At 39.3% G+C, this 253,602-nt stretch overlaps 3 protein-coding genes across 8 annotated transcripts; all 3 read left to right on the top strand.

Annotated features, from left to right (window-relative positions):
- The first annotated feature begins 9,415 nt into the window (after positions 1–9,415).
- Positions 9,416–11,133, top strand: nhlrc1.L (NHL repeat containing E3 ubiquitin protein ligase 1 L homeolog). Its single transcript, XM_018267146.2, has one exon. It carries the CDS (start codon positions 9,461–9,463, stop codon positions 10,655–10,657), a length of 1,197 nt encoding a protein of 398 aa, XP_018122635.1. The 5' UTR covers positions 9,416–9,460; the 3' UTR covers positions 10,658–11,133.
- A 17,272-nt stretch (positions 11,134–28,405) lies between these two features.
- On the top strand, positions 28,406–161,914 carry LOC108718532 (kinesin-like protein KIF13A). Of its 4 annotated transcripts, XM_041566308.1 has the most exons (40): positions 28,406–29,040; positions 30,122–30,215; positions 71,801–71,813; positions 82,413–82,473; positions 87,992–88,084; positions 88,623–88,803; positions 98,548–98,635; positions 99,979–100,113; positions 101,600–101,712; positions 102,685–102,796; positions 105,182–105,394; positions 113,032–113,142; positions 115,218–115,352; positions 116,323–116,453; positions 121,278–121,364; positions 121,632–121,798; positions 123,948–124,158; positions 124,421–124,583; positions 125,508–125,648; positions 126,083–126,232; positions 126,953–127,114; positions 129,566–129,739; positions 131,437–131,588; positions 133,048–133,180; positions 133,432–133,578; positions 134,500–134,538; positions 135,581–135,680; positions 136,936–137,062; positions 137,618–137,673; positions 140,782–140,906; positions 141,433–141,609; positions 143,821–143,913; positions 144,399–144,551; positions 145,458–145,535; positions 145,759–145,806; positions 147,805–147,916; positions 151,035–151,180; positions 152,126–152,230; positions 153,963–154,986; positions 161,282–161,914. In XM_041566308.1, exons 1-40 carry the CDS (start codon positions 28,986–28,988, stop codon positions 161,566–161,568), a joined length of 5,892 nt encoding a protein of 1,963 aa, XP_041422242.1. In that variant the 5' UTR covers positions 28,406–28,985; the 3' UTR covers positions 161,569–161,914. The 4 variants fall into 4 exon arrangements, with proteins under 4 accessions (XP_041422242.1, XP_041422244.1, XP_041422243.1 ...); XM_041566310.1 differs by lacking the exon at positions 152,126–152,230; XM_041566309.1 differs by lacking the exon at positions 134,500–134,538.
- Positions 161,915–177,841: 15,927 nt separating this feature from the next.
- Positions 177,842–241,112, top strand: nup153.L (nucleoporin 153kDa L homeolog). 3 transcript variants are annotated; one of them, XM_041565315.1, is made up of 23 exons: positions 177,855–178,362; positions 187,530–187,794; positions 190,154–190,402; positions 190,750–190,889; positions 192,415–192,537; positions 199,455–199,574; positions 200,986–201,024; positions 201,479–201,532; positions 206,143–206,292; positions 207,199–207,242; positions 209,410–209,524; positions 211,640–211,771; positions 213,277–213,369; positions 225,115–225,199; positions 227,431–227,547; positions 228,320–228,940; positions 229,823–229,999; positions 230,935–231,126; positions 231,812–232,573; positions 234,821–235,549; positions 238,155–238,424; positions 238,736–238,892; positions 240,063–241,112. In XM_041565315.1, exons 1-23 carry the CDS (start codon positions 178,243–178,245, stop codon positions 240,133–240,135), a joined length of 4,827 nt encoding a protein of 1,608 aa, XP_041421249.1. In that variant the 5' UTR covers positions 177,855–178,242; the 3' UTR covers positions 240,136–241,112.
- Positions 241,113–253,602: the final 12,490 nt, after the last annotated feature.

Here is a 253,602-nt window from a genome sequence, read left to right on the forward strand (position 1 = left end):
GTAGTGTGGTATTTACAGACGTATACTCATAAGCGATTTTCACCATCCATGCAGATTATGATAGTTCAACAACTACATAAAGTGCAAAGTATGTGTAAGCTAACAGTTTCACCTTTCACAATAAAAAAATAAATGTGCAAGTACATATAAATAAAGTGCAGATTTAAATAATAGAAATAAGGGAAGAGATCTTAATGGTTAGTGAAACATTTTTTTAAAATAAATAATTTAATTAACTGCACTTTGGAAAATGTAGTCTATATTTTAGAATGCCCTTTGCAGGCTACAATATGGAAAAGCAATTGTCAGCTGAAAAAGAGGATTAGAGTACATATTTTAAGCACTAAAAAGGTTTAGAGACACTAGGGGGTATATTTATCAAAGAGTGAAGTTAATAGTGAAGTTCCGCCACTAGAGTGAAATTCCGCCACTTTCCATTCATTTCTATGGGATTTTTAAAGGCGTGAACTTTCATTTTCACCCATTGATAAATATGCCTTTCAAAATCCCATAGAAATGAATTGTGAGCTACGGAATTTCACTCTAGTGGCGGAACTTCACTCTTTGATAAATTTACCCCTATGCATTGATGTCCTTACTCATTCCAATTAATCCCCAAATTAGCCAGTCCTTCTGTCTATGTAGAGAAGACAGACATTTCTGGGTGTTCAGTGAAAGATGTTCCTGCTTAGGTCACTGGTGTATGGCACCTCCGAAATAACTAGGTGGTGGGCTACTCCTGCCCAATTTCACCCATCTATGTTCAGATCATGCAAAGATCCTTGTTTGGTGACCTCAGCTAAAAAGTGTATCTTTCTGTGTATGCACAGCTAAAGAGAATTATTCTGGGCTAAATAACCTTCACCATAAATTGCCCAAGATTCACAAGGAAAGTGCAAATTACCATCCACTTTGGTTAAGTATACTTAAGTTATGGCATAAGTTCTTATATCACTTGTGTGAGAATGGTGTCACCTCCAGCATACCGATGCACATGGCTACAGTCAAGGTGTTAATGTGCAATTCTCTAGGTGCAAATCAGTAGCATATGCAGGTGCCACACACTAAGGAAACTTTTGAGGTAACATCATCGTAAGGCAGGGTTCCCTTTTGAGATGAGCCCTGTACTTAAAACTTTGTGAGCCGTTAGTTAGGGCTATGGGTAACTGTACTTGTGCAACTTAGTACCTATGTTTTTAGGTTTACAATTCATCAAAGCAGGCTGAACCAGAGAAATGTGGCCACCTTCAGCTTACACTTCATGGAGTCATAAAATGTGGTTCCCAAAAATATAGTTACATTGAAAGAATTTTTCATCTTCATGCCACATCTATATGTTTTTGCCATTTGCGTTAAGTGAATTCTCTTTGTTAGCTGTCACCATTTTCCACATTCCCGTTTGGTGCACTGGACCTTCAAGTATTCAGAAAAATATATTTAATTCTAATTGACTCAATGAAACAAAAGCAAACATTTCAAAATTTGTGAGGCTCTTATTCAATATGGAGGTTGCTATGTAAGAAGCAAGGCATCTGGATGGGTTTCTAATACCATCACCACACTTAAGGGTCAGGGCACATGCTCAGATTCAGGGAGATTAGTCGCCCGGCGACAAATGTCCTCATCTTCTGGGCAACTAATTTCTCCGAACTGCCTCCCACCGGCAACTTGGGAAAACAAAGCGATCCGAGTCCCACCCCGCCACCGATTTACATTCTAGCCGGCTGGAGGCAGTTTGGGAGATTAGTCACCCCTAAGAAGAGGAGATTTGTCGCTGGATGACTAATCTTCCCGAATCTGAGCGTGGAACGCCGGAACTAGGGGTAGGCAGAGTAGGCATGTGCCTACGGCGAAAAGCTGGGGGGGCGCCAGGCACGTACCTGCTCTGTCGCCTACTCCATGTCTGGTTCCCTCACTCAAGCTAGGAACAAGGCAGGATCTCGCACACCCAATAGATAACAACAATATGCCTGGTGCACAATGGAAGAGGTTCGGCAAGCCACACAGCAGAGTACAGCAAAGGAATTCCAACGGCACACAGGACTGTAAGAAATCTTTAAAATTTATTTCAAAGCGGAGTGCGATGCAACGTTTCGGGGAGTAAAACCCCTTTGTCACAACACACACATGCGCATGCTCAGCCGGCACCACGGCGGGACAGGTTGCCTAGGGCTCCTGCACGGTGTGGCCCGGCTCTGGGTATTATTACTTCTTACTGCAGAATATGGTATAAGTAAGTCATAAGAAGAAGCAGTTATACCTACACTGGATGAGATATAATAAGCAATTTGTAGTGTGTGTTAAATAGACTTGGAACAGATGTTTTTTTCCTAAAGCCCTTTTATGTTTCAATAAAATGTTTCATGTTTTTTTCCTAAAGCCAATTTCTGTTCCCTACCCTCCAAACCCTCTGCACCAAGCAGCTGCTTGCTCATCTAAAGGCTTAAAGGAGAAGGAAAAGTCTTTTAACTTGGGGGCAGGCCCGGACTGGCAATCTGTGGGTTCTGGCAAATGCCAGAGGGGCTGCTATAAGGTGCCATAGAAAATCAGTGGGCTGGTGGGGGCTGTTTGGGCCCCTGTGTGGGCTGATTGGGCCTCTGTGTACCTGAAATGCCAGGGCCTATTTTAATTCTCAGTCCGGACCTGCTTGGGGTTGCCAAAAGTTAGGCACCCCAAGTGATCGCATGTACTCACCTGAAACCCCAGGCCAGTGCACCTATTAGGAGAAAACTGCGCCGCCCCGGATTCGTCCAGCGAGCACCACGGAGCAACCGTCTTCCGGCTTATTCTATTTCCCGGGGCAGGGCTATGATGGAAATTAAGGCAGGCTATGACATTGGTGGCAAAAGCAGAAGTACATTGCCAGTAAATTTGTAGGCCGGTGAAATACTGGTCATTTGGCAACCCTACTGCTGTAATATGCAATCTTTATATATGACATTTAACTATTTTCATGTTTTATGTTTTTTATGTATTATGCATATCTTGTAATAGATAATGTTCACTGACTCATTTGATCCCTGTGCAAATGACCTCATTGCTGAGCTCCTACATTTCCATTCTGTGCAAACAAGTACATGTACAGCATATTGCATATTGCAGTCTTGTCTTATCTTCTTAACCAGCTCAACATTATGCTTTCTTCTTAGGGCAACCGTGTCATGTGAAGCTTTTGAAGACTATGGATTCTTTTACTGGCAAGAAAAGAGATTGGGGGCTTGACCGTTTTGAGTTCAATATATATTTAGTAACGTTAAAATCCAGTCCTGATTGGACAACCAAAAAAAAAGCATTTTAAATCTTGCTTGGGTTTTAAAAGTATTCCTTATAGGCCAGAAAAAACACATTTTATGTGTCCTTTTGAAGTGAAAGATAAACTTTAAATACAGTACGTGATAATAAAATATTAGCATAACTGTATTGCAAATTGTTTGGCAAAAAGGGGAGATTTCCCTAAATTGTTTTTTAATAAATCTGGTTTTCTTTGCCACTCCTATTGCAGTTTGTGTCTGCACAATTACAGACTGCTTAGTTACCATTAGAAAATCAAGGCATCCTGTGGGGGGAGGCAAAGGGGTCCAGGACAGTTCAGGTCAACCATCAAGCAAGTAATTGGTAGGAGTGGGAAAACATCAAAGGGCACCAATTCAATGATTGTGTTGTTTGCAGCCAGTTACCCAATAAGTGGGACAGTGTAGTGAAATCTGAGCAGTAAGAGAAGGGGCAGCAGAAAAGCAGAGGGCAGTGGGCAATGCTTAAGTTGTTGCAGTCATATAGTCAGACAGTATAGTCTGTGAATCGTGTGGACAAGAGAAGGGGTTTATGGAAAGCAGAGGGGCAAAGCATAATATGGTAACATTTTGCTGGTGTATTTACAATTGTGAAAAAACTCATTGACTAATTAATGGCATATAGCAATTGTGTAGATAATGAGATTTCACCAGCCTAGACCTATTGAAAATGTTTGTTAATACACCAAAATTAATCTTCGAGTTTTAGTTAATTGCCAATTTTTGTGGAGTGCTTGTGGTGAACGAGAGTTCACAAATTTGATGCTCACACTTTAGAAACTATGCTTCTAGGTATATAAAGAATTACTTGCTGTCAATATACTTGACTGATCTGAAATGGTATTAGAGGCACTAAAACAATAATAGCATAATTTTGCCACTGTGAAGAAGGCAATAAAACAAATGGTTAACATTTACACAATAGCCATCAGACTCAGGAGACAGAGGGCTGCACAAGGGAGTGGGAAAAAGATTTGTTATAATATGGCAAATCATTCTGTCTGGGTTTTATCTGTGTGCAGGTCACAGGTTCCGCAATCCCAAAACTGAATGCAGTATCCAAACTGAATACTTTAATGCTAATAAAAAGTTGATCTTTATTTTTAATACAAATAAGCAATTAGTAATGATGTGTGGACCTGCCCGAAACCCACAAGTTCAAGCGAAACCAGGAAATCAGGTCCACCCCAATGTTACCGTGTACCAAACTGCTGCTGGCTTACTTATATACTTGTTATTCCCTGCCCCACCCCATCTGGTGTAGTCAGAGATGTATGGGTCAGGTGTAAGTATATAAATAATGACTGCACTGCAAGTTGGGACTGGTACCATCAGGTTAGGGTCAGATACGAGTTGGCTTTTTTCCAACCTGCACTTTAATCACATGCCCTGTCAGTGACTTCCTCCCAATCCTCCAAGCTGACCCTGGGGAAGTCTCTCTGTCAGGTTTTGAAGGCAGAATTAAATGGTAAATTAGATGTATAGTTTATGTAGTTTAGTGTCTACTTTAGTAACTAGCTTTTTTCAAATATTGATTCAAATTAGGGGTATTCAAAGGGCACGCTGTTCCTTGATGGGTTTATAATCTGATTACAGAATGAGCAGGGCCGGAACTAGGGGTAGGCAGAGTAGGCGCCCGCCTAGGGCGCAGTCATAGGGGGGCGCAATTTTGAAAAGAAAGAATTATTTTTTAGTTTTTTTATTTCTTTAATTTTTAAATTGAACTGCTTGTACTGTTCCTTCGTTCTCCAATGCGGCTGCCCCAGGCCCCCAGCAGAGTTCCGCTCTGCTTCCCACCTTTCCGACCCTCTGGCTGGCTGGATCTGGCTTCTTCAGAGCGCTCGTAAACAAATGTGCAATTGCGCATCCATGCGCCTGTAGTAAGCGGCGCGCCGGCGGGCGTGGTGACGTCACTCAGCCAGGAGGGAGCTGTGCGCCTGTATGGTGACCTGGCCTGGCGCGTCAGAGAGAGCCCAGGCAGTGTGCAGGTGTGGCATAACCAGTCTGTTTGGCACAACACAACAGGTACAGACATGGGGAGGGGCAATGCATTGTTTGGCAATTGGCACAACAGGTACAGATTGGGGCAATATTTTGTGTGCTGCTGGATGGCACAGGTACAGATTGGGGGCAATATTTTGGATGCTGGCACAGGTACAGTAAAGTACAGTGTACTTTATTTTTGTTTGTTAACATTACATATTTATATAAAAGAAAAGTTTAATTAATTAATGTGTTTCTTTATTAAAAAAAACTAAGTGATAAGGTGGGAAATGGTCCTACAGAACAGAGGGGGGGGGCTGATTGAAGTCCTTGCCTAGGGTGCCAAACTACCTTGGCCCGGCTCAGAGAATGAGTCATCATTTGGGGTGCATGGAACACTGCATTAATCTTATTATAATACTCACAAATACATGGCAGCAGCCAGCAAAAGCAATATCCAACATACCCTAAATCTAATGTCTGTGCTGTCGCAGGGAGTAATAACAGTTATGTTCATAGCATATCACTTGTAGATAGTGCACTCCTGACTGTAAATGTGGCTCTAGGGTGTATTGGTATTTTACATGACACACACCACAAGTATGTGGACACCAACCTGTTCAAAATCTCATTTTAAAACCAAGCTTATAAATGTAATAGGTAACTGTGTGGTTTGAACAATCTCCCTCCTTTTCCCCAGCTGCTGGCTGCGAAAGACTTGTTACAATACATTGTGACTCCCTTTTAAGTTGGGCCTTCGCAAGAGGTGTTGGAGGAAGGACATTACAAGCTAAACTAAAACAACCAATACTCGCTTCTCCATAAAATGAAACTGGCAAAAGTACTTCTTAACTATATATGGTATTTTGAACTCCCCTGATTACACCAAATTAGAGGCAAATAAATCTCTAGTGGTATTGCAGTCAGTGGCGTAACTAGATGTTACTGAGCCCCACAGCAAATTAATTGTAGGGCCCCAAAGGAAGTATCCAGAGGTTGTCCTGTTCTACCCATAGATATTGAAATTACTCATTATTTGGGCCTCATGGGGCCCCCATAACCTCCTGGGCCCACCTGTAACCGCAGGGTCTGTAGTTATGCCCCTGAATGCAGTTAAGTAGTTTTACAAAGGGTTATGTCCCATTACCCGTTGGAGATAGGGTTGCAACCTGGCCGGTATTTTACCGACCTGGTTGGTAACAATGATGGCTGATAACAATGTTATTAATAGGGAAAAAAGATAAATATATAGGAAGGCCGTTATTTTTTTCCAGAAAAGGTGGCAACCCTTGTTGGAGACATAAATGAACACTTCAGCAAAATGAATCCCCTCCAGTAGAAGTCTCTCAAGGTTATGTTTCAATTGTGTTCCCTATACTTAGAGACATATTTATCAAGTTCTGTAAAAAATAAGTGGAGTAAGACTACACCACATATTACCACTTTTAACTTCATGATACACTGTGTAAAATCACATGTATTTGTTATAAATAGTATGTACTGTATTATTATCCGGTTTTTGAGTGTGATGCTAAGGGACCCATTTACAAATTATCGTATTTTTTTGTTTTTACTAATTGTATCTTTTAGCTCTAAAAAATAGTGGATTTTACTGATTATGGGGTATAGGGTGTCTGATTTAAGGCCCATTTAATGCAGTCGTGCAGGTGTGAGATAAATTCTATGTATTTTTACGATATTGTACGATAATATTGTTGCTACCAATTACAGAAGGTAAATAAGAATGGTTGAGGTCATCCCACGTATCAGAGTCAAGTTGGGGTATATATATCAAAAAGTGAAATTAGAGATCACCACAGTCCTCTAGAGTGAAATTCCGCCACTCTCCATTCATTTCTATGGGATTTTCATAAGACTATTTATCAATGGGTAAAAGTGAAAATTCATCCTCTGATAAATTCTTTATACTTTCAAAATCCCATAGAAATGAATGGAGAGTGGCGGAATTTCACTCTAGAGGACTGTGACTGTGTAACTTCACTTTTTCATAAATATACCCCAAGCTGTGGTATATATGCAACCTATTTAGTATAGCAGTGGACAAAAGGGTTGCGCCTTTGTTTTTTGAGGACAAGAATAGATACAAGACTTCAGTTGTTTTTTGTCTGATGTCCTAAGTGCTTGCTTCAGTACAGATAGGGAATTTGTGGTTTTAGTGGTTCCTGGGGATCCATTCATTTGTGAGTCATAAGAACAATTGTTGTCCACAAAAATTGGAGGATTTCTGATTTTCATATCATCAGTTTGGCTGCTTTTTTGTTCATGCTTTTTATATTTGGATCTTTTAATAAATTACTTGTTATTCATGGTTTTATTGAAAATTAGTTTTCTCTTGGTTTGCAACCACTAAAATTGGACCTTTAATAAATGGGCCTAAAATTACACTTTAATCAGCTTGCCTGTTGACTTTAATGGAGTAAAAGTATGATACAAATCAGGGCTGTCCAACTGGCGGCCCGCGGGCCGCATGCGGTTGGTTTTTGGGAAAAAGGTTTATCACGTGAAAAGTTATGAACAAGGTTCAATTTGAGATGCAACTCAATTCAGAAAAACGTATCTCACTTTATCATGTCAAAACTCTATTGAAGTCTATGGGGAAAAGATTAACTGAATTTGAAGAAAAGTTTCTTCTCCATTAATTGAATCATGTCCATGAGTTTTCACGAGATAAACCATGAGATAACCTTTACTCAATTAATTAAATCTGGTTCTTTATCTGCTACCTGCTGTGTAACTGGAGCCTTTTCTCCTTTGAATGGCTGCCCCCATGGCTGCACAGCAGCTTATTTATATGAACTATAGTCATTTTTCTGAAGCAAACACACCAGTTTTGCTGTGCAGAGCAACACTATATTATGGGGCAGATTTATCAAGGAACGAAGTGTAAATTCAAATTTCTAATTCAAAATTTGAAATTCAAATATTCGCGTTTTTTGGGGGGAAATTCGACTAGGGAATAGTTAAAATTCGATTTGGGTTTTTAAAAAAATTCAAATTCGATTTTAGAAATGTATCATTCACTGGCCCTTTTAGAATTCGACTATTCGCCACCTTAAACCTGCTGAATTGCTGTTTTAGCCTATGGGGGACATCCCGGGATGAATTTGGAGTTTTTTGGTGCCTTCCGGACATTCATGTTTTTTCTGGAGAAAAAACTCGAATCGAATCCGATTCGATTTTGATTGGAGTTCAATTACAATTCAATTTGAGTTTGTGGGTCGATTCCATACACCCGAGTTTTAAAAATTCAAATTAATTAATAAATTTTGATTGGTCTAATTTTCGTCACATTTCGAGTTCATGGGAGTTTATGAGAGTGGGCCATGTGCCCCACCCCTCCTCTTACATTGTATACAACTATGGAGAGAAATTACACTACCATTTTGTGTTCTCTACCTAAATAGGGGTCCTCTTTTGCTACCAAAGCAGAATTTCCACTAAATGTTGGGACATGGTCAGTGGACTAATTATTTATTATTATTATAATTATTAAGAAGGAATGATGTAAAAAGCGCCAAAGTGCCATATTCTGTAGCAATGTACAATAAATAAGTGTATACACTGAACACACAGATACATACATATACAAAAAACAATACAAGAGGTTAAGAAGTTTTGTTTCCATTCATACGTAAATGGTCGGGCACTGATGTTGGGCAATCAGGCATGGCTCATGCTTATATTGTAACTTATCCTGTCTAATAATTAAGCAATTACCTGACTGGAAAACTAGAATTCTTGGAATGACCTAATAGAATGGAGGACCTGACCACACTTCCATATTCTATAAGCAGCTTTAATTTAAGATGAACAAGATGTATAGGGAAATACTTTTCTGTTCCCATTGCTAAATGAAACTGAAATTTTCTCAAGTTAAAAATGGGATTTTGAGAGATTAAAACACTCCCCAGTGTTTATTTCCAAGTGGAATTTGCTTATAAAGAAACAATAAAATGTACATTACTATCAAGCTCTAAAAGTAATTCATTTTACAGGCCTTTCATTTATATTACCTCCTGTTTTTCCCTTGAAAACCAATAGATGGCATACTGTAACAACACAATATCATCCTGCATGCTAATTCTGCTTCGTATTGCATTGTCATGTGACATTTCCCGGCGTAATCAGCTTTTTGTCATTACTGTTGAGGATCGCAGTTACAAGCAATGTCATCCTCGGCTTCTAGGGAAATCAAGGGCATGAACGATTTTTTGGAAGAGACTGAATTGAATTTACTTGAATGCAAGGTTTGCTTTGAAAAGTACAGCCAGCAGCAGAAACACAGGCCTAAAAACCTTCCATGTGGCCATGTGATTTGCCAGGAATGTGTTTTAGCTCTCTGTCCTCAAGGAAGCTCAAGATTAGAATGCCCATTCTGTCGTAAGGCCTGCAGAACTTTGGAGACAAGTATCTGCCTTCCTGTCCTGCACTTAATGGAAATGGTAACTCGTGTGGTTCCTGATCAACTGGACTCTCCATCAGCAACAAAGACAAGTCATGTCACCAAGTTGAGGCCTGCTAGTTTCAATCTGAGGCTATCATTTGGTGGCTGGGGCATCTTGTTCAATCCAACTGGTATAGCTCTGTGCAGGAAGACTGGTCGTCTGGTTGTAGCACATGATGGCAAAAAACGAATTGGAGTATTCTCTATGAGTGGAAAATGCATTCAACATATTGGTGTTAAATCTGACACCCCTAACTCTATTATTTATCCATTGGATGTTACTGTCACTCAAGACAGCTGTATAGTGGTGACAGATGCTGGTGATCATTCCCTCAAGGTGTTTGATTGGTCAGGAAAGACTACGCTAGCCATCAAACAAACATTTTTGCTGCCCTGGGGCTTGTGCACCAACCCTCAAAATGAAGTTATAGTTTCTGACTCTAATGCTGGCAATCTTGTTCTGGTGGTCGCAGACTTTAAACAAGGGGTAGTTAAAAAATTGCTAAAACTTTGTTCCAACTTAACCCATCCAAGAGAAATTGCGGTGTGCCCGACCAGCGGAGCTGTGGTCGTGGTTGAACATCTGGTAAAGGATAGTAAAAATTCCAGCAGCACTCGAGTAAAGATTTTCAGTAGCGCTATGAAACTTACACGGCAAATCGATAGTTTTGGCTTGAGTTTATTCCTTCCTTTAGCAGTGCACACAACTGGAGTGGCATTTGATCACGAGGGGAATGTCTTGGTCACTGATGTGAATAACAGATGTGTTATTTGTTTAGATAAAACAGAAGAATGCAGTTTTCTAAAACATGTTGTTGCCAGTGGACTTTCTTATCCAGTGGCGCTGACAACGTTAGAGGATGGCTCCGTTGCTGTGTTAGATAGTGGGAACCACTCTGTGTTAGTGTACAGCCCTTAACTGGATGTGTTCCATTTTAAGACTCGTGTCTTAAAGTGATACTGCTAGATTCAGGAAACAGACTTCAGCATATTGACCTTTAATAACAATTTAGAAGCACATAGGTAAGAAAACATATGAACTGAGTTTTTGTGCATGACAGCCTTTTCAGCATGATTAGGTCCCCAATTCTCCTGTGCAAACTGCTGATTATTAGAGTTATCACTGAGATTAATATAGTGATCCTTCTTCAATTTTAAAATCGTGGTCTTCTAAAATCACATGACCATTACCTAGGGATTGTAATAAGTTTATTTAGCGACCAGACAGCACCTACTAGCGAGGCACAGAACCAAAATCTTGCCCTGCGCACAGTTACAGTCAATTAACTAAAATTAAATATCTTCTATAAAAACAGACTGCTTACTTAAAGGGGTTGTTCAAATTTGAGTTCATTTTTAATATGATATTCTGAGACAACTTGCAATTGGTTGTTATTTTTTATTATTTGTGTTTTTTGAGTTATTTAGTCCAAATTACCCTAGCGACCATGTATTGATTTGAATAAGAGACTGGAATATGAATAGGAGAGGGTCTGAATAGAAAGTTGAATAATACAAAGTAGCATTAACAGTACATTTGTTTTTTAGATTGGGTCAGTGACCCCCATTTAAAATCTAGAAGGAGTAAAAAGTAGAAGGTAAATAATTAAAAAAACTATAAAAAAATAAATAATGAAGACAAATTGAAAAGTTGCTTTAATTGGTCATTTTATAACTTTAATTGGGCCAGATTGAGCCAGATTCAATTCAGTGAGAAATGGTTGTATCATGTGAAAACTAATGGACAAGATTCTTGTCAAGTCTATGGGAAAAAAACTGGAACTGAATTGGAAAAAAAGTTTTTTCTCCATGAATTGAATCTCATCTGTAAGTTTTCACATGATAAACCTTGAGATAAGGTTTTCTCACTGAATTGAATCTGGCCCATGGGGGGTGGGCTGATTTACTCCATAATCATCTCTCAGTTTCTAATACCCCTATGTCTCCTAACTGCTCTATATGTTTGTATAGCTATAAATATCTATAATATTAGATTTATAATATTGATGTATCTATATATTTGAACCTCAGCCCCTCTCCTGCTCCTGTCCTTCTTCTACCTCTTTGCTTCTGCTCCACCTTTGCCTATTCCTCCCCACAATGTAAGTAATATTATAATGCCTTCTACTTGAATGACTCTTATCTTTGAACCCTTTGCCTTCTAAACCACCACACCACTCTAGTAATAATGCAGCTTTCCCCTAGCTAACAGAATGCAAAAACATAAATGCTACACTCTTGTCATTATGTTAACTCCTTTGCAAACCACCTAGAAAGTAGGTTGTTGGCAGCCAAAGTCAAGGACATTTGTTGTACACGTCTTCCTGCTGTTGTTAATTTAAAAAGGTGATTAATAATCAGTTTGTCCATTTTTATTTCTCATGAATGTAAGGCACTGCTTTGGTTATGCACAGACTAGCAAAATGGCTATTTAATCTGATGGACTGACTCGCCTTGCTAAAGGTACATGCCAAAGGTACTGATTTGACTAATAAAGATGGCTGAATTAGCGCAGAATAATGTGTGTGTAGGTATAATGCTGGCTAGCTTTGTGAAAGAACAAAAATGTAAATCCAGAGAGCAGACACCCTTGGCCCTTACTAGGCGGGTTTTTTTTTTTAAAAAAAAAAAATACTCTTTAAATTACAGACAGGAAAGAATTCAAAATAATCTTGTAAACTGGGTTTTGTTTTGGTCTCTTATACAAATCCTGTGAATGCACTGAATACAGTTAACCTGGCCATACACTGCAATATCCGCTTGCTTGGAGAGGTCACTAAATGAGCATATCTGAGCCGGACTAGGCCACCCACATGCTGGGCCAAATAGGAATGATCCAATTGATGTTAAAGTGTCAGTAACAGAATGATAATGCTATATGTATGCAATTTGTACTACTTTATATATTATAGAAAAGCTTTGTAGATTCTGGAACCAAAATATTGGTAAAGTAATTTGTGCGATTCCTATGCTTCCTAAATGCTCTGTAAGCCTACACATTTGTTTTTGTTGCTACTTTTTTTATGCATCCCTTTATTCAGGCCCTTTCCTTTTCATATACCAGTCTCTTATTCAGTTCAATGCATGGTTGCTAGGGTAATTTGGACCCTATCAACCAGATAAATTGGAAATTAGAGAGCTGCTGAATAAAAAAGCTAAATAACTCAAAAACCACAAATAATAAAAAATGCTAACCAATTGCAAATGGTCTCAAAATAGAAAGTAACTGAAACTTGAATAACCCCTTTAATAATTCTTGTAACATTGAAAACTATTTTATAAAATACTATTTATAAAGTTTTTTCCACAGTCCGGAGGAAGCATTGTATCATTGCACTAAGCACTGCATGGCTATTCCGATCCAAAATACTATGGCAAGGAACGCAACAAAAATGTTTTACAGAGTCTACTAAAGTAATTGTAGTATGGAAACAATGACTGTATCTTATATTAGTCACTGTAAAGTTTAAGGTTTTTAAATCAAATAACTTACTCATTCTAATAATATGTAGAGGTGATGAGGTATAATAGTAACAAATGCAAAGTTTGGTCCAGGCCAACCCATAGTAACCATTCAGCAGGTAGCATATACTGACCTACTGACTGAAAGCAGATAAGTATTCATTTCTGTGGTTTGCTATAACTTGCCATCTTTCTTTTATTACCATTTTTAAGTTCTGAAACAATTACCCCTCAACATACCTGTTCATCTGTCTTCATTTTACATCAGGAAATGTAAATGCCCTAGATGTATTTGCATGTGAAATTCACTGCACTTTTGAAAAAAAAAAAAACAATCATTTCCAGAAAATGTGATATTTTTATTTAAATCTATAGATCATTTGCCTGAGCAGGGCTTAAGGAGGCAGGTAATGAATGTGTATTATCCAGAGTTCCACTGAACACAAAGGAATGTGTGGGGTTTCTTTTATTAAAAATAGATACAAAATAAGTCAGCACACACAGCAATAAAAACGAGAACTGAAAATAAATCTTTTACACATGCATGATAGAATTAACCATTATGTCAATGTCATAAGAGAGATACCTGTTGTTTCAATTCGAATGAATGTGTTTCCAGTTTAGTGTCACTGTTCCTTTAGGGCAGAGACACACGTGGAGATTCTGGGAGATTTAGTCTTCTTCGAGCGACTAATCACCCCGAACTGTCTTCCCGCCAGCTAGAATCTAAATCGCCACGTGTGTCTCTCTGACCTTAATCATAAGTTTCTTCTCATTAACTTGCCAGTTCTAGAGCTGTATGAGTGATCCTACACTACGAACACTGTAGTGTGAATTGTCATTTTCTACTCTTTGTGAGTTTAACAGTTCAATTTTGCTATAGAGAGGTGGAGATAGATTTACTACATATACAACTACTGAACTGAAGCAGTTTTTCCCAACATTAGTAAATGACCCATATTTAATGGCACAGTGACCCCAGTAACCAGTGTAATTAGTGTCTTTATTAAGTTCTGTTGTCTACCGTGCCCTCGCCCCAGGGACATTCTCCACCGTTTGAGGAATAATGATTAAAAATCAAAGGAAAGACACAAGAAAGGAAAAGGTAATGGAATGTGATGGTATAGTCAGAGTGGAAGACAAAGAAGCAGTGCATAAAGACAGTGAGGGGTTAACCCTAAAAACAGAATTCGATAGATAAATAATCAGTATACAATCACATAGTTTTCTATATGTCTTGTACACCTTTTTTAAAATTAAGTTTATTTTAAAGTTTAGTTCTGGTAATCCTAACTATAAGCTAATAATGAATAAAGAAGTATTAGGCTGGTGTCAAAATTCTCTCTGTTTGGGAAGCAAGGGCATTTGTGACCATGAAGAATAAAAGCTTCTCTTTTCTATCACATGAGAGCAAGATACGGGAAAGCACCAAAATAATCTTCTAAATTCTAAATACAGCAGAGGAACTCTTAACTGCATTGACCCCGTCCTAACTGTACTTTAAACGCTTAGCAATTATGTATTTATTCTCAGTGTTTAATTTATAACTATTTGTGTTTATGGCTTGTAAAGCACTGCATACATTTGTAGCGCTATATAAATAAATACAATATACAAATACACTGCCTAAGTAGAGTTGTCACTTTTTTTAATCAAAAAATAACAGCCTTTGGGTTTGAGTCTGGTGGTGATGTCACTTTGGGTTGGGAAAAGGGTCAGGGTGGATCATATGTGGGCCTCTCCATATACGTAGATATCAGGCAGTGATTAGCATATTGGGAGTCCAGCCCAGGCTCTACCTTTTTTGTTCTAGGAAGGTTATTAGAGGTTCTACATTTAGTTTAGTAGATATGTACCGGTATCCACATGTATTGTCACCCCGAGGAATTTAAATTGGTCTGCCCATCGCAACCCTCCAGGTATTGGTGGTGCTGGCTCAGGACGTTACGAATCTTAATCACCAATGGTTCCATTGCTATAGCAAAGAGGAGTGGTGAGAGGGGCATCCCTACCTTCTACATCTGAACAGCCAGAAGGGGATGATATGTTCAAATTAGTCCTTATTGTGGCTTTAGGTGCATTGTACAGTGCCTGTATCGATTTTATAAAGTTTGTTTTAAAGAAAATAGTCACAAGGTTGTCCATAAGTATAACCATTCCACTGAATCAAATGCCTTTTTTATTGTGTAGGGCTCCCACCACTCCGTTGCCTGTGTTATCATGAGTTATATATATTATTATTAGTAGACAATCGTCGTACGTTAATATCAGTGGTTCTGCCTGATACAAAGCCTGATTGGTCAGGTGCTATAATGGTGTGAACGGCACAGTTTAGACAACGGCTAAGACTCTGTCTACCCTATGCTCCCTATGTGTGCCGTACTCTGCCTGCCCTATGCTCCCTGTGTGTGCCATTCTTTGTCTGCTCTATACTCCCTATGTGTGCCATACTCTGCCTGCCCCATGCTCCCTATGTGTGCCATACTCTGCCTGCCCTATGCTCCATGTGTGTGTCATACTCTGCCTGCCCTATACTCCCTGTGTGTACCATACTTTGTCTGCTCTATGCTCCCTATATGTGCCATACTCTGCCTGCTCTATGCTCCCTATTTGTGTGTCATACTCTGCCTGCCCTATGTTCCCTGTGTGTGCCATACTCTGTCTGCCTTATGATCCCTATGTGTACCATACACTGCCTGCCCTATGCTCCCTGTGTGTGTGTCATACTCTGCCTGCCCTATGTTCCCTGTGTGTGCCATACTCTGCCTGCCCTATGCTCCCTGTGTGTGCCATACTCTGTCTGCCATATGTATGACTTACATTTTTCACATATGAGTGATGAGTGATATCCCTGCAGTAAGGTTTTTTTGGTGTGCTACCACCATTAATGTGAACATGGCCTTAAAAGTTCTTGTGACCAACACTGGCTTCCATTTTCGGCCCTACACCACATAGGCCAGAAAGGCTCTGGCCCTCTGTACCACAGAGCACTGTTTATAATAACGAAAGGTAGTGCGAGCTGCTACACACCTAGCCTCTTGTTGGAGAGCTCTGATATAAAAATACAGAAGCCATAATTATTTTGCTTAGGAAACTTATTTTATAAAACCTAGTACGTCCAAGTATTATATATGGGGATCCTTACATGATACTTCCAAAAGGAAGCATTAAATGAGTAACTAAAACCCTATATAAGCAACCAGTATGAAAGGGTACGTTTATTACAGACTATGCAATTTTTTGATGTACATTATGCCTTTTGAAGCACAACATTAAAAGAGCCTTGATTTAGATTGTGGATTATCCACTAATAAGTCTGCTGGAACATGGGGACAATTTGTTTAGGATAAGTTGTTACCTGATTCCATATACTGTAAATAATATGTTCAACATCATTGGGTTGCCATTATCTGGTCTCCAGACCATCATCACCTGGGGGTTTCACTGGATTGACAGAACAAGGCCAAGTTCAAGGCCAATATAACCGACCCCATATGAACTGTAACATTAATTTGTTTTGGTATAAACCTCTTAATTACTTGAATATTGCCAAGCCAGAAGAGTTCATGCTTATCAGTCCCTGCACCAATGTGGCTTTTCACTATCATATACATTGTGGTCACAGGAAATATTCTGTATGCTTTTTGAGTGTGGCAGTAAACCATAAAACCTGGAAGAAACCCACACAAGCACAGTTAGAACATACAGTACAAGCATACACACTTCTTGCAGTTATTGACCTGGCAGAAATCGCTAACCATTGCACTACTGTGCTGCTCGTAGTGGTATATTGTCAGCAACTATACATTGTGTAAGCTTGCAGGATCCACAACAGGCACTTTCTTTAAAGGAGAAGTAAAGTAATTTTCCACTTGGGATGCCAAATGTTAGGTACCCCAAATGATTGTATTTACTTACCTTAAACCCCGGGTTGGTGTATCCAGGGCCGCCATTAGAAATCACGGGGCCCCGTACAACAAAATTTTTGGGGCCCCCTGGGCCCCGCCCACACTGACGACCAAGCTCCGCCCCATATCCCGCCCACATCGCAGTTAAAAGACCACACAGACATCAGCGCTAAAAAAGTAACCCCCCCCCACACAAGTTGTAAAAAGCTATTGATGGTCAGGGCCCCCTTATAAAAAAAATTGGGGCCCCAAAAAAAAAAAATTTAAATTTTTTTTTTTTTTAAAAAACATTGGTGGCAGGGGCCCCCTTATAAATTAAAAAAAACTTGGGGCCCCAACAAAAAAAATGTAAAAAAAACTAAAAAATAAACAAACATTGGTGGCAGGGGCCCCCTTATAAGTTAAAAACAAATTGGGGCCCCAAAAAAAAATTTGAAAAAAAATTAATTTTTTTTTGAAAAAAAAAACAAACATTGGCGGCAGGGGCCCCCTTATAAGTTAAAAACAAATTGGGGCCCCAAAAAAAAAATTTGGAAAAAAAAAATTTTTTGGAAAAAAAAAAAACTGGTGGCAGGGGCCCCCTTACAAGTTAAAAACAAATTGGGGCCCCAAAAAAAAATTTAAAAAAAAAAAAATTTTTTTTTGAAAAAAAAAAAAACTGGTGGCAGGGGCCCCCTTACAAGTTAAAAAAATTTGGGGCCACCAAAAAGAAAATTAATTTTTTTTTAAAAAAAAAAAACCAAAAAAAAACAATGGTGGCAAGGGGCCCCTTACGAGTTAAAAAAAAATTGGGGCCCCAAAAAAAAAGTTTTAAAAAAAAGATTGGTGGCAGGGGCCTATAGAATATTAAAATAATACATTGGTGGCCAGGGGATTAAAAAAAAAAAAAACCACAAACTGGTGTTCAGTAGAATTGAACTCATGGCTTCAGTACTTCAACTTCGCCTCCTTTCGTGACTTCGGGTCTTTTCACCGCTTCAGGACTTCAATTTCGGCTGTTTTCGTGACTTCGGGTCTTTGCGCTGCTTCAGGACTTCGGCTTCGGCTGTTTTCGTGACTTCGGGTCTTTTCGGCGCTTCGTGACTTCGGGACTTCGGCTTTTTCCGTGACTTCGGGTCTTTTCGGCGCATCGGCTTCGGCTTTTCGGCACTTCCGCATTCGGCACTCAAGAGGAATGACGTACGGCTCGGGCGCTCGTAAGGGGGGCCCGGATCTTCAAAAAAATGCAGCGCTGCCGGGCCCCCCTTCATGCCCGGGCCCGGTACGCTTGTCCCCCCTGTCCCCCCCTGATGGCGGCCCTGGGTGTATCACGAGCACCACGGAGCGATCCTCTTTCTGCTTCTTCAAATTTCGGCTTTTCGCTCTACTGCGTATGCGCAGGGGCAAGAAGAAAAAAGAAGAAGCGTATCGCTCTGTGGTGCTCGCTGCCAGAACCCCAGGCTGATACAGTTTTCTGCTGATAGGTGCAGGGGCAAGGGGTATTTGGGGTGCCTAACATTTTTGCAGCCCCCCAAGTGGAAAATGACTTTCCTTCTCCTTTAAGGCAGTTTATTTACACACTGGGGTGACCATTTCAGGATACAAAACACAAATTAAAAAAACATTCTGCTCACCTTCACACATTTGATGAGTTCCCTCACTAAACTGGGCCCCTTGTAGACTACCAGCAAAAACACATAAGTTGTGGTCACCCCTGTACTCACAATACTTCCTTTTTGGGGGATTGCTCTGCTCAGCCTCCTGCCTGGTCCTTCCAGAATACTCCAGCTTCCAAGATCTGGCTACCAAAGTCTTTAAACAAAGAAACCCTTCTATGTTTATTAACAAATAAAAGGAAAAACAAATTTTTTACTAATTTCTTTGTTCACTCTACCACAATTTCTTATGGTAACATCTACATGAAAAATGGTGAAATAGTAAAAAGAATTGGGTGCCACAAACTCTCCATTTATTATCTTGGTGTCATTTGACCAGAAAACATTTCTCCACATTGCAGCTGGGCTGTTTTCATTCATTTTGTCAAACTCCAGATGTGCTCTCACGTTTCTTTTTGAGAAACGGGTCGTGCCACCCTATTTTACAGGCTTTTGCTATGTTTGATCCATGCCTATCGTGAAATATTGTGGTGGCAGCACCATTATGTGAGGCTGTTTTTCATCAGAAGGCCCTATATATCTTGTCAAAATCAAAGAAAGAATATATGGTTCAAAATACATGTACAGTTCTGCAAAAGAACCTATATAAGTTCACTAACAAATCTTTCAGCATTTTTCAGCAGGTCAGTTATACCAAACACAAAACCTGTCCTCAGGGGCAGAACTACTGGGGGTGCCGGAGGTGCAATTGCATTTGGTCCTGCACCTCCTTGGGGCCCTCTGGACACTTGCACCAATGCCAAATGCACACTAAAAACTGCGTCTGCTGGAGGGGTTGCTGCTCTGCCTGCATCCGAGCCCCGCTGGTGATAGTTGTTACTGAATGTCCTGCAAAGGCACAAAGTCACAGCCTTGATCCATCTGATAATTCATGTAAAATGTCTAAAAGCGGCATCCTACAAACTTGATCAATATGGAAGAAAATCTGCCTGGTAGAATGGGTCAAATTCACCTCCAATCAGTGCGCAGAGCTGGTATTTATTTACCCAAAGTAGTGAAGTATATTTTACACATTCAGTACTGTAAAAAATGAACAGAAAAATCCCAGCTAAATTCATTTTAATCCAAAATTTTAACACAACAAAATGTGGAAAATTCCATGGGGATGAAGAATTATGCGAGATACTGTACCAATTGTTACCATCCATAATACAGGTATGCAGGGCCGGACTCTCCGGCCCCCCTTGTGCATACACAAACGGCGCCCCATTGGCACGCATGCACACACGGTGCTCCGCGGTGTCCCACCGGGCCAATCCGACACTACATGTTTGGGACCCATTTCCTGGAAACCTGTTATCCAGAAAGCTTCATATTACAGAAAGGCCATCTCCCATAGACTCCATTTTAGCCAAATAATCCAAATTTTTTAAAATGATTTCCTTTTTCTCTATGAATAAAACAGTATCTTGCACTTTATCCAAACAAAGAAATAATTCATCCTTATTAAAGAAAAAACAGACTATTGGGTTTATTTAATGCTTACAAGATTTTCTAATAGACTTTAGGTATAAAGATCCTAATTACGGAAAGATCTGTTATCTGGAAAACCCAAGGTCCTGAGCATTCTGGATATCAGGTGCCATACCTGTAATTATAAAAGTAATTTTCCTCATTTTATTATATTGTTTTCTTTTTTTATAGAAAAGCTTACCATTTTATCTAACACTCAGGGGCGCGCCGCCAATGAGGCGAGCTGAGACGCTCGCCTCAGGCGGCAACGCCGAAGCGGTTTCCAGGGGCGGCAAAAAGCCGCTCCTGCACCTTTAAGAGCCGAATTTCCGGTTTTTAAACCGGAAATTCGGCTTTACTAATGCGAGAGAGCGCAATTGCGCTCTCCGCATTAGTGTTCCTGCCTCCCCTCCCGACAAGTAAGTCAGCGAGGGGGGGCGGCATTGCAGGAGCCGCCTCAGGCGGCGCTTAGGTCTGAATCGGCGCTGCTAACACTTGTATGCTAGCACTTTATATCCTCATGTTGTATTCATTGGGCTCTTGTAGGTGAAAGCATTATGCAGCTATGTTTACAACTATCCAGTATCTCTCACTATTCCTACTCCTACTGTATTAACTATTCATGTGCACTTAAATGTTCCAAGGAGTTTACTATTATTTATTAGTATTTCCTCTATATTTGTCCCCCTTTCCAATCCCAGGATTATCTAGAAACAGTCTTAATCAGGGTCTAGAGACTAGACTGCATACACATTGTTTTTTGTGGATTATCCATGAGACCATAAAACATTTACATTTTCATTATGATGTACACACAAGAGAAATTAGGCAATCCAAAACTCCTCCTACTCCAAGGAATCATTCTATTCTGGTAATATATTTCACCCCTGTCTTCCTTTCTCTGGAGGGGAGTAGACACATGGATAGCCAGTTAAACTGGTCTCGTATTTATGATATCCCTACAAGTGCATCTATATAAAATTAATTATTATTATCATATTCTTATAATATTGTTAACTTATGTCTTGTTATCTTCAATCACATTTGTTTACATCTGTAATGACATACATTGAATTGTTATTTTTTGCAGTTACTGTTACAACAAAAGATGACTAATTGGAAGTAAATGAAAATAATAACATGCTTTTTATTTAAAAGCGCTGCAGCATAGGCTGTGGGTGGTTTTTGTTTGTATACAGTGTTTTTTGTGTTAGCATGAATTAGGTTAACTAATTACTAAATATAACCTAAAACCTATTCCATACATGGTAATTGAAGATTGTGCGCCCACTTTTATATGCGCACATTTGTAACAGAGAACAGGTGGAATAATACCAGGTGTAGTAATTATAGCTTTCCCTCCATCTGATAAAAGACAGGGTTATAATAACAGTTCTCCACGAAAATGTATTAGGGCTCTTACAGACAAGCCTTTTTACCTGCGCTCCCCTGCATTCCGGTTTAATGCGTTCAGCAGCAGGAGAGTGCAGGAGTAGACGCACTAGGGATGCACCGATTCAGTTTGGGATTCGGCCAGGATTCAGCCGAATCCTTCTGCCCAGTTGAATCGAATCTGAATCCTAATTTGCATATGCAAATTAGTATCCCCACCCCATCTTTGCATATGCAAATTAGGCTTCGGATTCGATTCGGTATTCAGCCAAATCCAAAATAGTGGATTTGGTGCATCCCTAAGACACACTGAATTCTTTTCAATGTGGCTGTACTCACACGGACGCATGTAAGCGCCGAACGCAGGTTGGGACGCAGCATGTTGCATTGTTCCTGCTTTTGGCGCTTTGTGAGTACAGCTACATTGAAAAGAATTCAGTGCATCTACTCCTGCGCTCCCCTGTGGCCCAACCCGTGAAACCGGAACGCAAGGGGAACGCAGGTAAAGACGCTCTTCTGTAAGAGCCCTAAAAGTGAATGCAATGTTCTTTCGATATGGACAAAATATATACAGATATGGGACCTATTATCCAGAATGCCTGGGACTTGGGGTTTTCCAGATAAGGGATCAACATATCTTAAGTTAGGAGTTCCCATACTGTGCTAATGCGAGGCTACGTTTAGGGATGTTGTCCCATTATGATCTACATCCATAATACCACTGTTAGCATTCTGTTCCATGGAAAATAGTCCTTAAATATTAATTGATTTATAAGATAATTTATATTACTATATTTGAAGACAACTATTTCTTATGTAACCTTTACAGAATAAATATCTGAATGAAAAGAATAAAACAGAAGCATAATTTAGTCAAGCTGTTTGTTGACAGTGTCTTGATATCTACCGATCACCAAATAAAGGTCTACTGGTAGATCACGATCTGCCTTTTGGACAACACTGCCTTAAATCTACTAGAAAATCATTAAACCCATTAGGATTGTTTAGCTTCCAGTAAGGATTAATTCTATCTTAGGTACAAGGTGCAAGTACAAGGTACTTTTTATTATTAACAGATCCCATACCTGTGTATGAAAGAAATATCCCTTATCTGGAAAACCCGAGGTTCCCACTCCAGATAATAAATCCAGTGGTGTAACTAGATATTACTGGGCCCCTCAGCAAATTTATTTTAGGGCCCCAAACATATCCAGAGGTTGTCCTGTTTTACCAATATATGTTGAGATTGCGCATTAATTAAGGCAAAAAGTTAACCCCCTATACCTCCTGGGGCCCCCTATACCCCCCTGGGCCCCCATGCAGTCGCAGGGTCTGCTTCCTCTGTAGTTACGCCCCTGAATAAATCCTATACTGTACTGTACAATACAAATTTTTTTTTTCAAACCAAAAAGTTTTTATTGATTTTCATTCACAAGACAAGGGGGAAGGGGGGGGGGGGTATGCACCCGCCTGGGAGACACGGACCAGTAACATTTCCGTATAACAGTAACAAGAATGCATATTAATTTTCCCTTGGTCAAGAGATACATGGTTATTCACCTACATCAGTAATACCCTCAGCATCAGTCCATGGACGCCAAATCTTATCAAACTTGTCAGGACAGCCCCGAGACAAGTAGGTAAGTTTGATCAGAGGGAGGACAGTATTCACTTGCTTACGCCACATTGTCAGTGTAGGGGGCCGGGGCCCCATCCATCTCAGTATAATAGACTTTTTTGCATAGTATAACAGACCTCTAGTGAGCAGTTGTAAGAATTTCCCATGAATAACTCCCTCCAAAATACCCAACAGACAGGAGTGTGGAGTAAGCACCAGGGGGAGAGCCAGATGTGTCGAGAGATGCGTTATGACAGCTCTCCAAAATGCTTGTATGTGGGGGCATTGCCACGACATGTGGAGAAAATCAGCCTGTTCCTCCTGACACCTATGGCAGTTGCCAGTAGCCCTACTTCCAAACCTATGTAACTTAGTCGGGGTTAGATAGACCTGATGGAGAAACTTGTATTGGTACAATACAAATTTACTCCTTCACTTTACACCATCTTCAAAATTTTGGAAGTTGTTTTGACAAATTTATGAAAGTAGAGCAGGGAACAAAATATTAACTCCATGCTGGAGTGCTACTTTTAAGAATATGATGACCTTTGTGCATAGCCCTCTGGATTTAGATTATGATTCTCTTTATGTTTAGTGTGTATTGTAAAATAGCTTTCTCTGTTGTCAGTTTACAAAAACAAAGTTTTGGCTAGTTGTGGTATTTTACACTTCCCTTAATTCTTAAAAGTTGAATATCGGCAATAAATAATATTCACAGCTCTCTAGAGAAAAACAATCCCTGTGGATTACAAGTAATTTTAGTAATTTGAGGTAAATGCTAATATTTTCAATATCTGCTAGTTTCATTCTTTAATTTTTTCATAAACAAAAAAAAAAATCAGTATTTTCTCAAGCAGTGATGGGATGGTTGACAATAAGCCTAGCTGTCTGTAACAAAGTAAGAAGATTGGTAGAACTTAGATAGGTATACACACTGGGGGCTATTAATGCCAGTAATGCCTCGCGCCATTTTTTACACTCCCCCCCCGTCTATTTGTGCTTGCGCCTTTGGCGATCCATGTGTGCACGCGAACGGCAATGCACATGTGCGCACAAGCAGCAGTTCACTCATGCGCACACACAGACGGCGCTGTGACTGGCCAGGTTGCCTTGGGTGCCTGTCTGGCCTGGCTCAGCTCTGCTTACAATAATTTTCTTTTTCTATCTATCTATGACATGAGTGGCAATTCACCCATGTCAGAAAGGCAAAGATAACTTATGAGTAAATAGAGCCAGAGCAAAATCAGATTTGGGACACAGGTTGAGCAAATATTGCTCTATTTGCCAACCTCACAAGCAAATTTTCCCTATAAGGCATGCTTTATACAATTATTGACTACAAAGAAAGGCAGACAATTTCTTCTTGTATACAGGGCAACACAAAAAAACTTCTGTATTCCTGTTACACCAGTGTTCCAGTCCTCAATCCCTGGCTGCTCCAAGCCCAGTACAGTCCATGTAATGAGGGAATAAGGCACACACAGGTTGCTCTATATCATTTCTAGTGAAGCAGAAATCGTATATGAGTACATTTCAATAAAGGGGTTGTTCACCTTTCAATTAATTTTTAGTATGACATAGAAATTCATAGTACGAAAAATAGATGAAAGCCATTCTGTCACCGGAAAACATGTTTGTTTTGAAAATGCCTCAGTTAATAGTGCTGCTCCAGCAAAATTCTGCACTGCACTTTCAAAAGACCAAACATATTTTATTTATATTTAACTCTGAAATCTGACATTGGGCTAGACATATTGTCAGTTTCACAGGTGCCCCAGCCATGTGACTTGTGTTTTGATAAACTTCAGTCACTCTTAAAGGCCCCCATAGACGCAAAGACTGACCAATCCTTTGAAATTATTGTGCGGTTAGTGGGATTCGAATGATCGTACATCTTACAATTTTTCGGCCGACATATGTCAGAAAATTGATCGGCCAGGTTAAAAAATCTTTATCAGTCCCAGTGCAATCTATCTATGTTTGCAGTGACAAGCAGGCAGCTCCCCTTTGTTTTCCTGGCAAATGGTGTTTTTAGTTGATGGACAATTCGCACTATCATACGATCGTTTTCGAGATAATCGTGGTCTCGTGATGACGATAGGATCTTTTAAAAATCTTTACATCTATGGCTAGCTTTACTGCTTTGCTGAAAGTTGGAGTATCACCCCCTCCCTTTTTCCTCCAGCAGCCCATCAGCAGAACAATGGGAATGTAACAAGTTAACAGCTCCCTGGCACAAGATAACAGCTTCCTGAGAGATATGAGAATAGCACTCTGTAGAAAAAAATCCAAGTCCTTCTGTGACTGCTTCAGTTGCACTGAAGAAACAACAGCTTAATTGAAAACAGTTCTATTATGAAGTGATGGCTCTTTCTGAAGGCACACAGCCAGGCAAAATTACCTGAGATGGCTGCCTAAACTCCAATAATACAGCTAAAAAAATAAATATACTTGTTGGTCCAGGAATAAAATTGAATATGACAGTAAATTATTTGCTGTGTAAACAATATAATTAGCAAATAAAAATCACGAAAACAGGGTTTTGAGGTTTTTTTTAAATTTTTTTGTGGGTTTTCAGATATTTATGTTTATGTTCAGTTTGGAATTCCAGCAGCTACCTAATTGTTAGTGTCTTGTTTACCTTAGCATCCAGGAGTGGTTAAGATGAGAGACTGGAATATAAATAGGGACTGAATAAAAAACTAGGTAATGAAAAATAACCATAATAGTTAAAATATAGCCTCACAGAGCAACAGTTGTTGGGGCATGTGTCACTGACCCCCATTTGAAAGCTGGAAAGACGCTGAAAAAAGGGCAAATGATTCAAAAACTATAAATAATGAGCCCAACTGCAAAGTTGCTCGGAATATGATATTCTATAACATGCTAAAAGTTAACTTAAAGGGGTTGTTCACCTTCCAACACTTTTTCAGGTTTTGTTGATAGATCACCAGAAATAAAGACTTCTCCAACTACTTTCTATAATGTTGCACTGATGCTGCTGAGAAATGTATCAATTCAGGCTGAATTACTGGCTGTCAGGCTGAAACACCAGACAGGAACATTAAAGGGGAACTATCGCGAAAATGAAAATGTAATATAAGCTTCATCATACTGAAATAAGAAACTTTCTAATTACAATCAATTAAAATGCCCCTACTGTTTCTGAAATAATCAAGTTTATCTTCACTATCCCTCTCTCAGCATCTGTTTCTCCTCATTCTGTCTTCATGCAGTTGGGTGCCCGATAGTCATTGACAGTTAGATCCAATATATCTTATAGGGGGGCTCGCTTTCCTAGAAGATGAATCAAAGCTCATTCAAATAACTGATTCCAGTACAAACAAAATAACTTATTAAAAGTTAAACGAGTGTGTTCTCCAGTTCAGTAGCAACGAAGGTTCTCTCCGACCACCAATATAATTCAAAAGTTCCAAAGAATGCTACCGATCATACAGCAGAATGCATGCTCACAGGGGAAAAGTGCCGCGGAGATCTCAATGCTGCAAGAAATACTGGCCCTTAGTAGAGGAATGCCACATGTTGGTTTTAAAAGTGATTTTAAAAGGGAAAATTTTGTAAGTGCAATATATTTATCTTAAAACACTTTCCTCACATGCCACACTTTTGTTGTCCAAAAGGAAGGACCCGGGGAGCAACTGATGATTTTGATATGTGAATCATACTCTGGCTGTCTGTGAGTATAATCAACCACCAGAAAGAGGGTTCCAAACTGTGTGGGTGCCCACCTATTTTCTAAAAAAACCTTTTCTTCACCAATTAGCCAAAGCGCACTTTAAACTGATGTTGCTTTAAGTATACATAAGTAATTTCACCTGCACCAATTTTTGAGGTTGGGTAAATACACTGATAGTGTGTGAATGTAATAACTTTGAGGTGCAGTCGTATCTAAGAACGCTGTACTATATGTTTTTCTTGGGGTTTTTTTTCTCCATTTTTTCCTTTTTTCTGAGTTATGATCGGTAGCATTCTTTGGAACTTTCTAACAAAACAACTGCCTTTTGCACAAATCCTGCATGTAGAGAGAGAATTTCTGGTGATTTTAATAGAATGAGCTCTACTACATCTTCTAGGAAAAAGGAAGTCCCCATATAAAGGTGGCCATACACAGGCAGATCAAAGCTGCCAATATCGGTCCTTTAGACCGATCCGGCAGTTTATCTGCCAATATGTGGGGGCTCCCGACGGGTTCTCCCGTTCGATATCAGGCCAAAAATCGGCCAGATAACGATCAGTCAAGTTTGATTTTTTTGTATGATCCAGGACCGCATCGGCTAGTTGATGCGGTCCTGTGACCCGTCAGAGCCCATTCATAGTATTGTAATCCGATCGTTTGGCCCCAGGTTCGGATTCATCCGATATTGGCGACCTTGCCAAACGAGCGGATCTTATAGTGTATGGCCACCCCAGGGGCGGATTAATGCCTAGGCTATCCTAGGCTATAGCCTAGGGGCCCATATCCTGGCCTACAAACCTCCCTACCCCCCCCCACTATAACTGAGCCCTGAGCCTGGGGTAGGGAAGGGGGTACAGAGAGAGAGAGAGAGAGAGAGAGAGAGGGGCTTCACTGACACCATAGGACAGGGGGACACAAACAAAAGAGAGAGAGACAGCTAAAGAGGGGGAGAGAGACACACAGGAATAGAGAATAGAGAGAGAGACTTAGGCGTAGAGTTGGTCATTCTGTGCCTTTTTGAATATGGCGGTCGTGGGTATGTGGGGGGTATACAGGGGTTGGGCCGGGGGCAGGCCCCTGTGGAAAGTGTAGCCTAGGAGCCTCAGGTAGTGTTAATCCGCCACTGGCCACCTTAAAATATATTGGATCTGTCAATGAATATCTGACACCCAACTGCTGCATGAAGACAGAATGAAGAGAAACAGATGCCGAGAGAGGGATAGTGAATATAAACTTTGATTATTTCAGAAACAATGCAGAATGTTTTAATTGATTGTATTTAGAAAGTTTCTTATTTCAGTATGAGGAAGCTTATATTAAATTTTCATTTTCGCAATAGTTCCCCTTTAAACTTTAATTCAATCTAAAAACAACTGAACTGAAAAAAAGTTATTGGAAGGTGAACAACCCCTTTAAGGTAATTAAAGGTAATTCGCCCCTTCAAGTGAGTCTGGGGGACATTTCTGCAAAAGAAACTTCGCGTGTTTAAATCCCATGAAACATGAACTGCGATTTGGCGGATTTTGTGATTGACAGCTGATGCACCATGCGTTGTGTCAGGGGGCGGTGACAGTTGTGCGGCGAGCAGTGCGTGCGATAGAGAGTCTGGAATATCCTCGGTGAACTCACATTGAACATTCCCCAGCAGTGTCAGAAACAAAGACTATGGAGTTTTAGTGAGGGAGGAAGGAAAGTTTGTGGAGTTTCTCCTGTAGGTGGCATGCCTACTCCTGGGTGAGGGTTGAAGCAGGCGTCGGGAGGGGCCGGACTGGCAGCTGCAGCCGCAGCGATAGGATTTTCTGAAGTGAGCGGGTAATGGCGACAGCGGCAGGGCCGGGGATTGTCCTCTGCCAATAAGGAGAGATCAAAACTCAGGAAGCCGAACCTCCTCCTCACTCCGGGCTCTGCTGGCCTCCATGGACCGCGATGGGATTCGTCTCTTCCGGAGTGATGCGTCCCTTCCTACAATCCAGGCGACATGTGCAGCATCTCTTTGGGATTTAAAGAAACCTTCCATCTGACTCGGATACTCTGGGAAACCAGTAGGATTGTGCCAGGCAAGAATGTCGGCCAGCAAGGTGTTAGTAGCTGTGAGAGTCCGGCCCATGAACCGGAGAGGTAATCTGCCTTGTACATTGCTTGTCTCGGCTATAGGGAGGGCGAGTCATGGAAAGTTCCCTTTCTTGGACATGGATCATCTCCAACCTGTGGCTTCCCACTGGGATTTGCTCTCCACTTCCCACATAGTGACATGATGGAAGAAGCTGTGCAGTTTGGCAGTACTTAAAGCCACAGCTGGAAACATCCCTGTCCTGGGAAAAAGTCCTCAACCAATCTGTTGCCTATGGCACTGCAGCATGCACTCTTACAAACCAGCCTGCACCTTGTTGGACTACAGCTCTCAGCATTGCCTTGCTCTGAGTTGTAGTGCAACAGGGAATACCGAGCTGCAAGTTCCAAATCTCTGATCTTAAAATCGATTCATGGTTTCTGGTGTACGTCAAGAGAAGAATGCAACAATTTGCCCAAATAGCCCAGGCAATTTGTGTTTTTTTTTTCCAGATATTGCTGAACTACTATTCCATCATGTGACTATTTGTGGGATGCTGGGAGTTGTAGTTTAGTGCACAAAAACTGTAATGAGTAGAGCTCATGCCTTGTGTGAGTATTGTTATGGCTTTCACAGCCATGGGAAATATGTAGGCACATTATAAAGAGCTGATAGTAAAACACTAAACAAATGGCAGCCTCAGCCTGACAGTATTTGCCTAAGGCACAAATCCATTCATCTTTTTTCTGCCCAACATTACTTTTCCGCTTTGTAATTTCCTTTTGACAGGTGGATGCAGAACGGTGTGTGTACATACACATTCTCAGGATCTAGCAGTTAAACAGACACCGCTCTGGCTCAATATGTATTTTCTTTTTTATGAAAGCACCTGCATATTCTATAGTACTGTACCAATGAATTGTACAGTGTCACATACAGATACAAGGCATGAAGAGACTTGTGCTTCTTATAGTTCTGCAAATATTATACAATGTTCATTATTTTATAGAGGCATTGAGCTACTTCAGGGGTGGGTGGTGGGTTAAAGGCTTTAGCTTGCAGCTAGGGGATTAAAGAGAATGTTGGCATGTTTTTACTCTGTTGGCGGATTAGAAAAGTAATCATGTGCACAATAATTGTTTAATTTAGAGTTGGATCTGAACACAAAGTGCGTGGTGGAGATGGAAGGGAATCAGACAATTCTGCAGACTCCCCCTGCCAATGCCAAGCAAGGAGAAAACAGGTAAAAACATTGTGTACAGCAGGAGTGCCCATACTTTGCTAATTCATGGTCTACTTTTAGTGATGTTGCCCCATCAGGAGCTACATCCATAAAAGTATTGTTAGCATTCTGTTCCATGGAACATACTTAAATATGATTTATGAGAAAATGTATATTGCTACATTTAACAAATAACTCTTTCTTATGTAACCTTAATGTTATAAATATCTGAATGAAAAGCATGAAACAGGAGGTTGATTTGGACATGGTGTTTGATGACAGAGTTTTGAGATCTACTGATCAGCAGCTAAAGGTCTACTCGTAGATCCCGATCCACCTTTTGGACACCCCTGATGTACAGAGATCTAATTGGTATAGAGAGCTGGGGCAGTGCTCAAATGGCTGTACTTTTTGATACTCTCGTACTTAAAGGAGTAGTTCGCCTTTAAATTAATGATGTAGGTGGTGATATTCTGAGACATTTTGCAGTTGGTCTTTGTTTTCTGATTTGAATGATTTAGCTTTTTGTTCAGCAGCTCTATATAGTTTGGTTGCTGTTGTCCCATTTACCTTATCATCCAGGCAATGGTTTGAACGAGGGACTGGAATATGAATAGAAGGGGGCTTAAGTAGGGAGATAAGTAATAAAAAAGTAACAAAACCAATAAAATTATAGCTTCACAGATTTTTTTTTTTTTATATTTTTTTGCTTTCTGGGTCAATGGCACCCATGTGAATACTGGTGAGAGGCACAAAAGGAATGCAGGTAATTAAAAAAAAAAAAAAACTATAAAAATGTAGACTAATTAAAAAAGAAAGGACATACATACTAAAACTTAATGAGATGACCTACCCCTTTAAAATACTGTGGAGGTACATATAAAGGCAGCTGTTAATATACAAAGGTACATTAATGATGATAAAAGTATAGATGTCATCAGGGACCATGCTCCATGTATGTACACTATGTATTCTGTACTACAGATAGTAACCGACAGCAACCAATCAGAATTTTGCCTCTGTTTGCCTCTACTGCAGTTGAGTGATCAAAGCTAATGCCAGCTTGGTTGCTATGGGTTTAAACTCCAGTATAAAATGACTAGATATCTGAATTCATCCCACCATATGGAATTGTCAGGCAGACACATTTTCCTATCCTGGTTCCTTTCAGCTGTGGATTACATTAAGCTTTGCAAAGTATAAATACTATTTAACAAGGCCATCAAACTAACAGCCTACAGCTGGTGAACTACAGCCCCCAGAATACCCCTCATTTCCGAGGCTGTTGACAGCAAAGGTGCTAAGAGTTCTAGTTATACAAATTCTAATTAGCTCTACTTGCCCAATCAATAGCAAGCTTTTTGAAATGCATCGACAAGCCAAAACCTAACAAGGAAATGTAACTTTTGTTTGAACCTTTTGCAAATTCCAACTTTCTCTTTTTTAGTATGGCGAGAAAATAAATATATTAAGGTATAATTCATTGACTTAATTGTGAAGAACTTTCATTCCATGACCTGGGAAGTTGCTTATTACATGACCTTTTACATAAAACAACTTATAAACATTTCTCTTCCTTTAAGCCCCCCTCTTAACTACAGTATTTTCTAACATGTTCCCACTGGTTTCATATTATTTCCTGGCTGCATGTTTACAGTAGCAGTGCCAAGAGTGCCCTGCCAATATGTGGACCCCTGTGTTTTGCCAGTTAGTTCCATTATTGTAATTGCTGCTAAAGTTGGCAAACAAGTATTTTCCCCGTTTTGCTTGCTATTTGCTATGTGTCTGCATGCATTTGGCAATGACGCTTCCCAAAGCATTACTTACTAAGTAAATAATGTCTGCATTTACCCATGTTCCTATTGGGTCCTTTTCTGAGACTGTCGGTATATTTACACACATTGACGTAAAGTACTTTTCAAGGACAATATTAATGTTTTGTTATGTTTCTGAATCATTATGTCAGCAAATTAGGGTTAGTATGAAAATGTGTTTTTCAGAGTTAACAAAGTATGAAAGGTCAAATGTGTAACACCAAGGAGCCTATTTACTAACATTCGAAATTGCTATTTTTTTCACAAATGGAATTTCGTTTATTTTTTATTTCTCTACTAAAAATTTGAGGTTTATAAAGTTTTCAAACAAAAAGCAGTTGAGGTTCCGTTGAAGTCAATGGAACTGGGCTGATCCTTTTGGACCTTTTTTTAGCCATTTGGACTGTTAGAGGTTTTCTGATTTTATTTTCGCTGGTAATTGTCTGAAAAACTTAAATTTTTAGAGGTTTTTGTATTTTCTAGTGCATTGGTCAGTGATTTTTTTCATTCATACTTTATTCCGATCTTTTAATAAATGGCAAGGCATTTGTGATTTTCCAGAAATTGAGTTTAATCTTCGTTTTGAAAAACTCTAAAAACTTTAAAATTCAAATGTTGATAAATGAGCCTCCCTGCATTTTTAATACAAATAAATAAATCATCTTGATGTTTTACTGTATGTATGTTCCAGCTTTCAAATTGCTCTGTGAGGCTATAATTTTATTGTTACTGCTTTTTTCTATTGCTTTACTTTCTATTCAGCCACTCTCCTTTCTGTTCAGTCATTTATATCAATGTCTGATTGCTAGGGAAAATTGGACCCATGCAACTACATAAAAGCTACTGAAATTCTAAACTGGAGAGCTGCTGAACGAACAAACCGCAAAATAATTACAAAAAAACAGAAAATGAAGACCAATTGCAAACAATCTCAGAATATCACTGTTAAAGATGAACTACTTCTTTAAAGGGCCATTATAGTCATGGTTTTATAAAGCCATTATAAGTCATGGATTTATAAAACTATATTTTTTAATGAGCAAAACTTTGTTACATTAGTTTAAAAGTTATTGTTTCGTAAAGTTAACTTGGTAAAGTAATAATGGCTGCTTATATAAATAGACACAGATTACAATAGCAATAAGGGTAAGATTTGTTGGCCGTGGTTAAATATGCACTACTGCGGATGGCAAAATCACTCCTTTGCTAACATTTCTTAAAATCTCACCATATGCCAGTGCCCTTAGGTTCCTGCAATAGAGATCAGGGTGATTTAATCCGAAAGATAACCCTGTTTAAAAGTAGTATATTTAGCTCTCTTGGAGTGACTTTTTTGACTAGAAAATGTATTTTCTTGATGTGACTCTTCCTTTTTACAGTCTGGCCATGCTTTATGGCTAGGATTGTAGATGTATCATGCACAGGGTTTCTGTGGTTTACAGCACTAAGAGGCCTTGCGCTAATATCGTCTGGGCGTCTTTCCAGCACTAATATAAACCTTGTGGAAAGTGGCCCAGAATGGCACACTGGGTCTCATAGTGAAAAGAACAGGCATTGGTGGAGACAATTATTTGTGAATGCTTTGGGGCAGACTCTGGGCTTTTATGTTACTTTGAAAATTACCCAGTATAAGGTCACAGAAAAGCCTCTGGGCCTGGCCCTCTATCTTCATACATTATGTAATAGTCTGACAAACAACCAGTCACACTGAAGTGATTATTTGCGATCTCTTAAGGCTTCTATCTCTATGCTTTACTGGATCTTTCAAATCCTTACTTTTTTCCACCTGCAAAGAACATACTTGACCTTTATTTAGGTGAGCTTGGGATTTGCTACAGTCATAGGGACAATAACACAAAACAGCACGGCAAAGAATACGATTTCGGCCGGTCAAAAACATTGCAATGTTATGGAAAGTGTGTGTGTTAAGTTGGCCATAGACAAAAAGATTTCATCGTACGAATCGAGGATTTGTACGATTTTTGGAACGTGTGTGGAGAGTCCTGAAATTTTTTCATCCGGCGGAGATCGTCGTTTGGTCGATCGGACAGGTTAGAAAATTTCTGTCAGCTGCCGGTAATATCTCTGCGTGTATTGCCGATCGTACAATTTTCAGTGGGAGACTGTCACTAGCTTTGTCTATCGTACGATTGCCGTCAGGGGCAGAACATTGGCTGATCTGTTCTTTAACTACTTTATTTGTTCGGAATGGTAAGACTTTGATCTGAATGGTTAGTGGCAGGTCGGGAGATGGGAAAGTCCGATCGTACATTGATTCGTACTATCGGATCTTTGCTTCTGTGGCCAGCTTAAAGGAGAGAATATACATACATGAGAATGCATGCTGGAGGTCAGTGAGTGAGCTGAACGGACTATTTTCCTATGGAAGGAGAATGTCATCATACAATCACATGCCATGTATGTTTCTTGGGTGTCAGCAGTTGAATATTCTTATTAGTTTTCTTACCCAGCTGCTAATTAAAAAGAAAGTGAGTTACAGGCACCCGGGAACTCTAACGGATAGCTGTAAAGTCTCATAAATTAAGGCCCCCTGGAGGGCAGCCAAAATACAAGTTCACCAGACTGTAAAAATAGATCTGTAACAGGCCATGGAGCCATTCTGTATTAAAGGATGATATGCCATTACACGCATCTTTCCATTTTGTAAATATTGACCTTTTTGTTTTGTCAAGGGTTTGTTTTTCAACAGTGGAATTGAGAGAATGTTTTAAGGGCAGATGATTTACTGTCTGAAGGAAAATGCATTGTAGCTAGAGATAAGTGAATAGCTGCCCTTTGCCAAATAACAGTCAGGGATAGCAGCTGTTTCTCTGGAAGGAAGCTTAAAGTTAATGTGATCTAATTTCCAGTCCCACCTTTACTTCACAATAGGCTGCTGCCCATCGAGAAGGAAAAGGATTGATGCCGGTATTTGTTTTCCAGAAAAGGAGTGCCCACCCTAGTTAAAATGTATCTTTGTGCCCTAGTGTTTATAAAACAGTTTCCTAGAGATGGAACTTGCAACAATGTACATTTGGTGAGATCTAAAACTTGCAGAATTGTTGTGTCCATCTTTAAACATGGCTGACTGGTGTGTTTTTATTCGCTAGGTTATGTTTTGTTTCAAGGAGATGTAAACTAATTTGACATATTTTGCTTGGAAAAATATGTACTTTTAATATACATTATTGGACACCTGTCACCTGAAAAATGTTTCCGCTAATAGAGCTGCACTCCGGTTGGGGGAAACAAGTTTTTTTTAAAGACTGCCCCCTGCCTACACTAGGTGCTCTCACCAGGAGGGAGTCCAGGAGTTGGCAGCCATACTGTGGCACTGAAAGTAGTGCCACAGCTTTTGATAGTTGCGCGCATGTCTGTTGCATCTAGGGCCACCTCACCCCTTTAAAACCAAACACAGGCCGGGACTGGCAATCTGTGGGTTCTGGCAAATACCAGAGGGGCTGCTATAAGGTCCCATAGAAAGTCCGTATTTAGTGGGCTAGCGGGGGCTGGCTGATTGGGCCTCTGTGTAAATGACAGAAATGACAGGGCCTATTTTAATTTTCAGTTCGGACCTGACCAAACACATATGGAATCCACAGTCTGCATGGCTAATTACTAATGCATTTAGATGCATGCTGCAGACTAATCTGATTCATGTGCAGCCGTGCATCATGCATCTAAATTAATTGCTAATTAGCCATGCAGGCTGTGGATTCCATATGTGTTCGGTTTTAAAGGAGTGAGGTGGCAACCCTAGTTGCATCCACAACACATGAGCTGTGCAAACCACTCATTATGCGTTCCCTTTAACATGGCCATCCGCATTATGAGCTCCCTCCCAGTGCAGGCAGCCTAGTGCAGGCAAGGGGGCATTCTTTAAAAAAAACAAAATACTATTGTTTCCCCAGACTTTCTTTCTTTTTTTGGGGGGGGGCATTATCAGTTGACAGATACCCTTAAAGGATAAATGTCAAGTTGTTGATATATATAGAAAAAGTTATTAAAGGACCAGTAACATCAAAAAATTTTTTTAAAAAATTCATTAGTATACATAGAAAAATAAAGACCAAGACAAATTAAACGTTAAAATACCAAAGCCTTTATTAAGAAATAACTTACCGAAACTCTACTTCCGGTCCTCTTCAAAAAAGGCGACAGGGCGACCGTCCATCCTGCAGTGCTCGATTTCTCCTCCCCGGCTGCTGACATTAACAATAACAATAAATTTGTAGCTTTACAGAGTATTCGCTTTTTAGATGGGGTCAGCGATGCCCATTTGAGAGCTGGAAAGAGTCAGAAGAAAAAGAAAAAAATTATAAAACTATAAAAAATAAATAATGGAAACCATGGGAAAGTTGCTTAGAAATACCCTGCTTTCCATCAGTATGAAACAGAACCAGCTATTTGCATGGTTAAAAACCTTAAAGGGATACTGTCATGGGAAAAAAAAATTTTTTCAAAATGAATCAGTTAATAGTGCTGCTCCAGCAGAATTCTGCACTGAAATCCATTTCTCAAAAGAGCAAACAGATTTTTTTATATTCAATTTTGAAATCTGACATGCGGCTAGACATTTTGTCAATTTCCCAGCTGCCCCAAGTCATGTGACTTGTGCTCTGACAAACTTCAATCACTCTTTACTGCTGTACTGCAAGTTGGAGTGATATCACCCCCTCCCTTTTTCCCCCCAGCAGCCAAACAAAAGAACAATGGGAAGGTAACCAGATAACAGCTCCCTAACACAAGATAACAGCTGCCTGGTAGATCTAAGAACAACACTCAATAGTAAAAACCCATGTCCCACTGAGACACATTCAGTTACATTGAGAAGGAAAAACAGCAGACTGCCAGAAAGCATTCCTCTCCTAAAGTGCAGGCACTAGTCACATGACCAGGGGCAGCTGGGAAATTGACAAAATGTCTAGCCCCATGTCAGATTTTAAAATTGAATATAAAAAAATCTGTTTGCTCTTTTGAGAAATGGATTTCAGTGCAGAATTCTGCTGGAGCAGCACTATTAACTGATTCATTTTGAAAAAAAATTTTTTTCCCATGACAGTATCCCTTTAAATGAGCCCTAATCAGTTGCTATCCATTACATAGGGTCCCTTCATTTGGTTAGAGTTATTAGTAATAAAACTAATAACAGATGTAAGTTTTCCAGACAAATATTACTGGATGTAAGTACTATCCATTTATCCTGTCTGTCTATGGTATATATTATTTTTTTTCTTTTTGGAATAAAAACTATTTAATTGCCACATTAAAATAAAAAGAATAAGAGAACAAGTCTACATGTAACAATAATAGATCCAAACTCGCACTCCCTGGCCTTCCGTATATCAAGTGCCCGATGCTCAATAATGGAGGGATTGGCACCCTCCCAATCTCGAAAGAGAAGAGAATTCACTGGCACATGTGGCAAGTGCAAGCAGGGACAAGCCCTTGCAAGTTTATTTGTGAGCATGTGTTTTGGGGTAGCAAACCATTTGTCAAATGTGTTTATACCCCTAAACTTTGCATTTTCACAAATAAACTCACAAGGGCTTGTCCCTGCTTGCACCCTTGCCAGTAAATTCTCTTCTCTTACAAGTCTACTTGTGTAATTATGATCCAGCAGTTTTCTTCTCTTTTGTTTTAAGACTTTGTCCATGTTTTATTTACAAGTGGAGAACCTGAGACCTTCTGAAGTGTGATACCCAATAATGGCAATTGTTGTGGTTCAATATGGAGGGAGCACCATCTGCTATGTCTTGTCAATGCTCACGTTGACATGATGGGATTCAGCTGGCTCTGCTCATATCTCATTACACTTTTTTATTAAGAGAAACCCTTTTTTTTATATTGCTCAGTTGTACTGTGCACAGGAAAATGCAGCAGTGTAACTTTTGTTTTCAGTCTGGTATTAAGTCAAGCTCCGCAGTATAGACGCACGTGTGTTGGCGTCATTCAAGGGGAGACTGTCACAGTGGGAATGAATTTGTTAGTCTGTATAAATTGGAGTGTGTTCAACAAATTCCCAGGGTCATTAGGATGTAATGACTGGGTTGCCCTTATCACCTGCGAGTTTTAAGCACAATTCCAATAAAAGTCCATAGAACAGTAAAGCTTCATTTTCCTGCCTATAACTCTTGCAGGGCAAGGGTCATGGTTGGCATGACCCCTTTTCCTGCTCTTTTTTTATGTTTGTTTATAACATAATACATTCTACGGGAATGCTTTCCTGTTACTAATTATATCCATGGTTGCACCTTTTGTACCCTGTTTGTACCAGTGTGTTTCCTTATGAATTTACATGGTAGCAGAGATGAACATAGTTTAACTGAATAGAAAACTCTTTGATAGCATATTTGAACCAAAGAGACATCTCTTCAATAAATAGCTTGCTTAATTTACACATTGTGCTTCCTAGAGTGAAATAAGAGAATATGCAATCTATTATAACTTGCTTCTAACACCACCTCTGCTTAGAAACAATGTTGCTCCTTTGGACAAGTGGAAGTATTTCTGCACAAATAAAATGGTTCATACTAAGGCTTTTCTTGAGCTTTGCTGAGTGAGTCCTTCTAGTAGAATGGAAGTTTGTGAGCAATAAAATAATTGGTACAAGCAGCCTCGAAATCATGTGGCTATTATATATGATTTGTACTCATGGGGCTGTGTTGAACTGTCCAATGCAGTTGAAACCTAGCATATTGCTCCTTACTTGTGTTCGGTGGGTCAGCACAGCCCCATCAGTACAACCTACATAGATCATAACTCCTGCGTTCCTGTGAGGTGAGACACATCAAAAAACCACTGTATTGAAACCATCCTGAAAAGCCATTATTTAAGGTCCCATACATGACTGTCTTCTTCCCTTAAAGGAAAACTAAACCTAAAAAATATTGCTAGAAATGCCATATTTACCAGCTACTAGGGCATCCTCAGAGACTCAAGGGATGTGGCTGGCTTGGGCGGTTACAGAACCCCAAAACATAATGTACAACATTTCTGCCCTACTTCTTTAGTTAAGCTTTAGTTCGCCTTTAAAAAAAAAAAAAAGCCTTTTGTAAGTTGCTTATAAAGCAATGTTTTGCTGCCAGTAAGAGAAACAATTACATTGTATAGTGAAACCTCAATTTTACATCCCCTGATTTTAAGTTTCCCCTCATTTTACATTGTTGTTGTGTGGTCCCACCTATATATTATACTATACATAATGCATTTCCCTGATTTAAAATTTTCCTGGATTTTACACCATTTTTTTCTGGTCCCCTAAAAAATGTATAACGTTTGATGTATTCAGAATATCAGCAATGCTTCTTTATAAACCGTCTCTCCACAGTTAGGTTTAACTTGAGATATACATTCCCCATATATTTTGCTGTGTTTTATCAGTAGTACAGATGTGAGACCTGTTATCCAGAATACTTGGGACCAGGGGTTTTCCGGATCTTTCTGTAATCCGTATGTTCATACCTATATTCTTCTACTATAATGTAAACATAAAACCCAAATAAACCCAAATAAAAATAAACCCAGTAGGCTGGTTTTGTTTCCAATAAAGATTCATTGTATCTTATTTTCATGGAAGAGCAGGATACCATTTCTTCCCTTGTTGGAATTTCAAGTATCTTAGTTTTTTTATTACAGAGAAAAAGGAAATCATTTTAAAAAATTTGGATTATTTGGATAAAATAGGGTCTATGGGAAACTGCCTTTCCGTTATTCTGAGCTTTCTGGATAATAGCTTCTGGATAAATGATCCCATACCTGTATCATAGTAACATATTCTGATCCATCCCCTTGGGACTGTTGCATTGAACTTTCAACTTGCCCCAATATTTAGGCCACACTGTCACCCGAGGGCTTCACAGGTGTATCCCTCTAAGGTTCCCTGTCGACCTTCATTGCCCTTTTTAGATGTTTTAAGAGTGAATGAAAATAAGCACAGTTATTGCATGTTACTCAATGCACACAGATGGCTTGCCTCTGCCTTGCACTTTGATGCATAACGTTGCCTGCAGGAAATATTTTTAGTTAACACAAGTCTTTTCCATGCCTTTTTTATATCTGGGATTAAATATAAATAAAAGCACACAGAGATGCCAGGGGAATCATACCTGCATTAGGTAATACCTGATTCACATTTTACACAGAAATAATCTTTAAGAAGTTGGTTTTGCAGTGAAAGTTTTTGAACAAGCCAGCTGTAGCTAATTGTGCCCTTTTAAAGAAAATTTATCATCGACAGTGTGCAGTCCTAGTGGTTAGCCTGAGGCTGCTTTATTCAGCCTCTATGGAGCTTCAAAATAATTGACGTGGGTGTTTGAAAATGACCCCTGCAGCTGCTATTCTGGATGTATGCTGTCAAAGGACATTCCTCAGTGGTTGAGGACTTGCTGTCTTTGTCTGCATAAACAGGGTTCACATACAGCTCTGCACAATAGATTTTAACCGAATTAAGTCAGATTTCACACTCACAAATCTGATGGCTGATATATTAATGTTCAAACTGCAATTTGTTTTATTTCTTGATCTAAAACTCACAAATTCAAGTTCCAAAAGTCAATATTAATTAAAAGCAAAGAAAGTGAATGTAAAACTTCGGCATATAAAAGCTTGCAACTTTGTGTAGAAGTCAATTGGAGATGTCCTCTGCAAAATATAGGCGATTTTTTTCAGTTTGAATTTTTAAAATTTTTTACAATTTCTTTGATTTTATAGATCCATTAAAAATCATGAGTAGCATACGAATTTGTACATTTTTTTCTTGGTTTTATGCAATGGCGTTTTTAAGATTCTAATTTAGTAAAATTTTGAGTTTATTCTAGTAAAAAAAGAAATAATCACAAATTCAAATTTTGATTAGTAACCCTCCCTGTGTATTTAACATACATACTTACGCTGTGATGATCCCAAAGCACTTAAACTATTTGAGTACCTCTATAAAGTACTAACAATGTAAAGGTGAAGATGTTCTATTGGAACACAATTTCTAACAAAAAAATCACAGCATTCGAGTATAGTTTATATTTCCATGAAAACCTCTGTAATGGTGTGATAAATACACTGCTCGCCTGCTTCAGACATGCAGCCATTGCCTGGGGCTCCCATGTAACTCAGGCCAGCGCTGCCTGCAGTGTAGTGTGCTGAGTACTGCTGGGTCCCCTGCACAGCCTGGGAATGGAGGTAACAGGAAGTGGAACAGATGGGCGGGACTAGTAGGGTTAGTATAATGCACTGGCACCTGCTTGTTTTTAACACAATTTCTCCTTTAAACAACATAATACAAAACTGATTGAATTAATATTAATTATGCTTTGTTTTTTCTTATTCACTGGGTCTTTAAGGCTGATGTCTTAAGCGCCATTACTAAAATTGATGAGAAACACTTTTACAATTTACATACATGATTTATTTATTTAATTAATTACAATATTGTGTTCGTTCAAATTGTCATTTACTTGTTTGCCTTAAACTGGCCTACACAGGCTAAAAAACAAAAGGCTCAACAGCTTATTGCTCTGTGTATGGACGCGGAGAACATCAGCATGTTGATGAAGTCGTTGTCCGATGGGTCTCCGTAGGCCCAAATGTATATTGTGGTCATTAGTGCCTTATTATTTTCACAAATAATCAGAAAGCATTTGTACTGTAAACAGTATAGGACACCATGTGCCTGATGATACTTGCTGGTGGCTGGGTGATCATTACAGTCCCTCTCTTCAAAGCAGAAGGGAGGGGAAGGTCAGGCTGCTGGGAGCTCTCCACATTTGCAACAGGCATAAGCAGCTCATGAACAGACTGTGTGAAGAGGTGAAGCAGCTGTAATGTGTCCAAGTGTCACTGGGTATTATCTGCTAGATAAAGGATTTAACAACTTTCCCTGGAAGGGCTGGCTCATGATATGTAAACATTAGGGAGGCATGCAATTGGTCCTGGCCTTCTCAAAGACTTGCCTGGTTTGGTTTCAGCATGGGGGAACAGACACCTGTGAATTTAACTCTCACATATTATGCAAGCCAGCAAAGCCAACTTGAGTCCTGTTGATATATATATTTCCCTGACGAAAGTTCCTGTGTGGAACTAAAACATTGGAACCAATAAACCTACATTTTATTTGCTGAAGCCTCAAATTGGCACGGCACACAGCTTTACGTTTGGCTGATGGTGTGTGTGTGTATGTATATATATATATATATATATATATATATATATATATATATATATATATATATATATATATATATATATTAAAGACATACTATTATAAATACCAGATAAGTGCAGAGTACTTTTTTATGGAAATGCACTGCAGATATTGCCCTTGAATTGTTACAGAGTAGCATGTATGTAATGTATGTATGTAATGTGTTTTTCACATTGCATTTAGAATACTTTTGCTTCTGTTGTATTCAGCATGTGTGCCACTGTATGCTTGCTTTTGAGGACGTGTCTGACTCCACAAAATGTGCCAAGAATACATATCCCTTCCAAACTTTCTATATGTATATTTCAGTTTATTTGCAATTTATGTGAAAAGTGATGGGCATATCACAAATAAAACAGTAGCATTTTTTCTAGGCTCATGTCACACCCAAAAATGTCCTTGGCACTTAACATTCAAATTAATGCCAATCACCTGTTCCTCCTGTGCCTACCCAAATTAATATTTTAACTTCATATTACGAAATTGCCCATTTAGGTGGTCAGAACAACATATTTTATAAGATATGTACAACTTTATTTGTAAAGCGCTGTTAAGGAGCCGCAGCACCATACAATGCATAAAAGTACAATATAAATAAAAGTACACACAGGGAGGACAAGTTAGACAATAAATATTCACAGTACACAGAGCTCATATAAGGACACAGAGCTTAAGTGCTATGTGGTAAGTGACAAAAGGAAGGAGGTCCCTGCCCTGTAGAGCTTACAGTAATAGGGGCAAATTCACTAAAGGGTGAATTTGCTACCACTATGCTAATTCACTAAAATGCGAAGTTGCATCTCTGCAGTCAAAAGCTGGCGAAGCTTTCCTAGCGGTTATCCATCAGCGCAAGCATTTCATAGCCAACTTGCCATAACATTTGTTTCTGCCTAGCGAAAGGCAGAACTTACTTACGCTTAGGTCGGAGGGTTCATATAGGTTGTATATATGACTTTATTGGTGCAAATGCTTGAAGTAAAAATAAAAAAATTAAAACTTAAAAAGACAATCCCACTTTAGATTGAGGAGGGTGTCGTTTCATCTTATCAATACATCAGGTCTAAGCTGGCGACGGAAACTCTGGCGAAAGAGGGTAACGTTCTGTAAAATACGCACCTCAGTGAATTTGCGGAGTAACGATCGCCTGAACGAAAATATGGCTAGCGAATTGTCCTCTACACCTGCGGATAGGATATCTGCCAAATTTTCACTAGCAATGGCCACTTCCTTTAGTAAATCTGTTCCTAAGTGTTTATATAGTTTATCTTTCATGTAATTTGCAATCTGTTGTTTTTTAAAGGGGTTGTTCACCTTCCAAACACTTTTTTCAGTTCAGTTGCTTTCAGATTGTCCCAGAAATAGACTTTTTTCAATTACTTTCCATTATTCATTTTTACTGGTTTTTCCAAAATCTAAGTTTAAAGTTTAATGTCCCTGTCCCTGGTGTTGGAGTCTGGCAGTTTAGTAATTCAGATGCAGACTCTGAAATGTTAGTATTTTGCAACATTTAGTTGATACATTTCTCAGCAGCATCTCTGGAATGTTACCAACTATTGTATACATTCTAACAGCTGCCTGTAATAAAAAGCAAAGATTCTGCTCAGCAGGGACAAGGATAAGAAATGTATCAACTAAATGTATCCATTTAGAACAGTTTAAAGAGTCGGTGAACCCCCCTCCTACAGCTACTTTAGAAGGTGAAAAATCACACTTTACACTTCAATATTAGAAAAACGGTGACACAGAAAGTAGTTTGAAAACGTCGTTATTTCTGGTGCTCTCTCTGAAAATGACTAGTTTGAAGGTGAACAACGCCTTTAAATGAGGTACTCTAGAGAATAGCAAAAGTGCCATACTGTACCAAAATCAGTGTAGCTGAAATTTAAATGGGTGGTTTACCTCTCAGTTAAATTTTATTATGTTATAGAAAAACTTATTCTAAGCAACTTTTCAATTGGGCTTAATTTTTCTTCATATTTCAGTCTCTTATTCAAATCAATGCATGCTTGCTAGGGTAATTTGCCCCCTAGCCACCTTGATTGTTGAAATTGCAAACTGGAGAGTTGCTGAATAAAAAGCTAAATTACAGTTAATAAAAAATAAAAACCAAGTGCAAATCACTCTCTACACTCTCTACATCTTTAAAATCTTCTGTGCTATAGAATTCCTATTCCAGCATTAACTATAGTTTTTCTCCCCTCCCCATCATGTAGGAAACCATTATTTCATTTGTTTTGACCTTTTGATTCCGCTTGTTTTTCTGTTTTGAAGGTAATTACACCTTTTCATTTTCTTAAATCATATTTGCTCAGTACATGTCAGTTGGGCAATTGTGCATTTGAGTAAAGGTTAAGCTTTTGTGGACATTTTTATCCTTAATGATATTTTAAAATTGAATTCCATTTCTTTTAAATAACTAGTTCTATAACTTTTATGTTTGCTATTTACATTTGTGATTCTCAGAGGTTACTTTCTGCTTAACTTTTGATTATGCAGGAACTTTCTACAACACAAACTGAGGCTGTAAAATATTGTAGCTGTATCTTCTTTTATTGCCTTCAGTAACAATTGGGGACACAGTGCTCAGCTAATCCTCTGTGAGTTACAGGGCTTGCTTCCAAACACATATGAGCTAGTAAATTCTTTTAGGGTAAAGCCACACGAGGAGATTCGGGGAGATTTTGTCGCCTGGCGAATAATCGCCTTGTCTTTTGAGCGACTATCTCCCCGAACTGCCTCAGCGTGTTTTCCCATAGGCTACAATGAAAAGTCGCCTCCGCTAATGCACACGCAGCGATGCGTTTTCTATAGTTGCCAGAAGTTGCCTCCCTGAGGCAACTTTGGGCGACTATTGAAAACGCATTCCTTATTGAAGTTACTTGCATTGTGTTCTCTTTTGACATACTTTCCAAGCAAGTAGAAAAATATAGAAATTTATAAACTGAAGGACACAGTCAAAGTCACATGCCCACACTAGTGTTCCTGCTCAGTTAACTGTAGATGAATTATTCCTGCAGGACTTAATTCCCATAAGCATCTCTTGTGCAGCGATATGGTACAGTCATGCTTATGGCTCAGCTGTAGCTCAGCAGTGTGCTAATCCATGACAAATATTTGGCTAGGAATGTAAATTACATACAAATTCAGCCATGCTTAAAATAAGGATATGCCACAAGTAACCCTCCCGTAGATTAATGTTAGGGCTTCGGAGTGTTCTCCTGTGTGGTTCATGTTAATTTCTGGTGGTACTTAAACAACTCTGACGACCAAAGAAGAAGACAAAAATTTAATTGAAGCACAGTTTTTTGTACAAGAAACAAAATCTGTCACACTCTGTATATAGTATTAACCTTTACTAAATAAAGAAGATTCAGGCATTATACCAAATTATTTTACAGCAAGAAAAGGCATTTCTTTTTTTCATGTTAAGACTTAAGTTTCTTTTTGTACAGCTGTGATAACAGATGTAAAATCATCTTCTTCGTATTCAGAAAACCTATATGTATTTAAATCATTTTCAATCCGGTTAATGTAGTGCAATAATGTCAAAGTTTAGCAGTGGTCTGTCTAATTTAAAATAAGTGGTAAAAGTAAATGCTGAAGAGGGGAGATTACTTATACTAAAATAAACCTGAAAATGTGCTGTGTCACTTCATCATATCCATAATATCTTTGTTGTATGTGGAATGTCATCCCCTGTCCTGCTAGTTAAATCCCATGACATTAGAATGCTGTAAATGGCTCATATTGATTAGATCTAAGGCCAGCTTAGCATCCGGTCAAAGACACTGGCAACACGCTAATTGGTGCCATTGATTCAGGAAAGCTTAACGTTTGAACTGCTCTAGATCTGAAATCGATAAAAGTTGTAGATGCTATAACAGAACAGAAGTGAATGGTTTTCTTTGTTATCTTCACTCTCTGCCTGTTTTAAAATGTAGATGAGAAATGAAAGGAGAAGCAGGGGTAGACATGGGCAGCAGAGGAAATAGTATAGGTGCCCCCCATAGATTGGTGCCTTTCTATCAGTACCCTTCTACCTGCACTTACATCACATAGTTACCGACAAGTGAAAATGCATTTTTTTAAATCAAATTTGAAAATATGTTTTGGCAGGCATCTGAAGATAACCCAACTTCTCAGCTACTTAATATGGGGTACCTACCGCTCTGTAAATTGCCGTTATATTTTTATTGCTTTTTGTCAGCAGTGACAATGCTTTGGCACAGAGTGGTAGCGAGTCACTGCTCTCCAAGGGGTATATTTATTAAAGAGTGAAGATAAAGAATGCCACAGTCCGCTAGAGTGAAATTCCATCACTCTCCATTCATTTCTAAGTGATTTTGAAAGGCAAATTTATCAAAGGATGAACTTTCACTTTCACCCATTGATAAATACTCTTTTAAAAATCCCATAGAAATGAATGGAGAGTGTCGGAATTTCACTCTAGAGGACTGTGGTGATCTCTAACTTCACTCTTTGATAAATATACCCCTTAGTATCTTGCCGACACATAGCTTTAGAAAAACAATAGAGAGAGAAATTTCCAATTAACACCCCTCTCTGCTTAAGGGTTGGGGCAGACGGGCAGATTCGGGGAGATTTAGTCGCCTAGCGACTAATCGCCTCTTCTGCGGGCAGATGGAAGGCAGTTCGGAGAGATTGTCGCCCCGAAGAAGAGGCGATTAGTCGCCAGGTGACTAAATCTCCCCAAATCTGCCTGTCTGCCCCAACCCTAAAGCCTCAAGACATGTTGGCATGTTGTGGTGTTTAAGTGGCTGGGCAGAAACTAAATTAAAAAATGTCAGGGCCCCTTTGTCCTGGATGGGCCTTAAGCAGCCAGTATTTAGTCTTTAATACAAGCAGAATTTGTTATTTTAGTTCTGAGACGGAAAGCTGGCCACTAAGCAGTACTAAAAATCAGTTACCTATCTCCATTGTGAAACAAATGCTTGAGAAGTCTGTGTGCATTCCAGTTGCTCCTTATGTCAGAAGAGTGCAATGTTATTCCCCTGACTAACTGTTATTTAACTGTTATTCTCACTGTTACACTAACTGCATTACACAATAATGGACCTTGCGTGGTCATAAACCTGCACATTTTACATATCCATACTTTCCGTTAACCTGATAATTATAGCATGGATCTGCAAACTGCAATGCTGTTTCTGAGTCACTTGCATGCCCGTGGGCAATTGAAAAGGTGGTTTTAGTTGCTGGGCACCACTTGAGATTGTGGCAGGGGAACAGGCTCAGGAATAGCCGGTACTGGGGATGGTGGCCATGATGCCAAAAGTTATGGAAAACGTTTAAGGGAGGAATCTAGATTTTGCTCTGACACCCATTATTTATGCACAGACCTACATGTATATAAAATGCTGTTGGTTTTCTGAAGTTAAAAGAGTGAAAGTATTCAGATCCCTATTATTCTTAATTTAGTGCCACTTACATAAAAATACACATGCTTATTGAATATGAATATGGAATTTCAGCAGCTAACTAGTTGCTAGGGTCCAGTTTACTAGACAGTTGTTTGAATTAGAGACAGGAATATGAATAGGAAAAGTAATAAAAAGTTAAATACAGAAATTGTAGCCTCACAAAGCAATAGTTTTTGGGTGCTGCAGTCAGTGACCCCTATTTAAGGGAAAGAGGCAGAAGAGGTAGACAATTTAAAAAGTAAAATATTAAATTGAGGTAAATTGATATTATATAACATACAACACAGGTAAAATACCCCTTTGAAGTCAACGTTAAAACCATTTTGTAAAGTACTCCCTGCTACAGCAGTTGCTAAACTCTTCTCCCTGGACAGTGAGCCATTTAAAAAAAAAAAAACCAAAAAAAACATTGACCCATTCCCATTTACTTTGAGCCATGTCTGCCTATTATTTATGCAGAATCAGGGCTGCCATCAGAAATCACAGGGCCCTATACAACAAAATGTTCAGGGCCCCCCTTGGAGCCTAGTGGTTAAAAAGCAAAATACACATTAGTGGCCCTGGGCCCATAATGGTCCCAGGTTCTCTGTTAAAAAAGAAACCTATTTCCAATATACTTTTATTTAAATTAAATCCATACCATTTTTAAATAAAATGAAATCCCTTGCTTGTGATTTCCCCCTTGGCTCCAAACTCTGATTACTGATCTTGCAGACAGTGCTGACTGCATTACTTTGAAATCATCATCGTTCTATGGGAGTGGGCCTTTCTGTAATTTGGAACTTTCTGGATAACGGGTTTCTGGATAACTGATCCCATACCTTTAGTAATAGCATTTGTGCAATGGATGTTGCTTAAACCAGGTTTCACATTTATATCAAGACATCTTAGGCTGTTAGCACACCAGGCATTTTGGCAGTCCTAGTCCTCACAAGAAGAATTGTGTTGGTCAAAGCATCCTGTTCTGCCTGCACCCAGAACAATTAAGTCAACCTGTGTGCAGGCAAGTGAGGCTGATTTCAAAGCAAGTATGCAAGCTATCATTTGTTCTGGTTGCATGCCTGTAGCTAAATCCATTTGCTAAGCTTTACAGGACAGAAGTTCCTACTAGGCATCAATGTTAATCAAGGATTTAAATCTGAAAATGTTTATTTAATATACTTTCCCATCTAGAGTATAATATAATTTATGGTGCAGACATGGAAGTACCAGTGTGCCCTAGCAGCTCAATCTGCTGGAGGACCTCGAGTTACCTGGCAACTTGCTGTCTGGGTCACACGGAACCCAGAAACATGAAAAGGGTAAAATGCAGTATGTACATTTTAACCTGTTTCTTACACCAAGAGACAAAAGTGTGCCAAAAGAGGGCTTTTATGTTTTAAGCCCTTGGAACCACATATTACATAGGATGCTCTAGATTTAGATCAAGGGCACAACTTTTGTAGCCCACATTGGATAACACTTAAGCTCAAATAAAACAAACTGCACCATGTGTTGCCCTCTCAACATTTGGCCACTCTCACCCAAGTGAAAAGAAAACAAAAATGATTGAAACAGGAAGGATTTTGCAGCTTTTGATATAGGATTGTAGGAAAGCTAGTCCCACAACCAACAACGTCCTGGAAACCAAATACATTGAATAACTAACTATGCTACAGTAATGAGAAATCCTATTCACGGTGCAGATTTTTAAACTTGACTTAAGGGCCTGTCCCTAAATCTTGATTTTTGATGTAATACATGTGCGGTGGTTATCCCTGTCTTCAGTTACTGTGCTGTGCTATTTTTTTCAGCAATTCACATTGCTGTATATCCTGATTATTATAGCTTTGGACGAAATCAAGCCATAATTATTGGTTGGGCTGAATAAAAAAAAAAGATATACTGGTATCGGATCTGTTAGAGAATTGAGATTCTAACTTAAAGGGCAATTTACCTTCATTAGCAAAACTGTTATAACACATAAAAAACACAGAAATGTGTTCAAATTTTCTAGTAGACTTAAGTTATGAAGATTCAAATTACAAAAAGTCCATTATCTGGAAAAACTCAGGTTCCAAACTTTCAGGATAACAGGTCCCGTATCTGTATATGTAAAATATATATTTTTTATCTCCCTCTCTCTATAAATAGATATAGATATCATCTTCTGTGTGATTATGATATCCGTGGTATTTTATGGGAACAAGATTTTTACTTTCCACTTTACATGTTTTGTTCCAGTCTTTCAAAAGCATTCACTATGCCAATGCTCATTCCTGCCATTAAGGAAACAATTGCTTTGGACTGATAATGACTGTTTCAGATAAGCCATCTGATGTGTTTGTTTAGGAGAAGGATCTCTATGGCAGTCACAAAGACATGCTTTCTGCCAGGCTAAAAGGACAAATAAACCTTGGAACAGTTTCTGGTTTATATACATAGAGAGAATTATTGCTTGTAAATGCTCTGTTCTTATGTCACAGATGGAGATGGACAGTTTGAGCCAGTATTATTTGTATCTTCAGATGTAACCAACTGTGCAACATTTCTGCTTATGGTTAAATGTGATTGTTACAAAATATAATAGAAATGAGTTCATCAAGCTATAGCGTTTGCTTGTACTGTACTTGTTTCTTGCAAGGATATTTATAGTTGCTTGTAGCTAGCTGCCAAGATTTTTATATTCCCTCATCCTTTGCTTGAAAGTCTTCTGGCAATGCCACACAGGGAATCTTCATCATAACTCTTTGCAGCTGCAGTCACAACCCGCAAAACTTGCTCACATTGGATCTCACAAAACTAATTGGGAAGTTCTGCAGGTCAACTGCACTCAAGGAGATAATCACCCATGCATGGTTACGCAGTACTTCCTACTGAAGTGAATGAAAAGTGACTTATGGCAAATGGTGGGCGTTTTCCCCGCTACAAGCAGAAATAATCTAAGTTCACTCTATGTCATTGATCTTAAGCATGGCCATGCCTTAAATTTTATTAAAAAAATAAATTTCTTCTGATTATTTATTCATATGCAGACTGTGTGTAGCTTTCCACGTTAATCTGGATTAAATGGGCAGTTGGATCAAGTGACTTTAGGTGCAGTTCTTTGAATTGAATCATAGCAATTTACAATTATTTTCTTCAAATACACATATTCGTAGGTGCTGTCATTGGCATTAAGATAAGATAACATAAGATTGCTTTATTTGTCAATACAGACCATATAAACAGTTATACAGCGTATCGAAATTACGTTTATGCTTTTGTACACCCATCGAATCTATCTCTGGTAACTAGGGGTCATTTTCTAGTAAAATGCAGAAGTTCCTCAGCTGTTAAATATGGCACCTTCCACTGCTATATTAATGCCAATGTGACGAGAAATAACGTTTCATATGTACAAAAAAATAAGCAACCCATAGAGATATACTTGCTGCTAATTATAAAAGTGATGAGAACAACTGGTGCACCTACTGTTATACTTTTCTACACTTCATAATTTCTCTATGGCCCATAGGTGCCCTCTAAATACATGTCACTGTCTAACACCAGGAATTTAGGGTTTATCAGATACTTGGCACATAGGAAATATTGCACAGCATTGCCACTTTAGGTTGTTCTTGGGTCTGATAAGTATAATTGCTGCCTGTGCTGTTTTTTCCATTCTGGAAATGTGTGTGGCCTCCCCCACCCATTTTTGTTTTAATATTCTGCAGTTTCAGCTGTTATTTCTTATTTAACATGAATCATGTAATATTTCTTGGGATCATGGAAAGATGGCACTTGTGTTTACACTGAAGTCAACGCCAGGCTGCATGGAAAAAACGCAATATTTGTATTTTCCCCACAAACAGAATGCAGTTATCTTTCCAGTATTTCTTTACATTTGCTCATATGTTTGTAGCATTACATTATTTGTTAAAAAAAAAAGAACCATTGTTTTACAATATAATAGAAATTAGTTTATTTAGCTATCTAAATAACTGGAAATAATCCAAGATCCTAAAGTTTTTTTTTTTTTGTTTTTTTTATAGCTGTGCAAGTGTTTCTTTACGGCTTGTGCAGAACCAACCTTTTGCCTTACAACATTCAACAAAAAGTCACTTAATATTGGCATCAGGCAGCTGAATAAGATTTGTTTTTGAAAGGGAAAGACCCTGCCTAGTCTAAAACGTTATTTTACTAATACAGTGGAAGATATATTATTGTAATAATTCAGTTTGAATCCATGCAGATGAATAAAATCATTTGTGGTACAGCTAGTTAAAGATACAGATGATGTGACTTGCAGTTGCTTTTGGTGCACATGAAGGGAATGGGCTACCATAGTAGTATGTTAATGCGCCATGATAAAAGCCAGACCATCTAATTGCATCTTAATTCTGCAGAAACTATTGTTCAGGTGGCCTATAATGACATTTTACTACTCTAGTCTATTCTAGCTTTATGCTGGATACAAGAAAGTATCCACTAGTTTTATTTATTAACCAAAAGTGTGTCTTTCATGCATATTTTGGACATTTATGTGGTCCTCTCCTAATAGCTCTATGTAGGCTATAGTTATAAGTCATTTGCTGGTCCGAGGAAAGGATCAGATCAGCATTATCTGTCCCTCTATTTAGGCCAAATCAAGCAAAAAAACCTACTTGTTTGGCAATTGCAACAAATTATCAGATCTTTGAGTGTATGGCCAGCTTTACCTATAAAAATACTGTTGTGAGATGGAGGAAAACAGCACATTGTTTCACATACCTTATTTAATGTAATTATTTTTGTTTAGAAATTTTTAGCTTGGCTGCAAGTAAAAAAAAAAATGCTCCTATGTTCATTGTGTGTCCATTGTGCTGTGTCAGCATTAATGCCAATTTAAATTATTGTAGCTTTCTGCCTTAATGCCAGTTTCCTTAAAGTTCTTTGTTTGCCTTTGAATGCTGTATAGTTGTCTTTTTCTTGTGTTTATTTAACTCAATTGATGTAAAAAATAGAAAGTCAGAGGTTATGAGGATTCTGGGTCACCGGGTGAATGTAATTCGATGAGAAAGTGACTGAGCAGCCCTGTGTTATAGAATCTGTGACACTGAAGGAAAGATAATAGGAAGGCTGTATTCAAAGTTAAAAGCACATGATAACAAGTGTCCCTTTTGAAAGAGGTATATAGTGCAGAATTGTTTTGTAGACTTTTTTTTAAAGGTTTTTATTTTCTAATTTGCAGTTAACAAACCTATAAAACACAATATACAGTACATTCACATTCCAAAAAATATTGGCAATACTGTTGAACCAGGGGTACATAAACAGATTATTATTGTTACCCTTTATATTATTCCCACTTGTTACACCACCCTTTTAATTTCAGCAGACTTTTCAGTCTTCTTGCCAAAAAAGGTGCACATACTTCCTCAATATCCATAGAGCTCAAAGAAATAGTATTCTCACGAACAATGTTGAGCTCTGGGTGTGTTACATTATGCCAGTGAAACACAAGGCCTTGTTTCCCCTCAAACAGTAAACCTCAGTTTTACACTTTTTGAACCATGACCCACTCCCTCAAAAGTACAGAATCCCAGTCATGTGTGTGGTATCATTGGTTGACCATAATTTCTATTTTCAGAGAGCAGTTTCTGTGTGATGCAAATAGAATTTGAAAGCTAATGAAACAAAGGTCTTGGAGACAGAAGTGGACTACAGTGCTGTTCCATGTGTGTCCAGCTTTAGTCCTACTCCCTTGGTTATCAATGCCTGTGACTCCATTCAGAATTCCATATGCCTTTGGACTGTACAGACTGTGACAGCACAGTGACAACTACAATTTACGCTTCACCTTCCAACTGTGACATTTGTTTTGGCTTAAGCTTCAGTAATACCTAATGGTGCGATCAGCTGATTTAAAACCTCCCGTGGATCCAATTCCTTAATGCAGAATTCCAGAGCTTCTTTTTATACTTGGTATGCATTAACATTGCCGTCATTTGGAGGGCAAAGTGTTTTCATGCTTCTGCTGCCAAAGACATTTGAAGTGTTTAGCAGGTTGGCACTTGGCCTTTTCCGTTTCCTCCCTTTTGCTTGAATATAGTACAAACGGATGGTATTTGTTTGACTCTGCCGTTTAACAATGGAAATTACATTCAGGGGATGAGATAAAATTATTGACAGGTTGTAAATATAATGATAGATGTTAGTCATGGTAGACCCCCAGCCTCAGTGTCTAAGGGATTTGTGAATTTTCATTACTTCTAAACATTGTTGCTTTGCTACAAATTTGCATCTTAGTCAGTACATCTCCTTTGGGTTTGGATGTTTTTAAAGCTGTCTGTTCAGAGTTGTCTCTTCAAAAGAAAAATTCTATTTTGCAGGAAGGCAGTGATGACTGTGTGATTGCATGGAACCCTTGTTAGAAGTGTGCTATTGTTTTGGAAGGAATTTACACTTTCCTTCTGGATATTCACAGAGTGATCGTCATTACCTTTTATGGTTTGCTTATGTTTGAAATTGATGGTTTGTGGATGTGCTACCTGCTGCTGACTATATTTTGCAATAGTACAACTTGGTATAGATAATTATAGATGAGAAAATTAGTTAAAGGGATACTGTCATGGGAAAAATTATTTTTCAAAATGAATCAGTTAATAGTGCTGCCCCAGCAGAATTCTGCACTGAAATCTATTTCTCAAAAGAGCAAACAGATTTTTTTATATTCAATTTTGAAATCAGACATGGGGCTAGACATTTTGTCAATTTCCTAGCTGCCCCTGGTCATGTGACTTGTGCCTGCACTTTAGGAGAGAAATGCTTTGTGGCAGGCTGCTGTTTTTCCTTCTCAATGTAACTGAATGTGTCTCAGTGGGACATGGGTTTTTACTATTGAGTGCTGTTCTTAGCTCTTAGGCAGCTGTTATCTTGTGTTAAGGAGCTGTTATCTGGTTACCTTCCCATTGTTCTTTTGTTTGGCTAATGGGGGGGAAAGGGAGGAGGTGATATCACTCCAACTTGCAGTACAGCAGTAAAGAGTGATTGAAGTTTATCAGAGCACAAGTCATATGACTTGGGGCAGCTGGGAAATTGACAAAATGTCTAGCCCCATGTCAAATTTCAAAATTGAATATAAAAAAATCTGTTTGCTCTTTTGAGAAATGGATTTCAGTGACTGATTCATTTTGAAATTTTTTTTTTCCCATGACAGTATCCCTTTAACTAGAAAACTAGTCATTTGGCCCTGAGCACTAATCTGCTGCTTTATATACGTTTGTTTATGGATATGTCAAAGTGGAGAATTTTAAGCCCTAAATAATAGCAATTTTTATAATTTGCTTAATGTATGTGCTCGGCTGCTACTATGCTCCTAAAATATAGTATGGGACCTCCCAGTCCTCCTCGTGCCAGGATTGTGGCTCATCCATGTCCACTCCCATGTCCCAGTTATATTCCCTGTGCATTTGAGGATTTGGAAATATAGGTACAGGTATGAGATCTATTATCGGGAATACTTGGGACTTTTTTTTTCCAGGTAACCATAGAATTACCATGTAATTTGGATAACCATACCTTAAATCTACTAAATAGCATTTAAACATTAAATAAACCCAGTAGTATTGTTTTGCCAATAATAAGGATTCTTGCAGCTTAGTTACCATCAAGTACAGGGTACTGTTTTATTAATACACTGAAAAAGGTGAATACAGTTAAAAGTGAGAATTATTTACTTAAAAGAGAGTTGGCCCAATGATGAGTCTGCAATGTGATACTAGGCAATGCTTTGTTAAAACTTCAAATAAATAAAGAGTTATAAAAAAAAAAAGAGAGTTGGCCTTCCTGTAATTTGGAGCTTTCTGTATAATGGATTTCTGGGTAAGGTATCTCATGCCTGTACCCTGTGCATATGTTTGTATGTACTCGGGCTGAAGAATCTGTCGTCCAGTTCTATTGGACTCAATTTGCTCCTGTGTGGGGCTGATACGGCAACCTCCCTGGCTGATATCTCGTCAGGGGACAAACCTGCTGGCTAAAAAATTGAATTGAAAGGGGAACACATTAGTCCATGAATGTGGTTTAGTCCAGATGGGTCTTCACTGGTCCCTAAGTTGAACTGATCATTGGCTCCAATGGTCAAATGATTAGATCAGCCTGATTTGGCCTATAAGCGGCCTGGTCAAGTGAGTAGATCTGCTTGCTGTTAACTGTGTATGGGCCGCATGAATTGGAGTGTCTGAAGAGGTTGCAGAATAAAGCTGGCCATAGACGCAAAGATAAAGTCACACACAATTTTTTTGTATGATTTTGGGACTGTGTGTGGATTGACATTTTTTGTACCATGGCGATCGTTCATTTAGTATTTCTCCCAACATTTTGGAAATAAAAAGGGGGACAAAATGAGCTCAGCGAAATGTTTTTGGCCACACCCCCTAATTACCACGTTCATTTTACAAAATTTGGCAGGTTATGAAAGTTTGATCACATTATCACATAAGATAAGGACTGTGTGTTATCTGTGTATTTGCCGCAGATCTGAACAGCTCTATCGCATGATAACTCTTTTCTTTTACTTTTTCGACTAATCCCTTGTTAAGTATTTGTTCCACTTGAGTTTGATAGCATAAGCTACCACGTACTCATAACGGGGGTTATCGCTAAATAGAGTCCAACAAAAGCATGTGCATGCCATTGAATCTCATGCACAAGAAAGGTGGGGAAAACACAATAAACACAAATGTACATTTTTGCCTAGTACTTGGCCTAAATAACCTGGGATAACATTGCTTGATAATACGTGTACATATGCACTGTAACATATGTGTTACTGCTTACCGAAATGTGCAACTTCAATTTTTCACTGCATGGTTCTCCAGGGGAAAAGTGAACTGAGTGTTGCCCTAGCTGATTATGAAGACTGTCATGCTGGCTATGTTGTAGCCCTTTCCCTATGGTTATGCATGGGTCCCTGTTAGGATCTGATAATTGGTGAACTCACCACATGACCAGATTTATCAATGTAAGTCACTGTTTGTTTTGGTAAGACTCTGAAAAAGGCATTTTAAATACATTTGATTTGTTTAACCCTTTAAGTGCCAGCAGAATTTCACATTTTGGTTACGCGAAATGCCAGCCGTTTTTGAAACATTTTCTGCTCTCTCACTTTAGGGGCATTTTCTGAGGGGAAACCTATAGTTTACCTAGGAAAACTATACATTGTTTTTTTCGGTAGAAACTGAGCTTTCTAAATCTGAGTTTTCATGTATTTCCACCTGTGCAAAAAAATGTATAGTGCTAAATACCAAAAAAAATGAAAAATTACCATTTTTCATCGTATATCAATTTATAGCAGAAAAATATTTCATTTTACGGATGAAAATCCAACTGATTTGGAAAGCCTTATGTCTCTGGAATGTGCCTATACCAGATATGTATAGTTTTAGGGAGATTTAGGACTTCTGTACCTCAAAAACTCCCGGCAGTATATTACCGAATTTTGAAAGCACTAAGGCAGAAAACGGCATGCTTTAGATTCCAAGGCAAAAAATCCTGAAACCGTAGGTTTACCCCAGAAAACCATACATTTTTGAAAAGTACACATTCTGCCGATTACAAAATGGGTAACTATGTCTCTCTACTCCCAACTACCAAACATAAAAGCTTGTCTGAACATAGTGGTTTTTCAAAAAAAAATTCAAAATTCTGAAAAATCATTTCAAAGGTTTTATTTTGCTGCTCCGCATATCCCAAACTATATTAGGTACCAAGAAAAAGCACCTGAAATATGATTGCCAGGGGTCCACTAAACAGTTTGATACCCATTATGCATAGGTTTACCAAAGTATCTGGCATTTAGAGACACCAATATGAAGTTAGCACATCCAAATTGATCAGGACTTTACTTCAGCTACTGAGAAATCAACACATTGACTGCATCTTTTGTGGGGTAAAAACACAGAAATATATGTTTACCCCCCAAACCCATATATTTTTGGAAAGTACACATTCTACAGAATCTAAAATGGGTACCCATGCCTTTCTGCTCCAAACTACTGAGTCGCAAGGCTTTCCCAAAATTGTCGGTTTTGGTGAAATATGTGAAAATTGCCTCAAACCTTCAACTTCCCAGCACCATATCACCCATGTATCATTATGTACTAAGAAAAAGCACCCTAAATATGATTGCCAGGGTTCCTCTGAACATTTTGGTGGCCATTGTTCATAAGTTTACCAAAGTATCTGGCATTTAGAGGCCCCAAAATGAAGTTAGCGCATACAAACAGACCCGTGGGTAACTTCAGCTAATGAAAAATCAACACATTGACTGCATTTTTTGTAAAAACACAGAAATATATGTTTACCCCCAAAACCCATATATTTTTGGAAAGTACACATTCTACCGAATCTAAAATGGGTACCCATGCCTTTCTGCTCCAAACTACTGAGTCGCAAGGCTTTCCCACAATTGTCGGTTTTGGTGAAATATGTGAAAATTGCCTCAAACCTTCAACTTCTCAGCACCATATCACCCATGTATCGTTACGCACCAAGAAAAAGCACCCTAAATATGATTGCCAGGGTTCCTCCAAACAGTTTGGTGGCCATTGTTAATAGGTTTACCAAAGTATCTGGCATTTAGAGGCCCCAAAATGAAGTTAGCGCATACAAACAGTCCCGTGGGTAACTTCAGCTAATGAAAAATCAACACATTGACTGCATTTTTGTGGGGTAAAAACACAGAAATATATGTTTACCCCCAAAACCCATATATTTTTGGAAAGTACACATTCTACCGAATCTAAAATGGGTACCCAGGCCTTTCTGCTCCAAACTACTGAGTCGCAAGGCTTTCCCACAATTGTCGGTTTTGGTGAAATATCTGAAAATTGCCTCAAAGCTTCAAATTCTCAGCACCATATCACCCATGTATCATTATGCACCAAGAAAAAGCACCCTAAATATGATTGCCAGGGTTCCTCTGAACAGTTTGGTGGCCATTGTTCATAGGTTTACCAAAGTATCTGGCATTTAGAGGCCTCAAAATGAAGTTAGTGCATACAAATAGTCCTGTGGGTAACTTCAGCTAATGAAAGATCAACACATTAACTGCATTTTTGTGGGGTAAAAACACAGAAATATATGTTTACCCCCCAAACCCATACATTTTTGGAAAGTACACATTCTACAGAATCTAAAATGTACGGTACCCATGCCTTATTGCTCCAAACTACTGAGTCGCAAGGCTTTCCCAAAGTTGTCGGTTTTGGTGAAATATCTGAAAATTGCCTCAATGCTTCAACTTTCCAGCATCATATCGCCCATGTATCATTACGTATCACAAAAAAGCACCCAAATTGTGATTGCCAGGGGTCCTCCAAACAGTTTGGTGCCCACTGTGCATAGGTTTACCAAAGTATATGGCATTTAGAGGCCCCAAAATGAAGTTAGCACATACAAATTGTCCTGTGGGTAACTTCAGCTAATGAAAAATCAGCACATTGACTGCATTTTTGTGGGGTAAAAACACAGAAATATATGTTTACCCCCCAAACCCATACATTTTTGGAAAGTACACATTCTACAGAATCTAAAATGGGTACCCATGCCTTTCTGCTCCAAACTACTGAGTCGCAAGGCTTTGCCAAATTTGGCGGTTTTGGTGAAATATCTGAAAATTGCCTCAAAGCTTCAACTTTCCAGCATGTATCATTACCAGCATAAAGCATCCTAAATATAAACATAGGGGTCTACTAAATAGTTTGATGCCCAATGTGCATAGATATACCAAACTATGTGGCGCACAGAGACCCCCAAATGACAATAGTGTATATACATTTTCACGGCTGACGCGCTGGCTGCTGCAATATAAGCACCTGGTGTGTGTATTATGCGACATTAGACCCCCCTAACAGTACAGAGACCCCAGAAAACCATATATTTTCAGAAAGTACACATTCTGACGAATCCAATATGGGTAAATAAGTGTTTCTACTACAAACTGCAAAGCAATGCTGAACATAACGGTTTTTATCAAATTTCTGAAAATCGTCACAAAGCTTGAATTTTACCCCATTATATGCTCCACGTTTCGTAACGTATCCGCATAAAACATCCTAAATATGAACGCCAGGGGTCTACTGAACACTTTGATGCCCAGTATGCATAGATATACCAAACTATGTGGCGCACAGAGACCCCCAAATGGATATATAGTAGATAAAATTTACAAGGCAAAACAAAATAAGGCAGTAAAGAGTGAAATGAAAAAAAATCCAATAAAACCACAAAAATCAATGTTTTTTTTCCAGACTAGTGTTATCGGCCATAAGAATCACAGTTTGAATATTTTAGCTGGGCCAAACAGGTTATACGGCTAGAAACAAGTGAACACAACATACGCAGAGCTGAAAATGCAATAAAATGGCTAAAAATTCAATAAAATGGCTAAAAATGCACCAAAATACCCAAAATTGCAATATAATCACCGAAATAACATACAAAAGATATTGAACAGTACGGTTAGCGAATACGCTATTCGTAATGGCAATAAAACTTTTTTTCAGCCAAAAAAAGAGACGATGCGATAAAAAAAGCCACAATGCCATGTATGTGCATGTGCGTGTGTACAAATGGTAAATTACATGTTATGTGCGCGTGTGTAAGTGACCCCCCAATCCCCAAAAATGTATGTGTAAGTGTGTGTAAGTGTGAATCTAAGTGTGTATTACTGTAATAAGTGTGTGTTGGTGTGTGTAATTGTTGCACTAACCTGAAAAAGTCGCTGAAGAGTGTTGCACACGATGTGGAGGGGTCCCAGGAAGACATCTGCGACGATCTGCGTGTTCCTGTGCTGTGGGGACGGAGATCTACGGCGCAGTGCAGGCTGCAGCAGCAGGACACGTAAGTAACACGTGCCTGCTGCTGCTTTTGGGCCCCTGGGCGATCGCGCCCCAGGGGCCACTCGATCCCCTGCTCTGCTCGTTGCCTAGGGGCAGGGGATCGAAGCGGAACGGAGCGAGCGGCTCTAACAGCCGCTCCTCCGCTCCACAACCTGGAAGTGCTGCAGAACGTAGAATCTACGTTCTGTGGCATTTCAGGTTACTTTTCCACAGAACGTAGAGTCTACGTTCTGTGGCACTTAAAGGGTTAATAGCCAATAATTGTTGTGATGCCATCCTAGGATCTCCTTAGTTACCTACCGTGCTGGAATTGAGTAAGTCTCAGGAAAATGTATTCAGTGTACACACTTTTATTTACAGGAGATCTAAAGCTTAACTAAAAGTAGACTAGAAATGTTGTACATTATATTTTGGGCTTCTGTACCAGCACAAGGCAAACAAAGCCGTTTAGCAGGGATGGTCTCTGCCTCCAAAGATGCTCCAGTAGTTCCCCATCTTCTTTTCTACTGATTCACTGCACATGCTCTGTGCTGCTGTCACTTTTGACCAACTCAAAATATATAGTTTACATAGAAATCGCCGACAGGGGTCCCGGGGGGGGGCGGCATCGCTAGCGCAGAGAGCTCAAATTGCGCTCTCCGTGCTATAAAAGTTGATGTATCCGGTTTAAAAAACGAAAATTCGGCTCTTAAAAGTTACCAGGAGCTGTATTTTTGCCGCCCCTGGCAACCAGGGTGGTGCTGCCGCCTGAGGCGGGTGCCTGAACTCGCCCTCATTGGTGGAGTGCCCTTGTTTATGTTATAGGTCAACCTCATTTTCTGTTTGATAATTTGTGACAACCCTTAACCTTAGCTTCTCAAAAGCTGCTCAGAGCCCACTGAGCATGTGAGTGTCGCAGACACTTTCCAAGATTGTGACCCCCTGTGACAAGTTTGAAGTCCTGGATCATTGCTGCTATTGAGAAGCTGAAACTTTAAGCTGGTGTGGTCATTATATAAAAATATGTCATTTTTAGCCATATTAATTTTTAGGGTTTAGTTCTCCTTTAACTTGACTTTTTTACTAACACTATTTGAAGCACTATGCTGCTTATCTTGAACTGAACCGAGTGCCAACTAAGCGGTATAATAGTTCAGATACTGTGCATCTATTTTCAGTAAAAACCTACAATCATTTTAAGTTAACAGAAATTGGTATTTAGCTTAACACACAATTAAAGGAACATTAACAGCAAACATTGAAAGTGTTTTAAAGTAATAAAAATATAATGCAGTGTTGCCCTGCACTGGTAAAACTGTTGTTTACTTCTGAAACACTACTATTGTTTATATAAATAAGCTGCTGTGTAGCCATGGGGGCAGCCATTCAAAGGAGAAAAGGCTCAGGTTACACAACAGATAGCAGATAAGCTCAGTAGAACATAATGGTGTTATCTGTTATCCACTATTTAACCTGTGCCATATAGCCTTTTTTCAATTTCCGCCATTGCTACACAGCAGCTTGCAGTGTCGGACTGGGACACCAGGGACCCACCAAAAAAAACTTAAATCAGGGGCCCACTCTCAGTACTATTTTCTTCCTCTCCTCACTATTCCCTTCTTTTATTTACATACTTTAATCTATTATTACATCTATTTAGCCTCTTTGTTAAGGAAATAAGGAATTGCCATGAAATAAAACAAATGTTTAGAAGCAGGAGGGCCCACTGACTCCTGGGCCCAACGGGAGTTTTCTTGGTATCCCGGTGGGCCAGTCCGGCACTAGCAGCTTGTTTATATGAACTATAGTAGTGTTTCTGAAGCAAACAGATCAGTTTACCAGTGCAGGGCAACAGTATGTGATATTTTGATTACTTTAAAACACTTTTATTTTTTGGTGGTACTGTTCCTTCAATATGTATCCACTAAAATGACCAAGTCACGGTAATACCGAACAAGCTGGACCTTAATAGGCCATATAAATGTTTTGACATTTTTTAGTTGAAAATTGCTACTGTACCTCATTTAGTTTTGATTAAATAGAACACAATGTAGTGGATAGTTTGAAAAATATCTTCTATGGATATTACCCTTTTTACTTATGTAATAGAGCTGCCATAGTGCTTAACCCCTACTATGGTATTTTCCAAATGCGAAAGCCCTTTTTTTTATGATCAGAAAATATTAATGGAGAACAGTGTTTTCTTTTAAAGAGTATCTCATTTCCCGTTTAAAATGCCAGCTGTACAGTGCCTTTCCCCACGGTTTGTTCATGCAGATTAATCCAAGTGATTAGGTGTTTACCCGTGTGCTACCGGATCTGTATTATGATCCTGCATTAAACAAATGCTTTAGCAGCTTGAAAGTAATTCTATACATATATGCCATTTATTTCCAAGATGCTACCTGCCGCCATTAGTATTTTCAGGAGTATTTCTAACATTTTACTTGGATTCCTTGTGCAAAATGGGGTGGGTCATGGGGATAAAACAAACTCAGCAAGCTTGCTGTAATTTACTCTTCATAATAGATGAACTTTACATTGTTACTAGCTGTAATCTAAAGATGCCGTTTTATGCGAACGGATGTTACGCCATATTCAATTAACATCTTGCCCAGAATCTCGTTAGGAACATGAATTGGACGCTTTTGAATAGTGGTTTTTCACCTTCTTTGAGTTGACCAAGACATTCCAAGTGTAGTGCAGTCTAGCAAAAACTCCTTACTGGGGGCAGCTGTACCCAGGAGTTAGTTACAGCTTCTATATAACTTGTGTAGTTTTCTTTCATCCTTCTTATATTATATGTATTTGTCTTGCAGTTAGTAAAGTGCTAAGGGGTACCTTGGGACTTTTGTAAATATTTGATAATTATAACAGTTGTTAGAAGCTTTAACGCTGCCTGTGTGCCACTAATATAATAAAATGTAATTGCTGCTTGAAAATAAACTTCTCTTAATTATATGTATAGAAATACAAATCACCTCTGTGATGCCAGATGGATCTTGCCAATATGTAATGGTGATGGATCTGGAACACAACTTGTATAGCTGTAATCCTGTTGTCTAAAAGGGCTCAATAACGGTTTGTGTGGTTCTTTGTTCTGCTGCCCTGGGAAATGGCTGGATGCTGCAATTTATTATATGTCTTGACCTGTTAGACTGCTAATACATCTCTGTGGTATTGATTGCAAGAAAATGTTTTCTGCACTTTAAAAAAAAAAACAAAAAAGGCAAAACTTTAGTTGTAGGTTTTTTAATGCTTACACGGGAAAGTGTAATGAAATGGTTAAAGGGATACTATCATAAAAATATCTACACCTGAATATATTGTTTTGACATTAGGAGGCCTATTTATCAAAGTCTGAATTGATCTCCATATTTCTAGAAAAAAAAAACGATGACCAAATCTTCACAGGTTTTTTTCTCCTTACTTATCAATAGACTTTTCTTTAAATGTTGTTTTTATATATATATATATATAAATATATATAAATATATATATATATATATATATATATATATATATATATATATATATATATATACACATTTTAGTTTCTATGGAGTATCACATGGCAATCTACAATATCAAAATTCAAAGTTAAAAGTAAAAAATCAAGCTATATATATATATTTATACACTAACATGTACAGGCATCCGTAACACATTGTTTTTACAAAAAGAGATGTAAATCAAAATCTTTGTTTAGTCCTTTTGGGGCTAATGAGTCCAATCTATGTATCCACTGGACTTCACCCCCTCTTTTTAAAGGTGGAATATATTGTATGACCCGGAACCTTAGATCGTCTGCCGAGTGTCCAACTTACAATGTCTAGATACCGGTAAGGTTTTATTTTTAGTATTGATGGTCGATCTATGCTGGGAGAACCTATCACGTACCTTCTGTGTGGTTTCACCCACATAGATCTAACCACATTGTGGTCCCAGGACAGAGCCTTGAGGAACCCCAACAGAAAGAGGTAGGGGAGAAGATGCTACTCCGTTGTAGGAGACACTGAAGGAACAATTGGTGATGTAAGAAGAGAACCAGGATAGGGCTGTGTCACGAAGGCCAAGCGAATGGAGGGACTGGAGGAGGAGAGGGTGATCTACAGTGTCAAATGCAGCTGAGAGATCAAGCAGTATTAGTAGTGAGAAATGATTGTTGGCTTTAGTGGTTAAAAGGTCATTAGTTAGTCGAGTCAGGGCAGTTTCAGTGGAGTGTTGTGGCTTAAAACCAGATTGTAGGGGGTCCAGCAGGTTATTGTCAGAGAAGAATGAGGTTAGTCGGTTGTAGACTAGGCGCTCAAGTAGTTTAGAGATGAAAGGTAGCAGAGAGATAGGTCGGAGGTTGTCAAGATTGGAGGGATCAAGAGAGGGTTTTTTTCAGAATGGGGGTGACGAGCATGTTTTAGTTGAGAAGGAAACCGTCCAGTTGAGAGCAAAAGATTAAATAGGTGAATTAAGGCTTAGATTAGTCAAGAATTGGTATTGCGGAGAAGTTTTGAGGGAATTGGATCAAGCGGGCAGGTGGTAAGGTGAGAAGAGGCCAGAAGCTTTGAGACTTCCTCATCAGTGACAAGGGTGAAGGAGCACAGGAGAGACTGGGGAGTGTAGAGGGAGGGTGGCGGAAGTCTAGGGGTCTTGAGTAGTGTAATGTCCCTTCTGATAGTGTCAATTTTGTTTTTGAAATGCTCAGCAATATCTTGAGCAGAGACAGATGTGCATGGAGGGGGTGGAGAAGGGGATAGCAGAGTGTTTAAGGTGGGAAAAGTTGTGCTGGTTCTTTAGAAAGTGAGTTAATTAGTGAAGTAAAGTATGTTTGTTTGGCTTGGAAGAGGCTGGTGTTATAGGAGCAAAGGGCAGATTTGTAGTTCAAAAAGTCTGATTCTGAGCGGGATATAAAGTGTTTTAAATGTAGTTAGTCAAATATAATTAAACTGAAAGGCATTTTTCAGAGATTTGTCATCCACTAGTACCACAGATTTCATGTGGACGACAAATCTCCCTGTGGACCATTGCCCTTACTGCTTGGCATTTTCTTCAATGGGAACTCCCTGTGCCTGTGCAAATGAGGCCGATTTTCGGCTGAAATCAGCCTTATTATTGATGAGACAGACACTTACCATTAAAGTAAGTGGTAAGGACAAAATCAAGAGGTTATGGGTGTTTCTTTGCATCTGTAAAAATGCTGATGGATCAGAGGAAATAGCAGGCTGTTTTAGCCACCATTTTTAGTATGCTAAACAAGCAAACCTTTTTCCAATAGTCTGTAAAGGGGAGAAATAGCTGAAAGTGTGTTTTACCGCCATCCAAGAGGTGGGCAAAATCAGGCTCATCAGACGAGCCAGTGCTCTGGATGCAATAAATGAAATTTTTGCGTGCGCACACATAACGGGAAGGGGGCGGAGCTGAAAAGCACTGGTGGCCATAGGGGCACCCACTATGTAAATACGGCCCTGATCACATTGATCCTATTGACTGCCTATAGGAGTAATATAATGTGAATATATGATGTATAGACCTGGCATGCACAGTAGCCCTAAAGCCTTACTGTCCTTACTGAAACTTTCTGCATACCCACTGCATTTTACATGGGGAAGGAGAAAGCTTTAGAGGCCCTAAAGGGTAAGCGCTGACTTACTAAAAAAGTAAAGTACTTCTTTTGTAAAGTTCTGCAAGGCCCAACAATAGCGGCACATTTAAAATGAACAGAACTATTTAAAAGGTTAAAATTGTGCATTACAGTACCCACTGAGGTTATGTAGCAAAAAATAACAACAGCTTTATCTCTTGTTTTTATTTTTTTCCACAAAGAATTTGGCTTCCTTTGGCAGCAGAGGAAACTTTTTAGCAAAAAGAGAATTAACCTCGAAAAGTTATTCCTAAACACCTGCCAACTGTGAATTTTATATAATACACAAAAACCATGAATATCTTGTAAATTATATCCTTATAAACTGTGAGTAGTACTGTAATCAGTTATAAACTGTGAGTAGTGATGACATTTTTGTCACATGACTCACTAAAACTTGTGTAGTATAATAAATAAAGTACCCCTTGTTGGGAAATATGAGGATATTAGGAGTTCCATGACCTTCGGCCTTCAGCCTCGTGCTTTTATATGGACACGGAACTCCTCAGTGACTTATAATATCTTTATATTTTACAATAGGGGGTACTTTATTCACTGTATTATGAATTGTTTGATAAGTGGCATGGTCCCAAAGCATGGGCATCTTCTTTGCTTGGGTGTAAGCATTGTCCATCCGCACCAGCAAACGATATCTGTCGTCTTTGCACTGCAGCTGGGTTCCCTGTGCCTTTTTTAATGGCCAAGGCATCTATAGCCTTTTGGTTTTATTAAACTGTGTTGCAGAGGAGAAAGGAGAGCTCAACAAATGAATTTCCCTTTCCTTCCAAAAGTGATTTAACAAAAGGACAAGGGAGTGATGTCAATATGAAAACAGTTCATGATTTAACAATATATAGATGAAACTGAAACTCCCTGTCTAATCTCTTGTGCACTGAGTTGATATTTAAATATCATAAAAGAATCATTTGAGTCAGAACAAGGCATATTAAGTGGAGTTCAGGGAATCTCCCAGCTTGACAATGCTCGTAATGAAGCATATTTTGGATCAGTCCCAGATACTTGGGCGGGGAAGATTCCTCTAATTGTACTGAAGCTGTATTTGCAAAATAAAGGCTTGCATTTAAAGCAACACTAACGCTGAAATACCAACTTGTAAATCCTGAACAATGACATACTTTAAAACCAACCGGTAAAAGAAATTAGCTGTTAGCCAATTTTCTCACACAATTTAGTTTTTCTGTTGTTGGGGCACCACCATTCCTATCAAAAAAAAGTTGCAACTGCATATTTCTTCTTGTATTTTTTTTAATCCCAAAGTCTGCCTTCAATCTACAAAAGACATTACGAGTAGCTTTTTTATTTACCATTTAAAAAAAAAAGTCATTTGTACAAGACCTAAAAAAATAAATATTTTATCATTCTTATTTTTAATCCTCCCACAAGCCACTTGGCACAAAGTCCATTCACTTTAGCTAATGGGGCTGCAAGAGGATTTTAACCGATAAAATTAAATGAGATTTGGTCCTTTAGTCTTATTCAGTTTTGTTATCCCTTACATCACACTCTCACTGTGCTAAGTCTGCGTGACTTTTACTGAAGTAAATGTTTCTGGGCATCACAAAAGGAAACTATTCCCATATGTTTGTATATAGACCATCTCCTCCCACGTAACTGCAGATTTAGGTGCCGAAGTCTCATATTTCCCTTTGCACCTGCTTGGCTTCTTAACTGTAAAGCAGAGCCCTTACCCGTGACATATAAACGAGCAAGCAGTATAAACAGAAAAATTACTTAGGGAAGGAATGGGTTATATGAAAGACCAAGTAGAAGCATTTTGTTATCTCCCTATATTTTATTTCTCCACTACCACTCCCTGCATATTTTAACTTTATGTTGACACAGTTGATAAGCTTAGGAAAATGCAGATGGAATCACTCGGCATCCAAAGCCTACCAGTAACAAGCATTAATAGTGTTGGCAGCTGAGATTAAAATAATCATTAGACTAAAACTAAGCACAGATATCAGACAATCTTCAAGACTTCCAACTTATATCATCATTGGTTGCACAGTACTGTTCCATAACAGCGAGTGGGACTTTTCATTTATTTATCTGAAATGCTCTGTATTGATGTTGCACCATATTATTTTCCATCTATCTCCATTTGCAGTTTATTAGCCAATGGAGGAAAGAGATGTTTTGGAAGTAAGTGTTTGAGTTGCTTAAAGATTCAAAGCCCTTAGAAATATCCTTTTTACACTCCCCTTTTGGTTGGCAAGGAATATTTAAAACTGCATTAGGGTGGGGTTTGGTTCTGTGTTGTGTAGAGTCAACGTTTCTGGATGTGAGTTAGGGTCTACGGGGTTGGGAATTACATTGCTGCGTCTTATATTAGATTTTATTTCTGTTAATATATAGCAAAAATCATGCATTACTGTGATAAGTGATAAACAGTGACCCACAGCCAGTAAAGGCAAGAACATTTTGAAAAACATGCTTATTGTTGACCTGCCAAAGCAGGTGGATCTTTGCTTGATTTGGCGTCCAAAGTTGAAATAATAAATTTGCGTTTAGGCCTTTTTATTTGTGCAATATAGGGGTTAGTGCTGTCCAACTTCTGTGGTACAGAGGGCCGGAATTTTTCTGACCTACCTGGTGGAGGGCTGATAATGAAAACCAGGGTTGACCACTCCCTGCTTTTAAACCACACACAAATACTAACAAACCCTTAGAACAAACCTACCAGTCTCACATTCCACAGGTAGTGTAGGGCAGGCAGAGTATGCCACACACAGGGAGCATAGGACAAGCAAAGTATGGCACACACAGGGAACGTAGGGCAGGCAGAGTATGGTACACACAGGGAGCAAAGGGCAGGCAGAGTATGGCACACACAGGAAGCATGGGCAGGCAGAGTATGGCGCACACACAGGGAGCAAAGGGAAGGCAGAATATGGCACGAACAAGGAGCATAGGGAAGGCAGAGTATGTTACACACAGGAAGCATAGGGCAGGCAAAACAGAGCAGGAGACAGGGAAATCACTCTGAACCACTCAGAACATTTCACATACAGTGACATAGTGCTGGTGCCCCTCCAACAGTTTGTCTGAGGTATAAACATGTGAACAATGTGGGCACTTTCCGTCTGGAAAGATTCAGGGCGATTAGTCGCCCGCGACAAATCTCCTCTTCTTCGGGGCGACTTATCTGCCTGAACTACTTCCCGTCGGCTAGAATGTAAATCACCGGCGGGCTGGCACTCGGATTGCTTCGTTTTCTGAAGTCGCCCGAAGTTGTCTCACGAGGAAACTTTTTACTCTGCAGTCACTGGTTCTGCAGAGTTGGAGAAAGTTTGTATTAAACAATACAAAAACTATAAAATCCACATTGGATTACATGACAACACAGGACCCAGTGCAGTCTGCCTATTCTGATTATTAATCTGTCTTGCTGTATCGGTTTCTGACAGATAATATTTGACTTGTGCTGTTTTGATAATTTATGACGATCCCTAAGCAGCCCAGACCACACTGAACATGTGCACAGTCTTGGTCTTGCAAAGATGTTTAACAAATTTACAAGATGGTGACCCCCCGTGGCCAACTTTGAAAGCATAAATCATTTGTTTGATTGGGCTTGTGGTACAGTAAGTTCATGTTTATGTTTAGTATAAAAAATACAGCATTTCTAGCCTCTATTTTAGACTTTACTTCCCCCTTTAAAAAATGAGATTGCAGAAATAGTTTACACTATGTATTGCCGGATTAAGCCTCTCACACCTTTGATCTGGTAATGTGTACTGCTTGCCATGAAGTGTTAAGCAGAGTTAGATGTGCCTTGGCTCAACATAAAAAAGTAAAGAAGAAACTAAGCTTGGGAATTTAAGTCATTGGGGAAGGGGGGATCTAGTACACAGCATTACCACAAACGGGAATCAAACCATTTGCATATGTTTTGGCTCTGTATTTACTTCTATATGTTGCCCATATATAGTAACATATTTACAAAAAATGCATTGTCTACCAATTTTATTTGTATCATTGTTTATTACATTCCCTGTTATGACTCTGTATTTCTAGATCTAAGCACAATGATACACGAGGAAATTAGTCGGTCTGCGATTAATCTCCTCTAACACAGGAGATTAAACTCCTCCGAATTCTTTCCCTCTGGCAATTAAGTGAATTGTGCATTGGGAATCACACCTTACTTTGCTGGAGTGATTTGTATGTTTTCTCACAAGCAATTCACTTTATTTCTGGTGGGAAATTATTCAGAGGAGATTAGTCATACACGATGAATTGTGGGGCAACTAACTCCCACGTCTGTCATGGCCCTTAGGGCCAGGGTTAGGGTTGCCACCTGGCCGGTATTTTACTGGCCGGTAAAAATGATGTTTGATCCTAATGTTATTAATAGGAAAAAAAAGATAAATATATAGGAAAGCCGGTATTTTTTTACAGAAAAGGTGGCAACCCTAGCCAGGGCACATAAAGCATTAGCTCCATTGCCCTCACCCTGCATTTTTTTTGCAGACTGAAAGAAGCTGATCCACTCCCTTCCCTAGCATTCATCTGCACTGAAAAGTACAGAGCGGCTCCTGTTCATATCATGCATATCATTGCCACTCTCACACCCTGATATATAATATGTTAAAACATTGTTTTAAAATGAAGTTATATGTCTCCTCCTGTAATACTGATCCGTTTATTGGTTAGGGTGGAAAAAGGGAGCGTGGAATGAGTGAAAAAACAAGGAAGGGGTAATAAAATAGAGATATGATATGTAAAAAGTAAATTCTAATAATAAAGGGAATGATTATGATGAAAATACGTTGTGTGATGAATTGGTGGGATTTCTACAGGTAAAAAGGATTCGGAGGGAGAAAGGCATTTTGGAACTGGATGGTACACATAACTCATGCTTTTGCAAATAGCAACCCGCAGTGTAAGCTCACTAGCAAACTGAGTTGGGAATAGTTGTGCCACATGTGCCTGCCACCTGGGCTTTCTCATAAATCAAGGTCTAGGGTTGCATGGTGTATGAGTGCGGTTGGGTGTGGGAGGTGTTACTGGAGTAATGGTCTGGTTGTGAACAGATACTAACGTTTTCATAATCAATTGTGAAAACATTGCATAGCTCTTTATCTGAAGGTTGTTTATTTAAAAAAACAAAACAGAAGGTTATATATTAAAAAAAGGTTTATAAATATACAAATCAAATAAAGATTTCTTGCAGAAAGAACAACACTAAGGTCAGATATTTACTTGAGGATTTCTCTGTTACTGATGGTAACTTTTAAATGGATACTTAGGAAAAATGTTTTGTGTGGAATTTGGCAGTTCTCATTGTTATTACCATTTGTATAGTACTGACATATTCCACAGTATTTTATAGAAGTTCATAATTCACATTAGTCCCTACCCCAGTGGAGCTTACAATCTAAGCATGCACACTATGGTCCATTTCATAAGGAACCAGTAAACCCTCATGACTACATTACAATGTGCAGATATTTCATTGAATCTGTAAATGCAATCCTTTACAGCAATAATTTATCTTTATAACTTGTGTTTTTGCCTTGTCTGGGAACCAGCCATTCACAGTTGCTTTATTTTTCTTTCTCCTTCTCTGTTACCTTCGTGAAAACTAATGGAATCTTCACAAATGATTGCTGCTTATCCTATATCTTCTATCAACCTGTATCACATATCAACATCATATATCATCAGAAAGCCACCTAAGGTAAGCCTTGTTTTTTTTTAAACCAAAAAAAGGGCCATAGATGTGTGCATGTAGGAAACATGGAATTTGCTCTTTTGATCATTTTCCCAAAGCGTGTATGTATGTATGCTGGGGTGTGTCTTATTTAACATGTGTAAGATTTATCCTTGCCTACTAGATAAAGAATGGCCACAACCACGTTGTACACTTATGTACACAAGGTCAGCTAACTAGTTGATCTGATTAGTAGTGCAACCTGGAATTGTGTCTTTGATATTGTATTTATGTGCATATGCTATATACACCAATATATACTAAACAGTGATTGAGTACTATCCCCACGGCTGTCATAAGCGCCCATATATGAATAGATCTGGCCATTTGGCTAGATCACCAAATAAGCAGATCTGCCCCCAATATGCCAGTCGTTGATCCGAACTGGGATACAGACCAGAATACAGGGCAAGGAGTGCATCAATATATATTGTCCGTCGGAGGGCCCCATAAACAGGCACATAAGTTGCAGCCTTGGTCTGAATGGTATAAATCGTCATCTTAGTTTTGTTTAATTATTGTCACCTCAATTCTCTGAGCAACCTGTTGCGAAACACATTTGCAAGCCACATTTATGTTTCAGTGAATGGAGACGTCTGTGTGACCGTGTTTGAGATGTTAGGAAAGCAGATGTTTGGTCTGTATTACAGGACTGCAAATGCAGCTCAATTCATAATACTGTGCCACAGAGCATCAATTTATTTTGACAAGAGTCATTAGTGAATTCCACCTGATAAAGTAACAAAAGAAAATGGCACTTCTGGCCAGGTGGAGCGTACAATCTAAGGTCCCAACCTGCTCACAAATAACTAGGTATGCATTAGGATAGTGTCGCATGTAATGCTTTGTTGGGTTTTACAAGCGACAGTCCCCATTTTTCTGGTTAAAAGGTTATTCTTGGTAATTTTGTCCTCTGTGAGAGAGTCAATTTCCCGTGGGTGACAAAGCAATACATGTGCCATTGTGTGTCAGTAGACTGATGTATGAAACTGGAGAACCCAGGGGAAACCCACTGCAGACAGTATTCTGGTCAAAGTTAACAAAAGAAATCAGCTGCATTCTAGCACTCCTAGTGCCCCTAGACTTAAAGGGCACGTCAACCGCAAAATAAAAAAAATTTGGAAAACATAATTCTAAGCAATTTTGTAATATACATTCATTACAATTTTTTTATGGTTTGAGGGTAGAACTACATGAGCGATTTTACCTGTGATAGCATCCGTTCCAAGGTGCTGAGATGAATCGCAGGCGACATGTTGAATGCACCGAATCGCCAACGTCCGAAGTTCCTATTACTTACCTTAGATTTGGCGCATCCGAAGTGACACATCTCAGCACTCTGGGAACGGTTTCTATCGCAGGTAAAATCGCTTGTGTAGTCGGGAACGGTTTCTATCGCAGGTAAAATCGCTTGTGTAGTTATTTATATATGTATTGCTATTGAAAGAATTGTTTCCTTGTCCTGATAGCCAAGACTGATGCAATGTAAGACAAGGCAGCTGATTACCAGACCTGTCTTTGCTGGGGAACCAAGACTTTTGCAACATTGTTTAAAAAGTAACAACCAGACAATAAGGGGCAGATTTATCAAGGGTCGAATTGAAAATTCAAATTTTCTAAAATTCTTATGGTCAAAACTGTCAAATTGAGTTATTCTAATTCGATTTGAGGTTTTTTAAAAAATTCAAATTTGATTTTCAAGATTTATCGTACTCTGGCCCTTTATGAATTCTAATTCAACTATTCACCACCTAAACCATGCCAAATTGCTGTTTGAGTCTTTTGGAGTTGTTTGCAGCCTTCCTGACATTCAAGTTTCTTTTCGGAGATTGTAGTGATTATATTGACTTACCTGAAACCCCGGCCTGTGCTCCTATCAGAAGAAAACTGCACTGGCCCGGGTTATACCAGTGAGCACCACGGAGCAATCGTCTTCCTCCTTCTTTGTGCAGCTGCACATTCGCAGTAGAATCAAAAGCCGAACTTTAATCAAAAAGTCAGCCCTCGGAAATTTGTAGAAAGAAGAAGACGGAAGTGGATTGCTCCGTGGTGCTCACTGGTATAACCCCAGGCCGGTGCAGTTTTCTGCTGATAGGAGCACCAGCCTGGGGTTTCAGGTAAGTCAATACAATCATTTGGGGGTGCCTAACATTTGGCACCCTCAAGTGCGGCTAGCAAAAATTTGGAAAAGTGTGGGCCTCGTGGATAACTGAATATCTTCCCTTGTTACTTCAAAACAAGTTAGACTACTTACAGGCTTCCCTCACTTCCACATTCTCCCCAGGTTTGATAGTACTCAATATTGGTTGGGTAAATAGTTTGTTATACAGATATGGGTTCCCTTATCCAAAAACCCTTTATCCGGAAAGCTCTGAATTATGGAAAGGCTCCCATAGACTCTATTTTATCCAAGTAATCCAATTTTTAAAAAAATATTTCCTTATTCTCTGTGATAATAAAACAGTACCTTGTACTTGATACCAGGGGTTTCTCAACTAGCTTCATTGATGCAGCACCCCTGTTGATACAAGCTAAGATATAATTGATCCTTATTCAAAGCAAGACCAGCTTTTTGGTTTTATTTAATGTTAACATGATTTTCTAGTAGACTTAAGGTATAAAGATCCAAATTATAGCAGAAATATAACAAATAAAACGTGGTACCCTGGTGCTGCAAAAGCATTGTGCCATTCAGTTTATTTTCCTGTGGACCCATGTTTTTCAGTTGTGCTGAACTACAACTTGCAGAAATCCAATGACAGCCAGTGGCTGTAGGATAGTGGTAGTTTAGTAACAGCTGGAATGTAGTTTAGTAACGAGCATCTCTGCATTAATACATGTAACAGTTTGAATGAGGATATTCCTTAGGGCGAGCTCATACATATAACTTTTACTGTGCGTTTTTGAAAACTTGCGGTCGAGCATAAAATACGCCAATGTAAACGACAAACGCATGATAATATGTGTTTTTCTGCTGTTCCCCACAATTCCACTCGGAAGAATTTTAGTAAACTTTTGTGAAAAAAAAAAGCCAAGCGGAAAAGAAATTTACATGCAAAATGTAGCCATACTGATCTTCAATATGCAAGGTAATTACGTTGCCAGCATACAACGCCGCAAATATGTATACTGAAAATACTCTGCGTATTTCAGTGAAGTGTATTTCCAAACCTGCGGATCCCATAGAGTTAAATAAAATGGCTTTTCCTTGGCGTATCCTTTGCTTTCCTGCTGAAAAACGCAAATACTGATGTTGCCAGGCCCGGATTTGTGGCAAGGCCACAAAGGCCCGGGCCTAGGGCAGCAGAATTTGAGGGACAACATCAGAATCAACTACTTGCACTGGAGACGCACGTCAGTCTCCAGTTCTGTTCCCAACTTTTAAGACTACGAGTGCACACACAGGAAGGGGACGGCGCCTGGCAGGGGGAAGGGGAGGAGACAGCAATGGGCAGCAGTAGGGGGGAAGTGCAAGGGGAAGTAAGTATGTGTGAACTTGAGGTATACATAATATGGCTGTTCCCACTCACATATTGATGAAAGTAGAGAAAATGATTTCATTTATATGGAGACTTTTCACCTCTCTATACAAACGAGATAAGTGTTTACATTTGTAGTACAGTTAAACCAAATTGTGTGCATTGTTTACCACCCTGATAAAGTGAATAGCTTAAATAGGGTAGGTTTTCGTAAATAGATATACTGAAGATATTGGGATTTTGGTATCAAGTCCATTGGCGCCATATAATAAGTGACTTGCTTGGATGAATTCATAAACAGCTTCCTGTGGAGTTCTTCCTTCCACTCTCACAAAGAAAGAATTCTGTCAGCCAAACCGGGTCTTTGTGACTCCTTAATTGGAATAGCAGACGGCAGTAGTGTGCAGGGCATAAACACAGACAGAGCAGCTGTACTGGAGCTTTGTGCTGGAAACTGTATTTAATATAGAGTAAATATCCTGGTTTTAAGTGGAGGAGATGCCCCAGCTATTCAGCTGCCTGAACTCTAATGACTGTAACTGATCTACATTTGCTCACCCCTCTGATTTCCTTGTCTGGGCTGCTCCCCAAGTATTTGCATTGCTTTGATAGGCTCTGCGAGACGCTGTTACTTTGAGATATACAGCACCATTACAACATATACAACTGTTTCAGACCAGCACTGCACCTGTTACACATCTAGAACCTGTATGCATGAGATTTGCACAGTCCCAAGATGGATACATTTATTTGGTACAGAGTAGTTCTGTCTACTAAGGGGGGGTTATTTATCAAAGATTGAATTTATACCTCAAATGTTTCGGTTCGGGGTTAACAACCCGAAAATACGAATTGATCGAGTTTTCACGCAAAACCCTCTGAAAAAACATCATGAAGGCTACTAACATCTTCAAAAGCTCCTACATGACCTTGACAGGTTTTAGCTGGAGTATTTGAGGTTATTTTTTGTTTTTTTTAAACCGAAAAAAAAACTTTGACCAAAAAAAAACTCCATTTATCGTGGAAAACATAACTCGATCCTTAATAAATCTTCCCATTAGACTATTATTTCTTCTATGTTGTGGATACCTGCTGGTATCCAGTTGGGCAGCCCTGATGATGGGACATTTACTGTACATGATTACATGATTACTGATTATTACTGATTATGTTGGAAAAATAATTATAATAAGTAGGTGTATACCTGCCATACTATAAGTGTGTCCGCATACACAAACTGAAACCTTCTCAAAATGAACATTTCATAAAATGTAATAATTAGGGTGAAATAATATTATTCAGTCTCATGTAGTGAGCATTTTTTGAATGTGGGATGGTTTTATGGAAATAATAATGTTTTTACGTTGGACTTTAGTGGGTTGCAGTGTGTTTGGAGCTGTACATCTGGTGTTTCTTGTTTTGTTAAAGTTAAGGTTTGTGTCCGGGAGTTACTAGTCCTCATGTAGTTTATGTGGGGAAGGGTGCAATATGCACAATGTTTTAGCACTTTGCACCCTGCTATGTGGGCTGTGCCAAAGGGTGCCCTCTTGAATAGATTTTCTTTAAGACTGATCCCTAAATAGGAGAGGAAACAACAAAAAACCTGCTTGCCACTGTATCTTCTGTCATTGTAAGACAGTAATGCAGAAATCTTCTATCATGCCTGTATGCTTTCTTGTTAAAGTTTGAGTCCCTTTGCAGCTAGGGATCCAATTGACTGGAGGTGAACTTTGTTTGGTGGGGTAATGCATGGTATTGTTAATTGATTAAACCTGGATAAATCCTGACTCTATTGTTTCTGCATCTCATTTAATATAATGTGTCTGTCCTATCAGTACCTTCTGTGCTAGAGGGTCAGTACCCACTGCTTGCTGTGTATGTATCCACTGGATTATTGGGATCAACTGGAGTTAGGCAGGTTTCATTTTGAGAAAAAGATTGAATCTGATGGACATGCATTTTCCAAATCTAAATTACTATTTTACTATGTCCCTGGATATTATGCTTATTATGTCAGTGCCCACTGCAGTCATACTGCACTAATATGATTGTGATGCTATTTCCCATTTCTGTTGGTTTTCATCTGGTATAATGTCCTGGGGATGACTGATAGAATACACTAGCTGTCTGCCTGTCAAGTACTACCATAGCAGTGATACAGTGATTCTAGTGCTTGTAATTCAGAAGGTATTTTGGCAATGAAAGCACTTCTACCTGCACCTCTGCATGGTTCTCACTGAATTTAGTGGCAATCAACAAAGGTAGTTGGGAGGATATTTTGACCCATTGGCAAATGTGCTATGTCCAACAGCAGCTTTCATCCAGCCCATGTATGGGAAACTTTAGCCTTTCCAAAGAAAAAAATCACCCTCCGCCTATGGGTGCTTTCCTGTTAGTGTAGTACTGCCTGAATTTGACAGCACTTTATTTATGGTGGGTGAAATAATGCCCCCTAGCGCATATGTCATTTACACATACAAATTATGGAACACATTAGACACAAGTCCCGTACCGGTATGGGATCTGTTATCCATAAGCTTCGAATTATGGAAACTCCATCTCCATTTTATCCAAATAATCCAAATTTTTAAAAAACATTTCCTTTTTATCTATAATAATAAAACAGTACCTTCTACTTGATCCAAACTAAGATATAATTAATCCTTATTGGAAGCAAAACCAGCTTATAGGGTATATTGAATGTTTACATGATTTTCAGTAGAGTTAAGGTATTACAAGCCAAATTAAGGTAAGATCAGTTCTCAAGCATTCTGGATAACAGGTCCACTACCTGTACCTAATACTTACCCATGACGGCTTGGATCAGAAATCCCAAAGGTGGAAGTGCTCTGTGGATGGGTTTAGGAGTTAGGAAATGTACAGTATAATGCATTGCCATTCTTCTACTAGAGTATTACGCTGGGGTAGATGGAGATATTGTGTTGTAACCTGTGAGATACCACTTTTACCTACTGGAATAAATACCCTGTTAAGAAAATGCTAACAGTTTACACAGCTGAATCTAGCTCCATATTCTTAAAACTCCTTGGCACCAGCCTCATGTGTATGTGTGTTCCAGCCTGCCATAGACCATCTGTGTGCTGAGGATCCAGCCAGGATTCCAATAAAACATGTTATCCACACGTTCAAGCAAGATAAACCTTTCCGTATTATTGAAGTTGTGTCTGTAAAACTGTTTTATCATTTTTTTTTCTATAAGGGTATCTTTCCATTTAGCGTGTGTGTATAACAATCTCTAAAGTGCTCTCTAGACTGCCTTATCTCTCTGGTCATAAATCTCAGGTTTAACTGCCCTGCAAAAACAGATCTAAGGCAAAATGTTTACTGTTTTACCCTTAATTACCTTTGATGTAATTGTCTACATCATTTTCACTTATTATAATTGTCATTTACAGTATTGTCTGAAACGGAGTGCAGGCACAGCATGGAAGAATATAGCGCAATGATAAATCTTGTTTTTTCAGTGTCTACACAGAATTATAATTTGCCAGTTGAGATTTCATGGAACAAAATTTATTTTTTCATTCAAATTCATTTTTATTAGTTTAACGAAATCAAAGAATTTACAGTGTTAACTTATATAGCAATTATATATTATTATTACAATATTAGGAAAGTAGGAATGAACCTAAATACATAAATAACAACAATGTTTTCTCTGCTTAACTTTGTATCATAAGAGTCAAATTGTGGAAGACAACTTAACCAAATAATAAAAATGGATTGATATCAGGGCAGATATCAGACCAAAACTTATTTTTCAATATTTGAATTAATGCACAAACAATTATATTTTCCTTTTGAGATAAGATTAAAGCATTCTGTGATGGAAACCCATTTAAAAAATGATTGACCAAGTAATTAAGTAAAATCAAATTGGATAATAGAATATTCTTTTGGAAAGGAGGCTTCCCCTGGTCAGAGAGGGTGTCTTGTTTAAATCCCCCTGGAATGTTGTGGGATGAATCAAATTCTTGTAGCAGCTGCCTTATTATCAGACATAAGTAGAGAGAAGGGAACGGAGACTACAGAAGCTATTTTGTGCTTTCACAGAGCAAATATTCTGACCCTTCATTTATCAGTGTGTTTGATTTCGGTGGGGGATCTCTCTGTGGGGGTTGTCCTTGCATGGCTTTCACTGCTGCTCTTGGCTTGAGAGGAAGTTACAGAGAGACAAAGATCTGATTTTAAACTGTTTTGTATTTTTGTAACTAGTTTTTGATAACCTTTGACACTCTCTAGCTGTACTGGAACTACAATTCCCTGCATTGATTCACGTGTTGTTCTGTGCCTCCCAACCCACCTATCAGCAGCAGCTGGTTGCCTGCCAATGTTTTTGAGCGATCAATCTTTGCCTTATTATGGTTCTGAAGTTTCTGCCAGTATGTCACATAGTAAAAACGCTGCTACTGTTTATAAATATGGCACTGGCCGAGTATGAAATGAACACTATAACATATTTATCATCTGGCATCTCGGTGATCTGTTCATGTAAAATATCAGGTTTTTAGCTATTTTTTTTTTTAAGTGTTTTAACAGACAAAACTGGAAGTGGTTTGAAGTAATGAAACTATAATTCAACTGGTGTATTTCTATTCCTATGAGAGCAAAGAGGCTAAATAGATGGAATAATAGATTATAGTATGTAAAGAAAACAGAATAGGCAAATAGAGGTTGCGTGAGGAGAGGAAGAATAATAGCGCTGAGAGTGGGCCCCTGGCCTAAGTTTTTTTTGGTGTGCCCCTGGTCTAAAGTTTTTGAGTGGGCCCCTAGTGTCCCAGTGCGACACTGACTGCAATGACCACGTGTGTCAATGCCCTTGCAGACAGTATTTTTTTCCCTATGTGGGGGTCACTAATCCAGTTTATTGTGAGCATATGCAAGCTTGAAAGTACTGAAATATGAAAGCTAATTTGTTATGTAATTAAAGAACCCACGTTTTCCAAGATGCAATATACCATAGCAACCAATGAGCACATAACTGGTTGCCTGTTTAAAAGCAAACACCTTATTTGTTTCTTTAGGTAACTGCACCTGCGCAAACTTAGTACATATGGGAAAAATAATTCAAAAAAGTTGTTTTGCATGGCTCAACATATAACATGCAAAAATCTAATGTAAAGGCTAACTTCCCTTTTAAGTCTAGCGATCCATATATTTGTACTTAAAGGAACAGTAACACCAAAAAATTAAAGTGTTTTGAAGTAAATAAAATATAATGCGGTGTTGCCCTGCACTGTGAAAACAGATCTGTTTGTTCAGAAACACTACTATAGTTCATATAAACAATAGTAGTGTTTCTGATTCTAACACAGCAGTTTTACTGGTGCATTGCAACACTGCATTATATTTTAACTACGGTACTTTAAAACAATTTCATCTTTTGTTGTTACTGTTCCTTTAAGAAGCACTACAGCAACTCATTTGCAGTGTTTTAAATAACTAATGCCAGTTTTGTTAAGGTGTTGCACAGGCCAAAGGTATATCTTACAGATCCCAATCATATTACACTTGGGGGCACATTTACAAAGCTCGAGTGAAGGATTCGAATTAAAAAAACTTCGAATTTCGAAGTGTTTTTTGGGCTACTTCGACCATCGAATGGGCTACTTCGACCTTCGACTACTACTTCGACTTCGAATCGAACGATTCGAACTAAAAATCGTTCGACCATTCGATAGTCGAAGTACTGTCTCTTTAAGAAAAACTTCGACCCCCTACTAAAAGCTACCGAAGTCAATGTTAGCCTATGGGGAAGGTCCCCATAGGCTTGCCTGTGATTTTTTGATCGAAGGATATTCCTTCGATCGTTGTATTAAAATCCTTCGAATCGTTCGATTTGAAGGATTTAATCGTTCGATCGAACGAATAATCCTTCGATCGTTCGATCGCAGGATTTGCGCTAAATCGTTCGACTTCGATATTCGAAGTCGAACGATTTTAGTTCCTAGTCGAATATCGAGGGTTAATTAACCCTCGATATTCGACCCTTAGTAAATCTGACCCTTGCAGTCATACAAGGAGAAAATATTTCTTCTAGCAACAGTGGGCAAGCTTGTGTCCCAAATGATAAAACAGCCATCTAGCAGAAAGCAGTCCCACATGGTCCTCTTTTTGTGTTACCTATACAAATAATACATGCAAAGCTCTATTTAAATATGTGGTAGTCTGACTTCAGTATTATTGATAACTTTATTAGTCTAGAGGTATATGTATAATGAAATACCATAATATGTTAAAATAGGGGTATGTCTTCAGACTTCATTAGTAGTACTAATCCACAAAATGTCCTGGTTGTGATGTATAGAACAATCAGCCAGACATAGATCAATTAAAGTGAATTGAATTACACTGATCTCAGCTTTTCTTTATTCTAGGATTACTGATAAAGATGATTTCTTCCTTTCTTCTGATTGTCATTGCTACCTATTTGTAGGCAGCTTCTATTGTGGCAAATAATTCATTGGTTCTCCTTAAAGTTGTGCTTGCTAGGAATGTATTGACAAGACTTGTTTGTTTCTAGAAAAACAAGACATATAACAAAACCAGTTATAAAAAGTCATATATATGGCTATTGTATGGCCTTGAGCTGATGTAGGCTGTATTTTACATATGCTGTGACTGCACTTCGAAGTGTTTTTCAGTCTTCAAGTAGTGAAACATCTCCTAGGCACCTCTAGTTATAAGGTGGCCTTATACTGGCTGATCCTTACAGTATCCAATTAGTATCCAACAATATACAGTATCTGAACTATGGGCTTGCAGGTATGGTTACCTTTCTATTTTTAATAGAAGTGAAGCTTATAATTTAAGGTTGCACCATGAACATACAGTTTAATCAAAAGTCAAATATCCTGCCTGTATGATTTTGTAGTGTGGGGAAAGAACTGGAATACTTGGAAGCCGCTATTAGTAACCAGGCGATTAAATCTCCCCAAATCGTCAGGTGTGCCTTTACCCTTAGCTTAGCTTCTCAACAGCAGCTCAGAGTCCACAGAATGTTTTATTGTCTGTACAAACCAGAAGGGAGGTTGGTGTTTGATATTGTTGTGTTTTTGTTTTGCAGGTGTTTGCCTTTGACTACTGCTTCTGGTCCATGGATGAATCAAACACATCTAAATATGCAGGTAAAGCACGGAAAATGTATACATTTGGCTCATTGTTGTGCCAACAACAACAACCTCCTTTTTTTTGTACAGCACACAAAGTAGTGAGTTCCACTTGGTGTAATACATAAGTTTCAAGGCTCTTTAAGCAATGGACTAACTGAATAGAGAGCCATTTGCTAGAGATCTAATTTTTGCGTTGTCTGAATCTTGGACTGGTTTGAATGTTGCTGTTCTAAACAAAAGTGTTGCAGAATTATGGAAACCTAGCTGCAGAGAAACTACTATCTATGTCTGTTCCATAAATATTTTTTTATGTTATAATATATTTTCCAATATGTTATGCTTATTCTTTTAGTATCTCTGCCTTCCTATCTGTTTATGGTAACAATTCTGGGGGTTAATAGCTGTTTTTAGTACAGGTGTGGAACCTGTTATCCAGAATGCTCGGGATCTGGTTTTTCCGGATAACAGATCTTTCTGTAATATGGATCTTCATACCTTAAGTCTACTAGAAAATCATGTAATCATTAATTAAACCCAATAGGCTGGTTTTGCTTTCAATAAGGATTAATTATACTGTATCTTAGTTTGGATCAAGTAGAAGGTACATTTTTATTATTACAGAGAAAAGGGAAACCATTTTTAAAAACTTGGATTAATTCAGTAAAATTGAGTCTACAGAAGAAAACCTTTCAGAAATTCAGAGCTTTCTGGATAACAGATTTACGAATAACAGATCCCATACCTGTATTAATAATAGTTATCAGCTCTTTTTCTTTCTGCTCTATTTTGTAATTTAAAGCACTGATATTAAGTATGACCGAGCAAAAAGGGGGAAAAAGACCTCTAAACTCTACATCTAAACTCCGCACACTGTCAGAAGGTTCTTATCTTGCCTCATGACGCTTTCTCTCTAATCCACTAAAGGACATTTTATTAAGAGGTAAAATTGGACTATAATTGGATGTGGGTTATAATTATGGCTGGGGGCAATGTTTCCATCTAGCAATTTAGTACATGAAAACGGACCTTTCAGATAAAGTGGAATTAAAGCTTGCCATAGACATGCAGATTATAGCCTTATGTCGGAAGAACGATCATCCATTCCAATCTTCCGACCTGCAACCATTTAGATAGCTAAAGTAGTAAAGAGAACACATCACATGATGTTGTGGCTATGAATTGACAGGCAGCAATCGTACAAAAGTTATGTATGACAAATAGTAGTGACAGTCACCTATTGATATTGTCATGCAATACATGCAGCGATATTATCGGTAGCCGACAGAAATCTACTTATCTGTCCGATCGACTAAATGACCGATCGCCATGGTACGGAAAATGTCGGGACAATTCGCACAGTCTGAAAAGCATATGAAACGTTATCTTTGCATCTATGTGCAGCTTAATCCTGCTTTGCGCTATGGGAAACAAGTTCTTCTGGATGTAAATCTCAAAATCTCTATAACAAGCCCATATTTAAGTTTTTACCTAGAATGGAGTTTAAAACAGTCACCAGTGCCAGGAAAAGTATTCTCCCATGCAAAAAAAAAAAATCTATTTGTCATAAGTAACAAAATGTTTCCAAAACAGTTTTGAATTATATTAAACATTATTACTGAATTAAAATATGTATTGCCAATGGTGTGGCTGTATGAAAACTGGTTGGCCTGCTTCAGATAAAGGAACCACTTGGAAGTCTTTCTCCCACTGAACCTTAGCCAGAGTTGCTGGAAGGGAGAGGAGGAGAAATTTTGCCAGTGGTACATTGAAATAATCCTTAACATACCAAAGGCAGAGAGCTAATTTATTCTTGGGTATAATAGCAAAACACAGATGTCTAGTTGCTTTACTATTTCTTTAAATATAATATACAGTGTATGTCTATTTATAGCCCTCGCTGTTTGCTTTGTCATGGTTTCTATATAATTATCCCTGCAGTATTTCACCTAAAAAAAAAATCACCGGTGTGGAGAAATCAATTTTATGATAATTCTCAGTATGTGGGCATTTCCAGTTTACAGACCCCTGGGCAGAATGTGAATAAATCATTATAGTCTGTGCATTGCACACATTTATTATGCAGTAGAAGTCTGGTTCTGTGATCCTTTATAGCTGTTAAAGTTTTTATATGTGGATCCTACACCACCTAGCATTATAAACTCTCCAAAAAAACCCTCTGCCAAAAAATGGGTACATCGAGATTGACTATTTCATTTGTTGCAGTGCAAGTATTGCTTGATCACTTGTCCGTGTACAAGAATCTGGTTGCAGGGGGTCACTAAAAGTAGCAATCAGGGCAATGGCAAGAACAATGGACTAGGAAATAGGTAATGGAACTTCTGAATAGAAGACTAAGTACAGGCTTGGGACCTGGGAATTTCCAGGTAATTCATACCTTAAGGTAATTCATACCTTAAGTCTAATTAAAAAAAATTAAATATTAAATAAACCCAGTAGGATTGTTTTGCCACAAATAAGGATTAATTATATCTTAGCTGGGATCAGGCAAGTTTTATTATTTCAGAGAAAATTATTATTATTCTTATTTTTAAAAATTTGACTTATTTGACTAAAATGGGGTCTATGTGAGATTTCCTTCCCACAATTTGCAGATTTCTGGATAACAGGCTTTTGCATAACCGATCCCATACCTGGAACTAATATCTGAAATCTGAAAATAGTACATATATCTTATTTTCAGAAAAAAATAAGAAAGTGTAATTAGAATGTCTGACCGAACACAACCACATTTGACTGTGTACAGCTATGAAGTGTTGCTTGATGCCTGGCATGACTTTAAACAAGCATGCACATGCAACTCATGCAGATTTATAGGGGTGTATGTCTATGTTGTTTGTATTTAGTACAGTGTCTCTTAGCTCTGAACAACTGGTATTTAAATGAAAAAGCATGGCTACTTTTTTTAAAAATAGAATTTGTAATTTGTAAACAAGGTTTGAGATCAAAAGCAAAATTCTGATCATCAGCATATTACATAACATTTTTCATAACCATATACAAATTAATCCCATTAATTAGATTTCGTTCGGACAAAACTGTACTCCGTTTTGTCTCAAGGATTAGAAAATCTAATAAATGGGATCAATTTAGTGACATGGACAATTTATTGTGCACTTGAACCATGTGCATCTAGTATATATACAAATGTAAAAGCATTCAAGGATATAGCCTTGTCCTAACTTAAATGGTTGCAGTATAATGGGGATAAACCAAGCTTTTCTCTTCTTTAAAAGGATTCTCTCATGATTTTTATATGTAGTTTTTATTTCTAAATTACACTGTTTACACTGCTAACAATTAACTCTGCCATGTAAAATTTAATTCCTGAATCAGCAAGTGTATTTTTTTTAAATTTATAATATTGGTGTGTAGGCAGCCATCTCAGGTCATTTTGTCGGGTCATGCGCTTTCAGAAAGAGCCAGGGCTTTAGAATGGAACTGCTTTCTGGTAGGCTGTTGTTTCTCCACCTCAATGTAACTGAATGTGTCTCAGTGGGACTTGGCTTTTTACTATTGAGTGCTGTTTTTAGATCTACCAGACCGCTGTTATCTTGTGTTAGGGAGCTGTTATCTAGTTACCTTCCCATTGTTCTGTTGTTAGGCTGCTGGGGCTGAAAGGGAGGGGATGATATCTCTCTAACTTGCAGTACAGCAGTAAAGAGTGACTGAAGTTTATCAGAGCACAAGTCACATGACTCGTGCAGCTGGGAAACTGACCATATGTCTAGCCCCGTGTCAGATTTCAAAATGAAATAAAAAATCTGTTTGCTCTTTTGAGAAACGGATTTCAGTGCAGAATTCTGCTGGAGCAGCACTAGTTACATGACAGTATCCCTTTAAATCCGGCTATCCATGAAGCAATTTTTGTCATATCTAAACTTTTGGCCTTGGGTCATTTCTTAAATAAGAGGCACTTTGGTCACACATGTAAAGGCCAGATTGCTCTGATCCAGACAAATTACACATGTTCCAGATGGTGGGTACATGGCCAGTGAAACTGTAACCATGCCATTGGGCATAGGCCCATTGTAACCTGCAACTCCTGACTCGGCGTCTAAAAACAGATTTATCAAGGGTCGATTAGGAAAATCAAATTCGTATTTTTGAATAGTTTTTTTGGTCCAAACTCGCTACTTTGAATTGGGAATAATCCAACCTCGATTTGGAGATTTGTCAAACCTTTACCCTGGAAATAATTCAAATTCAACTATTCACCTCCTAAAACCTGCCGAGATCATGTATAAGTCAATGGGAGAGGTCCAGTGACCCATTTGAATGTCAGGAATAGCTTTCCTGACATTCAAGGTTTTTTCGGAGAAAGAACTCGATACGAGTTTAGTCAAATTAAATTCGAGTTTTCGGGTTGGTAATATTCGCTCAAGTTTAAGATATTCAATTTTTTTCTTAAATAACATCCCAATCGAATTTCTAGTATATTCGAATTTATTAGAGCTTTGATAAATGGGCCTCTCGGTGTTGGCCTCTCCAGCCAGTTGAATATTTAATATCTGACAGTCCCAATATTGGTGTTGTCAGGTGCTTCCCATTTAAGTCAGTAGAAATGGATGGAGATTTGGGACCTTTTGGTGCTTCATGTGCCATCTGACTGAATTAATTTATTTAGCTTTTTTTAATTGTGCCAACTGCAAGAACCCACTATCTAGATGATGTTAGTAGTTGAGGGGATTTTACTTAATGGCTCAAGCTGTAAAAAAATATGTATTTAGTGTTTCAGTATCTCCTTTTCGAAGATACTGTTTTATAGACATTTTAATGACTATAGTTGGATCATTTCAAATTCTCATCTTCTTAGGGTCAGGGCAAACAGGCAGATTCAGGGAGATTAGTTGCACTGCGACAAATCTCCTCTTCTTTGGGGCAAACTGCCTCCCCTGTCTTCCCACCGCTAAAATGTTTGCCTCACGAGGAAACTTTGGGCGACTTTGGAAAACGAATTGCTCCGATTTGTGATTTACATTTTAGCAGGCGGGAAGGCAGGGGAGGCAGTTTGGGGAAATTAGTTCCTAAGAAGAGGAGATTTGTCGTCGGGCGACTAATCCCCCCGAATCTGCCTGTGTGCCCTGACCCTAAGAAGCCAAAAGACAAAGAGCACATGGACACAGCTGAAAACTTAAAAGCAAAAGATATACTTGGCATTATATTTTTTTTAATTTGTTCATTATTTTAGACCAGCCTCTTGGATTCCATACTATAATAGTTGTGATTGAATAGTACATTTTAAATCCCTCCTATTCCATGAGACTTTAGGCATTGTGCAGAAATGGTGCAGAAGTTTTCATCTAGACATTTACCCACTGCAATAATCATCTGGTTAACTACTACTGATCTAGTTCAGGTAGAATAATGAAAGCTAGCGTGTGGTGGATGCTATTTGTTACAGGATGGGCCATGTATGTGGGTAACACTTGATATGATTTTTTTCCTTTGTTGCAGTGAAATCATTTAATTCACTTCTGTGTACATTTTAATGAATAATACTTCTGTGTTACAGGTCAAGAAGCAGTGTTTCAGTGCCTTGGAGAAGGAATTCTTGACAATGCTTTTCAGGGATACAACGCTTGCATTTTTGCATATGGACAAACAGGTATTAGCAGAGAGATATATATATATATATATATATATATATATATATATATATATATATATATGTGGAAGTTCAGGTTTTAGGGATCTTTTTCACTGCTCTGTCAACAAGGTAACACAGACAGCAAACCGTTTCCATGGCAGGAATGTCTCCTGCAAAAAAAACAAAACAGCAGCTTATTGGCCTATGTATGGTCTACTCAGATGGGTCAGAATCCACCACATATTACAGTATGGTTTTGCTTCAGCAAAACCTGAAATCCTTAGACACACCCTTCTGTCCTATATCAGTGTACGCTATCAGGCATGGCATCAGCCTATATGTGCCGACTGGATATTTATGACTAGTGTATTTATAAAATATGTATTACTTCCTGTATTGGTCAGTGTATTCTTGATGTATACACCCCTCTAATGTAAATCACTTCAATATAAGTTAGTGCTTTATAAATAACGTGATGATAATGTATTGTGCTGTACAGATGATTCCACATTCATCATGCTTCATTTTAATCTGTATCTGGTGTATCTTTCTTTAGGTTCAGGAAAATCGTTCTCCATGATGGGAACTGCAGATAAGCCTGGCCTCATCCCCCGGCTCTGCTGTGAATTATTTCATAGGGCCTCTGAAGAAGAAAGTGATTCTCAGTCTTTCAAAGTTGAAGTCTCCTACATGGAAATTTACAACGAAAAAGTTCGAGATCTCTTGGATCCTAAAGGGTAAGTATCTCTTACCTATTAAAATTACTCTACTCTGGTCTACTTATTGGTGGTAGATTGGAACATATCCTCACCTGTGTCCTTCACATAACTATTGGAATGTAGTGCTGTATCCGAGACTGCTAGCAACCATAAAGCTGCTGAGATGCCAGACTCGATAGCTGCTGAACAAAAAGCGAAATCATTTAAAAAGAACCTAAAAAAATCAAGACCAATTTCAAGTTTGAGTTGCATGTTGAACTGCACCTTTAAAGGAACAGTATAATGTAAAAATAAAAACTGAATAAATAGGCTGTGCAAAATAAAAAAAATTCTAGTATAGTTAGTTAGGTAAAAATGTAATACATAAAGGCTGGAGTGACTGGATGTCTAACATAATAGCCAGAACACTACTTCCTGCTTTTCAGCTCTCTAACTCTGAGTTAGTCAGCGACTTGAAGGGGGCCACATGGGACATAAATGTTCAGTGAGTTTGCCATTGATCCTCAGCATTCATCTCAGATTCAAAAGCAACAGTTATGGCCCATGTGGCCCCCCTCAAGTCATTGATTGGTTACTGCTTGGTAACCAATCAATGGAAACCAAGAGAGCTGAAAAGCAGGAAGTAGTGTTCTGGCTATTATGTTACACATGCAGTCACTCCAGGCGTTATACATTACATTTTTACCTAACTAACTGTATTAGAAACATTTTTACATTTTGCACAGCCCATCTATTCACCCTGTTTTAACTCCATTTTCCCCATAAAGGGGACCAGCTACCTGAAGAAATAATTTCAAATCCTATATTATGATGTTATTCCTGCAAAATTGATTTCACTTAAACGATAAAATAAGTCTTGGAATTCACAGTGACTGCAAGCAAGCAAGCAGATGCCATTTTGTAAACACTACTTACTAATCATGCAAAAGTATGTTTATGTGCCAGAATGTGGGACCTGATACCTCTGCACATGCACTGGCTACACAATTAGATGGTGAGGAGGAAGGGGGAATGCAGAGAGTGCAGTGTGAAAGTAATCCCCCCCCCCTCTATGCCTTTAGTTAATTACAGGTATGGATGTTTTTATAAAGAAAGAGTTTGGCTCTCATGTTCAATTTAAAAAGGACTTTTATTATACAGCTTTTTATTTTTGTGTGACATGTCACCTTTAAAATAAAAAGCACAATATATAGGAAGAAATGTTGATGGACTAAGGAGTTACCCGTAGGGAGATCTGTCAGTATTACATTTTATTAAGAATTTTTACAGGTGTATTACAGGTATGGATGTTTTTATTAAAAAAAAAAAGAATCAGGATCCAATGTTCAATTTAAAAAGGGCTTTTACAGCTTTTTATGTTTGGGTAACAGGCCCCTTAAAAAGAAAAATAAATAAATAAAAAAAAAAATAAAGCACAAAATATTGCAAGAAATTTGAAGGTGGAAGGGGTTAATATTACATTTTAGCACATTTTTACTGTTGCCAGCTTAGCACTTTATCTGCAGGACATCTGGAGACATCTCCAGCTATATGTGTATCTCCTTCTTGGAATTCCAGTTTATAAATCCATACTGAGTGAACTGTATCTGCAGTGTTAATGCTGCCAATTCAGCTAAGGTTAATGGCTCACCTCTTCATTATATATATATATGGTTATACATACAATAATAATCTGATCACGGAAAATAGTGTTGCTGGTCTTTTTTTGTCTATGGATTCCTTTACCGTGCACCTGGGTTATCACAGGAGATGGAGTGCTGTTCTCTACTATATATATATGTATATATATGTCCTCTGCACTCAACCCATTATCAATATATTTAAGACAGAGACATTTTGTGTATACTGCTACTGAAAAATGCCTTACCCTTTAAACAAAACAGGGATTGTTTGTCCATATATTGCAATATATTTAAGCTGGCCAACTACGTCAAAGTCATCCCATATCTGGCCAGTCCTATGCTCAATTTTCATCTGATTCATTAAGAATTCTATTGCTTCATTATACATTTTACAAAGGGACTAAGTTTTACCTGCACCTTACTTGCTGCTTTCATATATATATATATATATATGCCAGAGGAGAACACAACCTGTACAGTATGTGTAAACATTTGATTTTATTAAAACAAATAAAACATTTGATTTTATTAAAACAAATAAATTAAATTTTTAATGGGTGTATGTTTTACAAAGACATGTATGGGATATATTATATGGAATGATTGAGACCTGGGCTTTTCTGGAGAATAATCTTTCCAAATTCACCATACCTTAAGGGCTCTTACACACAGGCGTTTTTCCTGCGATCCCCTGCGTTCCGCTTTCTTCTGTTCAGCCGCAGGGGAGCACAGGAGTAAACACACTCAATTATTGTCAAGGGGGGTAAGCACCGAATGCAGGTTGAATGCAACATGCTGCGTCCCACCTGCGTTTGGTGCTTACATACTGTACATCTGTGTGAGTACAGCCCCCTTGACAATAATTGAGTCCGTTTACTCCTGTGCTCCTCTGCGGCTGAACGGATGGGAGAGCAGCAAAAAACGCTCATGTGTAAGAGCCCTAAGTCTACTAAAAATAATTTGTATATTAAATAAACCCAATAGGGTTTTTTTGCCACCAATATGAATTAATGCAGCTTAGATATTCTAACGTACAAGATATGGCTTTATTATTACATATAAAAAGGAAACCATGTTTAAAATTAGAAACATTTGCTTAAAATCGACTCTATGGCAGATGGCCATTTTGTAACCTAGAACTTTCTGGATAATGGATTTTCCAGATAAGGAATAAAGGTATGGGATCCTTTATTCGGAAACCCATTATACAGAAAACTCCTAATTACAGAAAGGCTGTCTCCATAGGCTTCATTATAATCAAATCAAAAATTTTTTAAATGATTTCCTTTTCTCTTTAATAATAAATCAGTAACTTGTACTTGAACCAAACTAAGATATAATTAATCCCTATTGAAAGCAGAACCAGCCCATTGGGTTTATTTAATGTTTACATAATTTTCTAGTAGACTTAAGGTATGAAGATTCAAATTAGGGAAAGATCCCTTATCCAGAAAACCCCAGGTCCTGAACATTCTGGATAACAGGTCCTATACTTGTATACATATGTGCCACTACCCTAAATGCCACTGGAGGATTAGTTCAAGATGCCCATTATACAAATGATGAAAATATTTTCTAAAAGGATTTTTTTTACATCACAATAACAAACATTATATTTCATATAAACCATAATTAACAGAATGAGAAATAATTATTGTAATAGTTGTTTGTCTTTGGATGACTTCTACTGGTGTGTTTATACCACTGATGTTATTCGAAAGATGTAATCCCTTAATAAAGAGGCACATGCAAGACAGAAAGTTTATTTTGGGAAGGGAATGGGAAGCTTGCAAGGCATTGTTAGATTGGGAAATGCACAGGCACAAATAATATGTTGGGAATGCAATGGGTGGAGACAGCACGTAGCATGCACATGGGATTAATCAGCATGCGCAAGAACAAAGTTTTACAAGTCAAGCTATTATTTCTGCTAATAAGTCACCACAGATGTATAAATAAATATAGTATCTTGCCTTAAATGTAACTCCCGGTACAAAAAAATGTGATTCGTGTATAAAAAGTGGCCATTAATGGATACAAGGGCACATATTTAAGGAACATGGCTTATTTAATTGTTTAATTGAATTTAAATTCTTTAAAGGAGCCGCAAGTGATATGACTTGTGGGGGAGGGGTGCACATTTTAAGGTTTTGCTTTGTCAATGTGTAAAAGTTATAGTACAGAAATAAAACAATCAAACAACCAAAACAGGACTAAGGGCTCTTACACACGGATGTTTTTTTCTGGGCTCCCCCGTGTGGCGCTTTCTTCTGTTCAGCTGCAGAGGAGCGCAAGAGTAGACACACTCAATTATTGTGAAGGGGGCTGTACTCACACAGACAAGTGTATGCGCCTAACGCAGGTGAAACACAACAAACAACAAATTGCAACACTGCGGTTAATTGACAATCTTGAACTGAGTTTCTTGCTCACTGAGCAGGACCTAGCTGGATCAGATAGTTTGGGGGGGGGGGGGGGGGAAGAACAGCAGCAGGATATTGAGGCAGCTAGCTGGGTGACAGTTAGAAAATCTAAGGTGGGCAAAAGGAAAATGGATGCTGATCCAGAGCTTATACATTGCAACAAATTTGCCAGATTGTTTGATGATGATGGGAGTATGAACTCCGGATTGGCAATTCTAGATGGGCTGATCTCTCGAACAGCCGGGAGACCAGTTTCTCTAGTAGTGGTGGGGAGGAGAGCAGAGTCAAGCCTAAGCAGATTGTGGTTTTAGGGGACTCAAATATTAGGAAAGTGGATAGAGTAATTTGTTGTCCGGATCGCTACAACCGAACAGTTTGCTGTCTACCTGGTGCCAGGGTTCGGCATGTGGTTGATCGGATAGACAAATTATTGGGTGGGGCTGGACACGATCCAACTGTCTTAATGCATATCGGTACTAATGACAAAATAAATGGTAGATGGAAGATTTCAGTGATCTAGGCTCTAAGATCAGGGAAAGGTCTTCCAATGTCATCAATGTCAAATTTTGCCCATGCCACGTGCAAGTTTAGGAACACAGTGGGAGCTTAGGGAGCTAAATGTGTGGCTCAAGTCTTGGTGTAGGAAGGAAGGGTTTGGGTTCCTAGAGCACTGGGCTGAATTTTCCTTGGGGGGCAACCTATATAGTCGTGATGGTTTGCACCTCAATGGAAGGGGTCCACTGTGCTAGGGGAAAAAATGGCTAAGAGGTTGGTGGAGTGTTTAAATTAGGCGGTGAAATAAAGAATTATGGGGAAGCTAGGGTAGATGGGGCAGTGGGGTTAGTAAGGGGTCATGAGGGAGGAGTGAGGGGGGCATACAATTTACCAGCTAAGGAGGATCCTCTGTTAAAAGGAAAACAGAATAATGCTAACTTAACATATAATTCTCCACTAAGTAATGCAAATTTCAAAAGCAAATGTAGTAACCTCCGCTGTATGCTCACAGCTGGGTCAAGTTGTTGCTATGGGTGACTTCAATTATCCAGACACTGACTGGGGTAATGGGGTTGCCAAGACACAAAAAGCTAGCAGGTTTGTAAATATGCTGAATGACAACTTTTTATTCCAGCTCGTCCAAGAACCTACTAGGAATAACTCACTTTTGGACCTTGTAATAACTAATAATACTGAACTCATCACTAGCATTTGTGTGGATGAGCATTTAGGGAATAGTGATCATAACATGGTCTCCTTTGAGATTCTGTTGCAGAAGCAATTCTATAAGGGAGTAACTAAAACACTAAATTTCAGACGGGCAAACTTTGACAGTATAAGGGCATCTCTGCAACATATTAAGTGGGAAATGCTTTTCACAGGGTTAAACCCAGAACAAAAATGGGAAGTCTTTAAAATGCTGCTTTATAAATATACGTCAGTATATTCCCCTTGTAAGCAAGGAACATTGTTGCAAAGCAAAAGCTTTTTGGTTCAATAGTAATGTTGTTGAGATGGGTAAGAAAATACGTACTTTTAAGGATTTCAAGCTAGCTGGGACAGCTGAATCATTTATAAGGTACAAGGAGGCCAATAAATCATTCAAAGAAGCTATAAGGCAAGCTAAAATTTATATGGAAAAGAATATTGCAGCAAGCAGTAAAAAGAATCCAAATTTTTTTTTTTAAATATGTTAATAGTAAAAAAAATGAAGCAGGAAGGGGAGGGACCTTTAGTATCAGAGGGGGGTCAGCTGGTTGATGAAAACAAAATAAAAGCGCAGATTCTGAATTCATATTTTTCTTCTGTTTACACAAATGAGGAACCAGTTAATGAAGGCTTCCTTCTCAACAGTCCCAATTCTAGTAATACAACTAATGATGCATGGTTCACACATGAGGAAATTCAAAAGAGACTAGAACATGTTAAGATAAACAAAGGTCCGGGACCTGATGGTATTCATCCCAGGGTACTTAGCGAGCTTAGCTCTGTGATTGCCAAACCTCTTAACTTAATTTTTCAGGATTCATTGAGGTCTGGCATAGTGCCTAGAGACTGGTGAATTGCTAATGTGGTGCCTCTATTCAAAAAAGGATCCCCTTCTCAGCCTCAAAACTATAGGCCAGTAAGTCTGACGTCCGTGGTAGGAAAGCTTTTTGAAGGGTTGATAAAGGATAAGATACTGGCTTTATAGCAAATCATAATTGTATGAGTGTGTGCCAGCATGGTTTTATGCGTAATAGATCTTGCCAGACTAACTTAATTTCTTTTTTTGAGAAGGTAAGCAGGGACCTCGATTCTGGGATGGCAGTGGATGTGATTTACTTTGCCAAAGCATTTGATACAGTGCCACACAAAAGGTTACTGGTTAAATTAAGGAATGTTGGCCTGGAACATAGTATTTGTACCTGGATAGAGAACTGGCTAAAAGATAGACTACAAAGTGTGGTGGTAAATTGAACATTTTCTAATTGGACCAGTGTTGTTAGTGGAGTAGCACAGGGCTCTGTACTAGGTCCCTTGTTTTTCAACTTGTTTGTTAATGACCTGGAGGTGGGCATTGAAAGTACTGTTTCTATTTTTGCAGATGATACTAAATTGTGTAGAACTATAGGTTCCATGCAGGATGATGCCACTTTGCAGAGTGATTTGTCTTAGTTGGGAAACTGGGCAGCAAACTGGAAAATGAGGTTCAATGTTGATAAATGCAAGGTTATGATAAAAAAAATAATATAAATGCAAGTTATACACTTAATGGCAGTGTGTTGGGAGTTTCCTTAAATGAGAAGGATCTTGGGGTTTTTGTAGATAAAAAGTTGTCGAATTCTGGGCAGTGTTATTATGTGGCTACTAAAGCAAATAAAGTTCTGTCTTGCATAAAAAAGGGCATTAACTCAAGGGATGAAAACATAATTATGCCTCTTTATAGGTCCCTGGTGAGGCCTCACCTGGAATATGCAGTGCAGTTTTGGACTCCAGTCCTTAAGAGGGATATAAATGAGCTGGAGAGAGTGCAGAGATGTGCAACTAAACTGGTTAGAGGTGTGGAAGACTTAAATTATGAGGGTAGACTGTCAAGGTTGGGATTGTTTTCTCTGGAAAAAAGGCACTTGCGAGGGGACATGATTACACTCTACATTAGAGGACATTATAGACAAATAGCAGGGGATCTTTTTACTCATAAAGAGGATAACCATACCAGAGGCCACCCCTTCAGATTAGAAGAAAAGAACTTTTAATTTGAAGCAACGTACGGGGTTCTTCCTGAAGCCAAACATTCTGTGTTGTTTATGCATACATACAGTCCACAGTAGTGATGTAAAACCCGACACGCCTTCGGCCCTAACACACCCTCCCTCCACACGTGCCCGTCCGAGCCCGGCTTCCTTTTATAGACCCGCGCCAACCAGCCCCACCAATGACCTCACAAAAGGGGGGGGACCAGGCGCGCATCTATAAAAAAGGAAGTCTGAAGCCGGCAGTTCAAGGTAGCGGGTGCGAAGAGCAAAAGGGGGTAAACCTGCAGGTATCGGGCCACTAGTACACAGGTTTGTCAGCTAAAAGGACCTTCACAATGCCCCTATAGGTCAGCCATGGAGACCAGATTTTATTAAAAATTTTTACTTATACTTAAGTGTTAACGTTTAAAATGTAATAATGTTTCTTGTCGTTATGATTTGAGTCTATTGTACCCATTTTCTGGTGTATTTGCATTCTAATTTAGAAGTCTTATAGAAAACACAACTTGATGCGTTCCACCTGCGTTTGATGTTTGCTTGCACCACAGTAAGCACAACCTGAATAAAACAGGGCTTGTTTAACTCCTGCATTGCTTTATGGTGGAACGCACGAAAGATCTATGGCAGGGTATAAGAGCACTTAAAGGAACAGTAAAGCCAAAACATTATAGTGTATTTAAGTAATGAAAATGTAATATACTGTTGCCTTGCACTGGTAAAACTGATCTGTTTGCTTCAGAAACTATTCTATAGTTTATATAAACAAGCTGCTGTGTAGCCATGGGGGCAGCCATTTAAAGCTGAAAAAGGAGAAAAGACACAGGATAAACAACAGCTAACAGATAAGCTCTGAAGTATACAATGGAATTTTTCAAAATGATCTGTTATTTACGGTGTATCCTGTGCTTGAATGGCTGCACAACAGTTTGTTTATATAAGCAATAGTCGTGTTTCTGAAACAAACACACCGGTTTTACTACTGCAGGGCAACAGTACATAAATTGTCATTCTTTTTAAACACTTATCTTTTGTTGGTGTTATTGTTCCTTTAGGGGCTAATACAGCATTGCAACCCAGACCAATATAACCGCAATGTTGGGGTGGGATCCTTTCCTCATGCTTCAATAACCATCAAAGTCAGTAAAAACCTGAATTAAAAACACAAGGGTCTCTCAAACTGGTACACAAACAACATTTTCACAGCACAATAACAAAATTTTTTTCACAGTTTATATGCCACTTTTTATAATTTGGTTAAATTTTCGCCAAATACAAAATAAAATTTAGGATATTTTTTCTGAATATACAGTATTGAACTTGGGAAACTTTTATAATGTAGTGATGAACGTGTGTACATGAAATGTGTACATACCATATTTGTTCATTCCTCCAACTGACAATAAACTTCAGCAATTGCTTTGGACATAAATACTGTGTATGGTATAGTTACCATGCGGTTGCATATATATAGTCCTGCGTTGCATATATATAGTATATGTGCAATATAAATGCATAGACTTAAAGAAAAATGAACAAATCTTTATTAATAAAATAAGTAAATCCTATTTAGGGAATGAACCTTTATCATTTTTTCCATAGTGATTCAAAATGCTGAGGTGTTCCAAGCCATCTGCATCCATGTAATTAACGCTGGTGCATGTTTCTTGGCAGTAACACACAAATATTATAAGCTATGGTTTCTATTTTCGAATGTTGAAGTGAAAATCTACAGTATACAAATATATAAAGGTATAATTAACATTTATTATTCCATAGACATTAAAAACAGGGGTGTAGGGTGCACAGAGGTTTTAATTATTTTTTATATAACACTGCAGTTTAAGAATGATCTTTAATTGGGTCATAGTATGGCAGTCTGAGTGGCTGTAGCACGTAAATCTTCTGTGTGCATTAATTTTGCACAGCAGTACAGTTATATATTAATCATTTTAGACTACTTTAAGGAGATAGTTTGCAAACTCCATGTGATACAGCTGCAGGTTAGGGAGCAAAGGCCTCAGGGACCTCATGTTTTTTTCCTGTTAGTGTCATTGTTTCTCAAATAAATAATGTAACTTACATATAACTTACCTATACAAATAACTTACAGTTTTACCTCATTATTGTTTCTTGTAGCTTTGAGTGTTTTCTCAAACCTTGTTAAACGGACACTAGAATTATAAAATCTTGGCAGCTCTTCAAGGATTATAAACTCCAATTTACAGAAGTCCTATACAAGGGAATAGAGTGCTAGAGTCTGGCAAGTCTGTTAATCATTTAGTAAATATGCTAGTTATTGGCTTGATGGGTACATGAGCTCAATATAGTACATTATGGATCATTCTACAGTATTTTCTCTTCCATCCTCATTTATATGCTGTACCATGCCATGTTCTATGTTAAGCACATTTGACGTGTCAAAACACGTTTTATAGTCATATTCAGGACAGTATGCTTAACTCTGTTTCTTTTCTTTTTTTAAAGCAATCGCCATTCCCTCAAGGTTCGAGAGCACAAGGTGTTGGGTCCATATGTCGATGGTTTATCTCAGTTAGCTGTAACTAATTTTGAGGTAAGTGTTTAACTAGTGCCTCTGCAGAGACAGTGTCTCTCTTTTTTACTAGAGACTCAAGTCTTCACAAAACGCTTGTTAAATTACTGACCATAATTGCCTGGCTTATACCTTTCATTCTTTGAATCTCTCTTCTGTGTTTAAGTTGGGCAGGGACAAGCACATTTTCATGTCTGGGAAGGAACCATGGAAAATGGTGGTGTTGTACAATAGCTATGGGAGCATTTTTTTAGAGGAGTATAATTCTGCACAACAATTCCCCAAAGTATTTGTTTAATATATATAGTATAATACACTTCTTTAAAATGTTCCCAGAAAGTGACAAAGGTCCCTGTGAAAGTAAGGCACACAGGTGAGTCTGGTGTGTTCCACTGATTTATATTCTGAGACACCACTGATTTATATTCTGAGACACCTTGCAATTGGTTTTCATTATTATTTGTGGTTTTTAAGTTCTATAGCTTTTTATTCAGTTGCTCTCCAGTTTGCATTTTTAGCAGTCTGGTTGCTAGGGTCCAAATTACCCTAACAGCCATGCATTGATTTGAATAAGAAGCAGGAATATAAATAGGAGAGGGCCTGAATAGAAAGACGAGTAATAAAAAGTAACTAACAATAAATGTGTAGTCTTACACATTTGTTTTTAGATGAAAGCTGGAAACAGTCAGAAGAAGGCTGCAAATAATTCAAAAACTTAAAAATAAATAAATAAAAATGAAGACTTATTGAAAAGTTGCTTAGAATTTGCCATTCTATTACATTAAAATTAAATTTAAATTTACATTAAATTTAACTTAAAGGTGAAACACCCCTTGAAGAGCAGTATACCTGTTGCAGTGTGATTATCCGTTATTTATTATACACTGTGCATTCCTTTTTGCTCTAATTGTTACATTGTATTACAATTTGCAGCTGGGTTTTCTATTTCTTTTAGCCAATTAAATCTGAACTGCTATAATGCGACTTACTGGCAAAATATCCTCTTAAATAGATTAGCCTTAACCTGATTAATTGTTAGACATGCTGGCATAATTTAAGTAAAAGGGTGATTAAACCAATCCATGAGGCTTAATATTCCTTTAGAGTGAAGAAACTGTTACATCAGCTTGTGTTCAAAAGGTGTCATTTCTGTAGCCAAGCAGAATTGCTGTCCTCTAGCTCAGCGCATGGATGTCTTACTTCTGGATTTATACAATGTAGCTGTTGTTTACATCAGCTCCCAGCTTCCCTTAACAGTAACTTGAAGGAATGCTGTGAGTTGTAATTCACAGCTACAGGTTACCAGGTGAAATATCCCTATTTAATGATTAATTTAACATATTCTTTATTTTTTTTTTCTCAAGGACATTGAATCTTTGATGTCAGAAGGAAACAAATCCCGTACTGTTGCTGCAACTAACATGAATGAGGAAAGCAGCCGTTCGCATGCTGTATTTAGCATCATTGTAACTCAGACCCTGTATGATCATAAGTCTGGGGTAAGGATCTCTTGCAGCCTGGTATTGCTCAGTGGACTAGAGATCATGTAATCATTTGTATAATTGTCCTTGTCACAATAATTGCCATTTACATTGGAATAAAAGCTAATTTAGCAAAACACTGGAAAAATAATATCAATAGCAGATTGTCTAGGGTTAAGTTTAGTTGATAAAGTCAACAAACCAAATTACATTATGAAAATATTGTTTTGCCAAATCCACTGACTATATTGACAGAACAATGGGTGACAAAAACATAATAAACAAATAATTTAACCAGATAGTCAGCAATATAATAAATAAATATAAATATTAGCTATCAGGTTATATAGTAATATGTTGCACATTAATCATTAATAAAGTTGCTTAATTATTCTTATAGTTTTGGCCAGGTAAAAATTAGCTGCTGATCTATTGCCCTGGATTACTGTTCTAGGGGAAATTTGCTCCAGGCTAAAGCCTAACCCTGTATCAAGTTTTGGAATAAACATTTTTTAACTTTCATGGAATTAGTTGGAAACAATTCATCATTTGTAATATTTTCATGACCTGTGGTCTTTTCTATAAGAATCTTAAGATTCTTCCCATTCCTGATTCAGATTAAAGGGGCAGTACATATATAAACCATGTCTGAACCTAAGTGCAATAAATAGGAAAATAATTTTGCGCTTATACCCTATTATATAGAGTGTAATTTGTTCAGAAGGAGATAATGAGCTCTGTATAAGCAGACCCTAAACTGTTCCCTTTGTTACATTTTCATATAATGAGCTTCTTAATATATAGCCGGCTAATAAGTTGACCGATACTTCTCTGTTCCACAAAACCAGGAATATAAAATAAGTTAAAAAGTGGAAGTGAAAAGTGAAATAAAATTAGATTTTTTTTGGTATAGGAAAAAAGTATGATCACAAGCCCTATTCATTAAACTCATGTTTTACACTTTGCTCACTGCGGGGGCATTGCACAAATAGCTGCAGATTTCTGCTCACTGTGCCTCGTATCAAGCACTGCCTGCATTTGGCAGTGTTTGATTAAATAATGCAGTCTGGGGTAGGTACATAGGTGTCCCCCTAACCTTGCATGTCATTCAGAGACACAAGGTAAAGAGCGGCAGTAGGCTCTGGTCAATTCGGGGCCCTGTCCTTACTACCTGTTTTCAGGCAACTGGCAGGGTTGGAGTTGGAGTGCAACTCAAGGCACTACATTTTGCATGGGCTCTAGATTTTTGATCCTGTGCCAGAGAAGCAAATGCGTATGTGCCCCAAGGGGTCATGATTAAACCTTCAGGTCTTTTACAGAGCACATTAGTACATTCCCATTTTTCATCTAGTGCCCAACAGCTCTTCTATTATAGAAGTAGGTTAGAACCTTCATGGATGATCAATTAAAAGATGAATATCCTAGAAAAAGTTATATTCTGTATGGAAGGTTTGAGCCTATATCAAGGTGGTTTAACTGTTGTTTTTGCTTTGATTGTGGGTAGAACTCAGGGGAGCGTGTCAGCAAAGTAAGCTTGGTGGACCTAGCCGGGAGTGAGAGAGTATCCAAAACAGGTGCAGCTGGTGAGCGTCTAAAGGAAGGAAGCAACATTAACAAGTAAGGATATTCTGAGAAGTTCATTTTTATAAATGCAACGAATATTAAATAATTTCTCTAAATTCACTATAAGTCGTAAATAAATAAAGTATATCTTGCCAACCGTCCAAAGATTATCCATAATGATACTTTGCTTTTGACAAAGAGTTGCACTGACTGCCTTTATAGAACAGAAAGCTAAGGCAGTTAGTATGCAATATATATATATATATATATATATATATATATATATATATATATATATATATATATATATATATATATATATATATATATATAATATCAAAACAGGGGCCCTTAGTGAAAAAACAGCGTTCAACGGACATTGATTACAGGTAATGCTAAAATGCACATAAAATATAAAACAAGTTAGGGACCACCATTCGGGGTTTACCTTGACGTGGTATGGTGGCTTATCAATTTTATGATCATAACTTTGTAACAAAACAACCCCTGTATTGGGTACATATGCAATAGCATTTATTATACTTATATATACTTTAAAGCCTTTAGAGTGCTCCCACAACCCCCCTGTTTTGATATTATATATATATATATATATATATATATATCAAAATAAAGCTGCAATTATGAAAAATTGCGTATTTGGCTTACATATTAGACATATGCATCTCACTATTTCCTTGTGGTCCTCTTTCCTTAACTTCACTTCCAATTCCTTTTCTTATTAGTGTCATAGTACAGACAAAAATCAAGTACTTCTAGTCTGTTGGTAAAAGCAATTGAAAGTTTCATAGTCATAGGTACTGTACAGACCGCTGAGGTACTCACACACACTGCACAAGTGTTTTTAGCATAACAGATAAACAATAAATGGTTGGAAAGCTAAGGAGAGAACAAGGATGCAGCTGGAGACCAGCAGAGAGATGACTTTATATTAGGAAATTTTATTATGGCATTTAAGGATCTATGTATATAGTGACCTGTGCATTTGCACGTTCTCTTCTCCAGATCACTCACAACCTTAGGTTTGGTTATATCTTCTCTGGCGGATCAAGCAGCTGGCAAAGGAAAGAGCAAGTTTGTACCATACAGAGATTCTGTGCTTACATGGCTACTTAAGGTAAAAACAATGAACTTTTCCATCTGTTAAGCTGGCCACAGACGCAAAGATCCGATCGTACGAATCAATGTACAATCGGACTTTCCCATCTCCCAACCTGCCACTAACCATTCAGATCAAAGTCTTACCATTCCGACCAAATAAAGTAGTTAAAGAAAAGATCAGCCGATGTTCTGCCCCTGACAGCAATCGTACGATAGACAAAGCTAGTGACAGTCTCCCACTGAAAATCCTACGATCGGCAATACACGCAGAGATATTATCGGCAGCCGACTCTCCACACACGCTCCAAAAATCGTATGAATCCTCGATTCGTACGATGAGATATTTGTGTCTATGGCCAGCTTTACATGCAAATGTTGCTAGTGTTTACAAATAGACGTGAATTTTTCTTTTAATGAATGAAAAGGAGCTGGCTACAAAGTTGTTTTTCAAGTTCCAATAATTGAACTTGGGGAAAAAGGCAGTTTCCAATTATGTCATTCATATGTTTTTGTCCTGGAGATTCTCTCTAACAACAATGCTAAGGTATTTTTGGGAGAAGTCTCATCTAGATGGTGCCGGTTTTCCACAGGTGACAAATCTCATTGTGTTCCATCACCATTATGTGACAAAGATTATGCATACTGCAGGAGCTCTGTTCTTGGCCATCTTACTACCATCATACTAATTTTTGCTTTAGTTCTTCTGTACTTTATCTGCACAGAGTGATACCATTCAACTAGAATGGCAGAAGAACTATACTTGTACCTACTACGCTTGATTTCGAATTGATTACTTCTTAAATTGTGTAGAGGGCCAACGTAGCCCTATGAAATATGAGGCCATTGCTAACTGTTGATACAAGATTGGAGTTTCTGCTGTGCGAGAGAGCTAGTATTCTGCAAACTGTTTTGAGGCATTCTCAGTTGTTGTGTATAAAAGGGCCTTGTGTATTCTGGTCTGACTTAAGGCATGTTCTTTAGCAGCTCAAATGCAAATATGGAGATAAAGAACATTCCTGACTATTTAGTTGTTAAGTTTAGAGTAATCACATAAAATGGTATATTTTTTTTATCGTTATTATTGACCTTAAGCTTCTTTCATGTTCTTCATTTTGCTACTCTGTGTCCCCTATATGGTTCTTAATATTTTATAGCTAATAGAGTAGCTGCTTTGTATCCATAATTGCTGAGACTGTCAAATGTGCACAGCAGAATAAAGAATCTATGGAAATATTTAGACTGACTAATGTACTTATGTAGGACAAGTTTCTACAGAACTTGGTAAACACTACAAGGAAAGTTCCAGTAATTTATTAACTCTTAGCCTCAGCTTTCCCATCTGCTTTCCCTCTCCCATTTAGCCAGTCCAGATGAGAAAGCAAATTTCTCATATTGTGCCATGGGCAGCACAGGTACCAAAGCCTTGAATTCTATCCAGGAGGTAAGAAGACAGGACAAAAAACAGCAGAGGTGCTATACCTCATTCCCAGCATAAGCCTGTGCCTCTTATATTGTCATCCTGTTTGCTTGAATGTAGTTCAATCCCTTTCTCTCGCCCTTCTATCATTTGTGCTTCCCAGAGTAGGTCTCCCAGAGGGCATCACAATATATTTTTGCGCTACTCACACCCTGTTCATTTCCTTCAGCTTACTCACACTAAGGAACCCATGCAAGTGGTGTGCTTTTGTGCTACTTGTGTTCCCATAACTCCTAGACATACTTCTGTGCTGCCGTTCCACACCAGGAGACAGTGGAAGGATGTCTCCTTCAGTTCAAATAGGCTTGGCTTTCTTCCACCACAGATAGGTTGGCCCACTGCAAGGTTTCCCAAGCTGAAGTTCCTCCCTCCTCCTCTATCCAGATTCCAGAATCCTGTTCATTTCTTCAGCCCAGACATTGAGACAATGAACATATACAAATTTCTATATGTTTAAGGTTTTTGACTCTTCTGAAGTGGCCTTTGGCCCAAAATATTATGCTGGCTGTTGTTTTTCTTTTCTTCTTGCCCTTTCTTTTGCTTTGGGAGGGAGGGAAGAAAAGGAAACTATGCTGCCCAAGGCATCATCCACAAAAGGGGAATTTGTATTATTCACTGATTAATCCTGCAGAGGCAGCACAGGGAATACCACATTCATTCTTCTTGTCTCTAATCCTCTAATTTTGGTGGCTAAAAACTGATGAGGGACGAGCTAATGTCGGGAAGAGAAGGAGCACCTCTGCAGGTTTTTTTCCAGTTATCCTTCCTCCTAGAGGGAAGTAGACAATAAACCTTTGGTACCTGCACTGCCTCTATGGGAATCCTCCTTTCAAACCAAACTTAAGAAATCTTTTAGCTTTCTTTTTTTGTATTTGTTTATAAGGGTTTTTTTTTTTTTTTTTAAATAATGTGTTTTTTTAATAGGACAATCTTGGAGGCAACAGTAAGACTGCCATGATAGCTACCATTAGCCCAGCAGCTGATAACTATGAAGAGACTCTCTCTACATTAAGATATGCTGATCGAGCAAAAAGGATAGTTAATCATGCTGTGGTAAATGAAGATCCCAATGCTAGAGTTATAAGAGAGCTGCGAGAGGAAGTGGAAAAACTAAAAGAGCAGCTATCACAAGCAGAAGTATGTGTTCACTATACTGTTAATAGAACCTTACTACTTTTTGTTATTATAGGAGCATGTTTTTGGCAGCTAATGGGTACAGTCTTAAGAGAACATTCTGTTAAATATACATTGTATACATATTATTATTCTTGACTCTTGGGGTCTACAAAATTAAGGAATCTTAAAGGTAAGTTGTTCAGAGAAAATAATGTACCCATATTGTAAAATATAAGTTACAGAGGAGTTCCATGGCCATATTAAAGCATGTGTACTTTTACCCAGGTCATGGAACTCCAAGGTGACTTCTACTCATACATTATAACGGGGTACTTTTTTGTTTTTTAATAATTAACAAGTTTCAGTGAGGCATGACAATTAAGCACCGATTATATGAACTTCAATACTAGGGATATATTTTATATGATAATGATGGCTCTTGTGTATTATATGTATACATACATCTTTTAAAAAAAAAAAACAAGTACTCAAAAGACTTGAATTCACCTTCCAACACTTTTTCAGTTCAGTTGTTTTCAAATAGTTCACCACAATTAATGACTTATGTTCAATCACCTTATAGAGTCATATGAAAAAGTTTGGGAACCCCCTCTTGATTCTTTGGAGTTTTGTTTATCATTGGCTGAGCTTTCAAAGTAGCAACTTCCTTTTAATATATAACATGCCTTATGGAAATAGTAGTAGTTCAGCAGTGACATAAAGTTTAATGGGTTAACAAAAAAACATGCAATATGCAACATAACAAAATTAGACATGCTTATAAATTTGGGCACCCCAACAGAGATATTATATCAATACTTAAGGTGGCCATACACGGGCCGATAAAAGCTGCCGACAGACAGAGTCGGCAGTTTATTGGCCCTTGTATGGGGCCCCCCGACGGGCTTCCCCGATCGAGATCTGGCCGAAAGTCGGGCAGATCTCAATCGGATGGGACAAAAAATCCCGTCGGATTGCGGCCGCATCTGTTCGTTGATGCGGTCCCGCAATCCGACCGCCCATTCCCATTCGTTCGGATCCGATTGTTGGGCCTTAGGGCCCACGATCGGATCAGCCCGATATTGGTATGGGCATATCGGAGAGAGATCCGCTCGTTTGGCGACATCGCCAAACGAGCAGATCTCTCTGTGTATGGCCACCTTTTGCAAATGTAACAGCCTCTAGACACCTCCTATAGCCTTTGATGAGTGTCTGGATTCTGGATGTTGGTATTCTTGACCATTCATCCATACAAAATCTCTCCAGTTCAGTAAAATTTGATGGCTGCCGAGCATGGACAGCCTGCTTCAAATCATCCCATAGATTTTCAATAATATTCAAGTTAAGGGACTGTGACGGCCATTCCACAATAGTACTTCTCCCTCTCCCTAAATGCCTTTGTACATTTCGAAGTATGTTTAGGGTCATTGTTTTGTTGGAAAATTCAACCCCTGCGTAGCTTCAACTTTGTGACTGATTCATGAACATTATCCTATAGAATTTGTTGATATTGGGTTGAATTCATCCGACCCTCGACTTTAACAAGGGCCCCAGTCCCTGAACTAGCCACACATCCCCACGGCATGATGGAACCTCCACCAAATTTGACAGTAGGTAGCAGGTGTTTTTCTTGGAATGCGGTGTTCTTTTTCCCCATGCAAAGCGTGTTTTGTTATGCTTTTGCTTACAACAAGCAACTTTGTTTGTGTATGCTTGAGTGCAGAAAGGGCTTCTTTCTCATCACCCTGCCATACAGATTCTTTGTGCAAATTGCGCTGAATTGTAGAACAATGTACAGATACACCATCTGCAGCAAGATGTTCTTGCAGGTCTTTGGATGTGATCTTTGGGTTGTCTGTAACCATTCTCACAATCCTCCTCATATGCCGCTCCTGTATTTTTCTTGGCCTGCCAGACTTGGGTTTTACAGCAACTGTGCATGTGGTCTTCTATTTCCTGATTACATTCCTTACAGTTGAAACTGACAGTTTAAATCTCTGTGATAGTTTTTTTGTAGCCTTCCCCTAAACCATGATACTGAACAATCTTTGTTTAGAGAACTTTTAAACGTCGCTTTCAGGATCCCATGCAGTCACTCTTCAGAGGAGAGTCAAACAGAAGCACAACTTGCAATTGGCCACCTTAGGGTAGAACTACACGGGCGTTTTCTGTTGCGATCTGACACGCTGCGTCTGCATCCGACAGTCGTGTCGGATAAATGCTGTGAAACCATCCGACAATGCATTCACTTACCTTGCGATTCTGATTTGACGCCTGCGTTTTTCGCAGAGTGCCTGATTGCACAGCCTGTGTAGTCCTACCTTCAAATACCTTTTCTCATGATTGGACACACCTGCCTATGAAGTTCAAGGCTTAACAAGCTAATCCAACCAATTTGATGTTGCCAGTAATCAGTATTGATCAGTTACATGCTGTATTGAGAAGGGCTCTTGTTCAGTCTGTAGAGTGATTAAACTGACACAAGTGAAACAAACATAAGAGATTTATTGATACTTAGCTGAGGGACCCCTCCATAAAATGGCTCAGCAGCAATTCCAACATAACCAGGCACTCTGAAGTCCAGGCAGAAGTCAAAGAGCCTCCCCCCAAATGAAGCTTTATATATGTTTCCCCCACACAGGATATAAGAAGATTTATACATTTTAGCAGCTAGCATACTATATATGGTAAAAACTACACTTAGCATACTATATATGGTAAAAATCAAGCATTAACCAGTGTCACATTCCTTGAATTGCCAAAAGCTCTAGACGCCATCTTTAAGGTGTTGTTCTATTCTCTCTATCTTCTACTCTGTGAATCACTCATTTTCCTTACATTCCACCCCTTGATTCACAGAGAAGTATGATAGGAAATCAATTCAAAAGCATTGGCACGTATGGGCAATAGCTGACGCTTGTCAGATATGGTACTAGCCTTGATACATTAAATCAGTTTCAAAATAATAGAAAAAGCTAAACATAAGCATAACATAAATAATTGACCATCCTTAGCAATAGCTCTAGATTTTTCCTACAACAGTTTAACCTACTCCATGTGGCTTAGAATGACACCCGCATTATCAGGGATGAAGGTACATGCACCCACTTGTTCAGAATTTCATGCCCCACCCTGTCCAAGATGCAAACCAAGTCCATATCATCAGTAGTAAATAATTTGTGTCTTATTCTATGGAAAACTTTGTTTATCCACCAAATTTGTTTCTTTCATAGTCCAATAAGCAAGTGTTTTCATATGATTTTACTTCCAATAATCCATCCATGAAGCATTAACCACTGAAGAGAAATTAAGAACAGTCCTTTAGTTCAGTCCATGTTAATGATGCCCCCCAATAATTAGATTCATTTTGCTGCTTTGCAGTCTGTATAAGCATTTGTAGAATCGAGTTCTCTTGCCATAAACCAAACGTTATATCACATCAGAGCACACAAATCATCAGAAAAGGTATAACCATTTCGCCAGCCATGTTTTTAGGATATTCTATTCATAGTAGGCTGGAAGATAAAACAAGATTAGTATCTTCTTCACACACATCTAAAAAGATATTACATAACCCCCTGCACATATAATAGACCTTTCTCACAAACAGGTTTAGTTTCCCATTTCACACTATCATTACTATCTTGAAACACACATTTACTCTCAGCAGAATATTCCATAATCCCATTATCCACCCATAACCATACCTTGTTCCACCCCCTGAGTGTTTTAACAAACCATTATCCTGTGGCTTGTGGATAATATGAAATAAGAAACACCCAATATACTCCAGTAAAATTAGTCCCATTGTCAGTAGTGTTCCATATAGAAAGTTTATGTAATGAATATCTTTTCTTCACTTTCTGACATACAGGGCATTGTTGCACAATGTCTTTAGCAAGTACAGTGATTAAAGGTATTCCTTTATGCTTTGCATAGTCCATAGCGCCTTGAACCACTCGATGTCCCGAGTGCTCATGTGTCCATTGGCCTAAAATATGTATCACAGTCAAAGCTTTGAACACTGTCCATTCATCTGTAAATATATTCAACAAGCCTTGTGTTTCCTCCAGTACAGAAACTACTGCCATTAATTCAGCATATTGGCTAGATCCACCCACTCCAATTGGATGGGCTGTAGGTTGGAAAGCAGCTGTTGTCCAGACGTGTCCTTGTCTGGCAGCAATAATAGTGGCAGATCTATCTGTAAACAATAAAATGAAGTCCTCCCATGTCACTGCTTCCTTTATGGTAGATGGAGAAAGTATCAGTACGGGTTGCTCAAAGTTATAACATACAACTAATCCAGATATCTGCTGTGACACTTGAGATGAAGATTTACTTGACACTCCCCCCCTTAAGGTGGCCATACATGGAGAGATCCGCTCGTTTGGCGATGTCGCCAAACGAGCGGATCTCCCTCCGATATGCCCACCTTGAGGTGGGCAATATCGGGCTGATCCGATCGTGGGCCCTAGGGCCCAACGATCGGATCCTAACGATGCCCAAACGGGCGGTCGGATCGCGGGACCGCATCAACGAATAGATGCGGCCGCGATCCGACGGGATTTTCTGTCCCATCCGATCGAGATCTGGCCGACTTTCGGCCAGATCTCGATCGGTGAAGCCCGTCGCGGGGCCCCATACACGGGCCAATAAGCTGCCGACACGGTCTGTCGGCAGCTTTTATCGGCCCGTGTATGGCCACCTTTACTTGTACATACAATTTCCACTTCAGGAAAGTGAGTTTCTGTGAAAAAGCTGCACACAAGTTCATTTCGTTACCATTTACCCATCCAGATATTGCTAAATCAGTCCCGACTGTGACAGGTACATCCATAATAGTTCCTTCATCAGGTTGCAGGGCAGTGTACAGTACAAGGAATTGTTTGCAGGGCACTTGTGTCCTTTTCCCTCAACTGAAAAACAGTCTTTTTCCTTGTAACAAAGTAAACTGAACAAACAGTCAGTAGCACATAACGTATCCAGTAACAAAACAGTCCAGTGATGTGCTGTGTACAGTCCAAAACCAGTTGTGGAATAACTTTGATTGGACCAGTCCATATAATGGTTATGAAAGTCATACTTTGAGCCAATCCTTGATTTTCCTTACACATGCATTCAAATTAGCAACATTACAGCACAGCCAGTTTTTCACATTTGATTTAATTTCATACAACTGAATACGGCTTCACTAAATCTTTGTTCAGAAAACAGCCCAGTACTCAGATGTTCCTGGGAAATGAAAGACATACCACTGTTATATTTTTTGTTGGAAGTGGAGTAAATTATTATGCAGACTGAGACCGTTTTTCTAATATTGAACTTTAAAGGGGTTGTTCACCTTAAAGGTGATTAACTTTTTTAACTTTTTAATATGATGCAGATAATGACATTCTGATAAAATTTGTTATTGGTTTTCATTTTTTATTATTTATGGTTTTTATTTTTATTCAGGAGCATTCCAGTATGCAATTTCAGCAATCTGACTCTGCAAAACTGTTCTAAATAATCAGAGGCGGGCCAGGCAAGCCGTGCGCCCTAGGCGACTCCGCTGCCAAGCTCGCCCCAACTACCCCTGTCGCAAGCGCAGTTACGTCACACCCTTATGCGCATACTCAGTGACGTTACGCGCCTATGCACATACTCGGTGACGTCACACGCTTACATGCATGTGCAGTGCTGCTGCCGTTTTAGATCGGCAAGTTGTGTCTGGTGAGCAGGTGAGTCTGGTCTAGGGGTAGGCAGAAGAGGCAGCTGCCCAGCGCCCCCCCAATTGTTACGCCCTAGGCAGCTGCGTCTTCTGCCTACCCCTAGTTCCGGCCCTGTAAATAATACATTAGTTGATACATTTGTTATCTTTGGCCCTGCTGCACAGAATCCCTGAGTTTCATTAAAAGCAGCTGTTATAATTTATACAGTAGTTGCTAATGTTCCAAAGTTTGCTGAGATATCAACTATGTAGCAAATTGTAACAGTTCAGAATCAGCGCCTAGAGACTTGAGACACCAGAGACAGGAACATAAAACTTCAATTGGGAAAAACAGTTGAAAATAAAACATGCAAATCAATTGTAAAACGTCTATATTTCTGGTGAACAATCTGAAAATAACTGAACTCAAAAAAAGAGTTTGAAAGGTGAGCAACCCCTTTAAAAATTATTACTAGTTTAATTTATATGAACATTTCTAGGGATGCACCTGCTGCTTTTGGGGGGTTTGGGCCAATCCAGGGGTATAGATTTGGCCAAATACCAAAGATAATCTGGACCCTTCTTCTGTGCTGGGACAGCAGGTGTGCAGGCCAATATACCAGATGCACGCCCAACGTGCATATGCAATTTTTTCCCCATTCATAGAGGGTTCAAATTCCTTGAATTTTGCCAAATACTGAACAGGATCCAGGATTTGGTGCATTCACACTAAACATCAAGGTGACCTTAAATTAGAAATACACCAAATCCATCATTTTTGGTTTTGGGTTAATACAGTATCCTCCATAAAAAGAGAGAGAGGGAGGGGCAGATACATGTTTATGCTCAACATTTCTCAACCAGGTGTGAAAAAATGATTTTCTATAATGTGTTTATGTTTTGTCCTTGGTGTTAACAGGACCCGCACATGAATACAAGGGCAGTTTTATTTATGTTATATGCATTGAATGTTTTTGTTAGTTGTTTAGTAAAGCAATCATAAGGACTTTAATAAAGGAGAATATATGGAAGCAGACACAAGGACGCACATGAACCCATTAAGTATTTATTACATGCACAACATGCGGACAGAGTGCCCTTTAGCAAGTGCCCTCTACCAACAGAAGGACTTGTCTACGGTTTTGAAGATGAAGGATAATAATATGCTGCCATTTTTGTTCAATAAGGGAAAATTATGGTCTCTCAATGTTAACCCTATTTTTATCAGTAAATGTATGGAATTGCTTATCTGGAAACCTGATATCCACGAAACTCCAAATTATTATTTTATGTTTGTTTCATCATTTCTGTATTTCCCATTACGTTCTCTTTAATAAAATAATTACGTTATTATTTTCTGCAATAATGAAATACAAGTATCGGATCTAGTATCTATCTATAATGCTTGGGATGTGGGGTGTTCTGTATAAGGAACTTTTCTGTGATTTGGATAATTTAAGCAACATTAAATAAACCAAAAAGGGTTGTTTATTGTGTTTAGTTGGGACTAAATACAAGGTACTATTTTATTATTACAGTGAAAAAAATCATTAAAAAAATATTTTTAATTATTTTTAAGTATTACAATTATATGTCTAAAATGGACTCTGTGGGAGGTGGCCTTCCTGTAATTTGGAGCTTTTTGTATAACAGGTTTCCAGATAAGAAATAGCTGTAGTACTGTATGCTTGATCCCAACTAAGCTGCATAATCCATATTGTGTAAAAACAATCATTGGTCTTTTTCAGCTTTCAAATACTTTTCTTTAGTCAATTTAATATCCAAATTATGGAATTACTTCTTATCCTGCAAATGTCAGGTCCCAAGCATTTTGGCTAATAGATTCTATTTCTGTACTAGTAAAGTTTTTGCCTGTTTTGTTATTTAATAGTTGCAGATTTGTAGAAATGAATTAATGTTTCTTAGATTACTTTGATTGATATTTGTTCCTTTTTTTACTCCTTAGTCTATGAAAGCCCCTGAGCTGAAAGAAAAATTAGAGGAATCTGAAAAGCTAATTCGAGAGCTAACAATCACTTGGGAAGAAAAGCTGAGGAAAACTGAAACAATAGCACAGGTGTTATTTACTGTTTTATTTAATTCCATTCTCTGTATATCAGTTTAGGCAACAGTATACTCTGTATATGAGCTTTCAAACCTTTTCCTTGAATTCCCATTTATCCTGTGCGACCCAGTGCTTGGTGTGGGGGAATCGTTCTTTAGGTAGTAGCAGTTCCTATCACTCAGATAAGAGACAGGTACAACGTGTTTCAAACTGAACTTTGTGTGTGAATTTATTTAACCCAGCAGCTTAAACAAGGCATGAAAGTTCATAACATCTGAGGTCTCAATAAAGAAAATGGTAACAGCCTTGCTGATGAAGAAAAACATCCCCACTTGGGCAAGATAAATCCAATAAGCAAAGGAAAATTTCACTCACAGTCCTTAGGAGATGCCATCTGCATTCTATCTGAAGCAGGGGCAGCTCACCCCAAGCCTTTTTGGGCAGCAGCTTGTAGCCAGTCTTTGCTACCAGTGAACTTGCCTCCTTGTGAATAATTTTCCTCAACTGTCCAGCGACAATCCTTGTGCCAAACAGCACCCGGTTGCGTCCAGTGCAACTGAATTCCCCTACACAACTTTAGTTGCTTTTTTCCCCCCCAAACCAGGGGCAGAGAGTAGTGACTATTGAGCCATGGCTTTTAACTACAGGTGAGGCTAATTAACCCCTCACAGCTGAGAAGACCCTCATTGTCACAGCCCTCTGTACTGCCTCATAAAGGATTCTGGGATATACTTTCCATCTATGATTTTCCCAACAATGCTACATTAGTCACAGATGCTGCTCTAACATCTTTTTATTTGGCTGAGGAGCTTGTTTATTGTGGGGAAAAAGTCTCCTTTTTGAGGTTATAAAATACAAGAACAATATTGTGATATTAAGGTATTATTTTCAAATTTTCCTGTATTATATATATTATATATTTCCTCTTTAGGCAAAAGTCCCCACTGCCCCCCCTGCACAGTCTTACCCCTGATTTCTGTCCCATCTCAAAATAGTGATCGCACATGCAGATTCAGAGGAACAGAGCTGACGGGCACCATTTTCGGTGCTTCAGTATTCTTTGTAATGTAAGTGCAGTATTGACGCATACGCAGTTGGAGGAATCTTCCTGTCCGTGAGAATGGACCCGAAGAATACGGAAGTGCCAGAAGATGGCGCCCGTGAACTCCACTGCACTGACTCTGCATGTGCGGTCGCTATTTCTAGAGGGGACATAATTAAGGGGTATTGTGCAGGGGGGAGACAGGGAGGGGGGCCAGTGGGGACTTTTGCCTTAAGGGGGTTTAGTTCTCCTTTAAAGGAGAAGGAAATATATAATGACTGGGGATGCCATATTGGCATCCCCCATTGATTGCAATCGCTTATCTGAGACCATGGGTGAGTGCTCCTCTTTGATAATTGCACAGGTCTCATGAACTACTGTAGGAACCCCACACAACAGTTGTCGTCATCTTGTTGTTCTTCCGGTATCATGTGTACAAACCAGTCCAAGTTGGCATACACAGTACAATGAAAAGCTGAACTTATATGCAAAAAGACAACTTTTCACTCTGCTCTTCTTGCGCACCCCGGATTGGGACTTCATTGAATATCCAAGAAGCAGAAGATTGCATCATGGTGCTCCTTTAGTGGTATCCAGACTGGTGCAGTTTTCAGCAGGGCCGGATCTCCCCCCAAGGGCACCTGGAGGCCAGCTTCCTCTGGCATCCCCCTCACTCCTACAGGATGGCGAGCATCCATTCCATACCGGAGCACTAAGTGCCCAGCTCCAGAATGAAGCGGACTACCCGTGCGGCTGGATGGCATACCGATTATTCATTTATGTTGCCCTAGGCCCGGGTCTTTGAGGCCTCACCGCAAATCCGGGCATGGTTTTCAGAAAACAGGAGCACTGGCCTGGGCTCTCTTCTAAGCGATTAAAATCACTGGGGGAGCCTAATATTTGGCTACTAATACTAAATAGCTAGTCTGCTTCGAATATTTGTGGTCAGCTTTTCCTGTATTGTTATCTGTGCCATATTTGATTTGATGTATCTATTCATATTTATATTTTTGGTTAATGGCTAATTCACTGTTGCTGTCCACAGGAAAGGCAGAAGCAGCTGGAAAGCATGGGAATCTCTCTGGAATCTTCTGGAATTAAAGTTGGAGATGACAAATGTTACCTGGTGAACCTGAATGCTGATCCAGCGCTCAATGAACTTCTGGTTTATTATTTAAAGGTGTGATTTTTTTCATATCATATATGCATTGGTTTTTAGATTTGTTTTGTGCTCTGCTTACACATTGGGGACAATGTTTTTTTTTTCCCCCTAATTTCTCTCATTGGACACTTTTTATGATTCCTTCTGATTTTAGAGTATATAGAGCAGTGGAGGCTTTTGTCAGGAGCAGGTCTACAATCTCTTTTTATATTGTGCTTGACAATGCAAAACCTAGAACCCCAGTTGTCAGTGCTTGTAATTCCTAGTACCACACAATTGAAATGCTTTCAGTAAAGGAATGATTTGACTTGGCGTAATTTTTTATAAACCCTTGCTATGTACAACCAAATTACTGTGTGTACAGTATATTATCTGTTCTCTGACTCGTCTTCCTTAAAGCTTAGTAGGCCTCTGAATTTATATATTGCTATTAGTGACCATGTTTAATTAATACATTTTAAATATATTGCTTTCAAATATGATAAATATAATTTTAAAAATATTTAGAATTATTTATTAATATGAAAATGACTTAATTCCCTCTGGTGCCATTGAAAGAAACCACAGTTAACTCTAGTCTCAGTGTAGCATGCTAACAAGAGGGCCTTCCTCCAGGAAGCTATATGCTGTGATTGACCTTTAAAATTCCTCACATAAATCTGATTCCAAATCTCTGCTTAGAGTTTTGGGATGGTGACATGGCTTCTCGTACAGAGAACACTGTTCACATATCATGTTGATAGATAGAGAGAGAGTGAGAGAGAGAGAGAGAGATTGAGAAAGAGAGATAAATATAAAAAGGTATATTTTTCTGGATGACCCTAACAGTAGTGTATGGGAACCTGTAGTTAAGAAATTGTTTTGTAAGCTCCTTTGTGTCAGGGATTTTTGTGAAGTTTTCAGTAATATGACAGATCACATTAAGTAGTAAAATAAATGAAAACATAATTTATGAAGTTCAGAGATTTTCTGTATCCTTTTACTACAGGGTCACAATAGAATAGGTGCTGACACTTCTCAGGATATTCAGCTCTTTGGTATTGGAATACAGCCAGAGCACTGCGTGATTGATGTGGCCTCGGATGGGGAGACTTATCTCATTCCGAAGGAAAATGCACGGTAGGTTTTTTACCTGCCTGTTTTTTTTTCATTTGCTTTAAAAGAACTGTCAAAACATTGTGTTGTTCATAGGATGGAGTGTTTGTTACAGATTTCCAAGTTAGTTGTTAATTAGCAATATCTGTCATGTTATTCTCTCATTTGCTGGGGAGTGCCTTTTACTGTGCTTTAAGCATCCCTCTATAAAGCCAATCCCTATTATTATCATTTAATACAACAAAGACAATTAGTAATTGTCAGGAATTTCTCTATTAACAATATGTGTCTGGGCCTGTACCTTTAGGCAGTAGCCAATTTAGAAAAAAAGAACATATCTGTCTCGATTAAATGAAATGCAAGGCAGTATGCCTCATGTGGAAGGCTGTACTTTCTTTAGCTATGGGTTAAAAGATATGTTCTTATTAGCTAAGCTGACTCTGTAATTATAAGGGACAGCTTTGATTTTTTTAAGGAATCTGCATTGTTAACCTCTAATTTCTTTTACCAAATGCAAAAATGGTCCTGTGTATGCAGGGAAGTAAGTGCAGACAAGAACCTTGAACACTCAAAAATATGTTGTGTGCACAGTCATAGTCATAGTCACGTGCACAAGCCTACAGCTTAGAGGAAACAGGGTAACAACAGAAACATCAGGCTCTGTGGCTCCTAGAGGAGACCAGGAGTATACAGGGCCTTTTGGAGCTCCCGACTGATGCCCAAAATTGTATATGTTTGAAATATCAAGTAGCTGCTGAAGGCTTAGGAAATTGGACTCCGAAAATGATTTTGTTGTGTGTCTCTCCAACTATACACTTCTTCTGGTGAAAATTCCACAGATTCTACTTTTCACCCCATCTATTCTCCCACAAAGGCTCGTGATCCCTGTTGTACGTTATGATTGGCGTATAGCTCTTCTCCCGTGTATTGTCTTCTTTTCCTTATGTTCACTGCATCTAAGGGTCCAGATGTAACTACTTGGGACCTCTAAGGTTATTGGCTTACTATGTACTATGGTTAGTTCTGTCTGTACATTCTGGAATTTCTGCTAAAGGCTTTTTCCTACTAATGCATGTGGGACGGCAAGCTTTTAGATGCATCCACCTATTTTAGTTAATGTTATTTCTTTTTTTATAGGTTTATCTGTGTCTGCTCTGCCCTCTAAATATTGTTGGAATGTTGAATAAGGTTTGCAGTTGCTTGTATTATAGTGTGCTGTTATTGATGTATATAATTAAAAGGTTATAGGAAGCAGGGGTGGCATGTTATTCAGCTGTAGAAGGATTAATAAATCCCCTGAACAAAGCAGTGTGAGACATCTTTCCTAGCTGAGCGTGTCACAAAGGCAGTCTTGCAATAGCATGTCTGACACGAGAGCCAGCACAATAGCCCAGAGCTGGTACTGTCCTGTGCCAGGAGGGTGTGAGCCAGACAGCAGGGCTAGAGGAGGAGTTGGCTGGCAGATGGAAAGACTGACACACATGGGAGAAATGAATAGGGAACATGGGAGGTGGAGGAAGTAAAAAGAATTTGGGAGGGCTACAGCATTATTTTGGCTGCATAAAATGCTGGTTATTATCTCATTTCTATCTCACACTTGTGCAGGGTAAATCAGGGGATTTACATACAGTAATCTTGGAAATATAGCAAAACTGAAGATAGAATATATTGTGAAGGAAAATTATCAGCTACTGCTGCCACTTTATTCCAGGTTAATAGCACCAACTCCACTAGGAAGTCTGCAGTTTCTGCCTTCTTTGTTAATAGTTTGTTAGTGCAACATTTATTTTTGTACATGCACATAAGACTGAGCAACTGCAAACGTGTAGGTCATAATGCAAACATAGGGTGGAAACTTTGTTAGCTCAGAAATCCTCAATTTCAGTAGGAACTCTCGACTTTTCTGACATGAGCTCATTCCATTGGTCTTATGTAGAAAAGGTATGTAAACACTATTTATACATATGTATAAATAAATACCTGATTCCTCAGATTTACAAACCATGATTGAGTCTCTGAGTCATTTAACTGCTTCCTTACCCTGTTCCTTTGTGAAGAGATGATTTTGGAACTTGAAAATCCTTCTGTTTTCCAGAAAACCTATGCCGGGACACTTCAAGCCAATCATCCATCATTTTACAATGGAACAAAGTGTGGGAGTGATTTATTTTTTTTTATTTTTTTTTATTTTTTTTTACAAATTCCAACTGAATGACCTCAAATAAATAAGTGGTTATATTTTCCATTTAATTTAATGTTCCATAATCTGTTATGTTATAATATAATATGTTCATAACAATGGATTTACTGTACATATAACTGGGCTATTCTTGTTTTTATTAAAATATACTGTATGCTAACCGTTGAAAGGCATAATGTTATTGCACCGAGCTTTGTTCTGCAACCAAATGGGGGGATATGTCACAACCTCATTCACCCTGCCCTTCCCCCCATGCTTGGTAGGTTGCTTGTGGTGGATGGCAAGGGGCAACAAATACTATGGCCATTTTATCTTTTAATGTTCTGTAGATTTCTCTGGCCAATTTATACAAGTAAATAAGGTGAAGAATATCCTATTTCCCACTGCCTGTCATACTGGATGTGAACTTAGTTCTGAATTAGAACCTTGTAAACAGTAAGTGCTACTTGGTATAACCTTATGGCTGTAGTAGTAGAGGTTATAAAACTTGTAGAACAGATGTTTAAAAAATGCTTGATAACAATGGGGTTTTGGGACACAGCACATTTTGCACAGCTTTCCAAGAGCAAAATAATTGATACACAATACTCTGTGAAAACCTATATTTGTTGCACCACTGATACATCCATGACGTTGTCTATATTTACCTCTACTATTGTTTGCATTATGAGGAAATAATTGTGTTATTGTTATATGCACTGTAACTATAATATTGTTTTCTACCATTCTCTGTATTTTGTTTTGTTAATATAACATGTTAATAATAGCTCCATGCACTGTTAATAAAATGCTATTCTTATAGTCGGTTAGTGCAAGCAACAATTTCTTTGGAAAAACAATTTTTAGGGGTGGTCCATTGGTTAGACCACAAGTTCTACTGCCTTGGCAAGTAGCTGTTTATGTCTTCAACCAAACTCACCCCCCCCCCAGTCAGGCCCGGACTGGCAATTTGTGGGTTCTGGCAAATGCCAGAGGGGCTGCTATAAGGTCCCATAGATAGTCAGTATTTAGTGGGCTTGTGGGGGCTGTTTGGGCCTCTGTGTACCTGAAATGCCAGGGCCTATTTTAATTCTCAGTCTGGACCTGCCCCCAGTACATCCCAGAATATATTATTTTATTTAAAGGAGACATAACATAACTGAAAATCCCTTAGTCTTGTTGGCAATAATGAATACTATATGGAGCTCGTTTCTCATAAAAATTATTATCTTTAAATATGGCTGCTTTGTTAATGCTCTCCATAGAGCTGCTAGGGTCCCTGCCTGTGTTTCAAATGGGGGTGGTCAAGTTTTAACAGTCCTCTCTGAAGAACATTAGGTGGTGGCTCCGCTGCACAGCCTGGGAAAGGAGCGAGCAGGAAAAAATTTAAACAAGTCAGCCTGAAACACAACTTTTTAAAACACATTCCTTCTACTGTATATTTGAAGAGTATAATGCACTGGTACATTCTTATTTTTTACACAGTATTCCTCTTAAAGGTAGCAACCCTATTGACAGATCATAATAAAAAATACAATTGTGCCATTGTCATGTCAGGCCTCCCTAGTTAAGACAATGACTCCATGGAATACTGTTTATGGCACTGTTAGAGCTTTATAGTGTTACTGCAGAAGGGTCTGCCATTGGTAGGGAGGACAGGTAGGAATCTTGGCACAGAGGCAATGGTGAGCTCTCCTACATACTATTGCTGTTTTCTGGAAAAAATTGCAGCCTTCCTAGTTTTCATCATTTCATGTTGTTAACATTGGCACCAAATACAATTCTTACTAGCCAGGCAACTATATCTTCGGGAGCTATTTACAATTCATTTTATGGCTTGGGTTTAGTGTCTGGGACATTGTGTAAAAAGTAATCCATTTTGTGTGTGTCTCTTTAAAGGGATACTGTCATCGGAAAACATGTTTTTTTCAAAACGCATCAGTTAATAGTGCTACTCCAGCAGAATTCTGCACTGAAATCCATTTCTCAAAAGAGCAAACAGATTTTTTATATTCAATTTTGAAATCTGACATGGGGCTAGACATTTTGTCAATTTCCCAGCTGCCCCTGGTCATGTGACTTGTGCCTGCACTTTAGGAGAGAAATGCTTTCTGGCAGGCTGCTGTTTTTCCTTCTCAATGTAACTAAATGTGTCTGAGTGAGACATGGGTTTTGCTATTGAGTGTTGTTCTTAGATCTACCAGGCAGCTGTTATCTTGTGTTAGGGAGCTGTTATCTGGTTACCTTCCCATTGTTCTTTTGTTTGGCTGCTGGGGGGGGGAAGGGAGGGGGTGGGGTGATATCACTCCAACTTGCAGTACGGCAGTAAAGAGTGATTGAAGTTTATCAGAGCACAAGTCCCATGACTTGGGGCAGCTGGGAAACTGACAATATTTCTAGCCCCATGTCAGATTTCAAAATTGAATATAAAAAAATCTGTTTGCTCTTTTGAGAAATGGATTTCAGTGCAGAATTCTGCTAGAGCAGCACTATTAACTGATTCATTTTGAAAACTTTTTTTTTTCCACATGACAGTATCCCTTTAAGTAACTTTGACAGACTTTCAGTTCACAAATTTTTTTCATAGTTTTGATCAGTACAGTATCTTAGTTATATTATAAACATGATTTAACTATAACTTTTTTTTTATTTTTTTTTATTTTTTGCAGTACTTGTGTAAATGGCACCCTGGTTTGTGCACAAACTCTGCTGTGGCATGGGGACAGAATTCTATGGGGAAATAACCACTTCTTTAGGTAACTACTTCCATCTCATACCTTCAGCCGCATGGTAATATATATTTTTTTTAAAGTGTTTAATTTTCAAACAGGCAAGGGAGGGGAGGGAAACTGCATAAAGGGTAGTCAATGGCATGCATCATACAAGCCAGGGTATTAAGATACAGTATCAGTGGAGAGATATTCAAATTGGTACCCAAGGCAGTAAATCATGAAGGCAACACAGAAAGGGAAACATGGATGATAATATGTCACTTTTATTTAATACTCATTCAATATTTGTAGACTTAATCTTCCAAAGAGGAAAAGGAGAGATTGGCTGAAAGAGTTTGAGAAGGAATCAGGTTGTAGTGAAACGGATCTGGATGCTGCAAGTGAGGCATCATCTGAACCAGACTACAACTATGAGTTTGCACAAATGGAAGTCATAATGAAAGCACTGAACAGCAATGGTAAGTGAATGATTAACTTGGAAAAATAATAATGTTGTAATGTAATCTTAAATTCGAGAAGACTCTATTGAAAATAATGTTGACATTTTAACCTGTAGTATGAAAATATATTTTTTTAGGTGTGATGACAGGGGTTGCTAATTACTGACAGTTGGTCATATTTGTTTTAAAGAAATGTAAGGCTCCGCTACTATATTGTTTTATTATTAACATTGTGCTAGATATTGTCACAGCCAATACTTGGATGCCAAAAAAAAAAAAAATAGTTGATCTTGTCTTTTCTTCATTATATTAATAGACTGCAAAGTATATGCTAATGTCATGTCACATAATTTCATGCTCACATATAGATAGGTGCCTGAGTCTGACCAACTCACCTACGATGCAAGTAGGAGTATGGGGTGCACAGCGTGTAATGGAGCATTCTTGGACAGTTTCCATGTGGGTGTTTTTCTTCAGGATATTTTCTCCTGTTCAATGGCTTGAAGTTCTCCAGTATTTACACCACATCTGGAATAAAGGTCCCGTATTGAGTGGCTCTTGCATGGAATTTATTGGCTTCTGTTGTGGCGAAACGGCTATGGCCAGGATTAACTTCATCAAAGCACTCAACTGTCCCATGACTTCAGTGGCAAAACAATCCAATAATAACAAATAATAAGACTAAAATCCAGAGAGGGGGAGAGTGTAACTTTAGTTAGAATGACAAAACGCCACTGCTGCATGAGTGTGTGAATATTAATACACATGTACAGTATTTGTCTTTAAAGGGGAACTCCAGCTTCCAAACCGAAATTTGATAAAAAGGCCCACATAACACAGAAACCCCTAATATATCCATCACAGTTACCTGTTTCTTCATAAAGTATGAATAAATGTAATTTTCTATGCTGAAATCCAGCTGTTTAACAGTTCTCTTTCTGCATTGTTTGAAATCCTGGCAGGGAAGGAGGGACTAAACACTGATGTTACTACTTCTCCACAGCTTACAGACAGCATGCAGGAACTACATAACCCACAATGCATTGCACTGTGATGTTCCATTCCTTATTGAAATCACGTGTGCAGGGAATTGTGGAGTTTGCAGGATGTAGTCTAAGGACAGATGGCTGTTGATACAAAGTAACAGTAGTCAGCCAGCTCAGCAAAGTAGTCAGAAAGATCAGCAGAAGAGCGATACTGACACGTTCCTATAAAAATCATAGGAATGTGTCTGTATCAAGGAGGTGCTGCTTGCTAAATATTTTCCTCTAAAAGCCACCCAGCCCCGCAAATCTAAATAAAATAAACAAGGTACACTTTATGATGCCAAATAGCATAAATCAGTTATCAAAAACTCTTGCTGTCAGTCAGGGTTAGAAAATATTAGGTTATATGAGAAATTGATTTGAGTTCACACGCCTTATTGGCAATTCACTACACCTTATTGGATTTTTATGATATAAGGCCAAGGTAATGTAAGTGTGGATTTAAAGCACTGAAACAACAAGGTAGCTTAGGTAGGCATTGTACCAAAAAAAAAAAGGAATTACAAATGCTCCATCTCTGTGCACCATCTCAAGGTACAATGAAGGCAAGATTTTTGGTATTACTTCAATGTTTGTTTTAAAACGCAAAATGACAATTGTTGGATTTTCTCAGTTTGTTCTCATCTTTCTAATTGCTGCTGCAGTATATGTTGTATGTGCTTTGAAAGATGGTTTATTATATTTGTAGGATTCCTTTGCCTTTTGGCAATGCATGGGGTGACTTTTTCAGATCCATTTTTGCTGTTGTATTAATATGCTTGACAACTACAGTTGAAATGGCGTCATCATATTAGACTGCTTTAAAACATCGTATTAGACTGCATTAATTACATTCAAGCTCATAGAAGCATTTTTATAATGTGTTTAGGGCTTTTTGTAGCTTTTATGCACCCCTGCAATGTACTCCCAACTCCAGCTTTGCACTTTGACAGAAGGGGAGCCTGGTAAACACATTTAAAATATTACACAGTGGGTCTGATGTATGTAGGTGCACTGAAACACAAGTGTTTTTGTAAGTTCCCTTAGTCAGCCTGTGTAAGCAAGCATGTTCTGTACATGTGCAGACTCAGCCTCAATTGTGCACTGGGGACTATTTATATATTGAACATTTCTTCCTGCAGATCCTGTCCACAATGTTGTGCAGGTTCTTGAGAAGCAGTACTTGGAGGAGAAGAGGAATGCCCTGGAGGAACAGAGGCTTATGTACGAACGAGAATTAGAACAACTGCGGCAGCAACTCTCTCCAGACAGGCACCACCAGCACAGCACAGAGCACCTCTCCTACAGCTCCCAAACTGCCCAGCAGAAAATGAACATGTGGGCTGAGGAAAGGTAAGCATGTGAGGCATTACTGATAATTCAGAGTGGATCTGAACCATTTTGCTTTTCTCAAATTACAAAAACGAAAAAAAAAAAAGAATTGAAAGATGAAAAATTATTATTATAACAGATAGACAAAGGATGATAATTAAGCAGTTTATTGTTGAGTTTTTGGCTTGCATGACAATACCACCGAAAGTTTAAAGGAAGCCTGTTCCCCATCAGTGATTAAACCATGTATTTAAAATGCTTCTGATTTGTTTTCTTTGCCCAGGGATGAGCTATTCAGACAGAGTCTTTCTAAACTTAGAGAGCAGATTGTCAAAGCCAATGCCTTGGTGAGAGAAGCCAACTTCCTGGCAGAAGAAATGAACAAGTGCACAGATTACCAAGTGACTCTGCAAATCCCAGCAATCAACCTGAGTGCTAACCGTAAGGTAATGCCTTCCTGGACTGTCTGTTAACAAGAGCCATTGGCTGACAGCCCATATAGTGGTGCTAGAGTCAGTGCTGTAGTCACTTTTCCAGTCTTTATGAGGGTACTGACCAATCTTAATAAGTTTCTAGTTCAGCCTGAACAATGTTTGTTTTCATCCACTGGAAGTCAGAAGAAAACCTATAATATATTATAATATATAGAATATAATTCTCCCTGGTTTTAATTGGGAAGACATACTGCTACTACCTCTATTTTCTGGCCATATGTGATTTCCCATGAGCGATAGATCACTGCTTGTGCCATTGTCCTTAGGCTAATGGCAAATTGGGATTTTTGTCCACTGGCGTCAATAAAAGCCAGTTCACTGCCACTGCCTATGCATATTATAGCTTTTCTGTGCCAAAATCTGCTGTGTGTGCTGACTGACTTATCAAATGCCAGATTGGCTTTTTTCTCTATCTGTGTTTATGTGACAGCGTAGACTTGTGTGCAATGAGCCTGAAACTGCTAGGATTCTCATGCTGTCACCCAATTGACAACTTACTACTTCAATGCTTAACACTTAATTATGGCTCCCTGTTTAGTATGGTAATTTGTAGTAGAATAACTTGACCTGATTCCACAGATTAAAAGATAACTGTGATTGTTTATTTTTGCTTGCAGAGCACGCAAAAAGTTTCATGCAGTCCCTCTATTGCCATTGGAAAGTGATGAGTCCCTCTACTTTCTATAATGGGTGGTACACAGATTCTCTGGAAGGCAGAGGGACTTAAAATCCCTCTGGGAACAAAATTTCAAATGTAGGCCTAAGGGGCTATGGAAATGTTTGGTGCTGATTTATTAAAGTATTATATCTAAAGTGCGTCTCTACACTTCTGATGAATTTCTATTTAAAAAATAATTATTTTTCTTCTTTCTCTAGAGAGGGGCAATAGTGAGTGAACCAGCCATTCAGGTGCGGAAAAGATGCAAAGGAACCCAAATATGGACAATTGAGAAACTGGAGAACAAACTTATCGACATGAGAGATGCATATCAGGAATGGAAAGAAAAGCCTCAAGAGGTAAAGAAATCTAACCATATTAATCATGATGGATGATTTAATCATTGAGATGGGAGTGGGAACAGCCCAAACCAAACTAAAATTTGTGCTAGACCAGTTAATGAGCTGGCTGCATAAAGACCTGATGAGTCCAAATGTCTATGGGGTCAAATGGTCAGATTAACCCAAATTGGGCCATATTTGACCATCTTAAATCCATAATATCCATGATACATTTTATATGTGTTTACGCGATTTTATTTGGCATCATCCTTTTTGACTACCTCATCCCTGCCCCTGATATTTATGTCATATTTTTAATGGACGCATAGCTTGAAGATAACAAGGAGAACTTGGGAGTCTATAAGCAAAGTTGCACTGTTAGGTGTACAGCAACCTGTTTCAGACAAGTTGATGCAGTTTATAGAAACTTGATTTTTTTTTTTATCTTCCAGAACAAAAGGGTTTCTTTTAAGAAAGGTGACCCATTTTATGAAGCTCAAGAAAATCACAACCTAATTGGAGTGGCAAATGTGTTTCTAGAGTGTCTGTTTTATGATGTAAAGCTGCAGTATGCTGTGCCTATCATCAGCCAACAGGGGGAGGTAAGAACCCAAGCATGTTACTTGAATCTTGTCATTGCTTAAGTCTAGCTGCAAACAGAAATTGCTGTCTGTTTGGTTGCCTGTAACCCTAAAAATCGAATTAAACGAAATCACTTTAAAAATAGAGATGTTAATATAGCAGTGCTATTATATAAAGAGTTTGACCACAAAGTTGAAATTTGTGTATGGCCAAAATTTGCCCTGTGCCTTTGATAACTGTATCATTTCCTATCCCCAACTAAATTTATTTTAGTGCTTTTTGAAATTTTTGCTGAGCCCCCTCTGCTTCATGCCCAAGACACACCCAGCTAGAATTTTATATACTGTTTATATTGCTCCCATCCTATCTTGTAAGGTTAGCTGGGCAAACCATTTCTGTAGGATATTCAGACAGATGCATGAACATAAATGTCCAGTCACTCTCTCAGCAGTACTGACATAGGTCACTGAGCAACCAATTAGCAAGATCTAATAAAGGACACATGCCTATATGTGCTATATTAACAGTTAAGCAGTCTAAAATATGTTTATTTTTTGTATATGTTTATACATATACATATATATAGACATATATATATATATATAGATATATATATATATATCTATATATATATATATATATATATATATCCTTTATAGCCATAGGGGAAGCCATTCTTGTCAAATAGTGTAAACAGGCACATAATTACATAGCTAATAACTTACCTGTCCTCTCTTTAGGTTGCTGGTCGACTTCATGTAGAGGTGATGCGTGTAACAGGCGTGGTGCCTGAGTGTTTAGTAGGGGACGATTCCTCCGAGAACTCCAGTGAAAGTGGGAGCTTTGAAATAATTGACAATAGTGGGGAAATCATCCATAGGGCAAAAAAACTGACCTGCAGAGTGAGTACTTAAAATGTTGACAATACCCTCCAATCGTTTTGGTGGTGTGTTTTTATTTCTATTTTCCTGGAAGCATTGAATACATCATTAAAATAGGACTAATACAGAAACTCATTTAAAGGAAAACTATACCACCAAAATGAACACTTAAGCAACAGATAGTTCATATCATATTAAGTGGCATATTAAAGAATCTTACCAAACTTTAATATATATTTAAGTAAATATTGCCCTTTTACATCTCTTGCCTTGAGCCACCATTTCGTGATGGTCTGTGTGCTGCCTCAGAGATCACCTGACCAGAAATACTACAACTCTAACTGTAACAGGAAGAAGTGTGGAAGCAAAAGACACAACTCTGTCTGTTAATTGGCTCATGTGACCTAACATGTATGGTTTGTTGGTATGTTTGTGAGTACAGTGAATCCTACAATCCCAGGGGGCGGCACTTATTTTTTAAAATGGCAATTTTCTATTTATGATTACCCAATGGCACATACTACTTGAAAAGTATATTATTATGAAAATTGTTTATTTACATGAAGCAGGATTTTACATATGAGCTGTTTTATGCAATATCTTTTTTTTTTTTTTTTAACTCTTTATTTAACATAAAGTTTACATTCACGTCTTTACAAAATCTGCACAATGTTATCACAAACCTCAGATCAGCACATATTACGCATTGTACAAAAAAATGAAAGAAGGGGAAGAGCATGGCATCCACAATAGAAAAGAGAAGTCATATGCTTCCTAGGTTTACCTATACCCAATGAAGGGAAAGCCCTTCCGATTTATTGCTTACAATATCAGCGTTTCATAAATGTAAACAGAAAGAAAAAAGGGAACAAAAAGAGCAGGCAGAAGAAGGGTGAGGGTAGGGAGGGAAAAGAAAAGAAAGAAAGGTAAAAAAGAAACAACACTAAAGCATCAAAACTGTCCGAGCTCGGGGGAAATTAAGGAAATATGAGGATCCCAGTCTGGGAGTAAATTAGCATGGTGTCGGGGGGTGTAAAGTGACCCAAGGAGACCAAACTTTCTCGTAACTCGGTAAACGAGAAGTGTGTAAGGCAGCCATATATTCCATTCTTCGTATGTCCTGGATAGCTGTTTTCAACTCAGTTACTGTGGGGGGCTGTGGCTTCTTCCAGTTGCGAGCTATGACCCGTCTAGAAGCCGTTAAAATCAAAGTGGCTAGCCTTTGGTTATGCTTCTTAAGCCCTAGGAGTGGAGACCCGAGTAGAAAAGGGAGTGGGTGTCGCTGTACATCAGTCCCAAACAGCGAAGCCAACATGTCCTGCACCTCCTGCCAATAATGTGCCAGGAGAGGACACGTCCAAAAAACATGGTAGAGAGTCCCCACGTCACCACATTGCCTCCAACACTCTGAGGACACTGACGGGTACAATGAGTGGAGCTTGGCCGGCGTCAAATACCAATGCATTAAAATCTTATAATTTGTTTCTTTGTGGGTCACACATATCGAAGCCCTTTTGAGGTTTATGCAATATCTTTTTATAGAGACCTACATTTTTTGGGGGGTATAGTTTTCCTTTAACCCACACGACTGTAGATTGGAGGTCTCTAATTAATAATGTAATATAGAGTAAGTTCATGTGTTTTTGCTATCATGTTTTGCAAATATAAGTTGTCATTTTAACCTATTGCACATCTACACGGTGGAGTAATTCTTTTGCCTTTTGCTGTGATGGGGTCCTGAATTCAATTACAGCATGGACACTATCTGCAAGGAGTTTGTTCTCCCCGTATCTGTGCACTGGTTACTCCTTTTTCCCTCCCATACTCCGAAAATATACAAGCAGGTTACTTTGCTCCTGTCACATTCATGCTGTTTGTATATGGGTTAGGGACCATAGACTGTAAGTCCCACTTTTGTAAATGATGTATAATCTCTATAAAAACCCTGTGTATTTAGTGATAGGGCAATAATTAATAACATAATAAATAATCTATTGTGTATTTTTTGGAAAGCAAAAATGATAGCAAACCCTTCTTATTGTATGTTCCGCACTTACAAAAGGTTCATCTATTTAAGACCACCTGGGGTGCATGCTGGTAAAAAACACATATCTGTTAAGACTGAAGAAGACATTAATCCATCAACTTCTTCCCTGCACTAAACCCTTTTAAATTACTTGTAAATGTTGACTGAATTACAAAAATGCTGTATTTGTATTGTATATGGAAAAAGCCTGTCTCAGAGTACTGATGTACTGAGCTAAAATAAATGTCAAACAGTCTTAATCCAGATGCATCTAATTATATATATATAAATGTGTGTGTGGTCCTTAAACTCCCTGGCCTTACCAGCACTTGAATCCCTTGAGTTGTTGCCATTATCATAAAGCGTTCTGTGTTCTTGTGTATACTCATTTAGCATTAGCATTAAACAACATTTCTATTTGTTATAACACTATTCTTTTTCTCTAGGTAAGAATAAAAGAAGCAACTGGCCTTCCCTTGAATCTGTCCAACTTTGTCTTCTGCCAGTACACATTCTGGGACCAGCCTGAGCCTACGGTTGCACCACCCATGGTCAATCCTGACACGCCTTCCCCTCGGAGTAAAGATGTGCAGTTTACAGTTCAATTTGCTCATGTTAAAGTAAGATTTCATAAAGTTCTTACAGGCTTCAAACCTTAAAAGAGAACTAAAGCTAAACAAAAATGCTACACATTGTTTTGGGTTCTATATCAGCCCTGAGCTATTTCAGTCCTTTAGCAGTGAAGATCTGTGCTTCTGGAGATGTTCCCGACATCTCTCCATCTTCTCTTCTGCTGATTTGCAGCACATGTTCTCAGCTGCTGTCACTGGCTGATCTTAAGAACCAACAATGTATAGTGTATAAATTTGTAATTAATTCAGATTTACATTAAAGGGGTGGTTCACCTTTAAGTTAAGGTTTAGTCTAGTTATAGAAGTACCAATTCTAAGCAACTTTTCAGTTGGTCTTCATTTTTTCTCCAATATAGTTTTGAATTATTTGCATTCTTCTTCTGAATCTTTCCAACTTCCCAAATGGGGGTCACTGATCCCTTCTAAAAAAAACAAATGCTCTGTAAGGCTACAAATGTATTGTTATTGCTACTTGTTATTACTCATTTTTCTATCCAGGCCTCCTCTATTCATATTCCAGTTTCTTATTCAAATAAAAGCATGGTTGCTAGGATAATTTGGACCCTAGCAACCAAATTGCTGAAATTGCAAACTGGAGAGCTGCTGAATAAAAAGCTAGATAACTCAAAAAACACAAATAATAAAAAATTAAAACCAAATGCAAATTTTCTCAGAATCTTTTTATCTACATCATTCTAAAGGTTAATCTAAAGTTTAACAACCCCTTTAAATCTCCATATAGAAACTAAATTAATAATTAGCCTCAAGTGCTCTGATTTTGTCCAACAATCCCTTAGCTTGCCAACTGCAGCCTGAGCACTCTTAAGCATGTGCAGTGGCACTTAAATGCTTAACAAGGTTCAAGATGATAAAAACTTTGAAGGCATGGATAATATCTACTGAGTTCACGGACATTTATGAAATGTATATTTTTTTTCATCTCTTCCATAAGCTGCTTTATAGGTCACATGGCTAGTAAATACATCATCTGCATATTGAATGTTGAAATAAGCTAGCAACAACAGGTACTTTAGAACATATTGGTGCCATTGACTATATCTGCATTGTTTGCACTCACCTCAGCAGCATCTTAGGGCTCATTTACTAACATAGGCGCTAGATTGCAAAGGATAACAACCAATCCGCAGTTTGCTTTGTATGCGACATGGCATAACATAGCACCTATGTTTGTAAAGGTGGCCATACACGGGCCGATAAAAGCTGCCGACAGACCGTGTCGGCAGCTTATTGGACCGTGTATGGGGCCCCACGACGGGCTTCACCGATCGAGATCTGGCTGAAAGTCGGACAGATCTCGATCGGATGGGACAGAAAATCCCGTCGGATCACGGCCGCATCTATTCGCTGATGCGGTCCCGCGATCCGACCACCCGTTTGGGCATCGTTAGGATCCGATCATTGGGCCCTAGGGCCCACGATCGGATCAGCCGATATTGCCCACCTCAAGGTGGGCATATCGGAGGGAAATCCGCTCGTTTGGCGACATCACCAAACGAGCGGATCTCTCCATGTATGGGCACCTTAACTCAGACTCCTTACCTCTGTATTGGAGAGAGCAGCTGGTCAGCTCTGTTTTTTTGTCCTCTTCACACATGTGGTGTCCAAAGCTGATTGCAGTAGTTGCTTTAAACCCTAACACACTGAACACATTCTTTCTGTTTTAGGATTATGTGGTGCATATCACAGAAGAATTTTTAGAGTTCATTTCTGAGGGAGCACTAGCAATAGAAGTGTGGGGTCACAGATGCGCTGGAAATGGAAGGTCTCTGTGGGAGATTGATTCTCTACATGCCAAATGTAGAACATTACGGGACAGGTTTGTGTTTTTTTCTATTGTACCTACACATTTGAATTTCAAATCAATATTTAATTTTTTTTTTTTTTTAAAAAAAGGTAACAAAATAGTTGTTACATATATACAATACATTCCACTATATTACCGGCACTCTCAACAAAAGCCATTATTATGCCTGGGTGCAGAATCATCAAATTCACTCCAAAAGATCCGCACTCAGGGCTTAAAATTGAAAAAAATATTTTATTGCAGAACTAAAGACTGACGTTTTTCGCCAAACACAAAGAGAAAGGCCTTGGGTTTGGCCAAGACGTCCGTCTTTAGTTCTGCAATAAAATACTTTTATAAATTTTAAGCCCTGTAAGTGCGGATCTTTCAGAGTGAAAATATATATATATATATATATATATATATATATATATATATATATATATATATATATATATATATATATATATATATATATATATATACACAAATATGGGATCCGTTACCAGGAAATACCTTATCCAGAAAGCTCCGAATTACGGAAAGGATATTTTCCCATAGGCTCCATTTTATAATATATTATCCAAATTTTTAAAAATGATTTCATTTGTCTCTGTGATAATAAAACAGTACCTTGTATAATGAATTGGAATTTATTGGAAACAAAACCAGCCTATTGGGTTCATTTAAAGCGATACTGACACGTTCCTATAAAAATTATATAACGTGTCTGTATAAAGAGGTGCCAAACACTGAATATTTCCATCCAAAGGCCCCCCCCACAAAGTCGCCCACAAACCTCCGTGAAGCCAACCCTCAGACACTGCTAACAGATTTTGTGCAGTAGTTGCAGTCACGTGACCTACTAGCAGTGTTGGAGGGTCGGTTTCACTGAGGTTTGGGGGCTGGGGGTTGCTATGGGGGGGGACTTTGGATCGGTATATTTAGTGTGCAGCACTTCTTTGATACGGGCATGTTCCTATGATTTATATAGGAACATGTCAGTATTGCTTTAATTTTTTTTTTTTACTGCTACCTCTCGCTTTATATATTAGGCTCTCCATCATACACAGGTTGCATAACCTCCTAGATCCATTGAGCAGGAGGTAGAAGAAGTGAATCTTTCCATTTTTATATAAAAAGATTTTTAACCAAACTCCAGTAGGTATCACAGTATCAAGATTAAACCTCGTGCTTCCCATCTCTGGTATCACCAATTTCTACGCATCGATTCTGATAGTACTAAGAGCATGGGTTCAGTAGTTTTACCTCCAGTCTCCACATTCACTTAGTTGGAAATGATCTTAGTTGGAAATGTGCAAGGAAATGTGTATGTTAAATAAATTCTCTATGTATATGCAAAACACTGTTTGTGAGGATTGTTGCTCAACCCATCTGTTTTGCATGACTGTCCATGCCCAGCATAGCCAAAACTTGTTTAAAATTCATTAAAATATTATTTGTTTTTTTAAAAAGAAGTTTTATTTTTCAGATGGAGTGAAGTTACCCGTCGTATAGAAATGTGGATTTCTATCTATGAGCTAAATGAAAATGGGGAATATACATCTGTAGAGCTGCAGCAGGCTAAAGATGTGAGCACTGGTGGGGTCTTTCAGCTGAGGCAGGTGAGCCAAGATTTCCATAAAGTGACAATATTATGCCTATCAGTGCTGGGTAATGCCGACCGGGTGCAACCGAGGATGCCCAGGCGGACAGGCCTGTGTCAGCATGTCAGAGAGCGGCATCTGCTTAACCTCTTTCAGTGGCAGACTAGGGGTAGGCTGCTTCTGAGGTACTACCCCTAGTTCCGGCCCTGATTCCTATATATATATTTTTTAATTTAATCTCTTTGCTTAACACTTTTGTTGTTGGTTAGGGCCATTCTCGAAGAATTCAAGTGACTGTGAAGCCGATGCAGAACTCTGGAACTTTACCTCTCATGGTTGAAGCAATCCTTTCAGTCTCTGTGGGCTGCATCACTGCTAGGTCAACAAAGCTTCAGAGGGGATTGGACAGTTATCAGGTAATGAATTAGATATGGAGTTTCAAAACTACAGTGTAGCCATTAGAATGTTTGGTTTATAATGAAATAACTGAGAACTTTCAATTCACTGGCCAGATTACTTCTGTTTACTTGATGCAAAGCTATTACAGGGTATAGGCTGCAGTTCTGGTACTCTAAGACATACTTTATAGACAACACACACACATATACATGTTGAACAAAAAAGTAAAAGACGAGAGTTGGAAAGTGGAAATTAGACTGGAAAAGCAGTGAGAAATAACCCTTCCTTGTGCTTTTGTATAAAAGTTTTACAAGAACTGCATAATAAAATAGAATAAATAAATCAGAACAAAGGATGAGGCTGTAGATAATGAAAATGAGTCATACAGAATGCTTATACAGAGGTTGCATGCCTTGATATTGGTTGCCATGGGTAACAAGATCTGTGCAGACATTGGGTTTTACTCTATAATTGTTTATAGTTCACAACTAGTCATGTGGCTGATATATATTCCTCAAGAAACAAAGATACCGGCACACAAGGCTTGCTTACAGGGAAACCCTTGCTTTAATTCAAAAGTGCGGAAGGTGCAACGTTTCGGGGACACGCCATTCCTGAAATCTGTTCTTCTAGTTTGTGTATTTTGGCTTATTCACAAGCAATACATTATGCAAATCATACTGTTATTAATACAACATATTTATTGTGTTGTAGGAGCAACTTTATGTATATTTTTAAAAATAGCTCTGTGCTTATAGTGTACTCATGTTCCCCTAATACATGTTTGTATATTTCTGTTCATTCTGTTTTTTTATTCTGGTTATGTATGTCCTATAACTTTCTATTTTGTGCCTGATTTGTTATCCCTGTCCTTTGCTTTGTTCTCCACTGAAAGATGAATGCATGTCCTTTTTACAAAGTTTATTTTTTCCTACCAGAAAAATGATGATGTTGGTGGTGATATGGATAGTTACCAGGTATTATGGCTGCTGCTGCTACTGTAACTGTCAATCCTGTGGCATGGGACCAAGTTCTGCTCTATGCCAGAATGGGCAAGAGAAGGGTGGGAAATAAAGGGGAACTTGGACAAAGTATTAGGAACAAAGGGGGGGGGGTAAGGCTAACAGAACTGGGTAAGAGTTAAATACACATCTCACTTGAGCATCATGTCAGACTGTATTGTCCTCACATAACTGTCACCGAGCACAGCACATCGTAATAATATGTTGTGGTGCAAGGGCAGGTGAAACAACATAACCTAAATGATTTCTTCTCAGAGATACGCATTTATTTTTATTATTCACCTTTCCTTTTAAAGCATGAATATTTAGGTAGGGTTTCTATAGCTTCAGCAATTAGTCATTGACTTTGAAATTTCACCATTTGATAAATGGATAAATGGTTTTAGAACAATAATACAAAATATAAATGTGTTGAAATCACAGTGCACTAACTTTTACTGTATCTTTGTGCTTTGTGCCCTTTTTGCCTACACAAACCAAACACTTACTGACCCACCGCATGGTGCATGAATGGGTTAATTTGCATGGGAAAGTTATTTATGGCTACATTTCATCCATGGCACTTTGGAGGGCAGTATACGCAGTACTAATGGTGTATGAGCATTAACCTGTCTTTTGGACATCTGCAGGAAATGCAGAAGCCTGGGCAAAATTCCAAACATTTGCCATTAAACTGTTTTCTGCTATGTTTTCTAGTTTAACAGCAGTCCTTTAGAAACAAATATATTATCAGATGTTCTGTATTTGTATTTACCATTAGTGAATTAGTTATACTGTATGACACGTTTAAGACCATATGGACTGATGTCTGGAATGTAGAAGTCTTTTTTTGGGTCATTGTTCTTTTGTGAAGTGGACAGTACATAATATTTGTTGCCTTAAGTGTAGCAGAAAACTGTTTAATGGCATAACTCGTTTCCTCTGGCACATTCGGGTGGCAGGTGGCAATGCATCAAGCACAAATTTGATATATTTTTTATTTTGTTTCGATCACCAGGAGGAGGATTTAAACTGTGTCCGTGAAAGGTGGTCTGATACGCTGATAAAGAGGAAGGAATACTTGGATGAACAGATACAGAAAATTATCAACAAACAAGGTAAAATGTATAGAGATGCATGGAGCCATATTTTTTTACGCACAAATAACTCAAAGATTGTTAACCAAAAACTGTTTTTTTGCATAATGAAAGAAAATTTTAAGCAACTTTTCGTAATACATTGATATTTACAGTATCAGTGTATATTTAGAAATGCAGTTGCAGATGACAGCAGAATTTTTCTTTGGATTTGACTCTTAAAACAGGAGTCAGTTCTCTTGAAGGTCTGCTCGTCATCTTTAACTGGTTTGCAACAAGGCTTCAGGAGTCCGTACAAGGAACAGTGATGGATTGTCATTAGGTGCCCATGATTTACCAGGAGGCACAGTGTGAGTGAAGCAAAGTTTGGTGGGTCACTTCCAGGGTCATCAACTGATATAATGTGCCCCTAAAATTATTAGTCAACTGCTGCAATCTATAAAGGCCTGTCAAAAAAGGGCCAAAAACGCTGGAATAGAGCCCCCAGCTCAAAAGGGCACATAAGTCAAGTCCAAAAAAAAATATATTCCAAAACATTCTCTCAAAGTTAAAATATTTACTCTTTATTCAGCATAAATATTTAAAAAGTAGGCATACAGACCAATTGATGCTCCGCCTTACGCGTTTCGTGCCCACAGGCACTTATTCATAGGCATTACTGTTGTTCCGTTTGGTCACAAAATTTATACCCCAGGAGATCCCTTCCCAAACATTAAAACCAATCACATGTTGCCACCTCACATCTACTTTTAAGGCAACATAGACATTTTCCTCAATTTGGTCATATTAACATTGTTTTTCTGCCTATACTCTATTACAACTCAACATTTTTACAGTTAATATATTAGGATACCCAATTCAGACAAATTTTACCTAGCAGTCACTACCATGTAGTCTAGGTCAGGTTTTATTTCCTAATACTATTATTTGTATATATCACATTGTTTCAGTCTTAATTGCCCCATATCACCCTGGTTCCACCTCATTGTAAGTATATCAGTTCACATTATCAATTAGGTAAAGCATGTTACATCAAATTCGTGGAGTAATGGCCAATAATGCAGAGCATATAGATAGCCATACAGATACTGTTTTTAGTAGCAGTTTACAAAGTACTGAAAATATTTAACATATGTATCTTGGAAAGTTTATTGGAATTATATTTTCTTTTAAAGTCAGTCCATTTTACAGTCCTCAAAGCAGCTTCTCTCTACACACTTTCCATTCATTGCTTGCATTTTGTATGTGCGGTTCATCTGTTGCCTCCCTTTTGTAGAGAAAACTGAGGATGATATTGAGCGGGAAGCAAGGCTGGTGGAACAGTGGGTGGGGCTGACTGAAGAAAGGAACGCAGTACTTGTACCAGCACCAGGAAGTGGCATCCCAGGGGCGCCTGCAAACTGGTATGTGGAGGGGTTTTTTTTACACACATTATGTTGTGTAGTGTCTTGTTTACTACACATTAAGATGGAGTATGTTGTACTATAATGATACATAATCTTTCATATGAGTTATAATTGTTTTAAAACTTTGCATACTTTAAAGAACAGGAAATATATGAATATTGTTTTTATAGGGAGATAGCAATTCTGTTGCTCATAATTACTGTTCTGCTTCTAGAAAGCACACATATCAATGCACTTTTAGTGGCATTGTCCAGTCATCTTACCTGGGCATTAGCATGTGGGCTCTACTTAATCAGTATATAGGATTAGGGAATAATCTACAGAGGTGTTATAAAAAACTGTCATTCTTCATCCCTGTATACAAAACATTCACAGGCATGGTTACTAATCAATGTTAGGGCACAACAACTAAGGCTGTGTACATTTGCATATACAATAAACCAATACTGAATGTTTTAATGCATGCGGTTTTCTTTCATTTAACAAAGATATTATCTACACATTATTTTGTTCAATATGTATGTTATGGAACAACTCTGAACATTTTTGCAGGACCCCTCCAGCTGGCATGGAGACACACATTCCAGTCCTTTTCCTAGATCTTAATGGTAAGTTAATGCACAGGGGGGTAATAACTGTTCAACAGAGAATCATTATTTAAAGGGGAACTCTGGCTTCCAAACCAAAATTTGATAAAGAGGCCCACATAACAGAAACCCCTAATATACCCATAACAGTTACCTGTGAATAAATGCCATTTTCTATGCTGCAATTCAGCTGGTTAACAGTTCTTCTCTTTCTGCATCATTTGAAATCCTGGCAGAGAAGGAGGGACTAAAACACTGATGTTACAAATTGTAACAACTTCTTCACAGCTTACAGACAGCATGCAGGAACTACATAACCCACAATGCATTGCACCATGATGTTCCTTTCCTTATTGAAATCACGTGTGCAGGGAATTGTGGGGTTTGGAGGATGCAGGCTAAGGACAGCTGGCTGTTGATACAAAGTAGCAGTAGTCCACCAGCTCAGCAAAGTAGTTAGACAGATCAGCAGGAGAGCAGGGGGCTAGGCTTAGGGAACTGTTCCATACCATTAAAAATCATGAAAAGACTGCATATATTCTAATTGACATGGCCGGATTTACATAGTGGGCGCCCCTAGGCCCACTACCGTTCATCGCCCCTGTCCCCTCCAGGATTTTTCCAGCACATCCCCAGTGTTTTTGAACCAATGTGGGTGTGTTTGGGCAGCATGCTGCTCCCCTAAAATCCTGCCGTCCTAGGCCTGGGCCTAGGTGGCCTTTCTACAAATCCGGGCCTGCTAATTGATTAATTGCTTGAAATTATGTTTACTTTTCAAAAAGCTTAAGTTGTGTTTTTGTGGAGTTCCCCTTCGACATCTTTACGTGAAAACTTAAACTATGTGTATGAGGTGTGCAACTTAAGCAACCCTTGCTTGGTCATCAGATGTTCTACAAAATCTGACCGACTTCAGTTGAATTTCCCTGCTATATATAAATAATGTTTCTGCTAACAGCTTCTGTTAAAAGGGCTTGGGGATTTGTTTTATTTCTATTGTATACAATATCAAAAAACGAATTATTTAAACAGCAAGTGGTCTTGGTAGTAAAATGATCAGGAGTCTTAAAAACTGAAGTTGGCATTTCCTCTAGTGTTGCTAGGATTAGGAAGTAATCCTAATTTTTGCCTCGACAAAGCATTAAGCGAAACGCATTGGCATAGTCTCTGTTTGTTTTGGTTTTAGAATTTCACTTAGAACCTGGTTCTTTGATTTTATTTAACGATCCTCAGTCTGAAATATTCTATTGGTATCTCCAGATCTCTTGTTACTCTATGACACTGAATGATTTGTGGTTTTTCAGGGAAGCTTAGTTATTACCAACAGATCGTAAGGTAATCACTAAGACGACAGTCTTCAGCGTCCTACTTTCTCCCCGTGTGGAGTCCCAGGGCCTAGAAAATATCTTGATAGCAGTTTCTTGGAACTTCTCCACCTCTTCTCTATTTTCATTTTCCTACTCTCATTTCTTAAATGACGGTTATGGTTTTTTTTGAAACTTAAAAATCTATTATGAACTCATCTTTCTTTCAAAACACTAATTAGCACTAGCATTTTTTAACAAATTTCTATGAACTTTGAATCACTGACAACCTAAGGCTGCACTTGGATAAGCAAAAGCACTTTAATCTGAGTAATTTAATGATGTATTTTGAACTTATTATTCATTAGCAGTTTAAAGCTGCATCCAGAAAAGCACTAGCACCTTATCTTATCTTTTTAGTGGTTGTTTTTAATCATTAATGAATTGATTCGTTACTGGAAGGTGATTATTAAAGCAATTGATAATTGCTATAGCTATAGAACATAAACAATACCAGCATTGGAACTTTATTTTAATGAATTTTATTATATAATTATTACAATCAATTAAAATCATTAATAAACTATGCAGATGACAACACAGAATTAATTTAGTTCTCAACTGTTGAAAGATATTAATCGGCACACATTTGTTATCGGTGACTACAAACAATTAGGAAGTGTTAGAGAGTGTGGGGGGTTACCACTTTTCTTTTTCTTCTTTCAGGATAAGGAAGTAGTGGGGCAAAGCTTACCAGAATATATAAATAAAACTTTCTGGTAATAATTAATAATAATTTTAGTACTGCCTACATAATAAAGATCTTTTTAGGTAAGTTTTGCCTTTATATTTCTGAATGGGCTGAATTATATATAAAGGCATGATTTCCATCTTTTAAGATTAAATCCCAATACGCAAAACAAAGAGAAATCACGAGCACTCGGTCTAACCCTCGCTGTAGCGGTGACCAGTTGCTATTTTTTACAGCGTTAGGACTAATCTACACTGTGAAGTTGCTAAAAATGTTATACAGCCATTATTTGCACAGTCTAAAGGGAGAGAAATGCCCATCGCTCAAACTCAGCTACTAGGAATCCCTTTAGATACATTTTACAAAACTTTGAGATGTTTCTTCCACATTTTGGCCAAAATATGTAAGCTCACTTGCCACGTCAAAGCACGAAAATTATGCAAGTTAGATCAGCTACTTATAAAGTTAAAAATTTACTTAATTTATGCATTCAAAATTGCACAATTTACACCACTTCTACAAAAACTGCCCTGACTTGCCTTGGAGCTTAACTTAATTTATCTAGAAGCTTATGTAACTTGTGTATTAAGCAATGACAGTGCAGAGAAGCTTAACAGGACAGTAGAGGCAAACTCCACTGAGCACCAATTAATTTAAAAGAAATTAAGTTAAATTACACTGACCCCTACACTACTACTACTACTACTACACTATTTACTAATTATTGGGCCCTATAGCAAGATCATTGGGCCCCCTAAACTTATACAATTTATGTAACTTACACAAAAATTTTACTTATTCTAGATATCTATGAAAATTGGAAAGAATAGCTTAGTAATTAAGATCAGTAGATAGATTCCGGGATACTTATGTTGGTGCTCTAAAAATTCATGTTAATAATAATACTTGGGTTTGATTTAAGTGACTTTGAGTAAGTTGCTAAACATTGTAGACTAGTGATGCTGTAAAGACAATATGACCAAAGTGTTAAAATTCCTAAAACTATAGCGAAATGAAGGCAATTTTTGATAACACCTAACAATGCTGTTGTTTTTCCTTTATTTTTGGCCTGGCTAGCTGATGACCTTAGTGCCAATGAACAGCTTGTAGGTTCTCACACCACGGGAGTCAATTCAATACTACCAAAGGAGCATGGAAGCCAGTTTTTCTACCTACCAATCATAAAGCATAGCGATGAAGAGGTAACAACAATAAATCTGAATTTCTATGTTCATAATTCTGTGAATACTTATCTAGCTGTAATTTAGTTAACCGTACCTTAAGTCTACTAAAAAATAATTTAAATATTATTTAAACTCAATAAGATTTTGCCTCCAATAAGGATTAATTATATCTTCATTGGAATCAAGTACAATGTACTGTTTTATTATTACAGAGAAAAAGGACATTTGAAATGTTAAAAGAAAATTAAAAATTGGAATAATTTATTATAATGGAGTCTATATTCAGAAAGCTCATTTAATTCTGAACTTTCTAAATAGTGGGTTTCTGGCTAAAGGATTCTTTACCTGTACAGGTAAACTATGAGGTTTTAATCCCATTCATTATGTTTAATTGCTATGCATTCATTAATTGTTTTTCCATCCTAACAAGCTTACTCAAATTAAGCATAATGCCTTTCTGTCTTCATTTGTGCAATACCAATAACATTTAAGGTGCAGTGTCCTGACTGCTTGCTTTTATGTGCTTTTTTTTTTGATTCCGCAGGTTTCAGCCACAGCCTCCTGGGATTCTGCCATCCACGACTCTGTGCATTTGAACAGGGTGACACCTCCGAATGAGCGGATTTATCTGATTGTGAAGGTCACAGTGCAGCTGAGCCATCCTGCTGCACTGGAGCTGGTTTTGCGTAAAAGGATTGCAGTGAATGTATATAATAAGCAGGTATTTATTTATTTAGAGCAGTGTTGTCCAACTTCTGTGGTACTGAGGGCCGGAATTTTTCTTGCCTACGTGGTGAAAGGCTGTTAATAGAAGGCAATGTTGTTAAACCACACTAACATTAGATCACACCCATGATAACACAATACATACCATACGCAGCCAAATTTAATATACACCATGTCCACATTAATGGTAATGGCACACCAACAAAACAAACGGTTGGTGCTCACTGCAGGGATATCACTCATCACTCACTCATATCTCATATGTGAAACAAGTTTATTACATCATATTAAGACATGCCCTTGAATCCATATGCCTAATCCTCCCCTGTGGATAGCACAGCAACCCCCAGCACATGATTAAACACCTTGGGGACGCCTAACAACAATTTCCAAATGTTAATAAACACTCAGAACAACCCCTACCATGCTCATGTCCCAGGTAGCATAGGGCAGGCAGAGTATGTCACACACAGGGAGCATAGGAAAGGCAGAATACAGCAGGAGACAGGGAAACCTATCAGGACCTTACATGAACAGTTCATACTGTGCTACATACAGTGACACAATGATGGTGCCCCTACAAGAGTGTGTATGAGTGCGAACAAATGAATAATGTGGGCACTTTCAGACTGGGTCTGAGTGGTGAACAGGGCTTTAGGGGTGTGAACAATAGAAGTGTTACAGGTGTGAACAATGCAGGGGGATTACAAGTGAAAACCGTACTGTCGGAATAAGAGGTGTAAACAATGCAGGGGCCAGTTAACCTTAGTACCGATACCTTTTGAATTTTACACAAAGATAAAAGGTCATAGCAGGCAGACTTTCTTGTGGGGGGTCACGAGCCAGATGAAGGCCGCCAGTTGAACAGCACTGATTTAGAGTGTTCATATCAGCAAACAAACATGGTGGCCTAAAATTGATTACTCTCCCGTTACTGCATGTCTGTAGGTGGTAAAACAGGACATGTTTTTTAGTATAATTTACTTTTTTATTTTGTTGATAACGTTAAAGAAAGTATAAACTTTAAATTCTAAAGAAGCTAAATGAGGAACTTATAGTAAAAGAAGCTGAAATGCCCAAATAACTACCTTTTCAGTAAGGTAAAAAGTTAGGGGAAAATGAAGAGAGAAAATAAAAACTACTTTTTATTAGCCATAACCAAAATTATAGTAACACAGTTTAGAAGAACAACCTAGTTATCATATCACTCCTTAAACGCCTCTTCTCCAGCGTGAACATCCATAATTTGGCCAGTCTTTCCTCATAGCTAAGATTTTCCATACATTTTACCAGCTGAGTTGCCCTTCTCTGTACCCTCTCTAATACAATAATGTCTATTTGAGATGGAGACAGTGGAAGAATGACACCTTCATCAATGCCCCTTTTAATACAGCTCAAGACCTTATTTTCCCTTGATGCCACTGGCTGGCATTGCTTGCTACAACCAAGTTTATCATCTACAAGGACTCCAAGTTCTTTTTCCATTATGGATTTGCCTAGTGCAGTCCCATTAAGGGTATAAGTGGCTTGGATATTTTTACATCCCAGGTGCATGACTTTACATTTATCAACATTGAATCTCATTTGCCACTTAGCTAGTAGATCATCTGTTTTTTTAAAGATTTTCTTTATTGCTTTTTTTTTTTTTCAACCAACAAATACATAGAACAAGAATAGAAATAGAGAGTCTAGGAAAGGATTCCGAGGGAAGAGAGAGAAGAGATAGTGAGAGGGATAGAGGAGGAAGAAATCGGAGAGAAAGTTAGGAGGGAAGATGGACTCTCTTTAGGTGTCACAAAGTGTATACTAGCTTACTCAAGTTAGAGAATGTAACAACCAAGTTATTAATTAAGCACAGAAACAAACACTTTTCCTGGTGGTGGGTTGGCCAGTGTGAATTATTAGTTAGCCCTAGTTCAGTGGGTTCCAGTACTGGGGACATTGGGTGATGGAAATGTGGTCTGGTCATCCCCCAGCCATCCGCTCCATACTTTTGGTAGATCATCTTTGGTAGTATGGTTTTGATTTTATTTAGTCTTGTTGGAGTCAGAACCTTTGAAAAGATGCTCTGTAAACTACTAGTCTACTCCTTTTTTTTTCCTGTTTTAGTTACACCTCCTATTACTGTATATTGTTATCTTGCATGACAATACTTATGTTATTTTATTTACTTATTTGGAACTGATATTTGAAACTTTTTTTTCAGAGTTTTACACAAAGCTTAAAAAGAAGAATATCAACAAAAAATGTTCTGTATTCCTGTGGCGTAAGCTATGAGATTGTGTCCAACATCCCAAAGGTAGCTCTTTTTTGGTTCATTCTGGTTTTCTGATGTACGTAGTGACTCCTAACAAGGCAACATGCAGTTAAGACTGGTCTGGGTATTGCATAAAGTAGGGGCCATGTTTATAAAGTTGTTTAAACATTTTAAAATAAACTTGTTTAAATTTATGCCAGAAAAAGTAAACATTTCTGCAAAATCAGCTGCATATTTGTAACAAGCCACAATCGGCTATTTTTTGTTTTTGCACTTTTCACAATGCCTTCTGTTATTAATGAACTACGCAGGTCACTCACCAAACAGCTATAGTACTAATGCTGTGAAAATCTGCTCCATTCTTGGTATTGTGTGTGTTACAGCATTCCAACAATAATATATTTACTGTTATTATTATAGCTAATGAAAAGTGATTTCAGTCATCGTCATTTTAGTCAAGAAGTATATACATGTCAATATTATTAAAATAAAATAAAATATTCTAACCATGACACTGATCCCAAAAGGCCACCGAGGAGATAGAAGACCGTGAAACACTGGCTTTGATGGCAGCAAGAAGTGAAAATGAGGGCACTGCTGATGGAGAGTCCTACATTGAGAAATACACACGGGGAGTATTGCAGGTGGAAAATATACTGAGCCTTGAGCGGCTCAGGCAGGTAGGTAACAATATAATTGGTATATTCCTGTATTCATTACAAACTACCCAGAGCTAAATTGCTTATAATGAGATATTAAAATTTCAAGCCTATTTGACTTGAATGGAATATGTTGGCAAGTGCCAACACTAGTGCTACAAACTGATATCCTTGAAATGATTACTGTAAAGAAGGTGTTAGGATGTTCTGAAAGGTGCACATTATGACGAGGGCCACTGTATCTTGCTTTTGCAAATGCAGGCACATGTTTGTGTATTATATTGCTGTTTTCATACATTCCCCACAGGAAAAAAATGGAGAGAGTGGGCGCATATTGATAGCACATCTTCAATTCAGAAAGAACAAAATGGGCAAAATACTTGAAAACTCATTGTATGCCATTTGTCCTGGCAATTTCACAAAACATAGATAATTTAATTTAATGCAAAAAAAATCAATATGCATCTGCTCCCAACGGGACCCTTTAGTTATCTTACTTAACTCTTCTGTGGACTCCAGATACAGTAATATGTGTAAGAGCTGTCCAAGCTGTGCATTTCCAAATTATGCTGGGCTACTGCTATTAAAAGCAGGTGGCAAGACACTTCTGGTTTTTAAAATAAAATCAGCTATTCTTTGTGGAACTGTTAGTATTACTTAACTTGTGTATGTACAACTGCATACAGGGTTATTTAAGCCCCAAGAGTTTTTATGGAGAAAACCATGGTCGTGTGCCATTTGTAAGAACATAACAAATAGCAACCAGTCGGTTCAAGCACTAGATACCCTTTACAGTAAAACATTTATTTTGCTATTTATTTGAAAACCTTGTTATATGTTATAATTGGGTATCTTTATAATAAAGCTCCTTGGCAGTCTGTATCTTGTAGGCTTGCTAACCGAAATGATTCTCCCTCCATAACATAGGCTGTCACTGTTAAAGAAGCTCTGTCAAGCAAAACGAAGCACATCCGAAGAAGCCTCAGCACACCCAACATGCACAATGTGAGATATGTTTTTGCTTTATGGATCTCCCTTTACACAATATATTACTGCTATGCTAAGATAGCATCCAGTTTGTATACAACAGGGGGCATAGCTTGCATGTAGCTGAAGCTAAGGATGTGGAATGTGAAGCATATTTATTGGTAGTATGTTTCTGTAGTTTTTGTATTTCACTGGTGTAATTTTGTTTTTATATACTTATCCATTTATTTATTTATTGCAGACCTCTTCTAGCCGTCTTGACCTAATTGCTGGCGATGAAGATGACAAGGTAAAGTAGATGAAGGTTTCTTTTATGGCGAGATATTAAATCTTCTGTAGTTGAATGTTGCGAAGTCTCCATTGTTTACATTTACTCCACTGTAGTATACATGAATAAAATCAAAGAGATGTGTTGAAAGGATTAAATAATGCTAAGTAGAGGTTGAGCAAAACACAAAATGCTTTTAGGCTAATAACACATGGGGAAATACACTTAATTATGGCATACCTTGGTGGGGATCATTCAGAAACGCCAAAACAAGCACAAAACACTCTGTGCATCATTACCCGTGAAATAGGAAAAAGTACAGAAATGCACCAAATTCAGGATTTGGTTTGGTATTATGCTTAGCTAAATCTGAAATCTAAAAGTCATTTGACAAGTCTACAGTAAAAGTGTTTTACCCTAGTGTAAATTAGGATTCCGATCCAGTTTGGTATCTCCTATTAAAATGACAAAATAATAATAATCAATCACCAAAAATCAATTGGAATTTAAACATTTTGATAATTCTCTCTCTAGGTGTGCACAAATGTGTAATATTACACATTGTAATAAGTTTGCTCCTTGTTAAGTCCATAAATCTTAATGGTGATAAGAAATCTTCAACAGGCTCGAACAGTTGCTTGAACAGTGTCCTACTCTCACTATTCTTTTCCAATTCTAATTCCACATTTATTCCTTCAGAAAAAATAAATCACAAAATGTAACATATTCCCTAGAGGCCTAGACAGCTTCCTCTATTGCAACCCTAGGTATATAAACCAATAATATTAAGATGCATGGATACCAGATCGTTCTCTTTTCCAAAGGTATAAGTTAAGACTGAAATAGTGAAAAACTTCATTTGGGTAAAGACCCTGTATAACAGGCAGTAGGCACACTTTGGGAAAAGGGGGAAGCCTTTTATATTGTTTATGAATTTAGTTATGTTTTCCTAATTATTGACAAAGACAGGGCAGGTCCAAAGAAGTTGATAGAAGTAGGGGTGTAGTCACAGTGGTATCTGAGACAAGTGGTATCCATGATAAAAAGATAATCTGCAGCTCACCGTAAAAAGTGCTTTTTTTGCTGGTTGTCCTGCGGGATATCCTGCGTTAATACCCCAATAGAATCAGAAGAAGAGTTAACATGCAGGACAAATCCAGGTACGATAACTTTATTTCCTTGCTTTATCCCAAATATGGAGTGCCTGGATCATAAGTGTTTTAGCTGGCTGAGGAGCTAGGTATCTTGTAAACCTTCAAGCAGGTGATATACTTATATCTTTTGTGGGTATGCACCATACAAACCCCCATTGGCTCTGCACTGCTCTAACTATGTACATGAAACCAGTGTGAAATTTGCATAATTTGCGAAGAGAGATATTAAAAGTGGAAGTTGGGAAAGGCCGAACCCCCAACAGGGGTAGGGAGTCTGGTCTCGTCCCCCTTCCAGATCAGAGTTAGGACATGTGAACTGAGGGTTCTAAACAGTAGTTGTGGAGTGAATATAGGGGAGTTCATGATCACATATAACATTTTGGGTAGTAGGCCCATATTCACCAGGTTGAATCTACCAGCAATTGTCACAGGTAAGTTTGGGTATCTTGCACAATTAATGACTATAAGAAGTGGGTAATTCACTACGGATCTAAGCTCTTGGTGGCCACTTCTGCAGGAAATGCTAGATGTGGTCCAGTTTATACAGAATCTTGAATATTGTCCTGTCATTCATAACAAAAGGGCTCAGTCAAGGGATTGGGATGTGTCATTCTGGAATAATATATAATTTGCGTATAGTCCCACCTTATTTATTGTGAACAAACACTTAAACATGATTTGTCACGCTGGCTGTTTAATTAATTTAATTGAGTTGTACAACATTACACTGAGCATGCTATTATTTTATAGTGGTCGCCTACTTTTCAGCTACTTTTATTCTGAAAAATATTTACGTGTTTACTGGTTGGTTAGATTTAAAGTAACCTGCTGTACTGTGAAAATTATGTTTTCAATTACTTTGTAGAGCTGGTTGGATAGCCAATATGATGTGTCAGAATACTCTTCCAGCTATAAAGACATACCATTCTACAGCAGCCAAGTTAGTGATTCACCCAGAAGGAAGGACAGCAGTGGAGGTGAGACCCTAACTGAGACACATGCCTGTTAGTAATAACCCTAAAAATCTGTTCACTGAGCTACTAAAAGCCTAGTTACAATTGAAGAAAGGAGTTAAATGAAAAGAAACAGTAAAATGAAAGTATATTCTGTTATTTTAATTGTATGCAGTGTCCGACAATAGACTAGTTCTGTAGGCTCCTGAGGATGTTATCTTAAATAAGTAAATATATATGTGTGTATATATTGCATTAACATAGGTAATAGAAAAGCAGTGGAATTGAGAAGGGTTTATCAGTGATTTGTTATATGGGCCAAATTGTGTATAATAAGCACCACTAGATTCTGTAGAAAAGATATAGCTGTCATTTGCAAGATGTATTATGTAACTAATAGAGAAAATAACTAATATATTGCAGCATGCTTCTTATCTTTTAATATGCTTCTTTTTATTAATATAACATTTTATAGCCTGTGGAACGCCATTTTATCACTCCCTCACTGGTTTGTCTATGCTAAGGAAAATGTAGACATTTGATGACCAGGTCGGAATTACATCTTTTAGTGCTGCTTACAAGTTGCCGACCTTGATCACTCCTTACACAGAATTGTGTGAACCTCAACATTGTTTAAGTAAAGTGTTTGTGATTCTGTGTAAAAAGCAATCAAAGCAACTTCTATGCAGTATTGCAACACAGGAGTAAGGGAGGTAACAATCCAGGCAAGGCTGTAAAGATTTTATAGCATATAATTAACTTCATAAAAATTCTGTCAATCCGCAGCAGTTCCCTCCCATCATGTTGTAATAGGAAGACTCCACTGCCAGTCATTTGAGCCTGAGCTGCTGGTATTTTTGAGTTACAGATGATTGGATAGAGGCAGTAGTAGGAAAGGAAATGGAAGACAGTAACAGACAAATCTTTTTTATTAGTGCAGGATTAAAATGTGATTTATCTTGATCCTTTGCTTTTGTTCATTTGAATGCAACATCTATCTCTTTTTAATATAGAAACTTTAGAAACTTTTCATCAGTGCTACTGTACAATAATATAAGTGTACTTGTGTCTATTAGGCCATTATAACCATACAGGCATTATTTTACAAAAGAAAAATCCAGTTATGTATTGCTTGTAAGAAACCAACCCCAAACTAAGATATATATATATCAAAACAGAAATTTGCAATATCTAATCTGAAAATCTGTGGAAGCGCGGAATTCCCAGTAATGCGTTTGTAACTAGAGTACTGTAGTGAGAACATTACTAATATGCAACACAATTTCCAAAAAAGTTGGAATACTTGTAAAATGTAAATAAAGAGAGAATGGCATGATATGCAAAACATTTAACCCCTATATTAACTGCAAATAGTACAACATAGAGAACTACAAAATTTTGTTTTCTGAAAAATATATGTTTATTTTCAAATTTATGCCAGTTTCAAAACATGTTTGGCAAAACATGTTTTTCAACATCTGATATATTGTCTACTTGTTCAAGCATTCTTCCTGTATTATAAGTTATTATAGAATTCTCAGTTTTAAAAAAAAAAGTCATTTATGAAGGGTTAGTAAATATAACAGCCTTTAGAGCCTCATTCACAAAGCACTTACATGTAGTGCAAAGTGCAGTAGTAATTTGCATAAATAGACAGCACCCAGCAGGAATTTCTTAAAAAGCCTTTATTGTAAGGGCTTTATTCAGACAAAGTACAGCAACGTTTCAGGCATCCATTAGCCTTTCCTCAAGCTACTGAGTGCACAAATGGTTACACATTTTATACTGTTCTACACAGCGCCATCTATTGGCTGCAACATCATAATTAAACACAGCTGAATATCCTTAACTACATTGTATACACACTATTGCAAGTTCAAGATATAGAAACATTTTACATAAACTGTTGGTACAATCTTCCTTTTATATACACATTGCTGGATCCTATCCATACATACGCTTAATCAGTTTAAATTGCGATTTTGGTAAGGATTTTTTTACATGGGGTGGATGAAAGGAATCAAAGTGTAGCATTGTATAAGTGCAGTAGTAACAGGCAGAAGGGTGCCCTGTGGATAGCACTTGCAATAGACAGTAAATACAGGGCTTCCTAGCACCTTGCATTGCCTCGCTGGCATTTCTGCTCTAAATTAAGAGCTAGCTAGGGTTTTGCCTGGGGAGGGCCATGTGCTTCAGACCACCTGCTTCTCCTGTAAACAACACTTCCGAACACCGGAGCATGGCAGATATTCAGGGCATATTAAATATAAATGAAATAAAACAAGCAATAATTAGCATTGTATGGATGGCTATGATCCCAGGGTGTCGGTAATTATAAATTTGTATTATAAATAAAAAAAATAAAACATACCATAGGACTCGTCCCCCAGGAAGCCAAGTGATATCATAAGCCGATAGTACTGAATATGCATAAAATGTTTATTTGTCAACCATGCCAACACATAATAGTAAAAAATACATTAAAACCAAAAGACCCTTCTAGGAGGAGGAGACCCCCCCCCCTTTTTGTTACCGTGAAAACAACCAATAATCGTACAATATAATAATAAAATAACAGTCAAAATAAGTAATGCACATGGTCCACTAAAGTTTAGTGTGTGTAATCACAGTTTTCTGTGCTAATGAACATTTCACCCGTAGTGAATGTACACTTCCCAAGATGTGTGGAGTCTCTAGTGTATAGAATAAGATATTCAGGGCACAAGGTGTAAATTCCAAGGTGCAGGGTGAAAAATACAGGTACAGGTATAGGATGTATTATCCAGAATACTTGGGACCTGGGTTTGTCTTGATAAGAGATGTCTCTGTATTAGGATCTCCATACCTTAATTCATTTTAAAATGAATTAAACCCAATAGGATAGTTTTGCTACCAATTTGGATTTATGCAGCTTAGTTACCATCAAGTAGAAGGTACTGTTTGATTATTGCAGAGAAAAAGGAAATCATTTGTAAAAATTATTATTTGGTTATAATGGCCTTACCATAATTCAGAGCTTTCTGGATAATGGGTTCCGGATAAAGAACACGGCATTTACAAAAAAAGAGAAGAAAGTGCAAATAACAGACCAATTATGTTTAACTATAAGTGTTATAAGTGACATGAGGTTTTTGTTTTCTAGGCAGTGTACTAGACAGTGCACATGCTTTAAGCCCATTCAAAACATTCTCTCATCAACCACCAAAATTCTTCAAGCCGTTGATGCCTGTCAGAGAGGAGCACAAAAGAAAGGTTCCTGTTGAAAGCCAGCCTCTCCTCAGTCAAGAGGTACAGAATCTTGTCTCCATACATCATGTGGCCCCAGTGCGGAGCTTTTCTTTGCACATTCATCATTAATTTATATAAAATACTACATGCAGAATGCCATTTTAATATGTGAAGCTGCCATCTCTCTGCTTCTAATAAAGAGACAGTTTTACTGAAACAGAATAATCTTTGGCAACGTGTCTCTAGTGTCGGCACAATTACCCTCCTGTGCATAATACTGGTTTGTTTAAATGTCAAGGTAAGTTTCCTTTTCGAGACCATTTTGTAGGTAAATGGAAAAACAGGGATTTTTTTTTTCTTTCTTTATTTGAGCAAGATGGAGAGATATCTCTTCTTACTGCAGCTATCTTGCATTGTCTGTGAAATCCCTGAACTTGTGGGAACAGGCAGCTGCTGTAATGTTGAGCCCAGTGAACATAGTGGCTCTAAATGGAAGGTACATTCTGCAACATTCACATGCAAGACGTTTTTATTATTATCAAGTTAACATTTTTTATGTATATAGTAGAATTTGGGAGAATATCAAGCAGTTAATTTCTTTATTACCCACCCCCAGAACATGTGTCTTGTGTCATTCCTCATTTCTGCAGCACAGTCCACTTTGATATCTTTAGTATTCACAGCATGTGTTGTCATGGTTTAGCTGCTCTGGTGTGAATGTAGTAGGGTCATATCACTGGAAGGGGCTATCCACGCACAGCCAGGCACACAACCCCATAGTATCACTTGTCCTTTATAAGTATGTAAGTAAATCATTATAAGAATGAATTCTTCTCACCAACATGTTGCAGGCGAGTCTTATTAATTGCTTGTTTAGACACCTCTAGGTTTGCATGTGTCACATTTATTGTGTGTGTTTATGTTCTTTCACTTGCACGGTTTTAACATGTCACCTTAATGTTTGTGTTCACGTTTGCTTGCTGTGATGTGTCTCAACCTTTGCAGAGCATGCCTTCATCCCAGACAGTTAGCACTGGCACTGCTGTGCCGTCAGGACCTAATGACATCTGCATGCCAGTAGAAAACAATAACACTCATGAAGATATCATTGTAAGTCTGCGTTTTGCCTTTTGTCGTTGTGTTCAGCAAGTACTGTAACTGCCAGTTCTGTATTACTGAATATTAGATGCTGCATAAATTCTTTCTCCAGGCCATCTGTTCTTCCTCCTCACACTTTCTGTACTTTCCATTTTACTGGGATATCTCCACCCGGCAGCATGAGTGAATCACAATCCTGGACCAGCAAATGGTGCACATGGCACAACCTAAACTTGTATGTCAGATATAATTCCCTGCCACATGTAATTAGTAGGTGTAATGTAGTAAAAGGGGCAACGTTTGCACCAGATCTAATAAAAGCAATAATGTCATTGGTTAATAAGGTGTAAGTATATGGTAAATGTCTGTGATGGTTCTAATTGATCCAGGTCATGGTATATCAATAGCAATAAGTTAAATAAACTAGATTTGCTGTATTTTTTTCATCTTGAAATTTCAATACTGAAAGGATACATTTATCCTTTAGGTACTAAAAATTCAAGTTAAAAAAATACAGCAAGTACAGTTGACTGGTCATATTACTATAGATATAGTAATAAGTCCAATCAGCTGTACTTGCTGTATTTTTTCTCTTGAATTTTCAGTACCTAAAGGATACATTTATCTTTTCAGTATTGAAAACTCAAGAGGAAAAATAGTAAATGCTCCCAGGGCCGGGCCAGGCCAGGCCAACCGGGCACCCAAGGCAACCAGTCCGGCCACTGCGACCCCTCGTGTATGCGATCGAAAAGGGAGAGATCGGTGGAGGGGAGCGAGACTGAGGGGCGGGGAGGAGAACGGGACAGAAGGGAGGATAAGGTGACAGGAGGGAGTTGAATAAGGGGTGTGAACCTGGCTAGGGGTAGGCAGGACAATTTCAGAGGTAACTGCCCAGCGCCCCTCTATTATTGCGTCCTAGGCAGTTGCCTCTTCTTCCTACCCCTAGTTCCGGCCCTGAATGCTCCTTGTTGATTGATTTATTTAATAATACTAGCATACAACACATTAAAAAGGGTTGCTGCTTAGAACCTAACCCAGGTTTACAGGGGTTGTTTCAGTTAGTCACAGTAAGTGCTGGATCTTGACCATAGTTTCAGCACCGTCCAAAAAAAGGAAATATTGAAACTAGGCAGATTGATGCACAGAGATATTTTATTTCAGTAGCTTGTTGGACAGAATTACTATTTCTTCTCTTTATGCATGCAGTGAATTATCATTTTTAAATACCCTATAGACATAATTTATCCTATAGTTTTAAACTTTTTTTTTGACAAATAGATAAGAATGTTGTAATGACCAGTTCAGTGGTTTTATGACTGTCAGGCTTCTTTGAAGATACCGGAACTGTTCCAAATCAAGGCAGACTATATTACTGGTAACAGAAAAAGTTGAGTTAACTATATTACTGCTCCCAGATTATGGATTACAGCTCCTAGCATGCCTTAAGCTTCAAAATGTGTAACATTATTCTGGGATTCTTTAGTCCGGCGTAAAATTTGGTTGAGCAGATGCTGAACATCCCTTTGCAGGAAGCCTGACAATAATATAAAATACCAGTCCTGTATGCCCCCTAAATTAATACAAATTCTTAAAGCAAAATGCTACAATAGATTTAATTAGCTTGAGATATTAATGTGGTAAAGAAATGTACACAGCTCATAATATACTCCCTGAAAAAAGGTGTATAAGCATATTCATTACAGATCAACTTCTAAAGTCATTACTGTCTCTGTTTTGTTTAAAGGAGTCGGAGGAAGAGGACAATGAATTTAACGGGAGCAGTAAAAAAGGAATCCACTCCAGTAATTTTCAAACTTTCCAGCCTTATGTCCCAGAGGAATTTGCTGATTTCAGTGTTTACAATGCTAGTCTGGACAACAAGGACTGGATCCACTCAAAAGCAGATTTTATTTGCTCCCGGCCTCTGGAGAAAGAGATTTCTCGGAGTCCCACCACCAGCAGTATTACTAGCGGCTACTTTTCTCACAGCGCATCTAACGCTACACTTTCTGACATAGTGGTTCCCTCCAGTGACAGCATGGATCATTTAGTTGGCCATACTGGGGATTTTGAAAGCCGAGATGTTTTGCTTCACCATTCTGCAAAGGATCATACATCTTACTCTCACAAAGGATTAAACGGTAGGATTTCTACAGACACTGCAAACAGCCTAGCAAACCTCACAGAAAAAAGTGCCTTTGATAAAGTGCCACATTGCACTACTGAAAAAGCTGCTGCTCTCCTGTTCAGAAGTGTATCGTGCTCTTCTGTGGACTCCCCAACCTACAAACCTAAAGTAAGCACTGTAAATTTTCTGCCCAGTGAAGTTGCTGTGGAACACACCTGTCCTATATTAGAAGATCATTCATTCACAGAGTTCATGGGGGCTGAAGATGGCAAAGATTTTGAGCAACATGAGCACTCCCTGGATTTATTTACCAATGGAGACAAAGATAGAGCTGACTGCAACTCACTACCCCACCTCCCTAGCCGACACTTGCTAACAGAGGATGATAATGACTCAAACTGCCAGGGTGATGCTGCCTTATTTAGCAAATGTTCCGCTCATTCTTCTGAAGATAGTTCCCTTGAAAAAAATCATTTACATCTTTCTGACTGTGAAGATAATCCTTCTCAGAACTCACTGTGTCTCGCACTCAGTGATCAAGTATGCATTGGGGAGAACAAAACTGGGACAGTTCGGTACATTGGCACTGTCGATTTTTCACGTGGTGTGTGGGTTGGAATTGAGCTTCATGCTCAGCTAGGTAGGAAAAAAAACATTTTATTGGTCTGTTTTCTGGTATTCAAACATTATTTCAGAAATTAACATACAGTATATGCTCACCCTATGAAATAAAACCATGAAAATGTAAATATATTCCATAGGAATATTAATAGCTTCTACTTGCTGCTGGATAAGTATAAGGGTTTTGTTCTTTTTTATGGAAATGATAAACTACATGCTCCAAAATAAATGCTAAAAAGTGATGACTTAGAATCAGTGCTTTGTAATGTCACATGTCACATGACTCACTGAAAGGGGTATTATAATTATAATACAATTAATAATAATATATTATACTCAATGTAATAAAATATGAGGATAGAAGAAGTCACCGAGGAGTTCCATGACCTCAGTCTCATGCATTTATAATGATCATGGAACTCCTTGGTGACTTCTACTATCCTCAGATTTTATTACATAGTGTATAATATATTATTATCTGCATTATAATTATAATAAAAATATTTTAGTAAATCCTGTGACAACACCAAGCACCGGTTCTAAGTGATGACATTTAGCAGTAATTATGGAGCATGTAGTTTATAATTCCCATAGGAAAGAACAAAAGCCCACTAAATATGGACTTTCTATGGCAACTTACAGCAGCCCCTCTAGCATTTGCCAGAATTCACAGACTGCCAGTTGAGGCCTGCACAGAACAAACCTTGAATTTTTTAAATTTTATTAAAGTTTCTGCCTTATTGCAGAGGTTAACCCAGTGCATCAGGGCAAGTTTAAAGGGATACTGTCATGGGAAAAAAAAATTTTTTTCAAAATGAATAATAGTGCTGCTCCAGCAGAATTCTGCCTGAAATCCATTTCTCAAAAGAGCAAACAGATTTTCTTATATTCAATTTTGAAATCTGACATGGGGCTAGACATTTTGTCAATTTCCCAGCTGCGCCATGTCATGTGACTTGTGCCTGCACTTTAGGAGAGAAATGCTTTCTGGCAGGCTGCTATTTTTCCTTCTCAATGTAAGTGAATGTGTCTCAGTGGGACATGGGTTTTTACTATTGAGTGCTGTTCTTAGATCTACCAGACAGCTGTTATCTTGTGTTAGGGAGCTGTTATCTGGTTACCTTCCCATTGTTCTTTTGTTTGGCTGCTGGGGGGGGACGGGAGGGGGTGATATCACTCCAACTTGCAGTACAGCAGTAAAGAGTGATTGAAGTTTATCAGAACAAAAGTCACATGATTTGGGGCAGCTGGGAAATTGACAAAATGTCTAGCCCCATGTCAGATTTCAAAATTTAATATAACAAAATCTGTTTGCTCTTTTGAAAAATGGATTTCAGTGCAGAATTCTGCTGGAGCAGCACTATTAACTGATGCGTTTTGAAAAAAACATGTTTTCCTATGACAGTATCCCTTTAAGGTTCTCAAAACTGTTTTAACCGTAGAAATTTATAATGAAGTGTCCTGTACTTCCTGATCTCCCTTGCTTGGATTTTGACATGTTCTGAAGCTGGCTTATTTGTATCGGAGACCACTATTTTTTTTTAATGGTGCTGCTCTTTCTCCACTCATATTCTCTTTGCCGTCCTACAGTTAACCTTCTTCAGTTTTACTAAATTCAGCTCCCTCCCCTCAATATGGCCTGAAACAGATCTATTTTCTGCTCCACAAGGAAGTCTCCTTCAACTATCCTCTAATAAACCTTCACCCACAAACTCTTTCTCCCAGCTTGAACTATATTCCTTATACCGCATCTGACTTTTGATTTTCCAATATATAATTAAACAACATTGTAGTCAACAATGCGATTTAAACAGAAAGCCAAAGAAAGAAAAGAGAAGAAAATAGAAAAGGAAGGGTAAATTTAGAGGTAGTTGTCGGGTATAATAGTTCTTTCCTCTTGAATATAATATAATAGTTCTTTCCTCTTGAAGATCTTTGTTGTCAACCTCCTACTGTCGTATTATCTGTTTATATTGGTTATTTGTTGTCATTATTTCGGAATGATTATGTGTTTGGCCGGTTAGAGGATTGTAGTTTCCAAATTTTCCATGCTTGATGGGAATATCTCTGTGAGCTGGAGGGTGGTGAGTGTAGGAGTAATGTTTTCTCATAGACTAGGTTTTTATCTGTTAGATTGTCAGTTGTTTAGTTGCTGCTTGGTATGATTTCCACCTCCTGGCAATTAAGAGCCTAGCCAAGGTGAGTATATGAAAGGCTATTTTTCGAAGTTGGTGGGGATAGTACTGGAGTCCAAGGTTGAGTAAAGCCAAAGGTGGAGTTAGGCTAGAAGTAAATCCCGTGACTTGTTTTAGGAGTTGTGATACCTCATTCCAGAAACAAGCTAGTGCTCGGCATACCCACCATATATGGAACAATGTTCCTTCTGCTTGATTGCTTCTTGTTTGCAGGCAATGCTGGGAACATGTGTTGAAGTACTGTGCATGTTTTTCAAGTATGGGAGTAAAAGGTGGCATATTTGGAAATATTTGTATATGTCTTCTTTTGGCAGTTGGTATTGTTTTTGAAGCTCCTTAAAGGATTTTAAGATGTTCTGATTGAGTAGTTTCGCTATGGTTGTCAACTCACTCCTTTCACAGTTTGTGATTTTGAATCCTGGAATCATTGTTTCGAGGACCTTGGTAGGAGTACCTTTAGCTGGGAATATATGAATTTCTTTTTTGGTTTTTTGTTTTGTTCCAGATTTGCAATGCTGTTGTATCATGCATAAAGTGAAGTTTTTCTGGTACCAATAGCTTGTCAGTCCGCATAAGTTGTTGTAGTGGAAAATAACTTGTTGTTCTATGTATAGTCAATGTTTGTGATTTGTTGGAAGCTTCCACATTTTCAGTTGATCTATGAATGCGGCTTTGTAGTAGTTTTCTATGTTGGGAATTCCAAATCCGCCTTCTTTAGTGCTTTTCATTAATAATTTGCTGTTGTGAAAGTTTTAAAGGATTTTTGAACTTCCATCCATGAAAATATGGAGGGGGCTCCATTTCCTGAAATGATCTTGGATTTCTGAAAAGGGTTTTTGGATAATTTATTTTATAGGTTTCCATGGGTAATTTCCCTAATTCAGGTAATTGAATGTTGCTTCCATTGAAATGGGAAAGTCTATTGTAAGTCTGTTAATTGGGCTGTCTATAATTCTAGTGGCAATACTTAGCTATATTCAATTTGTAGTAAGAAATTTGACTAAATTCTGAAAGTATTTGGAACATTGCAGGAAGTGATAAATCCGGATTAGAAAGAGATAAGAGAATTTTGTCAGCAAAGAGCTCCATCTTGAATTCCTAGTTGCCAACTTTAATACCTGACACTGCTTGGGAGTCTCGGATTGTTTTTGCCAATGGCTTCAGGATTCGATTAAAGATCAGAGGGGATAATGGGCAACCTTATCTGTAGCCGTTATGTGAAATGGGTCCGACAGGAAGCCCATGTTGGTTACTTGGACAGAATGTTTTGTGGAAAGTGCCATTATGGCATGGAAAATGTTTCCTCGGAGTCCATATAGTTTTCCTTGTGTTATCTGTATCTTGTTTCCCTTTAGCAAACGCTGTTTGATCTTGGTGAATTATCTCTGGTAGTATTTATTTCTTTAAGTCTGCTAGAAAGTATTTTGGTGTACAGTTTTAAGTCCCCATTTAAAACTGATATTGGCCGATAATTTGGGCATTGATTTTGTGCTTTCCGTGTTTCAGTATAATGGTAATTGTAGCTTTTAGCATTTCTTCTGGGAATTCACCTTGTTGGAGAATGTAATTGAATAAGGATGATAACTGCGAAATTAGGAATTCTTTATAATATTGGGTTGTCAGGCCATCTCTGATGAAGTGCCTAGATTGCAGGCACGAAAAGCGTTCAATTTACACACCCACCGTTGTAATGTAATCTGAATGTGCTTCTGAAAGAAGCCTAGTTGTTACTAAAGATGCCGAACTCCGTGACATACTTTGATCAGCGCTCCGTAGCAATCCAGGAGTTGATGTTAGGCATCTGGGCCTGGAGCAATCCCAATTGGGGTTGTGTGGAGTGCTTTGTTCACTTCTTGGTCTGTAATGGAAATGTTGAGTAAATTTAATTGTCCTGTGGATATCTGTGGCAGGTTCACTTTTGCGAGAGATTCTTTTATGTTTTGGTTTGGAGGTTGAGGAGTTGTGGGATCCAGTTTTAAATTGTATAAAGAGGAGTAGTAATTTGCAAAGGAATTCGCTCTAGCTTTCGGATTTGTTTTTTGTGTTCCATCTGTATCTAAAATATGATCAACTACTTGATTGGCTTGTTTCTGCCACAGCATATTGGCTAGTTGTTTAGAAGCCTTGTTCCCCTTTGTGTATCTATTATAATGTAGTTTATGAAGATAATAGTCTATTTTTATTAGTTCTGATTCATGAATTCTGCTTCTAGTTTCTGCAATGAGTTTGGTCATTGCATTAGTTGGATATGTCTTATTCTTTACTTCCAAGTCTTGGAGTTGTTTCATTACATTCTGCATGGTTTGTTCTCTGTTTTTTAAGGATAGATGCATGTATAATTAGGTGGCCTTGGATTACTAATTTGTGAGCACACCATAAAGTTGTGACTGAAACTTCTTCAGTTAATTTATTCTTGCAGGGCTTGTGCATATTGTCGTGAAACTGTTTTATTGCAAAGCAGCGATTCATTGATTTTACACTACGAGGTAGAGGATTGAGAGTGTGCTTGTGACTGGGTCATGGTCTGACCAGGTTCTTAGACCTATGGTGGAATGGGTCAAATGTTGGAGTAGATTTTTGTCTATGAATATCATCATCATTTATTTATATAGCGCTGTCAAGATACGCAGTGCTTTTGTAGTCAATTCTAGAATATTTCACATGTGGGTGGGGAAAAAATCAAGTCTTTCATGGTAGGGACGACATCTGACTTTTACACCTTCTACTGGTTACTTTTGCCCATGAGCACAACCAGTGGCGTAACTAGAAATTACTGGGCCCCACAGCAAATTATTTTTAAGGTCCCCAAAATGTCTAGAGGTTGGCCTGTTTTACCAATATTTATTGAATATTTAATTAATTAGGGCCTTGTGGGGCCCCTATGCTTCCTGGGCCCCCCTGCAGCCGCAGGGTCTGCTTCCTCTGTAGTTACGCCACTGAGCACAACTCTGTGAGCACATCGTCATGACTAAATGCTTAGGGGAAAGTTAATATGTGTCCACTGGCAACAAACCAGTAGCTGAGTACCGATTTGAATTTTTTTCTTTTGGTTATTCTATATAGCATAAATAACAGCAGAACCACCATTTTACAGTGTAACTTCTAAAAAAAATTAGAAATCAGGGAAACGTGTACTGTGTTTCATTAAAGGTTTCATCTCCTACCACACACATCATCATAGTGACACTCCCTTACACACATATTAACAAACTTACACCCCACACTAACACACTCTTGTTACTGTGAATGCCTTTAACACACAAACTCAATTACAGCCTTTAGGTGAAGTCTATGGCCGTGCACCCATAGAAATACATTGAAATTGGTGGGACGGTAAAAATAAAATTTAGAAATGCAAGTTTGGGGTTTGATTGTATATAATCTCTTAACAGTGTGTGAACCTGTTAAAGACAGAGCAAATGTAATAATTAGATTGGGCCTGAATTTTGAGTCTCTGGGTGCCACTTTGACGGCATGAGTCACATCACTAAATGACGATTGCTTACCACTAAAGAAGAAGAGAAATGTAATTATTTTTCACTGTATGGTATGCTCTATATGTAAGACAAAGTATTACACTATCTATAAATCACTTTGAGACTACTGTGCAGTTATATGTTGCTATATAGCAAGTTACAACCAATAAAAATAATTGTAGGGTTGATTTCTTTTTTAAAGGGGAGCCATCACCCAAAAAAATAATTCTAAATCCTATTTTATCATGTTAGTCAAGCAAAATGAACTTTAATTACACTGTAACCATTATTTGAATTTTGTTTCCTTCAGTCTGGAAATTCATAATTATAGCAAGCAGGTAGGAGCCATTTTGTGGACACTGTTATTAGACAAGCCTTGTATCATCTCAGAATCTTGTTTGTCCACCCTCACGCACTGGTTACTCAATTAAATGGTTAAGAGAACTGGGGGAATTTGGGGAGAGCAGTGACATCTAGGAAGTGCTGAATGGAAAGTGAAAGTAATTGCCTGCCCCAGCCTTTATGCCTAAGGCTATGAATGCTTAAATAAAAAAAATAATTTAGGTTTCATGTTTGATTTGAAAAGGACTTTTATTGTGCAGCTTTTTATGTCCACTTAAATTTGTTTTATTCTGCTTTTAAGGCAAACATGACGGGACAGTAAAAGGCAAGGAGTATTTCCGCTGCAAACCCAAGTACGGCGTGTTTGTCCGTCCCAGTCGGCTTACCAAATCACTTGACTCATCACAGAGGAGCAACAGCAGCACTTCACGGGCTCAGACATCACTGAACATAGACAAGAGGAAGAGTGCTGTGCTTCGAGACTCTTCAGCTGCCAAGCTGGGAGTGACAGCAGCCTACCTGTCAGGGGATCAGGCGGCATCTGCATTCTCTAGAAAACAAGAGATCCGCAAATCCTGGATTAACTAAGAAGCATTATTTGCACTTACTGCACAAATCTCGTGTGGGAACCAATCAACAACATTATGTACAGCTGTACAGTTTTAATTTGTTGCTCTGAAACATTTACTGGATAGAGTCAAAGACAATGTTCTAACTGTTTTTAATGTGGTCTCTACATGAATTGTGTCTGCCTTGTAGGCAGGTTGTTGCTGCACACTAAAAGCACGACTGAGAGTGAAAATGTAGATAGAGGGCAGGTACTGGTGTATTCTTATATGATGCCTTGGGAGTTCTATTTTAATCAGAGGGAAAAAAGACTATTTTATTCAGAAAAGAAAAATAAACCATATATGCATATCTGTACAAATGAAAAGTTGCAGTATGTTATTTATCTACCAAAGAAAGAACCTGTGTTGCAAAGAAATGTTGCCTGATAGCATTGTTCCGTGCATTCTGCTAAGAAAGGTAGTTCCGTGGGCTTTGTTAGTTATAGTCGCACCATGCTGCCTTTAATGTTTCTGTTTTTGTCCTGTTAGAAGGATTATTGTTGAAAAGCATATCATGTTCCCCTTTAATTTAGGAATAGAAGAGCACTCTTAACATCTGGGGTTTGCAGACAATACATAGAAATAATACACACTACTAACCAGTTTCTTCAGCCAATTTTTAGTGTCATCGGTTAACTGGAGCACTTGCAGGAGGGGCTCAGATTTTGAAATCTGACATGGGGCTAGACATATTGTCAGTTTCCCAGCTGCCCCCAGTCGTGTGACTTGTGCTCTGATAATCTTTAGTCACTCTTTGATGCTGTACTGCAAGTTGGAGCGATATCACCCCCTCCCTTTCCCCCCCAGCAGCCAAACAATAAAACAGTGGGAACCAGATAGCAGATCCCTAACGCAAGATAACAGCTCCCTGGTAGATATAAGAACAGGAATCAATAGTAAAAGCCAAGTCCCACTGAGACTGATTCAGTTACATTAAGTAGGAGAAATAACAGCCTGCCAGAAAGTAGTTCCAGCCTGAAGTTCTTGCACAAGTCACATGACTGGGGCAACTGGAAAACTGACAATATGTCTAACCCCATGTCAGATTTCAAAATTAAATATAAAAAAATCTGTTTGCTCTTTTGAGAAATGGATTTTAGTGCAGAATTCTGCTAGAAGAGCACTATTAACTGATGTGTTTTGAAAAAAACATGTTTTCCCATGACAGTATCCCTTTAAGGCTAAATAGAACAACATTTTGGGAGAATTGCTCTTAACTGAAAGGTCTTCTGTTGTGAGATTTAGGGCAAACACTTATTTGTTGCCCTAGATATTCTAACTATGGCGGACTGGCTGATGCACCAAAAAGTCTGACAACCATGAAGCCATAGACCTTTTCATTTGCCACTTATACAGGATTCTTGTTTAAAACATTTTTTTAAAAACCATTTAAGTAGATATAAAAAGCTTTTATAATGCTTACATACTGTAGTGGTGTAAACATGTGACGTGCTTTTGTTATGCATTATTTCATTTTGTAGTGATATTTTCTGAGTAACTGAAGCTACAGGTTAATTGTACATTGTGTCCACTTCAATTCACATTAATAATGAGAGCTTTTTATAGAATAGTCAGGCCAAGATTTGTCATGTGTAGGGGCTAGTGACAATGCAAGAAGGTCAACACATTGTGGCAACTAATGTGACTGTTTGCACCTACTGAACTGACTGGCAAAGCAATCTGCTCTAGAGTAATTAATACTGACATGTTAATAGTAGTACCACAATTTAATTCCTGCTATATTCCAAGATATATTTTTATATATCCAGGGGTTAAACTGACCTAGCGGCTGGGATTTTGCTTGTGCTGTGTGTAACCCACAGAAAGAACACATGGGGAAAAAAACTGCATGCCTCTCTGCGGAACACTGGAGATAAGAGAGAAGGCATCTGCAAGAAGAAATCATATCTGTGTATTTTAACACCAAAGTGATGGTAATGTTAAATAAGGAAGCCAATGTTGTTATGAGTTTAGTGGTGCCGTTATGAAACTGAATAGTTATTCAGTTTTCCATTATTAAGACCACACAGAAATGCCTTCATGTTTAAGGTGAAGCGGTTTTATTAAGATGGAAATATGTATGATGATGATGATGATGGGGTTGTTTGCATACAGAATAACAGGAAATGTCTTTCTATGGAGCAGCAAGGTAAAATGAGTTGAAGTGTATACAAACTTATCATATAATAAGGTAGACAAAATTTTTGTTTTTAAAAATGATGGGTTTTTTTCTCCACTGGGTCATATTTACCATAACTATGTTACTTGTGCCTTTTAAAATACTTTGCCCATGATGGACTGTCAATCTTATGAGATACACAAGTTTCTACTGCTGCCATAACCCTGCAATCTACATCTGGCATCTTGTCTGGCTGCTTTGTTTTACCAGATGCAACAGTCCAGCTTGATTTATTAGTTTGTCTGTTTCCATGAGATTCACTCCGTTGCCCCCATGAAGCCGCATCTTTCCTTACTTTCAGTAGTCTGTTCAAGAAAAGCAACTTATATCAAGATCAAAAAATCCTGCACTGAACCCCCAATAAGAGCAATACAGGTCTGTACTTGGGATTTGATCAGTAGTTACCCTGGCTGGGCCTTTATAATCCAGTGGCAGAGTTTCAGCCTATAGGGTATTCCATGCACATAAAAAACGCATAGGCAAAACTTGCATTTGATGAAAACAAAAGAAAAACTGTCAGACTCGAGCGCTTAGTAGACTAGTACTGCAAGACTGAAATTACATGCATTTGCACTACCAACTAATAGGTTTATTTGTAAATTCATTTTATGATTTTTTATTGATGAAATAGGAATTTGACCACTATCAAAACAAAAATGGGCTTTCTCTCAGTTAAGAACATTTAGGACTATGTTCTCCCACTACTGTTATTCCTCCAGATGCCTGGTAACAAGCTGATCACAAATGGCTTGATGTATCATTATCCACTTGGCAGCTCAGCACTGAAAGAGTTTGGTTTACAGGACCCTAATGAAAAGCTGCTCTTCTCTCTTCATTTCCTTGTTTTCTTACTGTAGAGTTTTGCTGTACAAATTTGTAATTTATACCCAACAATACTGTTATTTTCCTTGTGTGTAGAATACAAACTGTGCACTTCTATTGTCTTTTTTCTTTGTGTTGGTTCATGTGTTTAATTATCTCAAATAGGCAACTGGGGGACCCACCAGATAAGCTCCCAGTATGCTGACAAGCTGAATCTGAGGTGGATGATACATTGATTATCCATCTACGTTCAATCTCCAGCGTTCTGTATGAGATATGATGTACTGGATCCTCATCTGCTACCTGCACATCACACTACCTGCACCCGCAAGGACTTTATACCCGCCTCTCCAAAATGGGGTTGGGAAGAGAGGAGCTTCTTTTAGAAGAGCAGAATGCTTTGTTACTCCACTTTGGACACGCACTCCAGGAACCCCTGTAAGGGTTGTTTCTATTGAATTTAAATATTAAATATTTTGTTTTATATATTAAATATAAAGCAAAATATTTCATATTTAAATTCAATAGAAAAAGTATTACAGTACAATAAAAGAGAGACAATAATACAATTGAAAAGAGAAAAAACTTCATTAATAACTGAGAACAAGAGAGCTCAGAATAAGGGCAAGGCCAGACACGGCAGCTTTAGGTTTCGATTTTTAAAAAGCTCCATCAGCTTAAATACGCCACTGAAACCACACGCGACCGTCAACATGCGTTTTTCAGCAAGTAGGTTTCTTTTCCCAACATGCGTTTTCATTGTTCTCGTTATTCCGCTGGCTGGAAATAGAAAAGCTATTTAGTAATAGAAAAACTATTTACATGCAAAATAGAGCAGGAAAGATTGTCAATATGCAACGTAATTACTTCACCGGCCGTAAAACCGTAGATGTGTTATTTAGATTTTGTTGTTAGAATTTGGACACCATATTTAAAATACGCACGAAATGTGTGGTTTCAAACTTGCAGATCCCATAGAGTCTATCGATTTGGTTGTTTGACGTATTGGCGTTTCTGCTAAAAAACGCCAATACTGGCGTCCCGTGGCGTATTTCAGCTTGCGAGCGCCCAGTGAGAATTGCCATAGTGCGTTTTCCATTAGTTTCAGTGGTTGTGCAGTTTATGCATATTAACGCCCGACTGAGCTTTTTTAAAAATGCAACTTAAAAAACCCACGACTGGCCTTGCCCTTAAGTGAAAAAGAAATGTAACGTTTTAAAAGAAACAAGTAAGAACAAAAATGTAACTGTTAGAAATATTAATAACATCCACAGGAAACACATGATAACATGTAACAACAAGAATGATAAGGAAATGCTAAAGTATATTAAACAGCCTGCGTTTCACAGAAAAGTAACAGCACTAGTTAATCTTTGTACAAAGGGAGCAACGTCCGAGGGGTTCCTGGAGTGCGTCCACGTGTTCTCCCCAAGCTACGGGTTTGGGGCGCAGCACCCGGACCTCCAACAGAGAACGGTGAGTGACCCTGATCTTCAAGATTGTATTTAAGTTAAGTAAGCGACAGGTTCGGTCAATTGAACCCGAACCACATACTAAATTTGGTGAGCGTTCAAATGGTCAATATTTAAAAAACAAAATTAAAATGATTAGGAAAAAAACGCAACAATCAATAAAGTTGACAGCACCTGCATTTGCCTGATGTTAGTTTTCACAGAATGCTTTGTTACCTTCCCAATACCCAGCCCTACACTGTCATTATTTGCAGGTACTGCTACCTGCCTTTTACCCAACTGCACACTGCTCGTTACCCAGCCAAATCACTAACCCTGTATTCTGAGTACCCACATCATCCTTTCATGTGTTTTGTTTTTCCTTTAAAGGAGAACTAGAGCTTAACTAAAGAAATGGGTTAGAAATGTGGTACATTATGTTTTGGGCTTCTCTACCAGCCCAAGGCAACCACAGTCCTTTAGCAGTAAAGATCTGTGTCTCCAAAGATGCCCCAGTAGCTCCCCATCTTCTTTTCTGCTGATTCACTGCACATGCTCTGTGCTGCTGTCACTTACTGAGCTTAGGGACCCACTCACAATATACTTTATGTATATGCAGGCCTGGATTTGTGGAAAGACCACCAAGGCCTAGGGAGGCAGGATTTTAGGGGGCGGCATGCTGCCCAATCACACCCACATTGGTGCAAAAATACTGGGGATCTGCAGGAGATACAATAATGTTTTAAATTTCCTGTGCGCCAATCCCCATTGCTCCGGTCCCGATGATTAAAATTTGTAATGGTTAGATTTAAAGATTTAAATTATTTAAAATTTGATTCCTGATTGACCTGAATGTAAACATAAAGTCTAATATACTTTGCTACAAAGAAGCAGCAGACTGTCACTTTCAAACTGCCTATGTATCTTTAGTAAACAAATAGCCCAACTCCCATTACCACTTTTTTCCCAGCTTTACTATCCTTTACAGTTCACATATGTTAGTGAGTTTTCTTTGTGTGTCTGTGTTCCTTGTGCATAAGGATCAGAGCCAGAGGAATCACACAGGAATTTACACAGGTACCAACAGGATACATCTTTGCACCAAATCCCTCTGTATGTACACAAAGGCTCACTTTTCCTCCACCTTTGTCTATTTGCAAGCAAAGAAACAGCCTGTTCTCGCATCAGCGTGCAAGAGGTAAGGCACTTAAAATCTGCATGGGGTGTGTAACTTGGGCTACACTTAACAGTAATGATGGACCAATATTTTGAGTGGTAATTGTTCCATTATCTGTTTTTCTAAGACTCTTACCCTTGGATGTTACATGTTATCTTCTAGATCCAACTTCAGATGGTTTCTAAAAGAACCAGCTATATTGTTCTTAATATGCTTGAAAAACATACAAGTTCTTGTACCTGTCAGGAAGATAGATAAGGTAGATAATCAGATTAAACACTGTAAGGGCAAAGAAACACGTGGAAATTCTGGGAGATTAATCGCCCGGCGACAAATCGCTTCTTCTTCGGGCGACTAATCTCCTTGAATTGCCTACCCGCCAGCTAGAATCTAAATCGGCGTCAGGATGGCACTTGGAGCGCTTCATTTTCCGAAGTCACCGCTGGCGTGAAGGCACTTCGGGCAGATTAGTTGCCCAAAGAAGAGGCGATTTGTCGCCAGGCAACTACATTTCCCTGATACTCCACCTGTGTCTCTGCCTTAAAAGACTAAGGCCAGATGATCAGCTGTAAGACCAAACTCGCCTGCACACCTTGGCCCTCCTTAATAGCTGTTGCTAGGTGCTCAGTCCTTGGGGGATACGGCTTACGAGTATAGGAACGAAGTACTGGCAATAGCTTTGCAAAGGGGTGATCTCCCTACGTGTTTATTACGTCAAACAAAAGGTTCACAACGTTTCGGGGGCTGGCCCCTTTGTCAGGTCAGGTCACCTGACGAAGGGACCAGCCCGTGAAATGCTGTGAACCTTTTGTTTGACCTAATAAATACGTAGGGGAATCAACCCTTTGCAAAGCAGATGATCAGCTGCCCTTTTGCCCCCCCTTGCCCTTCTAACTGCGGGCAGATTTCTACATGAAATGCAAAATGTCATATTTCGGCACTAAAATCGGCTCTGTCTGCCTGCACCTGAGCAGAAACAATGCTTCCGGGTGCAGGCAGAGCGTAGCGCAAGAGCAGCGGGGCATTGGATTCTTGTCCTATGGAGAAACACAGGCCAAGATCCAACATCATCTGGCCCTAGCCTAAAGGACCCTTACTAACAAAATACTAACTAAAAAAGGTATGGGGGGAATGATTGTATAGTGGCTATTTAATTGGACCAAGGACCAAATTACTTTTGTAATAAAAACAATTGGCAAAACATATGTTCAGCACAAGCACTATTCATTGCACATGTGGGTAGTACTGCTCCTTTAGACCAGTTATTTAAAGGAGAGGTAAAAATGAAATCACTGGGGGGGTACCAAAAGTTAGGGACCCCTATAGATTTTATTCACTTACCTGATACCCCAGGCCAGTGCTTCTGTTAGCAAAAAACTGCACTGCCCTGGGGTTCTTCTAAGCGAGCACCCTGGAGTGATCCTCTTCTTTCTTCTCTCCGTTACCTGATGCCCAGTAGTGTGGAGAGAAAAACTTTAATTAAAGTCACCATGGCAGCAAATCACCAGCATGGCTAATCCCTACCCCTTTAAAGGAGAACTAAACCCTAAAGTTAGAAAAATCCTACCCCCCACCCTACATAGACCCCCTCCTTCCTCCCCCCCAGGGTTTTTTTTTACTTTAGGGTTGAATTCTCCTTTATGGTCATTGGTCACTTTTTTCCTGTCTGTGGTCACTAATTTGTGTTGAATAAAGTAACATTATGCAGCATATGTTGTCCTGTCCTTCCTAGCTTTGGTATGTCCTATGTTGGTGATTTCCTGCCTTGGTGACTCGGGGAAAGATAGAAATTATTTCTACTTACCGTAATTTCAATTTCCAAGTTACTATCATGGCAGCATTCACCAACCTCTCACCCTTCATGGCCTTGCTACTAAGATGATGGGGAGGATGCAAGTTGGCCCACATCACATAACACATAGAAACCAATTAGTAAATGCTACATGTTGATTTACTGTTCAGCTGTGTTAGTGATATGCAGGAAGATCAATAAGTAGAAACAGTAATCCCATAAAAGTAAGTTATTTTGTGCAACATTTCCCTGGCGTCTGATGAATAACTCACTTTAATGCAAATCACATCAGTAAGTTAATGCATAAAGACCCCCTGCTGTATGAATGTGTTAGTTATTACAAATTATGTGACAGTACTGTGTGTATCTTATGAGGTGCTCCTCAAACAGGTTATGTATGGAAATCAATTAATCTATATATATGACAGAACCAGTAACAGCTTAAAACAAAAATGTTCCAGACAGACCACTTTACAAACAAAGGCAAAGCTTTTATTGATAATAGGCACTGTTTTGCTGTAAGGGTCTACATGTTTTGTTGTTTTTGGACACTAGATGGCAGTGCTCTAACTGCTGGATGGCAGTAGCTGTAAACATGTCAGTGACCATTTATTTCTGTGTCCACCAAAACATTACTATAAATAGTTTACATGGGGCACCACTGTGCATAAACATCACCTGCAGTTGGGCCCTATGTGCTTGCATACACAGGAAGCAAGGGTCTTCATACAGAAAGCACCAATAATTAAATGGATTGGATTATGGTGAATGAAAAATTAGCTAGTTTTCTCAACAACACCCATGATAAATTCCTAAGGATTTGGCAGCCCTGGTTGGAGTACAGACGCAGTGATCCCAACGTTTATCAGCTCCTTTCCATTTGATTTTCCTACTATCACTCTATTCTATTTTTGAGATATATTGATATTCCTGTGACTTATTTCGCAATTTATCAGTCTTTCCCATGCAATCTAATAAATAGGTGGCTCTTTGATTTCACTGTTTCATAGTTGTGTAAAGATTAAAGTTGATAACCAATGCAACATAACAGACTCACGTGGTCTCATAATAATTTGCAACGATTTTATTTTGTCTATTCACTGTTGACATCTTACGTTGTAACAATGTGCACTGATATTTTACTTGTGTCCGCTTTCGACTGTTGCACTGCTTTTGATAACCTGTCAAAATTTTGATATGTACACTTTGCATTTGTTTGTGAAACAATAAAAATATTGTTGAAAAAGAAAACACCAATAATTGGCACAATCAGGGCCTGAAACAAGTTCCAGGAGACCTCTTCAAGATGATATCTTGCAAACCCACAAAGTATTTAGTAAGCGGCAGATTTATTAAGGGTCGAATTGAAAATTCATTTTTCTATGGTCAAAGCTGTCAAATTCGACTAGGGAATTATCCAAACTTGATTTAAGTTTTTTATAAAATTGCATTTTTTGAGATTTATCATACTCTGGCACTTTAAGATTTCAAATTTGACTTTGTCACCTAAAACCTGCTGAATTGCTGTATAAGTCAATGGGAGAGGTTTGCAGCCTTCCTGACATTCACTTTTTATCGGATTAGATTTGAGTTTTCAACTCTATAAAGATATTCGTTTTTTTATAATAAATAATCGAATATTCGAATTTCGAATATTGATAAATGTGCTTCTGAGTGTCTAATACTTTATACAAGTCTATTTATAATCTATAAACAATTCAAAATATAAACTTCTTAAAGTGCTCAATGTATTAGGTAACATATTTTATTACATAAATACGTATTGTATGTAAAGATAAGGGTTGCCGCCTGGCTGGTATTTTACCGGCCTGGCCAGTAAAAATTCTACAAACTATACAAATATGTAACCAGTATATGCAGTGTTTTAAATACTTTGAATGAGCTTACAGCTATACACACTCCCCAGACCTTCAGCAAAGGGAGTAGACATCAAGAAACCTCAAAAGAGGTTTAAAAGTTTAAATTTTATTCTCCATAATTAAGAACCAAGGCCTGACACATTTCGTTTCTACCAGGGACACACCTATGACTTGGGGGCACATTTACTTTGCTTGAGTGAAGGAATAGAATAAAAAAAACTTTGAATTTCGAATGTTTTTTTTGGCTACTTCGACCTTCTACTACGACTTCGATTCGAACTAAAAATCGTTCGAATATTCGACCATTCGATAGTCGAAGTACTGTCTCTTTAAAAAAAACTTAGACCCCCTACTTCGCCACTTAAAACTTACCGAGGTGCAATGTTAGCCTATGGGGAAGGTCCCCATAGGCTTTCCTATGTTTTTTTGGTCGTAGAAAAATCGTTAGATCGAAGGATTAAAATCCTTTGAATCCTACGATTCGAAGGATTTTTTGTTCGATCTAACAAAACTGCGGTAAATCCTTCGACTTCGATATTCGAAAATGTCTAAGGATTTACATTCGGCAGTCGGATATCGAGGGTTAATTAACCCTCGATATTCGACCATATGTAAATGTGCCCCTAAGTGTCCCTGATAGACACAAAACGTGCAAGGCCTTGGTTCTTAATTATGGGAATAAAATGTAAACTTTTTAACCTTTTACAAATCTGACTCCGGCTTTACAATTTTGTGGGTCCAGGCGTGTGCCAGCCTCTTTTGATGTTTCACGGTAACAATGAAGGCTGATCCCAATGTTGTCAATAGGGAAAAAAGATAAATATATAGGAAGGCCAGTATTTTTTTACAGAAAAGGTGGCAACCCTAGAAAAGATTTCTGATAAAATGATATATTTCTAATCTGTAGTGACACCGTGCAAATACAATCAACTCATAAGCAAAAAGAACCAGTTCATGCAACACAAAGATTTATAAAACCATATGGGAAAAAAATGTTTGTTAAAAAAAAATAGTCCAAAAAAAAAATACTGCTTTTAGAATCTATTGACAATACTCATGTTTTGCAGGAAAATTATAGTTCCATGACATCATACTCTTATTGCATCTTCCAGGAAATAAAAGGAGCCATGAGGAGCATCATGGCAGAAATCCGTCAGTTCCCTCACACAATTCTTTAGGGCATGTATCAAATATTGCTGGAAATTCCGCAACTGGAACCACATACCACGTTAAGAGCAGAGTTGTGGATTAGTCCCCTTTTAAGGGGCCTTTGTATAGTGAGGAAATAATACCAGAAGTACAAGGTAGTGCTCAGACAAGCAGGATTTATTTTTGGTATTGTGGCTTGCCAAAAAAGTACCTGGCAAGAACCTGTGAACAGACTATGTTCTGATGAACTGTTTATTGTCTATTCTCTGCTCAAAAGTGCTATTTAGCTACCATTATAAAACATAATCTTCCCATAGTTCATTTAATAAATAAACTGCATTGCATTCTGTTTTATCTGAGGACATTATTAAAGCATTGTCTCTTTTATATCTTTTCTTATTCCTGAGATTGAGAGGTGACCATGGTAGATTGTCTCTGACTCGCGTGGCCCATTTCCCCACCATTCTCAGCATAACAGAGTCATTGAACCCTCCCTCAGCTTGTTCCATTGTGAAGTGATGGATTCTGGGACATGCAGTCCCTCTTTCAATAGGGGGGGGTACAAATTCTCTGGAAAACAGAACTGTTCTAAATCCTTCCCTTATGTTTTCTTATTAGTTTTGCCCACATACTAAAGCTCACAGGGACAGTCTAACAATTATAGTACATTAGTAACATATCTGGTATAGCCCTCAATTTCATATTCTTTAGGACTAATATTAGTATGATTTATTTTTATTTTTCACTCCATATTTACATGAGAAGCCGTTTTATCTGCTCTTTCACTTGTGTATTTTCTCTCTTTGTACATTACAATATTAAATATCCTTTGATATCATTATCACATAAATTATACTCATGATAAATAATTGTGATTCTTTACCTGTTTCTTTCTATCCATATATCCAAATATGACAAATGCGTAATACTTTGGCTATAATATCCTCTTTCTTTAAATAAATCACCCATTGTTCTTGCCTGCATATGAAAACTTTCTTGTTTGTTGCTGTTATTCTTTAGGGCAGAGACACACGTGGAGATTCGGGGAGTTTAGCCCCCCAGTGACAAATCGCCTCTTCTTCGGGCGACTAATCTCCCCGCAATCCCTTTCCGCCGGCTAGAATCTAAATCGCCAGTGGGATGGCACTCAGAGCACTTCAATTTTCCAAAGACGCCCAAAGTTTCCTCGTGAGGCAATTTCGGAAAATGAAGCACTCCGCATGCGATCCCACCGGCAATTTAGATTCTAGCCAGCGGGAAGGCAGTTTGGGGAGATTAGTCACCTGAAGAAGAGGTGATTTGTCAACCAGGTGAAAATCTCCCCGAATCTCCATGTGTGTCTCTTCCCTTACCCTATAAAATTGGCTAAAAGAGATAATTGAGATCCATTTTGGATTGTGGATTAGCCACTATATAATTATTTATATCAGTAAAAAAAATGTTACTTTCAAACCTACTATTCTTCCCATAAATCATCAAACTGAGCTATTCAATACTTCATTATACTGTAATTGACGTTCTGTTTCCAGATATTACTAATTTTCTATATCATCTCTAAATAAAATTCTTCCTTGGTCTTGAGAGTCAATTATCAAGCTATATGCTCAGCATTCTCCCAAATATAATATTTCTCCAATGGCAAAATATTGTATAATTTTCTTTTGCTACGTCCCTATTTATAAAGGACTAGTTGTGTCATTTATAATAGATGTTCTTGAGACTGCATCTTAATAAGCTGTAATTTCAATTCCATGTGTTTTATTGTAAAACTTGAATAAAATATTTGAAATACAAAAACCACAAATAAAAAAAATGTAAGGGTTTTTGGAGAATTTTTCAGCTTATTCAATTCAACTAGATTCACAAATATTGCTGAACTGCATTCTCCCTTATTACTTTTGTTCACCTTTACTAAGACAAGCATCATATTGTGATAATTTCAATTTTTAACAATAAATCGAGACTTGAAACACTGTATCTTGAACATTCTATATCTTTAAGGCATATACATAATAATTAAAAACCCTTCATACCACAGGCATCGGCTTCCCATTCTAGCAGTAGGGAAACAGAAAACTACTCTATCACAAACTGCATTGTTTCCAAAATACAGTTGCTGAGAAATGCAGAAGTTAAGGTTCCAGGGTAAACCGCAGTAGTCAAAAAAAGTCTGTCATTTTGCTAAAAAAAATGGCCCAAAGTTAAAAAAATATATAAATATGTATTATATGTTTCATTTTAAAAGATATTATGGCCAGTATAGTGCACTTAGCCTTGTGATTAGCTTGTGCTTTAATATATTGGCAAGTATGAAACCCATCAAACACAGACATATAAAAGCCAAAGTACAGGTATGGGAATCCCTTATCTGGAAACCCTGTTAGCCATCTCCAATAGAGTCCATTGTAAGCAAATAATTCAAATTTTTAACAATTATTTCCCCTTTCTCTGTAATAATAAAACAAAACGTTGTACCTGATCTTAACTAAGCTGCAAAAATCGATATTGTAAAAAAATGTTTTTGCTCTTTTGAGAAATCGATTTCAGTGCAGAATTCTGCTGGGACAGCACTATTAACTGATGCATTTAGAGAGAAAAAGATTCCCATGACAGTATCCCTTTAAGACAAGTGTTTTATCACCCCAAAATATTGTGTATGTGCCAGAATTGGGGACTTGATGCCCATGCCCAGGCTAAACAATTATATACTGTGCAGTTACATCTAGTAAGTTTAGAATGGAAAGTGAAAGTACTTGAGTGCCCCCCATGCCTCAGGCATAGAGGCCAGGCTGGCAATATATGATTGACAACTCAGTTATCCAAAAATTAAATGTATAAATGCTGGAGTGACTGGATATCTAATATAATAGCCAGAACACTACTTCCTGCTTTTCAGCTCTCTAACTCTGAGTTAGAGATTAAGCCGAGTTAATCAGTGACTTGAAGGGGGGGGGGCACCTGGTACATATCTGTTCAGTGAGTTTGCAATTGATCCTCAGCATTTAGCTCAGATTCAAAAGCAACAGATATGACCCATCCCCCCCCCCAAGCAGGAAGTTACCAGACAAAAACTTTTTTTTGTTTATTTCTGAACTATACTTATAATTTGATTTTTAACAAGGCATCTTGTATCTGTAAAAACTTCAAAAAAAACTCTATTACCAGACTTTTAAAAGCGGCAAACAGCAATCATCTTATCGACACACTATGGGGCAGATTTATCAAGGGTCGAATTTCGAAGTGGAAAATACTTCGAAATTCGACCATCGAATAGAATCCTCCGACATTCGAATGCAAAGGATTTTATTCATCGTACGATCATATTCCTATGGTAGTACGATCGTACTCCGAATCGTACGATTTGAACGATTTTATAGTAAGATGGTACGATTTTCATTCGATACCCAAAAACTTGGAAAATTGCTCTGGCAGGTCCCCATAGGCTAACATAGCACTTCAGCAGGTTTAAGTTGGCGAAGTATTGAAGTTGATGTTTTTTTAAAGAGACGGTACTTCGACTATCGAATGGTCGAATATTCAAACGATTTTTACTTCGATTTGAGGTAAATTTGAAGTCGTGGTATCCTATTCGATGGTCGAAGTATCCAAAAAATTACTTTGAATTTCGAACTTTTTGTACTTCGAAAATTCACTCGAACCTTAGTAAATTTGCCCTAATGTGTTATGACATAAGTAGTCACCTGACGCGTTTCATGCCTCGTTCTGGCACTTCCTCAGAGGCATGAAATGCATCCGGTGACTACTTATATCATAATACACATGTTGTGTCTAAAAGATGATGCCTGTTTGCTGCTTTTAAAAGTCTGGTAATAAGGTTTTTTTTAAATTATTTACTGATTGATTGTATTTTGTGTGGAGTGCAATTGGAGACCAGTTCAGGAGGCACCTGTCTTGGCAGAAAGTATGTTCAGAAGGGAAGTCCAGGATTCAAAAACGCGAGTCTTTTCTATTGCTGAATTATTTCTGAACTATGGCAGACATGGTACAATGCAATACTACTTACATACTCAAACATATACAGAATCACATGGGCATTCAGATGCATTACATGTGCACTTACAGACAGGAACATAGTGCACATACAGACATACTGGCATTTACGAGGCTGGTTTTAGAGAAGGGAAGTAGGTGCCCTGCACCACAGACCTAATAAATGTACAGGTAACTTGCTTCTTCCTCAAACTACGGGGGCTGATGAAGTCAGGCATACACACTGAGAGATGCTTATTTGCAGTTCTGGCCATCCATATGCTGATACGATCATTTTCCCGGGTGCCAGCAATAGCTTACAGAGGCCCATTGAGCGAGGACATTGTCTGATGGATTTTTTAGTCCAAATATTAGCCAGGTAGGCCAATAAACTGCTGGATTACATCTGGAGGCGCCCTGCTAGCAGCTTATATCTGTGTTTGGCCAGCTTCAGCCTTCTGGTTTCATTCAACATTACGGGGCAGATTTACATATGGTCGAATATCGAGGGATAATTAACCCTCGATATTCGACTGCCGAATGTAAATCCTTCGACTTCGAATATCAAAGTCGAAGGATTTACCGCAATTAGTTCAATCGAACGAAAAATCGAACGATTCGAAGGATTTTAATCAATCGATCGAACGATTTTTCCACGACCAAAAAAAACCTTAGAAAGTCTATGGGGACCTTCCCTATAGGCTAACATTGAGGTTTGGTAGGTTTTAGGTGGCGAAGTAGGGGGTCGAAGTTTTTTTTAAAGAGACAGTACTTCGACTATCGAATGGTCGAATATTCAAACGATTTTTAGTTCGAATCGTTCTATTCGAAGTCGTAGTCGAAGTAGCCAATTCAATGGTCGAAGTAGCAAAAAAAAAAAAAAAACAATTGAAATTCGAAGTTTTTTTTATTCTATTCCTTCACTCGAGCAAAGTAAATGTGCCCCTACATGTTTAGCTGTAGCCATGGAGTCACAAACATAGTCAGAAACAGATATTTACTTAGGTAATGTAATAAATCACACAGTTTGCACTAGTATTAGTTACTCTAAACAACTCATTAGCTATTTATTATCAGATTCAACAGGAAACGTGCACAATTACTTTATTGCATATTTAAAGTGATATTGTCATGGGAAAACATGTTTTTTTCAAAACGCAGCAGTTAATGTGACCATTAACCTGAGTAAGTGCCCTTGTTAGGCACAAAATGCCTAGGGATTAGGGTTGCCACCTGGCTGGTATTTTACAAGCCTGGCCAGTAAAAATGATGGTTGATCCCAATGTTATGAATAGGGAAAAAATATAAATATATAGGAAGGCCAGTATTTCTTTCTAGAAAAGGTGGCAACACTAGTTAGGCTGTTAATGTCCTTATAAAAGATTTTCTCATTTTTAAACTATTTTCACTACTGTTTCTATTTTTGATAGCTCTCACACTTGGTAAACTATGGACCAGGGTTCAACCAACTGAGCCCATCTGTCATTTAGCCATCAAGGCTGTAGAACATTTTCAATTGTTATTGTCCGTATATTTTTGGAGACGAGCCTATACACACTGGTCATTGACTAAAATAACAATCTATCGCTGTGGTCCCGCTTTTGACGGCCGGTTCTGAGATAGAACGTTTTAAAATGGCCTTTCCATCCACGTGACAAATGTGTCTTCTCAAACAGAGGCCTTTATTTTATTCACATACAGCTCCATGCGGCCAGCGCATCTTTACCAGCAGTGCCCGCGCTTCTATTAATATATCAGGCCAGAGTTAACTACTGACTATTCACGATACGAGCTCATTTTCCTGCCACGTGATTAGACCAAAAAAAGAAGCGGGAGCCTTAAAATTCCAGACAGCAATGCCGGCAAATCACCTCCCCATATTTGCTTAGAACTATACTTCCCAGCAAGCAGCGCGCGCGACCGTACGTCATTGCGTTGCGAGTTACGCGCGCTAGCGCAGTGGAAACGGAGGGCAGGCGGATAGCGAGGAGAAGAGGCCTGAAAACGCGCGCGCGCAGCTGTTCCGGGGGCAACGGAAGCTAACCCGTGCGTGTTTTCCCTCTTCCACAGGGACTGCTTTAGGCTCGGTATAGCGCTGTGCAACTGAGCGGTGCCTGTCGGGAGTTCTTGCTCCGCAGTTGTATTAGTGAGGGCGCAGGCGGGAGAGGACCTCGGGCCAAGAGTGACCCGAACAGGGTCCTGCTGAACAACCAAATGGCGGCAGCCGGAGGAGGAGGCCCTGGTGGTCCAGGAACCGGGGGCAAAATACGCAGTAGGAGATATCACTTGAGTTCCGGCAGGACTCCGTACAGCAAGAGCCGGCAGCAGCAGCAGGTTTGTGAAGGGGTGGCCGGGACACGTGAGCTTATCCCCATAGTGATTCCTTGCTAGAGGCAGCGATTCTACCAGAGAACTTCACTTTCTTAGAGGTGGCCCGCAATTCTGAGCGAGTCCACCTTTCCCGGGGGTGTAGCAAGTTGGTGTATAGTGAGGAGTCGTGCCGTTCCACACTAGCTGCGGCTCGACATGCTTCCTTCTGGCTCGGCTCTTTCCAGGCCACGTTCCTACCTGATGCTCCATCTTTCTACTGATTACTCTTTAATATCGCCATAATAGCAGCGCCTGTCACGCTTCCAACTGCTCACCAGTTTTACGTGCTCAACCGGGTTCCCCTGGTGTCCTCATTCACTGTGTGTGACTCATTAGCCAATTAAAATTGCCGCTTTACGTTGATAGGGCAAAGAGAACAACTGGCTGCCCTCCAGCCTTTCACATTCAACCTCGGCTTCTGGAAAACATCTTTTATAAGTGCCTGTGTAGTATAGGCAGCAATTTAATTAGTATTAAGCCTGTCTGCATTCTATATCACAATCAAGGATTTGGGAAGTGCCAGTGACTTGAAGTTTACTCGCCTGGCAGATTATTTCCCTTGCTTTACAGCTGCTTTCTGGATACTTTGTAATATTTGCAAATCATTGTGTATTAGGCAAATATTTAATTGTACTTGTTTATAATGAATATGGAAAAAAATTCAAAAATCAAGTTTTGAGGGTTATGGGGTTTTTTTTTCTCTTATGCCTTCTCTAATTCAGGGTTGATTATTTTTGGTGTCCTCTGTTCACATATACAAAGTTTCTGAATCCGGGGAGGTTCATCAGTCAGCATATAGCCTTTGTTTTGTTCTTTTGCTGATGGCACCCATTTCACTATACTGAAAGCCAACTTGAAAAAGAGTGTATTGTATTTTCTTTCCGCAAACTGGTTTGTAAAGGAATATTGTCCATGTTCTGTGTAATGGCACCTCTGGATGGATGGTATATGTTTGTATGTATGTATGTATATGTGTATATAGGCTCGAGTTTAGGAGCCGAAACGTCGGAATAAAAACCGTCCTGTGAGTGCAGTTCTTTTCAGGTTGGAAATATATATATATATATATATATATATATATATATATATATATATATATATATATATATATATATATATATATATATTCCACAAACATCAAAGAACCGGCACACCCATGTACAAATAATTCACTTTTTTATTATATCATAGTCCCAAAAGCTCCCAACGAGGACCGAAACGACTGATGTAATAAAAAGGGAATTATTTCTACATGGGTATGCCGGTTCTTTGGTGTTCGTGGATATATACATATTTTAACCCTGCACCCCATTCCACTTATAATGCCAAAACCATAGTATAAAATACATTTAGTGAATTGGAACAAATTTATCATTTCTTGTGAAACAGAAATGTAAGGCAACACTGACAGATCCTGATTTTGTCAAAGTAATAAGCACCCAGTTATTAGACCTGTAAAAGGTATGTAAAACATTCTTAGTGGAACACGAGATTACTTGAAAAATCAAATGATTTTTCTAGATTATTAAATTGGCTAGTGAGCATTTATCCACATGTACTGCTGTAAAACTGAATATCCAGAATATTTTGTATGGGTGCAAAATATAACTACCTGGCAAGACCAACAGGTCGGGAATTTACTTTTACAATAAAGGTGAATCTGTGAACAATTGGACCATATCTAAAATAGCCAGCTTGGCTAATGAAGTTTCTAAATACTGAACTGTGGTTAAACTGTCACAGGCCATACAGATAAATTATTTTTGTAGTGTGATTGTGGGTATGAAGTAGGTGGCATCTTCAAGTGAAGCTCGTGTACTATTTTTTTTTTTTTTTTTAGCTAGCATATCTTGTGACAATTATGCTATGATCTAATGCTGCTGGGGGCTGCCACAATTTGCTCTTGTTAAGAACGCCAATCTATAAAAGGTCAGAGGAGATCACCTACACCGAGCCCGCACTGACTAGTTACAGCAAAAATCCACAGTGTTGTGGTCCACTAGTGGGGAAAGTTCTCTGGAGAGATGCAACTGTTCTTGTGTCCCATGCATTACTGCATGATCTTCAGATATGCGCGAACACGTCCTACCACCCAAGGAACTCCATCAGTTGTATCCTCGTTGATTTGTCCAATCAGAATTTCTATAAACAGACCTATCTGATAGAATGTATGAAAGTTAAAATTGACTTCCTTGGTGAGGTACCCATTTATCATACTTTCTTGGTGAATGCGTTGTCTGTTAAGGATGCTTTGTGCGACTGCTTACTTTCGATCTCATTTAACTTTCTTACACTATAGGGCTGCGTCCATCTTGTTTTGTTTCTGCGCTATTATTCTTTAGTTGATGACTGAGTAAATGTATGCAAGCCCTTTGTTTAAGAGGAAACTACCCCCTCCACCCCCCCTTTTTTTTATTTATTTTGTTTACACAAGCTCATTCAGTTGGGCTTGTGTAGAAAAGTTACTCTTCCTGATATAAGTATAGTTTTCTTTACATATACCTAATTCCACAGACTGAAACCTTGATAACTCAAAACAAGTTATTTCTATTTCCTTTAAACAATCAAACTGTGTTCTATGTGTGCCCACATTTATCCTGGGCCCCTCACATGTCCACAGTATGCATGTATCAACATTGTTTATTTTTTTAAATTTTTTTCTAGGTATAAATGGACTTTAGCTTGGGATGGGAAAATCACTTTATTATTGGGGTTCATTCACCTTGGCTTGTGTGCAACATTAATGGGATACTGTCTTGGGGAAAAAATTTTTTTTTTCAAAATGAACCAGTTAAAAGTGCTGCTCCAGCAGAATTCTGCACTGAAATCCATTTCTCAAAAGAGCAAACAGAACTTTTTATTTTCAATTTTGAAATCTGACATGGGGCTAGACATTTTGTCAATTTCCCAGCAGCCCCTGGTCATGTGACTTGTGCCTGCACTTTAGGAGAGAAATGCTTTCTGTCAGGCTGCTGTTTTTCCATCTCAATGTAACTGAATGTGTTTCAGTGGGACATGGGTTTTTACTATTGAGTGCTGTTCTTATATCTACCAAGCAGCTGTTATCTTCTGTTAGGGAGCTGCTATCTGGTTACCTTCCCATTGTTCTTTTGTTTGGCTGCTGGGGGGGGGAAAGGGAGGGGGTGATATCACTCCAACTTGCAGTAAAAAGTGATTGAAGTTTATCAGAGCACAAGTCACATGACTTGGGGCAGCTGGGAAATTGACAAAATGTCTAGCCCCATGTCAGATTTCAAAATTGAATATAAAAAAAATCTGTGCTCTTTTGAGAAATGGATTTCAGTGCAGAATTCTGCTGGAGCAGCACTATTAACCGATTCATTTTGATTTTTCCCATGACAGTATCCCTTTAAGGTGGGAGAAGGTGTGACAGGGCCATCCTGTGATTGTTAGTTCATTTGATATGCTAGATACAAAAGAGAAGCTTTGTGATCAACTTGTTTACTTAATTGACTTAATATCTTATCAGCCTCTTTTAAGAATTTCAGTCTATAGGTCTGATGATGAAAATTAACAAGCAAACTACCTTATGTACTGCTTCTATCCAGAACGCAGGATGAGAAACTACACCTCTGCAGTCCACATATCTGCTGCCTTCTGTGTCTGCACCTGGACCCACACTGTTGGCTTGGGTACAGACGCGAGGGGAATTCGGCACCAAAACATGCAAGTATGGATTTCTGTGCCTAAATCCACGCTGTCTGTTCCATGAGCTTCATAAGACATCAGATATGAACTGGAGGGGGGGCTGTTTGTTGTCCTGTATTATACACAGGCTTGGAAACAGCCCAGTGTGGCATCTAAACCCTCAAAATAAATTCTTGTAAATTTTTGGGTGCGCTTCTAAGCAATTTTTCAGTTTATATTTCTGGATTTCACAATATTTGCAATTTTTACATCGAGATTAAAACTGCTTACATGTAGTGCAGATTTATTCTACCAACTAGTCTTAATAGAACTGATTAGCAGGTTGTGCTTTCTAGCAACATTTGTCTGCTGATTCTTCTTTACCCAGATGTGTAAGAGGGCACACAATGAGTAAATAGTGTATGCATATCCACACTTTTTGTGTAGAGACTTTCCATTCTTGAAGCCGTAATTTAACTTGAGCATGCATCTCCTTTTTGCTTATTTCTTTCACTGATGCATGTTGCCCGTAGCACTCCCTTGCAGTCCTCGGAGGAATATTCAAGCTTTTTTGGAATAGTGGATCACTTGTAAAAGGCAAATATTCTTGGAACATGTTATTACCAGCATAAAGGTGTTCTCTGTAGGATTTTGATGCTTGTGGACCGAAGGTTTGAGCAGACCATCACTTGAATGTAGGCTCTTTTAGGACTCTCACACATAGGTGCTTACAAATGCTTACTGAGAGTGTAAAAATCAATATAATTTTTTTAAACACCTTTTCGATTTTGGTGAGTTGCAAATGTGCAATAAAATACATTTCTGAATGCACGAGTACAAACAGGCTGAAAATAATGGAATCAGCTGCTGCTTTTAGGTGCGCTCAAACCTGCATCTGAAGCAGTTCGGAGGCCCAAGAAGCTCAAGTGTAAGAGTCCTTATAGAAGTCATTTCATAGTCTGAAGTATCTAGGCTTCTCTTATCCTCTTATTCTCTCCATATGCAAAGTGCATGTGCTGTATTTTTTATTTTTTTTCCCCTTCTCTGGATCTCTCAAATGCGCACAGATTCTGTTCTTCGCTTCTGGATTTTTCCTTCTTGATTCATACAGGCCTATTAAGACTCTTCTTTCACTAATTACCATCCTACTTCCCTATTTCTGATAACCTCTAGAATCCTGAATCGCCTGGTCTTGCGTCATTTTCTTCACACTTATAATCTGTTATTACAATCCCTATTACCGTATATACTCGAGTATAAGCCGACCCGCGTATAAGCCCAGGTACCTAATAAGTATAAGCCTAGACACAACTACAGCCCCGTCTCCCAGCAGCGCACATTCCGCCAAAGCGACCCCCCCCCCCCAGCGATCAACCGGACTTCTTTGCAAAGTTGATGGTGACAGAGAATTGCCAAACGGATTACTGTGTGCATTGTCCCACTGTCCCACTACCATGTGCAGAGGGTGCTGTGTGATATTGCCATCACTGTTAATCCTTCATATAACCAACAGAGGGCGCTGTGTGATATTGCAGTCACTGTTATTCTTTCATATAACAGAGGGCGCTGTGTGATATTGCAGTCACTGTTATTCTTTCATATAACCAACAGAGGGCGCTGTGTGATATTGCAGTCACTGTTATTCTTTCATATAACAACAGAGGGCGCTGTGTGATATTGCAGTCACCGTTATTCTTTCATATAACCAACAGAGGGCGCTGTGTGATATTGCAGTCACTGTTATTCTTTCATATAACCAACAGATGGCGCTGTGTGATATTGCAGTCACTGTTATTCATTCATATAACCAACAGAGGGGGCTGTGTGATAGTGCAGTCACCGTTATTCTTTCATATAACCAACAGAGGGCGCTGTGTGATATTGCAGTCACTGTTATTCTTTCGTATAACCAACAGATGGCGCTGTGTGATATTGCAGGCACTGTTATTCATTCATATAACCAACAGAGGGGGCTGTGTGATATTGCAGTCACTGTTATTCTTTCATATATCCAACAGAGGGCGCTGTGTGATATTGCATTCACTGTTAATCTTTCATATAGCCAACAGAGGGTGCACTGTTATTCTTTCATATAACCAACAGATGGCGCTGTGTGACATTGCAGTCTGTTCTTTCATATAACCAACAGAGGGCGCACTGTTATTCTTTCATATAACCAGCAGAGGGTGCTGTGTGATATTGCAGTCACTTATTCTTTCATATAACCAACAGATGGCGCTGTGTGATATTGCAGTCACTGTTATTCTTTCATATAACCAACAGAGGGCGCTGTGTGTGATATTGCAGTCTCTCCCCAAGTGAACTGTTGGTATAGGAATGATTAAAAGTGACTGCAATCTCAGCTACTGCCCGCTGACTCGAGTATAAGCTGAGGTAGACTTTTTCAGCACATTTTGGATGCTGTAAAACTCGGCTTATACTCGAGTCTATACGGTATATTATCCCTATTATTGCTTACAGAGGCAACCTTGTATGAAGGTGCAAGTGATCTCTTCTCTCTTAATGTGCAGATCTCTGCCTGATTTGGTACAAGTCAGTTGATTCAATTAAGATTGTACAGTGTGTCTGCTGAGGCCAATCTGTTAAGGGCTGCATTGACACACCTATGTGGGTCGGCCCGAAAGGATTTTTGAACCTACCTGCTATCCTGCCAATTATCAGTAAGAAGACAGGTCCTCCTGTGGGGCCTGTGTATGGCTACCTTTATACTCTTTATTTTATCTTCATTTGACTATACATGTATAGGAACCATTATCTGGAAACCCATTATCAAGAAGGCTCCAAATTACAGAAAGGCTGTCTCCTATAGGCTCAGTTTTATCCAAATTTTGTTAAAATTTCCCTTTTCTCTGTAAAAATAACCTTGATCCAAACTAAGAAATCATTAATCCATATTGGAAGCAAAACCAGTCTATTGGGTTTATTTGATGTTTACATGATTTTCTATTAGATTTAAGGTATGAAGATCCAAATGATGGAATATGTTATCCGAAAAACCCCAGGTCCTGTGCGTTCTGTTTCAGGTCTCATACCTGTACTGATATCCCCTTTTAATGCATGTTTCCTTGTAGCATCCTCGAACTCTTACCTTTCTAAGTGATCCATGTAAGTCTCCTATGTTCAACATGGGGGAGCCTTAAAGGAGAAACAAACCCCTTATTAAAAAAAACCCCTACCCCACATAGACCCTCAGCCCCCCCCCCCCCAGCCTAGCTGCTACCCTGGGCAAATGCCCCTAACTTTTACTTACCCCTCGGTGCAGATCCAGGTATCAAGAGTTCACAGCAGCCATCTTCCGGGTCTTCAGTAATCTGACAATGAGACTGGCGTGGAGGCGCATGCACAGTTGGAGCAATTTCCCAGTCCACTGAGCATGCGTCAAAATTGCCAAAGAGCCGGAAGAAGACACAGACCCCGAAGATGGCTGCTGTGAACTCTGATCCCTGAATTTACACCGAAGGGTAAGTAAAAAGTTAGGGGCATTTGCCCGGGGTAGCAGCTAGGCTGGGGGGAACAGGTAGGGGCGTTTATGGGGGGTAGGGTTTTTTTTAATAAGGGGTTTGTTTCTCCTTTAAGATTCTGTACTGGGCCCTTCCTTTGGGAGACCTCATCCATTTATTTGACGAAGTATCATTTGTATGCAGATTATATCCAAATAGACACAATTCAGTCTAAACTCTTCTGCTTGAATCCCCCTGCTCTTGGAAACGGGCTGATGTGTGATATATATCTTTAGATTGCGGAAGGCAGCGGATGGGCTTTTCTTGACCCATCTGTTTTAATATGAGAAATTGTAGTCAATGGATCTGTCAAGAAATGTGATGTGTAAAGAATCTAAACAGCCTCCTGTGGCTCTACTTTACATTAAAGGGAAACACCTAAACCTCTTGGTTCCGAAGACTCTCGACCCATAAATGCTCTTTAGACTGAAAAGCATGTATTCCAGAGGTTTTAGGCATTTGAAATGGAGCACGGTCACAGAAAGCAGATTGTTGCAAACTTTAAAAGACTGAAAAGCACTCCGCTACTAGGGATGGGCGAATTGGACCCCTTTTGCTTCACCAAAATTTTGCCGCCATTGAAAATTTGCCAAAATGCATTAAAGTTTATGGGCGACAATCTTTATGACGCGCGTTGAATTTTTTTCTCCGATTGGAGTCTATAAGCTCATCTTATTTGCTTATCCCCTACTCTGCTTTATTTGCTTATCCCCTACTCTGCTTTAAAGTTGCGATAGCACCAGTAAGAGAATTATAGCTGTATTTTTGCTTTCTGTTCATGTGATACAAGGCAGCAGATAACTTTCATGCTGCTTTTAATAGTTCCACCAACTTGCCAAGAAACAAATATCCTATCCATAATACCCCCTGGCATAACCCCAAGGGGGTGGTTGACAGTGTTTGTCTTTGTTCCAGTTTTGTTTATTTTTATTATTCACGCATGTCACTCCAGTTTCCAAACTATACAGCGTTCTGCTGCAACTTTTCATATAAAATTCTGCTGATAGGTAGATTTACTTAAAAAAACATTGTCAAAGTGTAGTGACTACTGTAGTTTAGAACGATACTTCAGTACAGTTCTAAGCTAAATAGTGGCAAATAGTTTTGTAGTGCTGGAGTGGATGAAATCTGCTGTCTCCTGCTATTTGTAGCCTTTGTAGCTTGTATGACATGCTTCATGGGAAATTATCAGCATTAACTACTGTTAATTGAAGCACAGGCCAATGTGCAGAGGACTAGCCATAAGGTTCAAGTTGAATGGAATGTCTTCTCCAGCATATTACAGCTGGTAAACAAGAAACCCAAACTACATGTGCTGCATTCCATTGATTTAGTTAGAAAATTCTGGCCATTGTAGACACACACACACAAGTGCCATGGCACAGTCATGTGTCCCCTGTTTAAATCAGTGAGAAATGCCCTGGTAGAAAACCCTGGCATTATCCAGTAGCATTTCAGACTGAAAAGTGCCAGTAATGCGGCTTTCAATAATTATCGCATGATGGTATTTTGTGTTCTTATTAACTTTAAAAATAACCCCATTTATTGGTGCTCTTCTTAAAGGGCAATGAACACCGAATTCACTGTGGGATACCAATATGTTGGGTGGAATCGCATAAGGTGTTGCATTTATAAACAACTTCTTTTGAGCTTTAGTTCTCTTTGTGGCCTACTAATATGAGGTACTTTGTTAAAAATACAGTAATCAAATCCTTAAGCTGGTCATATATAAACTACCAGATTTCACTTTTTTTTTCTAAAAGAAGGTCAGAGGGGCCCCATACTCTAGGTCCGTAAGCTGCTTACTTAGTCTATAGGGACCAAGGCAGAAGTAATTATCAGCCTACGTATAGCCACCCAACTCTGATGAGGACACTTCACACTTATTTCTCATGTTAATTTTTCAGTGCATTGTTAATCCATTCACAATTAATGTGCTTTTTCACTGCCTAACTCTTGTAGGGTATCATCAGCCGTGTCACGGATACTGTCAAGAGCATTGTTCCTGGATGGTTGCAGAAGTATTTTAACAAACAAGAAGAGGAACATGACCGAGTACATAGTGCAAGTGAAGTAATTGTGAATGATACTGAGGCTAGAGAAAATAATGCTGAACACCATATCTATGTTGTTGATGATGATGATGACGAAGAAGGAAATTCTCCCACTGATGGCAGAGTCACTCCTGAGCCAATTATTAATGTTGATGAAGAAGGTGTGTGTATAGGTATCATGTATTATTTCTTCACTGCTTACTTTAAATGGGAACTGTTGTGAAAATGTAATATAAGCTTCATCATGCTGAACTGACAACATTTCTAAATATAATCAGCTACAAATTCTGAACTGTTATTGAAATATTCTAGCTAATCTTCATTGACCCCCTCTCAGAATCTCTTTTCAGGCAAGATTTGGGGTAAATCGTAAAATCCGGTATATCTTTAAAGGGGGCTGCTTTTGCCTAGAAAATGTATTAGAACTCACTCTAGTAACATCGCCAGATATCATGTCTCTCTACATGCAGGATTTTTGCCAAAATCGGTTATTTTGTTAGATTTTGCTTGTACTATAATCCGTTATTTAAGTGATCTCTAAAACATCTGCTAGGAAAGGCAACCCCCCTAATATATTTTGGATCTCTCAATGAAAATCTGACTCCCAACTCTTGCATAAACAGGAATGGAGAGAAACAGATGCTGTGGGATAGTGAAGGTAAACCTGATTGTTTCAGAAACTGCATAATTTTCAATTGTATTTAGAAAGTTTATTTCAATTAGATGACACTAATTGAATTTTCATCTTTGCAATGGGTCCCCTTTAAAGGAACAGTAACATCAAAAAATAAGTAATAATTAATGAAAATATAATGCAGTGTTGCCCTGCACTGGTAAAACTGGTGTGTTTGCTTAAACACTACTATTGTTTATATAAATAAGCTGCTGTATAGCAATGGGGGCAGCCATTCAAAGGAGAAAAGGCTCAGGTTACACAGCAGATAGCAAATAAGCTCTGTTTGTCTAATGGTGTTATCTGTTAATTAGTTAACCTGTGCCATGTTGCCGTTTTTCAATTTTCGCTATTGCTCCACAGCAGCTTGTTTATATGAACTATAGTAGTGTTTCTAAAGCAAACAGATTAGTTTTACCAGTGCAGGGCAACATTACATGATATTTTCATTACTTTAAAATAGGGATGCACCGAATCCACTATTTTGGATTCGGCCGAACCCCCGAATCCTTCACGAAGGATTTGGCCGAATCTGAATTTGCATATGCAAATTGGGGGTGGGAAGGGGAAAACATTTTTTACTTCCTTGTTTTGTGACAAAAAGTCACGTGATTTCCCTCTCCGCCCCTAATTTGCATATGCAAATTAGGATTCGGGTTCGGCCGGACAGAAGGATTCAGCCGAATCCGAACCCTGCTGAAAAAGGCCGAATCACGAACCGTATCCTGGGTGCATCCCTACTATAAAACACTTACATTTTTTGGTGTTACTGTTCCGTTAAGCACTGCATTCTGACAAAATTACTTTGCTGAAACTGTATACTCTCATGAACATGACACACTGAGGTTGCACAACACATGAACCTTTATGCACTTTTTATTAATTACTAGCCTAAACTAAACACATACCTGCATACCATAGATTCCTGTGGAACCTTTGCGGAATAGCCACATTGATTAATGGCTCTGCTCGTTTTGTGTAGAATATGGTCCTAAACAGGAGAACACAGCTAAAATTGAATTGAGATTTATGCAAGGGAAAGGTTATTCTGCTACCATTGTCCATACTTTTAAAGTTCTAAAGGCCTAACCTTCCATAAATCAATGGTGCTAAAGGTTTGAGTTCCTGCAATGATGTATGCAATGGGTTTCAGGCAGATCAATTTCATCTGAATTATCTGTTAGAAATATTGCTAACGCCTCGGCAATAAATTGCTGCTCTGTAACAGACGCACACAAAAAAGCCTTAGTGGTAATAGTGATAATATTCTGAGACAATTTACAATTGCTCTTCAACTATTATTTTTGGTACCCTAGCAACCATGCATTGATTTGAATAAGAGACTGGAATATGAAAAGTAGAGTGCCTGTATAGAAAAATGAGTAAAATGTGTAGCCTTACAGAGCATTTGTTTTTAGATGGGACAGTGACCCCATTTGAAAGCCAGAAAGAGCTAGAAGGCAAATGATTCAAAAACTATATATAAAAAAAAAACGACCAATTCAAAAGTTGCTTAGAATTGAGTATTATAAAACATACTAAATGTTAACTTTAAGGTGAACCACCCTTTAAGTGCCTATTACAGCAATGGTTTATATATCTTGTATCTGTAACCTTGTCATGAGCTAAGGGATTTCTAGATAAATGTTGGTCAACAAAGTTTGAACCAAACAAAGTCTGAAAAGCATCTGCTTTATATGGTCATAGTGCACGTCTGTAACTCTGAGTCCTGTTGTTTTAATGGGCCATATTTTAGTTACTGTGCTAGTATAGTCAAGTGAATAATATTAGCCATTTAGTTGGGTATGTCAAAATAATTTAAATTACTGTTTTTTTTTTCTTCTTCTTTCATTTTATAGTTCCGTCCACTAGTCAGTCAGCAATAAACAACACAGATGCCCTTACTAGGCCATCTTTACACCGTGCTAGTCTAAACTTCAACATATTTGACTCTCCTGCACTGAACTGCCAGCCTTCAACCTCTTCGGCATTTCCTATTGGCACCTCTGGCTTCTCACTTATAAAAGAGATCAAGGACTCTACCTCACAACATGATGACGATAACATCTCCACCACCAGTGGCTTTTCCTCTAGAGCATCTGATAAAGGTAACTAAGTTCATCTACCACCTGTTTTTAAAGTAATAGTTTTTACTTATCAATTTACTCAATTTGTATAGACTGTTAAAGGTTAGTACAATCCTTTATATTGTATTGGTTTGAGAATTTCCTAGACTGCCCTAGTGCAGGTTTCTAATGCTGTTAGGTCATCCAGTATGTCTGTAACACCAAATGCACATCTCTTAAAGGAGAACCAAACCCTTGCTAATAAAAACCCTTGCCCCCCCCAACCTAGGTGGTACCTTTGGTAGGGGTTTTTATTAGCAAGGAGTTGGTTCTCCTTTAAGGGAAGGAAGGGTTGCTCAGAATTTAATATATCTATCTCCCCCCCTCAGATCTAGCCGTTTCAAAAAATGTCAGCGTGCCACCTCTTTGGTCTCCTGAAGTTGATCGCTCACAGTCTCTGTCACATAACTCCTCCATGACCTCCAAAAAACCAACTTTTAATCTTTCTGCTTTCGGTTCTCTCTCACCTGTAAGTACTATTGTTTGGGCTTTTTGTGGTTTAGGTGACCTGTGAATTTATAAGTGTGTTTTAAGTCTACTTTGAATATTTTTTTAATAAAAAGCATTTATTTTCTTAATTTGATCCTTTAATAAACATTACTACATTTTGCAATGTACTTTTTTCTAGCTTTGATGATATTGGCATTTTATAAACAAATGTAAATAAGTTGGCACTGCCATCTGCTGGTTAGTTCTGCAGATTAGCTTCACAGTTGGGAGGAAATTGCAGAAGTGTGGGGAATTCTTCTGATTTGCTCTGCTTATAAAAGAGCAGTCTGGTTGGCAGAACTAACCATCTGATGGCACTGTTGTGCTGCTGATCTATTTTCAGTCCACGTTTTGAAAACGAATCTAAATTGCAAAAGTACTTAAAATAGCACTGTGCAATTTTACGTTTTTCCCAAGGTTTACTTTTCCTTTACATTAATGGTGTACTCTAGTTTCAGTATTATAATAAAACTCAATTCTACAGACGGGCATTAATATTTTTGTTGAGGATGGAAAACATGCTGTTTGGGTGGGTCTGTGGGGGGGGGGGCGCTGGGAAAGTAAACGAATGCATTCCAGTTATTATAATGCTAACTCTATTGGTGCTATACAAGTACCAGGCAATAAAAAATAAAGGATAGTGAGGTACTCCTTCCCTTGGATAATAGATTTCATATTTATACAGTCCCAGATAATAGACAAGCTTTCAATAATGCTGGTTTTCGCTTTAAGGCTTTACCTTATTTCATATATTTTTAATGGTTTTGTTAGCTTGGTTTCATACTATTTTTGACTTCTACCTTTATTGCCATTTTCATTGCTGCAGTAGTATTGGGGAGTGATAAGCAAACTGTTCGGCTAGGGGAGGGCTGCTGAGCTATCCTGTTGTGAGGCTTTCATTCTCCTTTTTAATTATGTAAAGGAGATGTCCTGACAGCAGCAATACAAATTGACAACGGAATTTAAAGATGCACAGTCCTAAAATGAAATATTTGGTAAATATATTTTCATCGGATGAGTGACAAAAACCTCTCTCTCTCACCCTGTAACAAAAGTGATCTGGGTGTAAAAACCCCAGGTCCAACACTTGAGCGTGAAGTACAATATGAATCACTACTGGAAAAGTGGTCCGGATGCATCGCCCCAAACCCATAGCAAGGGGTGTGTGTGCTTTCAAGTTTGAAGGAAATTGGCAAGCACTCCGGACACCTCTTGTGGTAGGTAAAATTCAGCTTTTATTTCAAACACATTAAAACCATGGTATCCTCGGATACTATGGTTTTAATGTGTTTGAAATAAAAGCTGAGTTTTACCTACCACAAGAGGCGTCCAGAAGCTTGCCAATTTCCTTCATACCTGAAAGCAGCAATGACTTAAATTTTTTGATTTTACTGCCCTTTTTCCTTGTACTTGTTTTGAGTAAGTTTCTGTTTGTTACTGAATTGTAAATTGAACTATTGATATTTCCCACCCCTGTCACTGTTACTCATTATTGTAATTTGCAGTCTCTTGGAAACGCATCTATCTTAAACCGTCAGCTTGGTGATTCTCCTTTTTATCCTGGCAAAACAACATACCAAGGTGCAGCTGCAGTCCGTTCCTCGCGAGTGCGCGCCACCCCATATCAAGTAAGATCAGAAATTACTTTGCATGTTGTGGTGATGTTCAGCTTATGAAAATCTCCAAGGGTAGGCATTATGGCTATAAATTATATACAATTCAAATGGTTTATGCTAAGTTTACATCACTTTACACCCCCACCTCCCCTCAATGAGGGGAGAGTAGTAAGGGCAAATGTGACAATAGAACATAAAACAAGTACATTAAAACATAAAAAAGACTGCTTAAAGTATAGCACTCTTGGTTTTCAGTATCTGATATACTAATGATGTGAATAAGTACTACCCAGTATTGGTTATATTGTACCCCACAAAAGAATGTCCACTTTTATTACTTTTAGATCAAATCCTTGATCTTAATGGCAATGGAGGCCATGGAGTAAATGGGTGTATTTAATGGCTTTGTCTCAACAGTTCAGCTGCATTGTGGGTTTGAAAAAAATCTCTGTGTTGGAGCCTCCTTTTTTGGCCTTGCTCTATCTTTGCAACTTCCTTTCTATTCAGTAGCACATGAAGAGGTTGAGCGGAGTTCTTTCTAAAAGGAGCTTTGAATATAGTCTTTAATTTATTCAAAAGTTAAAAAAAAATCTTCCAAACACAGGAAACCTAACAAATGCATTTCTGCCTACTTTTAGTTATTCTAAAGTTCATATAAGTGAGTTTTCCTTTAAGACGGCTATATTAGTACGATGTAGAAAGAGGAGCAATGCTGCTAGTAAAAGCTGGCCATACACGCAAAGATAGTCATACAATTTCTGCTTGTTTGTTGATCAATCAAACATCTTTTCGGACAGGTTAGATTTCCATCGACTAACGGTAATATCTCTGCATGTATTGCCTATGTTACAATATCTGTGGGTAACGGAGACTACTATTTGTCAGACATATCTTTCATACAGTTGCTGTATGTCAATTCATAGCCAGAACATCATGTGATTTTGTTCTTTTTACTACTTTATTTAATCTGAATGGTTTGTAGTAATTCAGTAATTCGCTCAGCCAGGGTATCCAAGCAATTGACAAGTCCAGCCAATTTCCATTGGAATAAACAAGGAGTAATTCTGAGTTTTATTTTTTTACACCCACTGCAGATTTTGGTGTTCCTAACTTTTTTTCCCCATAAATATTTTTTTTAAATATATTTATCAAGTTTTTTCTTCTCCCTCAAATCCTCAGTAGAGTATTTCATGTTGTGCTCACTAGTGCATGATTTATGAATGCTTTTGATTTTTGATAAATGCTGATTTCTCCTTGTCGGCTTGGGGGACACAGGAGACAGTGGGGTATAGCTAATGCCACTAGGAGGCAGGACACAACAGAATAAGAGATGTGACTCCTCCTCCACTGGCTATACCCTCAGCAGTAGGCGGAGCCGGAATCAGTTTTTGTTGTGTCCTAAGGAGGTTAGGACTATCTCTCTTATCTCTCTATACAACACCTTCTACACTGGAGAGTCTAAGTCACCTGCACTGAGCTGTGTGTCCTTCTGACTTCTCCCAACGTGGATTCTGTCCCTGGGGTCACTAAGGCTAACTGCAGCCCTGACCATCCAGCCTAATCGACTTCTTCTTCCTGCAGAAGGACTGTCGGCTGGCCAGGAGACAAGGAAGAGATCTGTGCCCTGGGGTAGGTGAGTACTCTCCCCCCCCCTCCCCACCCCTTTCGGGTGTCCCATTTGCCATCAGCAGCCCCCACAAGGCTCATGCTGTACCTGGCTCTGGTGATGTCTACAAGAAAATAGGGCACTGGCTACACAGGGTGCTTCTATCCACACAGCCCCTAATTGGCCCTCTTCCTCCCTCAGCCACACTCCCCTATCCTTCGGCAGAGCGTGTCTGATACTTTAGGCCGGCATAGTGCGCATTGAGGCAGCGCTTGCTTCACAGCAGCGCATCCCTCACTCCCCTCTGATTCGCGCACTTTTTCTCGCGCCTTTTCGCGCGCGCGCGCTTCACGGGCCGTGACGTCACTTCCGGTCCTTCGCTCCCCGCACTGAGAGACAAGCGCTTCGGAGCGCATTCTCTCCCAGACCTTCCTGCTACACGGGGGACACAGGCTTCAGTGGGCTATCCCTCACTGCGTTCCTGCCACCAGCGCTACCCTCTGGCTCTCTCCCTGGCTATCCAACAGCAGGGGCATCCACAGCAAGTATTACTTTATACTTTGACTTAGGTGGACCAGGCTTCCCAAAGGGCCTCCCCTCCAAACCAGTCAGAGGCTGCAGCCTCAGGGCCACAGGCCATCCCAGATTGGGCCTCTCATCTTGCCACGGGGATTCCGAAATTGGCCCTTTCCCTGGACAAGCTCCTTTCCCGCTTGGACAATCCTAAACAAAGGGTCCCAAAGCGCAGAGCCCCTTCTCCCTCAGACGAGGAAAGCGGCAGCAATTCCCCAGGTTTCTCCTCACCTCCACCAGAACCTGACGGGGATTTCTCCCTTTCTGACGGTGAGCTGTCTCACACCTCAGATCAACCAGAGGACGAATCTCCAAAATTCTCTTCCGAAGCAGTTGACTCCCTAATAGCTTCTGTCATTGAAACGCTCCACCTTCAGGAGACCGAAGAGAACCCGAAGGCTGCCAAAGCCCTTTTCAAAAGAAACAGTAGATCCTCGCCTACCTTCCCAGCTCATTCCCAACTTGAACAGATTATTCAACAGGAATGGGACAAACCTGAGCGGCGGTTCCAGCCAAACCGCAGATTCCTCAAACTGTACCCCTTTCCATCAGACTCGACTGACAAGTGGTCCTCTCCACCATCAGTGGACGCTCCTGTCTCACGTCTATCCAAAAATACAGCTCTACCAGTTCCTGACGCATCTTCTTTTAAAGATCATATGGACAAGAAATTAGAGGGCTTACTTCGCTCCCAATTTTCAGCATCGGGTACTTCCCTCCGACCAGTGCTAGCCACAGCTTGGGTTAGCAGGGCTATTCAGTCCTGGTCTGACACTCTACTTCAAGGGATTTCTTCGGGAGCCCCACGCCACCAGCTAGCGCAATGGGCATCCCAGATAAAAGAGGCGAATGATTACATCTGTGAAGCTTCCCTAGATGCAGCACAAATCATCGGCAGAACCTCCGCCCTGTCTGTTGCGGCACGCAGATGCCTCTGGTTAAAATTGTGGACAGCAGACCTTTCTTCAAAGAAGTCTCTTACCTCTCTTCCATTCAAAGGAAAGCTTCTATTCGGCCCCGACCTTGACAAGATCATCAGTCAAGCGACCGGAGGCAAAAGCACATTACTTCCACAACCAAAGCCTCGCTTGCTTTTTCGCAGAGGAAGGTCCTTTCGTCCCTCCCAAAACAAGGGCAATAGGTCATCTCCTCCACGACACACTCCCTCCAATAGAGGGAGGTTCGGGGGCAAGCCCAGATCCTCCTGGCAGAATCGCAAACCCTCTTCCAGACCTGCAGACAAATCATCCTCTGCATGACGGGGTCTCTCCCCCGTCTCCCCAGGTACCTCTAGGCGGAAGGCTTCACCGTTTTGCGGATACCTGGCTCTCAATTACTCAGGATTCTTGGATACACGAGGTAGTGTCACAAGGCTACCATCTCGAATTTTCCTCACGGCCCCCTCAAAGGTTCTTTATGTCAAGACTCCCTCGGGAACAAGACAAGCAAAGGGCTTTTCGTCTGGTGATTTCGAACCTCCTTCAAACAGAAGTGATCTCACCAGTTCCCATAGGGGAAAGATTCAAGGGTTACTATTCAAACCTATTCGTCGTCCCCAAGAAAGACGGGTCCGTACGACCCATTCTAGACCTCAAGGGCCTCAACAGGTTCATCCGACCTCGAAGATTCAAGATGGAATCCCTCAGGTCCATCATAGCAGCCATGACCGAGGGCCAATTCCTGACATCCCTCGATATCAAAGATGCCTACCTGCACGTTCCAATTTTCCCTCCCCATCGGAAATACTTACGCTTTGCCTTTCAAAACCTACACTACCAATTCACAGCCCTCCCCTTCGGACTCACCTCAGCCCCTCGAGTCTTCACGAAGATCATGGCGACTGCCACAGCCCTGATCCGAAACGAGGGAATATCCATTACTCCCTACCTCGACGACCTGTTGATCAAAGCTCCTTCCTTCTCGGCAGCACAACACTGCCTACAGATCTCCATCTCCAAGCTTCAACAGCTCGGATGGTGCATCAACCGGGAGAAATCGTCCCTGGTTCCCAGTCAATCCATGATTTTCCTGGGAATGCAGTTCAACACCAGGACCAAACAAGTCTCCCTCCCACAAGACAAGATTGTGAGACTCCAGGCCCTAGTGAATACGCTGCTGGTCAGACCAACCCACTCAGCCAGACACTGCATGAAGGTCCTGGGGGTCATGGTATCAACCATAGAAGCCGTCCCCTTTGCCCAACATCACCTCAGGGAGTTGCAGTGGAACATACTTTCTGCCTGGAAACGGAAATCTCTCCTACAGGAGATCCGTCTATCACACAAAACCCAGACGTCTCTTCTTTGGTGGTTAAACCCTCAACACTTGTCCACAGGAAGACATCTGGGAGAACCCCAATGGCGTCTACTAACAACGGACGCAAGTCTTTTCGGATGGGGAGCGGTGCTGGAAGGACGCTCAGCACAAGGCAGGTGGTCCCAGGAAGAACGGACCCTACCCATCAACCTGTTGGAAATCAGAGCCATTCGGTTGGGTCTGACCCACTGGCAACGCGACCTGTCAGGCCAAGCGATAAAGATCCAGTCAGACAACGCCACGGCAGTGGCCTACATCAATCATCAGGGCGGCACAAGAAGCCGAAAAGCCCAGAACGAAGCCAGCCTCATCCTTCAATGGGCAGAGGATCACCATGCCCAACTGTCAGCAATCTACATTCCAGGCCTCCTAAACTGGGAGGTGGACTTCCTCAGTCGTCAGACCCTGGACCCAGGGGAATGGTCGTTAAACGAGGACATCTTCCTAGAGCTAACCGATCATTGGGGCACTCCAGAGGTCGATCTCATGGCGACAAGGCAGAATCGAAAGGTACCGACCTTCCTAGCCCGCTACCGGGACCCACTAGCTCTGGGGGCGGACGCCCTCACGGCTCCCTGGAACTTCAACCTAGCCTACGCCTTCCCTCCACTGCCTCTGATTCCCAGAACGATCAGAAAGCTACAGAGGGAGCACACCACCTTAATCCTAATTGCTCCAAGGTGGCCTCGACGCACATGGTACTCGGACCTCCTCAACCTATCCATAGCGGAACCCCGAACTCTTCCTCTTCGGCCGGATCTGCTCCTACAAGGGCCCATCCGGCATCCCAATCCGGCACATCTCAGTTTGACTGCGTGGCTCTTGAGACCAAAATCCTGAGGAAGAAAGGTTTCTCAGACGCAGTCATACGCACCATGCGGGCAGCCAGAAAACCAGTATCTGCTAAAACCTACCACAGAATATGGTCCACATACCGAGCCTGGTGCCATAGTCACAAGAAGACCTTCGCAGTTTTCTCAGTCCCAGATCTGCTGGAGTTCCTCCAAGACGGCCTTGCCCTGGGCCTCTCCCTCGGTTCTCTAAAGTCCCAGATTTCGGCTCTCTCTGTCCTTTTTCAAAGGAGACTCGCACTCCTACCTGACGTCAAGACTTTTCTCCAGGGGGTGGCTCACCTCGCTCCCCCAGTTCGACCACCGGCACCCCCATGGGACCTGACACTGGTGCTGAAGGCATTACAGAAACCTCCCTTCGAGCCGATGGCTTCTATTCCCCTTCAGTGGCTTACCTGGAAGACCGTTTTTCTCCTAGCAATTGCCTCTGCCAGGCTTGTTTCAGAACTCACCGCCTTATCCTGCAAGTCACCTTTTCTCATTTTTCATCACGACAGAGCGGTCCTCCGCACTGTACCCTCCTTCCTACCGAAGGTGGTGTCGGATTTTCATTTAAATCAGGAGATCACCATTCCAACACTTTGCCCGTCACCCTCCAATCCAAAGGAGGCTGCACTGCACACTCTTGACCCTGTCAGAGCCCTCAAATTCTACCTACACAGAGTTCAGGACTTCCGTCAATCGGATGCACTGTTCGTTCTCCCTTCAGGACCTCGAAAGGGTTTACCAGCGGCCAAATCTTCTGTCTCCAGATGGATCAAGCAAGCCATACAAAGAGCATACACGGCACAAGGTCGAGTTCCTCCGGTCAAGGTCAAGGCTCACTCCACTAGAGGGATGAGCACGTCTTGGGCCTTCAGAAACCAGGCATCAGCTGATCAGCTATGCAAAGCGGCCACGTGGTCTTCCATCCACTCTTTCACAAAATTTTACCACTTTGACACTTTTGCGGCATCTGACGCACGCTTCGGCAGGAGAGTTCTCCAAGCCGCAGTAGCTACTTCCTCATAGGGCCTATCCTTCCCTCCCTGAGGATAGGGGACAGCTTTGGTACGTCCCCACTGTCTCCTGTGTCCCCCAAGCCGACAAGGAGAAAAGGAGATTTTGTGTGTACTCACCGTTAAATCTCTTTCTCTTCAGTCGCTTGGGGGACACAGGACTTCCCTTCCCGGATGGAGGCCCTTCTCTGTCCGTCAGACATGTTACTGCCTGTTGTCAATATGTTCAAGTTACAAGTTGTTAGTTGTTATTCTCTACTTAGTACTACTTTGGTACAAACTGATTCCGGCTCCGCCTACTGCTGAGGGTATAGCCAGTGGAGGAGGAGTCACATCTCTTATTCTGTTGTGTCCTGCCTCCTAGTGGCATTAGCTATACCCCACTGTCTCCTGTGTCCCCCAAGCGACTGAAGAGAAAGAGATTTAACGGTGAGTACACACAAAATCTCCTTTTTTCTTATAATTCAGGTAGGGGACATTAAATACACAAGTCGGTGTTTCTAGAACTGTTGCACACAATCGCTAATTTGATCAAATTAGAGTTTTAATCAGATTATTAAAATATAATTCATGCGTTGACTTCAGGCACCTTTACGAAGACAGGTGAAGGCAAAACCAGCAGCACACTCTCAGCAGTGTGGTGTTACCAGCTCCGCTGCACGGCGCATTCTACAGTCTTTGGAGAAGATGTCAAGTCCTTTAGCGGTAACTAACTTTGTCTTTCGATCTTTTTAAAGCTCTTTATAGTATTTGTGTGTGTGATATAACAAAGATGGAGATGATTAGATTAGTATGCACTATTCTTGTTTAACTTCTATATTAGCATTTTTCCTCACTTAAAGGACAGGGAAAAGTTTTGTTTGCTTGGGGATTGCTGATATGTAAGACACACTCAAGGGTAAAAGTCATTTGAGCCTCTCTGCCATCTTACCTTTCCTGAACGTACCTTGGCAGACTTAAAGGGGTTGTTCACCTTTCAAACACCTTTTTCAGTTCAGTTTTCAGATTGTTCCCCAGAAATATACTTTTTCCAGTTACTTTCCATTATTTATTTTTTACCATTTTTCCAAAATCTAAGCTTAAAGTTGAATGTTCGTGGCTCTGGCGTTTGTCTGGCAGCTCAGTAATTCAGGTGCAGACTCTAAACTGTTACAATTTTGCAACATTTAGTTGATCCATTTCTCAGGAGCATCTCTGGAGTATATGTAACTATTGTATCAATTCTAACAGCTGCCTGTAATGAAACCCAGAGATTTTTCTCAGCAGGGACAAAGATAAGACATTTATCTACTAAATTTATCAATTTAGAACAGTTTACAGAGTCTGCAAACCCACCTCCCAGAGCTGCTTTAGAAGGTGAAAAATTACAATTTACACTTTAATATTAGAAAAACAGTGACTCATAGACAATAGAAAGTAATTGGAAAAAGTTTTTATTTCTGGTGATTTATCTGAAACCAACTAGTTGTTTCAAGGTGAACTACCCCTTTAAACTCATGCATCCACAGTAGAATTTTTTTTTTAGGATTTTACTCTCTACTTCACATGAGTAAGTCTAAGTCCGCTCTAGGGATGTAAGGAAAGCTAACTAAGTTGCATTTCCCAAGTGTTTCCCTATAATCATTTTCTGTAAAACGAGAGTATTTGTTGTAGTGTGTATATAAATTACATATACAATAGTAATAGAGGGCGCACACAAAAAAATCCGCCAATAGCCTGGGTGCCAAGTGGAATATTTTTTTTGCACCTTCAGATCTGTCACTGGAGGAGACAAACCTCTCAGTCATTCCATGTGCTTTTTTAATTGCAGTCCGTTCGTTGCCTTGCCTGTAGTATTATAAAATGCCATAAAAGTTTTGTAATGAGGTACTCTACTGTTGTGTGCCCACTTTATATACTATGTACAGATGTTATGGTTTGAGTAAAAAAGGCATTAAGTGGGTGAAATGTTTGATTGGACTCATTTCAACGAGATTTACCTTTCAAACTTTCACTGAGATTTAGAAGTAGTTGGGTTGAGGCAAATATTCCACAATTAGATTGTGATTTTAACTTATACATATTTAAGATGTAATATTTGCTATAGCAGTCTGATTTTGAGTTTTTCCTGTTGTAGGATGCCAAAAGGATCCCATCAAACTCTTCTTTATCACATGTGAGTTTTTTTTTTTTAATTTGGTCACAAATCACTGGCAGCGAATATGAAACCCTATTTAAAATACCAGTAATGCCAAAAATGAGAGAATTTTGTATGCTTGTAACTAATGTAGTGTTGCCTTTAACTGGTAAATTGTGCATTTCCTTACCACTACTACAGCTTATCTAAATCTATGTAACCATGGTGGCTGCAATACTAATTTAAGCACACATTTACCTATTTACACTTACACATAACAAACACTGTGTAGCTATGGTTTAGTTTTCACAACAATGTATATGGAGCAGATGTCAATCTTTTTACAGAACTATACAATTAAATATTTCTATAATTAAATAGGACATTTGTAGTTAATTAAAAGATCAGTATTGCCTTAAATTCTTTATATACTTACGGCATACTTTCTGTATCCTGCAATATAATCTGACCACAAAATTGTTTGCTTTTCCAGACACCAGAAAAGAACGTCATGGATATTCCCGAAAACCCATCAAAAAGGAAAAAGGTAAGGCCCTTGTCCAATTGCATGTCGCTGTGTTGGGCAAAAGTAGCATTTTTTTATTGTCTTGTCACACCTTTGTTGCAAAAGTTTTCAAATGCCAAAATATTAACTTAAATAGCAGAATGGTTATTTTTTTGCATGGTAGTATGTGGTTGTGGTGAATGAGATTCCGAAAGACTTTTGATGTTATACACCTGAACAGGTAGTGCATATTTCATTGTGAGCACCATACTTTGGTTTCGTATTAAGAAATACACTATACAGTAGAAACCCTGATTTTTATGTTTCAGGGGACCAGGAAAAATGGGTAACAGGCAAAATGTAAAATCAGGGAAATGTGGCAAATTAACTTATTCTCTAAGTACTTAAACGATACTAGAATAAGTGTCTGTACAATATTTACTGTGTTGGTGACAATGGTTAAGCAATGCAGCATTAACTATGGGGCGTGCAAGTGCAAGACTTCTGACGGTCACATGCACAACCTAAAGCATTTAGTGATTGGTGCATGACTATATGAGGTGCAGACTAATTGGAATTGACTATTTAGAGACCTAACCATGGCAAAATGTGCACCTGGTTAGTATTTTAAACCTCTTTACTCCACTAATTACATTTTTTCAGAATAATATTTTGTTGTAAAATCAGGGAAAAGCATCTATTAAAATACATTATAAATATGGCTCTGTACAATTGAGGTTTCCCAATTTCTATTGTTTCCCTTATTTTAAAACCAGCTACCAGGTTTTCTCTTGCCTAGATTGGGGGGCACGGGCACCATGGGGATAAAGATCCTGTTGCTTGGAGAAAGGATACTAAGAGGTTAAAGTGGCTCTTCCTCTGGGCTTCATCCCCTGCCTACTTCCTGAATCCTCCGAGCAGTGGTACAGACTAAGGGTCAGGGCCAAACCATAATAGGGACCAGTGTACATTGTTCCAGAGCCCCTCCAGCCAAGGTTACAATTACACTAGAGCTAATGGACCATGCCGCTCTACGGAGACTGCAGGCTGTCTCTCTTCCCCCCCCCCCCCCCATCGCCCTGGTCCCCGGAGGCTGCACCAGTGGCCAGATCAGGGTACCAGGTGACTGAGCACACACATGGCTAGCTGAGGACATAAGTATTACTTCCTCCCCACACTTGCCATAGTTCAGGGACTCCCTCCCTCTCTCTTCACTGGGGAGTGCAAGCATTCACTTTGGCGCCACTTGCCTTCCTGCAGCGCGAGCAAGGGACGCAGCAGCAAGGCTCCTTCTCACGGACCCTCGTCACTTCCGGCTCCATGCTTTACCGCTAGGAGATCTCTGGTCAGCCTCCCATTTGTGGGAAAACAGTTATTTGGGGCTGAACCGAAGAATATAATCTCCCAGGCTACAGGAGGCAAGAGTACCCTGCTGCCATAAAATATACACAAGAGGGTCCCCTTCAAGAGAAGGTCATTTTTTGGTGTCCCTTTCGCCAGAGTCAAAGGCAAAGGACACAAACACCCAACATCCGGCAGTCCCAGATTCCAGTTAAGACAGAACTCTTACTGAGGTGATGCCCAGCCCCGGAAATGTTCTCTTAGATGGAAGCTTAAGAAGCTTCCGGGAGGTGTGGAGGATGTGTCCAGGATCCTTGGGTTCTGCAAATTTACCATGGCTATCTCATAGACTTCACACATCTTCCCCCGGAGAGGTTCTTCATCTCAAGGCTTCCAGCAGGGGAACCCAGACGCTCAGCCTTTCAGGGGGTTCTACAAACTCTTACCATTACGGGAGTAGTGAAGCGTGTGCCCCCTAAGGAGACGGGCTGCGGTTTGTACTCAAACCTATTTATAGTACCCAAGGAGGATGTATCCTTTAGCCCTGTCCTAGACCTGAAGGCTCTTGACGACCATGTCCGAAAACACCACTTCAAGATGGAATCAGTCTAATCTGTACTGTCACTAGAAATGGAAGAATTCATGGCAGTGATTGATATCAAGGATGTGTGTCTTCATGTGCCTATACATTGGCAATTCGTGTCACTCCCCTTTCGGGCTATCTTCTGTGCCAAGAGTTTTCACAATGATCATGGCAGCGGCGCTGGTGAAGCTACGTTTGCAAGGCGTGGGCGTCATACCATACCTGGATGACCTCAAGGCTTCATCCAAGGCCACAATCCATTTCCAGACAGTAGTGACAACGCTAACTCACATGGGTTAGTGCATCTATTTCCAGAAGTCAAAGCTAATTCCGTCACAGTACAGCAAGTACTGAATACTTAGGACTTGTCCTGAATACTTCTTTGGGGAGAGCATTCCTTCCACAGGACAAGATTTCCTCTTTGCACAACCGGCTGTTGACACTCCAGAGAGCAGAGCATCTACTGCTATGCTCTGCCATTAGGGCCCTGGGGACACCGGTCTCATGCTTACCCACGATCCCCTATGCGCAATTACACACCAGACCGCTGCAAAGACTGATCATGCAGCACCAGCAGAGGAGGAACAGATTGAACTTCGATCGCATAATACCCCTGTCAAGTCCGGCTCGGTCATCACTCTCCTGGCGGATCCTGGCCGACGATGCTTCACTCAGGAAAACCATTCCTCAGACAGTGCAAGGCCATTTGAAACGGGAGGCGCAGTCCCCATCAACATCCTGGAACAATCTACCTCTCACTGCTTCATTGGTCAAACAGCTGAAGAGGTCTTCCTGTAAGAGTATAGTCAGACAATGTGACAGCGGTGGCTTATATCAACCACCAGGGAGGCATGAGAAGCCAAGCGGCTCTAGCAGAGGTGCAAAGGATTTTACTGTGGTTAGAGAAGACAGTGCCAGCAATCTCCGCAGTACACATCCCAGGAGTGGACAATTGGATAGCAGATTTCTTCAGCCGCGAAACTCTAGGTCACGGCGAGCGGAATCTATACCCAGACGTCTTTCAACAGATTGTGACAAGGTGGGGTATGCCAGACGTAGAACTGATGGCATCCAGGTACAACAACAAACTAGCAGAGTTCATCGCAAGAAGCAAGGATCCGTCCGTGTTGGCGGTAGACACACTAGTAGTACCGTGGCCATTTTGCCTAGTCTACATCTTCCCTCCACTGGATCTGTTGCCAAGGATTATCAAGAAGATAAAAACAGAAGGGGTAGAGACTATACTGGTGGCCCCATAGGCCTAGCAGCAGACTCCCCATTCCATCTGCCTTGGTCCTTGAAGCCTTAATTCTAACCAGATCGAGAGTTCCACAGGATGCCACTGACACTGTTAAGGGCCGGGAAACCTGTGTCGGCCTGGCGAGTGGAAAACATAAATTTCCTGGTGCGAGTCCAATGCCCGGGACCCACCGGTCTGGGACGAGAGTAACCTCTTACGGTTCCTGCAGGAGGGCCTAAATAAAGGGATGATACTCAGTCAGTTTGTTGAAAGTCCAGGTATCCGCCTTCTACATTCTTTTTTTAAAAGCAGCTAGGCCTGCTGTCGAACGTTTGGAATTTCCTCCAAGGCAAATTACAATTGGTGCCCCGTAATAGTCATCCTATTCCTCCATGGGATTTTAATTTGGTACTCTCTGTAATTCAGGACCATTCATTCGAACCTCTGGTGTCTGAATTACATCTTAACCTGGACCTGGTAGTAACGTCCTTCTGTCCTGACCCAAAGACAAAGTTGAAGCAAAAGCTACACATCCTGGATGTGGTTCGAACCCTTCAGTTGTACACAAAGTAAGGACATTAGAAAGGTGGACAGTCTATTTGTCATACCAGAGGGACCAAGGAACGGCCTCCGCGCATCAAAAGCCACTATTGCAAGATGGATTAAGTCGGCTATCCTGAAGGCTTATGTGGTTAGAGGTAGGACTCCACCATTCCGAGTCCGGGCTCATTCGGTCGTACGCTCAGTACTTCTTGGACAGTTCGCCACCAAGTATCAGCGGAACAGGTTTGTAGGGCTGCTGTATGGTCCTCCATTCACACCTTTTTAAAATTTTACAAGGTGCATACACTTGCCTCTGCTGAAATGAGCTTCGGGAGGAAGGTGTTACAGGCAGTTATTCCCTGAACACTAGGGGCTTAGTCCCACCCTCAGCTTTTGGACATCCCCCACAGTGCCTGTGTCCCCCCTTATCTAGGCAAGAGAGATGGATTTAACGGTAAATACAAAAATCTGTTTATACACAAAACAGTATTACTAGTTATCTGTTGGACTGATTGTGTATTTTGTTACCATGGACAGTGGAAGGGGGTTTAGAGGCGCTCAATTTGCTTATGAGCCAAGGCGTGCTTTTTCAGTTCTTATTTGCAGCTGCTGTGTGACAAGTGTTGATTGTCTATTCATGGTCTGATATTTAAGGAGCAAAAGCTGTCTGCATGGAATGTGTATTGACTTCTAAGTCGTCTTCCCTGTAGTTCACCTTATATTTATAATTATCTTAAATGTTCATTTAAACAATCTGACTGAATTACATTTACAGTGTTAGGGTTTTTTTCTGTACTGGAATATAATTTGTCTTCAGTTACTCTGTCAACTATTTTATGTGGTAGAACCTTATTAGAGCTGTAATATAATGTCGGATATTTTCAGCTGTACCACACCACTCATCCAAAACGTTTTTTTTTTATTTATTTATTTTTTTAAATAAAGGTGGAGTCCCCATTTCCTCCAGTTCAGAGGCTTGTGACTCCAAAATCCATTTCTGTCTCTGCAAACCGTTCCCTGTATATCAAGCCTTCACTGACACCATCTGCTGTATCAAATACAAACAGTCGCAGAATACAGCCAGACAAGCACAATGTAAGTATATTTATGTTGTAGTTTTGCCGGAACAGTTTTAAACCAACATGCAAAGTTCTAGTTGAACAATTTAGTTTGCTGGTGTCACCTTGTTGCAGTAGTTAAAATATTTAGATTATATATTAATTATAAGGGAGAAGGGATTCATAACTTTCAAAATGCCTGTATATAAGGCAGTTGGTTAAACTTGGAGAATATAGATCTTGAAGGTGTATTGCTAGTTTTACTCCTACTACTTTAAGGATTTCATTTATAGTTTACATTTTAAACATGCATTTTTTTATATATAGTTTATGTATATACTTTATCACTGCTGTTTGTGCAACACTTTTGGATGCTGGTATGCTCTTTTATAGAATTACAGATGTCAAAATGTTTTAAACACTCCCCATGTAGAACACTGTGAAAAAGACAGATAATGTTCTAAAGAGTTTGTTGGCAATAATATTCATGGTTAGTTAAGGATTTCTCAAAGAACACAGCAGCTAAAGGCATTAACATTGTTTTTCCATAGTCATGTGAATTAGCAGCTTATAAAGGGACAATACCCTCTGTACTCTTCATTAGCACAGCTGGTGTCAAAACTCCACATGTGTTTTTCTCGTTAGTTCCTGTCTTCTGAAGTGTCTTGTGAATGAATGATCGACTAGTGGGAAGAAATGGTTACCCAGTATGGGCACTTGTCTAACTGAACATTTTTAGAAACAAGAAAAAAACTGTAAAAACCAGAAAAATGTAAAGTCAGGGAAATGTATTATGCATAATACATGTGTGACCACAAAACAACAATGTAAAACTAGGGAACACTTAAAATCAGGGATGTAAAATAGGGCTTCTACTGTATTTGAAATTTTTAGTTTATAGTTTTCAAATTCTTGGCTGATTACTCTATTTCTTTACTACCAGGAGTCCACAAAGAATAATCTGCAAACAACATCTCAGTCTCACAGGTTTGTTTGGCTTTTTCCAAGGACTCATGAGTTAGCTGAACAACCAAGACCTTGTAAATGAAAATGTGTTCCTATTCTTTAAATTCAAAAAGTATTTTAAAGCTCATAATATAATATAATATGTTACTTCTTAAAACGTATTACAACCCCATCCTTCCAATTATTATTCCTGAAATTATTAGAAGTTGTTTAAAGTGGACCTGTCACCCAGACACAAAAATCTGTATAATAAAAGTCCTTTTCAAATTAAACATGAAATCCAATTTCTATTTTTTATTTAAGCATTCATAGCTGTTGTAAGCTCATTTAAAAATCTCAGCTGTCAATCAAATATTGTCTGCCCCTCCTCTATGCCCGTGGCATAGAGGCGGGGCAGACAATTACTTTCACTTTCAATTCAGCACTTCTTAGATGGCACTGCTCTGCACACATTCCCTCACTTCTCTTTACCATTTAATTGTGTAACCAGGACATGGGGATGGACATCGGGTCCCCCATTCTGGTGCACACAAATTCTGAGATGATGCAAGGCTTGTCTTAATAACAGTGTCCACAAAATGGCTGCTGCCTGCTTGCTATAATTTTGAAATCCCAGACTGAAGGAAACAAGATTCAAATAATTTATACAGTGTAATTAAAGTTCATTTTCCTTGACTAATCTGATAAAATAGGATTTTGAATAATTTTTTTGGGTGACGGGTCCCCTTTAAGGCTTATGGCACATGAGATAAGTGTGGTGTTTATACAAATGGCCTGTAGATGTCACTGTGCACAGACTTATACTGTTCATACTTTCTGACAGTTTAAAGGGCACCAATCATGACCAAAATCATTTACTAAGTAAATATATTATGTGAAAGTTCAAGAAATCCGATTTTTAAAACAGTAAGAATTGATTGTATAATGTAAATGATCAGCTCACTATTCCTTCTGCAAGATCTCCCCTATCTCCCCTGCAGTTCTAGCTGAGGCAGGCATCTTGGATTTCACTGGCTCCTCCTACCTATATCTTCCCAGCCAAATGGAGCTCTGAAATCTCGCACATGCTCAGTTCAAATTCCTTGATTGCTTATCAACCCTTCTAAGCTATTTTCAAATCAGCCAAACCTGTGTGTTAGCTGCTGTTCAGTAGTGCTGCCACCTGCTGGAAGTTAGCAGGTGGCAGCACTTCTAGTGGAGCAGTTTACTAAAACAAGGCATTCTGGGTAGAATACTCAAAGCAGTGTTACAATCTGAGCATGCTCCTGAAATTTGCATATTAGAGTCTCTGTTAGAGTCTCAATATGGCCTCCCTCAGTGAAAGAACCCATTTGACAAAGTAAGGGATTTTTTTAAAACCTGCAGTTTTTTCAAAAAACTATATATGTCGTTTGATTAAACGTGTTTAGCTTGTACTGGTCAGATTGTTAATATGTGTTTGATTTTGGCTGTGATAGGTGCCCTTTAAAAGTGAAAGTTACTGTTGTTTAATGCCGGCATGATCCTGCAAATAAAGCACTGTTATACTCTCCTCATCCTCGGCTACCCAAAAAATAACAATTAGGAGTTTAAAAAAAAAATCTCCTTTCCAATTTACTTTTATGACAGATTTATTGTGGCATTTCTATTTTGCATTTTCAGAGGAACTTTCTCTTCACTTGAGTTTTTAAATACGCAAGATTCCCTCGGCGATATTGGTTCCTTCTACACGTTTTTCACAGGCCTACATTTTAATATTAGTGTATGTCTGCTGCACAGTTTTACATGAAAAACCAAACTATGCAACCCCTAAAACACCTTCTTGACTCCTTTATTGCTGTCTTGGCCCAAGCCAAACAACTGCACAGAGTAACACCAAAGGCTAAAAGTTTTCATTATGTAAAGCTCCAGGCATGCACTTTACTTTGTGTGGGGGAGCTGGTGAGAAAGCACCTTGCACAAAAGTTGGATGGGTATAACTGGGGCTGAATTTGTCTGCAACCCTTCAGAAATGGACTAATATGGGAATATTTTAGAATAGGGAGTTACCCTTCAAGGGAAGATGTCATTTGTCGGAACAAAGTTTTCTTATTACAGCCATAAGCTTATTCAGATAGTTAGGCATAGCTTTTTTTTTTCCCTTTTACTCTGTATTCTCTCCATTTTATTGGTTTTGGACATCTCCATTTTTGTCTTTCTTTGCATACAGCTTCTCTTACCCAAAGTTCAGTACTCCGGCATCCAATGGATTGTCATCAGGAACAGGTGGTGGCAAAATGATGAGGGAAAAAGGCTCTCATTACTCAACAAAGCCAGCTAATGAGGTAAAATTAATAAAAAACACATTTAAATATTTAAGTATTGCATAGTAATTACATTAACAGTTTACAAAATGGCATTTCTCAGCTGTAATTAATGCTACTTTTATAGTACTATTTTAAGAATGCAGCTTTTATACTAATATTATGACTGGAATGCTCCCTGCTCTTTGAGGCTGGGTAGAAAATACTGAAGCAGAAAATATATTTTGATGTTTCCCTGCTCAATGTAAGAAAGGGGGGGGGTTACCCAGTAAAACTAATTATATAAGCAGAACTGCAAATATCTGCTAAGTTTTCTGAAGAACAAGTAAAGGTATTAAACAATGTTCTGTCTTTATTTTGATGGTGTCCAACTGAATACTACAGTAGAGTGTTTATCTTGCACATTAATTCTTCTATTTAACATTTTATTTTTTATTAACATATTGTTTTTTTTTAGTTTTGATAGTGTGTAGGTCATCTCCATTCATTATGCATGATTCTATGCTTGTAGAAACAACCAGCACAGGCTCATGCAAGTCCTTTCAGACATCTACTAGCACAGTTAGTCAATTTTTATTTAGTTTTTCTCCTATTCCACTGCTGGGTGCTATTTTGATATGTATATATATTTAGCATTGCAGGATATGCGGCATAAAGGGTAATTTTTTTGACGGCATATTTTAGTTGGCCACCCATGCTGCTTAATGTTAACCTACATTGAAATTGCCTTTAAAAGCAAGTGCATAGAGTTCTTGGCCGAAAACACAGCCGTACAGTTTCCAAACTAGTGTGTACCAGGCCCGGACTGGCAATCTGTGGGTTCTGGCAAATGCCAGAGGGGCTGCTATAAGGTCCCATAGAAAGTCAGTATTTAGTGGGCTGATGGGGCTCTTTGGGCCTCTATGTGGGCTGAGTGGGCCTCTGTGTACCTGAAATGCCAGGGCCTAATTTAATTCTCAGTCCGGACCTGGTGTGTACTATAAGTCTACTATAAGCTTGAAATATAGCTGTAGTACAGGTATGGGACTTGTTATCCAGAATGCTTGGGACCTGGGGTTTTCTGGATAACTGATCTATCTGTAATTTGGATCATCATACCTTAAGTCTACTAGAAAATCATATAAACATTAAGTAAACCCTATAAGCTAGTTTTGCATCCCATAAGGATTAATTACATGTTTGGATCAAGTACAAGGTACTGTTTTATTATTACAGAGCAAAAGGAAAATTTTTTTGAAAATTTGGATCATTTGATTATAATGGAGTCTATGGAACACTGCCTTTCCATAATTCGGAGCTGTCCGGATAACTGATCCCTTACCCTGTAGCAGCTTAGAAACATGCAGTTTAGGCAGCTGATTCCTACAGGAGACAAGATATTGTTGCATGCCCATTTTCTGTTTTTCCCTTGAGTGCGCCGCCATACGGATAGAAGTGTACAGTAGGATCGGCTCTTTACATTTTGAGGGAAGTAATTTTAACCTATATACTATTGTGCCATACGAAACATTCTGTGGGAAAGTAATGTTTTGCTTCAGAGTTGTAGTTTAGTAACATTTTAATATTGATCACAAGTATTCAGACCTTTGGGCTGTTCTCCATTTTAAACAAATACATCTTGCACTGTAACTCTGTTGGATTTTTATTTTAGAACACATTTTTTTATTTTGCGTTTTGTTCTAGAGAAAAACTTAGAGATACTTAACTGAAGCTTGCTTTTAGAGTAGGCATTTAAATTGCCTCTTGTTACTAGTTTGTAACTTATTACAGCAATGGTTAACCAGTTTACAAATAAGCCCTATGCCTATAGAATGAGTACTCCTTATCTCAAAGTCAAACAGGATGCTGCTAACTGCTGTTACACATGGTATTATATTACATATTTATGCAAACACCATAGTTCAGTTATTTTGACATAATAATAACTATGTTTGAGTTTCATTACCTAGTGTACAGATGTGCAAAAATGTGATGCAGATTATGCTAGTCTTTTACTGACATAAAGCAGTATTTCAGATATACATTTTAACTGATTTGTGTCATTATTCATTTAAAGTGTGGTACGAAATGGCAAATGAAAGTATAAATATCGAATTTCATGATTCCTTGTTTGACTTTGCTTTGTTTCATCCTCAGGAGCTGGATGGGCCTGTTTTACCTGAAATCCCATTGCCTCTTAGCACAGCAGCCCTTCCCAGCTTTCAATTTTCAACTTTGTCTGGCTCTGCTACTTCGCCTATCTCTGTCACTAAACCTGCAAACAGTACGGTAAGTTGTCGAAATGCCTTGTGTGTGTATATAATGTACCCATGTTTGGTTTAGTACCTCTTGAGAATGAACAGCAAAGTTTGATGTTCCAGCAGATGCTTAACTGCTACTGCTGGTATCGACTTGTTTAGTTTCTTTTTAGATTTTAATCCTATGTTGTGTTGCATTAAAAATGTTTATGAATGTAAGGAAAAGGATAACATTTTACAAAACTTTTTTTGTGAGACAATATTGCCTTCTGGGAAGGCATTCTTTTTACATAGTTACAATCATTGATTGAGAGATAAAACTGATCCTTGCCCAAAACAAATGCATTTAATTTATTGGTTTGGCAGTGCTGAAAAGATTTGTATTCAGGAGTCCGCTTACTCCTGAATCACAGCCCTGTCCATCTGACTTGAGATTTTGCTGTTAAAGTAGTTCTGGAGAACTGCTCCTATCTGGTTTTAAGGGTGGTGGCAGACTGGGAGATTAGTCATCCAGTGACAAATCTTCTCTACTGCAGTCGACTAAACTCCCTGAAATGCCTTACCTCCGGCAAGAATACCAGTTGCCAGCGAGATGGCATATGAATCGCTTCGGATTGTTGCCCGAAGTTTCCTTGTGAGGCAACTTCGGGCGACTTTGGAAATCTTATTCTTGCTGACAGGAAGGTATTTGTGGAGATTAGCCCACAGTAGAGAAGATTTATCACTGGGCGTCTAATCTCCCAGTCTGCCACCACCCTAAAGGGGCAGATCTTAATAATGGTATCCATTTGGCTGCAAAATTAGCTGGATTCAAGCCCACCCACCTATGTGATGAATGGTAATATTCTTGTCACTGGAGAAAGCTCAGCAGCACAAATGTGCAGCAGTGCACAGTGATTTTTTAACAAGGGAATCTTGGGTCAAAACGTTTTAATTATAGGTCTCCTTAAAAATCACCCTTTATAATATACTTGCACAAACAGTTCTGCTATTTGTTATAAAAGCAATTTTTTTGCACTTCCATGGTTTTTATAGGGAACCTTTAGTGGAGTAAAGGGGGAAAATCATCTGTAAAACACAGCTTTGATATGGCAAAATATTGGATTTATAGTATGAATACGTACAAACCTACCATTTTTTATACAAAGCATTTGTACTTCTTGAACAGTGGGAAAGAAAGCAGTACCTGTACTCATGTTGAAAGAAAATGAATGTGCTCGGCCATCAAGCTGGAATTTATTTTCTATACTTGTTTATTGTAATCCAGTCCCTAATATGGTAGAATGGATAACTGGTCATTTTCATATGTATATGCAAGCATACTCAGCCCCTTCCTCTGTATTTTCTGTCGTTTGAGTGTTGACAGTTGAAGGGCTTTTTCATTTTCTGAGCTGCAAAGGCTATAGAAGATGGAGGCTGTATAAGCATTTGTTCTTCCGCCTGATTCCTGACATTGACCCTGAACCCACTTAAGTTTTGACAAATAAGTCCTTTTGAGTTTTACAGCTGTTTATTTTTCAACTGTTTTTGTTGCAGACATGTCGCTTAACCAGCAGTAGCCCATCGTTCACATTTTCGTCCCCTATTGTAAAGTCGACTGAATCAAATGCTCAGTCTCCTGGCTCATCTGTAAGTACACTTCTTTAATTAATTAAACCGCATTTGTAATAATATTGATTCATCACAAGTTTCCTGATTAAACTGAGGGATGTTAAAGCTAATTTGCCCGTAATATGCTATTTGCATGTAAACATTTCTTTCCACAACAGTATTGTATTAAAATAAGATAAAATGTAGCATCTTTCAGTTCAGCATGAGGCCCCTGGGAATTGTGTCCACCATTATGTTTTGGCTTCTAGGTCTGCTTGCAACTTCTGATAGGGTCCACTATGGAGCTTTTCATTCACTTAGTATTAGGAACTGTGACAAACAGAAGGCTTTTTTTCAGCTTCTGGCTTTCAGCAGGGCAACATGTGCTATTGGACTAAAGCTGTTGCTACTAAAGTATGTTGTGTTTCCTGTCAGACACAAATGGAAACCGTTGCTGCTCATGGCACATTACTGGACTACGTTGTAATATTTCGGGTAGCCAAAAGCAATGAACTATTCCAGTGAATATTTCCACCTCTTGAAAACCCAGCAGCAGGATTTGCTGATGGTTCTAGCTAGATAGCAAGACTTTCAATTATCTTGTTATTCCTGTAACCTCAATATTATTAAAGTTTCCTCCATTAAAGCTACAAGTACAGATGTTTGGTTGAGTGATTGAAGTGCATGCCATTGTTAAAATTAATGGCAGAGGATGATTGTAGAAGGGGGTGGGCTTTTGTCTTTCAAGGTTATGGGGAAACTTACAATATTTAACAAGTTAATAAGGGTTGAATAACTATAACTTAGATAATATAGTACTTTCTCTTACGTCTCCGGGGCACACAGGAGACCTATGGGGTAAAGCTCCATCGTCCAGGAGGCAGGACACTTGAATGACAGCTGAAAGAGGGCGTTCCAAGGCTACTCCAGCTTTACCCCTAGCGCTTCCTCTTTCGCATCAGTTTTACAAGTGTCCTTCCACAGGAAGATGGACCTGCTGGTCTCTAGTGAGACTCAACTAGAGATTACTCTGGTCAGCTATTAGAGCTGACACCCAGGGCTATACTTGGGTCAGGGGTTCCCTGCACCCACACCAGTTAACACCCTACGCGGGAAATGTCTGTGAGCCCGGGGCCTTGAGTCATCATATATATGACGGCCCTCCAGATCATAACCTGTTTCCTGAGAGAGAATTAGGGTCTCTGGCTGGGAACCGTGTCAAGTATGGTGGTAAGAAAAGTGCATATCTATGTGCCTACTGTCTTGCTCTCTCCACTACTTTGGGCAGTGTCCGTTCCCCCCAGCATTTCTCCTCCTATCCAGTTACTGCGCTGTTAATGGATGCGCCGGTTTCTCGCATGCTCGCTATCTGCTCTCTCTCGCCTGTTCCTGTTACACAGGCAGGTACGGAGGGGTGAGGGAGATGCGGCCGCCATTACAGGAGCACTTCTGGTGTGAGAGCGGCATTTCCTGATCTCGCGAGATAAGGTGGCGGCCATTTTGATTCACGGAGCATGTATCGCAGACACGGACACTGAGGCAGATCGCTTGAATGTGGTTGGAGAGAGCAATTCTTACAGACAGTGCCGGTGTCTAGTGAGGTTATATCCCGCAAGTGGTGACTATCACAGCACCAATCAGCTATACCAGCTATATCCTTAGCATTGGTCCAGACACATGGCGGAAGGTAGGACAGGGGGGCCATTGACCCGGGGAGGAGGTCAAGCTGCATTGGCAGCAGGGGGGACACAGGTCAGTTATTTTGCTTGTGTCCAATGTCAAGCTAAATTTTCTACTGGTCAGTCGCTCTGCCGGTCTTGCACAACTGGGGACGGGGAGCCGCCCACGGTCCTCCCTAATGACCAAACAGGGCATATCAACTATTCTCAGGGAATGGCAGCACCTCAGTGGGCTGTTCAACTGTCTCCGTCTTTGGCTTCGCTCCAAAACATTCCTTCGTTAGTTGACTCCATTGTGGGAACCCTAGTAGATTCCATTTGGAAGGATATGTCCAAGATGCAGGAGGGAACAGTTGAAAAACGTAAGCAACCAATATCCAGTCGCACACAAGCCCAGTCTTCACCACCCAGGGTGGCAGATGCCTCAGATTTATCTGAACAAGAGGGTGAAATATCTTCCTCTAGTGCTCCGTCCAGAGATGAGGAGGAAGGAAATTTGGATAAGGAAATACACCACGATGTTGAGGGCATCATCAGGGCAGTGATAGAAACATTGAAGTTAGATCCACCTAAAGATCAAACACAATCTAAGAGAACTTCCTACCTCAATCATATCTCGGGCAGCTAATACTTTTCGTAGAGGGAGATTTTTTTCTAGGCCAAAGTAACAGATCATCAAAGTGCTTCACTTCCCCGCGCAGAACTACTTTTCGTAATAGATTTTCCGACAAGTCCAGACCAAGTTGGAAGCCTACAAAACCCAGGGTAAGTCAGCACAGGACAAGTCCAATTCCGCATGACTTCAGGACGACGTCGGAACCGCAAGAGTTGATGGGGGAGGATTATTGCTGTTCCGGGAAGTTTGGGCACACCGCTCGACAGATGCGTGGGTCCAAGAAATTGTGTCAGAAGATTTTTGGGCAGTCCCTCCATGAAAATTCTTCATGTCAACAGTCTCCACCGAATGCAACAAAGCACAAGCCTTTCACGACTGTGTAGCGGTTCTGCTGAAAACGGGAGTAATCGTCCCAGTTCCACGTCAACAGAGATATATTGCGGGTTCTACTCCAACTTGTTAATAGTACCGAAAAAGGAGGGAAGGTTAGATCTCAAAGACTTGAATTGATACATCAGATCAGTCAAATTCAAGATGGAAACATTGAGATCGGTTATCTGGGGCATGGAACCAAATCAGCTAATAATGTCTATGGACGTGAAGGATGCATACTTGCACGTCCCGATATGGCCACCACACCAGCGCTATCTGAGGTTTGCTTTTCTCAATCATCATTACCAATTTGTGGCACTACCATTTGGTCTATCCTCGGCACAGAGGGTGTTCACAAAGCTAATGGATGTCACAGCAGCATCAATGAGACACAAGGGAATATTGGTGACCCCTTACTTGGATGATCTCCTTCTAAAAGCCAACACCCTCAAAAGAGCTCAAGTAGCATTGAGGCAGGCGACCGAAATAATTCAGCAAATCGGGTGGTGGATCAACTGGAACAAGTCCCAAATACATCCATCACGTCAAATGATCTTTCTGGGGCTAGAGTTCGATACGTCGTTACAGAGAATGTTCCTTCCGAGGGAGAAACAGATCAAGTTACGAAAACAAGTGATCAGTCTGTCGCAAGCACGTCACCCAACGATTCACCAGGCCATGAGTACTGGGGTCCATGGGGTCTACCATAGAAGCTGTGCTGTTCGCCCAGATTCATCTTCGGCCACTGCAGGCAGTTATCCTGCGTTGGTGGAAGAGAGGATCCTTGATGCAGACATTTCCAATGTCCCAAGAAACCAAGTCTTCACTGAAGTGGTGGCTGCACCCAAGCACATTAGCCAAGGGTCAGTCATGGGCTACCCCAGAATGGACAATATTGACAACGGATGCCAGTCTGCCCAGGTGGGGAGCAACATGGCAAGGAAACATGGCACAAGGATTGTGGACACAGAGTCCAAAATGTCAATCAATGTCCTAGAAATGAGGGCGATACGATTAGCCCTGGTTCATTGGTCAGCCGAGTTAAGCACACAGGCCGTAAAAGTGCAGTGCGACAACGCCACAGCCGTGGCATACATCAAGCGGCAACCAGAAGCAAGGGAGCCCTAAAGGAGGCCGAAACAAACGTATACAATGGGCAGAAAAGAACTCTGTTCAATTGTCAGCCATTCACATCCCGGGAGTAGCCAACGTGCAAGTGGATTTCCTCAGCAGGCATCAGATAGATCCGCGCGAATGGGAACTCCATCACGATGTGTTTTAGAATTTAATTCTGTAATGGGGACAACCACAAATAGACTTAAGCTGGCCATAGACGCAAAGATCTGATCGTACGAATCGAGGATTTGTATGATTTTCGAACCGTGTGTGGAGAGTCCCGACATTTTTCGTCCGGCGGAGATCGGTCGTTTGGTCGATCGGACAGGTTAGAAAATTTCTGTCGGCTGCCGATATCTCTGCGTGTATTGCCGATCGTACGATTTTTAGTGGGAGACTGTCACTAGCTTTGGTTGGACATAGATATCGTACGATTGCTGTCAGGGGCAGAACATTGCTGATCTGTTCTTTTACTAATCTGACTGGTAAGACTTTGATCTGAATGGTTAGTGGCGGGTCGGGAGATGGGAAAGTCCGATCGTACGATGATTCGTACGATCGAATCTTTGCATCTATGGCCAGCTTTAATGGACTCAACAACCAATCGCATATCCAACCAGTTCTTTGCAAGGTGCACAGATCCACTTGCAGAAGGGATCGACACCATGACCCACGTCTGGAGTTTCGATCTAGCAAGTGTTCCCACCAATACCAATGCTGCCCAGAGTACTCAAAAAGATCCGCCAGTCAGATCTAGTGTCAATCGTGATAGCCCCCTTCTGGCCACGAAGGACATTGTTTCACAACCTTTAAGAGATGTCAGTAGAGGAGCCCATTCCTCTTCTTCGCAGGGCGGACTTGCTCAGGCAAGGGCCCATTCTTCATCACAACCCAGCCCTCTTCAATTTGATGGCATGGCTATTGAGAAGTCCATTTAGAGAAAGAAGGGGTTATCAGAAGATGTGATCCACACCCTAGTTCAGGCCAGAAAACCAGTTTCTGCAAGGATATATCATAGAATCTGGAAACGTTACTACTCCTGGTGTCAACAGAATGATGTTCCAATGGAGAAGTTTCTCTCTCATTCTTACAAAAGGGCCTTGACATGGGTCTGCGGCTCAATTCTCTGAAAGTACAAATTTCAGCTCTCACTCCTATTCCAAAGGAAATAGTATTTAATAGTGCAGTCAAGGACTTTCTTCAGGGGGTGGCACATGTTGCCCCACCACCGGTCAACCACGGGCCACCTGGGATTTGAACTTAGTGTTCAGAGTGTTAGAGTTAGGAGCACTGTCATGCGATCCAAATCTATTAGTGTTCCACAACGATAAAGCGGTCTTGCGTCCCAAGCCATCATTTCTCCCTAAAGTTGTCTCAGCCTTCCATATCAATCAAAAGATAGTAGTACCATCTCTATGTTCCAATCAAAAGAATACAAAAGAGAAATGCCTTCATGCACTGGACGTCGTTAGAGCACTTAAAGTCTACACCAAATGCACTCGGGAAATTAGATCAAAATCATTATTTGTTGTTCCATCGTGCCAAAGGATCGGCCAACCGGTGTCCAAGGCAACCATATCGAGATGGCTCAGAGAGGCCATTGGTAGAGCATATATTGCAAAGGGGAAGTCTCCACCTTTTCAGCTAAAAGCACATTATACAAGAGCCATGGGAGCATCCTGGGCCTGGCGGAATTCTGCCTCATTGGAGCAGATCTGCTTGGTCGTCAATTCATACATTTACAAAGTTTTACCGCCTAAATACGTTTGGATCGGCGGAAGCGGCCTTTGGTCGTAAAGTACTACAAGCGGTGGTGCAGGCCTAAAAATGATTTGCATTCTCGCACGCTGTGTCCCTCCCTGTTGTTTGTGGGGCTGCTTTGGTAAATCCCCATAGGTCTCCTGTGTCCCCCGGAGACGTAAGAGAAAATAAATCCGTTTCTCTGTCGTCTTAGGGGGACACAGGGAACCATGGGGTTAAGCTCCATCCTCCAGGAGGCAGGACACTTGAAATTAATTAATTAAGGGGCGTGCCCTTCAGGCTTTACCCCCTACACTGTACCTTCCTATTCAGTTTTTTAAGTGTCCTGCTCCCGGGAGGTTGGACCGACGTGTGATTCCACGTTCAGCCCATGGCTGATACCCGGGGTGAGGCCTGAAAGCAGGGTTACCTGTCTTTTAATAGGAAGCCCCCTACGAGGTGAAACGCACCGGGGTCACTCTCTAGCTATTGCTATATCGACCACCCAGACGTTGCCTGCACTGACTGATTCAGGGCAGAAGGTTTGGCCGGTGTGGGGGTAAGTGGCACATCTCCTGTATTCTGCAGTAACGTTGCCTTATGGTTTGGGGCCCCCCCCCCCCTACTGGGCTACCCCCCCCCACCCCTGGGGGGGGCGACCCCCCCCCTCTCCCCCCCCCCTCCCCCTGCTCTCTCTCTCCCGCTCCAGCACCTGCTCTGCCTGCTCCTCGGCTCCTTCTGCGTCTATTGCGCACTCTGGGCTTGACTCTGGAGGGAGGTGGACGGGTCCGTCTATCTGCGCAATGAAGTGGAACGCAATGCGTTCCACTTCCTCTGTTCGCCGGCGGCCATTTTCTTGGGCGCGAAAGTGAGCGCATGTGCGCATGCGCGCACGGGTTGGAACGCAACTTGCGTTCCAGCGGCCATTTTTGAACGGAGATCCGAAGGGAGAGCAGCAGGCAGCTACTCTTTCTGTCTAAAAAAGTCTGGAGGTGATTTAGGCAGTGCCCCTTTCTCTCTACCTTCCTATTCTATGGCAGAAGGTAGGTCAGTGGGACTGTTCACAAGGGCAGGGGGGAAGAAGCCCTTAACAGCACAGGTGAGATACCTTGCTTGCTCAAAATGCCAGAAAAAGTTTCCAGGGGGCCAGGCTGAGCCGCTTTGTGGGTCCTGCTCCTTGGAGCAGGGGGATACTACTGCTCATGGGGGCCTCTCAGCTGCGTCAGCTATGACTGCTCCGCAGACGGTTTCTCAGGATTTAGACTCTGGAGCTGCAGCAGAGCCTCCTCCCCCTCTTTGGGCAGTCCAATTATCTCAATCTCTGGCATCATTACAAGGGTTGCCTGCCATTGCAGATAACCTTGGAAAGGTTCTTGTTCAGCTTAGCCATAAAACTGGCGCCAAGCGTAGACGGGTGAACGACGCAAGAGGGGACACTGTCAACTCTGCTGTGTCTGACGAATCTTCCCCTGAGCTCCACTCTTCTCACTCTGAAGGTGAGGTTGGATCTTCTGACTATTCATCCGCAGATGAGGAAGAACATCAGGATGAGGGAAAGGATCGTGACAGTTTTCATGATGTAGACGGGATTATTAAGGGTGTCCTTGAGGTTCTTAATATATCCCAGAAGCCCAAACAGACAGGAGAGGCATCTAGCCTATTCAAGAGGCAACATAAGTCAGCTGTATGTTTCCCAGAAAATGAACAACTTCAAGGTTTAGTTCAGAATGAGTGGAATTCCCCTGAACACAAGTTTCAGGCGACTAAAAAATTCTCTAAATCATATCCCTTTCCAAAAGAGCTAGTTGATACTTGGTCTAATCCACCATCAGTTGATGCCCCAGTTTCTAGACTGTCAAAGTCCACCACATTACCAGTTACTGACGCAGCAGCATTTAAGGACCCTTCCGACAGAAGGCTAGAGGGGTTCCTTCGTGCAATTTACACCTCTGCAGGGTCGGCTCTACGCCCTTGCCTGGCTTCAGCGTGGGTCTCCAGAGCCATACAGGCATGGTCTGAGTCGCTGGCCAAGGACATTCTAGACGGGGTTCCCCGACAGGAGTTGTTATCGTCGGTACAGACTATTGCTGAGGCATCTAGTTACCTTTGTGACACAACCCTTGATACTTCACAAATTACTGCCCGGACTTCAGCATTGTCCGTAGCAGCTCGCAGAACATTATGGCTCAAAAATTGGTCTGCGGACCTTAGTTCCAAAAAGTCACTCACTTCTCTGCCGTTCAAGGGACATCGTCTGTTTGGAGAAGAACTGGAGAAGATTATCTCCCAGGCGACGGGGGGGAAGAGTACCTTTCTCCCACAGACCAGAGGCCGAGCATCTACCTCAAATAGAAGGGGGAAATTTTTTCGTGGCCAAAGTGGCAGATTTTCAAGGCGTAACAATTCGCCACAAAGGTCCCACTTTCGGGCCAAAGTCGGTGAGAAAGGCCGGCCCGCTTGGAAAAACAACAGGCCTCACAACAAACCCTCAGGGGAGAAGCCCGCCTCAGCATGACGGGGCATCACCTCCGGAATCGTTGGATTGGATAGGGGGCAAATTACTTCGATTCCGGGAGGAATGGATGAAGCATTCTTCAGATGCATGGGTCACAGAAATAGTGACAGAGGGTTATCATTTAGATTTCTCAAGCACGCCACCCGGAAGATTCCTCATGTCCAGAGTCCCCCACTGTGCTCAGAAGGCTCAAGCCTTTGTACAATGTATAGAAAAGTTGGAGCGATCCGGGGTAATCAGTCCAGTACCAACCAAAGAGAGATTCTCCGGTTTTTACTCGAACCTATTTACAGTACCAAAGAGGGACGGTTCTCTCAGACCTGTGCTCGACCTCAAGGGTCTCAACAAATTCATCCGATCAGTACGGTTCAAGATGGAAACGTTGAGATCTGTCATTCGAGGGATGGAACAGGGGCAACTGATGATGTCCCTGGACATAAGGGACGCATACCTGCATGTTCCAATTTGGCCCCCCCATCACCGCTACCTACGATTTGCCTTCCAGAACAAACACTATCAATTTGTGGCTCTCCCATTCGGATTGTCGTCCGCTCCCAGGGTTTTCACCAAGTTGATGGCGGTGACAGCTGCAACGTTGAGACTGCAGGGGATTTCCGTGACCCCCTATCTGGACGACCTCCTGTTAAAGGCCAGTTCAGAATCGAGGGCCAAGGAGCATCTAAACCAAGCAGTTCGGCTACTTCAGAGTTTCGGATGGACCATCAACTGGTCGAAGTCCAGCCCAGATCCCAGTCACAGGATGATATTCCTCGGCCTGGAATTCGATACGATCACACAGACTGTAACATTACCCATGGACAAGCAGGCCAGGATCAGAGATCAAGTTCAACATCTTCTGTCCAGTCAAAGCACGACAGTACACAAGGCGATGCAAGTACTGGGAACAATGGTTTCAGCCATCGAGGCAGTTCCATTTGCACAAATACATCTTCGGTCTCTCCAAGCCAACATTCTAGCAACGTGGAAAGGGGACCTCTATCCCGCCCCATGTCCTTGTCACGTCAGGCGAGGGCGGAATTACAGTGGTGGATGAGATCGGAGAATCTAGCTGCAGGTCAATCGTGGGCAACACCGGAGTGGATTGTGATATCAACAGACGCCAGCCTCCAGGGCTGGGGGGCAACATGGGACGAGCAGTCTGCCCAAGGGCTTTGGTCTCCAGAGGAAGCCAAACTACCAATAAATATTCTAGAGCTGAGAGCGGTAAAATTGGCCCTCGTCCAGTGGACAGACCGATTCAGAGAAAAGCCCATACGCGTCCAAAGCGACAATGCTACGACAGTAGCGTACATAAATCGTCAAGGAGGGACACGAAGTCGGGCGGCCCTGGCAGAAGCCAGACAGATTCTTCTCTGGGCGGAAAACAACTCAGTGAAATTATCTGCAATACACATTCCAGGAGTGTCCAACACAAAAGCGGACTTTCTCAGTCGGAATCAGCTGGATCCAGGAGAATGGGAACTGCATCCAGAGGCGTTCAATCAGCTGACAGACCAGTGGGGAATCCCCATCATAGATTTAATGGCTTCCAGAAACAATCGAAAAGTACCAAGATTCTTTGCCCGCCGCAGGGATCCGTTAGCAGTGGGGGTGGATGCCATGACTCAGAGCTGGCACTTCAATCTAGCATATGTCTTCCCACCTCTTCCAATGCTACCAAGGGTCCTCAAAAAGATAAAGCAATCTCAGTTGATAGTCATTGTAGTGGCACCGTATTGGCCCCGGAGGACCTGGTTCACCGACCTGCAGGAGATGTCAATAGAACAGCCGATCCGGCTGGACAGCAGACCAGATCTCCTCCTGCAGGGACCCATATTACATCACAATCCCGGACTCTTCGCTTTGACGGGATGGCTGTTGAAAGGTCCATCTGGCGACGCCAAGGGCTAGATGAAGAAGTCATTCTCACTATGATAAAAGCTCGAAAAGCCTCGTCTTCCAAATCATACCACAGAGTGTGGCAGTCTTACCTCAATTGGTGCAAGGAGTCTCATTTTCCATTCCTTGAATTGCAGCTACCACGGATCCTTTCCTTCCTACAAAGAGGACTACAATTAGGTCTTAAGCTCAGCTCGCTCAAGGTCCAGGTGTCAGCCTTGTCAATCCTGTTTCAATCTCGTTTGGCGAATGAAGACTTGATACGCACGTTTCTGCAGGGAGTGGCCCATATCGTGCCGCCATTCCGTACTCCGGTGGCTGGCTGGGATCTCAATGTAGTGTTGGAAGCTCTGCTGGATCCACCATTCGAACCATTGTCTTCTATTTCCGATACATGGGTCACCTATAAGGTAGTGTTCCTCGTGGCGATATCATCGACCAGACGGGTTTCCGAACTTAGTGCCTTATCGTGTGCTCCTCCTTATCTCATATTCCATAAAGATAAAGCCGTTCTTCGTACGCTTCCAACCTTTCTACCCAAGGTAGTTTCAGACTTTCATATGAATCAAGAAATTGTGGTTCCTTCTCTATGTCCGGAACCCAAGAATGAGAAGGAACGCAGACTTCATAACTTGGACGTGGTCAGAGCATTACGATGGTATGTGGACAGATCTAAATCTTTCCGAAAGTCGCAGGCCCTGTTTGTTATACCATCGGGCCCTCGTCGGGGCCAGGCAGCCTCAAAAGTGACAATATCAAGATGGATCAGAGAATCAATCAAGCAAGCATACTCTGCGAAGGGAAGATCGGCGCCTGAAGGACTTCGGGCTCACTCCACCAGAGCAGTGGGAGCCTCATGGGCGTGGCGAAACTCTGCTTCCTTGGAGCAGATCTGTAAGGCGGCTACCTGGTCTTCTGTTCACACTTTCTCTAAATTTTACAAAGTTGACACCTTTTCCTCAGCCGAGGCTGCCTTTGGGCGACAGGTGTTGCATTCAGTAATTAAATAAATTTGCAGTACTCTTGTACATAGTTATAGCTCGCTCCCACCCTGCTGTTTGGGACTGCTTTGTTAAGTCCCCATGGTTCCCTGTGTCCCCCTAAGACGACAGAGAAAACAGGATTTTTGATACTTACCGTTAAATCTGTTTCTCTGTAGTCATAAGGGGGACACAGGGCTTCCCACCCTTGTCGAGCTATTGACATTTGGTCTAGTTTTGTTCAGTTTCACTGTTTACTTTCTGCCTGTGTATTTCGGTGATTACGTTCGCAGCTTTGGGACAAACTGAATAGGAAGGTACAGTGTAGGGGGTAAAGCCTGAAGGGCACGCCCCTTAATTAATTAATTTCAAGTGTCCTGCCTCCTGGAGGATGGAGCTTAACCCCATGGTTCCCTGTGTCCCCCTTATGACTACAGAGAAACAGATTTAACGGTAAGTATCAAAAATCCTGTTTTCTCTTAGTCGACAGGAGGACGCAGGACTGCCTCCCGGTTTATGCATGTACATAGTTTCAATGACGTACCTGTTCTGTTTTTTTCCTTGTGTCCTGACTTGGTACCAACTGATGCGAAAGAGGAAGTGCTAGGGGTAAAGCTGGAGTAGCCTTGGCACGCCCTCTTTCAGCTGACATTCAAGTGTCCTGCCTCCTGGAGGATGGAGTTTTACCCCATAGGTCTCTTGTGTCCCCCTGTCGACTAACAGAAACGGATTTAACGGTAGGTACATAAATCCTATTTTCACTCTTAAAGGAGAAAGCCAAGTGTGTGCGCGGACCATCCTGCATTAGTCCGCTATCTTAATTGTTACTGATATCTAAATAATTCCACCCTCGTTTTATTTTGTTAGGTTGATTTCACTTTCAGTGTACCAGCAGCGAAAGCGTCTTGTGCAACATCTGATGAGAGCAAGGTGTCTGCTGTAAGTAGCGCGGGTAAGTACTACACAATTTGCTCTGTTGTAACCCCTTAATGTGCCCACAAGCATTATCCAATATAGATTAATATGTAGCCTAGAAACATACATTTTGCCATGCCTTAAATTTTACAATTTGTGGCATGAAAAGGGCTAAAGGTAAATTGATATTTGGCTCTGTATGTGAGTGAAACTTTCTTACACTGCTGTACACCGGCTGATCCTGTATGATGTGGACGGATTGGCCCTTTCATTCAATACATGGGCCTTACTTATTAAGGTCACGTTTTGTGGTGTTATATATGGAAAACAAAAAATCTAAACAGACTTTGGGGAAAATACTAACAGAGCACCATACTGCGATTTCTATGCATCTCCTCTTACATAAGATAGCAGTGCATGCGTCTGTCAGTGCTAGGGATGGCTCTTTCTGGGCCTTCTATTTTTTTCCTTAAATGAACAAGTAGGTCAAGGGAGAACTGAGAATTGTCATGTCGTTCAGATTGTTGACTAATCTTGGATCCCAGTCCAATGCTCCCCTTCACTAAAAATACAAAGGACTTTCGTATATCTGTAATATAACCAAGATTAAAGTAAAGCACACCTTAATTTTTCCCCAATATTTTTGTTTCTCCGAAGCAAGATACAGTTTTGATCAGTGCCATATGCTATTGGAAAAAACTTGGCACAGCCAGCAGTGTGGGAAAACAGTCCGGCTCTATGTGTATCTGGAACCAGAGACCTTTTGTATAAGGATTTTTCTGTGCTTTTAAAGTGCTTCAGTGATTTCAAACACAACATGCAGATTTCTCAATCTACTGAGATCAGTTTACAAAATCCCTGATGTGGAGATTAGAAGTCAGCACTCACCCATAGGGTATATTGGATGCAGGTTCAGGTCTGAGGTGGCCACTTCCACCCGTTCTGTAAACAAATTCGATGAACAGACAGCACCACACTTGAGATAAATTCTTAAAAGGCCTTTATTCCAAAAGGGCTTATTTCAGGATAAACAAACAGCAGCGCAGTTTGGAATAAAGGCCTTTTAAGAATTTATCTCAAGTGTGGTGCTGTCTGTTCATCGAATTTGTTTACAAAATCCCTGATATCAGGGTAGCATATCTGTTACAAATTGATTTCTTTCTGTGGAAACATTTAAAGGCAGGGACCGTATCAATAGTGTAATTCACTTTTAATTTAAAAGTTTTAAGTCATTGAAATGCGCTAAGATTGTCGCTTAAAGGAGAAGGAAAGGCTAAAATTAAGTAAGCTTTATCTGAAAGGTCTATATAAATACACCAGTAAACCCTCAAAGTAATGCTGCTCGGAGTCCTCTGTCCAAAGAGAAATGGCATTTCTTTCCTTCTATTGTGTGCACATGGGCTTCTGTATCAGCTTAAACCTCCAGGGCTTGAACTTTAGCATGCTCCCCTCCCTGTTGTAATCTGAGCCCAGAGCTATGAGTGAGCAGGAAGTGATATCACACCAAGCTAATATGGCAGCTGCTATCCTAAGCAAACAGAGCGAGCTTCTAGAGCTGTTTACTCGTGTATGGTAAAGCATTATGCAGATTAAATATAGTCTTATAGCTTGTACTAATGTGGCTAATCTATTGGCAATATACTGCTTCGGTAGCTTTCCTTCTCCTTTAAGTGCAGACAGTTACTTTATCTATCTGTGTGATGTGATGCAGAACGTGAGGGTCTGGGTTCTGTTGGCATCCTTCTCCCTCCTGAATTTAACTCAGTGCTGCGACCAGAAGCAATCTCACACCTTTGGCAGAGGACAGCTACTTTAAAAGCCTATATAGACTTTGTTCTGGATACACATTGCTGCAGATGGTGGCTTTAATATTTAGCAGTATAGCGGTAGCTTCGCCTACTGTTTTTCTTCCCATAGCCTTTGTCAGTGATCAAAACTATGTATCTGTGCATTGCTGCTATGCTCAGCTGCTTCTCAATTGTTTGTGTTGTTTTTTGCTGTCCAAGGCCATATACCATATAGTAAAAATGAGGAAGTTTTACTATTCTGTATATTATAGCATATTAGCGCAAGAAATATAAAATGTGTTGTTTTTTTTTTTCCTTGTGATTAGAACAATAGGCAAAAAGTATGTTCGGCACAAGCCCTATTCATTGCACTCATGCTGAACAAGGGGTATGTTGCAACTTTAACCACTTCATGGCTTTTCTTTTTATTGCTAAATATACTGTATTAATAGTGGTTCACATGTTATTTGTCATTCCAAAGCTAAAACACATGCTGCTGTTAGCAGTGCAAAGAACACTGATGATGAACAATTGGGATTCTGTAAACCTGCAAAAACTCTGAAGGAAGGGAGTGTGTTAGACATGCTGAGAAGTCCAGGTGTGTATGTCATTATTGACTTTGAAAACCATGTCATTCTCTCTTTTTATTTTGCTGTAAATAAACGCAGTATAGACCTAGTATAGTTTAAAAGGCATTGATGAGTTAAACCTGTTGGAAATCTTCGAGTAAAACAAATCGTTTTGTTCAGTAGTAGAGTTCATCAATGAATGATGGAAACTTGGTCACCAGGGGAACTATTTAAAGGGATATAATCAAGTCCTAAACATTTTGCTGGTGTTTTATAATAAACTAAAATTAAATGTAAACCTTGATTGTCTCATTTCTTTCTTAATCCTGTTAAATGCTTTGCAGTACCCAGTGAAAACAGAATAAAGTCGAACTGTTCTGCTATACTAGAAGATGTTTTTATTTATTTTACGGCATAATGGTTTTATGAGCTCTTTACTGCTGTATTCACAGTTTTGCAGTTTGCTGAAAAAAGCTAGGGTAATACTTTTACAGGATTTCTGAAACTGCAGGGACATTGTAGAGGAAGTTAACATAGGGTGCCCAAAAAAAAATCAAAATTTTCCTGTTTGACAATTTCTGTCTGAAATAGTTGCATTGAGAACTAAAACCAGGGGTGCATCCCTAATATAGAGGCTCTAACATGAATGGTAGTTCTATATTGTTCACAAAAGATTTTGACATTGGGAAATTTAGTCACGAATAAAGAAAAAATGGTAGTGGGCCACAATTAGTGGAAAACTGGCACAGTTTATCTGTTTTGTTCATTGCCATAATGTTTCCTTTTCTCTTTGTGATTTAGGGTTTTCTTCTTCACCCTCCCTGCTGACTTCAGCATCAAGTCTTAACAGAAGCACACCAACCCTCTCAAAGACTGTGGGGAATACATTCTCCCCTGCAAATGTATCATTAGGAGTAGGAAGCAAGCAAGCTTTTGGACTTTGGCAATGCAGCGCATGCTTTCATGAGAATATGTCATCTGATAGCAACTGTATTTCTTGCTCTGCTTTAAAACCTCGGCCTACAGAAACCTCTAAGAAACTACCTGCTTCACCGCCAAGTAGCAATACAAAAAGCACTGTCCCACTTTCTAGCACACCAGGACTAGGAGACATATTTAAAAAACCTGCAGGCATGTGGGATTGTGACACTTGTTTAGTACAGAACAAAGCAGAAGTAACAAAATGTGTTGCTTGTGAAACCCCCAAACCTGGGACTGGTATGAAAGCTACCTTGTTGATACCGTCCACCACAAAGTCTACAAATCCAGCCACAAATACTCTTGCTTTTGCATCTTGCTCTGCAAGCATTCCAAATGAAGAAATGTTCAAAAAGCCTATGGGATCTTGGGAGTGCACAGTTTGCCATATGCAGAATAAAACAGAGGATAATACATGTGTGGGCTGCAAAGCTGAGAAACTAGGTAAGTGGAGAAGTTGGATCTGGTTCTTCTTAGTTTATTTTACTATCTTCACACCAGACGTGCATTAGTAAAATTTAAATGTCTATTCTAAAATCTGCTTTTATTTGGAACCTTGTGATAGCTGATGAAAGTGTTAACTTTCTGCTCTACAGCGTCTGCTTTGTTTAAAGGATACACCATTGAAACGCACAACTTGTTGGAGGGGAGTTTTAACCAGAATTAGGCAGTAGTGATGCAGAGGTAGAATGCTTTCTTTTTGTCCCAGTACTTCAGTATCACAGTACAGGTATGGGATCCGTTATCTGGAAACTAATTATTCAATAAGCTCCAAATTACGGAAAAGCCATCTCCCATAGACTCCATTTTATCCAAATAATCCAAATTTTTAAAAATGATTTCCTTTTTCTCTTCAATAAAGTACATTGTACTTGATTCAAACTAAGATATAATTAATCCTTATTGGAAGCAGAATCAGCCTGTTTAGCTTCTAGTATTTTCTATGCATGAAGATCGAAATTTTTACAACACATAATAGGAGAAATCTTATACTGATAGTATTTCTTGGAAGCTGCTAAAACTTCTGAATCTGATGTATAATTTATTTGTTCACATTTGAGTTGCCTAAAATTGCAACAATTGTGAACAAAACATTATCACTTTCAGTATGGAGTCGCATGGTTTTAAGGATTTAGTTCAGCTGAACACTTGGAATTTGACTGGATCAAAATGATTGCACTGTTTGCCAAAAACTCGTGAGGAAGGAAAAATATGTGCTTTAATGTATTGTGTGCCTCTTGCCAACATAACATGTTGTATTGCTTTAATATATTGCATTTTATTGCCTCTTTCTGTACAAAGTGCTCATAAAGTTTTTATTTTTAGGAACCGTCAAGAGCGTACCTACTGCTGCACCATCAGGGCTGCTGGGATTGTTAGATCAGTTTAAAAAACCAACAGGGAGCTGGGATTGTGATGTCTGCTTAATACAAAACAAACCAGAAGCCAACAAATGTGTTGCATGTGAAAGTGCCAAACCAGGCACCAAAGCAGAACTGAAAGGTAGGCTTAGAATTTTATTATAAGGCTAAGATGTGAGTCAATGTATAGTAGAGATGCAGGATAAGTTCAAAGCAGTAATCTTTGACTGCAAATTTGTTTTATTGAGGAAGTGAGTAACCACACTACGTTTCAGACTAGGCCCTTTATCAAGTGTGAAGGAACATACAGAGGAAGAACATTTACAAAGCTTAAAATTATCACAGTGCTTTCACCTATCACAGTGCATTATGGGTCAGACTTAAAATGACAAAGTGAATTTAAACTATAACTGAATTATATTGGTACATCATTGATATCATCATAAAAAGTTCATACAAAAGTCCATTCAAAGAAATTCCATCCGTGCATAGAAGAATAACTATACCCAAATTGGGTCCATAAAAAGTCCATAACAGAGTCCATGATCTTCATCAAATCTTAACACTAGGCCACTGCTTCCATTAGCTCTGCCTGTGTATAAAGGGAAACTGCTATTAAGACTATCCAGGCACTAGCTTTGCAGCATTGATACTGTATCCACTTTACATTTGGTGATCATACAGCTATATTGTAGCTTTATTGTTAAATGACTAAAAGCCAGCAATTACAAACTAGTCTCCTGTAACAAATGACTCGCCATTACTTGACGACAGGAGATCTGTAACCTAAGGCTAGTTGGCTGTCAAAATCTCCTGAAGAGTATAGAATCAGTAAACATATAAAGCTGAGATGTGATCAGCAACATAAATTAGTGTCAAACATTTTAGTGACATAGCCCTCATTCCTACAAGCTATATATAGTAATATCAGGCTAAACTCTTTTTTCCCAAGGAAAGCAAGGTTATATAATTTATTGACACAGATTGAAATAGTTATGAATCCATTCTTCTGTTGGTAAAAGCCAGATGATTTGTCAGAATAGCTTCCTAATTTTTTATTTTTTTTTATTTTTATAGGTACTTTTGATACAGTGAAAAATTCAGTTTCAGTTGCACCCCTTTCTTCAGGGCAGCTGGGATTGCTAGATCAGTTTAAGAAGTCAGCAGGAAGCTGGGATTGTGATGTCTGCCTAGTAGAAAACAAACCAGAAGCCACAAAATGTGTTGCCTGTGAGACCTCAAAACCAGGCACAAAAGCAGAGTTAAAAGGTAGGCCATAAAGATACAGTAACGTGTGTAAAAGTTTACACCTTCACTAAACTTTCAAATATGATACTTTAAAGGGCCCCTAAAATAGGATTTAGGTTTTTTTGTAAAGGCTCTTAGCCCGGACATTTGGTCGGGTAACCTTTTTATTTTTTTATTTTTCCAGTCCAATATACTGTAGCTATTTGCTTTTCTAATCTGTCCATTGTTGTAAAACAATCTGAACAGTATAGCTGGCTAAACAGTATAAGATCCAATCGTTTATCGAGGTTGGCCCTAAGGCTAAACAATTGGATTACAACAGGAATACAAACTGTCAAATCTGCATCAATGAGCCAATGGGGTCCTCGCTCTGATGGGAAAATCAAACCTGTATTTTGGCCAGATATGTGCTGTGGGCCTATCTGAGGGCCCCATACACTAGCAGATAATCTGCCGAATCAGTGGGAAGGGCCCCCTAGTTTTATACATTAGTATAAAGATATCTCAAGCCTGGGCAAATTTGACCCTGAGCAGTAATCTAGAGCAACTGTTGGCTGATCTGTTTCAGCCAGATACAGGTAGAAAAGTGAAAGCAAACATTTGAATGGTTACTATTGGTTGAAAATGAGCCCCAGTGTGGTGGATAATACAGCACCTTCCCTCTGTAAGGTTATGTGACTATGATTATGTAATCTTCTTTCTATAGGTTTTGGAACATCAACCTTTTCCTCTGGAACAGCAGCTCCGACCTTCAAGTTTGGTGTGCAGTCTTCAGATAGCACTGCTGAGTTAAAATCGGGTGCCTCTACAAGTGGTTTTGCCAAATCTATAGGGGATTTTAAATTTGGTTTAGCGTCTGCATCCACAACAACAGAGGAAACTGGCAAGAAAAGCTTTACATTTGGCTCTTCTACTACCAATGAAGTTTCAGCAGGTTTTAAGTTTGGCATTGCCGGCTCTGCTCAGACAAAACCAGACGCCCTAAGTCAGTCTACCACAAGTGGTTTCACATTTGGCTCTGTTTCCAACACGGTTTCTCTTGCTCCTACTGCAACTAGCTCAGGGAGCACAGGCTTGCAAGTGGCGGCTGCAATTGCTGATTCCAACCTTGCAACTACTGCTACCTTAAAATCAGCAGAAGATAAAAAGGCCGAAGCACCTACAATAACACCGTTTTCTTTTGGGAAAACAGATCAAAATAAAGAGACTGCATCCACCTCTTTTGTCTTTGGAAAGAAAGATGAAAAGACAGACTCTGCTCCAACTGGATCTTCCTTTGCTTTTGGGCTAAAAAAGGATGGGGAGGAATCTAAGCAGTTTCTTTTTGGAAAACCTGAGCCAACCAAAGTAGATGGCAGTGCAGCATCTGCTGGTTTTGCTTTTGGTGTGACTAATCCCACAGAGAAAAAGGATATTGAACAGCCTGGAAAATCAGTTTTTGCCTTCGGTGCTCAAACTTCAATCACAGGTAACAGTGAACATTTATTCTATTAGACCAGAAACTCTATTGTCAGCTGTCTGAAATTCTACCACTGAGAATACACAGAGTGCATGCAGTCTCTGTCCTCACAATTGTCATGATCACCCTTTATTTACCATCAAGTTACGCAGCACAAATACATGATCAGAGGGTCAGCTTACAATCACATAATCACATATTACCTCTTGTCATGCAGTGATAATACAGCTGGTTATCTTTGTTCCCTAAACTAAATGGTATTAACTAATTTCTACTGATCAGTTCCTTGCTTTCTCAAATCCTATCTATCTCTTTACCTCTCCCAAGCATGCATTTTCTCTCTGCTTTCCCATCCCCCCACACACACCCTTCAGACTTTGCATACTTCATAACCTGCCCCAGTAGTGTACTGTATAGGGCAGTCCCCTTTATCTCATTTGTGCTAAATTGTGTATGTTCTACATCAGTGATCCCCAACCAGTAGCTCGTGAGCAACATGTTGCTCTCCAACCCCTTGGATGTTGCTCTCAGTATCCACAAAGCAGGTGCTTATTTTTGAATTCCAGGCTTGGAGGCAAGTTTTGGTTGTATAAAACCAGGTGTACTGCCAAACAGAACCTATTGTAGGCTGCCAACCCACATAGGGGCTACCAAATAGACAATCACAACCCTTATTTGGCACAACCCAGAAACATTTTCCATGCTTGTGTTGCTCCCCAAATCTTTTTAAATCTGAATGTTGCTCACAGGTGAAAAAGGTTGGGGACCCCTGTTCTACATCTACCCCACCATCACTGCACAAATGCTCTCACCTTCTCACCCCCAAACAGTGTATCCTCACCATTCCATTCCCATGTTATAGTTGCCTTTAGACTGTAAGCTTCACTGGGACTGATGTAAATGATGTCTCTGTAAAGTACAGGTATGGAATCCGTTACCCAGAAAGATTCGAATTATGGAAAGCTTGTCTCATATAGACTCTATTTTATCCAAATAATCCAAATTTTTAAAAATCATTTCCCTTTTTTCTCTAATAAGAAAATAGTACCTTGTGCTTGATCCAAACTACAATATAATTAATTCTTATTGGAAGCAAAACCAGCCTATTGGGTTTATTTAATGTTTACATGATTTTCGAGTAGACTTAAGGCAGTGATCCCCAACCAGTAGCTCGTAAGCAACTTGTTGCTCTCCAATCTCTTGGATGTTGCTCCCAGTGGCCTCAAAGCAGGTGCTTATCTCTGAATTCCAGGCTTGGAGACAAGTTTTGGTTGTAAATAAACCAAGTGCACTGCCAAAAAGAACCTCAATGTAGGTTGACAATCCACATAGGGGCTGCCAAATGGCCAATCACAGCCCTTATTTGGCACCCCAGGAACATTTTTCATGCCAGTGTTGCTCCCCAACGCCTTTTACTGCTGAATGTTGCTGACAGGTTCTAAAGGTTGGGGATGCTTGACTTAAGGTGTAAAGTTCCAAATTACAGAAAGATCCATTATCTGGAAAGCACCAAGTCCCGAGCATTCTGGATAACCGGTCCCATACCTGTACTTTGTAAATGTGCTAAAGCTTATAAAAGGGTAATAAACATTTAATATATCATTTGCTTCCTTGCCCCACAATCTGGAGTTGTCTCCAACCCTTGACTCTAGTTGTTGCATCTTTTTCTCTTAACACTTCAGAGCAGTACGCACTTTCAGCACAATTTAATTTGTTTTCCTTTCCTATGGATTCCCGATTTGTATTTAAAGGGGAGCCGTGGAACTAAACCAACCTGGCTTTTTAATTGCTAGTATGGCACAGGGCTTTCATCCCACATCCAGCAGTCTTCTACCTGTAACGACAGCAACCAGCAAACCTTCCTATACACATAATTCACAGCCAGCCTTATCTAGAGCAGCCATAAATTCCATAGCCTTTTATTTCCTTTTGGCTACAAATGTCTGACCTACAGTTTTGTTAAAGTGCCCCTAACAGTAAATTGGAAATTTAAGTTCTATATTTTTTATTCTTTAAACCAATAAGGCCCCCAACATTTGTAGTTGAGTACCCATCCGACAAAGTTTGGCAGGGTAACCATTTATTTATGTGTACTATGTGGCCAGCTAACAAAATAGTCTGCTCCATCTTCATATTTATAATGTCTGCATTATTTTGTTGAGTGGGTCATTTTTGCCATTTAATTATGTCTGTGTTTAATGTCAAAGTTGTGTATTCAAATACTTAATGTTCAAATATCTTCTATTTGTTTTGTAGATGCTGGAGCTTCCAAACAACCTTTTAGTTTTCTGACCAATGTCTCCTCCACTGCAGCTTCATCAAGCACTTGTGTCTCCAGCAGTGTATTTGGCAGTGTGACTCAGTCAAGCACTCCTGCAACCCCTAGTAATGTGTTTGGCAGTGCTATTTCAGCAAATGCTCCTGCCCCGTCTAGTGGTGTATTTGGAAACCTCACTCCATCAAATGCCCCTGCAGCTTCTAGCACTTTGTTTGGTAACGTTGCTCCCTCAAGTACTCCTTCTGGCTCCAGTGGTTTGTTTGGCACTGCAGCTGCATCCAGTACTCCTGCCACTTCCACTAGCTTGTTTGGCTCTGCAGCTAAATTGAGTGCTCCTGCAAGCTCTGGAGGGGTGTTCAACAGTGCAGCTCCTGCTGCCCCAGCATCAACTGCAAGTAGTGTGTTTGGCAGTGTAGCCTCTTCAACAAACACTTCTGCAAATTCTGCAAACATATTTGGAAGCTCTGGTGGAGCGGCCACTGCTCCTGGGGCTTTTGTGTTTGGACAGCCAGCTAGTACTGCTAGCACTGTTTTTGGAAACTCGAGCGAATCAAAATCGACCTTTGTTTTCTCTGGTCAGGAAAATAAACCCGTGACCTCTGCAAGTACTTCTGTGACTCCGTTTCTATTTGGAGCAGTGTCTGCCAGTACTACCCCAGCAGCTCCAGGTTTTAACTTTGGACGAACAATCACTTCAAATACAACAGGTACAGAACATTTTTGCTGATACGGAAATATTTTATGTATATTAAAGGGATACTATCATGGGGAAAATACATTTCAAAACACAAATCAGCAGAATTCTGCACTGAAATACATTTTTCGAAAGAGCAAACAGATTATTTTATATTTAATTTTGAAATCTCACATGGAGCTGCCCCCCAGTCATGTGACTTGTGCTCTGATAAACTTCAGTCACTCTTTACTGCAAGTTGGAGTGATATAACCCCCCCCCCCCGCAGCCTAACAAAAGAACAATGGGAAGGTAACCAGATAGCAGCTCCCTTAACACAAGTTAACCGCTCCCTAGTAGATATAAGAACAGTACTCAATAGTAAGAATCCAGGTCCAACTGCGGCACATTCAGTTACATTGAGTAGGAGAAACAACAGCCTGCCAGAAAGCAGTTCCTAAAGTGCTGGCTTTTTCTGAAAGCACTTGACCAGGAAAAATGACCTAAGATGGCAACTAAAAAAATACATTTGCTGGTTCAGGAATTAAATTTTATATTGTAGAGTGAATTATTTGCAGCGTAAACAGTGTCATTTAGAAGCAAAAACGACATCATAAAAATCATGACTGAATCCCTTTAAGATCGCTGTGCTATTACAACCATACTGCACTGCAGAGCTTTTCTGAAACAAAAAGTATATTTTTGTAAAACTTCCATTTAATAGAAGGTTCGTCCATATTTTAATCCTGAACGGGAAGTAATGTGTAGCATGCGAGCGTAATTATAAATACTAGACTGTATGGGTATTTGTTGTGTGACAAGAATTAAGTCTTTAGGCCTGCGTTTCCTCTAATTTCCTTTTGTCTGAGGGATACGAAGAATACTGTATATGTTTATGTTCAATTTTAAAAAGCAACCTATGCAGCCAGGTAGGTGTGAATGAGCACAAAACAATGTGGTACTTTTTTCTTAAAAACAATTTGTTGCATTCAGTGGCCTCCGTTTGTGGGAATGCATGACTTTGAGAAAATGACTTCTGTTAAATGTAGTGACTTCTGGAAAAGCAATAAATACTCATATCAAGTTGATATGTTGCAATTCTAAAATAAATGAGATGCCAGGTTAGTTCTCCTTGCTCGTTTTTTTAGCTTGAGATTACTTTAAATGGTTGGTTTACTCTCCATCAGCTTTTAACAGGGTCAGTGACTGCTAAAGACACTGCACCATAAACAACTATATTATTCCAACCTTGATTGTTATATTTTTAATTTATTCTGTTAATTTAAATAAAAATTATAGCTGTAATTCACTGTCTAAAAAGAGATGATGAACTTGGACAGTCGTAGGTGGTACTTTTGAATGAATGAGGAACAATTTTGCCATGTACATTGCATTGCATCAAATATGAACTCATTGTTCTAGGTCTTAAATATGTATTATAGCACATGGGGTGCGTTTGTATGCTGTGTGTGTGGCATGTGTCTGGGCTGTTTAAGTTTGCAGTGAACAGAATGTAGAGTGTCTGTGACATTGCCTTTAAATGATTGCAATGGCTGTTGCCAAATATCCTATTGAATATAAGGCAGCCATTTAGCATGTGTAAAAACAGTGTCTTCACTAACTGAGGAGGCAGAATAACGCAAAGTAGTTCAGGTATGGCATCCGTTTTCTGGCCGTCTTCCATAGACTCCATTTTATCCAAATAATCCAAATTTTTAAAAATGACTTTCTTTTTCTTTGTAATAATAAAACAGTACATTGTACTTGATCCAAACTAAGATCTAATTAATCCTTATTGGAGGTAAAACAATCCTGTTCGGTTTTGTTAATATATATGTGATTTTCCAGTAGACTTAATGTATGGAGATCCAAATTACGAAAAGATCTGTTATCCGGAAAACCCCAGGTTTTGAGCATTCTGGATAACCGGTCCCATACCTTAACAGGTACAGGATCAGTTCCAGTGAGACTAGTTCAGAAAACTCCATAATGCCATGTTTTTTGGGGGGGTTTTTTCAGCCCTAAATCTTTGAAAGACCAGTAGTATATCTATGAAACCCAGTATCACAAGCATTTTGTATTATAGATCCCATACCTGCATATGTTTAATATCTGACACTCTGACAAGTTCAAACCCTCCAAATAAACCCCAGTGCACAGATATACACCTACTTATACAGACCTCTCTATACACTCTCAAATACATAACTATATATACCAATATCTGTACTAATTGTTCATTTTAGTATCACAATAGCCTTTGATATAATGCTTGTAGAAGAAATCACTTACAGGCATTCATAGAATCTGCCATCACAACAACATGGATTGTTTTTATAGTGGGGGAAAAAAAAGATTCCCCACTGTCTCTATACTTGTAAAGCCTGCTTGTGTCCCTTTGCAAACATACTACCCTTTTCCAGAGAAAAAAATCCGATTGCTCTTCAGAAACATTTTATGGTTCTCTGAATAAAGCAAGCGGTAGTGTAAATGAATGGTGCAAATCCTGCACTCACTCAAGTGTGTTTACATTTTTGTTTATATAGAAAATAGCTACTCATAAGTTTTCTGCTCTGAGCCTGTAAAATAGACATTAGATTTGTAATAACTTTCTCTTTTTTGCTTTTTGTTGCCTTTAGGCACTAGCTCGTCTCCATTTATCTTTGGTGCTGGCGCAAGTGGCTCTGCTTCTTCAAGTATAACAGCTCAGGCCAATCCAGTGCCAGCATTTGGGCAAAGTTCTAACCCGTCTACTGCACCTGCTTTTGGCTCTTCAACTTCAGTTCCAGTGTTTCCAGCTGGGAATTCTCAGCAAGTCCCGGCCTTTGGTTCGAGTAGTGCACAACCCCCTGTGTTTGGGCAACAAGCCACTCAGCCTTCTTTTGGATCTCCTGCTGCACCCAGTGCTGGTAAGTAACGAAGTGTGAGAAAAATATCTAGTATTGTTCTCTGCACCCTTAGTTTATTCAGCTAGATTTTCTCAAACACTGATTTGCTGGATTAGCCACTGGTATTTATTACCATGGTAGAACATATCCATGTTATGTATATACTGCAGTTTGCATTTAATGGCAACATTTAAAAATAACTTGTTTTTAAAATGAATTAGTTTACTCCCTGATCCATCTTCCTTCATTCTGCCAGCTGATCTCCAAAGTATAGAACGGGTATATTGTCCTTAGTAACATACTGCAGTAATGTCTGTTATGCTTTATTTTAGGATCTGGTTTCCCGTTTGGCAACAACGCAAACTTCAACTTTAACAGCACAAATTCATCAGGTGGAGTCTTCACTTTTAATGCAAATTCAGGATCCACCACCCAACCACCTCCCCCAGGATACATGTTTAATGCAGCTGCGCCAGGTTTTAACATGGGGTAAGAGCAGGTTCACTTATGTGTCCCAGTGACATTTATTTTATGCCTAGAGAGCAGCACAACTTTATTAATAAAAACTCATTCTTTAAATGTCACACTAAATACTTCTCTCGCAGCTCTATCCACATGGAAAGATCTGTGATCCTTCATATCAGACTTTCAAATGTTGCATCCAAACAGTGGTAACTACAAGATATACGCACTCATTCCTGTTCAGTATCAATGACAATGAACCAGTGTGCTCTTAATTTAAAGCACTAAGCATTCTTTATGTAGGAGTGCTGAAATAAATCTGGGCTGGCATTTAGCAAATGGGAAAAAAATTACAATATAGGTATGGGACCTGTTATCCAGAATGTCAAGTACAATGGACTGTTTTTTTATTACAGAGAAAAAAGGATATCATTTTTAAAAATTTAAATTTGGATAAAATGGAGTCTCTAGGAGGCAGCCATTCTGTAATTCTGAGCTTTCTGGATTCCATACCTGTACTATGACCTGTGCATAATGATGAAGGGAAATTCCTGACCCAGACTTATAGTATTTGACATAACCTAAGTGTGCTGGCCGGGTGCAGGTCTTGCTTATGCATGGTAATAGTAAGTACAGGTATGGGACCTGCTATCCAGAATGCTCGGGACCTGGGCTTTGCCAGATAATGGATGTTTCTTTATTTTTTATCTTCATACCTTTAATCTACTAGAAAATTATATAAACATTAAATAAACCCAATAGGCTGGTTTTGCCTCCAATAAGGATTAATTATATCTTAGTTTGGATCAAGTACAATGTTTTATTATTAGAGAAAAAATATATAATTTTTTAGATTTGGATAAAATGGGGTCTATGGGTAACAGCCATTCCGCATTCAGATCTTCTGGATAACGGATACCATACCTGTACATGACTGCAGTAGGCGTAACGCTATAAAAGATAAAGCAGGAGCTTTGCCAGGACACAGCTGACATGATTCCTTGCACTGTTCATATTGTCCATGTAATATTCATGGCAACAAGCAAAAGCAGACAAAAACTTTGAAGCAGGGCAAAAAGATCTCTTCTAATCCTCCTCATCTTAGGGAACGAGTTCTGTCTGTGCCGTACATATGAAATACTTTTTCATGCATACATACATATACAAGAGTGTAACTTGTTTGCTTTATTTCTCCAGAACAAATGGCAGGACGACTCCAGCATCTACTATTTCTACTCGCAAGATAAAGACCGCCAGAAGAAGAAAGTAATTGAATGAATGTACTGGAAGTAATGGTTGTTTCAAGAAATGAATGATGTCCTGCATTGTGCAAATACTGGAGTGTTCCTCATGCTGTGTGTAGTGGAAGTCAGATCAGCCCAAGGACAAAAATATATGCTGAAACTTGTCTCTTTTTCCTCTGTAATTAAAACATGGTGATGGGAAATTTCTTTACCAAGAAATCTGATTCCGGCACCTCCTTTGTTTACCTGACTTGGCATGATTTGGCTATACGAGTGTTTATAGCCTGCACAGCGAATGGCTTTTGTATAATACCTCTTTCATCTGCACCACTATTTTATTGATGCTTTGAAATTGTAATTGTGAGCGAGGAGCCGTGTATAGGTTACAGACTGATTTCTACACCGCAGTTGTGCTGGTGAATGTGTGGAGTGTAGTGTGCAACGAAACTTTTCTGCTTACGGAAGACTGACTCATGAATGGTCCTTACATAGGATGTGCTAGATCTGTACTTCTCTTTCAAATATATGCCTTTTCTTCTCCTCCTCCTCCTCCCCCCTGTTTTCATTCAGCTCTTGTCATCTTTACTTCTCTCCATTATTTTATTATATTCATGTAAATACATTTGTTTCTCCATGTACCTTTCAGCATAACCTAAATCTGTGAACTTGAAATTTTAATTTTTTTTTCTTTTCATTTTACTGCAGATCTCCTCTTTGTTTAGAAATGTCTCAGATTTTATTATAAGTCTCATTATTCAAAGTTGCCTAACTCCATAAAAAGAAGTCTTTAAAGAAAATTGGAAATTCTTTAAAGTGTTTATTGGCTTTTCTGATCCATTTTTATTTGGACCAAAAACCAGTATTGTACAAAGTATTAAGTATATATTTTTATATTTACAGAAATGGACTGTGGTGACTTTGGATAATAAGTTTAATATTAAAGCCATGTTTATTACAGTATAATTAACATGTTAAATGCCATCAATAAAATTATAAAATACAATTTGTTTTAACTCTACAAACGTAGCGTTCCTGCTCATGCCTTGCATGTTTTGGGCTGTCCAATCAAAATGGCGTATGGATGTAATACAACTATTTTATTTGCTCCATGATCCAAGTATGAGACTTTTTGCACCTAAAAAATAATTACAGAACTGTAAGTAAATGGAAATCTAACCGCTAGTCTACTCTCATTCCACAGGCAAATATAAATGCTGTGTATGGCAGTTACCTTTGCTGCTTAACTTTTACCATCTGTTTGCTGCTCTATAAACACTTGGCCTGGGTTGTAAGGTCAGTGAGTGGTTATCCACCAACACTGTTTTTTTGTTAAACCCCCTACCCTGCTGTTGTAAGGACAACGTTTCCACATATTTGGGACTCAAAAATTCTTCACTGCCCTTCATCCATCAAGTCATACTACTGAGCTTTATAGTGAAAGAGCAATAGAGCATTAAGCCCTGCAGCATCCTGGATATTTGCTGGTGCTGTCAGAAAATAAGAGAATTTGTATTATTTATAAGATATTGAGTTTTGGGGGCTGAACCAGCCAAGTGAATACATGTTCAATATCCTCTCCAAGCTATGAGAAAGGTCAGAAAATGTACGGCCAAAACCAGACTTCCTGGTAGCCATGATAAACATCTCCCGACTGTTGTTCTTATCCAATCAGAAACACAATCATCTGATGCCTTTAACGCTTTCTAAAAAAATGATTGGCTGCAACGTCTGCCCTGTTAATGTTGACCAACGGCAGCATCTGTACTGAGACTGTTGATAAGTTATTGAGCCCCTATTAGAATAACTCAAGGTACTTTTTGGAACATGGGCAAAATATTTACATTTCATTCTCATTGAAAGTGACATTTATTTTCATGACCACCAGCAAGATCTGTAACTTTATATAAAAATCCTTGATTGTTTGAGCCCCCTCCTAGTGTACAGGCCATTAAATTAACTGTGCGCATTGACAAGATGTAAAGGCCATTGGAACAATAGATTGGGCTGTAACAGGCCCTTGATTAGTTGATCTATAGCCGTTGTCCACTACTGAGCAAACATTGCATTTTCCGTTCTTTGTATCGCAGACGTGCGTAAAATGTATAAGTCTGGATGTATATAGACGTTTTACTCACTCACTCTTTTTTTGTTTTTGTAGCAGTTTCTTCCACTAGGCACTGCACTCATCTCTTACTTTAATATTTTTATATAAATATTTTTCTTTTTTTTTTAAAAAAAAATGCTCGTTTCCTAGTTGTTTCTATAATTTTATGTATATATTCAAGTAAATAAATATATTGGGCAGATGTATACCCATGATGTAACTATAGAGAAAGAAGGGGCCTGGAGAACGGGGGCCCAGACCATGGGGGACTGCTCATTTGCATGGTTTGCTATTCTGAGCTTGTTACTTATATCTTCCCAATTTTATTTTGCATGATAAACTGGCTATTTGACAGGGTCGGCCTTCTATCACTCGAGCAGCCGCATTTTTATGATAAGCTTTGTGGAATATTTCTGCATTTTATTTGTCTGGGCAAATACATTTAGTAAAGTTATGTTAGGGCAATATTTGAATAATGAAATTAGGGATAGGCTGGGAGGTATTTAGGGTGCTCTTCCTGAAGTCACATACCTCCCTCAGTCTTGAACAGAACACATTGTTTTCCCCTCACCCCTAGTAGCAATAAGTAGATAAGTAGATCAAAAAGTATTGTCTCCCAGAATGCTGAACAAATCACAGTACGACTTCAATTGCTTAGTCGTTTATAGAACAGCAAGGATGCCCTTGTTGCCCTCACCTCCTCCACAATCTCCTCACCCTCCAACCCTCAATTCTTGCAAACCCTTCATTATACTGTGCTGTACCTTCCTGGGATTTTAACATGGATCTTAAACACTTCCACATGTAACTCCCTAGTCTTGATCTGGGTGGGTCTTGAAGGGATGGGAGTTATTTTCCCTCTAATTTTTGGGGGGAGAGGTGTACTAAAAAATGATATTGTGCAATGAAGTGTGGAATTTGTTTGTTCTGATTAATCCACATCTAATTCATACCCAGTGTTTTTTTTTATCGTTTGGAAATGAAGTACACATTTTATAAGCAGATTAACCAAGTAGTGCCTGTCAAGTGTGTGGAACATTTATTCATATGTTAAAAATGAAAAATCAGCTAAATGAATTGTCTCTTCCTTTACTATGTAGTAAATACCTATATCACAACATTTTTACACCTTGGTGGTGTAATGCTGATGTATCTACCTACAGATGAAATGGGAGCTACATAATGCTGCCCAATGGTGCCTCAAGTTCACTCATTTATACATTTCTTAATATCTGAATTTATTTCTGTCATTACTGTGGGTGTAGGATGCAGGCGTAGATCTATAATTATACACCTGTATAAATTTACACTTAAATGTAATGCCTATTCTCTCAAGATAGATATTTTCTATTATTTTGCTTTGTACTGCCAAACTAACAGAATGACAATAATGGCTTTTCATATTAACATATCCAAACTAAAAATAAATAGACAGCAGGGCTGGAAAGGAGAAATTATTTCAGTGTGATTTCCCCCAGAATAAGAATATTTGAGGCACAGTAACTAGAAAGTGTCAGAATTATCTCATAGGACCCCCAGATGAAGCTAATATCTAGGGCCAATACTCAGGGCAATTTTGATGGGAGACAGTACAAATAGTGCAGACACTTTATAGGCTTATACTTGAAATAAGAAAAGGTTAATGGGAACTTTCCATGACTGGACCCATCAGTAGATCCTCAGAGATCCACTTGTCCAGCCGTATATACTATCTGTGCACAGGTGAGAACTCCCACTGGGAAGTATATTCATCTAGGACAGAAGCAGCCTCTGGCCCTGCTCTTATGACTCTACATATGAAAGTGAGGAGCACAGGATGGAAGTGTTGGAAAGAATAAAACCGAGATTACATATGTGTGATATTGCTAACAGGGTTTAATCTTTCTATAGAGACCCTCACTTAATCAATCTGTGATTATAAGGAAATTACATGTGCAATAACCATATGAACATAGACAAATACAAGAGTCCTCTGCACTCAAACCATTATCAATATATTAAGGACACTGAAACATTTTGTGCCTTAAGATACTAAAAATGCCTTGCCCTTTAAACAAAACGGATTGTTTGTCCATATATTGCAATATATTTAAGCTGGCCAACTACGTCAGTCATCCCATATCTGGCCAGTCCTATGCTCAATTTTATCTGATTCATTAAGAATTCTATTGCTTAGTATACATTTTTACTGTACATATTCCTGCTCATACAGGGACCAGTCTCAAAGTCTGGCATAAAGTCCATTATAATGTTTCCCTGTTGCCATTTAAATGAAAAGCCCAATATGCTTCAAGCAAATAAGAAACTAGTAAGGCTTTAGGGAATACTTATCAATGGGTTCACCCGTGGGGGAACGTTTTCTTGAAAAGGTCAAATTTAAACAAATAAAAAGTTTAATAAAATCGTAACAATTGGTCCAGGGCAAAAAAAAAACCCCAAGTGAGGCCTCAAGGCGTATTGATAAGAGGGTGAAAATAAGTTCACTAGTAGGAAATGCAATAGCTCTGTTTACTTTTAGCCTTTGATAAATATGCCCCTAAAAATCATATACTAAAGAGCAGGGGTCCCCAACCTTTTTCACACTCAGATGAAAAACTTGTTTGTGAGCAACACAATAAGTGAAGAGTACCGCAAACATAATTTTTATTAATATTAAGCATATACTCGAAATTAAAATGATATATCATATCTATCAATGTGAAATCTGGCACTGCATGTTTTCTGCCAGTTTTTGAATATCTGGGGTTCAGTTTGTGACAGCCAGCCTCATGCATTCTCCCAGATGGTCATCATTTAAATGTGTTCTATATTTAGATTTTAAAATTTTCATAGCTGGAAATCCAGATTCACAAAGGTTGGTTGACCCAAAACAGGAATTCAGTCTTTGTGAGGTTCCTTTTAGGATGGGCAGTGGCGTAACTAGATATTACTGGGCCCCACAGCAAATTATTTTTCAGGCCCCCAAAATGTTTAGAGGTTGACTTGTTTCTCCAATATTTATTGAAATTGTATATGAATTAGGGTCTCATGGGGCCCCTATACCTCCTGGGCCCCCCTGCAGCCGCAGGGTCTGCTTCCTCTATAGTTACGCCCCTGAGGATGGGAAACGTGACGATTTCCAGAAGTCATTTTGCAGTGATCTGGATCTCAAAATGTGAAATGGATGGGCAATATGTGGGATTGGCTGCTGCTGGCTCAGGTACATGGGGCTATATGGTGTCTGCTAACACAGGTACACAGATTTTTGGGCAATACGATGGATTTTTGGCTCCTGCTGGCACAGGTACAAATATGGGGCAATATGATTTTTTTTGGCTGCCGCTGGCATAGGTACAGCTTGGGGGTAACAATATGATTGATGTTTTGGCTTATGCTGGCACAGGTACAGATTGGGGGCATTCTGAGGAATTGACTGTCATTGGGACAGGTACAAATGGGGACATATGATGGTTTTGGCAATGGTAATGCAGGACCAGGTGGGGGGCACTGATTGAAACCCTTGCCAAAATGCCTTGGCCCAGCCCTGATAATGATACAAATGGATGAGCAGGTGGCACAAAGGAAACTGGGCAGCACTGAAACTCTGGTGCAAAGTAATCATGTGGAGTTGGGAATAATAATGGTAAAACAAGAAAATAGGCGAGGGAGCAGGAGTTAGAGAATGTGGAATTATCAGAATTGGCACAGTAATGGCAGGGACTAGGAAGAAAGGGCTCACTGTGGGCTGGCATATGACATCAAAGCACGGCAGAAAAATATTGTGCTGAGGCTTGGAAGGGAGGGACAGAAAATATTGCGCTGTTATTCGTGCTCAATGCTGGATATGCAAGCATATAATTTCTGCCAGAAATAAGATTTTTGTTAGGCTACAGAACACTCCCTTCTTTCCAGCCCCATACCAGTACTGTTTTACCCAGTAGATCCGACTCACTAGCCCTGTGTAATAGGAAGCATTTTAATAGATTGTGGGCCAGCAAGATCCCTGACTCACCATATAGTGAATAAAGTACCCCCTCTTGTAAATTATAAGGATATTATAAGTTACCTCGGAGTTCCATGACCATATAAAAACACGAGGCCAAAGGCCGAGTGTTTTTATACAGGTCATGGAACTCCGAGGTAACTTCTAATATCCTCATATTTTACAACTGGGGGTACTTTATTTATTATAATACACAAATTTCAGTGAGTCATGTGACAGAAATGACATCAGAACTCACTGTTTATAACTGATGACATCAGAACTCACCGTTTATAAGGATATAATTTACAAGATATTCATGGTTTTTGTGTATTATAAGAAGCATAGATCACAGTTTCAGTTCAAGCACGATCCTTTCTATATAGCCAACCTTCTGAAGTATGTGTAAAAGTTTGTGTGATACTTTCCAACCAGCCCTCATAGCCTCTCATAAATTGCCAGTGTCTTCCCCCTATCAGTAAATAGCTCAGAGACATTTATCAATCGGATAAGGGCAGTGCTACACATGTCCAGGGCCGCCATCAGAAATCACAGGGCCCCATACGACAAATTTCCTGGGTTGCGCCCACCGCAAGCCCCTTCCACAAGCTGCGAACTTCAGAAGGGAAGAGGGGAGAACAGGTGGCTGTATCTTCTTCCAGTGACAGCATTGTCTTCCCTTATTGGTCACAGAATTTCAAGTCTCGGTAAAGCTGCATAACTATTGCAGGGGAAGTTCAATCCTCAGCTATCCAATCCCTGGGCAGTTCAACTGGGACTTAACCTCTGTGACCAATAATGGAAAGGAATGGACAGAAGATACCTCCCCCTGTGCTCCCGCCCTCCCTTTCCGAAGTCGGCAGCTCTCAGAAAGCAGGGGGACCCGGCTTATCAAAGTTAAGGATGTGTATAAACAAATATTACTGACCTTTATAGACATGTTCCCTAAACCCCTGTTTGAGATTAAATGCAAAGTAGATTTATTTATAAATGGAATTCTGTTCAGAAAAGGAATACAGCCACACACCTGTCATGTACATGCTTCCCAAAATCCACTAGAAACCCAACCTGGGCAGCATATCGTTTCAGGTATTGGGTTAGTGCTTGAGCCATTATCTAAATTTCTGGATTCATACTTGCAGCCCATTTCTTAAAAAACCCCTGAGTGCCTGAGGGATACAAAACCTACTTTGCCATATACGGAGGATTACGTTACCAACTGAAAGTGTCCCTGGCAATCACAGATATACGTCCATGCCACAGGAAGAAGGGATGAGGTATGGAGAGGAGCCATTATTAGACACAACACCTCAACAAAAGATCTATTTTATTTTACATTGCTTACATTTGGTATTAGAAAATTAATATTTCAGGTTTGGTCAGTGGTGTAACTAGATATTACTGGGCCACAGCAAATTATTTTTCAGGCCCCCAAAATGTCTAGAAGTTGACATGTATTAAGCACTGCGTATCTTGACAGCACTATATAAATAAATAATGAGGATGTATTACCAATATTTATTGAATGTATACGAATTATGGTCTCTATGGATCCCCCTTCCTGGGCCTGGGTCTGCTTCATCTATAGTTACGCCCCTGGGTTTGGTCCTGAATTTTTCAGGCAAAGACAAGTTATGTCAATGGGTGCAGCAGTGGCACCATCTTTCACCTACCATAAATTTGTGCAAGATTTTTTTTTTGTTTGGCAGTGAATATGGCTCCAAAATAATTAAGTACAGGTCAATGTCCTAGTTATCTGGAGCGACACTGAAAGTGAGGGTCAAGTTTTTCTACATAAAGTAAACTCACAGCACCTAACAATTAAGTCTACAGCAGAAATTTCAAAGAAGTTTGTACTTCTTGAATGTTAAATTGTCCCTTAAAGGGATACTGTTATGAAAAAACGTTTTTTTTTTTTTTTCAAAACACAGTTAATAGTGCTACTCCAGCAGAATTCTGCACTGAAATCCATTTCTCAATAGAGCAAACCGTTTTTTTTATATTCAATTTTGAAATCTGACATGGGGCTAGACATTTTGTCAATTTCCCAGGTCATGTGACTTTAGGAGAGAAATGCTTTCTGGCAGGCTGCTGTTTTTCCTTCTCAATGTAACTGAATGTGTCTCAGTGGGACATGGGTTTTTACTATTGAGTGCTGTTCTTAGATCTACCAGGCAGCTGTTCTCTTGTGTTAGGGAGCTGTTACCTTCCCATTGTTCCTTTGTTTGCTGGGGGGGAAAAGGGAGGGGTGATATCACTCCAACTTACAGTACAGCAGTAAAAAGTGATTGAAGTTTAACAGAGCACAAGTCACATGACTTGGGGCAGCTGGGAAATTGACAATATGTCTAGCCACATGTCAGATTTCAAAATTGAATATAAAAAAATCTGTTTGCTCTTTTGAGAAATGGATTTCAGTGCAGAATTCTGCTGGAGCAGCACTATTAACTGATTCATTTTGGGAAACAAAAACTCATCCTCCATTTCTAAGGCTCAGGTTAGGCAGATTTTTTATATTTAATTTTAAAATCTGACATAGGGCTAGACATGTGAATTTCCCAGGTGCCCCCAGTCATGTGACTTGTGCTCTGATAAACTGCAGTCAATCTTTACTGCTGCACTGCAATTTAGAGTGATTTCACCTGCTCCCCCCCCCCCCACCCAGCAGCCTATCAGCAGAACAATGTAAAGTGCTGGCTTTTTCTGAAAGCACATGACCAGTTAAAATGACCTGAGATAGCTGTCTGCACACCAATATTGCAACAAAAAAAATGAAATACATTTATTGGTTCAGGAATACAACTTTAAGAGTTAAAATGAATTAAATGTAATGTACACAGTGTAATTTAGTAATAAAAAAACTATATTGTAAAAATCAGAATCCCTTTAAGTAATGTTTATCCTGCTTGTTCCAGCTTCCTTTCTTTATGTTTTAACCAGTGGTAAGTGTCAGATCTAAACACAATAAGGAAGAATCTGGACAGGTTGGTTGTGGAAGCCATTGTGGCAGCTGAATAGTTTCTCCATTAGCTACTGTGGAGCCTGATGAGACTTTTGGGATGGTATCATTCCCTGTAAGAAGAGTTACCACACCTTAAATGCCCATAAAGAGTATGCAAGAAAAGAGGGCTCATTTACTTACAGAAGTGCAATGTGTAAAGTGGTATTTCAGATTTTTTAACCATTTTCTTCCCATAATTCAAGCTTAATTAAGGCAGCGAGAGGCAGTTGTGCCCAACACAATTGCAACCAATTTGTCAAAACGTGTGCAACTTTGCGTCAGCATTACATTTACACATGATTATGCGATGGTCACTTGTAATAACTCTGGGAGCTCCAGGGTTTCCTCAGAATACATACACACAATTGCATTTAATTCGGAACAGAAGGCAGAACAGATATACTGGAGCTGAGCACAATGATTGCCTTTAGACTCAAGTACCTAAAATGTATGTCACCAATTCATGTAACATCCATTGTTACTCAACCACAATTGTGTTGGTAACTTGGCTTAAACTAAGGGGGTTATTTATTAAAGTCCAAATGCAAAAAACTCCAAAAAATTGGGTTATTTTTACAATAAAATCCAAAAAAAACCCTTGAATTTTTTGGGATTTATTATATTCCAAGGATGGAAAAAATCAATCTGTAAATCTGGCATCTCAGACCTGCCAAGGTTGAGCTGGGCTTCATGCAATAATCTGAAGATTTTGTGGTTTTCGAGCAAAAAAAAAAAAATCACTGTTCTAATTTTTCACGATTTTTTCCGCAGAGGAAATTTTCGGAGTAGATTTAAAAAATAATGAGAATATTTTCTAATTTTTATAACCCCCTAAGGTTTTGGAAAAAAATGTAGAACCTTGTAAATGGGAGCTGAGCCTGAAAATGTGTTATAGCTTTTCAGTTGAACTACTAAAAGCTAAAGCAGAGCAGGTACATTTTCCAGTGTTCCCTAGGACCACAACCTTGATATCAATTTCTTTGTGTTGATACGGAAAAGGCAAACCGATCTATTTGTCTGTGGCTTTGTGCACCTGGATTCTTTGGAGAAGTAGTGAATGGAAAGTCACAATGTAAATTCAGTTATCTTATTCAGTACTCCAATATATTCCACTTTAGGAAGGAGGTAGTGTTGAAGGGACCTATTCTTCAGAAGGATGGATCGACTCCAGCTAAAGAAGCTGCGCCTTCTGCCTCCCATTCTGTATTTATAGGACACTACTGTTCCATTTCATTTCACTTTTCCTGTGACAGGCGTTTCTACTATTTGTTGTAACGCTAGAGTGGCTTCCCCAGAACTCGAGGCTCTTATTGCTTTAGTTATACCTCCTCAACCTAAAGAGGAAGCATCTGTTGTAATAGTAAAAAACTCACAAAATGGGAACAGAGTAGGTTCTACTAGAGTAGGACTAACTTGTGATAGCAATGCTTTGATCTGGAGACACTTTTCTCAAGAAATGCAACTAAGCAGGGAGGAGCCAGCCAATGAGAAATAGGTTAGATCCACCATATGGAGTTTATACTTTTCTGGGCACTAGTAATGCAATTATCCACTTCTCAAGAACCCAATATGTAGTAGCTTCAATTACTCTGTTTAGCTTCAGAAATAACTGTAACCATATATTTTTCATGAGGTTATACACTGCGTCAATAATTCATTTAACAACAACATGCTGGGCCCCCCTGCCACAAAAAAAATATTCTGAGGGTCCAGTGCACATATGGACTCCTGCGCAAAACCAGGACCTCCTGCCACTCAGAGGTGCAATTGTGTCAATTTAAAGAGAAAGAAAGCAGCAGGGAGGAGATTTTAACGCTATAGAGGAAGCAGACCCTGTGGTCCAGGCCCCCCCTTTTTCCTGGGCCCCCATGTGACTGCGGGGTCTGCTTCCACTATAGTGACACCAGTGTTTAATATAGTTTATCAGGTACCTGAGTTACATAGCAGAGCCAGAAGGGACAGGCCAAGTGTCTGTGATACAAGCACAGAGCATATTTATTGGCCAAAACAGGAATTTAGACAGAAATGGGAGGCCTATATGATAGAGAGTGAGAGGTGGTGCTAAACTATCATGCCATTTAATAGCAGCATTACTGTAAAGCACCAATGGCGTGGCAGTATACCAACTGATTGGATGGTACATAGTGATGAGTGAATCTGCCCCAGTTTCGCTTCACTGAAAAATTTGTGAAACTGTGAAAAGTTTGCAAAACGCATTGAAGTCAATGGGTGTCAAAATGTTTTGGTGACTATTAGAATCAAATTGGGAGCAGAATCAGTAAATATTACTGGTAAGCATGCCGGAGACCTCTAGTGACCAAACAGAGGTAAAACCATAAACTCAAAAATTTCTCCAAGGCATGCTATTAGGTAAAAAAAAATATATTTTATTCACATCAGTAGTTAAAAGACATGGATAGTATCCACTCTAACGCCTAACGCGTTTCATGCTTACCCAGCACTTAGTCATAGGCATAGATTCTGCCTATGACTAAGTGCTGGGTAAGCATGAAACGCGTTAGGCGTTAGAGGGGATACTATCCATGTCTTTTAACTACTGATGTGAATAAAATATATTTTTTTTTACCTAATAGCATGCCTTGGAGAAATTTTTGAGTTTAAAATGTTTTGGTGAACAACAATTATTCTCTCTCCAAATGCATTAAAGTCAATGGGAGTTTTTTCTTATAGCCACTTTTTTGTTGTGGCAAATTTTTCTGCGGCAAATTTTTGCCAGGAGCACTGAACACCTAAACGGTTTTCTCTTGATATAATATTGATGTTATGATGTAATACTGACAAGTTATAATTCCACAAGAATACCTGTATAAAATAAAGTCAAGTTGACTGATGATCCAATAATAACGTAATATACGAATATACTAGGAGGTGGTTACACACAGGCAAATTGCTTCATGCATTGGAACATTAAATCCATTGTATCAGGACACGACAGCGAATGCATCTTAGCCGAGAACGAGTGATTCTGGTACTGGTGCCCATTAACCTCCACTAATCGTGACCAGATTTGAATTCTGAAGACACTGGGGTGTATCAGTCAGACCTGCAGCTATAGGGGTTCCTTTACACATTTCATACATCGAATCAACTAAATCCATAAGCGTAATGTCAACTGTGCACAAAAAGCATAAAGTCAGAGTAGCTTAAAATAAATTAGTTTATTATTATACTTGAAGAATATACAATTCAGTGGTGAAAATACAAAACCGATACCTTTTTACTTGTGCATACATGTCATTTCTATTGATGCGCTGCTAAACTTTAGCAAATAGCTTCATGAAATCTTCAGGGAAGGTCGTTCATTTACTCATGTTGTCACTTGTATTTTTGAGTCCGAAAAAAAAAGGTTTATCAAAAGGGTACAGACCATAATATATTGTGGTTAACTTTTAAAACAAAGTGTACGAGGCCTTTAACCTGAGCTTAAAGGCAGAGACACACGTGGAGATTCGGGGAGATTTATTCGCCCAGCCACAAATCGCCTCTTCTTCGGACGACTAATCTCCCTGAACTGCGCTGGCTAGAATTTAAATCACCGGAGGGATGGTACTCGGATCGCTTATTTTTCCGAAGTTGCCTCATGAGGAAACTTCCGGCGACTTTGGAAACGAAACACTCCGAATGCCATCCCGCTGGCGATTTAGATTCTAGCCGGCGGGAAGGCAGTTCAGGGAGATAAGTCGTCCGAAGAAGAGGAGATTTGTCACCAGGCGACTAATCTCCCTGAACCTCCACGTGTGTCTCTACCCTAAGTCTGTCTATCTCATCAGCCAACAAGAGTTTTGCCCATCATCTTCAGCTGTATTGTTCTGTCGTTCCTACGAAGCCCCCAAATTACATTACAAGCTAATTAGGGGCGTGCCTACAGGAAGCTGGGACTAGATTGGTTTCTTGGGACAGCCAATGACATTGGGCCTGGTCATTAAAGTCACAAACTGCAGTGATGAAAACAGCAGCTGTGATTTGCTTCCCATTGAAACCAGTGAGGAGTAAACGGTGTTGTTCAAATGGTTTTATAATCACTCATGAGGAAAGACTCAAGATGCAGCCAATTAAAGGGGTTGTTCACCTTTAATGTTAACTTTTAGTATGATGTAGAGAGTGATATTCTCATACAATTTGCAATTGTTTTTTTAATATTTTATTTGCAGATTTAAATAATATATAAATACATATCTCGATCTCTATATAGAAAAAACTTTTTTGCAATTTCTGCAATCCGATTGCTACAGTGCAAATGACCCTAGCAACCATGCATGGATTTGAATGAGGGACTGGAATATGAATAGGAGAGGCCTGAATAGAAAGAGGAGTAATAAAAAGTAGCAATAACAATACATTTGCATTTGTTTTTTTAGATGGGGTCAATGACCCGGATTTGAAAGCTAGAAGGTATTAGATGAAAA

Source organism: Xenopus laevis, chromosome 6L (assembly GCF_017654675.1).
Source record: "Xenopus laevis strain J_2021 chromosome 6L, Xenopus_laevis_v10.1, whole genome shotgun sequence".
In the NCBI taxonomy this organism is placed as follows: Eukaryota; Metazoa; Chordata; class Amphibia; order Anura; family Pipidae; genus Xenopus; species Xenopus laevis.

Bases quoted from the DNA above. Each gene is read 5' to 3' on its own strand.
- nup153.L (XM_041565315.1), top strand. From the start codon at position 178,243: ATGGCGGCAGCCGGAGGAGGAGGCCCTGGTGGTCCAGGAACCGGGGGC. The intron at 225,200-227,430 runs GTAAGTACTACA...GTCATTCCAAAG, and splicing joins GTCTGCTGTAAGTAGCGCGG to CTAAAACACATGCTGCTGTT. The intron at 228,941-229,822 runs GTAAGTGGAGAA...TTTTATTTTTAG, and splicing joins CTGCAAAGCTGAGAAACTAG to GAACCGTCAAGAGCGTACCT.
- nhlrc1.L (XM_018267146.2), top strand. From the start codon at position 9,461: ATGTCATCCTCGGCTTCTAGGGAAATCAAGGGCATGAACGATTTTTTG.
- LOC108718532 (XM_041566308.1), top strand. From the start codon at position 28,986: ATGTCGGCCAGCAAGGTGTTAGTAGCTGTGAGAGTCCGGCCCATGAAC. The intron at 126,233-126,952 runs GTAAGAACCCAA...TCCTCTCTTTAG, and splicing joins TCATCAGCCAACAGGGGGAG to GTTGCTGGTCGACTTCATGT. The intron at 134,539-135,580 runs GTATTATGGCTG...TTCGATCACCAG, and splicing joins GTGATATGGATAGTTACCAG to GAGGAGGATTTAAACTGTGT.